We start from the raw sequence: 288,358 nt of genomic DNA, 5'->3' as shown, positions 1-288,358 counted from the left end.
TAGGAAATGCACTGCCAACATTGTCATACAGTGAAGGTTCGCTGCTTCACCGCATCCCCAATCAAAAGCCCTGGATTAACATTGAGGTTGGCGCTAAGATAAAGGACAGAGCTAAAGCACACAGGGCTATCGCAGCCAACCCATAGGCTACGGCTGAGGACATGAACAAGTACTAGCAGTCCCTCTATGACCTCTGCAGCAGCCATCAAAAAAGTAAAAGGACAATATAGGAAAAAAGTGGAATTACACAGGCTCTGCCGCATGTGGCATTAAGAATTACAAAGACCAAATCGTGATCTGCCCAAAAAGGCCTCTCTACAAGAGAATGTCTATGCATTTTATACACTCTTCGACAAAAACAACACTGAGCTGTGCATGAGGGCCTCCGCTGACCCAGGGGACTCGATGATCTCGCTATCCAAGGCTGATGTGAGTAAGGTTTTTAAATCAGGTCACACTTGTGAGGCCGGACGGTATTCCAGGGCGCATTGCTTGACAGGGCTTGACATGAACTTTTTGAGCCACTCCATTGTACAAGTAGTACTAATGTTTTACTTGTCCAAAAGCTCAAGCAACAACATTTTTACAAAATTGTACGATGCAAGGAACCTCTTTACAAAATACAATGCATTACTATCTTTTTTACAATAGAGAATCAGACAAAAATGTATGTTACACTCTGCCTATTGGCATCTTTGCATATTCAAGCCTGTCTCAAAATACAACAATGCCCCTTAAAGGCTCTCCTGGAGGATGGTTGGCCACCCTTGGTAGCCTACAAGATATTGCAACATTAGAATTACAACCAAAAACTTGTTATGTCTTTATAAAGTATTTCCCTCAAAATTAAGGGCATCCTGTCATCCCTTGGACGATAAAAAAATCCAGACTCCGGGACAGTACTGGGATGACAGATCCAAAATTCATACAACCACATCTAAAAAAGCAAATGAGGCTGATGCAACAAAATGTTGATAGTTTAATATCTTCATATTATAAGCAACAACGCCCCCATGTATTTAGGCTACGAGCGAACGTTCCAAAATGCAATTAGCTTGAAAATGTTGTTCTCAAAAGCACTCTGGCACAGGTTTTCATCAAGGATGTCTCTGTACTTGTGCCATTCATCTTTGCCTCGATCCTGTCTAGTCTCCCAGTCCCTGCCCCTGAAAAACATCCCCACAGGAAGATGCTGTCACTACCATGCTTCACCGTAGGGATGGTGCCAGGTTTCCTCCAGACCTGATACTTGGCATTCAGGCCAAAGAGTTGAACCTTGGTTTCATCAGACCAGAGAATCTTGTTTCTCATGGTCAGAGTCTTTAGGTGCCTTTTGGCAAACTCCAAGCAAGCTATCATGTGCCTTTTACTGAGGAGTGTCTTCTGTCTGGCCACTCTACCAAAAAGGCCTGATTGGTGGAGTGCTACAGAGAAGGTGGTCATCCTGGAAGGTTCTCCCATCTCCACAGGGGAACTCTAGAGCTCTGTTAGAGTGACCATCGGGTTCTTGGTCACCTCCCTGACTAAGGCCCTTCTCCCCTGATTGCTCAGATTGGCCGGGCGGCCAGCTCTAGGAAGAGTCTTGGTCAAACTTCTTCAATTTAAGAATGATGGAGGCCACTGTGTTCTTAGAGACCTTCAATGCTGCAGACATATTTTGGTACCCTTCCCCAGATCTGTGCCTAGACACAATCCTGTCTCGGAGCTCTATGGACACTTCCTTCGACCTCATGGCTTGGTTTTAGCTCTGACATGCACTGTCAACTGTGGGACCTTATATAGACAGGTGTGTGCCTTTCCAAATCATGTCCAATCAATTGAACTTACCACAGGTGGACTCCAATTAAATTGTAGAAACATCAAGTGTGCTGCATCAGATGACCTGGCCTCCACAATCACCCGACCTCAACCCAATTGAGATGGTTTGGGATGAGCTAGACCACAGAGTGAAGGAAAGCAGCCAACAAGTGCTCAGCATATGTGGGAACTCCTTCAAGGCTGTTGGAAAAGCATTCCAGGTGAAACTGGTTGAGAGAATGCCAAGAGTGTGCAAAGCTGTCATCAAGACAAAGGGTGACTACTTTGAAGAATCTCAAATATAGAATATATTTTGATTTGTTTAACACTTTTTTGGTTACTACATGATTCCATATGTGTTATTTAATAGTTTTGATGTCTTCACTATTATTCTACAATGTAGAACATAGTAAAAATAAAGAAAAACCCTTGAATGAGTAGGTGTGTCTAAACTTTTGACTGGTATGTGGCTAGTCCCCTCCTGTACTCCCTGTTCACCCACGACTGCGTGGCAACGCACGACTCCAACACAAGCATCAAGTTTGCTGACGACATGATAGTGGTAGGCCTGATCACTGGTGACGATGAGACCGCCTACAAAGAGGAGGATCTGTGGTGCCAGGACAACAACCTCTCCCTCAATGTCAGTAAGACCAAGGAGCTGATCGTGGACTCGATGGGACAGCAGCGGAGCAGGTCGAGAGCTTGTGCAAATGGGCACAAATGTGTGCAAATCCCTAAGGACTTAAAATGGTCTACATACGCAAACAGTTGTGAAGGCATGACAGAACCTCTTCCCGTTCAGGTTGAAAAGATTTGGCATGGGCCCTCAAATCCTCAAAAAGTTCTACAGCTGCACCATTGAGAGCATCTTGACTGGCTGCATCACTGCTTGGCATGGCAACTACACCGCCCTCGATCGCATGGTGCTACAGAGCGTGGTGCGGACAGCCCAGTATGTCACTCTGTCTGAGCTCCCTGCCATCCAGGACCTCTATATCAAGTGGTGTGAAAGGAAGGCCCAGAAAATTGTTAAAGACTCCAGCCATCCAATCCATAGACTGTTCTCGCTGCTTCCGAACATTAGCTGTACCAGATAAACAAATCTGACACCAACAGGCTCCTGAACAGCATCCATCCCTAAGCCATAAGACTGCTAAATAGCTAACAATTGGCTATACATGTTATCTGCATTGACCCTTCTATTTTATTTATATTTTTGCACCGACAATGCACACTCAAGCTATGCACACTCCCTCAGACACACTCACACTTCATTTGCTCACACACACAAAACATTTTTTTGAATGGAACAATATACAAACGTTATTGAGAAAAATAATTTAAAAAATAAAATTTTATTTAGTTAAGGTATTTATTGGTTTCTTTTCATGTTAATGAATGCAATGAATTGAAGGTTGGTGATGTAAAAATCTAAAGTTATTGATTTTAAGGTTGTGTCATTAGATTTGGGGTGGGTTGCGATCGCGAAAAATTGTTGCGGGAAAAAATGGGGTCCCCAGTGAAAAGGTTTGAATATCACTACTCTGCACACACTCACATACAATCATCATATGTACACTGCTGCTACTCTGTTTATCATATATCCTGATGCCGAGTCACCTTACCCCTATACACATTCAACCCTACCACTCCAGTATCCCTGCACATTGTAAATATGGTATTGGCACTGATCCTGTAAATACAGCTGAAGTCGGAAGTTTACATACACCTTAGCCAAACACATTTAAACACAGTTTTTCACAATTCCTGACATTTATTTCTAGTAAAAATTCCCTGTCTTAGGTCAGTTAGGATCAACACTTTATTTTAAGAATGTGAAATGTCAGAATAATAGTAGAGAGAATACACTCAGTTAGTATTTGGTATATTGCCTTTAAATTGTTTAACTTGGGTCAAACGTTTTGGATAGCCTTCCACAAGCTTCCCACAATAAGTTGGGTGAATTTTGGCCCATTCCTCCTGACAGAGCTGGTGGAAGGTTTGTAGGCCTTCTTGCTCGCACACACCTTTTCAGTTCTGTCAACCCATTTTCTATAGGATTGAGGTCAGGGCTTTGTGATGGCCACTCCAATACCTTGACTTTGTTGTCCTTAAGCCATTTTGCCACAACTTTGGAAGTATGCTTGGGGTAATTTTCCATTTTGAAGACCCATTTGCAACCAAGCTTTAACTTCCTGACTGATGTCTTGAGATGTTGCTTCAATATATCCACATAATTTTCCTGCCTCATGATGCCATCTATTTTCTGAAATGCACCAGTCCCTCCTGCAGCAAAGCACCCCCACAACATAATGCTGCCACCCCCATGCTTCACGGTTGGGATGGTTTTCTTCGGCTTGCAAGCCTGCCCCTTTTTCCTCCAAACATAATGATGGTCATAATGGTCTATTTTTGTTTCATCAGACCAGAGGACATTTCTCCAAAAAGCACAATCTTTGTCCACTTGTGCTGTTGCAAACCATAGTCTGGCTTTTTTTATGGCGGTTTTGGAGCAGTGGCTTCTTCCTTGCTGAGTGGCGTTTCGGGTTATGTCAATATAGGAGTCGTTTTACTGTGAATATAGATATTTTGTACCTGTTTCCTCCAGCATCTTCACAGGGTCCTTTTCTGTTGTTCTGGGATTGATTTGCACTTTTGGCACCAAAGTACGTTCATCTCTAGGGGACAGAACGCGTCTCCTTCCTGAACGGTATGATGGCTGCGTGATCCCATTGTCACGGTTCCTTAAGGCAGGAGGAAAGGGCAGAGTCAAACGCAGGAGACGTAGTTCAGTAGTTTCGTAGAACGGTATATTTATTGCACCGAAAAACCACTCGGCGTAACTGAAGGGCATAAGGTGCGCCCAGAGACCACATGGGAACACAGTAAACCCCGAGAAAACAAAAATACGCACGGGGCGCAGCCCGGCAAATACAAGATTCCTCTAGCGAGAATCCGCTGGGGAAAAAATGTGCAAAAGCACAGAACGTTCACAGACCTGCCCGCTGACGAACAAACAATCCCGCACAAAGACGAACCCAAAGAAACAAACTAAATACCTCCCCACTAATGACAGACAAGAGACAGGTGCGGGCTAGATCAGACAAAAAACAAAGAACACAGAAACATAGATCGGTGGCAGCTAGTAGACCGGCGACGACGACCGCCGAGCGCCGCCCGACCGAGGAGGGGCGCCATCCTCGGTGGATACTGTGACACCCATGGTGTTTATACTTGCGTACTATTGTTTGTACAGATGAACGTGGTACCTTCAGGAGTTTGGAAATTGCTCCCAAGGATGAACCAGACTTGTGGAGGTCCACAATTTGTTTCTGAGGTCTTGGCTGATTTTCCCATGATGTCAAGGAAAGAGACACTGAGTTTGAAGGTATGCCTTGAAATACATCCACAGGTACACCTCCAATTGACTCAAATTATGTCAATTAGCCTATCAGAAGCTTCTAAAGCCATGACATCATTTTCTGGAATTTTCCAAGCTGTTTAAAGGCACAGTCAACTTAGTGTATGTAAACTTCTGACCCACTGGAATTGTGATACAGTAAATTATAAGTGAAGTAATCGGTCTGTAAACAATTGTTGGAAAAATTACTTGTGTCATGCACAAAGGAGATGTCCTAACCAACTTGTCAAAACTATAGTTTGTTAACAAGAAATGTGTGGAGTGGTTGAAAAACAAGTTTTAATGACTCCAACCTAAGTGTATGTAAACTTCTGACTTCAACTGTATATGTAGAGTAGTTACTTTCTGTTCATATTATTTGTATTTGTGGTGTGTTTTTGTTCTACTTGACTTATTACATTTTTTATAGTACTACTGATATTGATTACTGCATTTTTTGGAAAGAGCAAGCAAGAAAGGCATTTCACTGTACGTGCATGCGACATAACTGTAAACAAACCCCCACACTCATAGAAACTAGCCCTGTAGAATTCTCTGCAAAGGCACTAACACATACTTTAAGTATTCTCTATTGACATCTCTGCACCAACAGCTACAGTCAAAGCATATGACTTATGTACAGTATAAACGTTTGTTAAGCTGTCAAACACAAACACAGCATACACATACGCTCCTACAGGGAACATCCCAGCAGAGAGGAGTAGCTGTGGTGACATGTCGTAGCAGTGGGATGTTTTACAGGTTTAAGACAGTGGGTCTCATGCCAAAGTGTAAATCACACACTGCTGTTGTGCTGTGCTCCCTCCCGCCGGCTCTCTCTTTGGGTGACAGGCAGGCCCAGACCTTGTCTCATCTGCTCCACACCTCAGCCCCAGTCCACAGAAACTCCCCGAATACAAACATGCAGCACAGTAAATACAGGGAGAAGTCTGCATTTACAGTCACTTCAGATCTGCACTGGCAGTAAATCAAACCCATCTGCATTTAATTATCCCTGGGATGAAAGTGGGGTTTCTGTAGAGGTGTCTGAGGTGACACTTTCTGCAGCACAAGCCTCCAACTGTAGGGGACTCCTACTTGCATTCAAGCCGCAAAATGCACATTTAAGCTGTAGAAGTCAGTGCAGGGCCCAACTATATAACATGTCACAACTCGCAACAATGTGCATTTGTGTTGAATAAAACCCAACTATTCCATTCCCCTACCTTAATGTGGCTCAAATGGCCCCAAAAATATTAATTAGTTAATAATAATCCTTTCAGGTAAACATACCTTTTATGATTCCATTTGGGCAAGAAGCTGTGAAACCAGAGCACTACAAACACTAGAGATATGAATGTAGTGAGGGTTTTGCCTATCCTGACATCAATTGCACAAAAGAACATTACATGAAGCGAAAGAGGAATACAGGGAGGCTCCAAAGCCCTATTCCACCACAAAAGCAATTACCATTTTCTCACTGAAAGTGACAGATCCGCTTTGTAACACAAATGTATGTCCCTGTTTCTCCTCCATCTGTAGAGGCATTTGTTTCATAATGCTTTCTTTCTCTCACAGTCCCCCTCCCCCTATCTCCTGTTTGGAATTATTGAGGAGGGCATTCCATGTCAAATTAACTGAATGTGGTTGCCCTTGCACATATTATAATAGTTTTTGCTGAAGATTGTTTAAATGTGTCCTTCTGCCCATAAGGAAATGAAATAGGAGAGCCTAACACACAGGCATCCATTGCAAATAAAACAGAGAAAAGTTATACACAGTGCATTCAGAAAGTATTCATACTCCTTGACTTATTCCACATTGTGTTATAGCCAGAAATCAAAATGGATCAAATAAAATCAAAAATCACCCATCTAAATACAATACCCTATAATGACAAAGTGAACACATTTTTTTGCAAATGTATTGGAAATTAATTACAGATTACACATTTCGATAAGTATTCACACCCGAGTCAATACGTTTTAGCATCACCTTTGGCAGCGATAACGGCTATGAGTCTTTCTGGGTAAGTGTCTAAGAGCTTTGGATTGTACAATATTTACCAATTATTATTTTCAAAATTCTTCAAGCTCTGTCAAAATTGGTTGTTGGTCATTGCTAGACAACCATTTAAGTATTTTCATAGATTTTCAAGCAGATTTAAGTCAAAACTGTAACTTGACCACTCAAAAACCTTCACCGTCTTCTTGGTATGCAGACTGAACCAGGTTTTCCTCTAGGACTTTACCTGTGCTTAGCCCATTCTGTTGCTTTTTTATCCTGAAAAACTCCCCAGTCTTTAAAGGGGAATTTCACCTTGGGGGAATCTGGGCTTGTTTTCATCATGTCTAAGGCATTTTCTAGGACAATGAGATGTGTTTCATACATAATTGCAGGTCAGGGTTTCGCGCACTGAATTATACACCCTATGAGGGGGGGGGGGCGGTCTAAAAATGTATCTAGTCCTTGTTTCGCAAAGGCACTATGTTAAACTGACCGCACCATATGTTTTTGTGGGTGTAGATATGATTGTCCTTGTTTGATAGAGCCATTGGACGTCTTTCAGCGATGTTCCTATCGGCGTATTCATTGCTAAATATACAAGCAGACACATTTTTTCCAGTCTCTGAAAGACTTCAACTTGTGTTGGCCACTAATTCATGCTCTGGCCCCCTTCCCTCCCACAAGGTGTTTTTTTTTTTTTTAAAGGTGGACAATAATTTGGCCAAAACTGAAACATTTTGATTTGAAAGAACTGACGAGACGCAATATCTTAAAAGGGATTCCTCTTATCAACATGAAATTGACGATGGAGCATCTATTAGCTACATGGTGATATTCAACCAACCGTAATATAGCGAAGAGGATTCGAAACAAAAGAGTTTAGCCAGCACCAAGAGGGCAGATGACAAATACGGTGCCTTCCTGCAAGCCACCTAGCTAACTTTAGTTTACCTACTAAAACACATATTGTGTATTGCTGGCTAACATACTATTGTGTTACAGTGGGGGGAAATCAAAACAAATTATTGGGTAGATACCTAGTTAACTAGGTAGCCTAGCTAAACAACTACTGGCAGTCATATCTATGCCAAAAAATATAAGATGTTTTACAATCTGTGTTCCAGTTCCCGCCAATATTCAGCAAATTCAGACAGACATTAAAGGGAAAGGGAAGGGGGATACCTAGTCACTTGTACAACTGAATGCCTTCAACTTAAATGTGTCTTCTGCATTTAACCCAAGAGGAGTGGGAGAACATTCCACAGGCTACAATCAACAGACAGATCAACTCTATGCAAAGGAGATGTGTCGCGCTGCATGAGGCAAATGGTGGTCACACCAGATACTGACTGATTTTCTGCCCACACCCTTGCTTTTTTTAAGGTATCTTTATTCCCAGTCATGTGAAATCCATAGATTAGGGCCTAATTCATTTAAATTGACTGATTTGCTTATATGAACTGTAACTCAGTAACATCTTTGAAATTGTTGCATGTTGCATTTATGTTTCTTAAGTATATATTTTTTAATTTTAATTATATATTTAAAATGTTTTACCCTTTTTCTCCGTAATTTTGTGATATCCAATTGGTAGTTACAATCTTGTCTCATCGCTGCAACTCCCATACGGACTTGGGAGAGGCGAAGGTCGAAAGCCATGCGTCCTCCGAAACACAACCCTGCCAAGCAGCACTGCTTCTTGACACACTGCTCGCTTAACCCAGAAGCCAGCCACATCAATGTGTCAGAGGAAACACCATTCAACTGGCGACCGTGTCAGTGTGCATGCGCCCGGCCCACCACAAGTTGTTTTCATTGCAAGTTAAAGCTTGCCGTTAGCTAGCCAGCTGATGTTCGATGGCTGGCTTGCTAGCTAACATTGAACCTATTTGGTTAACTTTAGCTAGCTATGACAATTGGTTTGTTTTGCTAGTACGCTATGGAAAAGACCCCAAGTTAAAGCTTGCTCTTAGCTGAGGTTAGATTGCTGGCTTGCTAGCTAACACTAACTTACGTGTATGAACTGTGTGTAATGTTAGTGATGTTTTCCCAGAATGCCATTTCACATTGCTACAGTGGTTCTTCCTTTAAAAGTTACAAGCTTATACCGCGACCATTAGTGGTAGATGGTGGCATTCTGTCATTGCACCACACTATCACAAGGGGGAGTTAGAACGCTGATCTATCCGTAGTCTAAACTGTGGCACAAATTGACTATATTTTCATAAATGAATGGAGGCGTTTTCAGGCTGAGTCGCTCTCTTTTCTGGCACTAGAGGCCTGCATCAGGTAACAACAACAAAAAACTGTCTGTGTTCCTGGAGTTAGGAGAGAACTTGCGTAAATACAATAGGGGAATTACACCTGACATGTGGACTGACGATTTTTTTTTAAATAGGCAAGGTGGGCTTTTGGTTTCTCTCCCTCTAAAAACAGAAATAAATAATCTAAATAACAAACTGTCTTTATTTACAAATTAGTAAGAATGTCTCACCCCATGTTCAAGAATGGCCTTTTTCCCTTTATTCACATTACAACCACTCACTTTCGGTTATTTGAAAACTAAATCTCCAAAATATCGATATTTAGGGGCAGTATTTTCACGGCCGGATGAAAAACGTACCCAATTTGAACAGGTTACTACTCTGACCCAGAAACTAGAATATGCATATTACTAGTATATTTGGATAGAAAACACTCTGAAGTTTCTAAAACTGTTTGAATGGTGTCTGTAAGTATAACAGAACTCATATGGCAGGCAAAAACCTGAGAAAAATACAAGCAGGAAATTTAAATCTTGTGGCTGTACTATTTTCAAGTCATTGCCAATGGAACACACAGTGACAAAGGATTCATTTTGCACTTCCTAAGGCTTCCACTAGATGTCAACAGTCTTTAGAAAGTTGTTTGAGGCGTGTATGATGAACAGAGACCGAATGAGAAGGCTGGGAAGTTGGTGTCCCAGGGAAGGACATCACATCATTGGCGCGCATTCATGTGAGATGGGACCTTGTGTTCCAAAACGTTTTTCAAGACACAGGAAAGGTCCGGTTGAAATATTACTGAAGTTGCATGTTAAAATGGCCCTAAAGATTGATGCTATACAACGTTTGACATGTTTGAACGAACGTAAATATATATTTTTTTGGCTTTTCGTCGTGACATTTTCCTCGCGCGTCCTACATTTTGAGTAGCCTACTGAACGCGCTAACAACATGGAACAACATGGAGTTATTTGGACATAAATTATGAACTTTATCGAACAAAACAACATTTGTTGTGGTCCTGGGATTTCTGGAAGTGCCTTCTGATGAAGATTATTAAAGGTAAGAGAATAATTCTAATGTTATTTATGCATTTAGATGACTCCAAAATGGCGGCTATCTGTATTGCCTAGTGTATTTTTCTGAGCGCAGTACTCAGATTATTGCAGTGTGCTTTCCCAGTAAAGTTATTTTGAAATCTGTCAATGCGGTTGCATTCAGGAGATGTTAATCTATAATTCTTTGAATAACAGTTTAATATTTTATCCACGTTTATAATGAGTATTTTTGTAAATTCACCGGCAGTTTTGGAGGAGATACATTTTCTGAACGTCACGCGCCGATGTAAAATGCTGTTTTTGGATATAAATAGGAACTTGATAGAACAACAAATGCATGTATTGTCTAACATAATGTCCTAGGAGTGTCATCTGATGAAGATTGTCAAAGCTTAGTGCATCATTTTAGCTGGTTTTCTGCTTTTGGTGATGCCTGTCCTTGCATTGAAAATGGCTGTGTGTACTTTTTTGGCTATGTACTCTCCTAACATAATCTAACTTTATGCTTTCGCCGTAAAGCCTCTTTGAAATCGGACGAAGGTGGTTGGATTAAGGAGATGTTTATCTTTCAAATGGTGTAAAATAGTTGATTGTTTGAGAAATTGAAATTATTAGATTTTTGAGGTTTTGAATTTCGTGCCATGCTAGCAATCCCGTCAGTGGGATTCTATCCCCAAGAGATTTTTAAACAAGCCATAGAAAGTTGGTTGCAATTTCAGTTTAATCCACCCGAAAAGACAGAACAAATAACACAACAAATCTTGTGGTTAAACTCAAATATAATAATTGATCTGAAAAAAATATAGAAATTGGAACCTTTATCAAGTGGAAGGAGGAAAAAGTAAGGAACTTGTCTGTCGACCCTGCATTAAAGACCAGAATTAGTTCAAGAAGATTGTGATGAATATTAATATATACCATTTTCATTTAAGGACCAAAAAATTGACAGCTGTGCCACATAGATTGCAAAATAGTTGGGAAGAGATTTTCGATGTACCAATTCCATGGCACATGGTTTATGAATTGACATGCAATTTTCATTTTATCCTAACCTACTGCAGGCCTAAAGCCTATGGGTTTAACCTTCTGAATTAATGAGTTCCAAGAGCCGATCTGTTATCCAATGATTATTATTAACCCAGAGTAGCAAAGAAAAAGCCATATCTCAGACTGGCCAATAAAAAGAAAAGATTAAGATGGCCAAAAGAACACAGACACTGGACAGAGGAACTCTGCCTAGAAGGCCAGCATCCCGGAGTCACCTCTTCACTGATGACGTTGAGACTGGTGTTTGGCGGGTACCATTTAATGAAGCTGCCAGGTGAGGACTTGTGTTTCTCAAACTAGACACTCTAATATACTTGTCCTCTTGCTCAGTTGTGCACCAGGGCCTCCCACTCCTCTTTATATTCTGGTTAGAGCCAGTTTGCTCTGTTCTGTGAAGGGAGTAGTACACAGTGTTGTACGAGATCTTCAGTTTCTTGGCAATTTCTCGCATTGAATAGCCTTAACTTTTCAGAACAAGAATAGACTGACGAGTTTCAGAAGAAAGTTCTTGGTTTCTGGCCATTATGTGCCTGTAAATCGAACCCACAAATGTTGATGATCCAGATACTCAACTAGTCTAAAGAAGGCCAGTGCTTAGCTGTGCTAACATAATTGCAAAAGGGTTTTCTAATGATCAATTAGCCTTTTAAAATAACAAACTTGGATTAGCTAACACAACGTACCATTGGAACACAGGAGTGATGGTTGCTGATAATGGGCCTCTGTGAATATTCCATAAAAAAATCTGCCGTTTCCAGCTACAATAGTCATTTACAACATTAACAATGTCTACACTTGTCATGACACCGACGGATGGTGGCGCCCCTCCTCGGCCGGGCGGAGCTCGGCGGTCGTCGTCGCCGGCCTACTAGCTGCCATCGATCCTTTTTTGTTTCACTTTCTGTTGGTTAGGTCTAGGTAGGCACGCACCTGTTTTGAGTTAGTTATTAGTAGGGGGGGTTATTTAGTTTAGCGTAGGATGTCTGTGTTTGTGCGTGATTATGTTTCTTGTCCGTTTTGTGTGCTTGAGGAACGTGTGCTGGTTTTCCTCTGCCTGTGGTTGGTCTCTTTGTGTTCACCACCGCAGAAGTATTTAAGCCTCCTCGCTGCCCGGATATACTCCAGGTTACGGTGGTCGGTCCAGATGAGAAAAGGGTGACGTGCCCCCTCAAGCCAATGTCTCCACACCGTCAAAAACCTGACCACGGCTAACAGCTCCCAGTCCCCCACATCATAGATGCACTCTGCCGGGCTCAGCTTCTTGGAAAAGAATGCACATGGGCGGAGCTTCGGCGGAACGCCCGAGCGCTGCGATAGCACAGCTCCTACACCAGCCTCGGACGTGTCCACCTCCACTATGAATGGCAAAGAGGGATCCGGATGCGCCAGGACAGGAGCGTTGGTGAACAACACCTTCAGACGATGGAAGGCTCTGTCCGCCTCTGCTGACCATCGTAGCCGCACCGGACCCCCCTTCATCAGTGAGGTAATGGGAGCCACCACCTGGCCAAAACCCCGGATAAACCTCCGATAATAATTAGCGAACCCCAAGAACCGCTGCACCTCCTTCACAGTGGTTGGGGTTGGCCAATTACGCACAGCCGTAACGCGGTCACATTCCACCACCACCCCCGAGGTGGAAATGCGGTATCCCAGAAAAGAGACGGCTCGTTTGGAGAACTCACATTTCTCAGCCTTGACGTATAGGTTATGCTCCAGCAGCCGCCCAAGCACTTAACGCACCAGGGACACATGCTCGGCACGTGTGGTGGAGTAGATCAGGATGTCATCGATGTACACCACCACACCCTGCCCGAGCATGTCCCTAAGGACCTCGTCCACAAAGGATTGGAAGACAGCGGGAGCGTTCTTTAACCCATACGGCATGACAAGGTACTCATAATGGCCCGATGTTGTACTAAATGCGGTTTTCCACTCGTCTCCATCTTGGATACACATCAGGTTATACGTGCTCCTGAGATCTAATTTCGTGAAGAAGCGCGCCCCTTGAAATGACTCCACTGCCGTAGCAATGAGAGGTAGCGGGTAACTGAAACCCACTGTGATAGCATTTAGACCTCTATAGTCAATGCACGGGCGCAGACCTCCCTCCTTCTTCTTCACGAAAAAAAAACTTGAGAAGACGGGGGACTTGGATGGCCGAATATATCCCTGTCTCAAGGACTCTGCGACGTATGTCTCCATAGCCGCTGTCTCCTCCTGAGACAGAGGATACACGTGACTCCTAGGAAGGACCGCGTCGGCCTTGAGGTTTATCGCACAATCCCCTCGTCGATGGGGGGGTAATAGAGTCGCCTTCGTCTTACTGAAGGCGATAGCCAAATCGGCATACTCTGAGGGAATGTGCACGGTGGAGACTTGGTCTGGACTCTCCACCGTAGTCACACCGATGGAAACTCCTATGCACCTACCTGAGCACTCCCTCGACCACCCCGTAAGAGCACTCTGCCTCCACGAAATCTGAGGGTTGTGAGTGGCTAGCCAGGGGATTCCCAGTACCACCGAAAATGCAGGGGAGTCAATGAGGAACAGGCTGATACGTTCCTCATGACCCCCCCACGTCTGCATAACCAGTGGCACTGTGACCTCCCCTACTTGGCCTGACCCTAGCGGTCGACTATCTAGGGCGTGCACGGGGAAGGGGTGGTCCAGCTGAACCAGGGCAATCCCTAACCTCTTAGCTAACCCACGGTCTATAAAACTCCCAGCTGCACCTGAATCGACTAGTGCCCTATACTGGAAGTGAGGGGAAAAATCTGGAAAACAAACAGAGGTGTACATGTGGTTGACAGGGGGCTCTGGGTGTGGCTGGTGCGGACTCACCTGGGGGGTCAAAGTAGTGCTCTGCCTGCCCTCCGAACTCCCGGGTGGACCTCTCCAGCACCGGTCCACAGTGTGTCCTCTGCGCCCACAGCGGGTGCAGGAAAGACCCCCCCCCCCCGGTCCTCCTCGACGCAGCCCCCCCTATCTCCATGGGCTGTGGAGCAGGAGGACTGGGAGGCGGAACGAACAGGCCCCGACTGGAACGTCCCCGGGCAGCCAGAGCTGGCTTGTAGGGACAACAGGGTGGAGGTGTTGTCCCTACAAGCCAGCTCCCGGCGGACGTCCTCGCGAAGACTACACCTATAGTGGTCTATCAGGGCCCGCTCGTTCCACCCCGATCCAGCGCCGAGAGTCCGGAATTCCAGGGCGAAATCCTGAGCGCTCCTCGTCTCCTGTCTCAGATGAAATAGCCGCTCACCCGCCACCCCATCACGGAACGAGACAGCGGGGGGGGGGCGGACGGTCGCCAGGTACAGTTCCAACTGGAGCAAGAACCCCTTGCACCCAGCAGCCATCCCATCGAACTCCTTGGGAGGTGTGATCCGGATACCGCCGGTGCCCGCTTCAGTGGGTGTGGGTAGGGGCGCAGGGTGAGGAACCGAAGCTGGTCTGGCTGGGGAAGCACCTCTCTCCCAGCTCTCCAACCGGGCCAACACCTGGTCCATGGCCGAACCTAGGCGGTGGAGGAGGCTGGCATGTTGAGAGACCTGCTCAGCCATGGACGGCGCTTCTGCTCCTGCTGACTCCATGAAGGTGCGGGATTCTGTCACGGAATTCTAGGACCAGTGGAGATGCGGAATCAGGCGCAGGAGACAGAGGGCCGGAGCAACAGAGTTTTAATGCAACGGGCAAAACACAATAGCCGAAAGGCACTCAATAAAGTCCACCAGGGAAAACACATTCCCAAAATAAACACGAGGGAAAAAGCGCACGGGGCGCAGCCCGGCAATAAAGCTTACACAGGCCAGCGAAACAGGCCACACACACACAACTGTCCTGAGTGGACAATAAACAAACCCGCACGAGAACCCAAACTGAAAATACACACTAAATAACCCCCCACTAATGACAGACACGAAACAGGTGCGGGATAGACAGACAAAACCAAAAGACACAGAAACATAGATCGGTGGCAGCTAATAGGCCGGCGATGACGACCGCCGAGCGCCGCCCGACCGAGGAGGGGCGCCACCTTCGTTGGATACTGTGACACAGATAGAAATTGTGTACAAAAGACTTTTACAACTATTTTCAACAGAGCTATTAGCACCGCTATTTTGCAAATTCCGTTGATCTCAAATCAGTGAACTTGTCTACATTTGTCATCAATAAATCGGATCAATATGGAATTTTTGATAATGAAAGATGTGGAAAATGTGTTCCTTTGTCATATAACTGCTTCATTTATTATCAATACAGCATTGAGATTTAACCAAAGTGCATTGTTTTCCGCGATGCAAATATTGGGTCGCGACTGAGGAAACAGGGTTAAATTTGGGTCCCAAGGTTAAACCAGTTGAGATCCACTGAACTAGGCCATGTCCACACATTTGCTATCATCTCTTGTTTTCCACAGATAATTGGTTTTGTGATTTGGCAAATACTTTAACGCCAATTGAGATATGAACCTAAAAACAGGTTGCACGTTTCAGGAGCAGAAAGCAGCATATTCTGACCATTATCCCACATATTCAGACAAAGAAAGGGATAATACGGATATTCTCAGACATTCTGGCTGTCCTCCACCTGCCTTTTCAACTCTAAGAATGGTGGAGATTGGACAGTAATAGGCCGATTTAAATCAACAGGGTGCCTGCCACACTTGTGGAATAAGGAGTAGTACTCACCCCATTTCACACACATTGAACTGGGAGTGGCAAGAGAACATTAGAGGCATGTGCCACCCGTTTACGAAAATGGATCGAGCAAAACGAGTGACCTAAACAACTTTAAATGTGGTATGATCATCGGTGCCAGGCGTGCTGGAACCAGTATCTCAGAAAGGTCCGCCCTCCTCCAACAGTGTCTAGGGTATACCGAGAATGGTGGAACAAACAAAAAACATCCAGAGGTCAAAGGAAAATGGCAAGAATCGTGCAAGCTAATAGGTGGACCACAAACAGACAAATAACGGCGCAGTACAACAGTGTGCAGAACGGCATCTCAGAACACACAACTCGTCAATCCTTGTCACGGATGGGCTATTCCAGCAGACGACTACACCGGCTTCCACTCTTATCTGCTAAAACCAAGAAGAAGCTGCTCCAGTGGGCACATGATCACCAACAATGGACAATTGAGGAGTGGAAAAACGTTGCCTGGAACATGACAGCGTGTTCAGCTTACTTGAGTGGCCTGCGCAGTCCCCAGACCTCAACCCAAATGAGAATCTTTGGGATGTGATGGAATGGGCTGTCCATGGCATGAATGTACCACAGCAACTGGGTGATGGACCAACATCCATGTGGAACATTTCTGACACCTTGTAGAATACCCTGAAGAAGTCAGGCTGTTCTGGAGGCAAAGGAGGGTCCGACGTGGTACTAGATGTGTGTACCTAATAAACTGGCCTGAAGTGTAAATATTCTGTACCAGCCCGAAAGTTTGGACACACCTACTCATTCAATGGTTTTTCTATATTTTTACTATTTTCTACATTGTAGAATAATAGTGAAGACAAATCTATGAAATAACACATATTGAATCATGCAGTAACCAAAAAAAAAGTGTTAAACAAATCAAAATATATTTTATATTTGAGATTCTTCAAAGTAACCCTTTGCCTTGATGATAGCTTTGCACACCCTTGAATGAGTAGGTGTGTCCAAACTTTTGACTGGTACTGTATATACACACTCCTTAGTCTCTATACTCAATACATAGGGGGTGGCAGTGCTTGGTTCCAACCATGAAATTATCTGACTATTCACTGGGTTATCTGCACATCTTAATAGTGGTGAGCAACTGTATTCTCAGCCTGCAGAAACCACCACAAAGCCAGATTCATTTAAATATGAGGGGAATATGTTTGAAATAGAAATAGGTATTTGTATCTCGAGATAAACCAGGCTATGAATAAAAATGGCACCCATCAATGTACCGTTATCAAGCGTGACAAGGAAACTTGACATTTCTCAAGAGGCCAGGGCAGCACTCTCTTTAATTTGGACAGATCCAAGTATTTTCTAGATGCACTTTGCTTACCATTCATACCTTTGTGTTCAGTAATCATCCATTCCCTACACACACCTCATTAATCTGTGATGTCCCCCCCCAGACCATCTGGTTGTGGAGCCTCCTCACTGACCTTTAGGGTGAGGTCCATGCCTGGGTGTCCGTCTGCTCAAGCCCTGCTCTGCTCTACACAGGGGTCAGTTTGAGTCAGGATCCCAGACAGCATCCCATGGGACATGGGACAGACAGGGGGGGACCTGTCCTTGATAAGAAATGGGGGATAATTATATCCATTTAAAGCAGAGGAGGGGTCAGTTCTGCTCTGTCTCAATCTGACAGGAGTGACAGTGCTTTCATTTTACAGCTCCATTACCACATTCTGTCTGACAATGTTCTGACATGACAGGACAGGTTGATGATGGCACACTGAGACTGGATCCACCCTGAGGTTTAACCTTTCACTTCGCCTCATAAAACAGCCTCCTGTAAAAGACATAAGTAATTACACATACCTGGATAATAGGGGAGATAAAACCTTGCCAGAATGACACAGCCTACATGATCCGTTTACCGCAATACTGACCATCGGCCTCTTGTCAGAGCAGTTTACTGCCTCTCCTCTCTTCATCTTTTCAGGTTGGCCTTGCTGACTCACTGCTGAAAAATTTTAATATGCATTCAAACGACTTGACTGCTACTTGGAGTGTGCATAATAACCTAAATTGTACCCGCTCTATCACACTCTCTGAAAAGGCTTTCCTTCACAATCAGAGAGATTGTGTGTGTGTGTGTGTGTGTGTGTGTGTGTGTGTGTGTGTGTGTGTGTGTGTGTGTGTGTGTGTGTGTGTGTGTGTGTGTGTGTGTGTGTGTGTGTGTGTGTGTGTGTGTGCGCACGCACGCGCGCTCTCTCTGTCAAACAGAGGCCACATTATTGCAGCAGACTACAGAACGACTGATCTGATCTGAATGGAGCCGCAGCACCGATTGACCTGAAAGTCAAATGGCGTGTGCAGAATCTCCCAGGCTTAGGCAAATCAGGCAGGCTCTGCTGCTCTCCACGCCACTCATCTGTTCTCATCTAGAGCTTTGCTCTGGGCTGCGTAAACCTGCATTATATAGCACTCAATGTCTTTTATACTGCCGGCCCAGCCAGACCATGAGGAGAAGTCACTTCCAAACAAAGTTTTCATGAGGACTCTATGTCACTCTTTATTCACTTCACTGCTGACAAACCATGACCCCCCCCCCCCCCCATCCAGCACAGTCACATTTATTCACACCTCGAATAGGGAAATATACGTCCCCACTTTGAATACCAAGGGAAGCTATAAACAGTTCCCCAAAACAAGAGCATCCAGGAAATTAAAAGTATGGCATTTGAAGTGGGGTTTGAAACAACAACCACATTTTCCTTTTAGCTAACCAGGCCTAAATTGGCACTTTTGCTCAAGAGCATAAAACATTCTCATTACAAGGCTAAAGCTTAGTTCTGCTAAACACTGATTTCTATTTTTTATTTTATGTGTGCTTGTAATGCCGTCTCTTCCCAGGGCTTGTAACTAGTTAATCCTCTAAGTGGTGAAGTTAGGGTAAAAAAGAAGTCAAAGCTGACAGCTAAGAGGGATGTGCATTAGGACTAAGTAAGAGAGGAGGGTGAAAAGAGAAGGTCAGTTTTTGTGTGAGAGTTAAGATCAATGTGTTTGGAGGTGAGGTAGGGCAATGCTTCAGATATTCACAAAGACAAATGGAAGCCCATTGTAGAAGACATTGTGATGATTAAAACTGCAGGGTAAGGCTCAGACAATTTACCACTCTCTCTCATCTACCACCTTGATTACTGCAGCCTGACAGTCTGGTCAGACTGGTCGCATGTTTAAGAGAGGCCTTGGTGCCGTTGTCACCATGGGTTGGGTACAGGTGTCCCATCGTGCACTTGTCCTGAGCACGTCCCTGGAGAACTCAGGGAACAGTGGACAGAGGCTGACACACACAGTAGTCCAATATTGAATGTATTTGGTAAGCTGTTCTCTTCAGCTTCAGGTCAAGTTCATAGTAATAAGCCATCATTCTAGTGCAGTTTTGGAACTAAATTGCCAGTCTGTCTGCTTATTCTGTAAAATACAGACTAGCTAGAAAATCTATCCATTGTTCAAGTAAGAAAGAAGTGTGATAAATTGTCTGAACAAACACAACAATCAAGGCAACATTTTATTCACTCTATGAAATTCAATTTTCCAGTACCTAAATGGCTGGACATTAGCACTTGAGCCCAGCTAAGGAAATATGAAACCCTGAAATGAAAAGCCGGCAGTAAGCATGAGGTTCTTGGGGAGGAAATTACAGTATGTCTGAATTATCCTGCTCTTTCAAAGCAGTAGTGATTTCTAAAAAATGGCTGGCTCAATGGTTATAGTGTGCCATGTCAAAATGACAGTATAATTATTAAGAGGAGTGCCTCTCTGCATTGGTAGAATAGAATAAACTGAAAGGAGTCCAGAGAGCAGACATAACAAGGAGGTCATACGACTTGTGTTTTATACCTCAATCTCAAAATAAGTGCCTATAACTGCTTTTCTGAACATAAAATATACAGAGTTGAATTTATTGCACTATTTTTCCCAGCATCTTTTCTGCACCAGTTCCATAAGGCTGGAGGGTGTACTCTGATCCCCACCCAGGGGGTCTGCCTGGGCCTCATGACCTCTGTCCCCCTGCCCCTGGCTAAACAATGATGCTGGGTCACCTCTTCATCCCCCTGGCTAGATGGCTGCTCCTCGATGGGGTCCACCTCATGGCCAAGGTCACCCCCAGCCCCCCTCAAGGTCACCCCATCCCTCCCAGCACGTGCGGTCCCAGGGACAGGGACACTTACCCTGTTTAACCCCAACCCCCAGCAGGGCACTGTTCAAATGGACAGGCAAAGAAAAATTAACCAGTATGACAGTAATGAGTGAAGAGCTTAATTACACTAAAGTGCATGACTTTAGATATCCTCTTCCCTAGATACATCCAATGCTATCTAATAGTAAGAAAAACACATACTAAACCAAACATATCCTGGAGATATTGGAATGACAAATGATTGAAGATTTCATTACTGTTCACCAAAAAAAGATGCTTACCATAAAACAAACACAGAAGCATGAAAACTTAACATAGCAGTCCAAATGGTTTGATAGATCACAAATGTCTTGCCTACATTATCCTGAATCAATTGGCACCTGTGTCATCCTAAGCAGACCACACCATTAAGAGAGGAGGGTGGTGGTATTGACTGGGGGCTATTATCCATGAGAGTGGATAGTACCTGTCAGAGAGGCAGGGGTCCCTCCTTCTCCCCTTCAATAGAGCGACCCATCAGATCAATGCACAGGAAGAGAGTCCTCCCCCTGCAAAACTAATTATCTGAGCGTTTTATACAGCCAAGTCACAGAGCTTTGTTTATGTTGGGTGCAATTAGGGAGATAGTCAATAAAAGCAGGAGGAGGCCTGACTGACAAAGGCACAATGGGAGAAGGTGAGAGGTGGGGTCACGTCAACGCTACCAGCGCACCGTCAATGATGGAACCCAGGGAGGAAGGTAGGCAGGGAAGGAATAATCATTGTGACTGAGAAGACTGCAGAAATACCAGATAATGATCATAAAGACAGGATTTAAAGACCTAATGATGCAGGTTACCTTTAGAGTTTCCAGTGCAGTCCAAGTGAACTGCCAGTACCCTGCTCAAGCATAGATTTCCCACAAGTATGGTGGTGTTAGGGTGCTTTACACCAGCAATTCAGCACACACTATAAAGTTGTTGTGAATATTTATGATGGGTTTAAAGACAGCCCCCCTCAGGTGTTGCAAAGCAGCTGTAATCAGAATTCAGCGAGGCCTCCTCTTCCTGTCAATAGCCTCGAAGTCCACTGTTTGTTGTAGAAGCAGATGCTCTTCTTTAAGTTCATGACTGGGAAAGTAACAAAGGACACTAGCAGGCCTTAGGAGGACCTTGTTCAGCCCGGCACAACCTCAATGCTACATACTTTAATAAACGAGAATGAGTCCAAAGTCAAGTTTCTCATGTTCATAAAGTACTACTGTAGTTATTATAATGGAATTTGAGCCACAGCCTAAAATGTATTTCCATGTGGAAATGTGAAACAATATTCATGTAGGACATTTCTCTGAGGGGATAAAAATGTTTTGACTTCAGAAAAAAAACCTACAATAGAACAAACAGTGGTTTTGTACTCTACTCTCTCTGAGACAGTCAATCGCAATATCAACATGTCGCCAGAAGTGTCTACTCCATCTGTGTGAATGGTTAGCACAGGGGGAGGCAGAGTGAAGCAAAACACTGATTTAGATTTTACCCCGCCTCCTATTTCCCACAGGGATGTAATGATAGTTTGTGTTCCCTGCATGTCTCAGGCCTACCATCTGTCAGGGGAGCTATTTTGGAGTAGTCTGAGAATGGTCCAGGTGGTAGCAGTTCTGTGGGGCGGAAGACCTTGAGTGTATTAATGTGGATTCACACTTTTAATAGCATGCCACACTTACATGTCTGATAGAATGCCAAGGTGTACTTTTTGGTTGAGTTTCATTTTTCATATTTTTTGTTTACCGTAAAACTTAAATGAAATGTCTCAAATAGCTGCCGGTCTCTTTAAATAGCCAGGCATCGGAAATAATTTCAGCAAATAAATGCCTGTGTCAAATAAATGCTGGGACTAAATAAATTGTTTATGAGGTCTAATATCCCACGGTCATGTTCATTAAACATTTATTTATTTAGTCATTGTTGCTAGCCATGGTGCCACCATAGCCACGCTACCACTCTCCATGATAGGCAGCCTAGTCTTTGCAGATCTGCAATGGATTAGTTATTATAACGTTTAAACTGGTCAAAATATTTTATTTCAAAATGTTATTTATTTTATCTTTATTTAACTAGGCAAGTCAGTTAAGAACAAATTCTTATTTTCAATGACGGCTTAGGAACAGTGGGTTAACTGCCTTGTTCAGGGGCAGAACTGTAACGTTCGTCATAAGGAGTGGACCAAAATGCAGCGGGTAAAGTGCTCATCTTCTTATTTATTAAAGGAAAAACACTTAAACAAAACAAATGGCGAAAACAGTCCAATAAGGTGCACAGACTATACTGGAAATAACCACCCACAAACACAAGTGAAAACACACACAACTAAATATGGCCTTCAATCAGAGATAACAACAACCAGCTGCCTCTAATTGGAGGTCATTGACAAAACTAACATAGTTTGTTTATCTAGACAAGCTAGATAAACACATAGAAATAGATAATCTAGAACATAAACCAAAAACCCCGAAACACACAAAGCAAACACCCCCTGCCACGCCCTGACCAAACTACAATAACAAATAAACCCTTTTACTGGTCAGGACGTGACAAGAACGACAAATTTGTACCTTGTCAGCTAGGGGATTTGATCTTGCAACCTTTCCTAGGAGATTTTATCTTGCAACCTTTCGGTTACTAGTACAACGCTCTAACAACTAGGCTACACTGCTGCCTCAGGTTTTGCCGAGGAAAACCTGTGTGTATTAAGGAAATAGACACCTGACTCAAATAGAAGCCTGTCTCTAATAAGCGCTGAATGTGTTCAGTGATTGAAGCAAATAAAAGCCTGGGCTATTAATTGAAGTTGCATGGTAGTTTAATTTGATATCTGACGGATGTGTGTGTGTGTGTGTGTGTGTGCACATGAACAGGTTGGTTCTATATGGGCCTTGTCTGTCTCGCCCTCTCAATATATATACACTCAGTGGCCAGTTTATTAGTTACACCCATCTAGTACTGGGGTTAGACCACGCTTTGCCCCCAGAACAGCTTGAATTCTTTGGGGCATGGAAACATTGCTTAATTGGTTTCAAGGGACCCAACGTGTGCCAGGAAAATTTCCCCCACACCATTACACCACCAGCCTATACCATTGACCCCCAGACAGGATGGGGCCATGGACTCATTCTGCTTAGGCCATTAGCATGACGCAACAGGAACCAGGATTTGTGGGACCAGGCAATGTTTTTCCACTCCTCCATTGTCCAGTGTTGGTAATCGCATGCCCATTGGAGCCACTTCTTCTAGTTTTTAGCTGATACAACTGGAACCCAGTGTGGTCGTCTGCTGCAATAACCCATCCGTGACAAGAATCGATGAGTTGTGCGTTCCAAGATGCCGTTCTGCACACCACTGATGTACTGGAGTTATTTGCCTGTTTGTGGCCCGCCTGTTAGCTTGCATGATTTTTGCCATTCTCCTTTGACCTCTCATCGATGAGCTGTTTTCGCCCACAGGTCTGCCGCTGACTGGATGTTTTTTGTCTGTCGCAAACCCTAGACACGTGTGTGAAAAGCCCAGGACGCCGGACGTTTCTGAGATAATGGAACTGCAAGCTACGGCCACGTGACTCACAGGTTGTAAGAGCAAACCATTTTCGTGAACGGGTTGGTGTACCTAATAAATGGGCCACTGAGTGTATATAGCCATGTTAATACTAATATGGTCACCACTCATCTTACCCCCAAAGCTGCCCCGCATGGCCCAGAAGCTTGTAAAACTCAGAGACCTTTGTTAGTACTGCTCCATAGTGCGGATTCTTATCTTTAATTAAAACCTCTATTTCCCTTTGCAGATAGCGCATTTCCTCCTGGTCTAATTACTGCAGTCTAAATTGTGCATCGGCGTGTTGCTGGCTACCTGGCAGATGATTAATCCAGAGAGCATTGATCCCTGACCAGCAGAGCTCCTAACATTCATTAAGACACTTTATACCACCAGGCCTGAAAATAGCAGCCTAGTGCTCCACCTCTGATTAATACTCACAGATCACTACAGAGAACCACCACTACCAGTCTCTTCTACTCTGATGGTACGTCATATACTCGCACCAGAAATATTCTTCAAATCAGTCATGTTTAACTGGTTCCTAACTTGTTAATAACATTATAGAAATAAATCAATTTCACAAGGTACACATGGGTTTCCCCTGAAGGAGTCCTTAAACTACATTGGAATTGATGGGATGAAAGTTAAGAGTTATGTGCTCATATCAATTTAGGATTCAGCCCAGAGTAATTTTGCTGTTTTAGTTTGCTGTCTTTTGAACAGAGATGATAAGAATGACATGGTGGACCGAGTTAGCAGCTTCCCTGTCCTACAGGTATGCACACAAGTCTTCTTTGTTTGGGATTGTGCCCTGAAGGCATTCTCTGGGTACAGCACTGGTGGTGGTGCCTTCTAATCAGAGGAGAGGTAGGGAGCTCCCATGTGTGACTAAGGCCCTCTGGACAAACCAAAAATAAGTGTTGTTGTGCTCCCCCGTCCTCAATCTTTCTCTCGCTCTCTCTCTGTCTCCGTCTCTCTCTGTGGGTTGTGTGACTGGAGGCTGGGGACTCCTCTGGGTTTGATATCTCCAGACAGCAGCGTAGATCTAGTGAAGGAGACTGGGGCTGGCAGACACCACACAGTATACTGCCTCACTGTCTTAGGCTTTAACCTTATCATCATATCCCCGGGAATGAGTCCGCTCTGATTGTGCTAAGATTTGGGCAAAAAGTACCACCGTTTTGGTGGTTTTTACAAAGTTTTTTCAGGCATTTTGGTGTTCTCTAAATGTCTGCATTTGGGTAAAGCAAATCAGAGAATACTTGAAAGTAAAAAATGAGTATTGCATTGCCCTGACTGGCTGTCATATCTCTGCATGTGTAAATGTTCATAGTAAGCAGGTTGGCTCATGTTCTCTTTGTTACAGTTCTTCTGTCACACCACATTCTCTCTCTTTATATATTAGCCTTTTCCCCTTCAAAAGGAAAATAGATGTTCACATTGCATTTGTTTAAGAGATATTTCAAATTAAAGACGTACTCTAAGTTCCCGAAAAGCAAATAAAATCAAAACAATATGAAAACAATTAAGATTGTTTCACTGCCAGAACAAAGGATTTTCCAACTCAAAACAGTTTCCTGCCACCCCCATCAGAACAGAGGAAAGAGTAACCATCCCTTATCCCAGCGGAAGGCTCTCTTTGTTCTGAACACAATGGTGAACATCTTTGACAATATCAAAGAGTTCCAGTGTGTTTCTCAAACCAACTCACTAACGAGAGACGACCGTCCTGCACAATTGTGATTATAGCAGCTTCATTAACAGGCCGACTGATACAGTATAATGCTCTGTTCTGGAGCTGCTTCTGCTACAGCCTCCATCAACTCCTCTCCTACTCACTCAGAACAACATCTGTTTGAGATGAGTGACAGGGAGAGAGAATAACTTACTGTTCAGGCATGATATACTGAATCATTAGCAGATTTAAAAAACGTACATAAACATGACATGGGGAGGTAAATCTAATGGACGACTAGAACGGATTGTGTAATTACCCTAACACCTTCCAAACACACATCCTTGACCAGGGCTTGACATCAACGCTTATCCACTTGCCCAACTATACAACAACAACAAAAAAATGACTTGTCCCGGACAAGTACAATATAGATTTAAGTTCTCCAAATGGACCAGAAAAAAAATAAAACACAATATAAACAAATTACTCTGATCATAATTGGATCAAATGCGATGAGTTGCCCACTTATCTCCGAATCTCTGCACAGCGCATCAGAGTAGAATTACTGCATTGAGAGGCACAAGTGGTCTTTCAATCACCTGTGGCCACCCCTGCTTTAGATCTTTACACTTGTTTATATTACTTGCTATTTAGTGAGTTATTTCCCCAGTTGCAGCACATTTTTGGTCAGCAAACAGGGTTCGTACGGTCATGAAAAGTCTGAGGGGGGCGTTGCTCGAGGAGAGAGGGTGACTTTGCGGCAGCAGGTAAGCTAGCCTATAAAATAGATAATGATAGACATTACATTTACATTTAAGTCATTTAGCAGACGCTCTTATCCAGAGCGACTTACAAATTGGTGCATTCACCTTATGATGTCCAGATATCCAGACTTACTAGATATCCAATTCAAAACATATCGTGTAGCCTAGTTCTCGGTAGTTAACTATTAGCATGTATTAATGGAATTGTCATGTCCTATGTCCTACATCTTCCCTGTCTTGTTTCGCTGCCCGCTCTCACTCCATCTCCCACTCCCACTCCCCTTGGAGTGGAGAGATGCATTCTGATAACCACAAGCTCACGACGGTTGAGCAAGATTTCAGAATGTAATTGCGGGAAAAACACCATTTTTAAAACTACTGTTACTTTTGTTACAGAGAGGGTCTCAGCTTTCTGTGAGTGTAATTATTTCTCAACATTCAATATTGAATAAATACCACCACTTTACAAACAGAGTACATCATTGAGATGATGTGCTGGCGGAACTGAGCAGAACGCTGTGCGGACCCAGAGGTGGCCCTCGAGCCAAAAACTTTGCCCACCCCTGCTTTATATCTTTATAAACACTTGAGAGGTTATGGCAGAGGGCCCATTTACCAGAGAAGTTTATCACTGCACAAAGATTTTTTTTTAAATGTATCCACTGTTAATAAAAAAACAAAAAACAAAGCCAAATCACTATAGGTTGTTATAGCCAGAGTTGTGGACTCGAGTTAAATGACTTAGGCTTGAGTCTGACTCGTGACTCGACTTGATAGAAAAAAAAATATCTTGAGACTTGACTTGGACTTGGAGCCTCAAGACCCGGGACTTGACTTTGACTTGAGACCGATTACTTAATTATCGGTTTTGTCACTCATTTCGTGGAACAGTCTCGGTGGATCATCTCCCTTGCAAAGAAAATGTGCAACAGATTGGTTAGTGAAACGCACTTGGCCCTCTGATTGGACTAGCAAACTATCAAGCATCACAGTTTGGGTGAGCATGCTAACAGATAGCTTTACAGCAAATCAGCAACAGGATCGGGTGCTGCGCAAACGTCGAATTATAGGGAGAGGGGATTGCCATAATACATCAAAATGCAGCTCCAAAAATACATTTAGTGATCAAGAACAAACAGTTCACTTTGCAAGCTCCCCAGCAATGGGGCATCAAGCAACAATTAGGCCTACTCTCATTGGCCTACTGCTCTTTTGGTATGTCAAAATTGCTTGAAATTGTTCATTTACTTATGAAGCTTGCATTTGGAATTTGTTGTTAAAATGATTACTGTCTCCACTTGCGCTCTCCAAACTCCCACCAGTGGAGAGCACTTTGTTCTCTTGTGGAAATGTTTGCTGTTGCTTTCACACATTTAAATGAAGATGTGGTAAAACTCTATTCCATCTAATCCTACAGTTCGCTGCAGCTAGTGACTGGAACGAGTTGTGGCTGCTTTGCGTGATGTATTGTTGTCTCTACCTTCTTGCCCTTTGTGCTGTTGTCTGTGCCCAATACTGTTTGTACCCGGTGCTGCTGCCATGTTGTGTTGCTACCACGTTGTTGTTGTGTTGTTACCATGCTATGTTGTCGTCTTAGGTCTCAATGTAGTGTTGTGTTGTCTCTCTTGTCGTGATGTGTGTTTTGTCCTATATTTTTATTTAATTTATTTTTCATCCCCCATCCCCGCAGGAGGCCTTTTGTCTTTTGGTAGGCCGTCATTGTAAATAAGAATTTGTTCTTAACTGACTTGCCTAGTTAAATAAATAAATCCAATTAAAAAAACAACTACTAGTGTTTCATCATTCCATCCCTGGACTATTTATTGCAACACTTAGATATATCTGTTTCATGTTTGATATGATACATTTACTATGCACATAAGTTCTGTTTATTTCATTCAATGTATGGATTCCTTTGTTCATATTTCCCGGTTGTGTGTAATAGGAGCATGTGTGCATCAGTGCGCATAGAAATAAGCTACATGGCCTGCGCTCCATTCTTTGGAGTCAGTACGTTGAATATGAGAAAATGATTGTTCCATGTATGAATGGTGATGAAATATCATTAATAATCAAGTCTGCTTAAGACTAATGTGCCAATGTAACAATGGATTAAAACCAGTGATAGCGCTGACATCCTTCACTGTATTCCTATGGAAAACTCCCGATGTCGCATGAAGCCGGAACTATTTGAATTTGAAGCATACCATATTGCCGAATGGGGCTCAATGGCTCCAAAAAAATAGCTTAGGCTCATGTTCAATGTAGTCGTTTTCATCCTACCTTAGAGAGTCAACCTTAATGTCTATGGTATGAGGGCACGAGCGTCGTCAGCGCTTGCAGGCCCGTAATTGGTCTGTCAGCACGTGTGATGACAAATGTAGTAGTTATAATGGATCACTATTTAATGAAATATCTCAATTGTAATTTACTTAGGCTTTCTAGGGCAGACCAGGGCTTTGGGCACCACTAGGTTGCTTCGAAGTAGCTATCCAGCAGAGCTCATGACTTCACGCTCCAGACCGGACATTGGGTGCCTGGTTGTAATGGGCAAGTGTTTGAGTTCCTGTTAAACAGATTCAACTTGGTTTTTCAAGAGGCGGCTGTGCAGTCTAGCCCTCTACCTGTGTCCGTTGAGACAGAGTCTGTATCCGGCTTAACCTGTCCTATTTCTTTTGGCCCGTGTATATTTGGTAAATCTACTTGTATAATTTATATGATATGGTGCTTTCACCATTGGATCAACAAGATCTGTAAATAAATTTACACTGAGCATGTCAACCTGCCTTGCTTTCTGTTGCCCTTACAACTGCTACAAGATCCCTATTTTATCATTATTAGACCAATCAAAATGCATTGTAGACAAAAAATGAAAAGGGCTGTCTGGTATCCTCAATAAATAGACAAAATGTTGCATGTATTGCGTGTCATTGCATGCATCGCTTCTTCACTTGACTTGAGACTTTACTTGCTCTTAGAATGCACAACTTGGACTCGAGACTCAAACCATTCTACTTGGGACTCGACTTGAGACTCTACTCGGACCTTGTGACCTGCTTGTGCTCGAATAATAGTGACTTGGTCCCACCTCAGGTTATAACACAAGCATTACATATCATCCGAAACATGGGCAACTGGATGCAGAAGCAGAGAACAGATAATGGAACCAACTTGACCCTGAATGTCATTTAGTCTGCAAGGGACAGCACACCACGAGGAGGTTATTTCCGCCACTGACTTCAGCAGCCATGCATCAAAGTCACAGCATCTAGCCTCTGTATTTACAGCCTGCTCGCCCCACACTGATATTGTTATGGATTATCCCATAAAATTGGGCTTTGTAATTTATCGTAGTTTATGGTTGGATTAATTGCTTGACCTTTTTGGCAGTGTATGTGCATCCACATGTGCATGCGTGTCTGACTCTTTTGAGAGAAAGAGAGAGAGGCACAGGACGACAGACAGATATGGGCTTACGGAAAGACCATAATTTCAACCAACCTCATGACCCCAGCCTAAACCACCTACAGACCTGAAGGCACAGCTTGATGACCTATTGAACAAACTGTATCCCATGAAGACATGAACATAGTCATGGCCCAGTTACCCAATATTTCCATGCCAGTATGCATCCAGCACCTGTCTTTCCAGATCATGTCGCCAAAACAAAAGGATTATTACATACCCATTTCTAAATCCTATGTTTTGCGATTAATAATATAAGTATATCCAGTAATGATCCAAATCAGAGTGAACTACATTGGCTTCAACAGGAAATCAATTAGTGATCCCTCCAGTGATTTCTGCAGGATAGGCCTGAATCCCTTCTTTCCACCTTTCATATCCAAACCTTTCTCCTACTCCTCCAAAAGTGGGCGAACGGTTCCACCCTCCCTCCTTCCCCCTTCTCCTCCCTCCATCAATATTTGAGGTGCATTAGGCCTCCCATTAAAATGAGCAGTGTTTTATGGTAATTATTTTTGAGAAACCTTGTTGATGGGGGAGATAATTATCTTTATTATTCAGGATCTATTATTCAGGCTGTGTGGAGCAGAGCGGCTCCTCCCCTCCGCTTAAGGCCCATTCCTCCCCACAAGTGGAAATAATTGTAATGTGGCAGATGTTTAATTACTGTTATTTTAAACAAAACAGATCATAATGAAGTGTGTATTACCCTTACATTACCCTCCATCATAATCATATTCTCCTTCATGCCCAATATAAAGACTATAGAGTCATTGTTTTTTCTTGTCTAAATGTAGTTCTTAAATGTTCATTAAGTAGCTCTATAATCTCCCCTTTTATTAACAGGATTCCCTCCACATAAAGGTACAGAAGCTGAGCACAAACATTGAACCCAAATACACCCTGTTTATAGAATACTACCTCTAGGAATAATTATATTTAAGGCTACTCACTCAGATGGATGAAAACATTTACATTTCCAAAGAAATGACCACCAAGCAGCTTACTATAGACTGAAAAGTTTGTGTATGTCCAGTAAATGTAAAGCATACTACCACAATGGGACTGGTAATAGTACTAATCACACATCTCCACTGCATTGTATGGCATAGCGCAACGCCAGGGCAAGCTGACGGATCAATGCGCTCTTTTGAAAAGACCTTCTAAAATGACACCAAAGGAAACGTGCCTGGGTCTGATATGATCTGGAATTCTCTTAATAACAATGGTAGGCACAAGAGCACTGGTCCCAAAGGACCACATCTATTATTCATCTAAAGATCTCATGAATTAGCAATGATAATCTAACCATATATGTTTTATATCAGAAACAAGAAAAACAGTGTTATCACTAATATCTATTTTCCTTCATGCAATTAGAATTTCAAAAGAAGCATCTGATGTTCTAATAAATTTGCAACGTGACTGTCACATTCGTCGTATGGAGTGGACCAAAACGCAGCGGGAATGTAAGTGCTCATCATCTTCTTTATTTATAAAGAAACGTGATACAAAACACTTAAACAAAACAACGACGAAAAAACAGTCTCGTAAGGACAAAATGACTATACAGAGAAACAACTACCCACAAATCCCATGACAAAAACACCTCTATTAAATAGGACGTTCAATTAGAGGCAACGAGGAACAGCTGCCTCCAATTGAAGGTCAACCCAATAAACTATGCATAGAAATAGAACAAATAGAACGAACATAGAAATACACTAACATAGAACATAAACCAAAACACCCCGAAACACCCTAAACAAACACCCCCTGCCACGCCCTGACCAAACTATAATAACAAACAACCCCTTTTACTGGTCAGGACGTGACAGTGACTATTTATTCAAACTGAAAGCATTATGGACAGAAAGACATGCCACGGTCTATGGTGCAAAATATCTACATTTGATTGAATCTTTTCACGGTTGATGCCTATAATTTAATGTCCTATTGTATAATGGTCTCATGTCCAATGCATAATGACTCTCAGAAGGAAAAAGCACTCTTGCAATAGAGATGTGCGTCTCTCTCACACACACACACACGCCTGCCACTCAAATAAATGGGTGGTCTCAAACAGCAGCCAGTGTAATGCAATGGAATTTATTCAGACTGAATGCAATTTCTCTGGTACTGTAAGTACAGTAAATAGCTTGAGGGTTAGATAGAATACTCTTTATTGCCCCCATACAAGCCTTCTCCATTTTCACTCTATTCCTGCCTTACTGTCCCATTTTTTTTCCTATACTGTAGCTGGCAAAATAGACTCCTTGTGAGGTCAAGAATTTGACCATATTGCAGAGGTAGTATTCTGACTCTAACCTTGTTGTCAAGTTATTTACTAAAGCTCTGAGTTGGAGTCTTAGTCAATATTTCTGCCAGGGTGAAAATATGGTAGCAAGCAAATTACAGTAACTTGAATTCACTGCTTTGGACATTGTCCATATTTCAGGCTCAAACATGCGGACTGTTGGCCATTAGACTACGAATAAGAGAAATAAGACTACTTCATTCGAGCAAGATACAATCATCTTTTTCACCATTTCATACGACAGCAAAGGATTTGTTGTGATTCATTAATAAAAACTATTATGAATCGTTTGGACACAGCGTAACAATTGTCTTGTTTTTCCAACTTAACGTAGTACAGTTAAGACGTCAGAGAGCACAATAGTTTATAATCCTTTCTACCATCTTGCTCTTAATTAGCAGTGAAGGAACCCACATAGGTATCCATCTGTCTCCCTGCTCCTGAGGGCAGACGTCCCTCGCCCTATGCCCCATCACTGCCTTTCTAGGGTTCCCTCCTCTGACGCAGGTCCACTTTTAATTAAAACATTGTACTAACCCTGAGCTGAGTGTGATACACACACGATAGGGTACCATCCTCCTGTAGGGGAGCAGGCCTATCCCAGCACCCCCTATAGAGGATGTCCAGGGCCCGCTGGGATGGAGACGTGATAGGATCAGACGTAACGCAACTGTCTCCCTCTAGGGTGGAGCTAAGACTGGCCTGCTCCACCTGCCCATCCCTCACTGGCCAGCCAACTACACTACAGCAACAGAAGAGACTGGAGCAAATCAAGAAGCTTAACCCAAATGCTTGGCATGAGAGCACAAGTGCTCTTTCACAGGTGAGACTGTCGTAGAGGGCCCTCAATAGGACTCACAGAAAGAAGCTCTCAAAGATAAATCCAATATGATGAATGTTTTTGGTAAAGCTGTTCAGCACAGAGGACAAACGACTGAGGCATCACTGCCATGTTGTACAAGTCAAATCCCTTACAGCATAAGCAACCGCTATAGCGAGCACAGGCCCCTTAAAGATGGAATCTGCAGTAGGGGGAAACCGCAACCTCTGGCCGCCACACCACTGTTACTGTTTTGTTGTCGAGCTGAGGAGCGTCGCGTAGTACATATTGGGGAAAGGGGGATACCTAGTCAGTTGTAGAACTGAATGCCTTCAACTGAAATGTGTCTTCCGCATTTAACCCAACCTCTCTGAATTAGAGAGGGGGCTGCCTTAAAATCGACATCCACGTCTTCGGTGCCCGGGGAACACTGGGTTAACTGCCTTGCTCAGGGCAGAATATTGTGCTATTCTATCAAGTGTGCAATGATGTCCGAGGAGAAATAAAATCGTTTTTGTTAACTTCGTTGTTGTAATATCGCAAACAGAAGTGGCTGTTTCACCATTAAGGATTCCAGCTTTAACTGAGGGGGGCTAATCCATTCCCATTGAACGCTAACAGAGCTAGCCGATCAGAAGCTTCAGGTGGGGAACCTGTGAGTCATCCTAGAGCAGTGTTTCCCAACCCTGGTCCTCGAGTACCCCCAGCAGTACACATTTTTATTGTAACCCTGAACACCTGATTCAACTTTTCAACTAATCATCAAGCCCTCAATGAGTTGGACGCGGTGTGTTTGTCAAGGGCTATAACGAAACTGTGTACTGTTGGGGGTACTCAAGGACCAGGGTTGGGAGGATATGCAGCATGACATCATCAGCCAAACAGGTTTAAGGCACACCAACTGTACAGGAAAACACAATCAGCTACAGTATAAAGCACTGTAATTACAGAAACCTCCAAAAAAAACGATTATTCAGAATCAATTCAAGATTATTTGTTGCTTTATTCTGAAATTTGATTTCTCAATTTTTGTAGTATTCTGCATAATTCAATTGTTCCTAAATAATGTAGCTTAAATGTAAATTCTTGAGGGAAGCCATCAGAATAGATGAGAACTATTCTGCAACATTTCGTGAGGCAGTTAACATATGCATGAAATGACTCGGATGCAAATAGATCGAGACAATGTGCATGGTATCAGATTTGTGCCCAACTTTCTCTTTGGGGAACACAATTATGGACCAATTTACACCTCCTCGTCTCTGTGTTGGCCATTTATCTTAAGCAAAGTGCACTTAGGTTGAACTAAAGCACAGCAATGTTCTCTGTTTATGAACACGATCAAAACAGGGCTGAATTGTCTGAATCGCATGCCATATGCTCATCCACCATGCACACTCAGGTTGCCTCTCCCTCAAAATGACTTTAAACCAAAGGGATTTAAGTCTTCTGGTTTGTTATTTAAATTCTGTTCGCACTAAGTCCATTTTTGAAAAGCATCAGATTGTGGCTAATTGATCTTGCCTGATGACAGGAAAGATGACAATCTCAGGAATGTCTCAAATGGAAAATATGTAATGTTTGATATTAAAATACCTGCATACAATAAACTGTACACTGTAACCATTTTGTTTGCCATTCATGTTTTCAATTGAAGAGTGGGGGTAAAGCCTCACAAGTGTCTATGTCTACGAACAGCCCAGATGCTGCCTTAAACAATGCCTGATGAATATTCAAACATCTCCTGTACTGCCAGGGAGGGAATTCCTACCAGCCATTTTAAAGAGTGTACTGCAGTTAATTATATCAGTCCCTAAAATGGAGATCAGACGCCTAGTATTGTCTGATGCCCTCCAGCTTTTAATTAACTAAATTACAGGACACTTCTCCCCCATTGACGACTGTTAGGGGATTCATTCTGTTTTCACACAGCATAAAAGTGCTCCAGGTGTGAAAACTGGTCCTAATGAGGGAAGCTTTGTAAACTGCAGAAAACAAACAAACAAAAAATGTTTTTAATAAAAAACTATGCTTTGTCAATAATATGCATATCACTTTTTTATATAAAAGTTTATTCATGTTTCAAAATATACTGCTCAAAAAAATAAAGGGAACACTTAAACAACACATCTTAGATCTGAATGAAAGAAATAATCTTATTAAATACTTTTTTCTTTACATAGTTGAATGTGCTGACAACAAAATCACACAAAAAGAATCAATGGAAATCCAATTTATCAACCCATGAAGGTCTGGATTTGGAGTCACACTCAAAATTAAAGTGGAAAACCACACTACAGGCTGATCCAACTTTGATGTAATGTCCTTAAAACAAGTCAAAATGAGGCTCAGTAGTGTGTGTGGCCTCCACGTGCCTGTATGACCTCCCTACAATGCCTGGGCATGCTCCTGATGAGGTGGCGGATGGTCTCCTGAGGGATCTCCTCCCAGACCTGGACTAAAGCATCCGCCAACTCCTGGACAGTCTGTGGTGCAATGTGGTGTTGGTGGATGGAGCGAGACATGATGTCCCAGATGTGGTCAATTGGATTCAGGTCTGGAGAACGGGCGGGCCAGTCCATAGCATCAATGCCTTCCTCTTGCAGGAACTGCTGACACACTCCAGCCACATGAGGTCTAGCATTGTCTTGCATTAGGAGGAACCCAGGGCCAACCGCACCAGCATATGGTCTCACAGGGGGTCTGAGGATCTCATCTCGGTACCTAATGGCAGTCAGGCTACCTCTGGCGAGCACATGGAGGGCTGTGCGGCCCCCAAAGAAATGCCACCCCACACCATGACTGACCCACCGCCAAACCGGTCATGCTGGAGGATGTTGCAGGCAGCAGAACGTTCTCCACGGCGTCTCCAGACTCTGTCACGTCTGTCACATGCTCAGTGTGAACCTGCTTTCATCTGTGAAGAGCACAGGGCGCCAGTGGCGAATTTGGCAATCTTGGTGTTCTCTGGCAAATGCCAAACGTCCTGCACGGTGTTGGGCTGTAAGCACAACCCCCACCTGTGGACGTCGGGCCCTCATACCACCCTCATGGAGTCTGTTTCTGACCGTTTGAGCAGACACATGCACATTTGTGGCCTGCTGGAGGTCATTTTGCAGGGCTCTGGCAGTGCTCCTCCTGCTCCTCCTTCCACAAAGGTGGAGGTAGCGGTCTTGCTGCTGGGTTGTTGCCCTCCTATGACCTCCTCCACGTCTCCTGATGTACTGGCCTGTCTCCTGGTAGCGCCTCCATGCTCTGGACACTACGCTGACAGACACAGCAAACCTTCTTGCCACAGCTCGCATTGATGTGCCATCCTGGATGAGCTGCACTACCTGAGCCACTTGTGTGGGTTGTAGACTCCGTCTCATGCTACCACGAGAGTGAAAGCACCGCCAGCATTCAAAAGTGACCAAAACATCAACCAGGAAGCATAGGAACTGAGAAGTGGTCTGTGGTCCTCACCTGCAGAACCACTCCTTTATTGGGGGTGTCTTGCTAATTGCCTATAATTTCCACCTGTTGTCTATTCCATTTGCACAACAGCATGTGAAATTTATTGTCAATCAGTGTTGCTTCCTAAGTGGACAGTTTGATTTCACAGAAGTGTGATTGACTTGGAGTTACATTGTGTTGTTTAAGTGTTCCCTTTATTTTTTTGAGCAGTGTATAATTTACAATAATTTCGCTATGTGGACCCCAAAACGTGGACCCCCCTTTTTTAACTGTTCAAGTACTAGCATGAATTTTTTCTGAGTACTCCATTTTTAAAAAATAAGCTATTTTTAGAACAAGGGCGCAATGTAAAAAAAATTGTGCATTCATCTAAATGCCAACAGTGCCTAATTTATAACCATTACAGATAACTAATCCTAATTGCATCATATATATATATATATATATATATATATATATATATATATATATATATATTTTAATTCAGTTTTTATTGAAACCGTAATATCAAATGGTTATATTATATTGTGGCACGTAATCTTCAAAAGGGTATTAACCTCAGCAGTGGCGCTTGCTTGTAGAAGCCTATGGCTGTGCAATGGCATAGCCTTGTTTTGTTAATTTAGCAGACAAAACAATCTTAATTACCAAGCCCTTATCACAGTCAAGACACCCATTTTATTGTAAAAAAGTATAAATAATAATAATAATAATATAACAGAATAAAATACAACAGACTAGTGCGAAGTGATTTGCATCTCGTGTCTTGGACATTTCTTCTCAAAGAGTGATCATTTGAAAACGGGGCTAAATTTGGCAAGTTGAAAGACATTTTTAAGGTTACAAAGCAAAATCTGTCTTCTTTTCGATAAACAGACGGATTTATACTGAACAAATATATAAAAGCAACATGTAAAGTGTTGGTCCCATTTTTCATGAGCAGAAATAAAATGCTCCATTCGCACAAAAAGCTTATTTCTCCTTTGCCAAGATAATCCATCCCCCGGACAGGTGTGGCATATCAAGAAGCTGATTAAACAGCATGATCATTACACAGGTGCACCTTGTGCTGTGGACAATAAAAGGCCACTCTAAAATGTGCAGTTTGTCACACAACACAATGCCACTGATGTCTCAAGTTGAGGGAGCATGCAATTGCATGCTGACTGCAGGAATGTCTACCAGAGCTATTTCCAGATAATTGAATGTTAATTTCTCTACCATAAGCCGCCTCCAATGTTGTTTCAGAGAATTAGTCAGTACGTCCAACCCAGCCTCACAACTGCAGACCACGTGTGACCATGCCAGCCCATTACCTCCACATTCGGCTTCTTCACCGGCGGGATCATCTGAGACCAGACACTCGGACAGTTGATGAAATTGTAGGTTTGCACAACCAAAGAGTTTTTGCACAAACTGTCAAAAAGCATCTCAGGCACGCTGATATGCGTGCTCGTCGTCCTCACCAGGGTTTTGACCTAACAGCAGTTCACCCATTGAGCATGTTTGGGATGCTCTGGATCGACATGTATGACATTGTGTTCCAGTTCCCGCAACATCCAGGAATTTCACACAGCCATTGAAGAGGAGTGGGACAACATTCCACAGGCCACAATCAACAGCCTGATCAACTCTATGTGAAGGAGATGTGTCACACTGCATGAGGCAAATGATGGTCACACCAGAAACTGACTGGTTTTCTGATCCACACCCCTACCTTTTTTTTTAAGGTATCTGTGACTAACAGAAGCGTATGTGTATTCCCAGTCATGTGATGTCCATAGATTTGGCCATAACTTAATTTAAGTTGTCTGATTTCCTTATATGAACTGTAACTCAGTAAAATATTTGAAATTGTGGCATGTTGCATTTATATTTTTGTTCAGTGTACAGTAGTTAATTACGTCTATCCCCTGGAATTTTGTAAATGGATTAACAATCCTCCATTGAACACTGCATGGGGATGAGTTATGGACAGGACATCTGTCTGGTGAGTAGGCCTAGGCTTAACGATACTGCTGAAAATACGCTCCGTTTTTGCATATTTTCAGTGTGTAACCTGCCTATGTTTAGGGGGGTAATAGCCTAGGACAGGTTTTCCCAAACTGCAGAATTCCCACAGGGGTACGCGCAATGCCGTCAGGAGAACACCAAATAAAAATGTGATTCACATTTTCTTTTATGTTACAAAATCTTCACATTTTCACAAACATTTCCATTTATATTTTCCAACGGGGCTATACATTTGGGTGATGATTTTTCTTGCCTGAGTAGCCTCGTTTCACTGCCAAAAATAAAATTAAACCATCTAGTGTTCAGCGAACTGTACAACACAATGTCAAATTCAGGTAGCCTAGTCAAATAATTAACATCCAATCACATTAACCGTTACTCTCTCGCGGGAAACCTTCACTCTTGCGCAGACATTTAGAAACGAAACATGACAATTTGAAAAATAATGGGAGTTTTTGGAGCGAGAATAAACACGACTTTCGAGTAGTAAGACATATATAAAAGCAACAGATACCATTAACAAGCCAGCAGCATACCATCCTGCATCCCACTGCTGGCTTGCTTCTGAAGCTAAGCAGGGTTGGTCCTGGTCAGTCCCTGGATGGGAGACCAGATGCTGCTGGAAGTGGTGTTGGATGGCCAGTGAGAGGCACTCTTTTCTCTGGTGTAAAAAAGATCCCAATTCCCCAGGGCAGTGATTGGGGACACTGCCCTGTGTAGGGTGCAGCCCTTTGGATGGGATGTTAAATGGGTGTCCTGACTCTCTGAGGTCATTGAAGATACCCATGGTACTTACTGTAAGAGTAGGGGTGTTAACCCCAGTGTCCTGGCTAAATTCCCAAGCTGTCCCTCATACCATCACAGTCACCTAATCATCCACAGTTTACAATTGGCTTGTTCATCCCCCTCCTCTCCCCTGAAACTATTCCCCAGGTTGTTGCTGTAAATGAGAATGTGTTCTCAGTCAACTTATCTGGTAAAATAAGAAGGGGCTAGAAGTGTCTTATATGTTGAGCTACTGTGTGGCTAGGACAGGCAAGCCCCATACTATTGTGGAGGACATTGTTCTTCCTGCTGGCGGAAGAGGCCAATAAAACTATACAGACAATGTCTTCATCAAACAACACTGTTTCACAACTCATCAGTGACATGGCAGGAGATGTTTTGAAACAATTACTTCAAGCCAGTGAATTCTATGCATTACAGCTGGATGAGTCAACAGACATGGCGGGCCTGGCACAACTCCTGGTATATGTCCGTTATGTTTATGGGGGTCAGTTAAGGAAGACATCCTCTTCTGCAAACCACTGGAAACCAGGACAACATGAGAGGATATTTTTAAAGTAGTGGACAGCTTTGTGACATCAAATGGACTTTGGTGGTCAAGATGTGTTGGTATCTGTACTGATGGCGCAAAAGCCATGACAGGGAGACATAGGGGAGTGGTAACGCGCGTGCAAGCAGTTGCTCCCGACGCCACTTGGGTACACTGCAGCATCCACCGATAGGTTCTTGCTGCCAAGGGAAAGCCTGACAGCTTGAAAGACGTTTTGAAAACTACAGTGAAAATGGAACTCGTGTATTTTCTGCATTATGCAATGATATGGGCAGTGACCATGTAACGCTTTTACAACATACAGAAGTCCGCTGGTTATCAATGGGCAAAGTATTGAAATGTTTTTTTTGAATAGAGAGATGAACTTAAAGTTTTTTCTTTACTGACCATAATTTTCACTTGTCTGACCGCTTACATGATGACGAGTTTCTCACACGACTGGCCTATCTGGGTGATGTTTTTTCTCACCTGAACGATCTGAATCTAGGATTACAGGGACTATCAGCTACTATATTCAATGTGCGGGACATAATTGAGGCTATGATTAAGAAGTTGGAGCTCTTCTCTGTCTGCATTTAACAAGGACAACACACGTCTTTCCATAATTGTACGATTTTATGAGCAAATGAACTCAAGCTTACGGACAATGTCAAATGTGATATAGCGAAGCACCTGAGTGAGCTGGGTACGGAATTACGCAGGTACTTTCCCAAAACAGTTCTGTGAAAATTGAAGCCACTGCCAGATTTCTGGATAGGGCTGCGCTCAGAGTTTCTTGCCTTGGCAAATCGCGCTGTTAAGACACTGATGCCCTTTACAACCACGTACCTATGTGAGAGTGGATTCTCGGTCCTCCCTAGCATGAAAACTAAATACAGGCACAGACTGTGTGAAAAATGATTTAAGATTGAGATCTCTCCAATACAACCTAACATTGCAGAGTTATGTGCATCCTTTCAAGCACACCCTTCTCATTAACCTGTGGTGAGTTATTCACAATTTTTGATGAACAAATAATGTTTTATATGTAAGATAGCTAAATAAAGAGCAAAATTATTGATTATTATTATATTATGTGTGCCCTGGTCCTATAAGAGCTCTTTGTCACTTCCCACGAGCCGGGTTGTGACAAAAACTCACACTCATTCTTATGTTAAATACATTTATCGTAGTGTGTCTGTGGCAGGCTTACAATGATGGCAAAAAACAACATTTTAGAGTGCAGTGACCCTGGTGCTAGAGGGGGTACACAGCTGGAGGTTGAATGTTTGAAGGGGTATGGGACAATAAAACGTTTGGGAACCACTGGTCTAGGCAAACCAATTCTAAATGCTATCAGTTCGCAAAGTAGGGTCGTCACTAACGTTAATTACCACAGCCACAATCATAAACCCTGCCTGTTTCTACAGTTTTCACCTCTTAAAACGGCAAGGAATGTAGCTTGTGTATTTTTTTATTGGCATTTATTTCTGTAGGCGCACTCAGCGTGTGTCTGTAGAGGGAGCGGTCAGAACATAATTGAGTGAGTGAGACACGGAGGGGAAAGTGAAGTTAGAGAGCAGAACTGTGTGATGCTTGGCTTGGTTTATTTTGTGTTGTGTCCCGCAAATGCACATGTACAAATGGAACACTAAAGTCAAAGCAAATTAACTTTGTCTTCAAGAAAAACTTTTAACCAAATAGTTTTACAGTATTTGCTAAAATTGTCACGTCCTGACCAGTATAGGGGTTATTTGTATTGTAGTTTGGTCAGGACGTGGCAGGGGGTATTTGTTTTATGTGGTTCGGGGTGGTGGTTTGTTTAGAAGGGTGTATGATTTATTATTTCCGGGTTTTGGGTTATGTTCTATGTTTTTTGTATTTCTATGTTCTCTCTAGTTTAGTATTTCTATGTCTAGGTAATTGGGTGTTGGACTCTCAATTGGAGGCAGGTGTTTTTAGTTGCCTCTGATTGAGAGTCCTATATATAGGTATGTGTTTTTGTTTTGTGGGAGATTGTTTCTGTGTATAGCTTCAAGCCTTACATGACTGTTATTCGTCGTTGTTTGTGTACGTGTTTATTTTTGGTTCACCTTCTTTGCCAACTAAATAAAAAAGAAGATGAGTGCACATTTCCCCGCTGCGTCTTGGTCCGCTTTATCCGACGACAACCGTTACAAAAATATTGATCTCTGGTTAATTAAAGATCGAGTTTTGACGTCAGTTCAAGTACTCGATTACTCATGCTCATACCTACAAGCACCAAGGACATTTGTAGAGGTCACAGTGCTGGTTTGCAATTATTGGCTTGGTTGTTCTAGCGGGGAGCCATGTCAGTGACCACCACCATCCTCCCTGTGAGACATGGAGCACAGCAGACCATCTGACCTCCCCACAGGGCCAACAGTAACACACTGATATACTCATCCTATGATTGGAGCCAGTGGGGTGAACCCCCCCCCCCCCCCCATTTTAACCCTGCACCTAAATGACACAGGTACAGCTATTTCACAGACACAGGCGGAGATAGGAATTTGACCTGTTGCATCTGCAGCCCTTTACCAAAACAGATAATTTGGACAGAGTGAAATTGCCTGGTTAAATTGAGTAGGATGGCTGAAAATGTGTGCTGTGTGGCAGAGAGAGTATAGTGGTAGCTAGTGTCTTATGTGATCAGCCAAAACTCCCTCGGTCTCTGAAGATTACTGGAGTGGATCTCATCCCCCAGCTCACCTTCAGGCTCCTTCAGAAGTGGGACAAACATTCTCCCCTTCTCACCAGTAATAACCTCAACTAAACCTCCAGCCAAGCCTTTTTGACAGAAAACATGATTAGATTCAAACTGCCCACATAGTCAATCTAATAAGGCTCATCAGCAATAAGTGGAGAGAGACAGAGCAAGGATGACATGTAGTCATTTTACTTAAACATAATTACACCAAAAAACACCGACCTAAGAAAATCAAAGTCATTTGAAAATAGACTTACGTCTACATAGTCTTACAAAATAATGGAACTGGTGCCGGGTGCAGGGCTAGTGGTAGAGTGCCGCAGCAGACCACACATTGCCCCTAGAGGCACGGTTCCAACTCTGACTGTGGTCCTTTTCCATCTCAATCACTTCTTCACTGTATCTATCACTATAAACTACAAAATACATAGAAATCTTTAAAAAATAAAAAACAATGGAATTGCTCAATCTTCTGCTGATGCAATATGAGCTGTGGCATACCAGCTAAGTAAAACACTCAAGAGGATTCATGTTTCAAGCAAGAACCTTTGACCTGTAACAATTCTTCACTATTCTAGGAGGGCTTTCTAAATGTCCTCATACGGAGGGCTGCGCCTGAGGCTTGCTTAAAGGAGGCTCAGAGCTGGAGCTTTTTGAAGAAACCTGCTCTGTGACTGTCAAATGGAAATAAGTGGTCTACAAAACCAACAGATCTTTTTTTTAAGAGCGCACTAGTTTAAAAAAAGTACCATTCAGACTGTCAAAGTCCCACAGAATGATATCTATGAGCAGGGATGTTACAGTTTATTTAGTTCATTACAGTATTTCCTTTATCCCACGGCTTGCTCCAAGCAATATTTCAGGCTTTAGACTCAATTACTGACACATGATTCTAGTACACACAGTATACTGCTGGAGAGATCAACATGATAGACATGTACTGTAAGGTAAGGAGAGAGGAATTGTGCTCCACTCTGTCCAGCACCCCATTACACGTGTGGGAACAGGATATGATATGGGCTCTTTCTATATCCCTCTCAATTTCTTTGGAAAGGCGAACCGCAGAGCTAACAGGCTGAGGCAGTTAATGTCATGCCAGTCTCTTGCCCTCTCTCCTCATCATCCTCTCGCTCTCTCTGGACCCACGGGACACAGCCTGTAACACATGCTCCTGTGAGTTATACAGTGAACACTCACACAGTAAGAGAGCCTTCAGACAGTGCTGACATATTCCAGGGCCCGTTTCAACAGATGGGCTTTTTATTGGTACCGTTTGTGGTAAAGAACCTCGCTCAAGGGTACAGCAGCTGTCCCACCACAAATTGGATAGAACCCCCTACCTCCATCCCCTTTGCCCCTCTCCTCTCCCTTAGAAAGCAGTTGAGTTCTGTGCATCAGACCATACTGCCTTTTGTCATATTATATCATATAATTATTCCTGGGCACATAGAATACCTACACATCACCCATTCAGATGCCACAGATTGGATGTCCTGCTTTATATAGTGATAGAACGAGAGACTACATTTACCTACCCACCAAATATCTCAAGTATTGCATTAACAAATACATATATTTTTTTCCCCCCGGTTCAGCTCCGTTCCTGAGCTGGCACTGTGTAAAATCTAATTTCTGTGGCAACTTGAGCCACACAGACTAGTCCAAGCCTCCATCACTCACTCTGGGCTCAATAACCTTGGACTCATTTTCCTGTCGCTGATGTAACGCCTTACAATATTACATTGCGGTAGAGGCTGTGTTGATGTTGATGTCTCCACTACTTTACTGTCCTGTCGGTCTCTCCATGTTATTTATCTGGCCCACTGTGACCTACGCAATGACACATGAGCACCGCACAATCGTCCATTCATCTCCTTGTTAAATATTGTGCCGAAGAGATCAGGTTGTGATCAGAGGGCCGAGGTAAAGTATGCTGTGTGATAAAACTCTGTCAGCTGAGTTACGAGCAGCCAGGAGTTCATCTGAAGTTCTGATACAGAGCATCCTCCACCTCCTAGCTCTCACAAGCTGTAAAGATAGATGTACATGCAAGACTTAACTATGGTTAGTTACATTCTGCATCGGAATGCAAAGGAGTCATTTGTCTTAGGGAAAATCCACTCAAATGTTATATAAATTACTGTTCAAAAGTTTGAGGTCACTTAGAAATTTCCTTCTATTTGAAAGAAAATAGCTTTTTTTTGTCCATTAAAATAACATCAAATTGATCAGAAATACAGTGTAGACATTGTTAATGTTGTAAATGATTATTGTAGCTGGAAACGGCAGATTTTTTTAATCAAATATCTACATAGGCGTACAGAGGCCCATTATCAGCAACCATCACTCCTGTGTTCCAATGGCACGTTGTGTTAGCTAATCCAAGTTTATAATTTTAAAATGCTAATTGATCATTAGAAAATCCTTTTGCAATTATGTTAACACAACTGAAAACTGTTGTTCTGATTAAAGAAGCAATAAAACTGGCCTTCTTTAGACTAGTTGAGTGTCTGGAGAATCAGCATTTGTGGGTTCGATTACAGGCTCAAAACTTTCTGTTGAAACTCAGTCTATTCTTGTTCTGAGAGGTGAAGGCTATTCCATGCGAGAAATTGCCAATAAACTGAAGATCTTGTACAACGATGTGTACTACTCCCTTCACAGAAGAGAGCAAACTGGCTCTAACTAGAATAGAAAGAGGAGCGGGAGGCCCCGGTGCACAACTGAGCAAGAGGACAAGTACATTAGAGTGTCTAGTTTGAGAAACAGACGCCTCACAAGTCCTCAACTGGCAGCTTCATTAAATAGTACCCGCAAAACACCAGTCTCAACATCAACAGTGAAGAGGCGACTCCGGGATGCTGGCCTTCTAGGCAGAGATCCTCTGTCCAGTGTCTGTGTTCTCTCCCTCCCCATCTTAATATTGTGTTTTTATTTGCCAGTCTGTGATACGGCTTTTTCTTCGCAACTCTGCCTAGAAGGCCAGCATCCCGGTGTCACCTCTTCACTGTTGACGTTGAGACTGGTGTTTTGCGGGTACTATTTAATGAAGCTGCCAGCTAATTTACAACATTAACAATGTCTACAATGTATTTCTGATCAATTTGATGTTATTTTAATGGACAAAAAACAAAGACATTTCTAAGTGACCCCAAACTTTTTAATGGTATTGTATATATATATTTTTTTCATTTGTCCACTTTTGATACAGTCACAAAATGTTTTGGATGCCAGCAGTTTTATGACATCATCATGAAGATGTGTTTTGCATCATATGACGTGGCCGGTGACTAGGGTTGCAAAGGGTCAGAAACTTTCAGGGAAATTTTCCATGGGAAGTTAAGCCCAGGAATCAAAAAAAGTTAGCTTAGAACAGTGAACCTTTTTTGTGGGATACGCATAAGGCAATTCTAGGTTCTTGTGGCATATTTTTGTTAAACTATCCCCAATTTAATGGATCGCAACCCTCTGCATGCACAGTGCATTCTTCCATCACATGGAAGCTGATTCTCAAGATCTTGCACACTAATGAGATGCTATTGAGCCCACACTACATGCTTTCTGGTAAGTTTTGATTACAATACTGGGTGGGGTGAATATATCTTAAATAACATACATGATTTTTTGTTAACTAGTAATTAGTAGCCTACAGCAAAGTGTGTTTCAATCATTTCTAACTTGTAAACAATTTCTGCTAGTTAGTTTTTGCTACCATGTGGGTTTTAACTCGCTTGAGCCTGCCAACTGAGGAGTGATAATTCACCTGTTTCCGTACATGCTTCATTTTAAACATGTATCTTACAAAGGAGTTGTTTAATCTAACTGCTTAACTATTTATCTGTACATGGAATTATTATTTACAAAATTTACTCATTTTCTAATCTTTACAGGAAAATGCCACAGGCACTATTTGATGTGTGGAGACATTTCACTGCAGCTAATGTAGAAGGAAAAGTTGTGCAAATACTGTGCCAAATCATATGTGAAGAATGCAGAATCATCTGACCAAGTGCATAAAGTTTCCTCAGCGCTCACAACAAGCACCCTCTGACAAAAGTCCCTCTACTTCTATTCGAGGTGAAAATGATGAATCAGACACCTTATCGATAGCAACAGCTCATGGTCCTCCTGGAATCAGAAGTTTTTTTGACTCAATGGAGGATCATAGTCACAAAAATGCTGATGAATGTCTTGCGCGAGCTGTGTATGCAACTGGTTCACCTCTGATGCTTACAGGCAATGTGTATTGGAAGAGATTTCTGAATGTTCTTCGTCCTGCATTCACCCCTCCAACCAGACATGCTTTATCTACTCATTTGCTGGATGCAAAGTTCAACAGAGTTCAAGTGAAGGTCAAGCAAATCAGAGAGAATGCAGACTGTATTGCAATCATCTCTGATGGGTGGTCGAATGTTCGTGGGCAAGGAATAATTAACTACATAATCTCCACCCCTCAACCAGTATTCTACAAGAGCACAGACAAGGGACAACAGACACAGCAGTCTCTACATTGCAGATGAGCTGAAGGCGGTCATCAATGACCTTGGACCACAGATCTCGCCATCACGGTTGACAACTCCCTTGTGTCCTCCTCCCAGAGTGCTAAGAGCCTTGGCGTGACCCTGGACAACACCCTGTCGTTCTCCACCAACATCAAGGCGGTGACCCGATCCTGTAGGTTCATGCTCTACAACATTCGCAGAGTACGACCCTGCCTCACACAGGAAGCGGCGCAGGTCCTAATCCAGGCACTTGTCATCTCCCGTCTGGATTACTGCAACTCGCTGTTGGCTGGGCTCCCTGCCTGTGCCATTAAACCCCTACAACTCATCCAGAACGCCGCAGCCCGTCTGGTGTTCAACCTTCCCAAGTTCTCTCACGTCACCCCGCTCCTCCGCTCTCTCCACTGGCTTCCAGTCGAAGCTCGCATCCGCTACAAGACCATGGTGATTGCCTACGGAGCTGTGAGGGGAACGGCACCTCCGTACCTTCAGGCTCTGATCAGGCCCTACACCCAAACAAGGGCACTCCGTTCATCCACCTCTGGCCTGCTCGCCTCCCTACCTCTGAGGAAGCACAGTTCCCGCTCAGCCCAGTCAAAACTGTTCGCTGCTCTGGCACCCCAATGGTGGAACAAGCTCCCTCACGACGCCAGGACAGCGGAGTCAATCACCACCTTCCGGAGACACCTGAAACCCCACCTCTTCAAGGAATACCTGGGATAGGATAAAGTAATCCTTCTAACCCCCCCCTTAAAAGATTTAGATGCACTATTGTAAAGTGGTTGTTCCACTGGATATTATAGGTGAATGCACCAATTTGTAAGTCGCTCTGGATAAGAGCGTCTGCTAAATGACTAAAATGTAAAAATGTAAATGTAGAAGGTATTTGCACTGGTGACAGATAATGTGAACATGAAGGCTGCTTGGTCTAAAGTAGGAGTCCTACCCTCACATCACACCCATTGGCTGTGCTGCTCATGCATTGCATCTGCTCCTCAAAGACATCATGGCACTGAAAACAATGGATACACTCTACAAGAGAGCCAAGGAAATGGTTAGGTATGTGAAGGGTCATCAAGTTATAGCAGCCATCTACCTCACCAAGCAAAGTGAGAAGAATAAGAGCACCACATTGAATCTGCCCAGCAACACCCATTGGGGTGGTGTTGTCATCATGTTTGACAGTCTCCTGGAGGGGAAGGAGTCTCTCCAAGAAATGGCCGTATCACAGTCTGCCGATATGGACAGGCCCATCAAGAGAATCCTCCTAGATGATGTATTTTGGGAGAGAGTGGTAAGCAGCCTGAAACTCCTGAAACCTATAGCAGTAGCCATTGCACGGATTGAGGGAGACAATGCCATCCTGTCTGATGTTCAGACTCTGCTTGCAGATGTAACAGAAGAAATCTGTACTGCCCTGCCAACTTCACAGTTGCTCCAAGCAGAGGAAACTGTAGTTCTGAAATACATCAAAAAGCGTGAAGACTTCTGGCTGAAGCCCATACATGCCGCAGCATACATGTTGGACCCCAAGTATGCTGGCAAGAGCATCCTGTCTGGTGCAGAGATCAACAAGGCCTATGGTGTCATCACTACCGTGTCTCACCACCTTGGCCTGGATGAGGGCAAGGTTATTTTGCAGTCTGGCGAAGTACACTTCCAAGCAAGGGCTTTGGGATGGAGATGCAATATGGCAGTTGTGCCAACATATCTCATCAGCCACCTGGTGGAAGGGACTTTGTGGATCTGAGGCTCCTTCTCCTGTTGCCTCCATCATCCTCCAAATCCCACCAACATCAGCCGCCTAAGAGTGCAACTGGTCCTTGTTTGGGAACACGCACACAACAGGCTGACCAGTAGAAGGGTTGGAAAATTGGTGCCCATCCGGGCAAATTTCTGGCTTTTTGAGCCTGACAGTGAGCCATCCTCAACAAAGTTGGAAAGTGACAGTGAAGATAAGGCCTCAGAGCCTGATGTTCAAGAGGTGGACATTGAGGAGGTCCAGGGAGAAGACATGGAAGCCTGAAAGGAAGACAACCAAAACTTTAGCTTCTAGACTATCATTTCACAGATGTATGTTGAAGATGCGATGGATCATTGAGGATCATTCAATATTCCCTTTCTTTTGTTGTTCAGTGAAATCATCCCATGTGAAGAGTCAACTCATTTAATTAAAGTTCAATTAGTAACTAAATTGTTTTTTTTTCTATTGGAAGGATTTAATAATTTGCAATTATGTCTACTTATGATAAGGTAAAAGGTTTATGTTTCTGTCTCCAAATGATATGGTAAATATATCCAATGCAAAAAACATCTACATTTAAATGGTATTAATATTAATTTGCATATATTTCTGTTAATTCCCATATATTCCCATTAATTCCCACGGAAAGTTTCCACCTCTGAATATTCCCCAAAATGTGCAACCCTACCGATGACACTGCTTTTTGAAAGCCCAATATTATTTAATATCATGGAAGAGGAACATGTAATGTGCTACTACACTGTGATACAAAATAACGAATGAGTCTTTACCTAAACTCCTGATGTCTGACAGGCTAACAAGTGGTACAGTTTACATGTACAAGTACACATACATAGTCATGTTATTTTCAAAAATGTTTCCCTGTATGAGCTATAACACTGTGTCTTTAATCTAAAATCATACTCACTCTGTGTGGGAACACAATTGGAGAGGGGGAGAAAATCTATATTTGAACAGCCTCAAATCAGTGCTGTAGCTACTGGAATATACACCTTTTCTCTTAGCCTAAATTATTAACAACTGTCTATGACTTTTAGCAGAAGGTTGTGGAGTGATCATCGTGGCGAGAAAGTAAGAGAGTAGAAGGATCTCCCCACCTTTTAGCAACAAATAAAACAGATGAGGGACAATATGTACATTAAGTATATGGGTATGTCATTATGTACATGAGGAGGGGAAGGAAAGGGGATACCTAGTTAGTTGCACAACTGAATGCATTCAACTGAAATGCGTCTTCCACGTTAAACCTAACACCTCTGAATCAGATCGGTGCGGGTGGCTGCCTTAATCAACGTGCATGTCATCGGCTCGCAGGGACCAGTTGTTGTTGGGGTTAACTGCCTTGCTCAAGGGCAGAACAGCAGGTTTTTCAACCTTTTTCCGACCTTTCGGTTACTAGCCCAATGGTCTTGACCGCTAGGCTACCAGTCGATCTCCCTGTTACTCATCTGTCCCATTGTGACCTACGCTATGACATATAAGCCCTGCTTCACGATGACTAGCACATACAGGTGTTTTGCAATCAGCTGAGCCAACTAGTAAATATAATAGCACGCTGAAGTAAGTCACTAAGCTCAAATCTGAACGTGAATTGAGACATCCATTAGTGTCTCAAGACTTTACATTTTAATATACACCAATGAATTGAAATACATTTGATTTGATGAATAACACTGTGGTGTTATTAAATTGTCTCAGATATGCTGTAACTTCACTGAACAGAGTCTAGATATGAACATACAGTATTCAATGTCTGCATGGCAATGTCCTTGTCCATTACCAGTCTACAGCCCCAATTTAGAGAGAAGAATGTGCAAGGCTCGTCAGCCGTTCAGACAGTATTTCTTCCAAATAATGTCCCAAAATACAATTTATTTATTTACTTATTTGCACTAATCGTAATTCAGTATACGCCAGCCCGGTCTGGTAATTACTGCATTCTGCATGCACTCACTAGCAATAAACTGGAAACTGGGATATGGCAAAACACAAAACTGCAAACACATATGCAAAAACATGTTACATAAATATGCATGTAATCGTAAACATGCACAATGCAACATGCAGAATGAGCATCCTTGATTAGGGTGTCCCCGGATATATTGGCCTTGGTACAGTAGCTGTCTACAGCAGGAACAGGGAATACAGTGTAGTAGTAGAGACAACTTCTTCTAATTGGCCAGAGATCATTATTACCATGATGATGCCATTTCACAACAGTATTTTAGTGGCAGCATTCAAAATGTCAGCCCAGTTGGGCAATTAGCATATCCCAGTTTCCAGCACAACCCAATAACCAACCCAATATCCTTCCTTTACAAATACCACAGATAAACTCTCTCTTTGTCCAGAAGACGGTCAAAACCAGTTGCTAGGCTTTTGTTAAAGATTTAACCACCTATTTTGCACAATGCAGACAATTGAGTTCCAGTAAATCCATCAAACTGTAATAAAGATTCAATCTAATTTATTGCAAAGAGGAAAATACTGGACATAATTCCAGTACCACTAGAAATTTAGCTGAGCTTTGTCCAAAGAATCATGTCACTTAAATTCAATTTTGCTGTTGAAACGAAAATGACCGACAGGACTAAACAAAAGGAGACAAGGTTTTAAATGGAGGGCATGAATGAAATAGATTACATTATGTTAGTAGATTACAAATGCAGGGTGTTCCAGCAGTACAAAAACAGCTGGCATATCAACTAAACATTTTTTAATTCCATTTTTCCCTGACAAATTTAATGCAGATGTTATCAAGGACAAGACAAAAGTGTCCACCAGAACAAAAGCGTAACACTGGTATGAGAGTAAAATAATTATAGCAGATAAACAGCAAGTAATTCAATCTATGGGGCAGCAATCTATGGGGCAGGACATGTCATGTCGGGGGGGGGTGTATTGATTGACGGTCCATACCAGGTTTATATTGATCCAGCATGTGCTGATGCATCATTGTGTAAATTAGAGTCACTTACTAGTCTCCACCACCACCTTCAGCTATAGGCTGAAGAAAAATGGCCAGCTACAACATCTTTAGAGGAATACAAGATCTGGGTTGCATTCAAGATTTCAATGCTTTAGACCATTTTGGTGTATATATCCTGTCTATAAACTATACAACTGTCCGCTCCATTGTCACCTGTTTAGGAGATGTTGCAGCTGAGGAAGAATAACATACTGGATTGCACTCAGTTCACAACTCCACATCATAGCTCACATGCATGGACAAACTCAGAATCCATATGCCATTTATTAAATACTGTAATTAACGTCTGGCTGAGAATGAGATGAACTTTGATTTCATTGATCTGCTCAGGCCTGGATGAGGAGAATTGATGGGCTACAACGGATAGGCTCAACCTCCAAACTGTGAATCTGTTGTGGCTGGAGGATTTATTGAACACATTACAGCGGAGAGCAGAAACATGTCTGTATCACCAGCATGACAAATATCATTACAGAACAAAAAAAAACGAGTTTGTGGACTGTTCATTAACTGTTACAGTCAGAATTAATGCCTCAAACCATTTAAGCAATTCATCATGCAATTATTACAGCTATGTTGATCCTTTCTAAAAATCAGTAGGTATAAATGAGGCCATGTTCAGATTCAATATTTACTATGTTCTCAGAAGTAGAACCAAGTGAAGCAGTTCCCAAAAGGGCTGCTAATCTGACATCATCAGCAGGGGGGACTTAATCATACAGACAGAATACATAGTCCCAGTCCCTCCCTGTGTTCACATGTAGTCTTCCCTGTGGCTCAGTTGGTAGAGCATGGTGTTTGCAACGCCAGCATGGTGTGTGCAACGCCAGGGTTGTGGGTTTGATTCCCACGGGGGGCCAGTACAAAAAAAAAATGTATGAAATGTATGCATTCACTACTGTTAGTTGTTCTGGATAAGAGTGTCTGCTAAATGACTAAAATGTAAAGGTGCTGCCAAAAGCCATACAGGAGTGGCAGTGTCAACAAACAAAGGTGAGGAAGGTGGATCCTCCCATAGACAGGCTGTGCTGTCACCAGGGGCATGGAGGTGGCTGATATTACCTGGGACACAGCTACTGAGACAGGGGCTGCCAGCCCTATGGGTTGGGGGCTTCTTCTGCCATACTGTACCTGACAGGACACCACCAGACACACACAGAGGAGTAGGGGAAGAAGGCATGGCACCATGAACTCAGGAACCTGCTCCTTTTTCTGCAAATTGCCTGTGCCTGGTGATGCTGTCTGCCACTCTCTTTACCAGATTAACTGCACAGGGCGAATGAAGGGAAGAAGAGAGAGCGGGCATAGGAACGAGAGGGTGGAGGGGCTGGGTTGAGTGCCGTCAAAGTGCTTTCTTTTCTATTTTCTCCTCTCCATCTCGGCCTGTGTGTAAAATTAGCGCCTGTGCAACGGTGGGCAATCCATACAGTGAATGGTGCCCTGGGGGTCCAAATTGAAACTCTTTTCCAGCTCACCAGGAGATCCAAAGAGGGGAGAGGAAGGAGAGTTGAGAGGACTGGCAGAGAGGAGACTCAGAGGCCAAAGTACAGTGCAGGGTGTTAGTGTGGGAACACCTTTAAATTCCTACATGCTCTCAACAAACTAGAACAGATAGGTCTGTGCATAGTAGGAATAGCAATGAACAGTACACACAGCGCTCCAGCCCTCCTATTATAATTCCACCCATCATGTCAGGTCTCTGGGCCCAAAGGCCTTGGACCTGCATCCTTTCATCTCCAGTGGCTGGCCAGAGTGCATGAGGCTGACCTTCAACCCTGACACACAACCACACACTATTGTATTGCTGTCCAAATCCCCTGCCCTCTCTGTCCCCTGTGTGGGTGTAATTTCATTAAGGACTCAGGCCCCAGCCCGGCCTGCCTGGACCTGGACTCTGGTCTCCATACGGCTGCATATCTTAACATGAGCCTTTCCATAATCCTGACCTTGGGCACTATTAACAACCTGGCTGTTTGTGTTTGAGAGGCCTCTCCTCTCCATCCTGTTTAATAATGAAATACCCCTCCACTCCCAATGCAACAACACTAGTCACTTGGATTACTCTCACCTATCTTTTAAAGTGGCAACAATAGCTTTTGGGTACTTTTTGAGAGAAGGTTTATTGGATAATCAGTCAATCCATTTAATTTGAAATATATTGAGTTTTCCTGAATGTCATTTGGTTTGGTTTCTAGTCTCCTCTCTCCCGTCCATTCCTTTATCCTTCCTCACTGTAAGAGAACGTTTTCATTTTATTATAGCGAAAAATAGAATTTGGACATAGTCAACATTCGCAGTTCAACATAGATTGCAAATATACATCAGCTAGCTATATCTTTTAACAATATATTTCTGAAATATTCTTGAATTCATAACATTAATGCAGAATTATCCACCTTGCTTCTATTTGTTCGTCAAGTCAATCAATCAAAGCAGGTCACTCCGACAAGACATGACCGTGGTGAGTGATTGGGTCAGATGGACACTCCTCTCGCTCTCTTTAAAAGGCAAAGAGGGGCACGGCTGTGTTGCTTTACGACACATTAGGCCAAATTCAATCCAGGAAGGGTGGAGGTCACCGTCCTAATCTGGTTAGGGAATATTTCCTTGTCTTGATAATTGGTTTAGCACTCAACCTGAAGTTGTAATTACATCTCTAGGTTAATATCAGCATTGGGCTTCTGTTAATTTAATTATAGGAGGAGTGGGTGAGCATAGCTGTTAAATCCTGTTGATTGCGTTATGGACTATATTTTTCAGAGCTAGTAAATGGGTGATTCACTGGCTCACGTTTTCCCCTTGTTAATCAAATCAATACCCCGGCAGACATGAAGCACAAGTGACAGACGAATCACTGATTCAAAATAAGACAATCACACTTTTACAGCTCTTGTACGACGTAAGCATTCGCCAACCCACACACAAACTGACGCTGCTTAAAATGCACACTGTCTCACACTGACTAATGCATGGCCATTATCCCACTCTGATAGTCTTGGCATCGGCCAGATAGCACATACTCTTCTCAGTATTTAATCCAAATCACATATCCAGAGCATCAGTTGTTCCTGAGAGGCGAGGAGTCAGGAACAACAGAAGTCACACCTCACCAATAACAACTCATCCTAATGCTTACACTGGCTCCAAACCAGGCTGGCATCTCATGATTGGCGAAGAATTGCGCAATTCAGTTGTTTCAGTATGTTCAGGGTCTTTTTGCTGAGATATGGATGATCACCCATCAGCTTATATTCACTAGAAGACTAGAAGATCAATTTAACTATTCCACTCTGATGAATGGTGGAGCTCATAAAAAATCTCTTAATATCTCTGTCTCTTTATGTGCACAAATATTCGACAGTATTGAATAATACTCAATGAAGACTAAATTGATTTGGGAAGAGAGGTCAGTAGGCTTTTGGTAGGTCATCTGTCAAAGTAGAGAAATCCTCACAAATGAAATCCTCTGGGGGGGTGGATCCCAGCATCACACTCACACACAGAGGATGGAAGACTACTGTGCAACACTGGCCCAATTCCCATACAATACCATAATGTTTACTCCATGCCTCTCCCTTTGTAGGATGCACACTTATGAATTTTACATGCCTTTCCATTCTTTGAAAGACAAAAACAGCTCTTTCTTTCTAGAGTGCTAGCATTGTGGTGCTTTCCAGACCCAGTGCAGCCCCCCCCCCGAACCAACTCAGAGGGGAGAGACAGAGACGCCCGCCTGACTGAAGTTGAACTGGGCCCAGCTCCTCCATATTCACAGGGCGCTTTTTGGAGAATCAAAACCTCCCAAAAATTCCCTTTTATAAAACCACTCTAGTTTTGGATATGGGAGCTTGTTTGATGTGTGCGTGTGGTTATGGTGATATTGAAGTCATTAAGTCAGGACATCTGGATGCACCAGCACCAGCAGCATCCTTGGCTTGGCTACCTTTCTGTGTGATGGAAAGCAGTGACATTCCTGTACACATTGACGAGAGCAGTCACAGGCTTTTGTTATAGGCAGCATATGGGTAACATTATTTTTTTTTACCAACTGGAAAGGGGTATGTTGTTTTCAATAATTCAACCAATATTCAATAAATAGGATGAAAAAAGGTAATCTTCTTATCTGAACACTTGCGGCCATTCTCATGATGTGTCATTATCACAATGTATGAAACACTAGCATAGTTATTGGACAATTGCTCTTTTTGATGGCAATTTATGAGAATTCAGTGTGGAAAAAGTACACTTTCATTTACCCTCTGTAAAACAGTATATTGGTAGATATAACAGTACGTTTTGTCATCCCCCCCAAAAACAGGGCAGGACTCGAGGGATGTGGGCCATGGGTGGGCATAGGCAGACCCACCTCAGCAGCGTCCCCCCGCTCCTCAGACAATCCCACAGGTGAAGAAAATGGATGTACTGGGCTGGCGTGGTTACACATGGTCTGCGGTTGTGAGGCCGGTTGGATGTACTGCCAAATTCTCTAAAATGACGTTGAAGGTGGCTTATCGTAGAGAAATGAACATTCCATTATCTGGCAACAGCTCTTTTGGACATTCCTGCAGTCAGCATGCCAATTGCAGGCCCCCTTAAAACTTGAAACATCTGTGGCATTGTGTTGTGTGACAAAACTGCACATTTTAGAGTGGCCTTTTACTGTCCCCAGCACAAAGTGCACCTGTGTAATGCTGTTTAATCAGCTTCTTGATATGCCACACCTGTCAGGGGGATGGATTATCTTGGCAAATGAGAAATGCTCAAAAACAGGCATGTAAAGATATGTGTGCACAACATTTGAGAGAAATTCACAGAATTTTATATTTATAAATATTCCGGAACTCCAATTTGAGCAGCAGCAGCTGAAAAATAAGCTCCTACAAATATTGAAATTTACATGGTTTTTAGAGTGAAGTACATCGGAAAAAAGCAAAAGAAAACTGCAAGACTGAATAGGAGAAAAAACAAGCAACAAACAAAGAAGATAGGCTTTTGAAAAATAACTATTTTTCATAAAATTGTAGTTATCTTAGCTAGCTGAATTGTTTACCAGTTGCTAAGCAGTTGCTAGGGACTCTTTTGGAAGAAGCTAGCTAGCTAACGAAGAACAACAAAGAATATCTAGTTAACAGAAGAAAAGAAAGAGAAAATCAGGACAGAAGAAAAAGGATATCAAAGTGAAACAGTTCTCAAAAGACACAAGAGACAATAATACAAGAAACAACACTTCTGTAGCTTGTCAACTATGTGTCTGTCTATCCCTGTTCTCTCCTCTCTGCACAGGCCATACAAACGCTTCACACCGCGTGGCCGCTGCCACTCTAACCTGGTGGTCCCAGCGCGCACGACCCACGTGGAGTTCCAGGTCTCCGGCAGCCTCTGGAACTGCCGGTCTGCAGCCAACAAGGCTGAGTTCATCTCAGCCTATGCTACCCTCCAGTCCCTAGACATCCTGGCGCTGACGGAAACATGGATTACCACAGATAACACTGCTACTCCTACTGCTCTCTCTTCGTCTGCCCACGTGTTCTCGCATACCCCTAGAGCATCGAGCCAACGGAGTGGTGGCACTGGAATCCTCATCTCTCCCAAGTGGACATTCTCTCTTTCTCCCCTGACCCATCTGTCTATCTCCTCATTTGAATTCCATGCTGTCACAGTTACCAGCCCTTTCAAGCTTAACCTGTTGGGGCTAGGGGGCAGTATTTTCACGGCTGGATAAAAAAACGTACCCGATTTAATCTGGTTACTAATCCTACCCAGTAACTAGAATATGCATATACTTATTATATATGGATAGAAAATACCCTAAAGTTTCTAAAACTGTTTGAATGGTGTCTGTGAGTATAACAGAACTCATTTGGCAGGCAAAACCCTGAGACATTTTCTGACAGGAAGTGGATACCTGATGTGTTGAATTACCTTTAAGCCTATGCCATTGAAACACACAGGGGTTGATTAATGTTTTGGCACTTCCTACTGCTTCCACTAGATGTCACCAGCCTTTACAAAGTGTTTTGAGTCTTTTACTGTGAGATCTGACCGAACAAGAGCTTTGGAACGGTGATGGCCGATTAGACTCTGGCGCGCGAGTTCATGTTGGGTACCCTCGTTCCAATACGTTATAAAAGAGAATGCATTCGTCCACCTTGAATATTATTCATGTTCTGGTTAAAAAAGGCACTAATGATTTATGCTATACAACGTTTGACATGTTTGAACGAACGTAAATATATTTTTTCCCCTCGTTCATGACGAGAAGTCCGGCTGGCTTAGATCATGTGCTAACAACACGGAGCTTTTTGGACATAAATGATGAGCTTTTTTGAACAAAACTACATTCGTTATGGACCTGGGATTCCTGGAAGTGACATCTGATGAAGAGAATCAAAGGTAATGGATTATTTACATAGTATTTTCGATTTTAGATCTCTCCAACATGGCCGTTTGTCTGTATAGCAAAGCGTATTTTTCTGGGCGCAGTGCTCAGATTATTGCAAAGTGTGATTTCCCAGTAAGGTTATTTTTAAATCTGGCAAGTTGATTGCGTTCAAGAGACGTAAATCTATAATTCTTTAAATGACAATATAATATTTTACCAATGTTTTCTAATTTTAATTATTTAATTTGTGGTGCTGACTTGACTGCCGGTTATTGGAGGGAAACGATTTCCTGAACATCAACGCCATAGTAAACCGCTGTTTTTGGATATAAATATGAACTTGATAGAACTAAAAATGCATGTATTGTCTAACATAATGTCCTAGAAGTGTCATCTGATGGAGATTGTTAAAGGTTAGTGCATCATTTTAGCTGGTTTTATGGTTTTGGTGACGCCTGTCTTTGAATTGACAAAACATTACACACAGCTATTGTCAATGTACTCTCCTAACATAATCTAACTTTATGCTTTCGCCGTAAAACCTTTTTGAAATCGGACAACGTGGTTAGATTAAGGAGATGTTTATCTTTCAAAGGGTGTAAGATAGTTGTATGTTTGAAAAATTTGAATTTTGACATTTATTTGGTTTCAAATTTGCCGCTCTTGAAATGCACCTGCTGTTGATAGGGTGCACCACGGGTGGCACGCTAGCGTCCCACATAGCCCCAAGAAGTTAACATCCTTATCATTTATCGCCCTCCAGGTTCCCTTGGAGAGTTCATCAATGAGCTTGACGCCTTGATAAGTTCCTTTCCTGAGGATGGCTCACCTCTCACAGTTCTGGGTGACTTTAACCTCCCCACGTCTACCTTTGACTCATTCCTCTCTGCCTCCTTCTTTCCACTCCTCTCCTCTTTTGACCTCACCCTCTCACCTTCCCCCCCTACTCACAAGGCAGGCAATACGCTTGACCTCATCTTTACTAGATGCTGTTCTTCCACTAATCTCATTGCAACTCCCCTCCAAATCTCCGACCACTACCTTGTATCCTTTTCCCTCTTGCTCTCATCCAACACTTCTCACTCTGCCCCTACTCGGATGGTATTGCGCCGTCCCAACCTTCGCTCTCTCTCTCCCGCTACTCTCTCCTCTTCCATCCTATCATCTCTTCCCTCTGCTCAAACCTTCTCCAACCTATCTCCTGATTCTGCCTCCTCAACCCTCCTCTCCTCCCTTTCTGCATCCTTTGATTTTCTCTGTCCCCTATCCTCCAGGCCGGCTCGGTCCTCCCCTCCTGCTCCGTGGCTCGACGACTCACTACGAGCTCACAGAACAGGGCTCCGGGCAGCCGAGCGGAAATGGAGGAAAACTCGCCTCCCCTGCGGACCTGGCATCCTTTCACTCCCTCCTCTCTACATTCTCCTCTTCTGTCTCTGCTGCTAAAGCCACTTTCTACCACTCTAAATTCCAAGCATCTGCCTCTAACCCTAGGAAGCTCTTCTCTCCTCTCCCTCCTGAATCCTCCTCCCCCCCCCCTCCTCCCTCTCTGCGGATGACTTCGTCAACCATTTTGAAAAGAAGGTTGACGATATCCGATCCTCGTTTGCTAAGTCAAACGACATCGCTGGTCCTGCTCACACTGCCCTACCCTGTGCTTTGACCTCTTTCTCCCCTCTCTCTCCAGATGAAATCTCGCGTCTTGTGACGGCCGGCCGCCCAACAACCTGCCCACTTGACCCTATCCCCTCCTCTCTCCTCCAGACCATTTCCGGAGACCTTCTCCCCTTCCTCACCTCGCTCATCAACTCATCCTTGACCGCTGGCTACGTCCCTTCCGTCTTCAAGAGAGCGAGAGTTGCACCCCTTCTGAAAAAACCTACACTCGATCCCTCCGATGTCAACAACTACAGACCAGTATCCCTTCTTTCTTTTCTCTCCAAAACTCTTGAACGTGCCGTCCTTGGCCAGCTCTCCTGCTATCTCTCTCAGAATGACCTTCTTGATCCTAATCAGTCAGGTTTCAAGACTGGGCATTCAACTGAGACTGCTCTTCTCTGTGTCACGGATGCTCTCCGCACTGCTAAAGCTAACTCTCTCTCCTCTGCTCTCATCCTTCTAGACCTTTCTGCTGCCTTTGATACTGTGAACCATCAGATCCTCCTCTCCACCCTCTCCGAGTTGGGCATCTCCGGCGCGGCCCACGCTTGGATTGCGTCCTACCTGACAGGTCGCTCCTACCAGGTGGCGTGGCGAGAATCTGTCTCCGCACCATGCGCTCTCACCACTGGTGTCCCCCAGGGCTCTGTTCTAGGCCCTCTCCTATTCTCGCTATACACCAAGTCACTTGGCTCTGTCATATCCTCACATGGTCTCTCCCATCATTGCTATGCAGACGACACACAATTAATCTTCTCCTTTCCCCCTTCTGATAACCAGGCGGCGAATCGCATCTCTGCATGTCTGTCAGACATATCAGTGTGGATGACGGATCACCAGCTCAAGCTGAACCTCGGCAAGACGGAGCTGCTCTTCCTCCCGGGGAAGCACTGCCCGTTCCATGATCTCGCCATCACGGTTGACAACTCCCTTGTCCCCTCCTCCCAGAGTGCTAAGAACCTTGGCGTGATCCTGGACAACACCCTGTCGTTCTCCACTAACATCAAGGCGGTGACCCGATCCTGTAGGTTCATGCTCTACAACATTCGCAGAGTACGACCCTGCCTCACACAGGAAGCGGCGCAGGTCCTAATCCAGGCACTTGTCATCTCCCGTCTGGATTACTGCAACTCGCTGTTGGCTGGGCTCCCTGCCTGTGCCATTAAACCCCTACAACTCATCCAGAACGCCGCAGCCCGTCTGGTGTTCAACCTTCCCAAGTTCTCTCACGTCACCCCGCTCCTCCGCTCTCTCCACTGGATTCCAGTTGAAGCTCGCATCCGCTACAAGACCATGGTGATTGCCTATGGAGCTGTGAAGGGAACGGCACCTCCATACCTTCAGGCTCTGATCAGGCCCTACACCCAAACAAGGGCACTGCGTTCATCCACCTCTGGCCTGCTGGCCCCCCTACCTCTGAGGAAGCACAGTTCCCTCTCAGCCCAGTCAAAACTGTTCGCTGCTCTGGCACCCCAATGGTGGAACATGCTCCCTCACGACGCCAGGACAGCGGAGTCAATCACCACCTTCCGGAGACACCTGAAACCCCACCTCTTTAAGGAATACCTAGGATAGGATAAAGTAATCCTTCTAACCCCCCCCCCCTTAAAAGATTTAGATGCACTATTGTAAAGTGGTTGTTCCACTGGATATCATAAGGTGAATGCACCAATTTGTAAGTCGCTCTGGATAAGAGCGTCTGCTAAATGACTTAAATGTAAATGTAATAAATGTAGAAATAAGCATTTTTTTGCGTATGGAACATTTCTGGGATTGTTAATTTCAGCTCATGAAAAATGGGACTTGAGGCTATAGGGGAATTCTACTTCCATCATTCCAAACATAAAAACATAAAACAGGGCAAGGACTCGGGAGGAATGATCATATGGTATAAACAGGCCCTTACACTGAGCCAAATAAAAATAGGTTACACCCACATTCGGTTAAAACTCAAAAGGCACAATCCTTAGTGACAATGATATCTCTCTATCTATATACAGTGCACTCAGAAAGTATTCAGAACCCTTCAATTTGTTCATATTTTGTTAGTTACAGCCCTATTCTGAAATTGATTAAATAAATAAAAAATCCTCATCAATCTACACACATTACCACAATCATGAAACGAAAACAGGTTTAGAAATGTTTGCAAATGTATTAAACAGAGAACAGATATAACTTATTACCATTAGTATTCAGACCCTTTGCTAGGAGACTCGAAATTGAGCTCAGGTGCATCCTGTTTCCATTGATCATCCTTGAGAAGTTTCAAAAACTTGATTGGAGTCCACCTGTGATAAATTCAATTGATTGGACATGATTTGAAAAAGGGACACCTGTTTACATAAGGTCCCACAGTTGAAAGGGGGATACCTAGTCAGTTGTACAACTGAATGCCTTCAACTGAAATGACAGTGCATGTCAGAGCAAAAACCAAGTCATGAGGTCGAAGGAATTGTCCGTAGAGCTCCGAGACAGGATTGTGTCTAGGTACAGATCTGGGGAAGGGTACCAAAACATTTCTGCAGCATTGAAGGTCCAAGAACACAGTGGTCTCCATCATTCTAAAATGGAAGAAGTTTGGAAGCACCAAGACTCTTCCTAGAGCTAGCCGCCTGGCCAAACTGAGCAATCGGGGGAGGTGACCAAGAACCCGATGGTCACTCTGACAGAGTTCCAGAGTTCCTCTGTGGAGATGGGAGAACCTTCCAGAAGGACAACCATCTTTGCAGCACTCCACCAAATCAGGTCTTTATGGTAGAGTGTCCAGACGGAAGCCTCTCCTCAGTAAAAGGCACATGACAGCCTGCTTGGAGTTTGACAAAAGGCACCTAAAGGACTCTCAGACCATGAGAAACAAGATTCTCTAGTCTGATGAAACCGAGATAGAATTCTTTGGCCTGAATGCCAAGCATCACATCTGGAAGAAACTTGGCAACATCCCTACGGTGAAGCATGGTGGTGGCAGCATCATGCTGTGAGGATGTTTTTCCAGCGGCAGGGACTGAGAGATTAGTTAGGATTGAGGGATAGATGAACAGAGCATAGTGCAGAGAGATAATTGATGAAAACCTGCTCCAGAGCACTCAGGACCACCTCAGACCCTAAGCACACAGCCAAGACAACGCAGGAGTGGCTTCGGGACAAGTCTATGAATGTCCTTGAGTGGCCCAGCCAGAGCCCGGACTTGAATGTGATCAAACATCTCTGGAGGGACCTAAAAATAGCTTTGCAGCGACGCTCCCCATCCAACCTTTCAGAGCTTGAGAGGATCTGCAGAGAAGAATGGGAGAAACTCCACAAATACAGGTGTGCCAAGCTTGTAGTGTCATACTCAAAAAGACTTGAGGCTGTAATCACTGCCAAAGGTGGTTCAAAGTGCTGAGTAAAGAGTCTGAATACTTATATAAATGTGATATTTCAGTTAAATAGTACCCGCAAAACACCAGTCTCAACGTCACCAGTGAAGAGGCGACTCCGGGATGCTGGCCTTCTAGGGAGAGTTGGAAAAAAAAAGCCGTATCTCAGACTGGCCAATAAAAATGTAATTTTAAGATTGGGGGGGAACACAGACACTGGACAGAGGAACTCTGCCTAGAAGGCCAGCATCCTGGAGTCACCTCTTCACTGTTGACGTTGAGACTTGTGTTTTGCAGGTACTATTTAATGAAGCTGCCAGGTGAGGACTTGTGAGGTGTCTGTTTCTCAAACTAGTCACTAATGTACTTGTACTCTTGCTCAGTTGTGCACCGGGGCCTCCCACACCCATACTATTCTGGTTAGAGCCAGTTTGCGCTGTTCTGTGAAGGGAGTAGTACACAGCGTTGTACCAGACCTTCAGTTTCTTGGCAATGTCTTGCATGGAATAGCAGAACAAGAATAGACTGACGAGTTTCAGAAGAAAGTTCTTTGTTTCTGGACATTTTGAGCCTGTAATTGAACCCACAAATGCTGATGCGCCAGATACTCAACTAGTCTAAAGAAGGCCAGTGTTATTGCTTCTTTAAATCAGAACAACAGTTTTCAGCTGTGCTAACATAATTGCAAAAGGATTTTCTAATGATCAATTAGCTAATCCAGGTGTATCATTTTAAAAGGCTAACACAATTTGCCATTGGTTACTGATAATGGGCCTCTGTATGCCTACATAGATATTCCATAAAAAATAAAGCAGTTTCCAGCTACAATAGTCATTTACAACATTAATAATGTCTACACTGTATTTCTGATCAATTTGATGTTATTTAATGGAGGAGAAAAAAAGGTTTTCTTTCAAAAACAAGGACATTTCTAAGTGACCCCAAATTGTTGAATGGTAGTGTACATATTACCTCAATTACCTCGACTAGCCGGTGCCCCCACACATTGACTCTGTACCAGTACCCCCTGTATATAGCATCGCTACTGTTATTTTCATTTTGCTCTTTAATTATTTTTTACTTCAGTTTATTTTAGTAAATACTTTAAGACTTAAGAAAAAACTGCACTGTTGGTTAAGGGCTTGTAAGTAAGCGTTTCACTGTAAGGTCTACTAAAGCTGATGTATTTGATGCATGTGACATAACATTTTATTTGATTTGAGAGCGAGCGAGCGAGAGAAAAGAGACTTCATTTGAATAAGAGAACATTATACTGCCAAATGGGTTGGAACAACAGTACCATATCCAAACTCTCAATCCAGGACATTCAGACATGGTATTCACACGTGCAAAACCTGAGGAAGAGGGGGATGGAGGTTAAGAGTGAGAGAGAGAGTGAGTGCTGTACAGTATGCACTCATTTTCCTTCTATCTGACATGTCAGACCCCTCTACCACATGTAGTAAAGCTTTCTAAGGGCTCACAACACTCACAGCGATTGTGCACTAGCCAACGATGCACATCACATTCATGAAAGTGTCTGTGTGTGCGCATCTCTGCCTCATGAGATTTGCTTTGTTTGTGATAAACCATAGCCATACTGCAGTACCTGCAGTAACAATATCTGTGAGTGTGTATGTGCTCAAGACTATTTATGTTCTAGAGCTCCCTGGGTTGTTATCATGTAACCTTATTTATCAAAGCATTTGGAGGTTTTATGATGTGATTTACTGTATATGGACTTGTGGCACGTTAATGATGCCAGCGAGCAATGCCTGCCATCCATATTCATGAACAACTGTGTTAAGGGGGCAGTGGGAGAGGGAGGAGCAACACTTGGCGTACCAACGCCAAAACTCTCCCAGGCACGAAGTCTGGAGAGCAGAGCTGCCAAAGGCAAGAGTTCACCTGCCTGTAGGGCCCACCTGTACAGTACAGTAGGACCAGGCAGACTCCCAGACAGGAGATTAATGGCTGAATGGGAACAAAGGAAATACATGCCGACTTTTGGATATCTGATGCATTTATCATTCCTCCTGACATTTTGAATCACATACTGTAAAAGGCTGGGAGGAGAGCAGAGTGGTAAGAGCACTCCTGGATCTAAAGAGTTACCAACCAGACTGCCTGTGGACTCGTAGCAGGAAAGGGAGTCAGCTAGTGAAACCTTCAACTCCCCAAATTCCATCTCAGTAGCCAAATCCACCATGTTTAAAAGCGATACTGGGTCGATATAGCAATGCAGCTGGCGGTTAACTGCTTTTGGACAATAAGTCAATGAATGAAGGCAATAAGCCCAAAAGCTTTATCCTAGCAGACTGTAAGATGTCACCCAACTGTGCTATTTGGCAACTAGATTTAGAAATGGGGATTACAATGTTCAACTGATAAATTAGCATGGCAGAGCAGCACATCCTTAAATTGTCCACAGACCCAAAGGGTCACTGGTTCAATCCCAGGATGTGATTTGGCATACAGCTGCCATCAGCAGAGGAATGCATTTCATTTGCAGTGTTGCAGAATTTGAATTCCACCAATTAACTGTAGAGCTGCGCAAATACTGTTACAGTTTCAAAATAAGCATCAAGGGCCACTTACAAAGCAACCAATCCTGTTTAAGGATGATGTTAATTCGACCCTTCCCTCTATACTATCCATTTCAATTAAGGAGCAGCAGGATTTCACGTCCTATTAGCCATCATGGCCTAATCAATGAGCTGTGGCACTGAAAAAACATCTGACAGCTAATTACTAGGGCAGGTCTCTGTCTGTACTGTCGGCCAGTCAGGTAGGCATCGGTAATTAAAAGCAGGGATAAATATCTATTCAAGATCCCTGTTAGTCTGAGGCAGCAGGGAGAGCAAAAATTATTGTACTGAGACTCCTGGCTGAAACCTAATTTGCTGCTGAACCAATCAATAAAACCATTTCATCTGGGTTGCTACGGAACAACATATACAAAGAACATTTCCTCGGGGAGATGGAAAGGCATCTTGTTCTTGTTCTTTTGATAAAGACATTTTGCTTTTAGAAAGATGCCTGGTGTAAAAGGAGCAGTGTGTAGTGTAGTCAAGAACATCTCTTTTGTCCCCTTTCTCCGAGTCTCCAAAGCCTTACATCTGTACATTCATTACTGCGGTCACACAATGGACTGGAGAGTTGACTCATCCACCACAGTCAACATACATTCCTTTGATACAATACAGTACAGAACACACACGTGTGTATTAATCAGAGTACCTCAAAATGTCATTTTCGTCACCCGGCATGTATAATCCCATTAACTTCAGCAGTCTCACATAATGGTATACAGTATAACATTGATTGCACTTATCAAACAAGCAAATATCGTTCAATATGATTCCAGAATTACCAAACAAATTACTGGTATGTTGGAGTGACTGAAATAATTATCTTTGACTATAAAAAGTTCAGTCAGTCCCCATGCCAACAGAATTATAGCACATACTGTAGCACTGCTCATAAAAGCAAAGGCCGTCCACTTAACTGTTCCCTCGGATTTGAAAAGCCTCCGATTTTTCTATATACTTTTCCACATCGAAGGACATCAGTAAAGGAAAAATAATTAGCACACTCCTATCAAAGCCATCTATGCATCTTTTGATATCCAAACGTCTTTGTAGAACAAGCAGGTACTGTGGGCCGCTGGAGAGCAAGGCCCATATACTTTACCTCCAGAGCATAGATTGAGGAAATCCCATGGGGAAATTGCCATCACAGCCTCGGTAAAACATGATTACAGCACATACATCTGACATAGATCTGAGAGAAGGCCTGGTCTCTCGGAATGCCAATGGACCAAAGAGGCAAACTCACTATGGTAGTAAGATCACATGTAAATTATTAATATCACTAGGGGAGAGTTGAACTGATGTTGGGGAGAGAGAGAGAGAGAGAGAGAGAGAGAAGAGACAGAGAGTTCTCCAGATTCTCCCACCCTCTCCATCTCTGTCATCCTACCCATGCACCCTGTCTCAAGTTTCCTCGTCCCCACTCATTACCAGTGTGCCAAGTGGCCCCAAAGATACCCTGAGTGTGAGAGGAGTGGATGTGTGGGTCTCAGGTCAGGGAGGCCAGGCTCTAATGAGAGCTGTGGCTGGATGAAAGGAGTACTCCTGGGCTGGGATGGACGGGAGAGTGATGGGGATGTTGACACGGGGCCAGGGGGTGGGAGCCACATGGTTTAAGCCGTGGATGTGGGTCATCGTGTTTAGGTGTCAGCACATGAGAGGGCGTGTGAGAAATCCATGTCTCTCCACAGCCCAGAACCACTTTTATCCCTGACACTGGAATGGGTTCCTGTTGTTTAACATCTGTTTGCACTTCACACCATTACTCCTTCTACTCACAACAGTAAACAGGCTGCTTTCCATTGGCAGGTAATCACACTGCCTGTCAGCCATTTAAAGAAAGCCATGAAACAGCAGTGTAGCCAGTCAAATAGAAAAAGTAGCCAGTCATGCTCCCCGGACCGGGGTGTTCTTAAGAAATGTTTGCCGAACAAGTTCTATTTGTTGGCCTCCGGTACAATCTAATGATAGATTGTATTTTTAACCACTAACTATCAGGAAAGAACACTCATACAAGTGTTAGTTTCATCAGCTGTTTTACAATATGGCATAAAACACACTGCACTGTGCATTTGGACTGCACTGTGCATTTAAAGAATCCTGTAACATTGGCAGTTTGAAGTGACTCAAATATATATACACAGTATATGTACACAAAAGTATGTGGACACCCTTAAAATTAGTGGATTCGGCTATTTCAGCCACACCTGTTGCTGACAGGTGTATAAAATTGAACACACAGCCATGCAATCTCCATAGACAAACATTAGCAGTAGAATGGCCCATACTGTAGAGCTCAGTGACTTTCAACCTGGCACCGTCATAGCATACCACCTTTCCAACAATTCCATTTGTCAAATTTCTGCACTGCTAGAGCTGCCCCGGTCAATAGCAAGTGCTGTTATTGTGAAGTGGAAAGGTCTAAGAGCTACAATGGCTCAGCCGCATAGTGGTAGGCCACACATGCACACAAAACGGGCCCGCCGAGTGCTGAAGCAAGTAATAATAGTCTGTCCTCGGTTGCAACACTCTACCGAGTTCCCAACTGCCTCTGGAAGCAATGTCAGCACAATAACTGTTCATCTGGAGCTTCATGAAATGGGTTTACATGGCCGAGCAGCCGCACACAAGCCTAAGATCCGCATGCACAATGCCAAGCGTCGGCTGAAGTGGTGTAAAGCTCGCCGCCATTTGACTATGGAGCAGTGGAAACGTGTTCTCTGGAATGATGAATCACGCTTCACCATCTGGCAGTCTGACGGACGAATTTGGGTTTAGCGGATGCCAGGAGAACGCTACCTGTCCGAATGCATAGTGCCAACTGTAAAGTTTGGTGGAGGAGGAATAATAGTATGGGGCTGTTTTTCATGGTTCAGGCTAGGCCCCTTAGTTCCAGTGAAGGGAAATCTTAACGCTACAGCATACAGTGACATTCTATATGATTCTGTGTTTCCAACTTTGTGGCAACAGTTTGGGGAAGGCAGGTTAGAGCCGGCCAGTAACCGAAAGGTTGCTGGATCGAATCCCAGAGCTGACAAGGTAAAAATATGTTGTTCTGCCCCTGAGCAAGGCAGTTAACCCACTGTTCCACGGGCGTCGAAGATGTGGATGTCAATTTTGGCAGCCCCCCGCACCTCTCTGATTCAGAGGGGTTGGGTTAAATGTGGAAGACACATTTCAGTTGAAGGCATTCAGTTGTACAACTGACTAGGTATCCCTCGTGCACAAAGCGAGGTCCATTCAGAAATGGTTTGTCGAGATCGGTGTGGAAGAACTTGACTGGCCCGCACAGAGCCTTTCCCTCAACCCCATCGATCACCTTTGGGATGAATTGGAACGCTGACCAGACCGTGCGCCATCACAGACCGTGCGCCATCACGTGCATGTTGATTTTGTCCACCCACACACGATCAGGACACGCTGGTTGAAATATCAAAATTAACTCTGAACCAACTATTATAATTTGGGGACAGGTCAAAAACCATTAAACATGTATAGCAAATTAGCTAGCTAGCTTGATGTAGCTAGCTAATTTGTCCTGGGATATAACCATTGGGTTGTTATTTTACCTGACATGCACAAGGTCCTCTACTCTGACAATTAATCCACAGATAAAATGGTAAACCGAGTTCGTTTCTAGTAATCTCTCCTCCTTCAGGCTTATTCTTCTGACTTTATATGGAGGTTGGCAACCAACTTAACGGTGCACGCGACACGAGCGGTGTGGTCAGCATGTGACTGCGAGCCAGGCCTAATCGCCCAACATCAGTGCCCAACCTCACTAATGCTTATGTGGCTGAAGGGAAGCAAGTTTCTGCAGCAATGTTCCAACATCTAGTGGAAAGCCTTCCCAGAAGAGTGGAGGCTGTTATAGCAGCAAAGGGGGGACCAACTCCATATTAATGCCCATGATTTTGGAATGAGATGTTTGACGAGGAGGTGTCCACTTACTTTTTATCATAACTATTGAGTTAACCATATAAAATGTGCTAAATGCATTTGGTTTGCTAATTTTGTAGCTAGTTAGCTATCTAGTTAAGTGGTTAGCTTCTTCCAAAAATCACACTGTGCTTGGTTACAGTAGGGAATCCTGGTTCAAGAGCCTTGCTGTCTAATATTTGTTTTTTTGCATGCAGCAAACTGTGAGTAGCATTTTTGAGTTACTTGTATAACTTTATGAGCTGAGAGCCTGTCTATCCTGCAAATATTTAGGTCAGAGACTGCATAACATTTTGGCAATGCGCTCATTATCATTTAGTTAGCATTCTCTATGGGATTTTACATGTAATTGTTGGCATTGCTAACTTTTGGATTACATAAGCTCAGTGGGGTTTGAAAATAGCGCCCCTTGAGTTAAGTGCCGGTAGTACCAAATATCGGTATGATGGTATGACAATCTGGATACCGTCTAAGCCTAAAGAAAACAATAGGCTAAGTGAATTTTGACTCAACGTTACCACATATGTGACGTGCAAATTCATCCTTGGTGTACATTTTTTGGACTGCAACCACAGTGCACACAACATACACACCCAGGTACCAAGAGGCGGGACAGACAGCAGACTGTCAAACCAGCAGTTTCCCTGTCATCGCTCACTTTGTGACTGACAGGAGCCTGTCCTATCAATAGATCGCTAGATGATGCATATCGTTCATTCTAGCGTTTCTCTTACGCCTGATACGTTATCTTAATTCTAGCAGGAGAGGGATTGGCAGACTTTTTTTCTGACTAGCAAATTGAAAAGTAGCCTAGTTAATTTAAGCGGGAAAAGTACTGACAATTAGTCTGTGATCTGCTGTATAGCCGACAGCCGGCACTAGTGGAAAACACTGAAACAGATGGCAAATAAAAACAGAGCATGTCCACAACATAGTTGGTAAGTTATGTATGATTTCACTGAGTGTACAAACAAAGCATTCACCAGTTTTGAGTCTTAAGTACTCATTTAAATGAATTCCAGAGTGAGTAACAATAGATTGTTAATCACGCAAGCTGAAACAGTCATTCAAAGTAAACCCCTTTGCTGTAAAGAAATGCAGAGCAGGGGAGTACCTACTAGTACCTCAGACCTGACTAGTGAAGCACCAGAGACACAAGGAAGAATGATCCAACCCATCATGGCATCAAAGGTGCATTGATTCTCCACCTTCTTTGGCTGTGGATGAATAGTGATGAGAAAGCGAGGGGATTGTACCAGTCTGCAAACCAATTCAAATAGGCAAACAGCAGGACATGATGCTTCCTGCCAGACAGGCCACCGTCACAGCAACTGTTGTCACGGTACAGAGCTGCCAGGCTTGGTTGATCAGCATGCGGAGCGGAGGCTGGGATGTGATGTCAGGATGAGAGGAGGGAGTAAGGGAGGAAGGGATGGTGGGGGTCTTAAATGTTATGTAATTAACCTCTTCACTTCGCTGCATTCCACTTCAGAAATCAAAACGATTGACAGCTTCCTGCCAGCAGCCTGCACCAATCAGCCCCTAATCTCCCTGACAGAGAGAGAAAACACAAAGACCGTGTTGGGCCTGTCACCGTTGTGGTATCACTGACAGAATGAGGAGACACACTGCTGACGTATATCAACGACTTCGTTTTGACAATGAAAGGCATTCTCACTGCGGAGATGCAAATTTGGGGCAATTTAAACAAATTATCCTCAGTAAGCATCCTCATCATATGAGTGCATTTTTGGGCGGCAGGTAGCCTAGAGCGTTGGGCCAGTAAACGAAATCTGGCGTTCTGCCCCTGAACAAGGCAGTTAACCCACTGTTCTCTGGTAGAATTTGTTCTTAACTGCTTAAATAAAAAAATAAAAAAATTGCTAAACTAAATATTAAAAAGACAAAAAAAATAGGGAGAGTCACACAGAAAAGCAAAAGAGAGGATGGGGTAAGAGATGTTTCCACCTCAAAAACCACAAGAAAGAGGATTTCAAATCTCACCATCTTATAATGTTCTGAAATCATTTTTGTTGATAGAAACAGATAAGATTGCAACATTATTTTGATCTCAGAAATTAAGCTAATTGATTGCAGTTTTGAATTTGTAGGATTTATATAATATTCAATAATTATAGCACCTAATATCCAATTTAGACTAAACTTTTTTCTAACAATGAGTTTGACATGAGGAATCCAAAGGAATGGTCCAAAGCCAGCCATGGACCCCAACACCCCACGCCAAACCCACCCCAACAACGAGTACATAGTATCAGTTCGCTGCATCTGACAAGTAGTATGGAGCTGCAGCTCTGAGTATTGTATTCCCAATGTAATGTATTCCCAGGTTGGGTTTATGTCCCATCCTAGATATAGGATGGGTTTATGTCCCATCCGATATCACCAGGTTCTGACCACTAGATGGTGCTGTTCCTGCGATTAGGTGAAAAAGGTTTGAAGATTTTTTTCCCCTCCCCCTAATGTTAAAGGGATAGTTCCACCACTCAATCCCCACCCCCCTTTGATATACCCTAGGTTTAGCCTAGTCTATTGACAAGGTATGACAGCAACCCATGCTTTGGTTTTGTAGGTCACTGTTTAAAATGCAAACTTCTTAGCATTTGTGGCACAAATACAATGCAAGTCAATGGTATCTATATTAGCATTTTCACGCTTCATGTTCAAATCACCCTAAAGTATACTGCTCAAAAAAAAATAAAGGGAACACTTAAACAATACATCCTAGATCTGAATGAAAGAAATAATCTTATTAATAACTTTTTTCTTTACATAGTTGAATGTGCTGACAACAAAATCACACAAAAATAATCAATGGAAATCCAATTTATCAACCCATGGAGGTCTGGATTTGGAGTCAGACTCAAAATTAAAGTGGAAAACCACACTACAGGCTGATCCAACTTTGATGTAATGTCCCTAAAACAAGTCAAAATGAGGCTCAGTAGTGTGTGTGGCCTCCACGTGCCTGTATGACCTCCCTACAACGCCTGGGCATGCTCCTGATGAGGTGGCGGATGGTCTCCTGAGGGATCTCCTCCTAGAACTGGACTAAAGCATCCGCCAACTTCTGGACAGTCTGTGGTGCAACGTGGCGTTGGTGGATGGAGCGAGACATGATGTCCCAGATGTGCTCAATCGGATTCAGGTCTGGGGAATGGGCGGGCCAGTCCATAGCATCAATGCCTTCCTCTTGCAGGAACTGCTGACACACTCCAGCCACATGAGGTCTAGCATTGTCTTGCATTAGGAGGAACCCAGGGCCAACCGCACCAGCATATGGTCTCACAAGGGGTCTGATGATCTCATCTCGGTTCCTAATGGCAGTCAGGCTACCTCTGGTGAGCACATGGAGGCCTGTGCGGCCTCCCAAAGAAATGTCACCCCACACCATGACTGACCCACCGCCAAACCGGTCATGCTGGAGGATGTTGCAGGCAGCAGAACGTTCTCCACGGCGTCTCCAGACTCTGTCACGTCTGTCACGTGCTCAGTGTGAACCTGCTTTCATCTGTGAAGAGCACAGGGCGCCAGTGGCGAATTTGGCAATCTTGGTGTTCTCTGGCAAATGCCAAACGTCCTGCACGGTGTTGGGCTGTAAGCACAACCCCCACCTGTGGACGTCGGGCCCTCATACCACCCTCATGGAGTCTGTTTCTGACCGTTTGAGCAGACACATGCACATTTGTGGCCTGCTGGAGGTCATTTTGCAGGGCTCTGGCAGTGCTCCTCCTGCTCCTCCTTGCACAAAGGCGGAGGTAGCGGTCCTGCTGCTGGGTTGTTGCCCTCCTACGGCCTCCTCCACGTCTCCTGATGTACTGACCTGTCTCCTGGTAGTGCCTCCATGCTCTGGACACTACGCTGACAGACACAGCAAACCTTCTTGCCACAGCTCGCATTGATGTGCCATCCTGGATGAGCTGCACTACCTGAGCCACTTGTGTGGGTTGTAGACTCCGTCTCATGCTACCACTAGAGTGAAAGCACCGCCAGCATTCAAAAGTGACCAAAACATCAACCAGGAAGCATAGGAACTGAGAAGTGGTATGTGGTCCCCACCTGCAGAACCACTCCTTTATTGGGGGTGTCTTGCTAATTGCCTATAATTTCCACCTGTTGTCTATTCCATTTGCACAACAGCATGTGAAATGTATTGTCAATCAGTGTTGCTTCCTAAGTGGACAGTTTGATTTCACAGAAGTGTGATTGACTTGGAGTTACATTGTGTTGTTTAAGTGTTCCCTTTATTTTTTTGAGCAGTGTATATATATTTTTTTTTATCAATTAGGTTATAGATTATCTTTATTTGAAGCGCGGAAATTATATAGATACCATTGACTTGGGTTTGTGCCACAAATGCTTAGGATGCTCTAGTAAGGAAACCAATATGTCATATTGTAATTTGGGAAAAACTATGCCTTCAACATTGAGGGGGGATTATTTCAAGAAAATCACCTAACAGCAGGAACAGTACCATCTAGTGGTCAGAACCTGGTAAATAACAGGATGTAGGATGGGACATGAATTATTAATTAAAGTTGTTAGGTTTATCTGAACGGGGTTAGAAAAACATCACCAAATTAACTGAGAATACATTAAAAAGGATTGGGGTTGCAAAGAGTCGGAAACTTTCCGGTAAATTTTACTTAAATTCATTTTTAAAAAGTTAGCTTATAACAGTGAACCTTTTTTGTGGGATACATATAAAGCGATTCTAGGTCTTGTGGCATATTTTGGTTAAACAATCCCCAATAAAATTGAATTGCAACCCTCTGCATGCACAGTGCATTCTTCCATCACATGTGCAGTGCACTCTTCCATCATATGTCCAGCTGATTCTCAAGATAATGCACACTAATGAGATGCTATTGAGCCCACACTACTACATTGTCTGAGCCATTTTACATTTAAGCCAAGGACTACATGCTTTCTGGTAAGTTCTGATTACAATACTGGGTGGGGTGAATATATTTTAGATGACACACATGATTTTTTGTTAACTAGTAAATAGTAGCCTACATCAAAGTGAGTTTAAATAATTTCTAACTTGTTAACAATTTCTGCTAGTTAGTTTTTGCTACCATGTGGGTTTTAGCTCGCTAGAGCCTGCTAACTGAGGAGTGGTAATTCACCTGTTTCCATACATGTTTCATTTTAAAACATTTATCTTACAAAAGGAGTTGTTTAATCTAACTGCTTCACTATTTATCTGTACATGGAATTATTATTTACAAAATTTACTCATTTTCTAATCTTTACAGGAAAATGCCACGGGCACTATCTGATGTGTGGAGACATTTCACTGCAGCTAATGTAGAAGGAAAAGCTGTGTACTTTTGCAAATACTGTGCCAAATCATATGTGAAGAATGCAACAAAGATGCAGAATCATCTCACCAAGTGCATAAAGTTCCCTCAGCGCTCACAACAAGCACCCGCTGACAAAAGTCCCTCTACTTCTATTCGAGGTGAAAGTGATGAATCAGACACCTTATCGATAACAACAGCTCATGGTCCTCCTGGAATCAGAAGTTGTTTTGACTCAATGGAGGAACGTAGTCAGAGAAACGCTGATGAATGTCTTGCGCGAGCTGTGTATACAACTGGTTCACCTCTGATGCTCACAGGCAATGTGTATTGGAAGAGATTTCTGAATGTTCTTCGTCCTGCATACACCCCTCCAACCAGACATGCTTTATCTACTCATTTGCTGGATGCAGAGTTCAACAGAGTTCAAGTGAAGGTCAAGCAAATCTCTGATGGTGGTCGAATGTTCGTGGGCAAGGAATAATTAACTACATCATCTCCACCCCTCAACCAGTATTCTACAAGAGCACAGACTTAAGGGACAACAGACACACCGGTCTCTACATTGCAGATGAGCTGAAAGCAGTCAATGACCTTGGACCACATAAGGTATTTGCACTGGTGACAGACAATGCTGCGAACATGAAGGCTGCTTGGTCTAAAGTGGAGGAGTCCTACCCTCACATCACACCCATTGGCTGTGCTGCTCCTCAAGGACATCATGGCACTGAAAACAATGGATACACTCTACAAGAGAGCCAAGGAAATGGTTGTATGTGACGGGTCATCAAGTTATAGCAGCCATCTACCTCACCAAGCAAAGTGAGAAGAATAAGAGCACCACATTGAAACTGCCCAGCAACACCCATTGGGGTGGTGTTGTCATCATGTTTGACAGTCTCCTGAAGGGGAAGGGGTCTCTCCAAGAAATGGCCATATCACAGTCTGCCGAAATGGACAGGCCCATCAAGAGGATCCTCCTGGATGATGTATTTTGGGAGAGAGTGGTAAGCAGCCTGAAACCTATAGCAGTAGCCATTGTACGGATTGAGGGAGACAATGCCATCCTGTCTGATGTTCAGACTCTGCTTGGAGATGTAAGAGAAGAAATCTGTACTGCCCTGCCCACTTCACGGTTGTTCCAAGCAGAGGAAACTGTAGTTCTGAAATACATCAAAAAGCGTGAAGACTTCTGGCTGAAGCCCATACATGCCGCAGCGTACATGTTGGACCCCAAGTATGCTGGCAAGAGCATCCTGTCTGGTGCAGAGATCAACAAGGCCTATGGTTTCATCACTACTGTGTCTTGCCACCTTGGCCTGTATGAGGGCAAGGTTCTTGGCAGTCTGGCGAAGTACACTTCCAAGCAAGGGCTTTGGGATGGAGATGCAATATGGCAGTTGTGCCAACATATCTCATCAGCCACCTGGTGGAAGGGACTTTGTGGATCTGAGGCTCCTTCTCCTGTTGCCTCCATCATCCTCCAAATTCCACCAACATCAGCCGCCTAAGACCGCAACCGGTCCTTGTTTGGGAACACACACACCAAAGCACGCAACAGGCTGACCAATACAAGGGTTGAAAAATTGGTGGCCATCCGGACAAATTTGAGGCTTTTTGAGCCTGACATCGAGCCATCCTCAACAAGGTTGGAAAGTGACAGTGAAGATGAGGCCTCAGAGTCTGATGTTCAAGTGGTGGACATTGAGGAGGTCCAGGGAGAAGACATGGAAGCCTGAGAGGAAGACAACCAAAGCTTTCATTTCTAGACCATCAATTCACAGATGCATGTCTTAAACGTTTTTGGGAGATGCGATGGATCATTGGGGATCATTCAATATTCCCTTTTGTTGTTCAGTGAAATCATCCCATGTGAAGAGTCAACTCATTAAATTAAAGTTCAATTAGTAACTAAATTGTTTTTTTTTCTATTGGAAGGATTTAATCATTTGCAATTATGTCTACTTCTGATAAGGTAAAAGGTTTATGTTTGTCACCATGTGATATGGTAAATATATCCAATGCAAAAAACATCTACATTTAAATGGTATTAAAATTAATCTGCATACATTTCCCATATATTCCCGTTAATTCCCACAGAAAGTTTCCACCTATGAATATTCCCCAAAATGTGCAACCCTACATAGGATGAAGAAACAATACTCCTCTTTGATGGCAATCACTTCACTCTCTCCCAATTCACCAGTGGATACAATTACTATTAGAAGTTATAACAGAATTATTGACAGTGAGAATGAATGGTGCTGGTCAAGAAACAATTGAGGCCTGGAAAAATATACTTGACTCTAAAGAATAATCTCACCTAAAGCCCAACACATACAAATAAAGAGACTTGTTGGCTGGGTGGGCTTGGGTGAATGGGAGTTTTTTTAATGCATTTTATTTAACCTTTATTTAACTATGCAAGTCAGTTAAGAACAAATTCTTATTTACAATGACGGCCTACCTCTAACCCGGACAACGCTGGGCCAATTGGGAGTCCCATATGGCGGCGCACAATCAAGGTCGGTTGTGATATAGCCTGGTTAGGGGTGGAGGCCCACTTTTCTGTTTTCTTTTCCTGTTTATACTGAATGTATTATTACTTAAACTATGTATTTCTTACTCTTGTTTTCCTTTTGAGTGGCAGCCCACAGGTACATTTATTTGGATTCCACATGTCTAAAAAAAGTTTAAGGTTTTATTTATTGAATATTATATAAATAAAATTTAAAAAATGGCCAATTAGGGTCAAATCAATCATCTTTTTCTCAGACATCAAATTATATTTCAACAAAACATTTTCGCAGCAATGCTAATCTTATCGGTTTATAACAAACTATTTCAGAACAATCCGAGATGGTGGGTGTCATGGTTTATTGAAATGACATGGAACACGTAATCGTGTGGTCCAGCCTGTGCCAGTCTACTTAATCCAGATACTACATGTAGGCCTACTCTGTGCACATTTATACTTCCCATTCCTTTTAGAAATATAGTCTAGGTGTGCGGCTTGATTAGCTTCCCACTGGGCCAAGTCAATGTCTATTCCACGTTGGTTCAACGTCATTTCATTGAAATGTGGAAACAATGTTGATTCAACCAGCATGTGCCCATTGGGTTGCCTCTATCCTTTGTTGATGAATACACTTCCACTTGCCTTCTCATGAAAACTCTTGCAGATATCTTATGAATGTCATATAGCCTAGATACCCACTTTCCTCAAAGTGGGTATCTATATTCAGGTTTTTATTTATGTGGATTATAATGTACTGTGACACATAATACAGTAATAAAGATAATTAAGCAATAAAGGCCCGAGGGGGTGTGGTATATGGCCAATATACCACCGCTAAGAACGGTTCTTGTGTGCCTGGACACAGCCTTCAGCCGTGATATATTGGCCGTATATCACAAACCCCCGGGGTGCCTTATTGCTATTGTAAACTGTTTACCAACGGCATTAGAGCAGTAAAAATAAGTTGTCATACCCGTGTTATACGGTCTGATATACCACGGCTGTCAGCCAATCAACATTCAGGGCTCAAATCACCCAGTTTATAATTCCCAATATAGCACTCCTGTTTGGACTTCAAGGCAGACATGGCACCACAGAGCAAATTAAACATTAAGGCACAAGAGGAACTTTATTTAAGAGGCTGGGTGAAAAACTTGTGTGTTTTGTGAAAGTTGTTTTTGTTCAGACAGAACAGGTGATTCATCATGTAGGGAGATGGACAGACAGCAGAGTGACCTGCCTGCCTACTGCATAAGGGCTGCTGAGAAAGAAATCAAAGCTCTGTGAAATCAAATGTCTCCCTCCGGCAACATGCTGCCTACAAAGAGTTCATCCTGGTGAAAAGACAGAGTGAAGCCAAACACTCCATTCTGCTCTGAGCAGAAACGGGAAATCCAATAAATCTTATCTACTTCTATAATGGATATCTGCAACCACAGTTAACCCAAAGAAATGGGACAAATTATGTATATGGAAGGGGCAAGCCTCATTTGAAATGAAAAGGCGCAGGACACGAAAAAGTAATTCCAGCCAAATAAGATAATGTTTTTGGTTCAATTTTTTATTAGACAATAGACAAACTAAAAAGGTTCACAGACTTAGATCCACAAAACTAGACATGACGTTGGCAAGGACTAATTGCACAACTGTCAACATAAAGAAAAAAATAAGAATAAAGGACAAAGACACCAACTTAGACATACATTTAATGACATTCTTGCACAGAACATTTTAATGTATTTGCAAATACATTTAGAAAGAATTAGAAAAATGGAAATACACCGACTCAAATACACTCCCATGTGTTTAACCCATGTATTTGAAGTATTTAAAAGTCCTTTTAAATACAAATTTGGTTAACTATTTGTTTTTTACAAATAACCATTCAAAAAAAAGTATTGTGTATTTGAAAATACTCAAATACGCTGAAAAGGTATTTTTAATACCAAATACACATGTATTTGAACCCACGTCTGGTTCCAACACTCCATCTTGTACCAATATCAGTTCCTTTCATGTCATGGGTCCAATAGTTCATATTTCTTTCTAAGAGACTGTCAGACAGGAAATATAAAACCTTACAGAGAGCCTACCTATCATGTTAGTATCATTTTCTGACTCAAATAGGATTCCCTCAACATTGTTTTGATGTCCAAAAGAGTGCAGATCTACATTTTGTGATAAAAGTTAAGTTTCATGTATTTGTTTATTTCCTATTACCAGGTAATGTACTGTTTATATACATTTAGTTTCCATAAGGGGCCCATTTATCTGTGAATTCTGCAATGCTTTCCAAAGATTGTTTCATTAGGGGTGTGTTTTTAGGGAGTGATATTGATTCTTGTAAATTCCCTTTTATTTTCATCCATATTACTAGAGTGTTCTTAACTATGAAGCTGTTAATGTTTTTAGCTTTATTCTTTGAAAATTGACATGTGAAAAGATTCTGGGGATGAGAATGCCAATCTTCAATAGGTTCCCATTATTCCTCTTTCGTGCATTGAACAATATGTTACAAGTAAAAGCCTAGCCAAATCAGATTCTTCAACCCCTAGATGTGCCAAATAATATGCCTACTTCTTCAATTCATGTCTCTACCATTTTTAGTGTTAAGATGAACATGCATGACACAACCAAAATGGTTCTCTCAAAATAACAGAATGTGACTGTGGAGCATGAGCAAAAATTATAGAATGGAGGCAATAAGGGAAAAGTATTGTCAGGTTACTATTTGAAGTTCCATTACTGCCAAAAATAGGCAGGATGCACAGCTGTCAATATGATCTCCAGGAGTTATAGCATAGAGAGCTAATCCACAGTATTTTCCCCACACTGCTTACCAGATCTGATCTATAGATAAACATGAGGACAGAGCCAGATACGCCTGTTACGCAAAATTCAACATTCATAATCTGAACAAATCCAGCTGACTTTGAGATCAGTTCAGAACATTACATCCATGTTCTGTGGCCCTATGCTCCACCTCAATAACCAGAGTTAGTTCAGAAGGTGGCTTTGTGGCCTGCTGACAAGAAAGTCACCAATAGAGAACAACAAAGTAGGCCTCCCTTGAAGCCAGCCACTCGCCTGTATCCTTGGGCCCCTTTCCGGCTCACTGGAGTGGGAAGAACAAGGGAGCCACCTTGTAGCCCTGGTTCTGCTGTCCACCAGATGGTGGCTGCTGGGAGCCAGCTAAAGGCCTGCCTGGTGGTGGTCAATGAAACTTTATTGGGGAGGGGGCCGTCCTATATGAATAAATGTCTTCAGACAGACTAATTAAAAAGGGTCTCTTCATTACTGCAGCCCATCTGTTAAGGGAAGGACATGATGGAATTACTCACTGACTAGTCAGATCCACAACAGAACGTCCTGAAGCCGACCCCAATGCTGCACCTCTTGTCCAATAACATTATTTAGGTATGTATATGGGACTAATGAGATTTCTTTATGGCCACCAGGTCTTAGGAGGGCCATCTACAGATCTTTAACTGGGCTGGCAACTTTTACACACCAAAGCCCTGGCAGGAGGACACCGTCATTAGCATGATTTCATCTGATTTCGAGAGCAACCTATCTGTTGGATGTAATGCAACTTAATACAGCCAATTAGAATAGGTTAATCACAAAAACCCTTGCGTATGCACTACATATAGAAGATCACATTGACTTAACATTTACATCAGTATTCTAAAAGTATGTCACATTACTCTTTAAACAAAGAGTATCTTTATGGCAATCTTCAGTTTATCTACATTAATCAATCTACCCTGGGATACAAAGACCGCCAAACAAAAAGGGCACTGTGATAGAGACAATGGTTCCCCGTCCTCATCAACATTTTCATAAGGTCAAGAATTCTGCCGTAGTCTGGTCAATTTCTAAAAATGTTTTGTCAGTGCATAATTTGAGCATTAGATCCCCATCGGGCCCAGTCTCTCCCACCTGCTGTAAGATACAAAGATAGGATTTTAATCAGTCTCTATGAGATGAGGAGGATTAGATATGGCACGGAGGGGCAAGCAGGTGGCCAGCAGGTGACCACACTCATTTGCTTTAGTATCTTACTCATCTATTCATGCACTGCACTGCTAGATGCCGTATCCACAAGGTCTTGTACAGGTCAGTGGAAATCCACAGAACAATGATAATTTTAAGGGTGTGAACGTTTAAACGAAATTGGGATCCTTAACATTAAGAGAAATCTCTAATCGAAAAACGTGTGTGTGTGTCCCACAAGCACACAAAATTAAAATCCCAGTGCAAAACATTATTTTCCATGTTAAAGCCTAACTAGACGATGGGCTATAAAAGCCTGAGGAAAGTTGTGTAATTTAAATGTAGACTCAGCGATATGAAGTAGATGCAGAAAGTAAACAGCATAGTGAGTCAATTTCCACAACTAGCTTTAAAGCGCGAGGCTCACATGCTAACCACACCGCTCGAGTTGCAAAATAAATTGACACATACGTTATTCAATCATTTCATCCAAACTGATTACGTGTGTCAATGAGCGTCTGTGTAGCCAGGCGCTAAAATAGAACTTGGTTCTTTTTTTTGATAGGAGAAGCGGGACTTGCATGCTTATCTCCTCATTGGTTTTTAGGAGCATATGCCCACGTGAGTGACTGAAAGCTGAACAGAGGTCCACACTCCAGTCCAGTTGGTGGTGGTAAGGCACCTTAAAGTTGGTTGCCAATAGCCATATAAAGTCCAAAGAAGAAGAGTGAAGGTTGAGAGATTACTAGAAACTAACTAACTTTTGTACATTGCGCCGTTTCGTACAATTGACCTTATTTTAGTGCCCCAAAAAATGTAATACCTCCAGGTCAACTGTAATATGAATACCATTGTAAAGCACCATTTCTCCCCTCTCCAGCAAAATCAATGACGAGACCTTCATGCTGCCCGTCTCTGCATGGTTGAAAAAGGCAACAAACTCCATCGGGTCTTTTTTTAAATGGTGGGTGGGGAAGTGAAACCTACTGCGTTAAAGTGTAAGCCGTGTAGGGACATTTTTTTTTTTTGTATTTTTTACCCGATATGTCCAACTTATCACATCTAAAATTTAAATAAAACACTATAAAGAGTTTATATAATGTACCCATTTGAAGGATTGTGTCAAATTTGAGTCAGGTTTTTAGGGCGGCGCTAAAGTTATCTTCAGAAGTAAACAGCGGCTGTCACGGCTTTTGAGAGTCATAATGGCTTGCAGTGATGACACAAAAAATGAATGCATTCAGTTGTACAATTGACTTGGTATCCCCTTACCCTGTCCCTTTCTTGTTTTTAAACTGGTGGAAAGACTGTACAGCACAAAATGAGCTGCAAATGAGTGCCGTATGTTACGTAGTGACACATCACAATGTAAAGTACCGCGTCAGAGGGGTTCGTTTTTCATATTTTCTCAAATACTATTAGTCCATTACCATGTCAATGAAACACGCGCGTGCCCGGTCAACTCAGCATGTCAACTTCTTCGCTGTTTTGGTGCGCTAGCTACCATGCTGTGAACGGCATGAAACGAACCCATGCACATGCACAAATATTGTGTGTGAGAGCTAAGTGTTGCATCTCGCTCATCTCAATATCCTAGCCTATTCATTGATGATAGGTAAAACATTTTGCAAGCCAAGATATTTCGAGTTACAGCATTCCATTGCAAGATACAGCTTCTGATTACAGATAGATGGGCCTAGTGCACGGTTCTGACTACTTGCCTGGTGGCCGAACTGCCTATACTGTGCCCCTCCCCTCTCTCTCCGTTCCTCAATAGTTTGCCATGAAAGATGCAAGTGTTTGTGTTCTCGGAAGTACGGCAACTAATCAGTCTCCACCATACCAAAAACACTGAATCTTAATCTTATTCCTAGCAGAATCGACTCTTGACACAGAAATGGAAGTCGACATCGGGAGTCGACTCCCCACCACAACGTCATCGTAGCTAACAGTTGGAAAGGCAAGCGACAGCAGATAGTGATTTACAGGATTTTTCTCCCCAATTGGAAGTTACAGTCTTGTCCCATTGCTGCAAATCCCCTACGGACTCAGGAGAGGCGAAGGACATGAGCCACGCAACCGCACTAACGTGCCAGAGGAAACACCGTCCAGCTGGCGACCAAAGTTAGCTTGCAGGTGCCCGGCCCGCCACAAGGAGTCGATAGAGCGCAATGGGACAAGGAAATCCCAGGGGAAAAAATCCCGGCCTGCCAAACCCTCCCCTAACCCAGACGACGCTGGGCCAATTGTGCACCTGTAGTGACCCGGGTCTGTAGACCGCTGCACCACTCAGGAGGCCAGGGCCCTGGCATTTCTAACACACCAGCCCATTTTCTCCCTTGAGGCCCCCACACCGGCACATTGTTTTCCTTGACGACCCCATGTTTTGCCAGATAATGGAGAATTTTGCACAAAATATCCGAGTTAGACAGGCCCACTGGACTAAAGATGGATCAGCCCATTTGGCATTTGAACCTTTACTGATCAAAGAGGAACCCAAACTCCACTCTGTAGCTACTAGAAGTTATTTCCCTACTTCAAATACTTGTCAACAGGACAGATTATAAATGTAGTCTGCAAGCATACTAATGAGTTTTGTATATTGTAAACCAAGTGAAAGTACTCCCCATCTACGTAACCATGACAGCCAATTCAGAGTCAAATCAAATCAAATGTATTTATATAGCCCTTCTTACATCAGCTGATATCGCAAAGTGCTGTACAGAAACCCAGCCTAAAACCCCAAACAGCAAGTAATGCAGGTGTAGAAGCACGGTGGCTAGGAAAAACTCCCTAGAAAGGCCAGAACCTTTCTAGGGAGGAACCAGGTTATGAGGGGTGGAACCGAGAGAGGAACCAGGTTATGAGGGGTGGCCAGTCCTCTTCTGGCTGTACCGGGTGGAGATTATAACAGAACATGGCCAAGATGTTCAAATGTTCATAGATGACCAGGCATGGTCAAATAATAATAAATCACAGTAGTTGTCGAGGGTGCAACAAGTCAGCACCTCAAGAGTAAATGTCAGTTGGCTTTTCATAGCAGAGAGTATCTCTACCGCTCCTGCTGTCTCTAGAGAGTTGAAAACAGCTGGTCTGGGACAGGTAGCACGTCCGGTGAACAGGTCAGGGTTCTATAGCTGCAGGCAGAACAGTTGAAACTGGAGCAGCAGCACGGCCAGGTGGACTGGGGACAGCAAGGAGTCATCATGCCAGGTAGTCCTGAGGCATGGTCCTAGGGCTCAGGTCCTCCGAGAGAGAGAAAGAGAGAATTAGAGAGAGCATACTTAAATTCACACAGGACACCGGATAAGACAGGAGAAATACTCCACATATAACAGACTGACCCTAGCCCCCCCAACACAAACTACTGCAGCATAAATACTGGAGGCTGAGACAGGAGGGGTCAGGAGACATTGTGGCCCCATCCGATGATACCCCCGGCCAGGGCCAAACAGACAGTATGTGTCAATTCTAGACAACCAGCATGTCAGTCAGGCAAAGTGAGAGTGTAACATAAAGAGGACAACTGCTCTGTTGTCTGATGCCACTGCCAGCCTCCTGTCAGAAATGATCAGAACTGGGCTGTGTGTATTTCCATTACTTCAGCTCTGGGCTCCTGGAGGTGGACAGACACAGCAGCTTGCCAACACTCCCAGATCGAAACACACCAGGCCAACCCATCGACTGACCTATATCCAGACCAACCCCTCAACCCTGTGCCTGGCAAAACACAAGCTGTTGGAGAACGACGGTCTTCATGAGGCCTGAAGATGTTTCACTTTGAGGCTAGTGCCAAGATGACAATCATATTCCCATTGTCACGGAGGCCTAGCTCATGCCCTTACCCTCATCTCACCATGCTCTGCTTCTAGCAAGATTCCATAAACAAGATTAAGTCTTTAGTTATAGATCACTCCAGCTGTCTCCAAAAAGGCAATTCATTCCCTTTCACATACTGAATTGGTCTGGCTTTGATTTTATCTGAACTCAATGTCAGGTGTTAGACCTTTATGTCTATACACCCAGAACTTAGAGCCCTTAGATGGTAAATCCAATGGGACCCAAGGTCTTAAAGCCCTATTTAAGAGCGGAGGTAGACTCACTAATGTCATCTGTTTTGGGGAGAATTAGTCAATAGTTACGAGCCCCCTGAAGCAGGGACGGAGATGTGTTAGCCTTACATCTCCTCAAGCCTCTGATAATTTAAGGACATTTCCCCAAACCAGCTTGCTTTAATTACTGGGAAAGTGGCTGCATTTGGTCAGGTTTATGGCTCTTCTTGAGAGAGCAGACTTGGGTTTAGACGGCGCAATCTGTGTGATTGCAGTTGCAGCTGTAAATCCAAACATGAGCTGTCACTAACACTAACAATGCCCAGGGTAGCGCCAACCTCCAGGTACCCCAACATTCTATTGTTTTCCCATCTACATGGACAATGGGTAGGGCAAACAACTGGTCAATTTACCACTACATCAGATTGACAGTCTGTGCTGTTGTTGTAAACAACTCATTGGGGTATTACCATCTCATTTATGAAATGGTTACATTCAGTCACTCCTGGGAATATGGGCCATCAGCTGGGTAATGTTCTTCTCAATTAACTAGGAAATACAGACATCACATCAGTCTGTTTCACTCATGAATCAAAGCTGCACTCATATGGGGAGGGAGGGGGAGAAGGAGCGAAATAAAATTTAAATGAAGTGGGACAGTATTACGATACAACTTTGGTTCAGTGTGAGGGGAAGAAATGTTACATTTATTTTCAGATGACATTGCGTGCTAACACAGAAAATCTAAACTATGATGAAACTTGTTTGAAGCGAGGGACTCCTTGACTTCTCCATGAACACATTTTTATTCTCATAACAAATCTGACTCCCTGCTCATATAAGGAGATCCCTAAAGGGCAAACAGAGCAGGGAAAGACTGGGTCTAGTGGGCCAGGAGCACACAGACTCAGCAGCTATCAGTAATCAGCAGAAGGCCTGACCAACTGTCTGCACGTAGACACAAAGCACCTCGCTCAGAGCAGTGGGAAACCGTCCGAGCTGTCAGGGGAATTAATGACTTATCATAAGAAACACACTGCCCGCCAAACAACTGCTGGCTTAAATCTGGGAAGAAAAAAAACTCATACACAGTTATTACCCAATGTAAATGAAAGTGTGCTGTGTAAAATAAGTTTAAAACAATAGTTTAAGGTACAAATGTAAGAGAATTTGGATGATTTCTCTCATTTGGAAGTACACTACATGGCCAAAAGTATGTGTTCGTCGAACATCTCATTCCAAAATCATGTACATTAATATGGAGTTGGTCCCCCCTTTGCTGTCATAACAGCATCCACTCTTCTGGGAAGGCTTTCTACTAGATGTCATTGTATGCTGTAGCATTAAGATTTCCCTTCACTGGATCTAAGAGGCCTAGCCCGAACTATGGAAAACAGCCCCAGACCATTATTCCTCCACCAAACTTTACAGTTGCTTCCACAGGCAGTTTGGGACTTGGTAGTGAGTGTTGCAAACCAGGACAGATGATTTTTCAGGACTAGGCAGTCCTGTTCTGTGAGCTTGTGTGGCCTATCACTTTGCAGCTGAGCCATTTCCACTTCACAATAACAGCACTTAGAGTTGACCAGGACAGCTCTAGCAGGGCAGAAATTTGACAAACTGACTTGTTGGAAAGGTGGCATCCTATGACGGTGCCATGTTGAAAGTCACTTAGCTTTTCAGTACGAGCCGTTCTACTGCCAATGTTTGTCTATGGAGATTGCATGGCCGTGTGCTCGATAATATACACTTGTCAGCAACAGGTGTGGCTGAAATAGCGGAATCCACTAATTTGAAGAGGTGTCTATATACTTGTAGTGTATCTAGCACTATGGTGCTTATCACCAGGAATTTAATGTGCAAGAGAGAGAGATATTCTCTTCACCACTAAGAGCCCTTTCCTGAGTCAAAGAGCACCCAGGCTGAGTGCGGCTAAACCCAGCCCACCCGTGGATTGGATTTGAAACACGGCAGCCAGCTGCTCCTGCCAGCCTGCCACGTCTCCCTCCTATGCTTTTAATCAAATTAAAAGAATAGGGAGGAGGCAAGATGGTATCGCTCAGCATGGTGGAAGGTCTACCTCTACACTCATCTATATTACACACCTGGAATAACACAGAGTTGAGAACCATATTTGATAGCGGTGCCATTAATCTTGCTGCACTTCTAATATCTCTTTGATGGCTGCAACTTTTTTTTGTCATTGCACAAAAATGCTTATGTATGCACCTGGGAGATTAATCATCACAAGCAGTTATTTGGCAGCAATGATCAAATTAAATGAATACATCTGTGGAAACAGTTTGTTTTTATAAAAGGGGGTGATGTGAATATTGGTTAGTTACCAGTTTTGTGCTCAAGACCACTAAAGCTAGACCGATTCAAGATCGGGAGGGAGGGTCGAGGGGTTGGAGACCAAGTCAAGACCAGAAGAATGTGAGTCCAATTCAAGACCATGATTGTAGTGGTGTCAAATCACCACCATATTAAGAGTTCAAAATGTCCAGTATTTCTGTGTTCATTTTTCAGAACAACATATGGATTCTTTAGACATTCAGACTGGTGAGAAAAATGCATGTTGAGAGCAAATGGAAAGCCACTGTACAAATGATCACCAACCCAAACAGGCCTATTATAATAGATAAAAACAAAATATGTTACAAATTCCCCCACTCTCTGCTTACAAATAGTGAGCGTGAAAATGTTCAAATATCCCCCACTATTCCCTACCAGCGAATCAAGGAAATTCTGACGAGCGCGACAAAGTTTGAAGATGTTTTTCAACGAAAGTAAAGGACAGTAATGCTACGAGTAAAGTAGGAAGCCTAGGCTTCAATAGTCGATTAAATATTAATGTGTCATGAAAATAGTTGATATTTGACCTGGCAAAGTGGTTTTATGGCCTGACTGAATGGAAGCTGATAATAATGACCTTTTCCACTCCGCTGGTCTCCGGAAGAAATTACGAACCGGTCTTGAGTCCAGACTTACAACACGGTTGGTTACTGAGGAGAGAACTTGAGGGTACTGTCCACTTACCAAAAAGTGACTGTGTGGAATTGAGGTAGGCTCCCAATCAAATCAAGCATCTGCGTGTGAACTGTTGAGCAAGTGAGGCCAACAGGTCACCCAACTGTCTGTGTGTGGTGGTGGACGAATTATCGGGTGAATAGAGAGATATAAATAGGTTTATATTCTTCAGTACCACTAGCCTACTCACCCCTCTCTTTTTCTTCTGGCCACCAATCTGTCTGATAAATCCCTACACGAGCAGAGAGTTGGCTCATAGGCCTATCATGGTAAATGTAGGCTAGGCTATTAATCGCAAATGAAACGCGAATTACTTGGTCAAAGAGAGCATCGTCTTTGTAGTAACATATACGAACTAATATATTCATAATTGTAGGCAATTCTGCTCACCTGGTGTTGCATTTGCAAATGGTCAGTTCCTCGTGTGCAAGGCCAATTCACGCTTTGCGCTGGTAGAAAACATTAAATCTAAAATATGTGTGAAAAAAGCCAACCAGATATTCCCTACCCTTTTCATTTCGCTAGTACTTAACTATTTCGATACATCTGCGTTCCAATTGAGGTTGAAAACTTAAACAACTGTTAAGCCTTCATTACATTCTCAACCTAACATGACTTTTAATCAAGTTTGACGACCAATTATTGTGGCTTTGAATTATGTAGGCCAAACCATTGGGCCTAAAGAATGGTTTGTTTCAAGACAACCCATGAAGAAAAATGTATTCGCAATAAGAAGAAACCTAATTTATTCACAGATAAAACTCAACACGAGCTGCCATATCATACATTTATACACGAGGTCAGAAAATCCTATACAAAACCAAGGACATTAGAAAATATGGGGTTTTATATGAAATATGACATACGTAAACTTTCTTGAAATGTTTCGGTTTGGTAATAGTAATATAATTCATGAAACAAACCCCACATTAGGGAGAGCAGAGGCTATATTATAAAAATCAAAATGGTAAAAATGGAATAGAAATCATTCTTAGAAATCAATAAAAATCTCATGCAGCATCTTCAGAAAGGGCCTGAGAGTATCTTTGAAAGAAAACAAATTAATATTTTAGTTATAAATCTAACACATCAAAATACAACAAAAGCTAGTTTCTCAATAGATAACTAAAACCAGTCAATCATCGTTGTCCTCACCGTTTTAAGAGAAGTAATTCAGACACACATTCTGGCCACTACATACAATTGGTTGATTGATTTTATTTGCCATACAACATCAACATCTGAAGTTGCTTCACTGCATGTATAAACTGTGGTTTCTCATGGCCTTTAATTAGGATACTACTCTTGGAGCCTATCCTAGTCTTTGATTGAGACATCAGGTTAAATTAGTAAAGAAAATAGAATGTTGGAGAGAAGTGTTATATATATGTAGCTTTGAAGCAGATCTAAGGGAGGGTTCTGAGTCATTGTGAACTGTCAGTGGTGTTGATCTACACTACATGACCAAAAGTATGTGGACAGCTCCTTGTCGAACATCTTATTCTAAAATCATGACCATTAATATGGAGTTGGTCCCCCCTTTGCTGCCACAACAGTCTCCACTCTTCTGGGAAGGCTTTCCACTAGATGTTGGAAAATTGCTGCAGGGACTTGCTTCCATTCAGCCACAAGAGCATTAGTGAGGTCGGGCACTGATGTTGGGCGATTCGGCCTGGCTCACAGTCGACGTTCCAATTCATTCCAAAAGTGTTCGATGGGGTTGAGGACAGGGCTCTGTTCAGGCCAGTCAAGTTCTTCCACACCAATCTCAACAAACCATTTCTCGCTTTGTTCACGGGCGCATTGTCATGCTGAAACAGGAAAGGCTCTTCCCCAAACTGTTGCCACAAAGTTGGAAACACATAATTGTTTAGAATGTCATTGTATGCTGTAGCGTTAAGGTTTCCCTTCACTGTAACTAAGGCGCATAGGCCGAACTATGAAAAACAGTCCTAGACCATTATTCCTCCTCTACCAAACTTTACATTTGGCACTATGCATTCGGGCAGGTAGCATTCTCCTAGCATCCGCCAAACCCAAATCCATCAGTCGGACTGCCAGATTGTGATGCGTTTCCACTGCTCCAGAGTTCAATGGCAGCGAGCTTTACACCACTCCAGCTGACGCTTGGCATTGCCCATGGTGATCTTTGGCTTGTGTGCGGAGCGGCTGCTCGGCCATGGAAACCCGTTTCCTGAAGCTCCCGACGAACAGTTCTTGTGCTGATGTTGCTTCCAGAGGCAGTTTGGAACTCGGTAGTGAGTGTTGCAACCGAGGACAGACGATTTCTACGCACATCAGCACTCGGCGGTCCCGTTCTGTGAGCTTGTGTGGCCTACCACTTCGCGGCTGGGCTGTTGTTGCTTCTAGACGTTTCCACTTCACAATAACAGCACTTACAGTTAACCGGGGCAGCTCTAGCAGGGCAGAAATTTGACTAACTGACTTGTTTAAAAGGTGGCATCCTATGACGGTGCCATGTTGAAAGTCACTGAGCTCTTCAGTAAGGCCATTCTACTGCCAATGTTTGTCTATGGACATTGCATGGCTGTGTGCTTGATTTTATACACCACAGGTGTAGCTGAAATAGCCGAATCCACTAATTTGAAGGAGTGTCCACATACTTTTGTATATATAGTGTATGAGGTTCTTATAGTGGGAGTGAGAATGTTGGAATGCATAGAACCAAGGCTTGGCACCAGTAAAAAGAGTACAACACAAGAGCCGTAGAATTACCTTTGCTTGTGGCATCTCATCTATGCCCTTTTGTTCGTGTCAGTAGAACACAGTCGAGGCCCATCTAGGGATAAAAATGTACGCATTGACAAGCACCACTATGCCTTGTCAGTGCGCACTGGACTCTGGACACCCCTAACACAGAGCACCAGAGAGAGCTTACTGTCACACCCATGAATCATGGCGTACACACAGCCTGTTGGGAGCAGTCCCTGTATGGTGTATGATATGTTCTGACGTTGCCAAATTTTCTATTAAATAAACAAGGGGCAAACAAAGCTGAGCTCCACATACTTTCCTTTCCCCTTTTCTACACCTCCACCATCACCCATCTCAGCACCTCCACTGGGGCCCTTTGGGATCAAGGCAACTGGAGGGAGGAAACATTTACTCAACCCTGCCAGCTTTCACAGCTCCGCTGGCAGTGGTTGAGTGATAACAGCAAACCAAGTCCTTGACAAGATAACACAGACCTGGTTTAAAAGGTAGAAAAACTACGGAACAAGAAAGATAACATAAGGCGCAAAGAGGCTGGATAAATGGGCAAAATGCTGACTGAGGTTGGTTTGAAACATGAGAAAAGGCAAAGTTTGGGAACGCAATAACATTAGCTTATTGCTCTTCCTTTTTCTTCTTACATTTTTTTTTTACCTACAAATGATATTTTTACACACATCATAATCATATAAATACACTATACAATGCAATATAAAATTATTATTTCTTAAAAGGAATATGTTCAGGGTTTGCTTAGGTATGCTGGTTATGATACTAGCACCATACAAAAAATTATGACTCAAAATAAGTTGAGTGAAAAAGGCACTTCTGGTTGTCGTTGAATGACTCTTGGGTAAATGATGGCCTCTCTCTCATCATGCAGGAAACACAGACACCGTTGTTGTCTGTGCACACGTTTCTCTCCCATTCCAACATGAACATGTCCAGAACAACGAGGCACTGCAGATAAGTCGGTTCAGATCTCCTCTGTCTTCATGCAAAGACCCTCGTCCTCTTTGTCTCATCTTTTGTCTTTTAGTTTTTCTTGTCACTTCATTCCAGCAATATGAACTGGCTGCTACATTTCATCATCATTCCTTTCTCACTTTCTGGATTCTCCATCTCTCATTTCGCACCTTCTCAGACTTCCACTTCTCGAAGTCCCTCTTGAGTGTCAGGCGGTGATGCCACACTGATGTCGAAGCATGTCACCATCATGACACGTGACTTGCATATGTTGACACAGAAATCAAGCTCCTCTGTGACCTGACTCAGGGCCTCCAGGTACTCCTGGGACTCCTTGTCCAAATCCTGGTCCACCTCAACTGGAAGAGAAGAGACAGGAGAGCAGAGAATTAAAGTCATGGTCACCCACAGTCAACTGAAAGACTGTCCACAGAATCAAGTTAACTATCAATAGGAAGATAACTTTCTATTTTGGTGGGGAATATGAAGAGTAAAAAGGTGTAAATTCACATATGCCACTATCCTGGAATAGTCTAGAAGATACTCACACTCTCCTATCCACTTGCAAGGGTCCATCATCAGCCGGGTCTTGGTGTCCTCTAGCTCTTCCTTCAGTATCTCGTGTTTGACCTTCAGCTCCCTGATCTGCTGATGCCGCCGCTCCAGAACCTTCAGCTTACTGTTGAAGTACAGCAGCCCCTGAGAGAGCGAGAGCGAGAAAGAGAGAGAGAGAAACGATAGGGTGGTGAGTGACAGGAACGGTTTGAAATTCAAAGAAAGCTTGAAGATGATAATTCATGGCCGTCATTGACTAGCATTTTGTTGCTGCTAAAGAATTGCAGGATATACAGACACAGTTGTTTATATTAACATTTCTGGACATTTTCCAGGTATTGTAATATAAGAATACTGGTTTCCTGTCACAATGGGCCGAAACCTAATTTGAGAACTGTGCATGCAATGAATGCCTGTTCTTCCCTCACTCCAAACTATTCCCCAACTCCCATTACAGAATAATGAAGCCTCAGCCATCCAGCAAAATCAACATACCTTCTCAACATCTTGGAATGGCTGCTAAAGAGGAGAAAAGGGAAGAAGAGTAAATAGAAAAGGTCCAAAATATTCTCTTACTCTAGAGTTATGATCTAACAGTTAGAACTCAAACAAACATGAACACACAAACAGATATGAATATACAGAGTACTGAACCCTATATATATACATACATACACACAGAAAAATCCATGGGAACACAAATAGACATGTGAATATACACACATTGAAACAAGCCTTGATGCACACATTACATGGTATTCCAAAACTGGTCTGGGAATGATGGTCTTCAATTTGTCTTTCCCAGCCATTCAGCCAGTGATGGCTGGGAAAAACAAATTGAAGATAATCTTTTCCTAATTGAAACTAAATCAAACCACCACTAGCTGATTTAATATCTTCTCTTAACAAATCCCTGTCTGGCTACCTCAAACTTGTGGGAGCAGTTAATGACCCATAGCAAGTAGCGCCAGCCATAAAGAGCCATCAGGCAGCCAGGGATGGGCCATGGTGATGGCTGATGGGCTGTGGAGGGGGGAACGCACATTCATCACAAATTCCTGGACTACTCTTTCCACCACCACCCCTTACCCCTCCGTCGACCAGCACCAGCCTCAGTCATATCTAAACCAATTAACCCCAGACAGTAATTGCGTCCTGATCTCTTCACATTCCTAAGAAGTCCGACTAGCGTAACACTGGGCTCTGACTGTGGTCACACAGACACAGACGCCGGGAATCACCATTGGGCAGACTGAAAGTCAAACGTCTAAGATGCATATTTTCATCTTGTTCTTTAATAAGAAACTGGGAAGGAGTGAGCCAAGACCTTCCCACGATGCCATGCCTGGCTTCAATGTAGCACATTCAGAATATTGCTGAGATCAATGTGGCACATGCAGAACATTGCTGAGCCTGATATTGCTAAGCAGCATGTATGTAGTGATGAACATGAACCTAATGACAGGACTCTAAAATAAGTTCAGTTACAGTATGGGGAGCTTGTATTACAAACAGTAAGCGTGACCCTTCACTCACCTCGGCTGAGTCCTCCTGACGCCTCCTCTGGAGCCGTTCCACATCATCGATCTCATACACCTTAATCTCAAAGGGCTCCTTTAGTGGTCCTGACATGGGCGGCAGATCCACCCACTGGCCAGCTGTGCCAGTCTTCTTCCCCAGGGATGAGGTGTCTGGCAGGGGGGCCGGGATGAGCCGCCGTCGCTGGAGCCCTGGCGAGACACAAACAGACAGGCACATCAATTACTGCTGGAAATATACAATGGTAATATCTGCCAGGGCCAAGCTGTACGGCTCTATCAGTAAATATGTATGAGGCTGAGATGGAGATGTAAAGCGATAGCAGGCTTTACACGGACCTCCTGAGCGTGCTGTTGATTGCATATGTATAAGGCTTTCACCACTGTCTATATCATATTCCTACCCCATTATATGAATTGAAAAGGTTGACTATATAAATCTACGAGAGCTGGAACATGGTCACGACTTTCCATTGCTGTTCAACTTAGTTCAAAGTCATCTCATTACATACCTTAATTACATTTCTCATATAAGAGTAATGTATTCTGCTGAATCAGAAAGGTGAGAAAACCAATAAACTATAAGAATCACATTTTAAAAAGCTATCTTTACAAGATTGCCCGGGGAAGTTGGAGAAAGCTACAGGTTGTACTCGATGTTGTCTGGGGATTCTGTGCTATACTTCTCTGCCATGCTGCTTCGATCTGGAGAACTGCAGAACTGTACTTCTTATTTCAGATGGGAACACCACTCAGTCTGCTTTTCAGCATGACACATCTAGTTAAAGTCAACAGCAGTGAACCTTCACCCTTAACAAACCTTAAGTAGGGACTTTCTAAACTGCTCTGTGCAAGAAAACTGCTTTTCCAAAGCAATTAGGGGGAATTTATAGACGTGCTTTGTGACTTCTAGACAAGAGGCTTTTACAGAGACAGTTGGACATATGTCCTCCATTAATGACCTTCTCCATTATTTAACAAGTGGACTGTTTGACTTCTGACATCACACAGAGGCTTGTAAAAAAACATCAAAGACTGGACTTAAACAAGAAGGCTTGTAAAAGGACCTAAGTAATGCTTGGGATTTTATGGAACTTTCACATGTTTTTGATTCCCTAACAGTATGCGGTTTTACAGGATATTATCAGAGATAATGCATAATGATGTATACAGATTCAAAGCTCTTACCATTGCGTTTCTTTTGGGACTTGGAGGTCCTGGGGCGGCCTGAGGAAGACATCCCACTCTCGCTCATGGAGTCGTGTGCAGAGGATGCACTGCCTGTGGCCTCGCTGTCACGGATCATGCTCTCATAACCACTGCTGCCCCCGCTGTGGTAGAAGAGGGCTGTTCGGCCCATGGCTGGGGGCAACTCTCCACTCAGAACACTGCTGTTGTCACTGCCGTGTCCACTGCTGTAGCGCTGCGGCCTCCTGGGGGCTGTGATCTTACTGTAGGGGGAGGGCAGCATGGCCACGGGGGACTTGTCATCACTCAGGTTCACCCCACTGTCATTACCACTATCAGAGTCCCCTGAGCCCCTCAGGTGTTTGCCTGATGTGCTGCCTGATGCCAGCTCACTGACCCGGCTGTTGGCTGCCCGCATGGCCTGCCTGGTGCCCATGATGGTGCCCCGGCCAGGCTTGCTGTTGACGGCTGCGGTGGCCCGAGGGGCGGAGGTCTTACCAGTTGGGGGGAGGTTGGCATTTGGGTTCCTGGAGGCTGGAGCAGCCAGGGACTTGGTGGAGGAACTCAGGCCTTTAGAGTTGCTCGCTGACAACAAACGGGCCTTACTTCCATTGACCGCTCCTACCACTCTGGGGTTAACACTACCTTTGACCTGCCCAGGTTTACCTAGAGCACCTGTGGTGCTACATGGGGAAGGTGGGGAGGTAGCAATGGCAGAGCTGCTTGAGATGGGTAAACCAAATCTGGGAATTGGCCTGCTGGGTATGCTGCTGCCCAGGCTGGCCCCACTGTTCTCTCGGCTGAGGGTGGGTTTGGAGCCCACCATGGACATGCTGTCACATCTCTCCAGAGACATCTGACTGCCGTAATGCTTCTGTCCAGTATCCCCTCTGGCCTTCAGGCTGGACGTGGCTTTGGCCGAGGTGTAGTCACCCCTGAGGCTGGATGTTTTGAGTCTGTTGGAGTCTCCTCTGCAGCGGACCTCTAGCTCATCCTCTGACACTGTCCCCCTGGTGAGTAAGGGCCTCCCTGCTTCTCCATACACAGACTTTAAGGCACTTTGGTGCAGCATGGTCTTGTTCTTCTGATCCAGACTGGATTTGCGCACTGGAGGGGGAGGAGGTGAGTTACCACCAGGTTTGGGGAGCATGCTGGCTTTCTGCCCATTGGTCTTGCCATTTTTCCCCAGAGAGGAGAACTTGAGACTGTTACTTGTAGCTGTGATGTCCTGGGTGGTGACCTTGGTCTCTGGGGAGGCATGGATGACAGGCACGGTGCCTAGGGTGGTGGCCCCTCGTCTGAGCTGAGGCATCTTGCTGGGGGACCCTGCTTTCTTGCTGGGCGACTTCTCACAGCCGTCCACCACCCTCTGGGCTGAGGTAGAGCCCTGTATCTTGGGCTGGCGAGGTACGCTGTTGCTGTTGAAAACACCAGCTTTTCGGCAGGGAATGCCACTCACTGGGGTTCTGGGGAGCTTGCTGGTGGCAGTGGCGCTGGGGACTGGGAGCTGAGGTTCAGAGTGGTTGTCAATGCGCTGCCAGGGGTCCTCCTGCTTCACTTCCTGTCTCTGTGGTTCACGACTGCTGCTGTTGCTGTTACTATGGGTGATGGATGAGGTAGGTTTCATTTTCCTGGGAAGACTGGAGTGGTCTATGTAAGGGCCCTGGGAGGGTTGTGAAGACGAACTGAGAAAGTTCACTTTCGCTGTTTTGGATGGGAATCTGAGGGATCCTTTGGTTGACTCGGGAGACGGAGCGCACTTTGTCAGGGACAGTTTGCTAGACGCTGCGCTATCACTGTCCAGTTCAGAAAAGCTAAAGCCGCTGTCATTCAGGGAGTTCTTGGTGTCCCTTGGGGATGATTCACAGTGAAACATACCCAGGGAATCCAGATACAAGGTGCCTTCTGGGCCGATGTGCTTAGTCTGTGGGAGGAAGACGTCTGCCGAGTGGGCCCCTTCACTCTCCAGAGTACAGACGCTGACCTCACTGAGCCAGGAGCTGATGGACGAGCCCCTGCTGCCCACACACACAAATGCGTCATCCTGTAAGGGGGTGAGCACCTCAATGTTGACTGCACCCCCCACAGCTGACGTGTAGGCGTCAAACTCATCGTTGATGCTGCTGATGATGCTGACGGGCCGGGAGCCGGAGGCCAGGGCCTGCAGGGAGCAGTCGCTGTTGAAGCTGATGATGCTGGAGGGCCGACCGTTGTCTATGATGCTACCGATGGACAGCTCCTCCACCACAGTGAACACCAGCTCATCCTCGCCGTTCAGCTCTACAGGCTGCTGCAGGGTCACCGTAGCCCGGAGGATGTCCCTGTCCAGGCACCTCTCTCTCAGGGTGGAGCGTAGCTGGCACACCTCTACTGGTCCCCTGGTCTGGGCTCTACCAAGAAAATGGGAGCCCCCAGACTCCCCCCGTTTCCCAGTCTGATGGCTCATTCCCACGGGTGGCAATCTAGTGGTGGACCTCTCCTCTGCCTCTCCGTTGCCTCTACGTGAGTCCCTCTGCTGTGGGGGAGGGGGAGCAGGCTTGGGTAAGGGCTTCTTGTTGAAGTAGACCTTCTCCCGCACCACTGGCTCAGAGGCTGGCACCGTGGCCACATCCTGTTCGATTGGGCTAGCCTGGCTCTCTGACATCATCACCTTCTCACCATCAGCACTCGTTCTGCACACGTTCTCTGAAACCCCTCTGGAATGTTCCAGTTTAGACTTTGAGGGGCTTACCTGGGGGCTGCTGGATGGCAGAGTGGCTACAGATTTAGGAGGAAGTTTGGGTGAGATATTCTCCTGGGAGAAGGAGGCTTTACTTACAGTCTTTAGGGAAGCTGAGCCAGGGCCTTCCTTTGCCTTGCTGTCTATCTGTGGGCTAGCCTGACTTCCCCTACCCTCTCCAACGAACGCTGTAGGTTCCTCGCTGCCGTCAATACATTCCAGGCGTTCCTGCAGCTCAGCAAACGTGTTGCACATGAAGAAGTGGTCTCTGTCCAGGGAGCCCTCTTTCCCAGAACGCTTCCTGTTCAGAGAGGGGATGATGGGAACGAAGGCAGGGGGGCCCTCGTTGTCACTCAGCTCCCTATCAGAGATGGCAGCACCCCCCGGACCCACGTAGATGACGGTGTCGCAGGACTGCTCGCTGCTGGAGGAGTAGTCTGGGTCGCTGAGCAGGGAGGGCAGGTCTGGGTCCAGGGCCACCGTCCGGGGGTGGAAGGGTCTGAGGTGGGGCGGCCGACGGATCCTCCCCTCCTCGCAGGAACTCTCCCCTCCAGAGGAGCTGGATGCATACTGCAAGACAGCCAGAAACACATACAGACACTTACAAAACAGTGTATATGGGATATGTGTAAAATGCTTAGGACAAGACTGCTACATAATTAGACTGTCTGCACACTTCTTATATTCAAGCTATAACATTATTACTTTATACTTATTTAAATAGTCTTTATGTCATTTTTTCCGCATGTCTCTCTTTCAATTTACATTTAATTCAATTGTGTAATGAATTCAGGGTGGAATCAATTGTAAGGAAAATATAAATCCCTTTAAAATGGCCAGTCAATACATTTAAAGGTTAAAAGTGCACATCAATAGGCACACTGAGATTTATGTCAATAATATGAATTGGTGTGCGTGGCATGCATTATAATCACGCCAGAGACCAATGCAAAATAAATACATGCTGTCATTCCACCTAATTATCTGGAGTAATTATTTCCCTAATCCTTAGGCAGCCTTATTGATTACATGATTATGTGTTGAGAAACCAAGAAAAACTAGCTCTGAATTATGGCACTAATAACCTTGCATTAACAGAGGCCCTGATTCATTTCATACCATGGCCCTGAAATGGTGAACAATGCAACTTCTGTTAATAACACCACTGTAATACACTCTTGAGATCACTAAAAACATATAACTGTGAGAATCTATGCCTTTCCCTCATCAAAACAGTAAGTGCTGTGTTCATCAAAATATGTTCAAATAGAGAATACCCATGCGGCTATACCAATGTTTACAGCCTATGATACTGAAAGCTCTTCGAGTCGAGACACAGACCTTGGACTTCTTCTTCCTCATGCGGTGGATGCGTGAGGCCAGCTGGATGGTGGTGAGGGAGTCAGCGTAGCTAGCAGAGGAGTCAGAGATGTGGGCGATCATGGTGGTTCTGCAGTTAATGTTCCCCAGCGACTCTCTCAGCAGCATCGTCAGTTTGCTGTCCCTAGAGATGATACATTCACACACACCATTATCATTACTGCTCATGAAACGGCAGGATTTTTCAGTGCCTTATATCCCTGTCTGTGCTAATGACTAGCAAACAAACGTTAGTGTTGGTTTACATTCAACCAATGTCCTTAACACGTAATATTAGTCTGGGGTGCCAGAGACTCATTTCATATTCTTCAACTGTTATTTTCGGTTCTAACCTCTTAGTATATTTCCTCCCAGCTAATTTTCCCGATTTTACACTACAGGCTCTATTTTCGGCTGGCGGTTAGGAGGCACAATGTCAAATGCATGTTAGTTTGCAATTTTGTCATGTAAAAACTGGTGCACTGGCATTTTCCAGCCCTAACGCCAGGTTTGGTAACCCTCCATAGTCTAAGTTACGTTGTTATATGCCCACAGGGATCAACTATGGTGCTGTAACTGTATTTAGACAGCCTATTTAAAACAAGATATTGTTTTGATTAGAATTTGATAATTAGGCTATACACTGTCTTTTAGGCCTTATCAATAGCCTTGTGAATTTAATCTTGCTTATTTACTATGTTTGGCATGTCCATGTCCAGACTGCAATTTACAGTAGGCCTAGCCCCTATAGCCGTGTGAATACTATAGCATATGTTTAACAATGTATTTCCATATTGAAGAAATGCAACTAGAACAAGGAGAACTGCAAACATGTTCAACATATTTAGAAAATGTGGGGCAGGCTACTTAACAAACTAGGCTATAACGGACTAACATTCCAATTGGAGTTGATGACAATGCAATACATAAAAGGCCGTAAATACACAACTTGAAGCAACCACATATTTAGCCATGAAGCATGTTCTGATTGGCCAGTGAGGGGCCAAACCTTGACACACCCTTAACTGGTTTTCTGCAAAACCCACGGCCAGCAAATGTGCCTATAATTTTGGTGGTGAAAATAGCTAAAATATTTCTGACACACCCACAAACCTATAGTGCCACCGCCAGCACTTAGATTTACCATTGCGTTAGGTTTGGTAAAATAGAGCCCTCAGTATGCATTGCATTAACCAAACTAAATGTTATCTGTTTATTGACCTCATTTCTGATTCCATAGTGTAGCAAAATCCAGGCTGTATCACAACCAACCGTGATTGGGAGTCCCATAGGCCGAGCATAAGTGGCCCAGCGTCGTCCGAGTTTGGCCGGTGTAGGCAATCATTGTAAATAAGAATTTGTTCTTAACTGACTTGCCTAGTTAAATAAAATAAAAAACTACATGGCTGAGAATGATACATATCTTAAAATCTATAGCAAGCTAGATAAACACAGCCTTGATAGTGAAGGTAAATGTACATGAATAAACTTGTCTCAAACATTTTGATTACATACTCGACTTCATACTTGACACTGGTTTTACATAATCAAGGTATAAAAAGTACAGTACAAGTTCCCCTACCTGTAAGGTACATGCTTGGCTCCATTGGCTAAAGCCATGATAACATTGCCCAGCGCGGTGAGAGACAGACACAGGCCTCCCCCTCCGTCTCTGCTCTTACTTAGCACCTTCTCACAGCTCCCCAGGTCTATAAGGTGCAGCCTGCTCCGTCCACCCGACACTGTAGATGACAGGAAGAAGAGCCAGGTGAGGTTATATCCCAGCACAGACACATTCAGACACTCCCTCTGAAGGAAGACCGGGTTCCCACGTGCTGCTGCTGCTGCTGCGCCATTTAGGCATGAGTGGCACAGCCCAAACCAGACCAGACATGGCAGTCTGATTTATTCACAAGTAAGCCTTTCAGTCTGAAGTGATTCAAATCTGGGCTGAGATTGTCTCAGTTTAACAGACAGGTAATAACGTTCCAGAAATAAAAGGATCTTGTTGTCACATGCATACAAAACCAAGGGGGAGAGTCACTGTATTTGGAACATAAATTGTCATTTTAGATGATGACTAGTTTGGGGGGCTGTGCTATAAAATAAAAAAGTATACAGTAATTCAGTGTAGACGGAAAATGAGCAGAATTTCTCCAAATGTTATTCAGCAGCGAGGCAGCACATTGTAATGTAATGTAGGTCACTGATATGTTATTTCACATGATTGGGAGAAAATTACAGAGTTTCAGACTAGGCGGTGAACCATTAAACTCTTGTCAGCAATACTTAGAAATGGAGTGCTTCAAATAAAGGTACAATTAAATGTAAAAAATCTGTGCGCACTCTCTCCCTCCGCTTAGCACAACACATGGATGCAAGCAAGTCACTTTTTTTTATAGAGGCTAGTGCGCACCCATCCATAAACATTACAAATGAGAGGCTTGAGGATTTTTATCCATTCAGATTTATTCAGATTTTATCCACCATCGAGCCCAGTGTGGTGCAGTCTCCTATGGCTATGATGGTTACCTCTGGGAACACAGACACTTGAAGAACTATCATCAGCACCAGAACTGATGAGTGGAATTACATCTGCTACTTAACAGTATCATTAAGGCATAATAAAGTCCTCATCATTAAACTACTGTAGGTCATTACCTTTACTCGATTAAGTCCATAATCATCCAGTGAAATATTTTTTCTGTTCATGTGCAGAAATATGGTTCAGTGCATTTATCTCTTGCGGAAGAATCGAAAAGGTCAGAGCACTTGTTGAATCGAGTGAAATGATTAATAGAATAGCAGAATGATGAATGAAAATCTGACACTATCACCGTCAAAGACACTAGGACACAGAGTGACACTAGAGTTCAGAGAGTGCCTCACTTCATGTAGTACTGATAGATGTAGTGTAGTAGTAATAGTGTTATGAGTGTAGTAGTAATAGTGTTGTTGTAGTAGTAGTAGTAGTAGTAGTAGTAGTTGTACTCACTGCCTCCCTTGCCGCTCTTCTCCATGCGGTACTGGTAGATGTGCAGCGTGAACAGCATGTGAGAGTTGCGTCTCTCCTCTTCATCTGCATCTGGCCTGCTGGTGCTGCGTGCTGCGATGGCTGCATCCAGGAAGAAGGCTGCCTTCTCCGCCGTGGGGGCACGGAGCTCGCTCTGGTTCTGGAGCTGAGGGGGGGAGGAGGGAAGAGAGGGTAAGGGGGGGGTAAAAAAGATAAGGGGTAGAGAGAAGGAAAGAGCATGGAGTTGGAGAGTGAGGGAAAAGAGTGAGAAGGGAACAGAGAAAGCAGAGAGAAAAGGGAGAGAGCGAGAGAGGGGAAACAGTTAATTGGACCCAAGCACACATTTCTTGCCCATTAGATTGGGTCTCCGGGGCAATTATAGGGAAACAGATATGCACACAGAGGGAGGAGGATTAGGGGAGGTAATGGAGGAGCAGGGGCACTTTCCTCCACACGGATGTGGTGGTGGATGGGTGTGGAGAGAGGGGAGAGGGGGGCATCTAGTAGGGAGGCACATCACGTGGTTACTAAGAGGAGGAGGAGCCGTGAGGAGCTTCACAGGACTCCAGGCAGCCTTTGAAGTCACAGTCCACACAGAACCCCAAAAAACAACATCAGACGGCAACACCTGTCAGTGCCTTCAATCCCCCATCCCCCCAACTAGTCCCATTGTGCTGCAGAGGACCAGAGCTAACACAGAGGTAATAGATGCTGATGGATGCTGACAGGGGAGTCAATAAAAAGGTATGGAAAAGACGTCGATATTGTGGATGGCTTTGGTGAAAATATAGAGCAGGGATTATTGAGATGGGTAAGGCAGGGCAATATGGGCTCAGCGTACACAGAGGAAAGACCTGGGAGATGAAAGAACTGACAATACAAAGGCCTAAATCTTTGGGGCAGACAGAGGTAGATGGCAGTGAGAATCAGATCAATACACAGACACTAATATATACCAGACAGAGAGAGAGACGGAGAGTGTGAGAAATGGAGAGGGAGAACAAAGAAAGGCAAGAAAACAGGCACGTGTCTAGATGCCTTTTTTCCTCACTTGAGTGCCACAGATGGGGTCCTCACGCAGGTAGACCCCTGGGGACTGTCCATCCTGCAGGCTTCCTATGGACACCTCAGACAGGAGGTCCTTCAGAGCCTCGTCCTTCCCACAGATCTCCACGGCAGACACGCGGACAGAGAAGCGCGTGCCCGTCTTCTCCTTGCGCTCGTTGATGAGCTTGAAGAGCCAGGAGATGGCGCAGGGCACAATGCCCAGGCTCTGGGTGGAGCCGTCTTTGCCAATCATGGTGAACGTCTTGCCTGGAGACGGAGGAGAGGGTGAGAGGAAAGGAGACATTAATATACAAGTAATACAGCCTGCTGCTCATGTCTCTCCTAAAACTGAGAAGACTTGGAATATGCTGTCTGGATTGGGTACAGCTGATTGGGAATCTACTGTGTCTATAAGAACTTGTGAAGGGGGTGATTCAAGGAGCAATCACTGTAGGATGAGCACAGTGGAGAACAAAAGGGACAATGAAGCTTGTTCTGAGAAATGACAGCCCCTCAAGACTGGGTGAGAATCCAGGTCAATGACAGTGGGTAAAATGAAAGACACCCCTCACCACCATCTCTCACTAGCCCTTGCTCATCCAAACTCTATTGTCTTCTCCTCAGCGCACTCCCGTGCACCACTAAATCATTTGTGAATGTGAACATCAAACCGGGCTGTGACAAATAGTGTTTTTCTTTGCCAGATGAGGGGAGTAGAGGGGCTTACTTACCAAGCTTGACGTGGCCGAAGCAGAAGATGCAGCCGTCCGCACCATTCACCACGGACTGGATGACCTCAGACACCGTCCCTGAGCACACCTCCGCCTGACGGAGACAGAGAGGGAGAAACATAGAGAGTGTGAGAGAGAGAGCAATAGGGGGATTAGAGGGCAGAACATAGTTGCCTGGCTGTTACTCAATCACCGTCAAGTAAACATGTCCTCAGTGTCTGGCCCTTCCACTTTGATCTTCATTTGGCCATGGTTCTACTAGACTGTAAGGTCTGGACTATGAAATGAGAGCTTAGATATAAGTGGACTGAATTCAATTCATTCCCCAGACTTAAAAGCCACAGCTGTTGAGGCCCATACTGGGAAGAATGGTCCCGACCCAAGAAAGGCATTTTTTTACTAAGTCCCTGGACTGCACTCAGCCAGCTTACACAGTCTGCAACTGCTTGGTCCTTACTTGAGAGGCATCCTGGGTAAACACTGCGTCGAAAGCGAAGATCTTTGGGATGGCCACGGTGGCTCTCCTGTGCCCTGAGTTGGCGTGGTCGTTGACTGAGGGGTCGTAAAGGGTCAGCTGCTTCTTCCTGGGGTCCACCTTCAGGAAGGACATGGACGAATCAGGAGCCTCCAAGGAGGGGCAGATACGCATCATCACTTTTACCTGCAACATAAGGAGAGGAGAGGGAAAGAGAGAGAACATATATGTAAGTAAATATGGCAAATGTGTTAGCACACACATTAAAAACAGATATAACAGGCAGATAACATGGTACATACAGTACACACAGCAACAGGAGACATGGGAGGAATTTGTAATGGAGAGAGAACGGAGTCAACACAAAGCCTGTCAGTGTAAGGTTGAGATTGTAAATCATAACAGTAATGACTGACTCTGAGCCGACCACCATGCTGAGGGATTATCCAACTAGCAGGCTGCTCTCTGGACCAAGAGCAACTCTGTAGCATTGGAACATATGGCCTCTCTCTCTCTCGGATCTGTTTGTATTGAGTCTAAACTTAGAGTCCATAGATTCTGTGTCTCTTCAGTTGTCACGATACACCATGATCCTAACAGGATGGTATGTCACTGGTCGTGTTTAAGGTGTTGATTTAGCACACCTCTACTGTGACATCTCTCATCTAGTCTAATGTTGGAACTATGTTATGGCCATGACAAGTGGAGCTATTCTGCCAGCTGTGTCTGTTGGCACTTCCTGAACTGGAGAGAGCAGGTTTCATCTGCATGCACACCACGTTATAGGTGAAGCTGTGTGTGTGTGGTGTATGCGCGTGTTTTAATCTATGTCAGTCTCCCTGACTAACCCCCTCAAACAAATCCACACTTTTGATTCTGTGACAACTGCAATACCATTTATAAAGAACATGTAGGAGCGGATGATTCCTTTAATAAGAGAAACATCCTCACTCACTCTGTCAACATTTTATTGTGAAAATTCAACCTTGACTATCTTGTAGTATGACAGACAGGAGACATAAACATCTCTGTTGTCAGGCAGAGGAATGGATAATGGTGCTTCTCCTCGCTCTGAAAAATCCCTGAAAGCTCAGTGTGTTTAGGGTTTAGCATAAGGATAGTCAATCCACTGAACCAGTGTATCGGCACGCTCCCCCGCTCCTTCATGGTTACAAACAGCTTGAGATTTAACAACCATACATTGATAAGGAGTTCAATCTGGGACAATAAAAACAACTAAAACCTCCATCGCAAAAAAACAAAATGACTATGATGCCTGTGAGAGTCCCTGTGGTATGGAGCAGCGGATTATAATTCTAACTGTTTCCCCACCTCCCCTTTCTGCAACGGCAGCAAAAGCTACACCTCAGACTGGTCCTTTCATCCTCTGTGTGTCTCTCCTATGTCATTCGCAGCACGCCCACACAAAAGGCCTATTGTTCCCATGGCTTGTTTATAAATATTGCCACAGATCCTGGCTCCGGCACTAAGGAACAATGTGTGGTGGCGATCCCATTCTGCCACAGAGGGAATTCCTCTCCAGTGTTCCAGCAGCCAAGTGCAAACTCTCTTTGTGCTCCGTGGGGGGCTGTTATCATGACTGACGTGTACATATGTTGAGCAAATTACATTTGCTATGACATTTAAACCGGGCTTCCATATATGACTGCTGAGCCAACCGGGTCAGGGAGCGATAGCTAACGTCTAGAGCTGCTATATTTACATTGGCAGAGATGTGATACCAGGGCTGGCGAGGATCGGCTGGAGCCGCTGCATTTTAACACCTCGGGCCTCTCTGCTAATGGCCCTGTTCCCCTATCTCTAGATCCCACCAAGAAATCCATTAGCTGGGATTTTCCCCCAGCCACCCCTCTACGTGTCCAAACCCTCCACAAAACACATTGAATGGCTGTAGTCTGGGTCAGCATTGACATCAACTCTTCATGGATGGATATGCGTGTCTTGAATAAATGCATAAGAAAACATCACAGCAACCATTCCCCTCATTGTTTCAGTAATTTCTTCAGAAATGCATACTGTAGATTAGGTGTAAAAGAGCTGGGATGAATTGTCTACCGCAGACAAAAGAATGTTGGCAACTGAAATCGTGTTGGCTGCGGTTCCTCAAACAAGCATTGTTTCACAGCAGTGAACTCTTGGTTGTCTGAACCAGGTGACTGCAAACCTCAGTAATGTCTGAGACACAATGACAGGTTGAGTTTCCCATAACAGTGTGCTTAATGAAGAGGAAACCTGGGGTTATAGACTCAGAACAATGCTGTAAACAAGCTGATTTCCCTTTTCAAAACAACCCTGTGGATGTCACAGATGTCTAGCTCCGTAAATCAGGTGTAGGGAGAGGAAGCTTCTTAATAACGCCTGTCTTTTATGAAGTGAGAATTACAATATGGGACAAAATCTCAATGGTGTGGAAATTTGGCAGAGTAAGCAGCGACTTCCCAACCAGGTGGGATCTAATCTTGTTAGGGGACTTCTTCTACTCTATAAATACAGAATCTCAGCCCAGCAAACAATACCCAATAAACCCTAGAGGAAAGGTGTGTTTATATAGCACTAACGCTAATGATAGACCAATCATCGACATCCTGCTCGATTTCATCATCAGGTTTATGGAACGCAGCTAGCAGAAATCCACTGTAATAATGTTTGCAAACTTTTAGCCTTTAAAGTGAATTTGATTGGATTTTTGTATTTTCTTTCCCTCACAAACTGTAGTCCATTCAGAGGGAGGAATGTGGCCCTAACAAACTGAGTGAATTCATGACATTCCAGCAGGCTTATCTGCCCGCATCTGTATGGACTGGACCAGACGACTGGTTGCCTATAGACTAATGTGTCACCACTGTGCATTCTCCCATTTAAAATGTCAGTCACTCATACATACTGTATATGCGTGTATGTGTGTGTGTGGGTGGGTGTGTGTGTATGTACAAACGTGTATGTGTGTGTGTCTGTGTGTGTGCCTGTCGCTCCTTACCTTTCCCATCCCGGGGTTCTCCTTGACCTTTGAGACGGCGTGAAGCAGGCATGGTGGGGCGGGGGGCGGGGAGAGCTGCAGGGTGCCACTGAAGTTGGTGGGGTAGATGGAGGGCTTCTGGGCTCCGGAATGCAGCAGAGAGGGAGACTGGTGCTTCTTCCGCTTGGACGAGAGGTTCAGCTTCTGAGCTGCCCTGGGAGGAGCAAACACAAGAGTTTAGCCTAACTTCAAAAACATACAATTTAGCCAGCCATCTGTAATATGCTGGCCAGGAAGGAAGATAGACGTCATAGGAGCCACCAGGCATCTCTATCTTCCATAGTCGACAGGAGAAGCGCGCTCCCAACCCTCCTCCACTCCCAATGCTACCTCCCTTTCATCTCCCCACTTCCTACCTGGGGCCAAGGCTTTGTAAAACGCTTCAGTTCTTCACTTCAAAACAGCAACATAGAATTCTCAAACGCTTTAATTTCAGCACTCCAATTGCTGATGCACTGCTAAAGACACAATGAAGCCCAATTCTGCAGCAAGGGTTTGCAAGTGTCTACATAAGAAAAGCAGCCATGACACCTGTGTTTTCAGTGGGCCAGCAGACGCTTGTCATGGTGCTAATGTACACTAAATGAATAAATGTATCTTCGTCAAACACGTACAGGTAAGGCTGTTGCAGTGATTCTGTTGAGTCACGGTAATCTCCTTTTATGCACTCTGGACATGCGTTTGTAGTACCCAACTTGCTAACGACCTGCCGGTAATGGTCTGGTACTCAGTACTCTAATGTCCCTCTAATCACTCTGACATCAATGCAAATGCAATCTAAAATCACATCAAACACTTATCATCAAAACAGTACTATGCTTTTAAAACTCACAACATTTTGTTACCTCACTGTGATGATCAGTCTGAAGAAAGAAGTTCAACAACAGGTTGCTTCAAAGCCAAACACAACCAAATGGACTGTGCTTTCTAAGGTGATTATTAACTCAAAGCATTTAAGATGTTGCATGTAGAACACCCAGAAGCATATTAGAGCTTATGCATATACTTATATGAGTCCGAAAACACCCCCACCTGAATTAAATTAATGATTGTGTAATAGCCTACAGCATATTATGCACGGCAGAAAAACATATATAAAAATGTCTACGGTGTCTTTGGAACATAATTGGTCTAGCCTATACTCCAAAATTAAACTAATTCTGGTGATCACCTTTGAGTGTGGACTGTATTATTATGCACATTGGATGGACTGGTTACCTTATGCTACGCTCCAAACGTTCTATCCATGAGTCTGGGAGAGAACGTATAGGCCTAGGCGATGCTGTTGGTTCATTGATGTGCAGGGTGGTTTACAGAGTTAGCCTTCAGTTACAGCGAATTTTATATTTGATTTTGAATAGCCTAGTAATAGGACATTTCTTATATTTTCATAATTAATTGGCTGATATTACCTTTAGCTACAGAATATCTCACCACCGTGCGTTTCCTTGGCACACAGAGATTGGGCGGAATATCACCTGTCGCTCAGCGAGAGACTGCATGCTCCTCAAACAGTGGTTGATGTGTGAAGTGAAATAAGTCTTCTTATGAGCCCAGACATGTCTATATCCTGTGTGGTTGATGTGTGAAGTGAAATAAGTCTTCCTATGAGCCCAGACATGTCTATATCCTGTGTGGTTGATGTGTGAAGTGAAATAAGTCTTCTTATGAGCCCAGACATGTCTATATCCTGTGTGGTTGATGTGTGAAGTGAAATAAGTCTTCTTATAAGCCCAGACATGTCTATATCCTGTGTGGTTGATGTGTGAAGTGAAATAAGTCTTCCTATGAGCCCAGACATGTCTATATCCTGTGTGGTTGATGTGTGAAGTGAAATAAGTCTTCTTATGAGCCCAGACATGTCTATATCCTGTGTGGTTGATGTGTGAAGTGAAATAAGTCTTCTTATAAGCCCAGACATGTCTATATCCTGTGTGGTTGATGTGTGAAGTGAAATAAGTCTTCTTATAAGCCCAGACATGTCCATATCCTGTGTGGTTGATGTGTGAAGTGAAATAAGTCTTCTTATAAGCCCAGACATGTCAATATCCTGTGTGGTTTCCACTCAAAAGACGACGATCCCAGCTGCTACTATATTTATTTCTCAGCAGCTCCGCTATAAAACCGGATTAGCTTCCTTGCATGATTTAAGAACGAACTGAGGGAAAGCAGCCTCCATTCGCTATTTGAGGGCATATATACGGATGACATGTCCTTTTTCCCCTGCCCCTGTTGCTGCCTGTTTGATAATGGGCCATTCTACACTGAACAAATATATAAACGCAACATGCAACAATTTATAGATTTTACTTGGTTACAGTTCATATAAGGAAATCAGTCAATTGAAATAAATGAATTAGACCCAAATCTATGGATTTCACATAACTGGGAATACAAATATGCATCTGTTGGTCAAAGACATCTTTTTTTTTAAAGTAGGTATCTGGTGTTACCACCATTTGTCTCATGCAGCGCGACATATTACATTTACATTTACATTTCAGTCATTTAGCAGACGCTCTTATCCCTAGTGACTTACAGTAGTGAATGCATACATTTCATGCATTTTTTTGTTGTTGTACTGTATCTGTACTGTATCTCCTTTGCATAGAGTTGATCAGGCTGTTGATTGTGGCCCACTCCTATTCAATGGCTGTGCGAAGTTGCTGGATATCAAATCAAAAATCAAATCAAACTTTATTTGTCACATGCGATGAATACAACAAGTGTAGACATTACCGTGAAATGCTTACTTACAAGCCCATTACCAACAGTGCAGTTCAGGAAGAGTTAAGAAAATATTTACCAAATAAACTAAAGTAAAAAATAATAAAAAGTAACACAATAACATAATCAAAACGAGGCTATATACAGGGGGTACCTGTACTGAGTCAGTGTGCCAGGGTACAGGTTAGAGGTAATTTGTAGAGGTAGCAGTGTACAAAACAAATGGTGGGGTCAATGTAATAGTCCGGTGGCCATTTGAGAATTTTTCAGCAGCAGTCTTATGGCTTGGGGGTAGAAGCTGTTAACTTGTTGAGGGTAGGGGGCAGTATTTGCACGGCCGGATAAAAAAACGTACCCGATTTAATCTGGTTATTACTACTGCCCAGAAACTAGAATATGCATATAATTATTGGCTTTGGATAGAACACACCCTAAAGTTTCTAAAACTGTTTGAATGGTGTCTGTGAGTATAACAGAACTCATATGGCAGGCAAAAACCTGAGAAGATTCTGTACAGGAAGTGCCCTCTCTGACCATTCCTTGGGCTTCTTGACTCTTTTTATTGAAAACTTAGGATCTTTGCTGTAACGTGACACTTCCTATGGCTCCCATAGGCTCTCAGAACCCGGGAAAAAGCTGAATGACGTCTTTGCAGCCCCTGGCTGAAAAGCATTAGCGCCTTTGGTAAGTGGTCTATCAGAGGACAATGAGACTGAGGCGCGTGCATGAGGCGACCCCATGTTTTTATTTTCTCTCTCTTTGAACGTAAACACGGTTTCCCGGTCGGAATATTATCGCTTTTTTACAAGAAAAATGGCATAAAAATTTATTTTAAACAGCGGTTGACATGCTTCGAAGTACGGTAATGGAATATTTAGAATTTTTTTGTCACGAAACGCGTCGGGCGCGTCACCCTTCTTTACACTTCAGATAGTGTCTTGAACGCACAAACAAAACAGAGGATATTTGAACATAACTATGGATTATTTTGAACCAAACCAACATTTGTTATTGAAGTAGAAGTCCTGGGAGTGCATTCTGACGAAGAACAGCAAAGGTAATAACATTTTTCTTATAGTAAATCTGACTTTGGTGAGGGCTAAACTTGGTGGGTGTCTAAATAGCTAGCCCTGTGATGCCGGGCTATCTACTCAGAATATTGCAAAATGTGCTTTCACCGAAAAGCTATTTTAAAATCGGACATAGCGAGTGCATAGAGGAGTTCTGTATCTATAATTCTTAAAATAATTGTTATGTTTTTTGTGAACGTTTAGTAAATTCACCGGAAGTTTGCGGGGGGTATGCTAGTTCTGAACGTCACATGCTAATGTAAAAAGCTGGTTTTTGATATAAATATGAACTTGATTGAACAAAACATGCATGTATTGTATAACATAATGTCCTAGGATTGTCATCTGATGAAGATCATCAAAGGTTAGTGCTGCATTTAGCTGTGGTTTGGGTTTATGTGACATTATATGCTAGCTTGAAAAATGGGTGTCTGATTATTTCTGGCTGGGTACTCTGCTGACATAATCTAATGTTTTGCTTTTGTTGTAAAGCCTTTTTGAAATCGGACAGTGTGGTTAGAGAGTCTTGTCTTTAAAATGGTGTAAAATAGTCATATGTTTGAGAAATTGAAGTAATAGCATTTCTAAGGTATTTGAATATCGCGCCACGGGATTCCACTGGCTGTTGCGTAGGTGGGACGATTTCGTCCCACCTACCCTAGAGAGGTTAAGGAGCCTTTTGGTCCTAGACTTGGCGCTCCGGTACCGTTTGCCGTGCGATAGCAGAGAAAACTGGAGCACGCTGTCATACATGTCTGATAAGTATGCAGGCCATGGAAGAACTGGGACATTTCAGCTTCCAGGAATTGTGTACAGATGCTTGTGACATGGGGCCGTGCATTATCATGCTGAAACATGAGGTGATGGCGGCGGATGAATGGCACGACACTGGGCCTCAGGATCTCATCACGGTGTCTCTGTGCATTCAAATTGCCACCGATAAAATGCAATTTTGTTCGTTGTCCGTAGCTTATGCCTGCCCATACCATAAACCCACCGCCACCATTGGCCACACTGTTCACAACGTTGACATCAGCAAACCGCTCACCCACACAATAACATACACGCTATCTGCCATCTGCCCGGTAAAGTTGAAACCAAGATTCATCAGTGAAGAGCAAACTTCTCCAGCGTGCCAGTTGCATTCAAAGGTGAGCATTCGCCTACTGAAGTCGGTGACGACGCTGAACTGCAGTCAGGTCAAGACCCTGGTACAGAAGAAGATGGCTGACGTTTTACATTCTCCCAACCAATTGTGCTCTATCCTGTACCCCCGCACACTGACTCGGTACCGGTGCCCCCTGTATACAGCCTCGTTATTGTTATTCTTATTGTGTTACTTTTATTATTACTTTTTATTTTAGTCTACTTCGTAAATATTTTCTTAACTCTTCTTGAACTGCAGTGATGGTTAAGGGCTTGTAAGTAAGCATTTCACGGTAAGGTCTACACTTGTTGTATTTGGCGCATGTGACAAATAAAGTTTGATTTGATTTGGTGAGGACGACGAGCACGCATATGAGCGTCCCTGAGACAGTTTCTGACAGTTTGTGCAGAAATTCTTCCGCTGTGCAAACCTACAGTTTCATCAACTGTCCGAGTGTCTGGTCTCAGACAATCCTGCAGGTGAAGAAGCCGGATGTGGAGGTCCTGGGCTGTGCGTGGTTAAACGCGGTCTGCGGTTGTGAGGCCGGTTGGATGTACTGCCAAATTCTCTAAAATGACGTTGGAGGCGGCTTATATTAGATAAATGAACATTCAATTCTCTGGCAACAGGACATTCCTGCAGTCAGCATGCCAATTGTACACTCCCTCAAATCTTGAGACATCTGTGGCATTGTGCGGTGAGACAAAACTGCACATTTTAGACATGTTCCCAGCACAAGGTGCCCCTGTGTAATGATCATGCTGTTTAATCAGCTTCTTGATATGCCACACCTGTCAGGTGGATGGATGATCTTTCAAAGGAGAAATGCTCACTTACAGGGATGTAAACAAATTTGTGAACAAAATGCGAGAAATAAGCTTTTTATGGGATATTTTATTACAGCTCATGAAAAATGGGACCAACACATTTGACATATTACTAAAGACAAGATTAAATTGAGAATAGTCTGTTGGGTAAAATATGATCCCTTGATGAGAGAACAGCGTGTGCAGCCTGAGGCATGGAATAGAGCTAAAGCTTTTTGGGGACTTTTTTTGAATCGTCAATAGGCTACAGTCACACCATGCAGCCCATATGTGTTTTGATTTCTAAGACATTCTACGGTTTGTATTATTCACAAAAATATTTGCCAAATAACTCAATCTAGTGTATTATTACTTTTACGCTCAACATAGCCACTTCATATGCACACTCGCTCAGGAATGGGAAAAATATCCTTTCTATTTTATTCAGTTCAATTATATTATTTTTAGTATAGAATCATATCATATAAAATAATGGCACGTGACTTATAAACATATCTTGTCTGCTAAATGAACTAGCCTACAGCCTATTGCATGGAACATAGCCATAAAACATACAATAGACTGATTCACATTCTGTTCTTCTGAAATACATTTTCTTCATATCATGTTTCTTTAGATCTGCCTAAAATAAATGATGGATTTATTGTGATGGTGTATATTAAATGGATTTATTTGACTTTTTAAAATGTAAATGTTCCAAAGGTGAGCATCAGCGGCTTGTACGCGTGGAGGCCTGGAGATGCTAAACATGTTTATGTTAATTAACGCTCATTTACCGTGAGACCGGCAGATATTTGCATGACAATAACCAGCTGACAAAATTTCATGACCGCCACAGCCCTACATACAGGCAATGGGAAAGTGATTGTGACAAGAAACGTTGTGCTATTTCATATGTTACTCCGGTATGAAGGTGAAGCTTGTTGGGAGCTCCTGATCATGTCCCATGGAATCAATGACTGATCCCAGAATCTCCCATTCACCGAGTCCCGTGATGGACAGATTTGGTGAGGAGAGTGAGAGAAATAGATCTCTCCTGGTACTGTGGACTAGTTAGACCCTGCGTCTCATTAAGTGGTTGTCTTTAAGCAGTTCCGCTGTTCTGGCGTTTAGCAGGGCTCTCAGGGTAAGATCCAGTTCTGTGATGAGACTAATTAAAATCCACTGTCATCCTTCTCGCTCTCTCGGAGGCGGAGAGTGAGCACTGGAGAAGAATAGATTGGCCAACTGAGTGAGACGCACGCATTCCTTTCAGTCTTAACTCTTGCTGCTCGCAAGACAGCGCCAATATCTGACTGCAACTCTACCAGCTCTGTAACTCTGTAAAAGTCAGCCACACTTATAACAGCCAGTGATATGGCACCACTGTGTATCAGTTACCACCAAACTTCATCTTAAAAGTCAAGGTCAGAGTAAAGGAATAGGCACAGGAAATTCAATGCATTGAATGCTTTTCAGTCACACAGTTAAGAATCAGAGAGATGCAAGAGACAAAGAAGCCGTTGTCAATAAGAGGGAGAGAGTGACGGAGAGAAATAAAGATGGTATGAGTGATGAAAAGAGGAGAAATGTGAAGAGGGAGGGTTACAGCTAGTGAGAGAGAGACAGTTCATGTGTCTCTCTCAGTGAGAGGCTGTTGCCTGAGAGCCCAGCATCCTGAGCTCATTAGTCCTGTTCTGGGCTCCTCCGGACAGGGTGGGCGGCTGCCAAAATATACCCCTCTCTACCCCCTGGAGTGACAGCCACACCCCTCCCCACCTTGCCCCCTCCCCAGTACAGCACGCCCCATGCAGCGACAGCCCAAGTGCACAATCAGGGAACACACCGCTGGCTGATGGAATAATTATTGCATCCAAGAGGGCTACAGGAGGAGGCTCTCCCCAGGGACCAGCCTGTGTATGATAGCATGAGGAAGAAAATGAGATGGAATAGATGAATGCGAGATGGTAAAAAATAAAGAGAAACTCGGCACATACAGTGTGTGTGTGTGTCGTTTGGTGTGTGTGTGTGCTTGTGTACATATCAGTCTGCACATTTCAGTCTGCACATGTATGAAAGGGAGGCTGCATTACACATTCATTTTTCAACAGAAAGTCTCTCTCTCTCTCTCAGATTAGTCACATTGAGATGCTATTGTGGAGATGCAAGGAATCTGCCAACATGACAAAGACACACAGCAACAAACAGTAAAATACAATTAACATTCGGATAGGATTCATAGGTTGCCTTTTTTGCTTTCCCCCCTGTCCCTCTGGGAGCCCATACGGCATTGCAGGGTATGCCTCTAACCTTGAGGGTTAAAGCCAGTCACACAATGAGAAGAAAAGGCACGTGTGTCTGCTTGAAAGGCGAGAGAGTCAGGTTTGTATTCTGCTGTTCCATCTGAGCCACTCAATGGGTGATGAGCAATAACAGTGAGCGCTTGCCTCTGTAACAACGCACACACACCCTAATGGGGAAATTAATTGCTTGTCACATGGCTTGCCCTCTTTTTTCTCTCTCTTTCTATTTCCCTCTCACCTTCAATGGAAAATGTGCAGGGAGGAGAGGCTCAGATTCCCTCACCCACTACAGCTTGCCCACCTGTTCAACACACATCTCCATACTAATGAAGGCATTTCAGTACACACACCTTGGGTCTGAATGCATGCTCAAACACATTAACTGCATTTCAGCGCAGCACAGAAAAGGGGAGAGAGATTCTGCAAGTTAGAGGATTATCAAGCAATACAGCACTGTATGTAGGAAGCAAACAACCAGCTTCAGTCTCTCTCAAATATTTTCTACAACATGCATGTCAAATTATGAAGGTTTACTTAAAATACTACATTGTATTTGGGCACTGTTGGACAATCTAATAAAAAGACAGTGGAAAAGACAGAGAGATAGAGAGTACTTACAGCTCTTTCCAATCCATTATCTAGTTAGTGGTCATAGTCAAAGAGCGCAAAAGTGTTCAAGCTCAACTTTAGGGTCCATGTCTCCATTTCCAAGGTTCTCCATTACTTTAGCATTAGAGACACAGAGAGAGAAGCAGAAAGAGGCGGGGCCGATCCCTTGCTGGGGCAAGGGGGGTCCTTTTTACTCTGATCACAATTATCGAGGGTTCCACTTGATTTCACAACGGTTTGTAGGGAGCAAAGGGGACGGGGTGGGCACCAACGTCATCCTAGCTGACTAGGAGAGGAGGGGGTGGATAGTAAAGAGGTCCCAGTGAGGGGGTCCAGACAGGTGTTCAGGTTGGAGCGAGAGGAGAAGGCAGAGAAGAAGAGATCAGAGGGGAGAAAAGCACCTCTCTGTACTCTGTACATATTCCAGTGAAACAAACACCTGTTCTGTGTCCGCGTCTGTGTTCTGTGTCCACGCCTCTCCAAAGTTCAGTCTCAGTTCAGAGATCCAATACCTCCAATAGAAGCAGATTCTCCAGCACTTTGGCAAGATGCTCTTACTCCTATCTCTCTCTAATTCACTCTCTCCTTTTCTGTCCTCTTCTCTTTCAGCCTCTCCTTTTCTGTCCTCTTCTCTTTCAGCCTCTCCTTTTTCAGCCTCTCCTTTTCTGTCCTCTTCTCTTTCAGCCTCTTCTTTTCTGTCCTCTTCTCTTTCAGCCTCTCCTTTTCTGTCTTTTTCTTTCAGCCTCTCCTTTTTCTTCTCCTTTTTCTTCCCTTTCACTTCTCTCCTCTCTCTTCATCCAACATCCAATTGGTTTGTGTTTATTTCTTCCCTCTGTTACTCTCTCCCAGTTAATCCATGCTGTTACATCTCTGCCATGTGGCTGTAGCAGGGAGTCCTGGTGGCTGTGTCCTTCCCTGTGCCCCGTGCCTCTGGTTGTGGGGATGAGGGGGCGGCAGCAGTCAGAGACATCCAGGAGGGGGAGAGAGAACCAGTGTGGAGCCTTGGCTAGGGGGGCTTCAGGGGAATGGGGAGAATTCCTGCTCCCGTTCCGGCTCTCAATCCTGCTCCTGCTGCCGGAGAAATGCTGGCAGCTGTCCTGCCGTGTCTCTCTCTCCTTTCCTCTCTCTCTCTCTCTCTCCTGCGCCCTCTCGCTCTCTCTTCTCAGCCCAGCCCCTTTTCCCTTTGACAGCCATACGAGGTGTCAGCACTCTACTGCTGGCTGCTCGCGGTGTGATCGGCAAGTGCTCTCGCTCTCTTTCTCTGTCTCCACACACTGACACGAGCGTGTGCGTACACACACACGCACGCACACACATACGCACGCACACACACGCGCACACTCACTATGCCACATGTTACGACCTGGCCGGGGTATCCTGGAATGATATTGACCTCAAGCCGTCAGTAGATGATGCCTGGCTATTCTTTAAAAGTGCCTTCCTCACCATTTTAAATAAGCATGCCCCACTCAAAAAATGTTGAACTAGGAATAGATATAGTCCTTGGTTCACTCCAGACCTGTCTGCCCTTGACCAGCACAAAAACATCCTGTGGTGTTCTGCATTAGCATCGAATAGCCCCCGTGATATGCAACTTTTCAGGGAAGTTAGGAACAAATATACACAGGCAGTTAGAAAAGCTAAGGCTAGCTTTTTCAAACAGAAATTTGCATCCTGTAGTACTAACTCAAAGAAGTTCTGGGACACTGTAAAGTCCATGGAGAATAAGAGCACCTCCTCCCAGCTGCCCACTGCTCTGAGGCTTAGAAACACTGTTACCACCAATAAATCCACTATAATTGAGAATTTCAATAAGCATTTCTCTAAGGCTGGCCATGCTTTCCACCTGGCTACCCCTACCCCGGTCAACTGCCCGGCAACCTCCACAGCAACCCGCCAATGCTCCCACCATTTCTCCTTCACCCAAATCCAGATAGCTGATGTTCTGAAAGAGCTGCAAAATCTGGACCCATACAAATCAGCCGGGCTAGACAATCTGGACCCTCTCTTTCTAAAATGATCTGCCGAAATTGTTGCAACCCCTATTACTAGCCTGTTCAACCTCTCTTTCGTATCGTCTGAGATTCCCAAAGATTGGAAAGCTGCCGCGGTCATCCCCCTCTTCAAAGGGGGTGACACTCTAGACCCAAACTGCTCCAGACCTATATCTATCCTACCCTGTCTTTCTAAGGTCTTCGAAAGCCAAGTTAACAAACAGATTACCGACCATTTCGAATCCCACCGTACCTTCTCCGCTATGCAATCTGGTTTCAGAGCTGGTCATGGGTGCACCTCAGCCACGCTCAAGGTCCTAAACGACATCATAACCGCCATCGATAAGAGACATTACTGTGCAGCCGTATTCAACGACCTGGCCAAGGCTTTCGACTCTGTCAATCACCACATTCTTATTGGCAGACTCGACAGCCTTGGTTTCTCAAATGATTGCCTCGCCTGGTTTACCAACTACTTCTCTGATAGAGTTCAGTGTGTCAAATCGGAGGGCCTGTTGTCTGGACCTCTGGCAGTCTCTATGGGTGTGCCACAGGGTTCAATTCTCGGGCCGACTCTCTTCTCTGTATACATCAATGATGTTGCTCTTGCTGCTGGTGATTCTCTGATCCACCTCTACGCAGACGACACCATTCTGTATACTTCTGGCCCCTCTTTGGACACTGTGTTAACTAACCTCCAGACGAGCTTCAATGTCATACAACTCTCCTTCCGTGGCCTCCAACTGCTCTTAAACGCAAGTAAAACTAAATGCATGCTATTCAATCGATCACTGCCCGCACCTGCTCGCCCGTCCAGCATCACTACTCTGGACGGTTCTGCCTTAGAATACGTGGACAACTACAAATACCTGGGTGTCTGGTTAGACTGTAAACTCTCCTTCCAGACTCACATCAAACATCTCCAATCCAAAATTAAATCTAGAATCGGCTTCCTATATCGCAACAAAGCATCCTTCACTCATGCTGCCAAACATACTCTCGTAAAACTGACCATCCTAACGATCCTCGACTTCAGTGATGTCATCTATAAAATAGCCTCCAACACTCTACTCAACAAACTGGATGCAGTCTATCACAGTGCCATCCGTTTTGTCACCAAAGCCCCATACACTACCCACCACTGCGACCTGTACGCTTTCGTTGGTTGGCCCTCGCTTCATACTTGTCGCCAAACCCACTGGCTACAGGTTATCTACAAATCTCTGCTAGGTAAAGCCCCGCCTTATCTCAGCTCACTGGTCACCATAGCAGCACCCACTCGTATCACGCACTCTAGCAGGTATATCTCACTGGTCACCCCCAAAGCCAAATCCTCCTTTGGTCGTCCTTCCTTCCAGTTCTCTGCTACCAATGACTGGAACGAACTGCAAAAATCTCTGAAGCTGGAGACTCATATCTCCCTCACTAGCTTTAAGCACCAGCTGTCAGAGCAGCTCACAGATCACTGCACCTGTACATAGCCCATCTGTAAACAGCCCATCTATCTACCTACCTCATCCCCATACTGTATTTATTTATTTATCTAGCTCCTTTGCACCCCAGTATCTCTACTTGCACATTCATCTTCTGCACATGTACCATTCCAGTGTTTAATTGCTATATTGTAATTACTTCGCCACCATGGCCTATTTATTGCCTTAACTTACCTCATTTGCACTCACTGTATATAGACTTTTTGTTTTCTTTTGTTCTACTGTATTATTGATTGTATGTTTGTTTATTCCATGTGTAACTCTGTGTTGTTGTATGTGTCGAATTGCTATGCTTTATCTTGGCCAGGTCGCAGTTGCAAATGTGAACTTGTTCTCAACTAGCCTACCTGGTTAAATAAAGGTGAAATAAAAATAAATAAATAAAAACATGAATACTTCATGCATAAAGGAACGCTCTCTACTTTTGCCTATCCAAGACTTCAAACAGATTTGGTTAGTATGCCTACAGCATATGCATGTGTGTGCCTGTCTGTCTGTCTGTGTGTTTTTGTTTTACTATCCTTGTGGGTACCAGAAGTCCTCACAAGGATAGTAAAACAAGGACAATTCGGAAACAAGGAAAAATGCTATTTTTAGATTTAGGGTTAGGATTACAATTACGGTTAGGCTTAAAATTAAAGTTGGGGTTAGGGTTAGGTTTAGATGTTAGGGTTAGGTATAGTATTAGGGTTAGGGTTTTGGGGTTAAGGTTAGGCTTAGGGTTATGTTTAGGGTTATGGTTAGGTTAAGGTTAGATTTAGGGTTAGGGTTAAGTTAGGCTTAGGGTTATGTTTAGGGTTATGGTTAGGTTAAGGTTAGATTTAGGGTTAGGGAAAATAGGATTTTGGATGGGAATCAATTATTTTGTCCCCACAAGGATAGCAATACAAAACTGTGTGTGTGTGTGTGTGTGTGTGTGTGTGTGTGTGTGTGTGTGTGTGTGTGTGTGTGTGTGTGTGTGTGTGTGTGTGTTATGTGTGTGTGTGTGGTTCTTTGTCTTTAGCTGAGAATGTAATTAGTTAGATGAATGAGATAATGTCATTAATTATAAGGAGTGACACATAGATAAGAAGCGAGATACTTAAGTGTGTGAAGACGGATAGACCACTGAATCAGATGCTGGCTGAGCGATGCTTTGACTCAATGGGAAGAGGGAGGGGAGGAGGACAGACAATGAACAGATGACAGGCAGAGAGGCAGATTTATGCTGGGCAGACAGAGACAGAGAGGGCACTCACTCTGGTCAAGGGGAAAAGGGGAAAGCAGTGTGTATGAGTGGGTGAAGCCAGTATGACAGTGGCCTATATTCCCATGACTGCCAATTTACCAGAAGGTAAAAGCTCTCTTCCGGTCTTGTTTAAAAGTCAGTCTGATTTCCACACCATTAGGGTGAGCAGAATGGCTCTGCAATTCAGCAGATAAATACAGTCACTACAGAGCTTTCCCACTGACACATTGCCCCATATCTGAGCTACAATGGATTCTGGTTTCTGGATTCGGAGGCACAAAACAAGCTACACTGTCCCCCATAATGCAAACAAAAATCAGTACAGAGTGACTTAGTTCACATATGATACCTTGGATGTTTTTGAAGGACAGTGATATGGAAAACCCCACCAACCCCTGGCCACCTCCTACCTACAGATCCACTGACCCCCTTCAGAACAAGACTGACAGCGATCAATGTCTGTACGACAAAACTAATGTGGGCATTGGTCATCATGACAACTTTGGTGAGTGGAGAGGTGTGGACATAGAACAGGTGTTTGTTTCACTGGAATATGTGAAATGTCAACCACTTGAAGAATTGGGGAATCCCTACTGTTGACCAATCACCGACGAAAGGGTATGGACTTCGTCTACCGACTTCGGCTTGCCTCGAGAAAAATTGTGCGCACGAACAGCCGAAAAGCCCTTGCCGAAGACCAAAACGAACAAAAACGTCACAAAACGTTGTCATAATATATGCATGCGGACGCCTTTAAACCCATTGGGATCAGGCTCGGTGTGGTTTCATGTGTACATCAAAACAGGGGAACTATAGGGAGTCACCATTGGGCCAAACTCTCCATACAGCCTCTCAACATCACCCTGTGTACAGACCCTTTGGACAGATAACGACTATAATATATAGAAATGAGCCAAGGTAAGATAAATGCAAGAACGACACTGGCAGCACAAATAAAGGCTCTGCTAGGCTTTTGTTAATGATAGAATGGACATCTACATTTGGGGCTGGCCTGCAGTGGGGGGGTGGGGCTTTCAAAGCTTCACAGTTTGGCCTGTTGTCAATAATCTCTCTGAACCCCTTTTCAGGCTTTGTCAAATTAGCAAGAGAAATTCCACTGGCCTGGAGAGTCATTAGTCGGCGCACCCATTAGCTTGTTTGTGCAAATTTGTCTCTGTTCCTCAGCCTAGCTCCAAAGCTCTTTAGGTAGCAGGACCTTTTCCAGCCTAATTACCATGTTGGCTCCATTTACTATCCCTGACATTTTCTTTCTCTGGTTTCCCCTCTTTTCTCACCAGACAAGATAACAGTGCTCTGGCCATTCATGCATGGATCAGATCACTGGGGCTGATATCAGACTGCATTAACCCCTCCAGTGTGGGTCTGCCTTCTCTGGTGATTAGCAGCAACCAAGCTCCTGTCTGTCTGAATGGAGATAGAAGCTCTGGGCTCCAGCCAGACCGTACATGTAAAACACACTGATAACAACCACATCACAATGAACGCCCATCTTCCCCATTATCCCCAGTGTATTTATACCCGTGTTCTCTGTTTGAACAAGGCAGTTAACCCACTGTTCCTAGGCCGTCTTTGAAAATAAGAATTTGTTCTTAACTGACTTGCCTAGTTAAATAAAGGTAAAACATTTGTTTTTTAATTGTCTGTTGTCAGTTCGTTTTTTTTCGTCAAGCCTACCAGCATTTTTCCCTTGCTCCTGTCTGTTTCTAGTTCCTGTTTTCTAGTTTTCCCGGTTTTGACCATTCTGCCTGCCCTCACCCTGAGCCTGCCTGCCGTTTCTGTACCTTGTCACACCACCCTGGATTATTGACCTCTGCCTGCCCTGACCCTGAGACTGCCTGCCGTTCTGTACCTTTTGGACTCTGATCTGGATTACTGACCTCTGCCTGCCCTTGACCTGTTGTTTTGCCTGCCCCTGTTCTAGTAATAAACTTTTGTTACTTCGACATTGTCTGCATCTGGGTCTTCCCTAAAACGTGATTGAGTCAAAACAAAACATCAGACTAAACAAAACATGAATAAAGAGAGGGGTGAGCTCAAAGAAGGGAAAGAGTGTGATGCATTAGTCTATGGGAGGAGAGGGTTGGGATTTGGATACGAACCTGGGTAAGGGTTTGGTTAGGTGCTGCTCAGTATGGTGAAGAGAGGAGTGTCTTGTGGGGGGGGGGGGGTCTTTAGGTGTGGCTTTAGGAGGGACTGAAAGATAGTGATGGTCTCCGAGTCAAGGATGGCTAGAGAGAGGGAGTTCCAGAGCCTAGAAGCAACACTGGGGAAGGCCCTGTCGCCGAAGATCCTTAGCTTCGACCTGGGAATGACAAGATGGCCTGCTGTGGTGGAACGAAGTGCGTGTGGTGAAGGGCTTTGTAGGTCAGAAGGAGGATCCTGTAATCAATGCGTTGGGAGAGAGGGAGCCAGTGGAGTTTACGGAGGACAGGGGTGATGTGCTGATAGTGTGGGTGAGGAGTCGTGAGTTGATGCTGGAGAGTAGTGAGTTGCAGTAGTCAAGATGGGAGGAGATGAATGAACGTATGATGTCATAGTGTAGCCCTGGCCTGGCAGCAGGAAGGCACGCCGCACCACATCAAGATTTACTATCAGGGTCACTGGGTAGATCATTAAGAACGGAGAAAAAACACCCACACACAAAGCTTTTCACAGGGAATTGAGGTAGCTAGCTATATCTCAGTGGACCAGAGACCCCATCTAAGTTCCCATGAATCCTCGGTTCCACTGAGTGACAGTTTCTCCTGATGTATGTTTGGTGATGTATATATACATGCATTAGCCCCAACACTGACTACATGTGGAGTGTATAGAGTGGACTCAGGGGGTCATTCAGAGTGGGCTCTTTAAATAACCTGTGGCGATGTGGGAAAATGGCTGCTTATACAGTGTGGAGGGGTCTAGTGTTACCTGGGCCCCATGGGGGAGGAGAGGGGCTCTGCATGTCCACTTCTCAAACTGGAGCTGTGGAATGACAAGGCTGACGTGTGATATCAGTGTGTCACCCATGGTTTAGTCTGGCTGTGAGCTCTGCCTCCTCTTTAGCTGGGATGTTAACCTCAATGAAATCCACCAGAATAAACCTCCTCTGGTGTCTCTCGACCTTTCTCTATTCTCTACATTAACCCCATCTCACTAAATGCAACTCATGCCTAAAACAGCAACTCATCACAGAAAATTGAAAGAATTTGTTCAAAGATCATTTAGACCACAGACAATGGGGCCCTGAATATTTTTGCAATTTTGCTTGTTTTATAGCATTGGCAATAACTTCTAGTTTCTCATCTCTGTTTTTCACCCTGTCCTTATTCGTTCCTGTCTTGCATCCATATTCAGGTTCCCTTCAACAAACCAACTCAAAGGGATGGCAACTCTAGTTCATTATCTACTCGGTCACTATAGAAGAGTGTGTCTCTCCAGTCGTCTTTCTGCAGAACATTAAAATGGAGGAGAAAACTAACATGCTTATCTCACTGTCTGTCAAATCTTATCAATCTTAAGCCTCTACCTCTTAACTGACTGCCTGCTTCCGTCCTGCAGTCTTAATGGTGCTCTTAAAGGGATGGTCCTTTCTGCAAGGCTCGTTTACACAGCATCCAGGAGGAAGTGGACAAATACCTCTAGGCTAGGATTTATTGAGTTTCTATAAAGCCTAACCAGAAATAGATAGATGAATCCCTGGCAGGCCAACCAGGCAGCTATGAATGTGATGTCCTGTAACCTGACCAATAACCTGCTTACATCGTTACAAACGCACTGGACTGAAGCTTTGGAGAAAAGCCTTTTGTTCCAACAGGATGTCCAACATGCTCTTTGTGTCGACACGCTGGCTGGCCATGGACACAGAATACCAAATGGGGCATCATTTCTATGCTGACTGCCCAAGGCTGCAGGTATCTTTGCTGCACTGATCTCTGGCCAATTAGCCAAGCAGAATCCACACATACAAACACCTACAGTACAGGGTACATTCAGTCCTACACAGTCCACAGACAGTCCTACAGTACAGGGTACATTCAGTCCTACACAGTCCACAGACAGTCCTACAGTACAGGGTACATTCAGTCCTACACAGTCCACAGACAGTCCTACAGTACAGGGTACATTCAGTCCTACACAGTCCACAGACAGTCCTACAGTACAGGGTACATTCAGTCCTACACAGTCCTACAGTACAGGGTACATTCAGTCCTACACAGTCCACAGACAGTCCTACAGTACAGGGTACATTCAGTCCTACACAGTCCACAGACTGTCCTACAGTAAAGGGTATAGCTGCACTATAAAGACTGGACTGCTGTCACATTACAGCTCTTGGTTATTCTCTGCTAAAATGCAACGCAAAGCACAGAAACTGAAAATATGGTTGATCTATATGGCATATAAATAATATTTCTCTCCCTTTCGCTTGAGTAAAGCAAAAAAGGCACCACTCTGTGTAAAAACACCACAATCTCTCATGATCTTCTTAGCATTCATGTGAAACTCCATGTGGAGTGAGGTGGGAAAGGAGGGATTAAGGCGATCGAGAGAGAGAGAGAAAGAGAGAGAAAGAGAACAGACGACCCACAGAAAAAGGGGGAGTAAGGGAGAGACAGTGGGAGAGAGGGACAGAGAAAAAAACTGAGTAAGGTAAAGATGGGGAGGAAGGGAAATGAAATGGAGAGAAGAGAGATGGAATAGGTGAGAGAGAAATAGGCTAGAAAATAGACAGGGACCACAGGAGAGAGAGAGGAAGAATGCTTGAGGGGGAGAACGAATGAGAGAGAGGGAGGGAGGGAGACAAGGGTGTGTCTCGGCGGGAGGGGGATAGTGAGTGTGTGTGTGTGCGGTGGTCTGTACAGCCTGGTCCTCTCTAGGATCACTGAGTTGGCCTGGTGCCAGTGAGGGGCTGTCTGAGAGGAGGTAAATCATTTTCTGCCTGAGAAAGTAACACAGAAAAATTATCATTGTGGCTCCGCCACAGTCAGCTTGGAATTGTTTTATTCCCAAAGTGCACCAAGACGGGAATCCCCTGTCGACCTAAAATACATGGAACAGTTGGAGTTTAAATGGAAAACATTCTAATTAAAATTGCAAAACTCCTGCTTCTGTGTTTTTTTTATTTAACTTGTCTAGCCAGTTAAGAACAAATTCTTCTTTACAATGACGGCCTACTTGTAAAGCCCCCCGGCCAAACCCTCCCCTAACCCGGACAATGCTGGGCCAATTGTGCGTCACCCTATGGGACTCCCGATCACGGCCAGTTGTGATACCGCCCGGGATCGCACCCGGGTCTGAAGTGATGCCTCTAGCACTGCAATGCAGTGCCTTAAACCGCTGCGCCACTCGGGAGGCCTGTGTTGCACTGGGCGGAGGTGGGCGGAGGTAGACTTTGGCAGTTGCTTGTATCCACTGAGGGGAAGTTTGTCTTTTTAGGTCCTGGAGCCAGTTTGTTGGATACCAGCTCAAGGAGACAGGGTTTATACCAACAATGCCAATAGAATCAATCCCAATGAATGTTGCATGAAACAGAATCTACAATGCCAAGGTTGACTCCTTAGCGATGAGGGAGAGAGTGTTGTTGGAGCTGCAGCCAGGGACCTATAAGGGACGTGTGAGCTGAAACATCTCCCTGCCACAGCTTCCTGTGCCTTTGTGTTTCCCCCACTGCCCATAAAAAATTGTGACCCCAGAAGTCAAGCCCAGAACTCCTACACCCTACAGCCCCCTCCTACCCCAGCTTCCCTCACACTTCACCCCCATCCAATTGAGAGACCAAGCACCCCTCCAGCCAAACCATGAGTTAAGGAGGGTTTAGGGCGGCCACAGGAGGGATCGGAGGGGGGTAAAAGTCAATAATTCCATTTTCCTCCTTAATGGTATCCACAAACACGTTGTGCTAATGTGGCCTCTCTAAGCATCTGCTTAAGCCCTGGTGGGGAAGCCCAAGTAGAGGACTTTAGCTCGGTAGCCTCTACTTGTCATTCTGAGATAGAGGGACCAATTTAGGGCCTCTGGAGGAGAGATCTACAAATCGTTGTCAAAATGTCTTCATACAGTAGGAAAATATATCTTCTGTAGATTGACCATAATTGACTTGAGTCTTACACACCAGGAGAGGAGAGAAGCGTTGGAGGAAAAGGAGAAAATCCACCATGCTGATTTGGTGTAAGCTGCTGATTTGGTGTAAGCTGCTGATTTGGTGTAAGCTGCTGATTTGGTGTAAGCTGCTGATTTGAACTATTTGGAGAAAATTTTTCCCCTGATTTGATGCAGTGTGTGACAGATTATAATGAAGATATGATCTTCCCTTCTTTCTGGGCTGTAGCATCCCCACCCCCTACTGCTTACAAAGATTAACAGCTACTTTCATCTCCTGCAGAGTATTTTCTACTGCTCCACTGATGCTGTTTCCAGGTACTCCACCACACTGTTATGTTGTCTTCACAGGTCGCAGAGGATGTGGAATAAAATTACACTTCCAACACGTCTTGAGCTGAAACTCACTCGCCCACGTCTTCGCTGAAAGCCTCAAGAGCACATTTGTGCTCAGAGCAACACAGTAGTGTAAAGCAGAATGTGCAGTGAATGTGGAGTATTCATTCAATACCACGAAGACCACAACATCAAGCTGTCATTGGCTGATAGAAGAGAGAGTCAGGGAGGGAGAGAAAGACAAGAGAGAGATGGGGAGGGCGTTTTCTTGCGCCACTCCTCTCTGTCATTAATCAGAGCCTGGCAGGGTAAGACACCTAGCGATTATTTATTTGCTTTCCTCCACGCCGAGGCTATCACAACAACCAGGCCAGGCCGAGCCCCACAGGCTGCTGGGAACATTTGGGAGTGATTAATCAGCGGAGCGAGGGGGAGTGGGTGGTGGGAGGGTGAGGGGATTCAAACATGTGTTCCTTAATCTGCCATCTATATACCAGTCAATACGCAACCCTGGGAAAACATGAGGGATCAAAGTCTAGTAAAAATGGGTTAGAGGGGAGGAGAGCGCATGGAAGCATGGTTGGGATTTGGGAATCCAAAAAGGCTAGAGGAATTTCTAGGTTCTGAACAAAGCTATTCTAAGAGTCTGGGGTAGGGAGAGATAGAGAGGGTTTACAGTGCTGTACAACACCAACACTGGTGATCTTTAAGGTTTAGAAATGTAGAGATGTGACCGTGTATAGTAAACAGAGCCAGAGCTCAGTGAATACTACAGTATTATTCAGGTCAATAAGAGGCTTACACACATATTCACACACACACACACACACACACACACACACCACACACACCTTATCATGCTCATAATGTCACCTATTGACACGACATTCCCACACTCATACACATCCACACACACACACTCAAAGTCACATAGTCAGCTCGGGATAATGGGATTTCTAGCACTGCAGCAGGCTCTCACGTGCTGGGTCATGAACTGACTATGAACTATAATCCAATCCATTCCAGACAGTTTGCATGGAGCCAGTGGCAGGCAGGCAGGCTGCAAACACTAACACAAGATAAACCCTGTCCACACTAGTGGTTTTATTGATCCTGCCTTTTCCAAGAAGAATAGACACTGTCTCATCTCTGATTCAAAACTCTAACCGTGGCCAGTATTACCCAGCATAAAGAGGACCCTGTAGCAGATCAACAGCAGCCCCCCCCCCCCCAGCCAAGGCAAGCAAGACGAACAGCAGGAGACATTCATGAGAGACTTCCCATAGTGGAGGTAGACAATCACTGTCAACACTGTCCACCTGGATCCATGTGCAGAGAATTGTGGTTCCCATTCAACTGTGGGACAGTCATCCAGGCCCAAAGCCCCGAAGCCAGGGAAGAGAAGCAGGAGAACAGTGGGGAGGTGGTGGAGTAGTACATCTATTCACCCTGTTATTGAGGATCAGGTAAGAGCTTAACTGCCTGTCCTGACAATGGCCCTCTGTCCTCTGTGGTAATGCGAGCTCCATCGGTAAAACCAGGAACATCCACATTGAAAAACAATGGAGGTTAGATGGATCAGCAACACACACAGGGAGTCCAGGGGCACTGTGTTTGTGTGAATTAGAATGACTGTGGTCTGATATATAGAGAACTACCGGTTGGGGAAATCAACTCACACTGAATAGGCCTAAGACACTATTAGTTATTCATATTTCGTGCAAGGCCGGGACCTGGGAGAAGGCAGGCAGGCTGACACTGTGGAGCGGAGGGGCTGGAGGACACAGAAACACAGCGGCCCAGTGGGAGCCATCTTGTTTCTGCAGACTGAGGAAGTAAAGCCAGGGTGAGCTCATGGGAGAAGGGACCACACGCTATGTTGTGGTTCAGGGAGACAATAGGTCATAACATTCTTCAATGCATATTCCATGCAGGCAGCTATTGCAATTAACTTGTATTTTTATTCCAGCCTCTCTCTCTTGTCTCCAGCACAATGCAGAGAGGCCTGCAATTGTAATGACAATGATAATAGTCTGAATTTGCATGACACCTCTCACTGAGGGATGCCATAGAGATTTACAGTACATGTTGTAGGGTTAGCTGGCCTCAACCCCCACTACTGTAATGCATAGAATCCAGCCGGATGGGAGAATATCAGCTCAGAGGCTCCTATCACTTAACACTAATGCCCAGATCACTGCAGCCCAGCAGGGTTCCTATGGCACCTCCATTAGTAGCCTCATCATCTGTGTGAATGAATGGGAAGTCCAGGTTGGCCATGGGCAGAGGAACAGTCTAACAGGCCTGGTTATGTGCTGCCTAAATGCTGAGGCCACAGTCTCTCTCCTGTCCACATGACATTTAACACATCCTGGCCTTTTAGCTCACCACCACCAGCACACGCTTAGACAAAGGCACTGTCATGTCAGGTGACAGGCACACAGGACGTAGTGGGTCTCCCTCTAACATCCCCTCGTTTCCCCCTGCGTGAAAGGAATCGCTCACAGCCCAACCACTGCCCCACAGGGCTGACTCTATGGCCCAGTGTTAGCCAGCGCTTAGACTTGAGTCAGCGTTTCAGCCTTTTGTCTGTCAGCTCCAGCAAACATCCCCCCCTGCTATGTAAGTGGGCCAGGCCAGGCAGACTTCCTGACTCAGGTGTTTAGGAGGAATGGACACAGTTCTAGTCAGCACTCTCCTCGGCGGTATCTCTCCCATCAAACAGCCAGCTCACAGTGGACCCAGAGCCCTCTCCCATCCCTGTCCCTCCCCACCAGTCCTCTCTCTGAGTATGTTTACCATGCAGGCCACAACCGCCTCCACCATGACTGACACAACACAGGCCTTCCCACAGATACCCACAGCAGCATCATGCCTTGGCATCTTATCCTTAGAGATGGGCATGTCCAGGGGAGGGCAGTGCCAGTCTATTCCACAGCAGTGGTGGTCTGACGAGGTGGCACCATCTCTACTGTGCAGCAGACTGCACTACACTGCCCAGGAAGTAGAAGTGATTGGCTTGAGAGGAAGGGTCTGCAATGTGGATACACTCAGGCTGTTCTAAGATGACTTACAATCCCTCCAATGACCTCCAAGAAACCAAGAACCAAAACTACAGTATCTACAGCTGCCAATACTAAATCAATGAAACAAACTTCATTGGTATTTTCTGTTGAGTTCAACCTAACTGGCTAAAAATGTTAAATAGGCAAATGAGGGGATCTATCATCTGACCCATTCCATATACAGAACCATGTTGGGTATAACAGAAGGAGGTCTGAGGGAGGATCTGGGAGGTGGGTGGAGGTGTGGGCTGTAGGCAGTGGGTGGAGGCTGTGATATTGGGGTAGAAGGGATGTGGGGTGATCCACCAGGTTACTGCTAGGCTGATAGTGATGATAGTAGGCCCCCCCAAGAAAAGGAAGGGGCCTGCCTGGTGGCCTGCTGCAGATCCCTGAGGCGGTGGGTCTAGGCTGAATCTCCATCAACACCTCCCCACTGATGATGCTAGACAGCCCCCTGATAGCTTTTCACACCTGGCCTTATCTGGAGGTTACACTGCCAGAGCCCTTCCCCATCCCCTGGCTCAGCTGCTGCTGCTACCGCTGCTCTACTCTCCACTGACAGACATTAGCCCCAGCAAGCTTATAGCCTGATTATGACAGGAAAATAACAGCTGGTGTTTTATCCCAGAGTAAACAGTGAGACAGTGACACTGGGCCGTGTCTCACTGGGCCGTGTCTCACTGGGCCGTGTCTCACTGGGCCGTGGCTCCGGTAGACCTGGTCTAATCAAAATCTAAACTCATTTTATTGGTCACATGTGCAGAATACAACAGGTGTAGACTTGGAGCCAAGGCAAGGCCCTGGGTACTTTCAGCTGGCATTTACAGTACATAACAATGTCTAACTGTGAACTTTAACACCTTCTCACAAAACAACAGTCTTGAATGATGCAGAGGTTGTTAATTATGCGTCTCACAAGTCTTTAGTCCTGATGGAAAGACAGTAACACTAGAGTCTACATTAACATAAAACACTGGTGAGGGGGTAAGTCTCAATGGAACAGCAGCAAAGAGACCAATAGCATGGCACAGCCTTATCACCACCCACCCACCCACTCACCACCCAAATTACTCACCCACCAACGCACCCACCACCCACTCACCCCCTCACCACCCACTTACCCCCTCACCACCCACTCACCCCCTCAGCACCCACTCACCCCCTCACCACCCATCAACCCACCAGCGCTTCTGTTGATCTATTCAGGATCTTTTTTAGATTCTATGTCTCCCAAAGAACAACAACAAAACCAAGTAAAGGTATGGATAAATACATTCCTGCCAGTCAGGCGATGCTGAACACAGAAGCTAGCGTTAAACTTTGCAACTCCACTCCTCTTACCCTCCTCAAAAGAAAGCTGAGGCTTAACTTGCATTTCAAAGGTGTTCTCTCCTGACTAAGCATTCTGCTCACATTCGCCCATCGCTGAAAACACCCATCTTTGTGAAGCTCGACAAAACCATTACCCTTTCACCTTCAGGGATCACACAGAACAACTCCACCACAACATCAACACAACACACTGACTGCAGCACAATCAGCAGCAGGAGTATAAACACACCAAAACACTGCAGCTGCATCGCCCATCAAACTAAGGTGTGTATCTCCTCCAGCCCTGGGTTGGGGTGTGAGTGACTTACTGGAGTCCCATGGTGGTGGTGTGTCCAGCGTTCCCCTCCACAGGTTCTGACCTCCTCCTTCTGAAACCGGTGGTCTGGAGCATCACCCTGAGCATGCTGTGAGTGTGAGGCTCTCGGCAGCACTCCACTCTCCCTGCCTGCATCCACTCTCCCTGCCTGCATCCACTCTCCCTGCCTGCATCCACTCTCCCTGCCTGCATCCACTCTCCCTGCCTGCATCCACTCTCCCTGCCTGCATCCACTCTCCCTGCCTGCATCCACTCTCCCTGCCTGCATCCACTCAGTCCCTTTATCCCCTGGCCAGCAGGCCCAGCCCAGAGCAGAGCTACTCCACAGCTCCCTCCACTCAGCATTCATCTATCAGACAATATATCCCTGACACAGATCTCCCCTGTCACTCACAACACAGCCAGACTAACAAACACTGCATTTCCCTTCTATATCCGGCCTCACAGTCTCCCTGTCTCTCCTATCTCCTCTAGTCGAAGTGGAGTGTGTATGTGTGAGTGGGCCATGGTACACTTCACCCCCACGTCCCTGCCCCCAACCCCACCTCCACCACTACATCAACCCACCACTATACCACCCCCACCCCTATATCTACCACTACATCAACCCACCCCCACACCCACCTCCACACCACTCCCACCCCCACCTCCACCACTACACCAACACAACCCCAACTCCAATAACAATCTCACACAGGAAAAAGGCCACTGGCATACAAACACACACAAAGAGAGAGAGAGGGAGAGAGGGAGAGAAAGAGAGAGCGAGAGAGATATAAACATCTCTACAGTGACAATCACCTGGTTATACATTCATGAATTGTAGCCGGGTCTACAGCTTTCAAGGGGATGCTGTTGCAACAAAACTTTGATTAAGATATTTGTATGGAGAGCTACAAAAATGTTGATTAGCGTGCCTCAGGCATATTTAGTCACATTAATTGGCCAGCTTTCATGTTAGTCATGAGAAGTTGTTTCTATGGTTACTTTGCACAGTCTCAGTGATGAAGCAGCACACTATATTTCAGACACAAAGACTAGGCAGGCCTTGTCTGGGGAGAAGCTGGACTGTTCTCCTGCAATTACAGGAGAATGCCTTCCCAACCCACAATCACAGTGATTACTGCAGTACACACACACTCACCTGGGCAGCAGCAGCTCCAGGGCTGCACAGGGCCGTAAAGACACTTCATCCTGTGCTGACACTGCTCCAGGGCCACATTCCTGCTAACAGCTGTTATCCCTGCCCCACGCCCCTACCCTGAACCTGCCTGTCCCTGGACACTGCAAACACTCCTCTTAGCTTTAAGGTTTGCTCTCCTCTCTTACTCAGAACAGCAAAAGTTGTTCTGAGCATTGAGGAGAACTGCTCTGCGGTTAGCATTCCCTTCCCTCTCCCTCTCTTTTTCCCTTCCCCTCACGGGTCCCAAGGGATAGAAACACACCTCATTCCCAATCAGCAGGTGTTAATAGAACAGAGGGATGAGCAGGGTGGACGGTGTGTCGGCAGTGGCAAAGACACATCATTTAGTCGAGCAGCCAGAGCCCCCGCTGTGAACACTGCCTGCTCTCATTACTAAACGCTGTGTCAATACACTAATCACATGCTCCGTCACAAAGCAATCAGTATTCAGCACGCTAGTAAGCTGAATGAGCACCCATCCTCCTCTCTTCTCCTCCCACCTCCCAGCCCTTCCCTCCCTCCTCCCTTCCCTCCTCCCCTCCTCTCCTCTCCTCCCACCTCCTCCCTACCCCCTCCCTTCCCCCCCTCCTTCCCTTCATCCTCCCTCTGTATACTGAAACACACACACTGACCACTCTGCTTGGACAGACCCTGACCTTTAACCCCTCCTGTCTAGAGGCTATTTTATGGTCCATCTAATAGCCAATTGCTCATTATTGACCCGGGCCAATCTTTGTTTCAGCACACTCTGGTTGATAGGGGAAAAATAATGGGTGACAGCAAGAGTTGAATGGGGATTGTAAAATGTCAATACTAAACTACATGTTGTATGCTTATTTGCTTTGACCAAAGCATTTCATTTCATTGAACATTACCTTTACATTGTGAAAAATGTCTCCTTACTGAAGCTATAAGACACCATTCTTCATGAATGATGGTGAGTTTGAGAAAATAACAGATTAATGAATGAAAAAAGAAATGGAAATATTCAAGCTTAGAAGGGTTTTGATGAGCAATCAGCAACCAGTAATGACAGCGTAGTAAAAGGAGAGTAATAGTTCAGCTTCAATTGGTGAATTCATACTGAGGCCCATTTCCTGCCTACATAATGATCAGAGACATTATGGAAAGGGGACCCAACCTAAACCATTTCCCCTGGGCAGCCACATGAGAGAACAGTCAGCTTAACTGAGTCGCCCAGTAGACGACAACACTGAGAGTAATGTTAGTTGGAGTTTCTGGGTTGTCAAATTAACATTTATAATCAAATGCTTTTTTTAACGGACCAGACAAGTTTAAAATAATGTTGAATGCTTGAGTTAAACAAATAAATGATCTGCACCAGAGGCAATCACTGAGAGGAAGTGGTATTCTCTCGCGCTTTCCCTCTTTCTCAGTCTCCTCTTTTCTCTCAGCATCTACCTAATTGCGTTCTAATTCAAATGTCATCTGTGAGTTGAACAGCATTCCTGAATGTCAGACAAGTGTCTGTGGAGCATGCTACACTCCAGACAGGAGCAACCACTGGTTGGTTACTCTGCTCAAATATCCTGGCCTCGCAACACTCTCACATGGATTTCACTAATTGTATCTTTAGAGGACAAAAAGGAATATTAAAATCACAAATATGTTTTCAATCAGCCCCAAAACATGAAGGGCTAATTTGTTCATTCAAATGTCAGTGGGAGAGAGTGAGAAGAAGGAGATTTGTTAAACACAGTTGTGCTTGCTGACCTCCGAGAACTAAAACACTGTTACTGCAATCAGCAGCGGTGGAACACAACCCTAGCCTGCACACTGACCCTGGTGCTAGAGTAAAGATGAAGATGACAGTGATGATGATGACGAGGATTACATTCTAGTGTTTAAAGCAGTGCAGGTGCTTGTGGAGGCAACAGCTGCAGTAGCTGAGGAAGTGGGTGTGCTTCCAGTCTAGCCCAGTGCATCTCAACCGCCTACCGCCCAGCCGTCCACCGCCCTCTATCTGAATCTGTGGAATGTGATGCTGTTTAAAGCTGTCCGGGCCCCGTCATCACCATACTTCTCCTCGCCAAGTCAAACAACACACATTCTTGGCAGGGAAGTATCTCTGGGATGAAATGAAAGGTGGAACCCTTCACTGCTTCCACCACCTCCCCTCCTGTCCCACCAGGACGCAAATGAAGGGAAAAAACAAGTCCCCCTCCCTTACTGAGAGATACACACAGCATGGCTGTCCAGCCTTCTCTTTTTGAGCACTCGTCCAAAGAAAACAGTACAAATAATAAATCAGCCTTTGAAATTAACCCTGTCCACGTCTAGGTCACAACTCACTGTTGTTCACGCTTGACCCGCCAAGTATCTCACAGGAAGTGACACGTACAGGAAGTGACACATTTAGAAGAGTATTTGGAACATCCTCCTTTCAAAGGGAGAGGCCCCATGGTCCCAGTCTTATACTTTGACCCCACTAAGGTTGGCGAGGGGAGCTCATTTGGAGAGTTTGGAGAAAGCCAAGCTCCTTCCCTGTTCCCTCTGGATGTCACCATCACACTTCACAACGTCCCCCTCTCCTGTCTTCTCTGGCTCCCAGGGTTCTGCCTCCCAGGGTTCTGCCTCCCAGGGTGCAATGCTCTAACAACCCAATAGATCATCCTTACCCAGCTTCCCTCAGTTTCCCTCAGGATAAAATTAATTATGTCACACAGCTCCTTGGGGAGTCGAGGCTGTACAGGGAATGTACACACCGACCAATCTGCCTGAGACTCTAGCAATGACATCCTACCACATTAGAGCAGCCTATAGAGAGCTGTCTGTACTCCCAGTGGAGGCACACATATCCTCCAGAGCATTAGTGTTGCCATAGCTAAATGGAGCAACTCATTGTGAATGTACACAAGAACAACACTGAATGCAAGCTACATTAATATGTTACTACAACAAACTGCACTAGAAACTTTTAATAGAGCCAAACAACAAAAAACACAGGTGCACATACTGTTAAAGAAAAGCACAATAGTACAAACTATGTGCTTGAACCTAAGCCCTTTTGTGAGACACTGTCTTTACATGTGTAACATTATATAATACCATTATCAATTCACAGGCACTGGCCTAGCTAAAAGTATGCTCACAATCTATTCTCCACATACCGTTCCAGCACAGCCTAAAGTATGCTCACAATCTGTTCTCCACACACCGTTCCAGGACAGCCTAAAGTATGCTCACAATCTATTCTCCACACACCGTTCCAGCACAGCCTAAAGTATGCTCACAATCTATTCTCCACACACCGTTCCAGCACAGCCTAAAGTATGCTCACAATCTATTCTCCACACACCGTTCCAGCACAGCCTAAAGTATGCTCACAATCTATTCTCCACACACCGTTCCAGCACAGCCTGTGTATGCCATAATTCAACAATGGCAAAGACAACATCTTCATGGATTAGGTCCACATCACGCTAGACTCTACACACTCCTCGAAAAAAGGGTTCCAAAAGGGTTTTTCGGCTGTCCCCATAGGAGAACACTTTTGGTTACAGGTAGAACTCTATGGAAAGGGTTCTACATGGAACTCAAAGGGTTCTCCTATGGGCACAGTTGAAGAACCCTTTAAGGTTCTAGATGGAACCTTTTTTTCTAAGAGTGTAGTGCAGCAATGAACCATGACCTTATTGTGTAAAGACAAGTCTCCACACAGATCCCTTCCACAAGAGCATGCCATACAGAGGCAGCCAACCACACACACCCTAAAGCCACCACAATACAGCACAGCAGACCCTAATCATCATCACTCTCAGCCCTGTGTCAGACTCTCTCTTCAGGTGTGATTTCAGTGAAAGGGGGGTTGTGTGTACTGTGGACGCTGCTTACCTGATGAAGAAGGAGGCTGCCGCAGATGCGCTCTGAGTGGAGGTGGATGTGGGGCCAGGGGCAGGGGGGCCGACGGCACACTGTCCCATGCGGACGGGGCTATTCTGTCGGCTGGGTATCAGGTTACAGCGGGAGCTGGGGACAGGGGCCATGGTAGGGCCAGGGACGTCCCTCTCTGCTTCCTCCTTCAGACCCTGTGCCTACAGAGGGACAGCGAGACAGACAGAGATAAAGCCAGACAGAGAGACAGAGAGAGAGACAGAGCATTAGCAATGAGTGGGCCTCAAGGGTTAACCACCACTACGGGTCCTCCACACCTCTCTTCTAGTCCATTTACTCCCTCTCTCCTCTCCTCCGCCACAGATGGTCAGGCAGCTGCTCTGGCCATCCCAGTAAACGGGCATCAGGACTATTCACCTCAACACTAACTACTCACAAGATGGCAAGGGCACTGTACTGGACTGTAGTGTACTGGACTGGACTGTAGTGTACAGGACTGGACTGTAGTGCACTGGACTGTAGTGTACTGGACTGGACTGTAGTGTACTGGACTGTAGTGTATAGGACTGGACTGTAGTGTACTGGACTGTAGTGTACAGGACTGGACTGTAGTGTACTGGACTGTAGTGTAGTGTACTGGACTGTAGTGTTCTGGACTGTACTTTACTGGACTGTAGTGTACAGGACTGTAGTGTAGTGTACTGGACTGTAGTGTAGTGGACTGGACTGTAGTGTAGTGGACTAGACTGTAGTGTAGTGGACTAGACTGTAGTGTAGTGGACTGGACTGTAGTGTACTGGACTGTAGTGTAGTGGACTGTAGTGCACTGGACTGGACTGTATTGTACTGGACTGTAGTGTACTTTACTGGACTGGACTGTAGTGTACTGGACTGTAGTGTACTGGACTGGACTGTAGTGTACTGGACTGGACTGTAGTGTACTGGACTGCTCATTGAGTCTGGCAACACATGAGGCTGCACGGTGTGAATGGTAATTAAGTGATAGCCTATATCTAATTACAGTTTAGCAATTAAATCATTGGTCATATACATACAGTCCCAGTCAAAAGTTTGGACACACCAACTCATTCATGGGTTTTTCTTTATTTTTTAAATTATTTTCTACATTGTAGAATAACAGTGAAGACATCAAAACTATTAAATAACATATATGCAATGTAGTAACCACAAAAGTGTTAAACACATGAAAATATATTTTAGATTCTTTCAAGTAGCCACCCTTTGCCTTGACAGCTTTGCACACTCTTGGCAATCTCTCTACCAGCTTCACCTGGAATGCTTTTCCAACAGTCTTGAAGGAGTTCCCACATATGCTGAGCAATTGTTGGCTGCTTTTCCTTCTCTGCGGTCCAACTCATCCCAAACCATCTCAATTGGGTTCAGGTCAGGTGATTGTGGAGGCCAGGTCATCTGATGCAGCACTCCATCACTCTCCTTCTCGGTCAAATAGCCCTAACACAGCCCTAATAAATCACAGACAGTGTCACCAGCAAAGCACCCCCACACCACCTCCATGCCTCACGGTGGGAACCACACATGTGGAGATCATCTGTTTACTTACTCTGCATCTCACAAAGACATGGCGGTTGGAAGCAAAAATATCAAATTTGGACTCATCAGACCAAAGGACAGATTTCCACTGGTCTAATGTCCATTGCTAGTGTTTCTTGGCCCAAGAAAGTCTCTTCTTATTATTGGTGTCCTTTAGTAGTGGTTTCTTTGCAGCAATTCGAACATGAAGGCCTGACATGCAGTCTCCTCCGAACAGTTGATGTTGAGATGTGTCTGTTACTTGAATTCTGTGAAGCATTTATATGGGCTGCACTTCTGAGGCTGGTAACTCTAATGAGCTTATCCTCTGCAGAAGAGGTAACTCTGGATCTTCCTTTCCTGTGGCGGTCCTCATGAGAGCCAGTTTCATCATAGCGCTTGATGGTTTTTGTGACTGCACTTGAAGAAACTTTCAAGACATTTTCCGGATTGACTGACCTTCATGTCTTAAAGTAATGATGGACAGATGTTTCTCTTTGCTTATTTGAGCTGTTCTTGCCATAATATGGACATGGTATTTTACCAAATAGGGCCATCTTCTGTATACCACTCCTACCTTGTCACAACACAACTGATTGGCTCAAACACATTAAGAAGGAACGAAAGCACACCTGTTAATTGAAATGCATTCTGGGTGACTACCTCATTAAGCTGGTTGAGAGAATGCCAAGACTGTGCAAAGCTGTAACCAAGGCAAAGGGCGGCTACTTTGAAGAATCTCAAATATATTTTAATTTGTTTAACACTTTTTGGGTTACTACAAGATTCCATATGCGTCATTTCATAGTTTTGATGTCTTCACTACTTTTCTACAATGTAGAATATAGTAAAAATAAAGAAAAACCCTGGAATGAGTGTTACTGTACATCAGCAGCTAATTTTCCATGTGTGAACAACTTTTTAATGCACAGCTTGACTTAAACAGGAAAATAAACATTTAACCCCCAACAACAAAAGAAACCTACACATCTACACACAAACCATAAGCAGTGAAATACTACAGTGGACACTTTTCTCTGATAGGCCTATGAATCTTGCTGTGGGAAGGTATGTTACAGGTTGAGATGTAGAGGGGCAACAAAGCAGAGCCTGTCTGCAGCGCTGCCTGCCAGCTGGGGTATGAGTCAGAAGCTACCTCAGCCTGGCCCCGGGAGTGGTAATGACTATGGGTGATGAGGCAGGTCCCAGGCTGCTCTTGGAGTGCTGGTCTGGGGAGAGAGAGCCAGGTAGGAGGGGGATAGGGGTAGTGGGGTTCATCTGGAAGTAGAACAGTGATCTCTCTCTCTTTGGTCCAGCAGAGGGAGTGCTGACAAAGTCCACTGATCACCCAGGCAGCCAATAATAAAAAGCACTGTTCCTACCAGGGTCTCCATGACAACACAGGGTTAATCCTCACCCTAAATCACTAGTATATCAAACTGTACACTGATCAGTGAAAGTGTACAAGAACCAGTTTGAACATATGGTAGAGTTAAGCATCTAGTTTTCCTTCACATTCACCCTGGTGACACATCCACACTGGATAACCAGCAACCTGAAGTCAAACACGGTATGTCGCTTGACAGGATATATTTTATCAACACCAACCAGTCCCTCTGCATATTTACTCGCTCAGTGTTTGCCCTCGATTCATGTTTGGTAACTAAAACAACATCATTTACAATCTTCTTATAAAGTGTAGGCCCTCCGGTGCATGCCATCTGTCAAAGGAGGCAGACAGCTGAACTATTTACAGTGCATTCAAAAAGTATTCAGACCCCTTGACATTTTCCACATTTTGTTAGGTTACACCCTTATTCTAAAATGTATTAAACTATTTTTTTTTCCTTCATCAATTTACACACAAAACCTCATAATGACAAAGCAAAAACAGGATTTTAGAATTTTTTTGCAAATGCATAAACCAGAAACATAACATTTACGTAAGTATTCAGACCCTTTACTCAGTACTTTGTTGAAGCGCCTTTGGCAGCGATTACAGCCTTGAGTCTTCTTGGGTATGACGCCACAAGCTTGACACACCTGTATTTGGGGAGTTTCTCCCATTCTTCTCTGCAGATACTCTCAAGCTCTGTCAGGTTGGATGGGGAGCGTCACTGCACAGCTATTTTCAGGTCTCTCCAGAGATGCTTGATTGGGTTCAAGTCCGGCCTCTGGCTGGGCTCTCAAGAACATTCAGAGAAGCCACTCCTGCGTTGTCTTGGCTGTGTGCTTAGGGTCGTTGTCCTGTTGGAAGGTGACCGTTCGCCCCAGTCTGAAGTCCTGAGTGCTCTGGAGCAGGTTTTCACCAAGGATTTCTCTGTAATTTGCCTTGTTCATGTTTCCCTTGACTTGCCGTTGTAAAACATCCCCACAGCATGATGCTGCCACCAATCTTCACCGTAGGGATGGTGGCAGGTTTCTTCCAGATGTGACGCTTGGCATTCAGGCCAAAGAGTTCAATCTCAGACCAGAGAATCTTGTTTTTGGCAAACTCCAAGCGGGCTGTCATGTGCCTTTTACTGAGGATTGGCTTATTTCTGGCCTGATTGGTGGAGTGTTGCAGAGATGGTTGTCCTTCTGGAAGGTTCTCCCATCTCCACAGAGGAACTCTGGAGCTCTGTCAGAGTTACCATCGGGTTCTTGGTAAACTCCCTGACCAAAGCCCTTCCCCCCCGATTGCTCAGTTTGGTGGCCATCTCTAGGAAGAGTCTTGGTGGTTCCAAACCTCTTCCATTTAAGAATGATGGAGGCTACCGTGTTCTTGCAGACCTTCAATGCTGCAGACATTTTTTGGGACTCTTCCCCAGATCTGTGTGCCTTGACACAATCCTGTCTCTGAACACTAAGGACAATTCCTTTGACCTCATGGCTTTCCTTTGACCTCATGGCTTGGTTTTTGCTCTGACATGCACTGTCAACTGTGGGACCCTATATAGACAGGTGTGTGTCTTTCCAAATAATTTTCAATCAATTGAATTTACCACAGGTGGACTCCAATCAAGTTGTAGAAACATCTCAAGCATGATCAATGGAAACAGGATGCACCTGAGCTCAATTTCGAGTCACATAGCAAGGGGTCTGAATACTTATGTAAATAAGGTATCTGTTTTTTATTTTTAATATATTTGTAAAAATTCTAAAAACCTGTTTTCACTTGGTCATTATGGGGTATTTTGTGTAGATTGATGATTTACATTTTTTTTTATCCATTTTAGAAAAATGCTGTAATGTAAAAAAATTTGGAAGTCAACGGGTCTGAATACTTTCCGAATGTGCTGTATATACATAGCTGACATGCGAGTGCTATACATCAACATGCAGCAGCATACATTCGGACATTCACATGAACACAGGCACCTCCGGCAGTAGGGCTATACCTCACACCAGCACTGACACTATAAGCTTGTCATGATCACCACAACCAAACATGGTTGTTTTTAATCCCAAGGGAATAACCCATTGACTATATCTCAGAGAGCCATTTGTGCTTGCCTGTTATTATTAATAACCACATCAATCTTATTAGACGCCAGACATCTGTGTTGTGTTGTTCCTGATATCCATGGATATATAAGACTAAGCATTGAACATCCTTATCTAGGAAGGCATTTCCGCTGTGTTGAAAGTCCATCACGGTCCTGGTTCGATCCCAGGCTGTGTTGCAGCCGGCTGCGACCGGGAGACCCATGAGGCGGCGCACAATTGGCCCAGGGTCGTCTGGGTTAGGGGAGGGTTTGACCGCCCGGGATGTCCTTGTCCCATCTCGCTCTACCTACTCCTGGTGGCGGGCCGGGCACAGGCACGCTGACTTCGGTCGCCAGCTGGACGGTGTTTCCTCGGACACATTGGTGCGGCTGGCTTCCGGGTTAAGCGAGCATTGTGTCAAGAAGCAGTGCGGCTTGGCAGGGTTGTGTTTCAGAGGACGCATGGCTCTCGACCTTCGCTTCTCCCGAGTCAGTACGGGAGTTGCAGCAATGGGACAAGACTGTAACTACCATTTGGATATCATGAAATTGAGGAGAAAAAAAGGGGGTAAAAAGTACCAGAAAAAAGAAAGTCCATCATGGTGGGACAGCAAGGGCCTCTTGTACGTGTACATGTCAGGGTTATGATTTCTGAAGAGCGTGATGGAGAGACGGCTCATTTCAGTTTGCGCCCCAAATGCAGATTGTCGTCACGCACCTGACGGAGCGGAAAGACTAACGACAGCATGCAGGCGTCTGTGACAGGACAGAAACTCAACACGTACAAGAGAGATGTACACATGTCACATCATCCAGAAAGACTAAACTACTTCACACACTTAGGCAGTAAGCCTATCTTGACAGCTCATCCACAACCCTGTCATAGATTAAGCCAATGGTGGTGTCAGGTTTTAGAATCAAGTGGCAGCAGGTTCGAGGAGCGGAGGGGCTCTCGTTGGGGGTGTAACCAGAATAAACAGCTCACCCTAACACATACATGTCAGAGAGCATTATCCCAGGAGAGAGACTCAGGCAACCTGTTCTCCAATGCAGTAGGCCGTTATGACCACTGACGTCCCTGGTTAAGGGATAAGCATGCTGCTGTATGCCCTGGTCAGGTAATTAGGCACTCTCAGGGGTGTCATGTGTCCAGGACCATTGACACTGAGTGTCAGTAATGAGGGGACCTACCACCCTTAAACCCCATGGCCCGACCGATAGCGACTGCTTCCCAGGGAGAGGAGGAGGGTGATGTGGAGAAGGAGAGACAGTAAGCTTCCAATACAGGCAGTCTCAAGCCAACCGGGCTCAGTGACTCCCTCCCCATCAGCAGTCTAAAGAGCCTCCTCCTCTCAGAGCCGGAGCCTAGCAGCGATCCCCAGTGACCTCTGATTCCACTGTTCGACAGGCCATTACTGCTGAGGTGAAATAGACCCTGCTAATCTGGGCCCATCCTGATCCAATGGCTTCCTCAGCCGCTGTTATTGGTGGAGGAGTGTATAGGGGTGTATAGATAGACAGAAAAATGGACAACAATTTCATGTGAATAGTGGACAACAAAAATGTTGTATTTTCCTCAAATTGACTGAAGTCTCCACATCCCTCTGTGTGGCAGGGTGCCATGCAGGCCCAGCTGTACCGTGGCAGGCAGCAGCCCAGATGTTCCACTGGGTTTCCAGTGGGTAGCAGAAGAGTGGAGAGGTCACACTGGGCCAACAACACACACTAAACCCCCAGGGTCAAGAGCAGCGGTTTTAGCAGATTATTGCGCATGTGATTGTGGATTTTGCAGAGCAGAGGGCAAATCACAGACTTGGGTCAATCAATTAGTCGTTTTGTAGTGTGCACTGTTCAGTTCAGCATTCACTACTCACACTCTAATGTTTCTTAGAATGACTGAACTGTTAATCTAACCACATCCAACATCAGGGGTTAGAAGTTAGAGGTTTTAAATGAACAATAGAGTGGGGAATTCAACAACAGATGCTGTGATTTTACTTTGTCAGGTTTTGGGAGACTGGAGTTCTCTAGGTAGGATGTGCTGTCTCCTCCATTTAACACAATGACCCATTCTCTCAGTGAGCCCATTATCCCAGCTGTTAACTGTGACAGATTGTTTAGATTCTATTGTAGTGTAAAGTGGACCCCAAATGTAATTCCAAGCCAGAGCCTTTTTACTATATATATTGTGAAACTTTCAAGGTGCCCTATAATGGGCTGTGTGCTGATATTCTGGGGCCTCGGGCTCTAGTCTAAGACTCTGTAGGATTGCTGTCAACAGGGGCCTTCTCCCTTCCTTCGTCTGCCCACCGCTCTGCAGAGTTTTACACTGTCCCCCCCAAAGAAATCAAGTGGGTAATTGTGAATTAAAGCGCAAGCCTTTCGGGCACAGTGCAGCTCCGAATCCTCCATGGCCCATGTGGGTTTTCTGTCATTCTGAGGGATCTTGTTTTAATGAAAGAAATGGGCTTTAAAAAAAGAATGCCAGGAACATTTCTGCTGTGTTTGTAAGTCAGTATCCTGAAGGGCCATTTGTGTCTCTGGAGGCCCAGGCTCAGCCATGTGGCATTGTGCAACGCTTCATCCCAGCTCCCATCGGCTCTAATTGCTTTTAGACATGTAGGAGGAGAGCACAAGTCGCTCTCTCTCCCTATATGCAGGGCCTTTTGATTTGCCCTAGATTGCACAGATGCTGTTAAAAGCTTCTGGCGGCCTCACATAAACTGGCACTAAAGGCACTTGTTGACAGTCAAAGAGGAGAAAAACCTGTTCCAGAATAAGGAATAACACTGGCAGACGCCGTAATTGAGTCATATTTTCGAGTCAGCGATTTTCAATGCCATATTAAGTAGGGGCAGCAAAAACTAAAATAAAACTGAAGAGCCATTAACAGCTTCTGATTGACAACATAAAAGTAGAAAAGATTAGCTGGTGGTGAGTTTGTTCAGCGCACTCAGACTCCCTAGTGTAGAATGTCACAGCAGTGTGTAAGACACAGGTTAGAGGCTTGGACTAAATGTCCCTCTCACTGCAAGAAGAAAACTCTTCAATATAAAAGGACAACATCCCATAATGATAAGCCTGGAGTAAAGTATATTACATGGGGAATGTGTCTGTATGGAGCCATATAGTATGCCTGAGAGGAGCATTACAGGAAGATTGTAAGGTGGTCATTGTGTCTTGGCCTCCCCGGGTAGACAGTACCACCCAGGAGCCATAACTCCTGAGGAATGACAGGTCCAAGGTCTGCGTGAGGTTCTTCTCATTTCTCTAAAGGTTTAAGATTGTCCATTGTCAGACGTTGTTCTGACCAAGGTTATTGAAAAACGTTGAAGACAACATTGACAAGAGTAACAAGCTGTCTATACAAAACATTTACTAAATGTGCTTTGATACATGCTTCCCCCAGACAGGGTAAACAGTGCATCTGTATAAATAGTAATAATGATGAGCATTGAAGGGCAGAGCATGTACCGGGCTGGACTGAGGGAGGAAGTTGTTGACTCTGGAGATGCTCCACATGCCATCCAGGTACTGCTGGGCCTGGATGGTGACCGATCCCAGGGTCCCGGTCAGCTGCCCTCCCCCAACCGTCACTTGGACACTGGTCTTGGGCCCAGCAGAGACAGAGGAGCCCTGCGGACAGCCCAGCTCCCGGCGCCCCCTCTCCCCTAGGGGCAGGACATTGTGGGCATGGGGGTGAGCTTTGGAGGGCTGCCTCACATGGGCACTGGAGGAAGAGAGTGTCAGTCCATGGGGCTGCCCAGTGAGGGTGGTGGACGGCAAAGCGGGCATGTTGTGGCTCAGGATCAGGGCCGGGGGCGCCTACTGTCTGCAGGGCCTCCTGCCTCAGCTGGTGGAGGGGAGTAGAACACACTTGGCAGCATCCATCATGGCTCCCAGGCACTTGGAGCTGGTCGAAGACGAAGGCTGCGTAGCCAGGGTCCTGCAGAGGAAACACACAGAGGGGGTGGGGGGTTCAACTTAACATGGTCCCATTCAGAAAAAAACATGGTATACTACGTCATATCTCCATATCAGCGTGATTGGGGGGTTTCCTGGGTGTTGTTCATATTTTCCAGGCGTGCCAGACAGTGGCTATCGGTGTGGTCCCTCCCGGAGGCTGCCCTCTGTGATCTTAGCTCTACCTCCCTCCCTGTCTGCCCTAACCACATCCACATCCTCCCCCTCAGGAATTCAGTTTGTTTAGACTGAGCTGCTCTGCTTGAAACCAGAGACAGCAGATCATGTTGCTGGTAGATGTGCTCATAGCTGCCTGCCTGGGCCTTGGACCCAAGTCAAACAACAGGGGCAAATGAAAAGAGATAAAAGGAAGTTTGAGGCACTAGTGAAAGACGCATTCCTCTGGAACACCAACTCAGTCAGACCCTTTTCCAACTTTCTGCAGGGCTGTTTAAGGCCCCAGAACAAATGAACCTCATGAAGGGTTTTGCGCGGCATCGCCTTATAGAAGGAGACCAGTAGAGGTGTGTCCTTTCCCTCTGTCTGTTAAAAGACTCCCTGAGGTGTCCTCAGCTGGAGAGGAAGGGAGTTGTGGGGGTTTAGAGAACTACAAAATAAAACAACAGCTGAGCCAATCCTAGGAGCTCAGTGTAGAATATTTACATATGAGAACAGTCCCAGCATGAAAACACATGATAAAACGCCCAGCGTGAAAATACCCATCTCCTCCTGATGACAACTCACAACACCCAGCCTTTCACTAGCGATTACAAGTCAAGTTGTCTCCGCTTTTCTTACCACGCAAGTGAGGTTCTAAGACCACTTTTACTCTCTCTCTCTCACACACACACACACACACACACACACACACACACACACACACACACACACACACACACACACACACACACACACACACACACACACACACACACACACACACACACACACACACACACACGTAGTCTCATAAGAGGCATAAAGGGGCAGTAACCTCCCGGCCACTGGAGCAGAGCTCTAAGACAGGAGCCCACAGATACATAATGTTTATGAGGCCTCTGTTCCTTAGAGCCTCTGTGGTGATCAGGAGGAGCGAGACGGCCTGGCCAAAGAACGACACTGCCTTAACGCAGTACCACTTAATACAGCAGTCTCCACAGAGTCACAACCCAGGGACTTTAAATCTCCTCCCTCTGAAGGCAGCTCAATACAGAGACTTTTAGGTGACCTCTATGTTAGAGCCCTATGCTTATACCTACAGTATAAATGGTTATCATTATTATGAGTATATTGCACTCCCTCTTGCTTACTAACAGCCAAGCCACGGCAGAGGACATGGAATCATCATCTTAATTTTGTCCCTGAGTCTAAGCAGTGTAAGCAGCCCCTATATATCAATGCTCTATCCACAGCACGGATCCAGTCGTCATGATAAGAGAGATCGATCACCAGGCACGAAGATCCAGAGAGGGACATAGAGTGCCCACAGGCCTGCCCCTGGAGAGAGGATGCTGCTGGGCTTGGCCCTTGGCAGGACACAGCTGTGCTGGTCCTCTTGTAAGTCGCCCTGGATAAGAGCGTCTGCTAAATTACTAAAATGTAAATATGTAAAAGTGAATGGTTTTTCAAGGGAGAATTCATAGGAGCAATATGGGTTTAATATGGTTTACTTAGTGATATACTTTGATAAATGATTCATCACACGATACTGACACTATTGGTAATGCATAGTCAGAATTGATGTTAGGCTGGAATAGACTAAGTCTGAGCATTTACTGTAGATGATGTCCCAGGTCTTATCGTAGTGTTGGGTGGGGTTATGTTGGCTAATGGAGGATATGTTTGCTACAATTACCTTCTTAAGGGCACTTATGACAACATTCCAATGAACATGCATTTATGTAAAGAGGCTTAAAATGTAAACACCATAAAGCTTTGGAGAACGATCTGAGGCTGGGAGACACTGAGACATGTGAGGGACCTAACCTGATGGCATTCTATTTCAACCTGTTTAACAAAAGGGCAGGTTCTGAATTCACCAGGTCTGAGACTAATCAGAAGAGAAATCGGAAGAGAGAGACAGCGAGAGCGAGAGAGGAGGGGGGAGAACATATCACCACAGATATGCTCCAGTCTGGAACACGTATTTGGTTGTGAGAGGGGACATTAAAGCAGTCATAACCAGAGTAACCTACCCTGGTCTCCCCACCACCCATTCCTCACCCTTCAGCCTCCCACCAAGCCAACCATACCTCACCTCAGGCCATGACTATATGGAAGAAATCAATTCCTCTCTCCCTCTCTTCCCATACCTTCCTCCATGCATTTGTTAGTTGTTGATTTAGGAGAGCCAATAAAAACAGCCACAAAGCTCCACCCATCTGCTATCCTGTAGGGTTCTGTAGGTTAGAGAGTGGGCTTCCCTTGTAAAGCTGTCTCTGAGCTTTATGCTCTGGGGAAGAGTGAGCCGGAGGTCAGGGGTAGGAAGTGGATCATGGTGATGATAATGATGATGATGGTTATGATAGTGGAGAGGATGATGCTAGCCCAGCTTTGAGGTGGATAATATGTGATTGTCTCCACATCAAGTATGACGTCAGCGAGCATTCAATCTAAAATAATGGGATAGGGTATGACTTTAAGTCAGACCTTGGCTCTCTGCCTGTCTTGTTTTAAGGACTTCTCATACGATTTCAGCCCGAAGTGCAGCCTGTCAAAATTCTCACAAACATACACCTCAAAAAATAATGTCTTTGGTAGTGAAGCTGTTTCCAATTTTTGTTTCCAATGTACAGATAACAAAAATGTATTTTACAGGCAAGTTCTGAGATATTTTAAACACAAACCGATGGCCTGAAGAGGTTGTGTAATGCCTAATGTGGAATACATGAGACATGTGACATACTATACATGCATTGAGGCCTGACGCCATATTCGCAGAAAGCAGAGAACGTCCTGAGGACATTCGGCTATGTTCCCGTTAGGTCCCTTAAGGGTTTCAGGCGTGACGTTATCCCACTGACGTTCTGAGACTTTCATTTTACTAGTCTTTAGGACGACGTGTGATGGTCCCAAGGGAACGTTCTCTGGGGGACCTTTTTAATAGCTCCCGGTTTGTCCAGGGGATGTTTTTAGGACATTCTTGGGATGTCGTGTCATGGTCCCTGGAGGTTTTGTCTAGTTCCCGGTTTGTCCAGGGGGATGTCCCTAAGAACGTTTTAAGGACATTCTTGGGACGTTGTGTCATGGTCCCATGAACGTTCTTGGATCGTTGTGTCATGGTCCCCTGGGGGTTTTTGTCACATGATGGTCCCAGGTGTCCCAAACCATTATAAGTAAAGTAATGAAATAGTATGTGGGTTGTAAGGTAAGTGGTACGCTATTCAGATAAAATAACAATATGATTACATTTAACATGATCACTAGTAACGACTTTTCAATGTGACCCCACCTGGGATTTGAACTCACAACCTCTGGATTTGGGGTATGCTGATCTTTCTGCTGAATTTCAGAAGTCCCCGACACATTCATTACCTTTAATACATCTCAGCACTTGGCAAAAAAGTGCCATCTGCACTAGAGGTCGGCCGATTAATTAGGGCCGATTTCAAGTTTTCATAACAAATCGGTAACCGGCCTTTTTGGATGCCAAAAATCTTCACATAATCACTAGTTAACTACACATTATTGATGATATTACTAGGTTAACTAGCTTGTCCTGCGTTGCATATAATCAATGCGGTGCCTGTTAATTTATCATTGAATCACAGCGTACTTCAACTTCGCCAAACGGGTGATGATTTAACAAAAGTGCATTGCCGAAAAAAAGCACAATCTTTGCACAAATGTCCCTAACCATAAACATCAATGCCTTTCTTAAAATCAATACACAGAAGTATATATTTTTTTAAACCTGCATATTTCGTTAAAAGAAATTCAAGTTAGCAGGCAATATTAACTAGGCAAATTGTGTCACTTCTCTTGCATTCAGTGCAAGCAGAGTCAGGGTATATGCAACAGTTTGGGCCGCCTGGCTCATTGCGAACTAATTTGTCCGAATTTTACATAATTATGACATAACATTGAAGGTTGTGCAATTTAACTGCAATATTTAAACTTAAGGTTACCACCCGTTCGATAAAATACAGAACGGTTCCGTATTTCACTGAAAGAATAAACATTTTGTTTTCGAAATGATCCTTTCCGAATTTGACCATATTAATGACCAAAGGCTCGTATTTCTGTGTTTATTATATTATAATTAAGTCTATGATTTGATATTTGATAGAGCAGTCTGACTGAGCGGTGGTAGGCAGCAGCAGGCTCGTAAGCATTCATTCAAACAGCACTTTACTGCGTTTGCAAGCAGCTCTTAGCAATGCTTGAAGCACAGCACTGTTTATGATTTCAAACCTATAAACTCCCGAAATGAGGCTGGCAATACTAAAGTGCCTATAAGAACATCCAATAGTCAAAAGGTATATGAAATACAAATGGTATAGAGAGAAATAGTCGATGCGTCATAATTCCTATTATAACTATAACCTAAAACTTCTTAACTGGGAATATTGAACCACCAGCTTTCATATGTTCTTATGTTCTGAGCAAGGAACTTAAACGTTAGCTTTTTTACATGGCACATATTGCACTTTTACTTTCTTCTCCAACACTGTGTTTTTGCATTATTTAAACCAAATTGAACATGTTTCATTATTTATTTGAGACTAAATAGATTTTATTTATGTATTATATTAAGTTAAAATAAAAGTGTTCATTGAGTATTGTTGTAATTGTCATTATTACAAATATATATATAAAAATACATGTTAAAAAAATCGTCCGATTAATCGGTATCTGCTTTTTTTGGACCTCAAATAATTGGTATAGCCGTTGAAAAATCATAATCGGTCGACCTCTAATCTGCACTTTAATCATCAGTTAATCTGACTATTCTCTCATTGATTTCATTGGGTTTTCAGTGTTGTAGTCTAATGTTGGTGGGGCATATTATTCTGTTTTAATGGTACTCCTGAATCATTATGATAAATATAATAGTTTTTTAGTGTATTTTTAACAGAGCTGAGATTTACTTTGAAGAGCAAAGTGTAGGAATAGGCTTACAGGTGAAATCAGTCATTGATACAGAAAATGATGGTGTACCAGGACGATTGGAATTCCGTGAACCACGTGGTGGTGAGTTCAAATCCCAGGTGTGGACATGTTAAATAAACATACACAATGTAATCATGTATGTCAAATATGTTAGTTTAAAACACTATGTTAAAGCAACGTTTGTGTGTGGTTCAATCCCTAGCATTTGACAAAGAGCTGTGACTGGATCAGTGGTTCACCAATCAGGGCCTTGATAGGCTTGGCAACTGTAACAAGGGGTGATGTGCAATGAAACGAGGGTGCGTGTTCCCTGGGTAAAACATTTTTTGGAGGGGAGTACGTTTCTTTGCGACCATCAGGTGATATCCCCGGGACAGAACCATCAGGTGACGTCCCAGGGACAAAACCTCCAGGGGATCATGACACAACGTCCCAAGAACATCCTAAAAAGTCCTCGGGGGACGTCCCCGAGATCAACCGGGACGTCCTAATGACTCATTATTGTTTGCAGGGTTGTTTGTTGTGAGTATAAAGAAAAGCCCAGTTTGAGAGACATTTGTAGTAAGCTGCATCAACACAATAGAAGTATTCCAGACACACCAGGCCATTGAGAGAGACATGACGGCCTAGGCTTCTTCAACCATTGTTAGGTACAAGTGGAAGACCACTAGGCTTCAGAGCACAAGCACTCTAGAGAGAGAGGGAATGCGAGTTAGGGACATGGAGAGAGAGAGAGAGAATAAGAAGGGGGAGGCAGGTTGGGGTTGTGCCCCTTGCCTGAGGGCTTGTGGGTCGTTGTGTTGGGTTATTGCCTGTCAACAAGGATCTTTATTAAAGTCTGGGGACGAATGAAGTCAGATGCTGTGGCCTTATTATGGAAAGGAGACCGGCATGCAATGGAAAAGAAGTGCCTGTGGAATGGACTGTAGGTCTACATAGACTACAGACACACAAGTTTGTCTGTCTGTCAGTTGTTCACACAAACGATGAGGAGAAACTGCAGACGGGCAGCAGGAGAGGTCGGAGAAAAACTTTCTGGGTGGTGAGTGTCATCAGAAAGCCTTTGCCCAGGGGCTGATGGAAAGAAGCTTAGCTGTAACTGTGTCCATATGGAGAGAGAGAGAGAGGAAAAGATGTGCATGATTTCTCTCTGCCTGGGTCCTCTGGGTACCTCAATGCAAATGGAGCCAGGCAAAGTCACACGGGGTATGATTTGGGAAATCGTCTCAATTTACCCCGCCTCACTGTCTCCCTTCCTGCACCCACATGAAAACCACAGACGGAGCAAGCAGGGTGGGAAGCCTACGTTTACCATTTGATGAAATTCAGCCACGGATCGGCCAACCGGATACAGAAAGCTGACCCGTGACTTACTTAAATCAGGAAGATGCATGAAGATCCTCGCCAGACTAAAGACTTTCAGACCCCTCGCCAGACTAAAGACTTTTAAGCACGCTCCATTAAAAGTAAGACACTCTGGGAAACAGTACTTTCTATTTCATCGAGATGAGGAGTGCCTGTTAGATGGGGAGCAGTGACCTTCACCACAGAGCAGCTCACTGTGTTTCTGTGGCCATTCACTTAAAAGAAACAAGAGGCAGAACAGCCACAGCACACCCACAAGATTTCATAAGATTCAATCGTGCAGTCTCCCATTTCTTCTTCCAGTTTGCTCTTGTACTATTTTACAGGGAAACTTTCCCCCCGATGACTCAGTAGGTCAAAACTGTGCTGTGTCTCTCACACTAGAGCCCATACCCAACAGCATTATCGCTGTTAACAGTAACACAAGCAATACAATACTTCAGAGTTTTTCATACTTCCTATAACAGTGTATAAAACCAACAAGACCACACAACAACACAGCTGCCGCATCTGGCACCTTTTAAAAACTGGAAATCCTCCACTCTCCCTTCTCTAATTTCTCCATAAGGACAGCTTAAGACAGTCGGAGCCCTCTCTGTTTACTTGGCCTCTGACACCTTTGGCCCCATCAGTAGTGCTGTCCCAGTGTGTTTCAATGGGACTAGGCCCTAATAAACCACAGGGGCCTACGGACAGGTCCCACAGTGAGGACGAGAGCTGCCAACAGGGCTACTCTCCCACAGGTAGCCTGGGGCCAGGCCAGAGAAACAAGCACAGCTGCAGGCCTGCCCCTGGATGACCACAGGCCATTAAAACAGATTACATTCCCAGGATAAAAGAACCACATCTAGTGGTAATCCCTCCCAACCTCACCCCTCAACTCTCTCCCCCCTCAGCCATCCCCGGGAGCAGCACTGGGCTGGACAACCTCAGCTATGGCCTCAGCAGACCCATACATCTCATTTGACTTCAGGAGCATTTAATGCTGAACCACCAGTAGAAGCAGTGGGCCACAGACCACTAAGTTTAACCACTCCTGTTGAGTCCTGTGTCGCTAGAGAAGACAATGAGTCAGGATCTCACACTAGCATGCTGTTTACCTCTGTGGGAACGTCTCCTGTGGCACACAAACTGGGATGTGTCATCAAACAAACATCAAACAGATGCTGCCAGCCCCTGTAGCAGGAGAACATTCCTGCAATGCAGGAAATTACAAACTTCATAAGCCTTTTTAAACCTCAAATACACTACAAGTTAAACATTTCCTGAATTGCAGGAATGTTCTCCTGCAACAGGTTGATCAAATTAAGATCCTACATCTGTAGCAACAGCACTGGGTTGTAGTTATTTGTCTGCATGATAAAATAAGAACATCATTCCAGAGATGGAATATCCACCTTATTTTCAGCATGATTCATGATGTTGTATATCTGGACCCCATTGTAATAGAAAATAAAACATTCAAATAGTACATTACGGCATATTCGCCAAGTATAGCCCTTGCGAAATCCTCCTTATGCCGCATCAAAATGAATCCCTACTGATCAATATTGAACAAATGCTTTCATGTGTAAGTACGTTATTAGGCGATAACTCTACTCGCGGAAATACTATGGTTGCCAATGATTTTACTATATTTTTTTTCAAGTATAACTAATGTATGCAGAACTACCTTAAATCACTTTCCAACCAAAAAAAAACAGTAAATTGCATTATTATTTAACATAAACGCTATCAGGAAATTAATTTACCTGTACTTTTCAGATGACAGAGCGAGGAGTTGATTAATCCTTTATCCGCTTTGATGTTGTGAACACCAGAAGACTGCTGCAAACGCTTGCGCTGAACTTTCACAAGGCGCTTCTGAGTAGGAGGAGTAGCCTGGGTTAGCGTACAACCTGATTGACTGGAGTGTTCCGGGAACCTGATACACGCGAGCCCACTTAGTCAATGGTAAGGCCTATACGATCAAGTCTACCTGGAATCGATTCATATCTCAAAGAAGCATATTTTAGCAGGACGGTCCTAGATGAAAAATGTATGGCTGTTTTGACATTTTTCAAACATCTCATCATTTAAAGCTGCAATATGTAACTTTTTGGTCAACGACCAAGTTCACATAGAAATGTGTGTTATAAATCGTTATTCTCATTGAAAGCAAGTCTCAGAAGCGGTAGATAAGTTCAATGTGTGCTATTTAAATGCTTCCCTTTCGTTTTTTTGCTTCTTTTAATTTCGGTTTTGTACACCAGCTTCAAACATCTGAAAATAAAATATTTTTGGTTCTGGAAAATATATTTTAACAGCGGTTTAGATGGTACAACGATTCTCTACCATATACTTGCTTGTTTTGTCTCATAAACTGAAATTAGGCAAACTATTCGAATTTTAGCAACCAGGAAATGCCGGAGCGATTTCTGCATAGTACATCTTTAATGCATTAGAGCCTAAACATCATAGTGGATATGTGTGTGCAGTATTCAAATGATTGTTATGTACAGTATTTAGCTATAGATAATGCTACAGGATGTGTATAATGTGCTATGTATCACATTACATATGATAGCAGGGGCCTATTACTGTATGGTTACAGTGCCACTCCTTTTCTATTATTTATACAACAAGCAGATGCCACTGTCTATCAAACAATCAGCCATAGATAGACACTATGGATCAAGTAGAATGCATGATTTAATGGAGCTCTGTCAAGCAAGCTTCCTGCAATCAAATTACCTCACATAATGACATGTCACGGCTGGCCCATTTGTTCTTGTCACTCATGTTACCCAAGAGAGAACGCAATAGGATTCTAGCTACCTTTCATACTATAACTTTGTCATGTCAGCGATTACAAGAATGTGCAGTGCCTTATATGAATCACTGCTATCAAGGTGGGAGGAATAGGTGAAAAGGAGAGTGACTGACTGAACCTTATTGCTCCCCATTTTTGTGTGTGTGCGTGTGTGCCCCTTGTGTGTCCATCTGTCTGTTTACACCACATCCATCCATCACTCCAACCTTTCCTCACTTGGCCAGTTAATTACCTTTTCCTGTTCACTCACGCACACAAAGAAAACAAGCTCCTTTCAGACTGTTTGGACAAACTTCATCCCTCCCTTGCTCCTTTCAACGTCTCTCTCTCTCCCGCATGGATCCAAGGCAGCCGTCGGCACACTGTTTTTCCTCCAGATCAGTCAAGCTGTCATCGTCTGGGCTAGGCTACAGGCTACGGATAAGCTAGACTCCCCTGTGAGAGAGTGAATGACTTCACCAACTGACATCTACATCAATGACATCATGGCAGTGGACACTACTGTAATTACTACTCAGGCTTTCAATAGGTACATACTCCATAGAGCAAAATTCTGTTTCAGTGGGGAGCAGGGGATTCAAACATATCGGACCACGTTGGCGAAGAGAAAAGAAACGTCGCTGAAAATTGTCTCACTGCAACCACTCTACAACAAAGACAGGGATACATCTATGTGTCAGGGTATCTCCATCTCCATTCTCCACCAGTGTAGCATTACACCTATGATGAAATACACTGAACAAAAATATAAACGCAACATGCACAATTTCAAAGATTTTACTGAATACAGTTCATAGAAGGAAATCAGTCAATTTAAATAAATGTATAGGCCCTAATTTATGGATTTCACATGACTGGGCAGGGGCGCAGGCATGGGGGAGCCTGGCCCAGCCAATCAGAATGAGTTTTTCCTAAGAAAAGGGCTTTATTACAAACAGAAATACTCCTCAGTTTTATCATCTGTCTGGGTGGCTGGTCTCAGACAATCCTGCAGGTGAAGAAGCCGGATGTGGAGGTCCTGGACTGGCGTGGTTACACTTAGTCTGCAGTTGTGAAGCCGTTTGGGTGTACTGCCACATTCTCTAAAACGACGTTGGAGGTGGCTTATGGTAGGGAAAATAACATTCAATTCACTGGCATTCCTGCAGTCAAAATTTGAGATATCTGTGGCATTGTGATGTGACAAAACTGCACATTTTAGAGTGGCCTTTTATTTTCCCCAGCACAAGGTGCACCTGTGTAATGATCATGCTGTTTAATCAGCTTCTTGATCTGCCACACCTGTCAGGTGGATGGATTATCTTGGCAAAGGAGATATGCTCACTAATGGGGAAGTAAAACATTTATGCACAACATTTGAGAGAAATACCCTTGTTGTGCATATTAAACATTTCTGGGATCTTTTTTTTTCAGCTCATGAAACATGGGACCAACACTTTACATGTTGTGTTTATATTTTCAGGATATATGTTTTTCTCTTACACCAGAGATCTTTACTCTGTTGCCTGTGGCCAATCTGGAGGAGGCCAAGCAGAAGCAGCACTCACGCTCATCTCTCCCACCAGGGAGACACTTGTGAGTGTATTTATGCATGCTGCTCACCAGCTACTCTGCACTTCTAATTAGAATACCTGATATACCGCTCCTGGAAACTCTCCAGACCAGATAATTCATATTTTTTACTAGATTTACTGAAACAAACAAAAATAAATATATCATGAAAAATTCAGCAGGCAACTGGAGAGTCAGGAGCCAGGTGTTGTTTTAAGCTCTGCAGGTATGGAGGAGAAGGAGAAGGAAGAGGTGAGGGTAGGGGGAAGGAGTAAGATGCTAGAGCCCCCATCTCAGCTCAGGAGCACCCGACTAATGAGAGCTGTACTGGTTGGAGTTCTACACACTGGAAGACCCTTGTCAAAGAACCAGTCCAACTCCATCTTGCCCTCCTTGTTGGTGCTTGCTGCTAATGAAATAAAAAAGTAACTTTTTCAAATAAATCTCTTGAAAGTGTCAAAAGGAAGAAAAAGAACATCTCTCTCATCTATTGCTCTCCCTCTCTCTGTCCAGTTTTGAGTTTTTCAGATCCTGCTGCTCCTAGACTCACTGTGCCCCAGGGAGCAGCAGGGGGTTAGAACAGAGACAGAGGATCACGTCTGCTCCCAGAATAAAATGTCTGTCAGATCGGTCTGATAGCTTTTGAGGCGAGACTCAACAGAAATGTAGTTTGGTATGGATAGTTTGGCTACAGCTGGGAGGCGGTAGGCCTTGTTCCCTGTGGTACAGGCTTAGTCTCAAGAAGAACCATCTGGATTAACCCAGTGAGATAGAGATGTTTTATGCTGTAGTAGGTGGGCTCCAAAAGCTGTGCATTCACGTTATACACTGAATACACTGCCCTTACATGACATACACTGACCAGGTGAATCCAGGTGAAAGCTATGATTCTTTATTGATGTCACCTGTTAAATCCACTTCAATCAGTGTAGATAAAGTGGAGGAGACATGTTAAAGAAGGATTTTTAAGCCTTGAGACAACTGAGGCATGGACTGTGTATGTGTGCCATTCAGACAGTGAATGGGCAAGACAAACCATTTAAGTGCCTTTGAATGGGTTATGGCAGTACGTGCCAGGCGCACTGGTTTGAGTGTGTCAAGAACTGCAACGCTGCTGGGTTTTTTAACGCTCAACAGATTCCCGTGTGTATCAAGAATGGTCCGCCATCCAAAATATATCCAGCCCGACTTGACACAACTGTGGGAAGCATTGGAGTCAACATGGCCAGCATCCCTGTAGAACGCTTTCGCCGCCTTGTAGAGTCCATGCCCAAAAAATTCAGGCTGTTCTGAGGGCAAAAGGGGGTGCAACTCAATGTTAGTAAGGTGTTCCTAATGTTTTGTAAACTAAGTGTATATTGGTATTCGAAGCCATACACTGGGGCTTGTAAAGAGACCTATTTCTGTACATGAGGAGAACCCACTCCAGACATTCAGTGCAGAGGAGGATGCTAATACAACAGCTGTAGCTAAAGTGGCTTCAGCATAGTGTTTCACTTCCTACCTGATATTTACAGAGTAAAAACAGCCAGCTGCCTCTCCTCGCCTGTGTGAATTATCCCACCCTTCAAGTCCCATTTCATTAGTCCCATTCCATTCGTGTCACTGAGAGTTTGGATGTTTGTGAATCTGTTAATCGTTCATTCCCTCCATGTAAGATTCTGCTAGACAAACTAACTGAGAAGACAAAATGATGATGATGAGCAAACATGCAATCACAAAACTAACTGGTAAAGGTTGAAGAAGCAGCACAGGTCTTTACGGCTGGTAATCCACAGAACAGCTCTCTTAAAGCCCCAGAGATGGTAAACTTTAGCTGCAGCCAGTAGCAGACTGACTGAGAGGAAAACCTCAATTATTGAATAAAAATGCAAACACAGAGAGGAAAATATTCAAACAGAATTAATTTAATTGTCACGACTTCTACCGAAGTCGATGCCCCTCCTTGTTCGGTTGGTGCTCGGCGGTCGACGTCACCGGTCTTCTAGCCATCACTGATCCATTTTTCATTTTCCATTGGTTTTGTCTTGTCTTCCTGCACACCTGGTTCCAATCCCATTCATTACATGTTGTGTGTTTCCCCTCGTGTCCTTGTCAGAGATTGTTTGTTGTTATTTGCTCGTGTTGTTGGATTGGTGTGCGACGGGTTATTGTACCCATGTTTATTTTATTATGTACTTTGGTTTTGGAGTTTGTTTTTACTTTATTAAACTACTCCAGTTACACCAAGTTTGTTTCCCCTGCGCCTGACCTCCCTGCCACCTACACACACGACGTGACATTAATGCGATTTCTCCATAGCATTTGTCTCAAATTAATCAACACATCAGCATGATCAGAATTCAGCTGGAGACTCTTACCTCCCTCACTAGCTTTAAGCACCAGCTGTCAGAGCAGCTCACAGATCACTGCACCTGTACATAGCTCATTTCTAAATAGCCCATCCAATCTACCTCATCCCCATACTGTATTTATTTATTTATCTTTCTCCTTTGCACCCCAGTATCTCAACTTGAAAATTCATCCTCTGCACATCCTACCATTCCAGTGTTTAATTGCTATATTGTAATTACTTTGCCACCATGGCCTATTTATTGCCTCACCTCTCTTATCCTACCTCATTTGCACATGCTGTATATAGATTTTCCTACTGTATTATTGATTGTATGTTTGTTTATTCCATGTGTAACTCTGTGTTGTTGTATGTGTTGAACTGCTTTGCTTTATCTTGGCCAGGTCGCAGTTGCAAATGAGAACTTGTTCTCAACTAGCCTACCTGGTTAAATAAAGGTGAAATAAATAAAAAATACAAATAATTTACTGATGAGTTTTGCATATGAGCAACAACAAAAAAACACAAAAGAAAAGCAGATTGCTAAACCTCCTCTGTCTTTGTAAAACAACATTAATTATTTTTATTGAACTAATTTTGACTGTCAGAAGAAGAAAAAAAACAACCAAATGCATATTTCTATGTACTTGTCAGAATAAAGCTGTATGCAACTGACGACAAGGTGAAATGTTGAGTACATTCACACAATTATTCTATCCACTCCCCTGGTGGAATGGATGGTAGAGTAATTATGCTGGCAAACTGCCAGGTCTCTGTACTGTATTCTGCTCCACTGTACTATGAAGCACTGCACTATCTGCTTGAGCTCAGGTGTGCTGTGCTGAGCCTCCCTGCTCCATCCCAGGCTTCTATGGGGTTGTTATCTCTGTGACTGGCATCCTTTGTGTATCCACAAAGATGCAGTGTCAGCAGAACAATAGAACAGAGAGTGGCAAGTGACAGTATGGCAACTGCAGCACATGTTAGCATACAGGAACACAGAGGACTGGTATAGAAGGAAATACCAATTTAACCATGAAAGAACATTATATCACCATGCTAATAATGGCCTGTAAGATAATGCAATTTTCACTAATAAGTTGAGCATTCAGCATCAATTTAGACTTCGCAGTCAGGGAATGACATGCTAATTGAAAATTGCAGCCGTGGTGTAGACATGTTGATGGTGAGAGAGTATTGATAGGAAAACATCTCTAGGAAAAGTGTGCTGTGGCTTACCAGGACTGGCTGTTTTCTCCTGGCTAATTGAGATGTCTAGACATATACAATTGAATCTCCATAAGATAAGGGAAAGGCAGAACCCCCTCTATCTGGTGAGGGAAACGGGACTACTAATCCACTTAATGATTGTAAAGACTTTTCTTTCTTTTTCCCAGTGAATACTACGCTTATCAAGACTGGTTACAATGGCCATTTCACCACTTTGTCTACTAGGAACAATGGAATACTGTGTAGCCCACAATAAAAACCAGGGAGCTACTTCCACCATTTCACTTTACATTCAAATGAGTTGGGGGTGGTCTGGTGGGTTGACGGGAGACCAAATTGAACCTGAAGAGAGACGGTGATTTTTGCTAAATGTGCATTATACATTTTACAGGCTCACTCATGGGCCATTAATTCAGTGACAGAATATCCTTCCTCTCTACAGTGAGGATTAGGTATCTAATACACCTTTTAAAATCAACCTCTTGTACTGTATAATCCCACACATACTGTAGACAGATATACTGTGCGTTCACATGCAAACACACTTGCACGCGCGCGCACACACACCCACAATAGTGGCAATTTGCTGAGGCTTTACGGAATATCCACCTGTCTGAGCGAGCCGGTACATGTTCTGAAAGGCACTGACAAATCACTGCCACATTAGAGCCACAGTAAACGACAGCACCAGACGGGCCTTCAGTCTGCACAACCAATTACACAAGAAAAGAGTTACAATCCAACTGCTATTGTCATGGCACAAAAGCTACTATTAGCAGATAAAAGCAGGCGCAACAGTAATTTCTCATCTGCATATGAATTAATGGGGTTTGGAGAGAGGTGGGAGTTTTAATCAGGTTTTTGTTGACTAGATTCTGCTGTTCCCTTCCCTCCAGATCTATCTGTACACATGTCCTGTCAGAACAGAGCCTGTAGGAGTCAGGGAGTGCAGGGAGTCAGGGAGTGCAGGGAGTGCAGGGAGTGAAGGGAGTCAGGGAGTGCAGGGAGTGCAGGGAGTCAGGGAGTGCAAGGAGTCAGGGAGTGCAGGGAGTGCAGGGAGTCAGGGAGTGCAAGGAGTCAGGGAGTGCAGGGAGTCAGGGAGTGCAGGGAGTCAGGGAGGCCAGGCAGGCATTGACACAGAGAGGGCGATGAGAGAAACAGACTGGGTGCATTCTGCTCAGACCTGCAGGCTCATAGCTGCTTTGTGTGTGCATGGCCTTGCCTCCACAGGAGGAACATGGAACACTGCAGACAACGTAAAAATAGAAAGCCGGGGAAAAAATGCTTTCCAGCAGCGAGATGTTTACTTTTGCTCAAGGGTCCAGTGGTATTTGTCTAAGCCTCTGTCTACACGACCCCCGGGCTCGATACTGATGTAAGGATTTTACTCCACTAAAGAGCCTGAGTAACAGAGCAGATAAATAACAATCTTCACAACAAGAGGAGAGGAGAGCATCACAGTCATCTGCTGTGCAATATGTCTATGATATATTTATGATACCAGGAGTGTGGAGAACAACTGAATTCAGCATAATGTCTGGGGTGCCTGGGCTTATGCATGTCAAAGCTACCTGTTTTGTTCCTCTCATTTTAAGTGGGAAACGCGAGTTCGGTGCTATTACCATCATGTCACGCCCGAAACACATACTACATCAATGTCTCCTGCACTAAGAACATCAAAATGAGCCTGGAAATTACCTGATGGTAACACACACACACACACACACACACACACGCACACGCACACGCACACACACACGCACGCACGCACGCACGCACACCCACATACACACACGCACACAGAGTGTTCAGAGATGCAGGAGCATGCTCTGTCCGTGCTGTGGGTTTGATTGTGGGGCTGTGGGGTCAAAGGGCACCTAATTGTGCGCTTCGTGGAGGTCAGCATCAGTGTGGCCTTCTGACAGAGCCGTGGAACACCACCTGAAGCTCTGTCAGGAAGACAAATGAACTACGACCTCTCTGCTGATGACATCGACCCCAGTCAGCAAACACGGGCCACATCTTAATCTGGGTCATGCTGCTACATGCACGTTTACACAGGGCTGTGGGGCCTTCTGGGATGGATAGTTCTCTGGCGATCATATTCTCAGTTAGTTCTAAAATATTAAGGCTGAAACACAGACACCTTATGATGAGAGATTCTCATCTCTCAGCCAGTCTCATAAGTGGCCCCTCTATGGCTAGCCCATGACCAGCGACTCCTCTCCAGACTCACTCAGGGCTGCAGCGCAGAGACAGTGATCTATCTCTAAATTTGCTGAAATTGCTCCCTTCTATCTCTCTGTAACAGCCAATCATATCGGTCAACCTGTCATCTAAATGAGCAGGTACACAGGCTGCTGGGACAATGCAGGACCGGACGACAGGGCCCTTGGTTCAATCTGTTTAATCTAGCAATGACATTCTTGAGTAAGCAGCCTTTTTAAAGTCCCATAAAACAACCTAACTAAATCTTGCCACAAACTCCTGGTATTCCACAGGAATACTTTGCAGCTATTCCAGCTGGCTTCTAAACAATAAAGAAAACAGGCAGAGCAAGAGATGGTTATCATTTTTTTCACCAGTCAATAATTAGCCAGCTTTCTAATCCGCTGTTTGAGCAGCATACCTGTCCATTTACCCATGTGAGTGCAGACACTATGCCCTGACCCTCCACAGCGTCAGCTCTGACTCTGCTGCCTGCACCACACTGCTAGTTTAGCTCACGCTGGAATGCACACACACTTAAAAGCACATCTCCCACTGGACACTAGGTGTGAGGAGTTGTCTTCCTGTTCTAACTATTAACAAATAGGTGTGATGGATGGATGGAATACAATAAAATAACAAGACCATTCCCTACACTGTGGAAAACGTATTGTGTTTTGAGGTCAGGGGATCATCCAGAAAAGGAGGGTCCAGTTTTAAAAATGATTAACGAAATGCCGGCAGTGACTTCCTTTCCTAAACAGAGGCTGAAATCACATGAGGCTGGCCTGGCCACCCGCTCTGGCTAGGTGGAGCCTGCTCAATCTCCACTGCCCGTGTCTGCTTCTCTGAAGGGACGAATCGCTCAATAACGCAGTGGAGTATCCCGCTGTGGGTCACGCCCTTTACAGGCTTGTTTTCCCAGCTAGGATGGTCACTGTCAGGGAGGCATGTTGGACTTCAAGCCAACAGAACATCAAGGCAGCACTTTCCTATCCTCCCTCTAGCCGCTGTCATGTCCTGTTGTCAGGAAGCAGGGGATGATAGCACATCGACACAAACAAGCAGAGATTACCTCCGTGCCACGGCAGCGGCTGTCCTCAGGTGGCAGTGCCTGGGTAAGAAATCTCACTCCATAGGAGAGCTCACTCACACACTAACACACACGTCTACACAGTCATCCCTGGATGACCAGTCTAGTGTCCTGGTTTCCTGAGCACAACACCAATAGTCATCACATAAAACACATCCCTCCAGCCTCTCAGTGGTGTGTCAGAGGAACAGGGCACAGACAAAGGAGGGTAATAAAACAGACCTCCAATGTCATGGTGGTCTGTCGCTACGGGACCCCTAGGACAACATTGGGTGGGTCAGCGACAGGGCAATGTCAATATCACGCTGGGGCTGAGAGGAGAGCTTTGAAGGCCAAGGGAGGTGTGGACAAGGGGAGTGGAGATGGGACTTTTTGTTGGAATGTGTGCCTTTCATGTTCTCAGGAAGCCCCTCGCAGTGAGACACAACAAGAGTGTCGGGGGCGTTCTGGGGCCTTTGTTGACGGAGCGTGAGCCAAAGAAGGAGCGGAACACTTGACTGCCCTCTCTCATCTCCACTCCCCTTGTTTATGAGCTAATTAAGCGTTGTTCAGTTCTATTTCCACAACAACCCCATTCCTCTTGCTACTCATACAGTACCATCATAACCGTGACTTTCAATTGGCTAACTCGTTCCTTTACGGCCCCCTCTATAACATAACCTTTAGAACAGCTTTCTGTGTGATTCTCTACCCTCTAACTACAGTTTACTATGGCCACCCCTTCCCATACTGGGGCTAATACACATTTATCTAACTCATGACTGCAATATCATGTAGATTACACTGCAAAGGCACGTTTAGGGCATATTGTAATGTGGATGTAAAAATATAATGTAGCCTTTAGATATACTTTAGATAGAGTGAGAGAGAAAACATGACAAAAAGATAGAGACAGAAACAGAGGCTCATATCCACACGTAACCGGTTCAAATCCAGTTCATATGTGCTCTCATGTCTTAAGTGACCTAGAGTCTTTTATTGGGAGTTCAAGTGTGCCCCTGTTTGACCCCACCATACGACGCCGGGGCCCCACCAGCCTTGCAGGAACAAAGACATGAGGGCATGACGGCCCCGTGTTAGACACGGGGGGTCACTGGATGGTCAGTGAAGCGGACAACATCTCAACGGCAGGATTTCCTGATGTAATGTGTAGTATCTCTGATGTTGGAGACTGCTCCATGGCCTGTATGTCATGTTGGTGCAATATACTACTCAGAGACAAAGTAGGAACTGGATGTTGTGGCCCTGTAAAGAAGAACAGGAGCTTAATAGCTGAGGACTGGGGTGTTCTAAAATAGGAACAAGGACAAACAGAGTGAAGGAAATGTCGACCGGTTTAGGAGAGGCCAGTTCCAGGAACACAGAAAGGAATAGGAAAGACAAAGTTAGTGATGAACAATACAACGGTTTCATAATCAATTGAAGTTATAACCCTGTACGAGGACTCACAGGTATCCTCTTTACATCCATTCAGAGCAAATCAACTGAAACAGAATTGAAATTGACCATGATCATTGACAACACAATAATGTGGCCTGAAAGGCTTCTGAGGTCCAGTCAAAGAACAGCATTGCTAAGTATGACTAAGGCCTCCCTTGGTAACCAGAGCACTGCTTGGATGCTAAACTGAAGCTGACGCAACCATTAAAACACTGTGCATAAATAAAACAATGCAGTTAAGTTTGACCACATAATAGTTTTACTGCCCATTTGTTGTCTGGACTTGCGGTGGACGTTACAAGATGACCCTGGTTTTGTAAAGGAGCTGTTTCCCACCACAGACTCCAGGGCTCCAGGCCCAGAGGACTCAGAGAGGGGAGGTGGGCGGGAGGTTGCCTAGGGTCAGGGTCTATGGCCAGGCCATCATCCACCACCTGTACCCCCACCTCTACCGCTCCATCCCCCCTCCCAGCAGTAAAGTTGTGCAGGAATCCATCAAGGTCACACACATAGATGTACTCCCCAAGAGCTTCCCTCCCTGTCAAGGGGGCTTCTGAAGAAGGGAAGGATTCACGTTTAAAGGCATTCCAGCTATGTTTGCTGGATGCATACATTTAGAGTGGTATAAAAGGAGTCCAAACTAATTCTCTGAAGTACACAAAACACCCTGGCCTGGGAAGTTCCATAGCGACCATATGTCTAGTGATCATGACACACAGAAAAACTGGGTTGGATTTCAGCTAGCCTTGCTTGCCAGGGTTCTAGCTTCAATGTGAGAATAGTGTTTGGCCACGCTATCAGAAGCACTCTAACCACTAACTAAACGCCCACTGATACCAACTCCAGTATAACATCAGAGTAATATCTGCAGGCCAATTAATGACATCCCATTAGAAACAGAGGCTGTAATCAGGGCTTATTGTAGCAACAGACTGGAGATAAGCAGGGAGAGGAACCAGAACCAGGGAGAGGAGTGATGGTGATGAGGAATCAGCTCAACACCTAGCAGGGCGTCAGGTCCTCTCACAGCCAACACCATGGCAACTCAGGAGAGAGCAACTTATACACTTGGCTGTTATAGAGAGCTAAAAATAAGGTAAGGAAGGCTCACACAAACACACAGCTTGGGAGTGAGGAGTAGTACTTGGCTGGAGGTCCGGATTGTGTGTCCTGATGTAAGTTCCCAGGCTACAGGGAGAGGAGAATGAGGAGTAACTGGATGGCTTTTATTGTTTGTGGTGAATTGATAGTGAGCATTGAGGAGGGGAGCAGATTGGGACTCGTAAAGAGACAGAGGTGTGAGTTTAAGTGCCCAGCACAGTGAGGGGATAAAACTAGGGCTCTTCTGGCGAACCATGTGAAGACAGAGTGACATCATAAACTGGCGCCACAGTAACAGAGGGGAGGAATAAAGAATCATCCTCATTTATGTGTTAGTTACGGAGAATGTCACAGTGAAGTGTGTGGGTGTGTGTGTGTGCATGAGTGTGTGAATGTGTTTGTGTGTGTGTTTGGGCTGTGCTCACAGCTTCCTAGTCACTTGGTATTTCAGTGAGTGAGTGTCTGCCTGTCCTCTGATGTTATCTGTCCACCCCCCCCCCCACACACACACACACACGCTGGAAGACAGTCCTGCTAGCCATTCCATGAGCTAATGACAGTCTCTGATTATCTCAAGTACATCCATTCCCCTCCCTCTTAGACTCTGCCATGCTTTAATGTTACCCCAACCAGCCAGTACCTCCCAGTACTCCCCAGTACTTCCAAGTACCCCCAGTACCTCCCAGTACTTCCCAGTACCTCCCAGTAGCCACCAGTACCCCCCCCCAGTACCCCCCAGTACCTCCCAGTACCCCTCACTACCCCTCAGTACCCCCCAGTACCCCTCAGTACCCCCCAGTACCCCCCAGTACGCCCCAGTACCCCTCAGTACCCCTCAGTACCCCTCAGTACCCCCAGTACCCCCAGTACCTCCCAGTACCCCTCAGTACCCCCAGTATCCCTCAGTACCCCCCTGTACCCCTCAGTACCCCTCAGTACCCCCCAGTAACCCTCAGTACCCCCTGTACCCCTCAGTACCCCCCAGTACCCCTCAGTACCCCCTGTACCCCTCAGTACCCCCCAGTACCCCTCAGTACCCCTCATAACAACGTTGTAAAAAATAACGACTTTCATAACAGCATGGTCGCCAAGGAGGGAGGGAGACTTATCAGCTCTTTATGATACAGTTAATCTACTGTTTGTGTAAGCAAAGAAACACACACTCTCTCTGAATATCCCAGTCAGTCAAACAATGATAAGGCAGTCTAGTCTTGGCAGCTCTGGAAATGATCCAGAGACTACAGAGACTCCATAGCTACAGTTGCCAGGGCAGCAGTAGTCAAGCCTGCCACTTGGGAAAATACATTCACGTAACAACTGTGCAGATAGTATCTGATGAAAATCCATTGAACGGTGCTGCAGCCAGAGTTGGCCTCCTCACAGTTCTCTCTTTCCAATAATTCAGCTTCTGTTTCTCAATGTAATGGTGACATTCCTTTCATTGTGAGGAGGAGTGCAATGTCGTTCTCTTCAATGAAGGCTTTCCACTGGTATATTGCTCAGTCATTTTACAAGTAATTGAATTGACATATTCACACAAGGGGCCAGATTCAGAAAATGCTAAATATCCTTGAAGCCTATTTGAGTCAACTTAATCAGGGTTGCCATAGAGATAACGACACAATCAGACACCTCATCAGAGCTGAATTGATTTCTAATAGAGCAGCATTGACCTCTGACCTGCTGTTATGGAACAGAGAAGTACAGAGAGACAGGGTCCTGAGCCTGGTGAGGCATTTCGGGATTCCGAAAACCGTTCTAACCTCCCTCAGACTGTCTGGTCTATTGTGAGTAATGAATAGTTCCACATCAGCAGTGTTTGTCTCTTGTCTATTAGAAGCAGTCAGTCTGCAGTCAGTGTAAGTGTTGCCTGGCCCTGTGAGGAGCTGTGAGGAGCTGTGAGGAGCTGCAAGCCCAGAAAAAGCCATCACCCTCCCAGAATCCTTGTCACACTGCAAGGGCAAAGTGCTGAGGCAGCAGCCAGACACCCAAGCATATAAAGCCTGTTGGTATTCCCATCACAAACACAGACACACACGCGCGCATGCACACACGCACGCACGCACACACGCACGCACGCACGCACAGTGGTGTAAAGTACTTAAGTAAAAATACTTGAAAGTACTACTTAAGTCGTTTTTTTTACTATTTATATTTTTGACAACTTTTACTTCACTTCGTTCCGAAAGAAAATTATATACTTTTAACTCCATATATTTTCCCTGACACCCAAAAGTATTTGTTACATTTTGAATGCTTAGCAGGACAGGAAAATGGTTCAATTCACACACTCAAGAGAACATCCCTGGTCATCCCTACTGCCTCTTATCTGGCAGACTCACTAAACACAAATGCTTCATTTGTAAATGATGTGTTGGAGTGTGCCCCTAGCTACCCGTAAATACAAAACAATTGTGCCATCTGGTTTGCTTAATATAAGAATTTTAAAATTATTTATACTTGTACTTTTACTTTGATACTTAAGTACATTTGAGCAATTACATTTCCTTTTTATACTTAAGTATGTTTAAAACTTTTAGACTTTTACTCAAGTAGTATTTTACTGGGTGACTTTCACTTTTACTTGAGTCATTTTCTATTAAGCTATCTTTACTTTTACTCAAGTATGACAATTGGGTACTCTTTCCACCACTACACACATACACTCTCGGTATTGGTACCCCTGTATATAGCCTCGTGTTACTTTTTTAGTATTCTTTTTTTACTTTCGTTTATTTAGAAAATATTTTCTTAACTCTTATTTTCTTAAAAGTGCATTGTTAGTTAAGGGCTTGTATGTAAGCATTTCACCGTAAGGTCTACACCTGTTGTATTCGGCGCATGTGACAAATACAATTTGATTTGATTTGACATATACACACATTCGGACACACACATAGGTCCAGCAGGCAGAGTCGTATGGAACTGGCCTATCACCTTCCCCAAGTCTGCATTTACAGTCACAGAGTAACCAATCACCTTCCCCAAGTCTGCATTTACAGTCACAGAGTAACCAATCACCTTCCCCAAGTCTGCATTTACAGTCACAGAGTAACCAATCACCTTCCCCAAGTCTGCATTTACAGTCACGGAGTAACCAATCACCTTCCCCAAGTCTGCATTTACAGTCACGGAGTAACCAATCACCTTCCCCAAGTCTGCATTTACAGTCACGGAGTAACCAATCACCTTCCCCAAGTCTGCATTTACAGTCACAGAGTAACCAATCACATTCCCCAAGTCTGCATTTACAGTCACAGAGTAACCAATCACCTTCCCCAAGTCTGCATTTACAGTCACAGAGTAACCAATCACCTTCCCCAAGTCTGCATTTACAGTCACAGAGTAACCAATCACCTTCCCCAAGTCTGCATTTACAGTCACAGAGTAACCAATCACCTTCCCCAAGTCTGCATTTACAGTCACAGAGTAACCAAGGACATTGCAACTGTATAGGGGCATTGCCAAGAAATGTGTCACTATGCTACAATATCATGGACACCATTGACTATGATACAAGCATAGACTGATAGCAGTTGGTTTTCTACGTTCAACCAGCCAAATGGCCTAGAGACTGTATTTCAATGAGAGAAGTATTGACGACTAAAACAATTAGGATTGTCTTTGTTGCTCTTGTATTGAGATTTAAGAATATTCTCAGCACAAATTCATCCATGTCGTTCTCTCTCTCTCTCTCCCTTTCTCTATCTATCTTTTTCTTTCTTGTACACACACATCCACACTCATCTCTGCTCAAAGAGTGGGACGCTCAACCATGAAATGAGCAGTAACGTGAACTTTGACTGGCATTTTCACACAGAGTAGAGATTTACGGAGCACTGTATATCAGGGTAAAGTCCCAACAATACAGAATATGCCAGCGTATACCAAAGAGGCAGTTGGAGACAAACTAACACTGCTGCTCAACCCCCATCACACAAACACACACACACAGGCACACACACAGACACACACACAGTCACGTGCACTCACAATTGGTAAACATTGTCAAACAGGGCTGTCAGTATTGGCAGGTGAGCCAGAGACAAAGCAGCTTTCCATAAACAGATGTCCAGTTGAGACTGAGGGGGGAAAACAAACACGACAATGTCAAGTCTAGATTACCCACAATGCCCATAGTGATCCAATCTGTTTGTTCTGAGGAGGGGAGGCTCACCTGCCACGCCCCGAGAGGCTAGACTTAGAGTTTGCCGAATGCAGATCCATCTTGGCAAGGATACACAGCGCTGGTGTTCTCTTTCTGCACATTGCTATAAGGCTGGTGATTTGTCTTCTGACAATTTATTGCGCTTTATGGAGCCAGGGGAAGAATACTTCAAACTCAGCCCACTTCTCTGATAATCACACTGGAAATTTATCTGAACAATTATGTTTTCTCCGATACTCTGAATCAATTCCAGAGATGTGCTCCTGACAGCCAGGCTATGGTACATCTCAGTTCATTATGATGCATCAGGGCAGCCTGACAGCACACAACAATCTATGTCCACACACAAACACACTGGCTGTCAGGAGCACACACACACACACACACACACACACACACACACACACACACACACACACACACACACACACACACACTTCTCTTCCTCGTGAGCTAGTCATGCTGATTTGTGACTCGTTTCAGGAGACTAGGCATATGTCGAGTGTCACTACTTCACAGAAGAGGCATTTGAACGTAAACATTATTTTTTTTTATCAAAAAATTCTGGAACATATGAACTTTTATGTGCCTCAATAACAAATTTGCATGCCATCTGTAATTATGAATAAAAATGTTAATGCCGACATGCCGAGAGATGAGTTCGGATTGGTCTGCCATGAAGTATGCTTCTGTTTATAACATAAACTGCTCAGTATGTGTAGGTAATCCTTTCTAACACAGCTTTTTATAAAGATATCAGGAAGAACTGTGATAATGTTGCTAATGCTCTCCACTTTCTGGAGGACCAAGTTTTGAAATCAGTGGAATTCCCGGTGGAAGCAAAGTATGATCGCTAAGGAGATGGAGGAAATTCAGGCGTTTGTTTATGCGGAGGGCGTCAAAAAGAGAATACACAAAGGCTGTTATATAGATCACCTGTCTCTGGATTACATCTTCAAACTAAGGGCAACCATGGCATCCGTGAAAGAGAGGGAAAAGCATTCATCCATGTATACGGGTAAGAGAGTCTAGCTAGCTACATTTTCAGATATGATACATTTCTAATTCTGTCAGAAAGTAATTTTCATTGTAAGTTAAGGCGTACTGTTGGCTAGCTAGCTAACGTTAGCTGGCTGGCTGGCTCGCTAGCTAAAGTTACGTGTATGATCTGTGCAGTAATATTATTCGTATCTCAGAGCTATTTGCATTGCTATTCATAGCCTAATGTTAGATAGCTAGCTAATACTGAACCTAGTTGGTTAGCTTTAGCTACCTGTATATTCATGCAGGGTAGTAATGTTATGAGTTCATTGTTCAGCTAGCTAGCTACATGTCTAAACAAAAGACTTCACTATGCAACTAACCATTTCACTGTACCGTTTACACATTCTGTATCCTGTGCATGTGACAAATAAACTTAGATTTTATTTGATAGATTGTGTGTTTACCAAAGACGGTAATGTGAAGAACAGCATGACCTGAACCAAAGTAAAATCAGGATATAAAGTTAGGTCAACGAGACAGTGTCCAAGTTCTAAAATTCCCCTGTAGAATGCTTTGCTTTTAATTCGTCACACTCACAACAGTAAGCCGTTTCCTGTAATTAGCTTGCCATTAACTTGTAAATAATGATCTTGTTGTGAGTTTATTTTCCTGTAATAATGAATACAAATTGCTTAAAGTTAAGACGTTGCCAGCTATATGATATGGGTATTATTTGAACTGGCTAGCTAGCTAACTAAACAAGCTAGAAACAAACTAAAACATTGTTTAGAAAGTTGCTTTAAGTTGCCAGGTTTGCTTGATTGCCGTATACTAAATTTTTTAAGAATGGTTTATTGGTGTTAAAATACACCAGTTATGCTATTTTGGACCACCAGGCTGCTGATGTCATGCAGCCTGTCATATTTGTGTCACTGGGGACATGTCCCCCCCACATTCTGAAATGCCCCCCCCAAAATGAGGCAATGGTGTGCTTTAGGACCATGTGGGTGCCTCCGAGCGGTCAGGTAGGCTGTTTGGAGTGTTATCCGACTGTATTTTTTTAAATATAGAATTTACAAAAATATATGTCCCCCCAGTTGCGCCCCTGACTAAAACATTCAAGGGTCATTTTTTCAAATGTGGGGTTACAAGTTTATCAACTTTCAAAGCAGAATTACTTTCTCATTGTTCCTCAACTGTAGTGTATGATATACCACTTTCTAGCTCTGAGTCGCTACTTTTATCCAATGTAAAAAACACAATTTCTAATTTTTCTACATAAGACCGAATAGAGGCGGTCCCAGTCACACCTCTTTGTTCAGTCAGTTGTTGACTCATTGATATTTCTTCTCACGTCTCATGTCACATTGTTTTCATGATCTGGGACAGACCACTGGACTGCCATCATATAACATATTGCCCAATAAAGCAGGACTACACATCAATTGTTTTACTTTGGTCAAGGGTATTTCCCCAAACGATCTTTAACCCAACAGGAGCCATCTCATTGAATTACATACAGGGGCATACTGTTATGTATGATGTTGACCATTCAATCAAACTGACCTTGAGCAACACAAAAGCGAGATGTTTCTTCCAATACTGATCCTTCCTTTTATTCCTCACTTCAATGAATTCTGTAAAATCATCTCTCAACCCTCTAGATAATTACAGAGGAGTAATGGGGCTACTTCATATACTGAACATTCTCTCTTCTCAAAGAGACAACAACAGGGAGAATGTTTGTCATTGCTGGTCTCCTTCATGTTAGTTTTTTTTTAACTCTTATTACAAAACTCCAAACCGGTCACACTTGTAACGCAGTCAGTTTTTCATTCAAAACCTGTCATTGTGCATTCATTTGGATTGTCTCTCACAACACAACTATTGATTCAAAATATACGTTTATTGTTAAATGTAATGAGATGTCACGACTTCCGCCTAAGTTGGTCCCTCTCCTTGTTCGGGCGGCTTTCGGCGGTCGACGTCACCGACCTTCTAGCCATCGCCGATCCACTTTTCATTTTCCATTGGTTTTGTCTTGTCTTCCATCACACCTGGTTCCAATTCCATCAATTACATGTTGTGTATTTAACCCTCTGTTCCCCCCCATGTCCTTGTCCGTAATTGTTTTTCGCTCTCCTGCGCCTGACTTCTCTGCAGCCAGTACGCACCGCATTACAGAATTACAGACCAAAAATATGGAGCCAGCAGGAGCAGGTACCCCGGGTATAGGGGTGGAGGAGTGCGTCCTGGAGCACGCAGCAATGCTCCAACATCTTGGCACCGCCATGGACCGCGTTGTCCAGACAATGGACCGCTGGGAGAGACAGGGAGTTCTTCCAGCACCTCCACCAGCACAACCGGGGTCTCCCCTGAGCGCCCCTCTTCCTCCTGGTCTCAGTGGGATTCGTCTCTCCCTGCCCCAGGAATACGATGGGAAGGCTGCGAACTGCCAGGGGTTCCTTTTACAACTGGACCTATACCTGGCCACCGTCCACCCGGCTCCGTCGGGCCTTGAGAGGGTGTCCGCCCTCATCTCGTGCCTCACCGGGAAAGCCCTGGAGTGGGCCAACGACGTGTGGAGAGCGGGAGATGCGGCTTTGGACCAGTTTGAGGAGTTCACCCGCCGTTTCCGGTCAGTCTTCAACCACCAGCCCGAGGGTAGAGCGGCGGGTGAGCGCCTCTTCCATCTGAGGCAGGAGACGAGGAGCGCCCAGGAGATCGCCCTGGAGTTTAGGACTCTGGCTGCCGGCGCGGGATGGAACGACAGGGCCCTGATCGACCATTACCGCTGCAGTCTGCGCGAGGACGTCAATCGGGAGTTGGCCTGCAGAGACACCACCCTCACGATCGACCAGCTGGTGGACCTGTCCATCCGGCTGGACAACCTGCTGGCTACCCGCGGACGTTCAGATCGGGGTCTGGTGGTTCCATCCCCCCGCACCCCCTCTCCGATACCCATGGAGCTGGGAGGGGCGGTGCGCAGAGAGACCAGAGGGGGTTCCAGCTCGTGCACCATCTGTGGCCGCAGAGGTCACACCGCCGGTCGGTGCCGGGTTGATTCCTCTGGGGATTGAGGCAGCAGGCGGGGCGCTCTGGCGTCACCCCAGGTGAGCCGGCACCATCTCACCCAGAGCCCTCTGTTGCTCATATGTTTGTCTATGTCACTTTTTCTGAGTTTTCCCCGCATTCCCAGCATAAGGTGCTCGTCAATTCAGGCGTGGCTGGGAATTTTATAGATAGATCATTCGCCCATAGTTTAGGGATCCCCATTGTTCCCGTGGCTGTGCCCTTCCCTGTTCACGCCTTAGATAGTCGACCATTAGGGTCAGGTGTGATCAGGGAGGCCACCACTCCTCTGGGCATGGTGACGCACGGGGGGCACAAGAAGAGAATTATTCTCTTCCTTGTTGACTCTCCTGCGTTTCCCGTGGTGCTAGGCCTACCCTGGTTGGTTTGTCATGACCCCACTGTTTCTTGGCCACAGAGGGCTCTCACGGGGTGGTCGCGGGAGTGCTCAGGGAGGTGTTTAGGGGTTTCCGTTGGTGCTACTACGGTGGAAAGTCCAGACCAGGTCTCGTGCGCATTCCCCCTGAATATGCCGATTTGGTTCTCGCCTTCCCTAAAGAGAAGGCGACTCAATTACCACCCCATCGACGGGGCGATTGTGCGATAAATCTCCTGGTAGACGCTGCACTTCCCAGGAGCCACGTGTATCCCCTCTCACAGGCGGAGACGGAGGCTATGGAAACATATGTCTCCGAATCCCCGCGTCAGGGGTACATTCGGTCCGCAGCTTCACCCGTCTCCTCGAGTTTATTTTTTGTGAAGAAGAAGGAGGGAGGTCTGCGCCTGTGTATTGACTATCGGGGTCTGAACCAAATCACTGTGAGGTATAGTTACCCACTATCACTCATAGCCACAGCGATTGAGTCAATGCACGGGGCGCGCTTCTTCACCAAAACTAGATCTCAGGAGCGCTTACAACCTGGTGCGTATCTGAGAGGGAGACGAGTGGAAGACGGCTTTCAGTACCACCTCAGGGCAATATGAGTACCTCGTCATGCCATACGGGTTGATGAATGCGCCATCAGTTTTCCAAGCCTTTGTAGACAAGATTTTCAGGGACCTGCACGGGCAGGGTGTAGTGGTGTATATTGATGACATTCTGATATCCTCCGCTACACGCGCCGAGCATGTGTCCCTGGTGCGCAGGGTGCTTGGTCGCTTGTTGGAGCATGACCTGTACGTCAAGGCTGAGAAATGCTTGTTTTTCCAGCAGTCCGTCTCCTTCCTAGGGTATCGCATTTCCACCTCAGGGGTGGAGATGGAGAGTGACCGCATTTCAGCTGTGCGTAACTAGCCGACTCCCACCACGGTAAAGGAGGTGCAGCGGTTCTTAGGGTTTGCCAACTAATACCGGAGGTTTATCCAAGGTTTTGGTCAGGTAGCTGCTCCCATTACCTCACTGCTGAAGGGGGGCCCGGTGCGTTTGCTGTGGTCGGCTGAGGCGGACAGGGCTTTTAGTCACCTGAGGGCTCTGTTTACCTCGGCTCCCGTGCTGGCCCATCCGGATCCCTCTTTGGCGTTCATAGTGGAGTTGGACACGTCCGAGGCTGGGATAGGAGCTGTGCTCTCTCAGCGCTCGGGTACGCCACCGAAGCTCGGCCCCTGTGCCTCTTCTCGAAGAAGCTCAGCCCGGCGGAGCGAAACTATGACGTGGGGGACAGGGAGCTGTTGGCTGTCGTCAAGGCCTTGAAGGCGTGGAGACATTGGCTTGAGGGGGCTAGACACCCTTTTCTCATCTGGACTGACCACCGCAATCTGGAGTACATCCGGGCAGCAAGGAGACTGAACCCTCGCCAGGCAAGGTGGGCCATGTTTTTCATCGTTTTGTGTTTACCCTTTTCTACAGACCAGCCTCCCAGAATGTGAAGGCAGACGCATTGTCCCGGCTGTATGATACAGAGGAGCGGCCCATGGATCCCACTCCCATACTTTCCGCCTCCTGCCTGGTGGCGCCGGTAGTGTGGGAGCTGGACACGGACATTGAGCAGGCGTTACGTGCAGAGCCCGCTCCCATCCAGTGTCCCGCTGGGCGTCTATACGTCCCGTCTGCTGTTCGTGACCGGTTGATCTATTGGGCCCACACGTCACCCTCATCTGGTCATCCTGGGATCGGTCGGACAGTGCGCTGTTTGAGCGGGAGGTACTGGTTGCCTACCTTGGCTATTGACGTGAGGGTTTATGTTTCCTCCTGCTCGGTGTGCGCACAGTGTAAGGCTCCTAGGCACCTGCCCAGAGGTAAGCTACACCCCTTACCCGTTCCACAGCGGCCTTGGTCGCACCTGTCGGTGGATTTTCTGACTGATCTTCCACCCTCACAGGGTAACACCGTGATCCTGGTCATTGTGGATCGTTTCTCTAAGTCCTGTCGTCTCCTCCCTCTGCCCGGTCTCCCTACGGCCCTACAGACTGCGGAGGCCTTGTTTACACACGTCTTCCGGTACTACGGGGTGCATGAGGATATAGTGTCTGATCGTGGTCCCTAGTTCACGTCTAGGGTCTGGACGGCGTTCATGGAACGTCTGGGGGTCTCGATCAGCCTTACTTCAGGGTCCCACCCTGAGAGTAATGGGCAGGTGGAGAGAGTGAACCAGGATGTGGGTAGGTTTCTGCGATCCTATTGCCAGGACCAGCCGGGGGAGTGGGCGGCATTCGTGCCCTGGGCCGAGATGGCACAGAACTCGCTTCGCCACTCCTCCACCAACCTCTCTCCCTTCCAGTGTGTACTGGGGTACCAGCCGGTTCTGGCGCCTTGGCATCATAGTCAGACCGAGGTTCCTGCGGTGGACGATTGGTTCAGGCGCGTGGAGGAGACATGGGAAGCTGTCCGTGTTCACCTTCAGCAGGCCGTGATGCGCCAAAAGGAGAACGCAGATCGCCACCGGAGTGAGACCCCTGTGTTTGCACCGGGGGACTGGGTCTGGCTCTCGACCCGAAACCTGCCCCTCTGCCTGCCCAGCCGGAAGCTGGGTCCGCTGTTTGAGGGGCCATTTAAAGTCCTGAGGAGAGTGAATGAGGTGAGTTACAGGTTACAGCTTCCACCCGATTACCGTATTAAGCCCTCGTTCCATGTGTCTCTCCTCAGGCTGGTGGTGGCTGGCCTGCTCCAGGAGTCTGAGGTGCGGGAGGTTCCTCCGCCCCCTCTGGACATCGTGGGGACCCGGCGTACTCCGTTCGCTCCATACTGGATTCGAGGTGTCGGGCGAGGGGCCTTCAGTATCTCGTGGAGTGGGAGGGGTACGGTCCGGAGGAGAGGTGCTGGGTTCCGGTCGAGGACGTGTTGGACCCTTCAATGCTTCCACCGTCTTCGTCCGGATTGCCCTGCGCCTCGCCCTCCAGGTCGTCCCCGAGGCCGGTGTTGACGCGCTGCTGGAGCCTCGCGTCAAGGGGGGGTACTGTCACAACTTCCGCCGAAGTTGGTCCCTCTCCTTGTTCGGGCGGCATTCGGCGTCACCGACATTCTAGCCATCGCCGATCCACTTTTAATTTTCCATTGGTTTTGTCTTGTCTTCCATCAAACCTGGTTCCGATTCCATCAATTACATGTTGTGTATTTAACCCTCTGTTCTCCCCATGTCCTTGTCCGTAATTGTTTCTTGCAGTGCTTGTGCACAGTATGCTGGTTATTACAGGGTTTTGTTTGACCCATTTCATGTATTGTTCTATTGACGGTAGTTTCTTTATTAAACGACACCGTTGTAAATCAGTTTTCGCTCTCCTGCGCCTGACTTCTCTGCCGCCAGTACGCACCGCATTACATGAGAACATTGGTTTAATCCCCAAAACACAACATAATGATCTCGTTTCAATTTAGTCATTTTAACTACCAGTTAATCCAATAGCAAATAATGCAAGATACGGCCCTTTAGAAGTGCTGAAAGTAATATGCTACAGTACTGTAAATTACAGTAGATTACACGGTTTTCACATTAGGCAATACACTTACATTACTCATCAAAATTGACAGAAAAGCTATATGGTGACAAACCAATTTAAAATCTATAGGTTTACCAAACGCCTAGTAATTAACCATTAAGCGCAGTTGGATTAAGTGATGGTAAACGTATTTAAATAAATTAAAAGAGAATCATATGAAAAGTATTGTGAGCATTGCATTGTGAAAGGCAATTAATTACCTTATATGAAAAGTATTTCTAGATAAAACACTGATTAGGTTGGTGAAAAAGTTCGTGTGTGATTTTGTGTGCTGTACTTAGTCAATTGAAAATGTGCCTAAAGTTTAGAAAAAACATCCTTTTTGATGATCTGTTTTCAGTTTTGTACTAAGAATTGTACAATTTTACCATATACTTTCAAAGGCTTGAGCGCTCTGAATCGATTGAAGGTTATCATGTTGAATGATTATGGGAGAGCACAGGTGGAGCTTGCTTGTTTCACTGTAGGTATGACAACAATTCTAAGCTTTCACTAACATTAAAGACTAGAACTATTAAGCTAAACCCCCGGCACTAAGCTGCTCTCCCCTTCACCAGGTAAATGGGAGAACATCTGGACTGGCCCTTTTGCATCCAGTGCCAGCCAGCAGCAGTAGAGCCAGATGGTCTGAGCGGGGCACGTCTGTGTTTGTGGCCTGTCTAATCTTGTCCAGAGTCCGTCTGCTGTAGACTATCTCAGCACAGTGAGGAGTGCTGCCGAGAGGGGAGGAATGGCAGCTATTCCTGTACCTAAACAGATTCCTCTACCCTGATGACCAGTGATGAGCATCAGCCTCCATGCTGTATGTATAAGCCTAGGTATGCCACACAGGCCAACCAACCAAAGTCCCCCTCGAAGGCTGTTTCCTGTGGCCCCGCCCTGAAGTGGATGGCCGTTTCCTCTTGTTGTTGCCAGACTGGAATAGAATCCGGAGGGGCACGGGGTGTAGGTGGGGGGAGGGGGAGACCAACACATTATTGCTTTCTCTCAGACACACACTGTCCTGTTTACAGACACTTGTCTCTTAGACACCACAAATGTGGTCATATGTGCAGACAATCATCCAGCAGAAGAAACAATCAAATGGCACAGTACAGGAATGACGTATTAATGAGGTGACCAGGTAATGAAAATAGCAAATCAAAAGGAGAACAGAAGAGTCACTGAGTGCAGAAGCAGAGCGTGATGAGATTGTCCTCTGCTCCAACTCTGTACTGTTGACTGAGCCACGCAGATACCGCAGGGCTTGGCTGTGATTGATGCCTGTGTTATCTCTGCTGGTTGACATCAGATTATTGCTCTGCAGTTTAATACTGTGCACATGCCATAAAGCACAGCAGCACAGCCTAGCTGGCCTCACCAGAAAGGACATGGAGGAGGAGGCAGCCCACCTCACAGTGCACTCCTCTCCCCAGGCAAGGCTCTCTCTCAGCAGCTTCTGCAGGGTGGGACCTCACCCCTACACCTCTACCCCCATCCCCGCCCAACCAGTTACGACCAAATCATCCATAGTTCATATGATACTAGTGAACAAAATAATGTATGATCCTACTTTTTTTTCTTCAATGTGGTCATACTCTGTATCTACCTTAGGTTTTATGACTTCCCACAATCCTCCCACAACCCCTTCCTTCCCCTGTCCTCATCAGTCTTGTCCACAACCCCCTGCAGTGGACCTGGCAGCGTACACCTGTTCCAGCCCAGCCCGGCTACCTGAAACCCTATCCCACCTTATCCCACAGCAGAGGCTGGGAGAGCTGACAGACGGGTCAGAGGTCAATCAACAACGGTAGAGGTAACCCCCGAGGCAAGCCTGAGAAACAGCAGCCAGCCAGGTGGACAGGCTCACTCAGTCTGATCCCTCCATCTCTCTTTCACTCTCTCTCTCGCTCTCTCTCTCTCTCCCTATCTCTCTCTCCCTCACATGTACCCACACATACATAAACACATACATTTATGCAAAGTCCAGTAGAAATATGATCCCTAAAGTTTTGACACTAATGATACGTCTTCAGAAACTTAAATCTCTTGATTTGGATGCCTGGTGATCCCTGGCACTTACCCTGTCAACTCAACTCTGAATAGGCAGATGAGAAATGAACATGGTGATTGTGTAAGCTCTGAAACGTCACCCAGGGCTACAAAGGTGGTGATGCATACATACTGAAATGGTCCAGATGGGTTGTTGTCCATGGCAACCAAAAACTTTATTGAAATATCCTCTACAGAACACTTACATAAACCCATAGTGGGATTTAGGAAAGTGTTCCTAGCCTGGACAGACAGGCACACACACACACACACACACACACACACACACACACACACACACACACACACACACACACACACACACACACACACACACACACACACACACACACACACACACACAATAAATACACAAACACAGACAAGTAAACAGATGGATAAACAAAAACAAAGACATCTCTAAATACATAGTCAACTAACTAGGAGTACCTGTTCATCGTCCACTCTAACACATCAATAGAATGATTCATTATCAGCTTGTGAGCAAATAGCAGGCCTGTTCAGTCAGACTGCAAACACCAATAAAACCCTTCATTCACCACGCCACAATGCCAGCTCTCCATTGACCTCTACCTCCAACTGCTCGGATTAATCCAAGTCTGCAAGCCCATAAACCCCTGCAAGGCTTTCTCTGCTAGTCATTCTGTGTATCATGAATTCCACACTGTATTCATATTCCTAGGTGTTCGTATATAAGTAGCTATGTGGGGGTGTTGGCTATGGTGCTTGTTTCACTGACCTGTACCCCTTGGTGTAGTACTAACACAATATCTACTTATCTCTTCCAGCCATCAGAACAAGTCTTTATAAACTCACACTGGCCCTGGAACTGGCTCTGACTGTACTATGAACAAAAACATACACACAAAGACTAATTCATAGACATACACAATGTAAATGACTGGAATCTAAAAAAACATTCCAACCTATGAATATATTGGTTAAATTACAATGCTCTTACATCAAATGCAATGAGAATACAAACTCACCTGAAGGAAAACATGAAGGAAAGTTTGTTAGATACATTTTTTCTTTGCACAGTGCATTTCATCAACTATAAACTTTGCTTCACAAGGAGCTTCAGGGATACATGCTTTGAAAGCAGAGTGACGATATACATGTTTGTATACAGTACCTAACAAACAATAGCCTGGCTGCTTTTCTTTCGCTGAGCCCTTTCTTTTCTTTTAATGTTTGGGTGATAGTCAGAGATAGGGAGGGAGGATACTTATTTCAACCACCATATCAAGTAACTGTCAGCCTGCCTAGAATAGGACCAGTGGCTTTAGAAGCTGCTGCCTGGCCGTGGCTGAGGAATTAAAGCCCTTGTGGGTCACAATACCGCCAGGCTTTAGGGGCTGTAGAAACCCAACAGACCATTGTTGTCACTGACAGCCCCCTTACCTTTTCATGAGACGGCTGACAGTGCAGACAAAAAAAAACGTCCTCCTCCCAATCCATCACAAGGCACGGCCAAAATATTGAGTAACCCTTTCAGGGCAGAAATCATCTGAAGGGGTGGATGAAGGGGGTATCGTTCATTAAATGCAGGTGGATCTGAGCCAGGTGTACAGGTCTGGTCTTTCTATAGGCATGTTGAATGTTGACAGATCCTCTGATTACGGTTGAGGGGTATTTAGTGCTTTGAACCTGAGGTTACCCTTCAAGTGATCATCTTTCCCCCGATTATACCTCACCTTGCCATCATGTTCAGCCACCTGAAATACAGTGTGTCATTTCTGCTGCAGCCATCCAGACTGTCTGACATTTACTACTAAAATTGTTTGTTCGTTTTTAGTTATATAAATCAAATACTGTACATTAACCCGGGTGAATGCCTTTGATTAAGGGAGAAAATCAAGTCTGCAGAACCTGTGTCTCCATTTAATCTGCCTCTTCAGTATCTGTCCTTTAAGCAAAACCCATTCTACCAGGGCTTCTTTCAATGCGCTGCTGTCTAACAATGTCTGGTTAATGTGTGTCCAAGTCACTGTATTTTACTTTCGAGCATTAAGTGAGGTGAAGTGGTATGGGTGATGTCAGACAAAGCACATGCCAGCTATAAATATGAAAACAAAAGATGTGGGGGACACAGGAGCTGCTCCTCTGTGAACGAGACAGGCACTTAATGGCAGAGAGCGTGGAAAAAGACTAATTGCTGCCACTGGCTGTGCAAGCTGCAGCAGACCATAAAGAAAATCATGTGTCACCTTCATTGTTCTAATGCTGACCCTGCGTTTCCCTCGACAACACCTCACAGTAATGCAGCAACCGTCTCCCTCCCAGCCCAGCTGTAGTGTATGCTGGCTGCTGCTACTCTGAGCTCCTTCAGGTTGACACTGAGCCAGTGGCCCAGAGCATAGTGACACTAGGAAGAACAGGAGCTCTTCAAGTTCCTAACAACATTAGAGTGACCTGAGAGGGTTCTTTGAAGGACAAACAGGATAACACGAAAGCCACCTCTGAGGCAGTTCACTGTCTGTGCATTTCCCAGTAAACCCAGGCTTCAGCATAGTACACTCATTCAACCCAAATTGTCTTCCTTGAATGTATCTGCTGGCTGCTACTGATACTGTACTCAAACAATAAGTCTACTGGAACTGGAGGACGGGTTGTTTGGGGAGGCAGGCTGACTTCCTCATCACAAAAAAATGGGACGGCAGGAGGATAGAGGAGGGAAACTCTCACATAAACAGCTCCCTCTCTCTCTTTCCCAGGGTAAACTCAGATGGCCCCTATCCACCATGACAGGTACAGCAGAACTCTGTAGCTCTGATGCCAGGAGCTCAAACATCCCACAACAGTCATCTTTCCACCACACATCACGTGGCCCTCTTCCACCAAAGAAAATCTGTGAAAGCCCTCCATCTACGACCACATCCAGCTAGACCTTCCAGGTGGGCAGCACAGGCCCAATGCGACAATGGAGCCCTTTCTCCTGCAGCTGGAGAAATGGATACTATGAGGGGAGCACTATAAGAGCACCCTGCCTTGGCTGTTTACCACCTTAGAATTAGGGCCCAATTTAGCCATCAACATGTGCATAATGGGAGAAGGAAGGAGCAGCCCCCATCCCACCCTTCAACCGCTCCACACCTGGAGAGGACCACACAGGTAACCGAGAGGGGAGGGTTCCATTCCCATGGAGAAGGACTTGCAGGTGGGATAGTGTACATCTGTTGGGGGGGGCTTACCGGATCTGATATGATTTAGACCACCCCCACAGAGAAACTCGACCACACATACAGAAGAACACTTGAGTGATGAAGTTCAATTCCTCTCAAAAGTTTTCCCCAATCGTTTATCTCATCTCCCTTTTCCCATAAGAAACAAGATGCTGAGGGGGTTCCGACGAGGCTGGAGGGCTTGTAATCCAAGCTAAGCATGAGACAGTCCCTCCAACACAACAACAAAGGAGAACAAACCCTGGGGCAAACTCACGCAGCAGTGACATCAACAAAAAGGGCCTAAATTTAACAGCGGTGGGAATTGTGGGGCGAGCCATACAGGAACACTTTCAATGCATTGCGAAGGTCAACTGGGATTTGACTTCCTCCTCAGACTCCGCCACTAGCAGCTCCTCCCCCCTACTCTCCCCGACAGCAAAATAAAGACATAAGCATTGTTTAGCAAGACAATAGGCCACTTCCAGAGACCTTTCAGTCTCAGACGCTGAGTTTTCACATCCATAAACAGCGTGTGGCTGTGAGCAGCGAAATAAAATACTTCACAGGAAGACTGGGACATTATAATCAGTGTCATTACCCTACAGCTTCTCATGACTCCAGTACTCACAGAGGAGAAGGACTTGATATGTATTACCTCTGCACCCAGCCAGAGGACAACCGCAGCTCTATAATAAGGTGTGTTTGTATGGGGAGTTATAGCCACAGCTACTACATGCTGGGAATACAGAGCTCACAAGGAGTTTCACAGCCATGTCTCACCCTGCCTTTATGTACCCATCATAATAGAGTCTAGACTATGGCATAAGCACGTGGGCAGTGGGCTCAAACCTATTATCAACTAGCCTGTGCCCCTGCACACTGACTCGGTACCGGTGCCCCCTGTATATAGCCTCGTTATTCTTATTGTGTTACTTTTTATTATTACTTTTTATTTTAGCCTACTTGGTAAATATTTTCTTCTTCTTGAACTGCACTGTTGGTTAAGGGCTTGTAAGTAAGTGTTTCACGGTAAAGTCTACACTTGTTGTATTCGGCGCATGTGGCAAATAAAGTTTGATTTGATTTGATTTGATTAGAGGTGCCCGTCAGTAATGAGGGCCACAGAGAAAAGCTGGGGAACAGGTCATGATCCTGACTTAGTCAGAATCACACTCTATGCCTTCACTGCTAGCTACACTGGGAGGAGGATGGCAAAAATAATTATTCTTAGCATGCCATCTGTGTGCCCCTATATGACCTGCTGTATGGAACCAAGGCAGCCTGTCCCTGTTACGCCAGCAGAGCATGATGTTAACAAACACACATTCATCTCCCATTACTACCTGCCTCATAATAAATGAAAGAGCCACCTCACTGGACTCATTTCAAATGAGTGGGGAAAGGAGGTTATTACCATGCCATTGCAATATTATCCAAAAATCAACCAACAACATTATCAACTATGTAACCTTGGTGTAAAGTGTATGAAAATTATTATTTTGCCTTATTGGTACTTAAAAGGCAATCAGCACTTGAGACTCATATTAAAGTAAAAAATTGCTTCACAAACCTTTAGTGAACTTGGGTCTGTCAAGGCCAGCGCTTGCCTCTTCAGCTCTGTCACATTCATTTGACATTGTTGGCAAAAGCTTCCTTTTCCATCCCTTCTCTCCGACTCTGAGACGGTCACGGACCCTGCGCCCTCCGGGGGTGGCCGGCTGCTGCACCGCGCGTCCTTCGCCAAGTGAAGTACTTTCCTGGGACTCAGATCAACAGGGAACGGCGACTCTCCGCTAGGACAACCTTCCACCTTCGCCATTAGAGAAAAGCAACTCGGTTAAAATAAATTCACAGGTAGGACAATACGCTGGCGAGACGCACAAGCACAGGTGTGGAAGTCTACTTGTCTGGAGTTGTTGGTTGACTGACAACCTGCATGAATGTCATAGGTAGACATGAGTACTACCAATTTGAAAAGGCAGGCTAAATGGGTTCCAAGACAAAAGGGTGTGTGCGACAGCGACAGGTTCTATTGAAAATCGGAACTGATCATTTTAACTTTATGCATAAAACACTTACAGTAAACATGCGGTTGTCAGGGTCCAGTCCATGAGTTGCATTTCCCCAAAATGAGTTCATTCTCCCGGGTCTGGGTATCCCTAGTAGACGTGGTTCTCACATACACTCAATCATTTAAAATAATTTGTACATTGAAGAGTAGTCGTAGTTGTAAATTGAAGTGTCACTTCTAAATCTGTCAGCGACTAAACATATTATAGGCTAACCATAGTTGTGTCCTGCACTTGATCCGTCCTATGACGGGACAATCCGAGAGAAGTTTTGGCACACACTCTTTTAAATGGGTGGGGAAAACTTTTGAGAAACTTTTTGGAGCGTGATTGGACACTGCAATAGTAAATCACTTAAAATCACAACCGTAGGTGCATGGATCAGACAGGATAATTCAACGTGTGAGTTGTATTAGGTTTATAGGTTATTTGGCTAGCTATTTATAAAGCTGAAATTGCCCATTTTATTGGCCGCTATTATCAATGCATTACACTAGTCAGATGACTGAGTTATTCATATAGCTTAATTTCGTAATGTTATTTGAAATATAGTGATTTTGATTTTAGATTATTGTAATCAATGGTTTTATCCATCCTGTTGTCACTCACGCGAGCACAGTTGCAGACATTGCTTCACTGACAAGATAATGGGTACAGTACAGAGCCGATTTAGCTTTAAAGCCAATGCGTCCCGTTCTTGCTACTTTGGCGCCATCCTCTGGTAAATAGAAAGATTGCAGGATGGTTTTCGCAAAATAAGGGGTACAGGTTAAATATTTAATTAACCCAGTTTAAATATTTGATGTTGATGATGTAAGCGACGGCGGCCTCGTACTTCGTTTTGAGAATCCTTTCTACCCTCACATGACCCAATTGCAGCCTTTTGTCTGTCTGTCTGTCTGTCTGTCTGTCTGTCTGTCTGTCTGTCTGTCAGTCAGTCAGTCAGTCAGTCTGTGTCTGTCTGTCGAAAAGGTTGAATGGCTTTACGCTTGGCAGCGCAACTGGTTGCAAATTATAGGCGTCCTTATGGGGTTAACAGAATGAGGCCAATTTAATACTGCCAAACGTTTCTTTTGTAATTACACATGCAGCATAACATAAGCTATTCACAACAAAAGGCAAATACAAAATTCTCTGAATAATTTATCATAGATATGAAAATGATGTTTTTATCTGAAGCTACGGCCATGGTTATCAGACCACAGACACAATAGACAGATGAGCCGGAGTCACAATTTAAAAAATAGGTATCCTAATATAATTTAGTTACACAGTCTTTAGGAGATCAGGAACCAGGATAGGCTATTCCATATCTTCCCCACTTCAGTTTTGTGTGACTCTCATTGCATTTAGAAATGAATCATTCTATCATATCATCAAATTAAATGTTTGACAGTGATAGGGAAATCAAGTCTGTCATTGTGGTCTTTACTGACCCTTGCGTGCGCTTGTACTGATTACGAGTGTTCATTTTTGGTTATAACTACTCAGCGCCTTTAACAGCGAATGAGCGCAGAGATTACAGTAGCCGTATTGTCTATTAAAGCATTGAATGTTCGGGACCACAAAGCCCCATCCACCCTACTACTCTCTACTTGGTTCAAACTTTTTTAAATGATTTGAAAGAAAATATATCCAAGTCAGTGATCACGCTATGAAGTTGGCAACGTAGATAAGGCGCAACTGACAGTCAAGGGAGCTGTTCATGGTCCTGAAATGTACTGGAAATCCAGGTCTGTGGCTTTACTGATCACTTTGTGTATCAACTTACTTATTTATTAACGTTATATTTTTCAATGTAGTTGGGCCAGTGGATTATGCTACATTTTATGTTTGAGCAGCCTATGTTTCAGCTATTTAGTGTAGCGTGCACTTACTCACCTTTGCTTTTCTCCTGAGAAGATGACTGGTAAATCCAAATATGATATCGGAGTCCACGAAGAATGTACCCAGATCTATGAGACTGGGGTTGGGCTTGTCAGCTCCAGAGGAGCCCGAGGAGTTTGGTAAAGCCATGAGAGAAATGTGCGTAATATTCCACGCCGTGGGTTACCGAATTGACATCTATATTTGTATATTAGTTTCCATTTCAGGAGATATTTTTTATAGACCCCCAACCATTGTATGGTTTCAATCCAAAAGGTATTCAGGACATCCAACAATGACTCGGAGAGAGCTCACTGTCTCTCCATGACCGCTCCACTCAATGCCCAACAATTGCGGCATGTGCGCAAAAAATATATCTCCCGTGCATGGCCAGCAGTCCAGCAAGATAATAAACCGATACAATCCATCCGTAATCCAAACCTTTATATCCACAGGTAGAGTATTTGTTTTTTAACTCCTCACGCCTGGTCTTTCAGCTCGCAGGTCTCTGAACGCAATCACATGCGCCTAAAGACCACCTTTTGCAGTCGTCGTCGTCCCCCCCCCCTCTCCTAATCGCTCGCTCACTCGCTCACCCAGTTGTGTAATTCAGCCTTGCTGCGCTTCCTGCCGACTTGCTGGAGGCTCCAACATGTATTTATCAAAGCAAACACGCACTAGAGAACAGCGGAATCCAACAGCTTCCCAATGACCCGGTTTGAGATCTTTGGTGGAACTTGTGCCATGACCCATTTAACTTAGTTGGATCGTCTTGTTTTTTTTGGAATTAAACTATTTTGTAGAGAAAACCCTGCATTTGTCAGTGCACTGTACGCAGTCAGCTCTTGCGCTTACGTCTGTGTGTGGCTTAGTGGAGTTTGGGCTATATGGCTTAGCTGCCTTCCAGTTCCAGATAAAATTGAGACTTGTAAAAGACATATTAATGTCTTATTTTCAAAGCATTTTCAAATACAGAGCTGTTTGAGTTGCAATTTTAATAAAATAGATCATATCTATTTTGTGTGCTTTGAAAGCTGAACAGGGATGATCTTTTAATAAAAATATTATCTGCTGTACACAGACCGAGGACTTCGTTTATAAGCAGCCAGTCATAACCGCCATAATGAACTCATTGGTACCTGGCACCCTTTGAATATGTCATCTCTTTAAAGCATTTATATAGTTTGTTGGGTGTGAATGTTTTCAAGTCTGATTTTAGATTATATTTAATTTCATCATTATGCGAGAGCAGAATACAATTCGATACACAATGCTGTGTGCTCATGGGTTTAATCAAAATGTAGGAATTCCGTAGGCTATATTATTCAACCTTTATTTATTCAGATTTGGGCAATTTAAATAAAAACATCTTTAGAAGCTAGATTAACCTGAGGGATATCAAGGTGGCTTTCTAAGGCCCAGTTATGCACCTTGCCCACCCACAACAAACAGACGCTCACTCAAACACACACTATTACGCACGGACACAACCACAGTTTATACTTTTTTTTTAAGGATTCACTGGATTTTCAGGAGACCGATAATTGGCCTATTCTCCGTAGTAAAGATGATTTACCATGTCCGACCACCACCCAATTCCCAACTGGAGGAGGTTCGGGTCACCCCGACCGCTGATGAAATTCCGGATCACATCCTGTGGGACTACTACCCCTACATCTGCTGCCTTTGCGCATGTAGGGAAATCGCTATGGGCATCTCATTATACTGCGTAATATCTTACCCAACTTGCAAACCTTCGCAGTGCACAGGGCTTCATGAGAACCGTTTAGCAAATAGTCGTAATGTTGTTGGCACACTGCTGAGATCAGAGGAAATAAAGCGGCGTCTGGGATGGAGACTGGAGAGAATAATCTGTGGATGGCTCTTTAATAAATGATTCATACGTCAATACAACAAAGCAAATATTATTCCCTTAGAACTATCTTGATCATCATCATTATTCCTAGCGGTGTAAAATTTTATTCTCTTATATTTGTCCATCAATAAATGAAAAACAGTTATTGAAAACAAAACAACAACAAAAAATATTTTTTTGTATTCATTGTACTCTCCTTCTGAAACAAAAAACATATTTATCCACCGGGGGAAAAAAAGTTAAATTGTCTGGAATCCAATTGGCCCTTTCCTTCAGCACCTCGGACAGCGACCATGCCCAATGCGCTGTTTGGACTTCAGGAACAGTCGGACACCACGAGGCTATATTGACATTATAACACAAGGTGGCACACAAGAGAGAGATAGAGAGAGAAGGAGACAGAGAGAGAGCAGGGGTGGGGGAGAGAGATAGAGAGAGAGAGAAGTAGACAGAGCGAGAGCAGTTGTGGGGGGGAGAGATATAGAGAGAGTGAGAAATGCTCACAAATCAAACAAGGTTAGGGTGAACATTAGCGTAAACATGTAGGTCAATCTTGTAAAAATAAAACAATGAATGTAACCAACTGATTTCAGATTTCAAAAATTGTCTGACATCTTATATTAGGCTATGCTAAAGACATGACGTGAAATTAGTCTAATCCACCCAATTTAATTAAGAATCTCCTCACTTTACTATAGCATATCAGCCTAAACTACTCAATGATTCAAGATCCTCAAAGATCAATCTTGTAGAAATAAAACAATGAATGTAACCGACTGCTTTCAGATTTCAAAAATTGTCTGACATCTTCTATTAGACTATGCTAAAGACATGACGTGAAATTAGTCTAATCCACACAATTTAATTAAGAATCTCATCACTTTACTATAGCATATCAGCCTAAACTACTCAATGATTCAAGATCCTCAAAGAAGTGCAGGCTACTCCATGTATTGCCTTGGAAGTATTTGTCCGCCTGATCAAGTGGTCCTAAACATTTCACAATTTTGGCAAAGAACTGTTGAACTGTTAAGAACCACTCCACCAGAGAGACCAAACTACGAGTCATCACTTCTTCAGGTGACCACGGGCAGTCCAAAATGGGCATAAAGAGCAGTGTCTGCAACCATCGCTGCATGCCTACGTCACACCAGCAGAAACAGTAGCCTACTTCATATTTTACAGCAGTTTGAAAATACTTTTCTTGTCACCTGAACTGACAAAGTTAATTCATAGGCCTACTATAGTAAGCTAAATACTAGGCATACGTTTTCAAAGGTCATCTCACCGTGAGTTGAGGTTTCATTTGAGCAGTCCTTGCCTATGCTGTGTGTGTGTGTGGCTTTGGTGAGCCGCGGCTCATTATATATAGTGTTTTGGGGTAGGTTCATACAAGCCTTTCATTCAGTGAGGAATGAAGGTCAGGCAGGTCCGACCGGCTGAGCTGGGTTCCACCAGCAAGTTGTGTTGCCTGACAGACAGCCGCCTTCATGACGAAGCCAAGTGTAGTCACTAATACTCTCTTCACATTGCTGAAAGGTTTTTATCTAAAGTATCAAATCTGTACCAAACAATGAATTATAGTCCTTGCTAAATATTGATCAGATTTATACCACACAAGTGTAGCCTACAGTAGGCTACATAGGCTAATGACTTAAAAATACAGTTATAGATTGAGAAATACTGCATGGATTCCATTTAACATTGTTCTATAGCCAAACACTAGGCAGCATACTTTTGGGTGTCCTGGGTTGCTTAACTTTGAGGTACCATGGAACAGTGGAGGAGTCTTGAGTTATGATTCTTTATCCATTCATAGAATATATTATTGTCACCCACGCAGACACACACAGTATTCTCCCCCATGCTGTTCCACCAGGGGGAATGGTTTTATAGTCTAATTGGCAGGGTATGGCTCTCTAATTTACGTGAGTACTGAGCAGCCCCAACCCCTTATTATTTACGTTGATCTCATTGGGAGAATGCAGGGAGGGATTTCAAGTAGCTAATGAAAATGATCCCCAACAACAGAATTCAAATACTTCAATTCATATGGAAAGCATTACCACAGGAAAATAAACTTGAGGAAGCAGACCACCGGCCCTGAAAACTTGTCTTCTGGCATATTTCAGAAAGGCAAGTATTGAAAGATGTTTGTGTCAGGCTTGTGTATGAGACTTCCCCTGCGAATGCATTGTGTGAGAGCCTGACCTCCCCCATGATTCTTTCACAATGACAATACAGATTCCAATGCTGGCTACAATAGTATTTAATTGAAGTGTATGTGCTATAACAGAATTGCATTATATTCAACATCTCTCCTGGCAACTTCTCAACCTCTCCTCTCTTACAGCAGTAAACCAGTGGTCACAGAAACTAGAAACCGCTGGTGACTAAGACTAAAAAGAACAATAAATAGTAATTTATATCGTAACACATTGAATATATATTTGAATATATATTGTAAATGGACCAATGCATTTAATTAAACTTAACAACAGCATGTGGGATTTCCAGCGATTCTCTCTGAATTAGTGAAGGCAGCTGACAATCCTGAGCTTATTATTAACATGTGACAGTGGGGAAAAACAGAACATAGAAGCATCCTGTTGTCCAAAAACCTGCATGCTTCAGTCACATCATACATGTATTCCTTTTATCACAGAACAGTATAAAGTTATATGATACCTCTTCTACTAGTTACACAATAGTACAGATATGTGCATGACAACAACTATGGACGTGGACTGACACATACAAATTATAATGTTATTCACATTTAGTTAACCCTTGTGTGGTGTTCATGTTTTTGTTATTCACCCAATGTTCGCGGGTCTGATGGGCCCACAACATTATTGGGTTTTTAAAACAATATGACCATAACAATTTACGTAAAAATACTTAATACTTAGATGTTGACTTATATCAATTACAAGAAATATAGACAGCATACATGGTTAATATTTGCCATTTACCCCTGCTAGATCACATTTATCAATTAAAGCGCTATTCGTTTTTGTAAAATAAAATCTATTTAAAAAATCAATTATAATCAAGATATGTGTCATGACTTCCGCCAAAGTCGACTCCTCTCCTTGTTCGGGCGGCGTTCGGCAGTCGACGTCACCGGCTTTCTAGCCATCGCCGCTCCATTTTTCATGTATCCATTTGTTTTGTCTTGTTCCCTGCACACCTGGTTTTCATTCCCCAATCACACTACATGTATTTACTCCTCTGTTCCTCCTCATGTCTTTGTGTAAGATTGTTTGTGTGGTACGTGTTTTTGTACGCACTAGGCTTGCGTGCGTTTTCTCTCGTGTTATTTTCATGAAGCCTGTTTGTATACATTTTATGGTTGTGACTGTTTTGCACGTTTTACACTTTGCCTTGTTAGTTGGAGGTTTTTTGGACGCAGCTGCGTCCGTCTGTATATTCTCTTCTGCTGAAACAAAGTGTCGCCTGTTCACAATTCTCTGCTCTTCTGCACCTGACTTCAGCACAAGTACGCACACGCCTGACAATATGGGTAGAATAAATGTTTATCTTGAACAAATGTATATTAAACAAGGTTTTCATCACTATTGATGTTTATTGCTTTGAACTGAACAAATTGGAAGGACACATTTTACGTACAGTATTTTATGGAAATGATAAATGAGCCCCAGTGAACACAAATGAAGGCCGGTCTACACACCACAAGGGACAGAGTTTTACTGTGTGTGTGTTGCAAATATATTTCTTGCACTTGATGCATGTGTACTGTGTCTTCCTGTCCTTCTTGGGTCCACAAACATCGCAGAGCTTCTTCTTTTTGCTACCGGCTTCAATCTAGAATGATGAAAACTCTTAGTTCAGGAATTATACTAACATCTCACTCACTCACATATATAGTTACAGCAGGCCAAGGTAGGAGAGGCAGACACACACACATGCAACAACATCACTCACACTTACTTCCGGTATTGGAGTTGTTGGTTCTGTGGGTCGGGCGGATGGGGCACAAGTATCCTCCTCCTGAATCCTCCTCACGATGGCTCCAGCAGCTGGGGTTCTTGGAATTTGTTGCCTCCTCTGGATTTGAGGTCTTACCGATACCATGCCCAGCTCCTCGAGAAAGAGCCGTCTCCTCTGGAGCTTCCCTCTGTTCCAATCTGGGTTCAACACCATCCAGATGACAAACGCGTTGTACGCTGAGGTTTCCAAGATGTTGAAGAATATCACAAGTGGCCAGCGTAGGGTTCTTCTTTTGCAGCTGTAGCCAGTCACCAGCTTGTCTAAATTGTCCACCCCTCCTTTTGTGGCATTGTAATCCATTATGATTTCTGTTTTTTGATGTTCCTGGCCACAGATTCTCCCATCACTATGCAGCATACTCATGAGTACCACATTTCTGTCTTTCTTTGTTACGTAGGACACTAGGGACGTGTCGGCGGTGAACACAAACTTAGAGGAATTGATAGGCCTGTTCTGTGTATTCAACAGCTGAGGTGGGAGCTCTGGCGTATTTTTTCGTACTGTTCCTACCATCGTCAGCTTCATCTTGAGGAGCTCCTGTCCCAGCTTGTGCGAAGTAAAAAAGTTATTGCATGTGATGTTGTGGCCATGGATGCCAAGTCACGTCCAGGACAACCCGCATCCCTTGGTCCTTCTCAGGGGCTCCTCCATCTGGCTTCCCAATATACACTTGCAAGTTCCATGCATATGATGAAGCAGCATCACAGGCAGCCCAGATCCTGATTCCATATTGTGCAAGTTTAGACGGTATATACTGCCTGAAGGGGCAGTGGCCCCTAAATGGCATTAGCTGCTCATCAACAGTAACATTGGGCCCAGGGTTGTAAAACAGGGGAAGGCTGTCCACCCACTGACCTGATTGCAGCTAGCTTGTCTCTCTGCCGCCGAGCTGGTCTGGTGTCTCGGTTATCGAAGCGGATAATCCTGGAAATAATGTGGAAGTTTTCCAGAGACATCGTTATATAGAAAAGTTCTCTACCAGTTTCTGCATCCCACAGGGATTCTGTGGATTCCCCATTGGATCTGAAATCACCAGCAAGGATAAGAACCCCAGTATGCATGTAAATGAGTTTGGTCCATCTCCTTTCGTCTCTCTCCAAAAACACGGATTCCCTCCAAATTAGTGCAGTCCAGAATGATTTTCTGGATGGTGTCTGGGATGAACAGTTCAAAAGAAGACTTTATGTCCTGCACATGATTAACCGCCATCCACATTGGCAGCCAGATGGGGTGGCCAATTCCTTGGGCAAGAAAACCATTCAATTTCACAATTTTTACATCCCTATTTCTTCTCCTGCAGGCTGCTGATGAGCTGGTTGCTGACGGGCTGGTCCTGGGGCTGGCTGCTGATGAGCTGGTTGCTGACGGGCTGGTCCTGGGGCTGGCTGCTGATGAGTAGGTTGCTGACGGGCTGGTCATGGGGCTGGCTGCTGATGAGTTGGTTGCTGACGGGCTGGTCCTGGGGCTGGCTGCTGATGAGCTGGTTGCTGACGGGCTGGTCCTGGGGCTGGCTGCTGATGAGCTGGTTGCTGACGGGAGGGTGTGGTGTTTAACTTATTTACTATCAAATGAGGAGAGACAAACGTATCACACAAGTCAGAGTTATACTTAAACTACATCTTTATTCACTTATTAATAAGGGAGAAGGTGTAAGGCGTCTAGGTGTAGTAGGCAAGGCGGAGTCAGGCGCAGGACACATAGATGAGTAATTCACGTAACTTTACTCAAAACAACAAAATTCCAAGAAAGAAAATAATCAAACTCACAAATACAGACCAACTTACAACAACAAACACACACAAAACCATGGGGGAAACAGAGGGTTAAATAAGGAACATATAATTATGGGAATGGAAACCAGGTGTGTACAATGAAGACAAAACAAATGGAAAATGATAAGTGGATCGGTGGCGGCTAGAAAACCAGTGACGTCGACCACCGAACGCCGCCCGAACAAGGAGAGGGACCAACTTCGGCGGAAGTCGTGAAAGAACCCCAACCTTGACGCGCGGCTCCAGCAGCGTGCCGACACCGGCCTCGGGGATGACCCGGAGGACGAGGCGCAGGGCGATCCGGTTGGAGACGGTGAAACTCCCGCAGCAACAAAGGGTCCAGGATGTCCTCCACCGGCACCCAGCATCTCTCCTCCGGACCGTACCCCTCCCACTCCACGAGGTACTGAAGGCCTCTCGCCCGACTTCTTGAGTCCATGATGGCTCGAACAGCATACGCCGGACATTGAGGGGGCAGAGGAACCTCCCGCACCTCAGATTCTTGGAGTGGACCAGCCACCACCGGCCTGAGGAGAGACACATAGAACGAGGGGTTAATACGGTAATCGGGGGAGCTGTAACTTGTAATAAACCTTGTTCAGTCTCCTCAGGACTTTAAATGGCCCCACAAACTGCGGACCCAGCTTCCGGCAAGGCAGGCGGAGGGGCAGGTTTCGGGTCGGGAGCCAGACCCGGTCTCCCGGTGCGAACACCGGGGCCTCACTGCGGTGGCGGTCGGTGCTCGCCTTCTGCCGCCTTATGGCCCATTGCAGGTGCACATGGGCGGCGTCCCAGGTCTCCTCCGAGTGCCTAAACTATTCATCCACCGCAGGTGCCTTGATCTGGCTCTGATGCCACGGTGCCAGAACCAGCTGATAACCGAGTACGCACTGGAAGGGAGATAGGTTAGTGGAGGAGTGGCGGAGTGAGTTTTGGGCCATCTCTGCCCAGGGGATGAAAGCCGCCCACTCCCCCGGCGACCGCAGAAACCTACCTACATCCTGGTGAACTCTTTCCACCTGCCCGTTACTCTCGGGGTGAAAACCTGAGATGAGGCTGCCCGAGACCCCCAGATGTTCCATGAACGCCCTCCAGACCCTGGACGTGAACTGGGGACCCCGATCATAAACTATGTCCTCAGGCACCCCGTAGTGCCGGAAGACATGGGTGAACAGGGCCTCCGCAGTCTGTAGGCCTGTAGGGAGACTGGGCAAAGGAAGGAGACGGCAGGACTTAGAAAACCAATCCACAACAACCAGGATTGTGGTGTTTCCCTGTGACGGAGGAAGATCAGTCAAGAAATTCACCGACAAGTGTGACCATGACCGTTGTGGAATGGGTAGGGGTTGTAATTTCCCTCTGGGCAGGTGTCTAGGTGTCTTGCACTGGGCGCACACCGAGCAGGAGGAAACATAAACCCTCACGTCCTTAGCCAAGGTGGACCACCAGTACTTCCCACTAAGACAGCGCACTGTCCGACCGATGCCAGGATGACCAGAGGAGGGTGACGTGTGGGCCCAATAGATCAAACGGTCGCAGACAGCAGACGGAACGTACAGACGCCCAGCTGGACACTGGGTGGGAGTGGGCTCTGCACGTAACGCCCGCTCGATATCCGCGTCCAGCTCCCACACCACCGGTGCCACCAAGCAAGAAGTCGGAAGTATGGGAGTGGGATCCATGGGCCGCTCCTCTGTGTCATACATCCGGGACAGTGCGTCTGCCTTAGCATTTTGGGAACCTGGTCTGTAGGATAGGGTGAAAACAAAACGGGTGAAAAACATGGCCCACCTTGCCTGGCGAGGGTTCAGTCTCCTCCCGCCCGGATGTACTCCAGATTGCGGTGGTCAGTCCAGATGAGAAAAGGGTGTTTAGCCCCCTCAAGCCAATGCCTCCACGCCTTCAGAGCCTTTACGACAGCCAACAGCTCCCGGTCCCCCACATCATAGTTTCACTCCGCCGAGCTGAGCTTCTTTGAAAAGAAGGCGCAGGGGCGGAGCTTTGGTGGCGTACCCGAGCGCTGAGACAGCACAGCTCCTATCCCAGCCTCGGACGTGTCCACCTCCACTATGAATGCCAAGGAGGGATCCGAATGTGCCAGCACGGGAGCCGAGGTTAACAGAGCCCTCAGGTGACCAAAAGCCCTGTCCGCCTCAGCTGACCACTGCAGTCGCACCGGTCCCCCCTTCAGCAGTGAGGTAATGGGAGCCGCTACCTGACCAAAGCCTCGGATAAACCTCCGGTAGTAGCTGGCAAACCCTAAGAACCGCTGCACCTCCTTTACCGTGGTTGGTGTCGGCCAATTACGCACTCTGAAATGTGGTCACTTTCCATCTCCACCCCTGACATGGAAATGCGGTACCCTAGGAAGGAGACGGACTGTTGGAAGAACAGACATTTCTCAGCCTTGACGTACAGGTCATGTTCCAACAGTCGACCAAGCACCTTGCGCACCAGGGACACATGCTCAGCGCGTGTAGCGGAGTATATCAGAATGTCGTCGATATACACCACTACACCCTGCCCATGCAGGTCCCAGAAAATCTTGTCTACAAATGCCTGGAAGACTGATGGAGCATTCATCAACCCGTACGGCATGACGAGGTACTCATAGTGCCCAGAGGTGGTACTAAATGCCGTCTTCCACTCGTCCCCCTCTCGGATACGCACCAGATTGTAAGCGCTCCTGAGATCCAATTTTGTGAAGAAGCGCGCCCTGTGCATTGACTTGATCGCACTGGCTATGAGAGGCAGCAGGTAGCTCTACCTCACAGTGATCTGATTTGATACCTCGATAGTCAATACACGGGCGCAGACCTCCCTCCTTCTTCTTCACAAAAAAGAAACTCGAGGAGGCAGGTGAAGTAGAAGGCCGAATGTATCCCTGCCCCAGAGATTCCTCCTGTGACAGAGGATACACGTGACTCCTGGGAAGTGCTGCATCTACCAGGAGATTTATCGCACAATCCCCCCATCGATGGAGAGCCAAATCGGCATATTCTGAGGGGATGTGCACGGTGGAGACCTGGTCTGGACTCTCCACCGTAGTCGACCGATGGAAACACCTACACACCTCCCCGAGCACTTTGGTGACCATCCCTTGAGAGCCCTCTGTTGCCACGAAATGATGGGGTCATGATAGGCCAACCAGGGTAGGCCCAGCACTACGGAAAACGCAGGAGAATCAATAAGGAAGAGACTGATTCTCTCCTCATGACCCTCCTGCGTAACCATGCATAGTGGAGCGGTGGCCTCCCTAATCAGCCCTAACCCTAATGGTCGACTATCTAAGGCGTGCACAGGGAAGGGCATATCAACAGCAACAATGGGGATCCCTAAACTATGGGCAAATGAACGGTCAATAAAGTTCCCAGTTGCTCCTGAATCTACTAGTGCCTTATGCTGGGAATGCGGGGAAAACTCAGGAAATTCTATAAACACAAACATGTGAGCAACAGGGGGCTCTGGGTGAGTCTGGTGCCTACTCACCTGGGGTGACACGACAGTGCCCTGCCTGCTGCCTCGACTCCCTGTGGAACTCCCCCAGCACCGACCAGCAGTGTGTCCTCTGCAGCCACAGATGGTGCAGGGAATGGCCCTCCCTCCGATCACCCTAAGAGCAGCACCTCCTAGCTCCATGGGTGTCGGAGCGGAGATTCTGGGGGATGGAACTGACGGACCCCGACCTGGACGTCCGCGTGTGGCCAGCAGGTTATCCAGCAGGATGGACAGGTCCACCAGCTGGTCGAATGTAAGGGTGGTGTCCCTGCAGGCCAGCTCCCGATGGACGTCCTCGCGCAGACTGCACTGGTAATGGTCGATCAGGGCCCTGTCATTCCATCCCGTGCCGGCGGCCAGGGTTTGGAAGTCCAAAGCGAAGTCCTGTGTGCTCCTCGTCCCCTGCCTTAGGTGAAACAAGCATTCCCCCGCCGCTCTACCCTCAGGCGGATGGTCAAAAACCGCCCGGAAGAGGTTTTGAAATCCTCATAGTGGTCCAACACCGCGTCGCCCTCTCCCCATACGGCGTTGGCCCACTCCAGAGCCTTCCCGAATAGACAGGAGATGAGGGCGGACACTCTCTCGCGTCCCGAAGGAGCCGGGTGGATGGTCGCCAGGTAGAGCTCCAGCTGGAGTAGGAACCCCTGGCACCTGGCAGCTGTCCCATCATATTCCCTCGGGAGCGTGAGCCGAATCCCACTGGGACCAGGTAAAGGAGGGGTGGACAGCGGTGTGGGTTGTTGTGATGATGATGGGGCGCTGGACAACCTCCTCTCTCCCATCGCTCCATTGTTTGCAGCAAGCGATCCATGGCTGTGCCAAGACTATGCAACATGGTCGCGTGCTGCTGGACGCACTCCTCTACTAACAAAGGAGGGCTTTGTGCACCTGCTGACTCCGTTTTCTGGTGCGTGTTTCTGTAAGGCGTGTAGGTGTAGTAGGTAAGGCGGAGTCAGGCGCAGGACACAGAGATGAGTAATTCACATAACTTTACTCAAAACAACAAAATTCCAAGAAGGAAAATAATCAAACTCACAAATACAGACCAACTTACAACGAACAAACACGCACAAAACCATGGGGGAAACAGAGGGTTAAATAAGGAACATATAATTATGGGAATGGAAACCAGGTGTGTACAATGAAGACAAAACAAATGGAAAATAAAAAGTGGATCGGTGGCAGCTAGAAAAGAGTGACGTCGACCGCCGAACCCCGCCCGAACAAGGAGAGGGACCAACTTCGGTGGAAGTCGTGACAGCAGGTCAACACAACACACACATAAAAAGTGAATCGATTGAGTGCTCTACGATAATGATGGCTGGTCGACGAATCATCCCCAGATGATTCATTGAGAGCCACGAGACAAAAGTACAAAGGTATTTTATAGCTAAGATACACCCCCTTCAACCTACATGACGAACAACAGACGTATGGAATGGGTCACAAGGTTAAGATTTGTATGAAAGATACTTATAATTCACAGCAGACAGTATCTCATTATGTAGAGACCAGGGTCTGGCTCTGGAGTCGTCTCTCCCTGGTACCTTATAGGCCCATCCTCAGTAGAACACACACAGATGAGCGTTCTAACAACCCCTTATTCTGTTGCATGAAACAACCATTTGATGCAATAAAAGTATTATAATATACTGCTCCAAAAAATTAAGGGAACACTTAAACAACACTTCCTAGATCTAAATTAATGAAATAATCGTATTAAATACATAGTTGAATGTGCTGAAAACAAAATCACACAAAAATAATCAATGGAAATCCAATTTATCAACCCATGGAGGTCTGGATTTAGAGTCACACTCAAAATTAAAGTGGAAAACCACACTACAGGCTGATCCAACTTTGATGTAATGTCCTTAAAACAAGTCAAAATGAGGCTCAGTAGTGTGTGTGGCCTCCACGTGCCTGTATGACCTCCCTACAACGCCTGGGCATGCTCCTGATGAGGTGGCGGATGGTCTCCTGAGGGATCTCCTCCCAGACCTGGACTAAAGCATCCGCCAACTCCTGGACAGTCTATGGTGCAACGTGGCGTTGGTGGATGGAGCGAGACATGATGTCCCAGATGTGCTCAATTGGATTCAGGTCTGGGGAACGGGCGGGCCAGTCCATAGCATCAATGCCTTCCTCTTGCAGGAACTGCTGACACACTCCAGCCACATGAGGTCTAGCATTGTCTTGCATTAGGAGGAACCCAGGTCCAACCGCACCAGCATATGGTCTCACAAGGGGTCTGAGGATCTCATCTCGGTACCTAATGGTAGTCTGGCTACCTCTGGCGAGCACATGGAGGGCTGTGCGGCCCCCCAAAGAAATGTCACCCCACACCATGACTGACCCACCGCCAAACCGGTCATGCTGGAGGATGTTGCAGGCAGCAGAACGTTCTCCACGGCGTCTCCAGACTCTGTCACGTCTGTCACATGTGCTCAGTGTGAACCTGCTTTCATCTGTGAAGAGCACAGGGCGCCAGTGGCGAATTTGCCAATCTTGGTGTTCTCTGGCAAATGCCAAACGTCCTGCACGGTGTTGGGCTGTAAGCACAACCCCCACCTGTGGACGTCGGGCCCTCATACCACCCTCATGTAGTCTGTTTCTGACCGTTTGAGCAGACACATGCACATTTGTGGCCTGCTGGAGGTGATTTTGCAGGACTCTGGCAGTGCTCCTCCTGCTCCTCCTTGCACAAAGGCAGAGGTAGCGGTCCTGCTGCTGGGTTGTTGCCCTCCTGTGACCTCCTCCACGTCTCCTGATGTACTGGCCTGTCTCCTGGTAGCGCCTCCATGCTCTGGTCACTACGCTGACAGACACAGCAAACCTTCTTGCCACAGCTCGCATTGATGTGCCATCCTGGATGAGCTGCACTACCTGAGCCACTTGTGTGGGTTGTAGACTCCATCTCATGCTACCACTAGAGTGAAAGCACCGCCAGCATTCAAAAGTGACCAAAACATCAGCCAGGAAGCATAGGACCTGAGAAGTGGTCTGTGGTCCCCACCTGCAGAACCACTCCTTTATTTGGGGTGTCTTGCTAATTGCCTATAATTTCTACCTGTTGTCTATTCCATTTGCACAACAGCATGTGAAATGTATTGTCAATCAGTGTTGCTTCCTAAGTGGACAGTTTGATTTCACAGAAGTGTGATTGACTTGGAGTTACATTGTGTTGTTTAAGTGTTCCCTTTATTTTTTTGAGCAGTGTATAATCTTGTAATTTCCACCATACTGGTCCTGGTGCTGGCTGAGGGTTAATCTCATCCTCTTCTTCCAACTCACTGTCAGACTCCGAATTGACAGAGACATGATCCTCATATTTGGAAAATTCTTCATCTTCCAAAGTGGAAGACACTCCCTCCACACTAGCTTCTCTCTCTGCAAAAATTATTTCTAAAGCCCTGAGCAGAGATTCTTTTTGCCATATTAATTGATTGTGGTAAGGAGCCACACATGCAAAGCTATTTATTTGTTTGTGTCCCTCCCCCAATTTGCACCTGGCTGGGGTAGAGTGTGGGAAAATACAGATTTTTTTTTTTACAATGAATCGAAATAATGTATTGTGTAGTTTCACACACTACAAAGGGTAAAGAGTGCGAGAAAAGCGGGAGACAGGCAGGCAGACAGACAGGTTCTTGATGCTATGTTGAAACAACGGGCCCAGGGAGGAGGAAGACAGAGTGAAGGCACACAGCAAACCTTTTTGTTTCATTTTTACTTGTTTTCACCTACACACACAATTTTCCACACTTTTATTGTGGAAAAGTGGACCTGAACAACACACATGTAATCTAAATATGTAGGGGGGTGCACAGTGTGCACTCAATGAAAATGTGTTATTTTATATGTTCTTCACAGAAAATGAGCCAAGGCCAATAAGTCTCAGGTTGAAAAAAATAATTCATTTTATCATTTTTATTTTAGTAAACATGTAAAATGGTTCCCACAGACCCGAACACCACACAAGGGTTAACATAATAAAATAGTTAGTTGACCATGAACATAGAGAGTAGAGGAGATTAACGCTGAGTAACAGTTAATGATAAAAACACTTTTGGGGGGACAACAGCTGGTTTGATATCCAGCTATAACCTTCCTCTCAGCCTGGGCTGTCAGAGAGATGAAACAAGTAAGCAGGAGGAAACAAAAACAGAAGAGGAAGTACAAAACTATGGAAGACAATATGGGTTGGAATTTCACATTGATGTAATTTTGAGTAACTGTATGTCTCTGCAAGTTGCTTTAGATAAAAGCATCTGCTAAATGACATTTTTATTGACTACAGAGGGAGCTGGGTTTATATGCTAGAAGAGCTGTGTGTTAGCAGGATAGAGGAACTAATTGCACTGTTTTACAAACAGGAAACACCTCAGTTATCTTTACTTTCAGAAGGAGGTAGAGCTAAAATATGGACTGCATGAATGATACATAATTGGGACAATAAACATCTAGGCAAATTTCACAATGATTTCAGCTTAGAATAAATGGCACTTTCGATGTGCTTTATGAAGTGCTTAGTATAAGGTACAGCATTGTACTCTGTGCTTCCAATGAACACTGATTATACTCTAATAATACAGAGTGAATTGCTTCCACATACAACATAGTATACTGTGGTACATACAAAACATACACATAGATATAGTGCTGCCCGTTCTAGGCACAGTGTATCAATATTACTTGACATGTTGTTGTTCTACCAGTAGTTTTACAGCGTACCGTTCTCTAACTGTACTTGGGATGGACGCAAATATATAAACTGTAAATGGCTTGGATGAATCTCTATATAAAATTGTCCATTGTAAGAGTGAAATGGAAAGTCAGAGAGAGAGTGATGGGGATGGATGTAGAGATAAAAGAGAAAGGCAAAAGTGTTGAGGGTCTTTGTCTTCAGGGTCCTTTTGGACAGGCTGAGAACTCGATGTACTCTTCATTCTGAAACACAGACGGAGAAAGAGTTCAAAGTTGAATCTGGAGCAGTGCTGTTCAATACAAAGACCAGCGGCGATAACGTCAAAGGAATGCTGGTTTTGCAATCTCTGCTACTAATCCACATACTGCATCTCACAGGAAATGTTTACAGGCACCAGGCTGTCATCCCACCAGACATCACAGAGAGACATTCACAAAAGCCAGGCAGACTACCACACAGCAAGGTTTTGTGTCACAGTCTAATCGAACTCACCCAGGCAGCCATTTTGTAAAAACACCTGTTCAAGCCAGGCTACAACGAGTGATACTCATGTAGATCACACAGCGATGCAACACATCACCATACATTGAAATGACAGACACAGGTGAGTCACAGCACAGAGTGAGGCATGACCACCAAGCAGAGGAGAACCCAAAGCACTAGCTGTGGCTATTCCAGTGTTACCTCAGCATTAGCTCATAATCAACATGGGGAAAACACAAAATCACAATATTTACCTCATCATTTCCATCAAACAGAGGCTGTAAGTAAGCAAAAAACATATCATTGGAACACATGGTGAAGTTTAATGAAACGACGTCCCTATTCTGTAGCCTACATGGTTTTACTTTAAATATAGCCCATATTAAATCAAATATACAGAGCCATCGGAAAGTGCTCATACCCCTTGACGTTTTCCACATTTTGTTAGGTTACAGCCTTATTCCTCATCAATCTATACACAATACCCCATAACAACAAAGCAAAAACAGTTTGAAATGCTTGCTAATTTATAAAAAAAATAATAAACTGAAATATCCCATTTACATAAGTAATCAGACCCTTTACTCAGTACTTTGTTGAAGTATCTTTGGCAGCAATTACAGCCTTGAGTACTTACATTTTACATTTGAGTCATTTAGCAGACACTCTTATCCAGAGTGACTTACAGTAGTGAATACATACATTTCATACATTTCTTTTTATACTGGACCCCTGTGGGAATCGAACCCACAACCCTGGCATTGTACACACCATGCTGGCGTTGCAAACACCATGCTCTACCAACTGAGCCACAGGGAGGCCCAAGTATTCTTGGGTATGACGCTACAAGCTTGGCACACCTGTATTTGGGGAGTTTCTCTCATTCTTCTCAGCAGATCCTCTCAAGCTCTGTCAGGTTGGATGGGGAGCGTAGCTGCAAAGCTATTTTCAGGTCTCTCCAGAGATGTTTGATCGTGTTCAAGTCCGGCCTTTGGCTCAAGAACATTCAGAAACTTGTCCCGATGCCACTCCTGCGTTGTCTTGGCTGTGTGCTTAAGGTCGTTGTCCTGTTGGAAGGTGAACCTTCACCCCAGTCTGAGGTCTTGAGAGTTCTGAAGCAGGTATTCATCAAGGATCTCTCTGTACTTTGCTCTGTTCAGCTTTGCCTTGATCCTGAATAGTCTCCCAGTCCCTGAAAAACATGCTGCCACCACCATGCTTCACTGTATGGATGGTGTCAGATTTCAACCTGACAGAGCCTGAGAGGATCTGCAGAGAAGAATGGGAAACTCCCGAAATACAGGTGTGCCAAGCTTGAAGCGTCATACCAAAGGTGCTTCAACAAAGTACTTAGTAAAGGGTCTGAATACTTATGTAAATGTAATATTTCCGTTTTTAAAAACTGTTTTAGCTTTGTCATGTTAGGGTCATGTCATTTTAAGGTATTGTGTGTAAAAAATATATATTTTTAATCCATTTTAGAATAAGGTTGTAACGTAACAAAATGTGGGAAACGTCAAGAGGTCTGAATACTTTCCGAATGCACTGGAGGAGCATGGAGGAGAACAGTAAAGCTAGATAAAAGTCCAACTCTTACCTAAGCTTGGTACCCTATGACCCTGAAGAACTCCATAACAACTTCATTCTCTATAGCCTGAGCCTAAGAGAGAGAGGGAAAAGAAAAACCTAATGATCAGTAGTCTGGGTTACATAGTCTGGGTTACCTTTACCGTACACATCCTTTACTATCCATGTTACATAACTAGTCTGCGTGGGTTACCTTTACTGTACACATCCTTTACTATCCACATTAGTCCCGTGTGTCCCATGTGGCTCAGTTGGTAGAGCCTTGTGTTTGCAACGCCAGGGTTGTGGGTTAGATTCCCACGGGGGACCAGTACGGTGAAAAAATGTATGAAATGTATGCATTCACTACTGTAAGTCGCTCTGGATAAGAGCGTCTGCTAAATGACTAAAATGGAAATGTCGAAATGTTACATAACTGTTCTGGCTTAACCCCCTGAAAAAATACTATAGTATAAACACTATAGTATTCAGTCAGCAAAAACACTAGTATTTACAGTTCAATATAGCATAAATACTGTAGTAAAAAACGGTATTGTATACTATAGTAATTACTGTAGAATTTTTGCAGACTGTAGTATTTGCTGTAGTGTTTTTGCAGACTATAATATTTACTGTGGTGTTCTGCCGACTATAGTATTTACTGTAGTGTTCTGCAGACTATAATATTTACTGTAATGTTTTGCAGACTATAATATTTACTGTAGTGTCTTGCACACTATAATATTTACTGTAATGTTTTGCAGACTATAATATTTACTGTAGTGTTTTGCAGACTATAATATTTACTGTAGTGTTCCACAGACTATAATATTTACCGTAATGTTTTGCAGACTATAATATTTACCGTAGTGTTCTACAGACTATAGTATTTACTGTAGTGTTCTGCAGACTATAATATTTACTGTAATGTTTTGCAGACTATAATATTTACTGTAATGTTTTGCAGACTATAATATTTACTGTAGTGTTCTACAGACTATAATATTTACTGTATTGTTCTGCAGACTATAATATTTACTGTAGTGTTCTACAAACTATAATATTTACTGTATTGTTCTGCAGACTATAATATTTACTGTAGTGTACTGCAGACTATAATATTTACTGTAGTGTTCTGCAGACTATAATATTTACTGTAGTGTTCTACAGACTATAATATTTACTGTAGTGTTCTACAGACTATAATATTTACTGTAGTGTTCTACAGACTATAGTATTTACTGTAGTGTTCTGCAGACTATAATATTTACTGTAGTGTTCTGCAGACTATAATATTTACTGTAGTGTTCTGCAGACTATAATATTTACTGTAGTGTTCTACAGACTATAATATTTACTGTAGTGTTCTACAGACTATAATATTTACTGTAGTGTTCTGCAGACTATAATATTTACTGTAGTGTTCTACAGACTATAATATTTACTGTAGTGTTCTACAGACTAATATTTACTGTAGTGTTCTAGACTATATTATTTACTGTAGTGTTCTACAGACTATAGTATTTACTGTCGTGTTACTATTATAGTGTTTTTATGTTATTATCTTAGACATTGAAGTGTGGGCTTTCTCCTTGAGAAAACCTACTAGAGAAATACTAAAAGAGAACATTTTCCATAACCTGTAAGTAAGTAGAACTGGGATCTGAACAGATAGAAAAGAGCAGAATTTCTGAACCTATAACCATAAACCCACTCCAATTCGCATACCCCCTGACAGATGACACAATCTCAATTGCACTTCACACTACCTTCTCCCACCTGGACAAGAGGGTGAAATAACTATGTGAGAATGCTGTTCATAGACTACATCTCAATGTTAAACCCTATAGTCCCCTCCAAGTTCATCACCAAGCTAGGGACCTTGCTGTCTCCGCCTGGCCGGTTCCCTCTCTCCACTGGGATTCTCTGCCTTTGACCCTATTACAGGGGCTGTGTCACTGGCTTACTGGTGCTCTTCCATGCCGTCCCTAGGAGGGGTGCGTCACTTGAGTGGGTTGAGTCACTGACGTGATCTTCCTGTCCTGGTTGGCGTCCCCTCAGGTTTGTGCCGTGGGGAGATCTTCGTGGGCTATACTCAGCCTTGTCTCAGGATAGTAAGTCGGTGGTTTGCGGATATCCCTCTAGTGGTGTGGGGGCTGTGCTTTGGCAAAGTGGGTGGGGTTATATACTGCCTGGTTGGCCCTGGGGGCATCGTCGGACGGGGCCACAGTGTCTCCCGACCTCTCCTGTCTCAGCCTCCAGTATCTATGCTGCAATAGTTTGTGTCGGGGGGCTAGTGTCAGTCTTTTATCTGGTGTAATTCTCCTGTCTTAGCCGGTGTCTTGTGTGAAATTAAGTATGCTCCCTCTAATTCTCTCTCTCCCTCCCCTCTCGGAGGACCTGAGCCCTGGAACATTGCCTCAGGACTACCTGGCCTGATGACTCCTTGCTGTCCCCAGTCCACCTGGTCGTACTGCTGCTCCAGTTTCAGCTGTTCTGCCTGCGGCTATGGAACCCTGACCTGTTCACAAGACATGCTACTTTGTCCCAGACCTGCTGTTTTCGACTCTCTCTCTCTACCGCACCTGCGTCTCGAACCCTAAATGCTCAGTTATGAAAGCCAACTGACATTTACTCCTGAGGTGCTGACCTGTTGCACCCTCTACAACCACTGTGATTATTATTTTTTGACCCTTCTGGTCATCTATGAACGTTTGAACATCTTGGCCATGTACTGTTATAATCTCCACCCGGCACAGCCAGAACAGGACTGGCCACCCCTCAGAGCCGGGTTCCTCTCTAGGTTTCTTCCTAGGTTCCTTCCTTTCTAGGGAGTTTTTCCTAGCCACAGTGCTTCTACACCTGCATTGCTTGCTGTTTGGGGTTTTAGGCTGGGTTTCTGTACAGCACTTTGTGACATCTGCTGATGTAAAAAGGGCTTTATAAATACATTTGATTGATTTGATTGACTGAACCCCTCCCTCTGTAACTGGATCCTGGACTTCCTGACGGGCCTGCCCCAGGTGGTGAGGGTAGGCAAATACACCTCCACCACACTGACCCTCAACACGGGGGCCCCTCAGGGGTGTGTGATTAGTGCGTGGCTACGCATGACTCCAACACCATCATCAAGTTTGCTGACAACATGACGGTGGTAGGCCTGATCACCGACGGCGATGAGACAGCCTACAGGGAGGAGGTCAGAGACTTGGTAATGTGGTGCCAGGACAACAACCTCTCCTTCAACGTCAGTAAGACCAATGAGTTGGTCGTGGACTATAAGAGAAAGAGGGGAGAGCACGTCACCATCCACATCGACTGGGCTGTTGTGAAGAGGGTTGAGAGCTTCAAGTTCCTTGGCTTCCACATCACTAAGGACTTAACATGGTCCACACACACCCACATAGTCGTGAAGAGGGCACGGCAGCGCCTTTTCTCCCTCAGGAGGCTGAAAAGATTAGGCCTGGGTCCTCGGATCCTTAAAAAGTCATACAGATGCACCATCGAGAGCATCTTGACTGGCTGCATCACAGCTTGGATTGGCAAATGGACCACCCTTCACCGCAAAGTGCTACAGAGGGTGGTGCGGACAGCCCAGTACATCACTTGGGCTGTACATCACTCTTTCAATGACAGACTGACCAGGTGAATCCAGGTGAAAGCTATGATCCCTTATTGATCCCTTAACATCACCTGTTAAATCCACTTCAATCAGTGTAGAACGGGAGGAGACAAGTTAAAGAAGGATTTTTAAGCCTTGAAACATGGATTGTGTATGTGTGCCATTCAGAGGGTGAATAGGCAAAACATAAGATTTAAGTGCCTTTGAACAGGGTATGGTAGTAGGTGTCTGGCGCACCGGTTTGAGTGTGTCAAGAACTGCAACGCTGCTGGGTTTTTCACACTCAGTAGTTTCCTGTGTGTATCAAGAATGGTCCACCACCCAAAGGACATCCAGCCAACTTGACAACTGTGCGAATGTATTGGAGTCAACACGTACTCTGTTCTTTATTTTACTCTTATTATTATCTATCCTGATGCCTAATCACTTTACCTGGCATTCATGTACATATCTACCTGAAATACCTCGTACCCCTGCACATTGATCTCATACACCCTGCATATAGCTCCATTCTTGTATATTTTATTTTATTCCTTGTGTTAAGACTTTATTTTTTAACTCTGCATCATTGGGAAGGGCTCGTAAACAAACATTTCACAGTAAAGTCTACCCATGTTTGTAAATGGGAGAGAGGCTCCCAGTCCCGAACACTCACCACATCCATGGGCGTCTTCCCGTCGTAGCCTCGTATGTTCAGGTCTCCCCCGGCCAGGTGCCACATTTCCAGGCCCTCGATGTCAGCCTTGGATGCCAGACTTTAACACATCAAACACCACCAGTGAATTCACTTGGAGGGTTCATATTCAAGTGGTTTCATGATAAAGGGACTAAAACAACCAGATATTTCCAGTAATAACATCAGGGTTTATTGTATAATCACACTAATCACACTACTTGATTACTAAAAGGACTATGAGTCTGCTTGTTGGCTTCCAGTAAAAGACCAAATCTCTCCCACTCTCTTTTCTAAAAGTGAGGACACCAGCCAGGCAGAGCAGTTCATGGTTCTGTGGTGGTGACGTTTGGATGCTGCAGTGGTCAAAAGCTATGCTGTCAGGGAGCATTTCAGGTTTTTACGTAAGACAACTTGGACAACTGGTCGTACCTGCACAAACTATGTAGGATGGGCAATGCATGTGTGAGAAGGTGCTGTATGTGTGTGTGTCTCACCGGCACAGCTCTGCTCCTGCATCCTTCAGCTCATCGCTGGAGAAACGGGCTCCTCTCTCTCTCAGCAACTTCACCACCTCTTTGCGTCTGGACGGACAGAGAGACGGACAGACAGACACAGAGATATGAGAAACAGTTTTCAAATACAGATGCTATATACAGTGTACTACAATCAAGGAAAAGATGACACGTGCAAAGCAGAATCAAGCTCACAGTGCGAGTCAGAGATCAATTAAACAACACTAGTGACCCATCATTGTTTGAGCTATGCTTATTATGACTGCAATGTGCATTAGTCATATTTCTAGCAAGTTTTCATAGTCTCTGTTGACAGTGACAAGTTGTGGCACTGTGACTGGGTGCTAAACGAGTAGGGACAAGTTCCAGACGCCCCCACAGTTAACCACCCACACATGGAGCCTGAGCAGAACGTGTCAGCAGCTCCAAGAATGCACTACACAATGGTGGAGACAAAAGGCACAGCTCCATGGCCAGAACCAGGGACTTTCATAGAATTTAAACTTAGAACATCCATCAAATGTTTAAGACGTTAAATGCACACACTACGGTATGTGTTGGTCATGCACGTTTAGCTCTACTTTGAGATAGGTTTTGGCCATAGAGACAGTGGCAAGCCAAGGCTAATGTATTTCAGTCCTTTTGCTAGAGACAAGGGACCGTTTCTGTCATCCATGAAACTGTGGACAGGCAGGTAAGACTGGTTCAAGACACTTCCCTTCGCTGTACTGTGTTTCAATCCTTATATGGTCATCGGGAAGGAACAATAGTTGGCTTTTGAAACTTAGGAGGAAATGGCATAAAGCCTAAAAACGAAAAAAAATCCATGTCTTTTATTTCAAGTAACTCTTACAAAATGGAACATATTGCATTATCACAAAGACCTGTAACAAAACAGAGATTTTGACAGTGTAAGAGAGCCAGAATGGGATATGGCTATTTCCCCAACCAAGCAAGTGTCGGAGGTTAATTATGCTACCAGGTTGAAGATTCCACTCTGCAACCCTCAGCCCTTCAGTACCAAGACAACATGGGCTTGTCTGTGCCTGCCCTGCCAACGGTTTACATGCACCGCTCTCAATGCTCATTCACACACACACACACACACACACACACACACACACACACACACACACACACACACACACACACACACACACACACACACACACACACACACACACACACACACACACACACACACATTTCTCCTTGAGGCACACACAGCGTGATACTAAACACTGCAGCCTTGAATGTCTTACATTCCCCAAAGCAATGTTATGAGCACACAGCAATGTCAATGAATGATTAAAAAAACATGAAAATAATAACAATTTGGGGTAAAAATGAATACTGGAGGTATTAGAAGATTACAATTAGCCCAATTGGCAGCTAATTATTGTGGTGGCCTTTAAACTCCATTAGAAATCCTCCTCTGGTTTCAACCCCATCTGAGAGCCCCAGTAGCAGTCATTCCCTCCTGGGCATGATAGTCATTTAGCAGGCCCAGACTTCCTGCCTCAGACACTGTAATGAGCTGCCGTCTAACTGCCTGCTGTTTGTACACCATTCGCTCTAAAGACTGCCATGGAAATATAAGGAGGTTGTTAATGGCCAACCGGGGATTTCAAATGTCCCACTTAATTCTGTGTGAATGATATCATTACTGTATGATGCACACACCACTCCCTGGGCATATAGAAGAAGTCAGTTAGAATTGGCTACTGGGGGCTTGAATCATAAGGGATGGGTGAACATCTATTGTAGAGGCAAAGCTGTTAAGGGCATATCATACTCCATTCCCCAACCTGCCAATGCCATCACTCTATTCCTCAATGCCCCCCCCACAAAGAAATGTAAAGCTATTGTCTTGGCCCACATGTTAGCTCATTCCTACCTGAAATGCACAGCGTTGCGCAGGGGTGTGTCCCCATTGCGATCTTTGGCATGGACGGTGGCTCCCTGGTCCAGTAGATACTGCACCACTTTGAGGTGGCCCTCACTGGCAGCGATGTGCAGAGGGGTGCGTCCATCATAGTCCCCCAGACTCAGGTTACTGCCCTGATGACAAGAAATGCATCACATACTGTAGATTACGTTGTCATGGTACCACGGTGTATATAAAAGTGTATTGAGGTATCAAACCCATTTAGTTTATGTTGTGCTACACATGTACCTGGAGCATACCTTTCTGAATGGTGACAGTGTCTGAATACCTGCAATTGTGTTCTAAATAGTAGGCCTTTTGGGTATGCAAAAATAGAAAGTTTGATAGTATGTGAAATTTCACATTTGAGTATGCTTAAATGCCAGGTCATACTAATTTTGGCATTTTGTCTAGTAGAATTTGCTGCACACTATTGAGGAAGATAATGGTCTTTCCAGACCCACGTGTGTTGACAGCAAGCAGCTCATAATCATATAAGTGGATGCGCTGTTCCAAAAGGAACAAATGGCGGGAATCAACGTAACTGCGCATTAGATGATGCATTCTAAGTATGAATGACCCTAGTGTGTTGATATTTGTTGCTTACTGCATTCGCTTTCACTAAACAGTACTGCTAAATAGTATGCAGTACGATTAGTACACAGCATGTCGTTTTAGTAAGTAGTAGGGAAGACAGATTTCGGACACGGCCAGTTTCATCTTGAATTGATAGATATTTTTAAAAGAGTAGCCAACCCATTCCTCTATTCATACTGAAATATAACCCCAATAAAATAAGCTCCCAAAGACTAAAATAAGTGGGTTATTTCAAATGAAATTGACTGGAAACACTAGGCAATCATCCTCATGTCAAAAGTTAAATGCAAAGGAGACCATATCAAAATCAATCTTCACATCTAACACAGTATGACTACTGAGGTTCCAGTCAGCTATCTCATGAAACTCAGCAGGAATCTTTGGTACGCACTGCACTGACCGGTTCAACCAGATGTACCGGGGGTCTAAGGGAGTAATAAAATCACACACATTTGACAGTGTATTGTCTGTGTTATCAGTCTGGGAACATGGGTGTCCTAGAACACTAACAACATACAGTGAGGGAAACAAGTATTTGATCCCCTGCTGATTTTGTACATTTGCCCACTGACAAAGAAATGATCAGTCTATAATTTTAACGGTAGGTTTATTTGAACAGTGAGAGACAGAATAACAACAAAAAAATCCAGAAAAACGCATGTCATAAATGTTATAAAATGATTTGCATTTTAATGAGGGAAATAAGTATTTCACCCCTCTGCAAAACATGACTTAGTACTTGGTGGCAAAACCCTTGTTGGCAATCACAGAGATCAGACGTTTCTTGTAGTTGGCCACCAGGTGTGCACACATCTCAGGAGGGATTTTGTCCCACTCCTCTTTGCAGATCTTCTCCAAGTCATTAAGGTTTCGAGGTTTGGCAACTTGAACCTTCAGCTCCCTCCACAGGTTTTCTATGGGATTAAGGTCTGGAGACAGGCTAGGCCACTCCAGGACCTTAATGTGCTTCTCCTTGAGCCACTCCTTTGTTGCCTTGGCCGTGTGTTTTGGGTCATTGTCATGCTGGAATACACATTGTCAATGCCCTGGCTGAGGGAAGGAGGTTCTCACCCAAGATTTGACGGTACATGGCCCCGTCCATCGTCCCTTTGATGCGGTGGAGTTGTCCTGTCCCCTTAGCAGAAAAACACCCCCAAAGCATAATGTTTCCACCTCCATGTTTGACGGTGGGGATGGTGATCTTGGGGTCATAAGCAGCCTTCCTCCTCCTCCAAACACGGCGAGTTGAGTTGATGCCAAAGAGCTCCATTTTGGTTTCATCTGACCACAACACTTTCACCCAGTTGTCCTCTGAATCATTCAGATGTTCATTGGCAAACTTCAGACGGGCATGTATATGTGCTTTCTTGAGCAGGGGGACCTTGTGGGCGCTGCAGGATTTCAGTCCTTCACGGCGTAGTGTGTTACCAATTGTTTTCTTGGTGACAATGGTCCCAGCTGCCTTGAGATCATTGACAAGATCCTCCCGTGTAGTTCTGGGCTGATTCCTCACCATTCTCATGATCATTGCAACTCCACGAGGTAAGATCTTGCATGGAGCCCCAGGCCGAGGGATATTGACAGTTCTTTTGTGTTTCTTCCATTTGCGAATAATCACACCAAATGTTGTCACCTTCTCACCAAGCTGCTTGGCGATGGTCTTGTAGCCCTTTCCAGCCTTGTGTAGGTCTACAATCTTGTCCCTGACATCCTTGGAGAGCTCTTTGGTCTTGGCCATGGTGGAGAGTTTGGAATCTGATTGATTGATTGCTTCTGTGGACATGTGTCTTTTATACAGGTAACAAGCTGAGATTAGGAGCACTCCCTTTAAGAGTCTGCTCCTAATCTCAGCTCATTACCTGTATAAAAGACACCTGGGAGCCAGAAATCTTTCTGATTGAGAGGGGGTCAAATACTTATTTCCCTCATTAAAATGCAAATCAATTTATAACATTTTTGCCATGCGTTTTTTAGGATTTTTTTGTTGTTATTCTGTCTCTCACTGTTCAAATAAACCTACCATTAAAATTATAGACTGATCATTTCTTTGTCAGTGGGCAAATGTACAAAATCAGCAGGGGATCAAATACTTTTTTCCCTCACTGTATGGACTGAACTCTGTTCTACTGAGAGTAAACATGTAGTTAGTTAGAACATGCATGTTTTCTACTCTCCCCTCCTTATAAAATATGAGGTTGTTGCAGTGATTATTTTTACTAACAGACCTTGTGACAGGTTGTATTTAAATAACTGTTCCTCACCATCTCCTTTAAGGCATCTAAGGCCCCCACGTCTCCAATCTTAGAAGCAGCACAAGCTAAGGTGGGGGTCAGGGCATCCCTTATGGCTTGTAGCTCCTGGAAACATCAGTAGAGAAACATCATACAAAAAATACACTATAAAATACACTATAAAGTTGGATTCAACACATTTTTTTCAAATCTACTTCAGACTACTTGTGACATTGTTCCCCTAGCGCTGGGCATTGCAACGACTGTAGAACATAGTATTTTGTACTTCAATTGGAGCTCTGTCCTCTCAGATAAGCCAGAACCTGATAAAAACCTGTTAGGTGGAAGGTAACCCTGCAGTCTCAGTGGTGGTGACAGTGTGATGTGGCCTCACCTTCTTACTATTGATGATCAGGGACTTGGCGATGACCTGAATGAAGCGACTGTCACTCAGAGTGAGCTTGGCCCCCTGCAGGTCACTGATCATCTCCCCCCGCAGGTTCTGACTCAGCATCTGTACACATAACACACAGACAGCACAACACAGACACAGTCAGGGCAACACAGACAGCACAACACACAGACAGGGCAACACAGACAGCACAACATACAGACAGGGCAACACAGACAGCACAACACACAGACACAGCCAGGGCAACACAGATAGCACAACATACAGACAGGGCAACACAGACAGCACAACACACAGACACAGTCAGGGCAACACAGACAGCACAACACACAGACAGGGCAACACAGACAGCACAACAAACAGGCACAGTCAAGCATGATCAAAGATGTCATCAGCTTGTCACTTCTATGATCCTTTTATCTCCATGTGAATCAACTCTGATATCTATTTCTCTTTACACTCTAATGTGATATTTGCTTCATACATAGGACTCACAGAGATGTCACTAGGGTTGGGCTTCAGAATTCTCTCTACAAGGGGCCAACATTGTGTAGGGATTGAAGGACTGTGCGTTTAGACTGTGAATCCTACCCTCCTCTTGGCCTCTATGTTTAGCTCCTTCCTGGCCAGCACGTAGGACAGCTTGCAGAATGCAGCCTCAGAAGTCATGTCACTGCCTGCCACCAGCCCTGCGTCACTCAGGACCTGAGGGGACCAGGAAGAAACGTTAAGAACATACATCCATCCACATCATACTCTCCCATTAAATATACATGGTCTTCTGGTCTACCATTCCGGTGGCGTATGATGTGGTGACAGAACCCCTCAGACACTGGGTGCAGTTGACAATGATCACACCCCTCTCTATGGCATTCCGGAACTCCTTCAGCAGGTCAGCTTGGTTGTCAGGGGCGTTACCACTACCGTACGTCTCCAGGACGACGCCCTCCATGGGCGCCTGCAGGAAGGACTTCACCTGTAGAGACACTAAGAGACTGAGAAGATAGGCCATTTTAGTCTGGCTGGTAGGAAAAGAGAGGGAGAGAAGTGTACAGAGCGAGCTAGGATAGGGGTTAACAATAGGACCAGACTTTACCAGACCCCCCCCCCAGCCAATCTGGTGCCCATGCCACCCAGGCTGTCTCTCAGTCTCAGGGTGATTCACTGGCTCTAGGAAAGCTCATTACCACACCAGCCCTGGCATCTGGAGAGGAGATGGCTCAAATGGCCAGGCATGGGGAACCATTAACTTCAAGGTGTTAAAAGACAGCGTCATTTCACCTGGCAACCCTTGGACCTAACTTGTGCAGGCAGGGAAATATAGCAAGAGCTGGGCATGGCCCAAAATCTTCCATTGGATTTCGGATCAAGCCTCCAGCTAGCCAAAAATGTGTGCAACACAGATTCCTAAATAACCCCCATGATGGCAGAGAAGAGCCTGATGCATAATCAAAAAGAAGCAAGTGATTAAAACAGATAAAAAAGCAACATGGCCAGCGTTGGCAGAGGGACCAGCTTGAGACAGTAAAGTCATCCGCCCCTCAGTCTGTAGATAGGGAGGTGTATCTAAGTGTTTAAATGTCGGTGCCAAGACCCTCGTCTTTAGTGGGTAATTGGACATGCCCCATAACCCTGTCTCATTTTTCACTGGGCTAAGTGCTGCTGGCAACCCCAGAGCAGATCCTGGCTGTATGCAGACCACTTGGAACACCCACATGATGGTGGCTTGTCAGAAAACACAGTAGATCCCAGACATTTTCCATACGCACAAAAAGCTTATTTGCAAATTTGTTTACATCCCTGTTCTCCTTTGTTAAGATAATCCATCCACCTTGTGCTGGGGTCATTAAAAGGCCACTCTAAAATGTGCAGTTTTGTCACACAACACAATGTCACAGATGTCTCAAGTTGAGGGAGAGTGCAATTGTCATGCTGACTGCAGGAATGTCCACCAGAGCTGTTGCCAGAGAATGTAATATTCCTTTCTCTACCATAAGCCACCACCAACTTCATTTTAGAGAATTTGGCAGTACGTCCAACCATCCTCACAACCACAGACCACGTGTAACCACGCCAGCCCAGGACCTCCACATTCAGCTTCTTCACCTGCGGGATCATTTGAGACCAGTCACACGGACAGCTAATGAAACTGTGGAGTATTTCTGTCTGTAATAATGCCCTTTTGTGGGGAAAACACAATTGATTGGCTGGGTCTCCCGAGTGGGTGGGCCTATGCCCTCCCAGGCCCACCCACAGCTGTGCCCCTGCTCAGTCATGTGAAATCCATAGATTAGGGCCAGTGAATTTATTTCAACTGACTGATTTCCTTATACGAACTGTAACTCAGTAAAATCTTTGAAAATGTTGCATTTATATTTCTGTTCAGCATATATTACTTTCAGTATTACAGTATATCAGAAGTAGGAAAGACAGTTGTGGTTTAATGACGTGGATAAATGGGAAACAGGCAAAGGGCAGAGCCACTATCTACCCCTTTTCATCTTCACCCCATCCCCACCCTGGGAAGTCTCTTACGGTCACTGCAGTGATGCCTGGGAAGAGCCGCAGCAGACCCACGTTACGGTTCATCTGAGTGCTCACTCTGAACCGTGTGGTCGTGTTCGCCCTCAATACTGTGTCCCAGTTAACTGCAGGGGAGAGGGAGAGAGTTCAGTGAAAACATCCATCTATTGGCCACGTCAAAGATTTGACTTGAAATAGATACAGTATGAGTACATAACAGGACAGAGCCAGTATGATACCCCTTGATTACTTTTAAAATCCACTTCAGATTTGACCAGAGGAGGCAGGTTAGGAGACTTGAAGGCATTGAAACTCCCAGAGTCCACCTTGGTCACACGGTTGCCTCGGTACAGATAGTGATTGAAATACACACACACCTAGAGAGAAACAGATGGGGAACGAATGAAACCTCAGAAGAGATAATACTATGGATGTAGTATATATACAGTGGCAAGAAAAAGTATGTGAACCCTTTGGAATTACCTGAATGTATGCATAAATTAGTCATAAAATTTGATCTGATCTTAGTCACAGCAATAGACAAACACAGTGTGCTTAAACTAATAACACACAAATTATTGTATTTTTCTTGTCTATATTGAATACATCATTTAAACATTCACAGTGTAGCTTGGAAAAAGTATGTGAACCCCTAGACTAATGACTTTTCCAAAAGCTAATTGGAGTCAGGAGTCAGCTAACCTGGAGTCTAATCAATGAGATGAGATTGGAGATGTTGGTTAGAGCTGCCTTGCCCTATAAAAAAAAACTCACAAAATTTGAGTTTGCTATTCACAAGAAGCATTGCCTGATGTGAACCATGCCTCGAACAAAAGAGATCTCAGAAGACCTACGATTAAGAATTGTTGACTTGCATAAAGCTGGAAAGGGTTGCAAATGTATCTCTAAAAGCATTGATGTTCATTAGTCCACGGTAAGACAAATTGTCTATAAATGTAGAAAGTTGAGCATTATTGCTATTCCCCCTGGGAGTGGCCGTCCTGCAAAGATGACTGTAAGAGCACAGTGCAGAATGCTCAATGAGGTTAAGAAGAATCCTAGAGTGTCAGCTAAAGACTTACAGAAATCTCTGGAACATGCTAACATCTCTGTTGACGAGTCTACGATATGTAAAACCCCAAACAAGAATGATGTTCATGGGAAGACACCACGGAAGAAGCCACTGCTGTCCAAAAAAAAACATTACTGCACGTCTGAAGTTCGCAAAAGAGCACATGGATGTTCCACAGCGCTTCTGGCAAAATATTCTGTGGACAGATGAAACTAAAGTTGAGTTGTTTGGAAGGAACACACAACACTATGTGTGGAGAGAAAAAGGCACAGCATACCAACAGTATGGTGGAAGTATGGTGGAAGTATGGTGGAGGGAGCATCATGGTTTGGGGCTGCTTTGCTGCCTCAGGGCCTGGACAGCTTGCTGTCATCGACAGAAAAATGTATTCCCAAGTTATCAAGACATTTTTCAGGAGAATGTAAGGCTATCTGTCTGCCAATTGAAGCTCAACAGAAGTTGGGTGATGCAACAGGACAACGACCCAAAACACAGAAGTAAATCAACAACGGAATGGCTTCAACAGAAGAAAATACGCCTTCTGGAGGGGCCCAGTCAGAGTCCTGACCTCAACCCGATTTAAAATGCTGTGGCATGACCTAGAGAGCAGTTCACACCAGGCATCCTAAGAATATTGCTGAACTGAAACAGTTTTGTAAAAACGAATGGTCCAAAATTCCTCCTGACCGTTGTGCAGGTCTGATCCGCAACTACAGAAAACATTTGGTTGAGTTTATTGCTGCCAAAGGAGAGTCAACCAGTTATTAAATCCAAGGGTTCACATACTTTTCCCACCCTGCACTGTGAATGTTTACACGGTGTGTTCAATAAAGACATGAAAACGTATAATTGTTTGTGTGTTATTAGTTTAAGCAGACTGTGTTTGTCTATTGTTGTGACTTAGATGAAGATCAGATCAAATTTTATGACCAATTTATGCAGAAATCCAGGTAATTCCAAAGGGTTCACATACTTTTTCTTGCCACTGTATATATTCCCTTCAACAGACACAATGCTAAGGTAAATTAGCGCTTGGCTATTTTGTGCTATAGATTTAACAGAGCATATGACAGAGCCATTGACAAAACACAATTACAACTACATTTTCCTCATATCTTAATTAAAAATGTATCAATCCATCTTTATTGATAGCAGCACATTCTCTAGATACAGCATTAGTTAAAGGCCCCAGAGAGTGTGTACGTTTGTTATTCCGCGACTCTTAAAGACAAACACCCTTTCATAACTCTGAAGTCTCATCTGGCAGTTTCAGGTCAGGTCCTGTATTGCGACACTCGCACATTCTCATGCTTTACTGAACAGTCTTGTTAGACAAGAGGTTGAAGGCTTTTGGTGCCTATTGTCTGACAACATAGTTCATCCTCACACCTTTATCCATCAGGTACAACATAGCCTCTACTATCTCAGCGGATTTGATTTATGTTGAAATTCACATTAAGTTATATCACAAAAGCTCCTATCCACAGCAGCTTAAAAAGCTAGACAGACGAAAAACTATTTCAGTACAAAAGACATGCAATGGGGAATTAGTATGATATAAATAATAGCAGCTGGGAATTGAAGATTTCATTCATCAACACTTGATTATTGTGTGGAGCAGCGGTCTAAGGCACTTTGTTCTTAACTGACTTGCCTCGTTAAATAAAGGTTAAAATAAAATAAATTATTCAACGTAAATTCACATTCAAAAACAGGTACAGGTGACTTGTAGGCAACTGAGCTACCAAGAAGCCTCCCTCCACTACTCACCTCAGGAATCGAAAACTGACCGGCGATCAGCAGTGACTCCAAGAGGTTGTTTCTTCCATCGTTCCTCAACTCATAGATCGGCACCTGCAAGAGGCCATATAAACAACATATCACGCTTCTGTTTTCTTATCTTCATCAGGCAGTTCAGCCATAAGGATGGCAGGTGTACCTGGGAGCCGGTGAGGATGACAGGCTTCCCCAGGTGCTCACACATGAAGGACAGAGCAGATGCTGTATAGGCCATGGTGTCCGTGCCGTGGAGGATGACAAAACCGTCATACTTCTCATAGTGTTTCTGGAACCAAGAGACAATAAAGAGAACTTGAAGCTCAGACTTGAAGCTCCCAGGTCAAAATGTGTAGTCTACATCTTGCCACAGGCTTTTTGAAATGACTACTGTATTTATTACAAAAGCACCAGAACAGTACCACAAACAGCATGGTTACATAAAAAATGATGTGATAACTGACTTTTACTTCAGGGAATGATTTGAGACTGTTGTATTATTGTAATACATTATGTTGTATCATAATGCATCTGCTTATGCATATGGTTAAAGTCTGGGTTATGGTTAGTGTTAGAGTGAGAAATGACAACACCAAGTACCTCAATGTCCTTCCCAATTGTAGCCCAGTCATCTATGGTCATATTGCAAGAGTCCAGCAAAGGGCTGTACTCTACAAAAGTGTACACTATCCTCTTATTCTGTTTTGACAGCCTGTGAAAAGACACATGTTTACTTTGAGTCACAATCATCCAATAATAAACAAATCACAGAAAACACTCCGAAAGAAACGCAGTGTATTTACAACCAAGCAGACAGTTTACACGGAGACACATAAACAATCAAGGTTAAGCAAATGAGGCGATCACATTTTTAGAAAAGGAAATCACATTAGGGGGTCTTTGTCTTGGATGTTTTGTTTACTTTACAAATGCAGTGAGACTTGGTTCTGTTTACATGAGAGAGGAACAGGCCGAGGTTAATAAAGAAAGGAAAAGAGTGAGACAAGCCTAGTCTACTTTATGAAGCAAGACAAAGTCTATTTGGTTGAGCCTTCTGTTTCAGCAGCAGGGTGCCCAAACCAGTTCCAAAGCGTGAGGTGTGAATTATGGACGTGTGATGGAGGGGGCATGGATTAGCTCATTTTAGAGGGGAAGGGGGAGACGCCCTGGGAAGTTTTGCTGTTTCTTCTGCTCAGTATGACACTGTATGGGGAGTTACTCATTTGAGGATGTTCTGAGGGGTGGTTGTTAGATGTGTGGAGGGGGATGACTAGTTAGATCTCTGCGTTGCTTTAAAAAAGGAATGGGTTCATGTCTTAGCGAGACCCCATGTTCTAATTATAGGGTCAGTTGCTCCTGGCCTCCCATGCATATTAATGACTCCTCTAACCATGTTGTCCTAGCACCCTAATAAGATAGTGTGCCTCTGCTAAGCTGCTGTGAAAGGATTTTCAATTTAATCTCCCTTTTTAAGACACGGGACAGGACACGGCCACCCCCCACATTACCATAAGACAGCTAGAAAACACGGATGGGGGGTGCACATCATCCCCTAGTTGGGGGTTCAATAGAACAGCAGGGGAATAGCAAGCTCACCCCTCAGCACCTAACCAGGGGCCTAAAGACACCACCCTAATTAGCCCTGGCTCCACACACAATCCTCCAACATATGTTGTTGATAGTCTTAAAGCGATAGTGCTGCTGGAAATAATATTAAAATCACCAATTATTCATTTATCTCCTGGTGTAGCCAACGGTGTGGCAGGGAAACAGGTATTAGCATACCGAGGGTAGGTTGCTGCCCCGTGGCCTAGCCTGCTGATGAGGAGCAGAGTATTGGGAAGGGAGAGGGGCAAACAGGAGTTTGGGGTAAAGGCTTCCCACAGAGAATTTCACTACCACTTTTCACTCGCAACTTTTCAATAAATCAATAAACCAATTTCTGACTGCACGCACTTCAAAATTCAAGCAATGTTAGGATATAATGATATCAGCTTTGCCAATTTTATTTCAAGTCCACTGCACATGCTCACTGCATAGTGCAAACTAAATAATTCAGGCATTAGGGACATTTATTAGCAATGTTTAGTGACAGCTAGTTTGTGTTAATCAAACTGTGCTGCCACACAAAGGAACATAATGATGGTAATAATGAAAAAGAACCTCACAGAAGCGAGGAGGAAAGAAGATGATTGAATCAACTACTGAACTTAATGAGACTGATAGAATTCGTTTGGGGGGCGGAAGGTGATGTCCTATGAATCCCCTGTGAGACTGTTGAAGTGATCAGGGGGTGAGGAACAGAGGGCTAGGGAGGTGACACATGGCAGTTCTCCAAACAGACACTACCATGATCCAAGCAGGCACAGTGCCAGCAGCCCCTCCTCACACATGCACATACGCACACACAAACAGTCTCGCTCAGACTAGCTTGAAAAACACTGTGCTTTTGTAGTCCTCTTATCAGTCCCCTATAACCCAGCCCCACCCTGCCAGCCTTTAATCTGTGGTCCAGAGCTGCTCTGAGTGGGTTTGAGATTGAGGGGCTGAGCCCTGCATGTGTATCTGTATGGATTAGCATGCAGGCAGGATGCAGGCGTGCAGGGGCGCCCCCAATGGCCCCAACACTGCAGGCCAAGAGAGGAGAGGAGGCTGCTGGGAGGGATTTGACCCAAGGTTCCTTGGCTGGGCTCAGCTTCCATCTGGAGGGGCGATAGTGGGCACCCCTTGGACCCGACCTGCTAATACCCCATTCAGCAGAGGGCCCTCTCGCTGCTCCTGAACACACAGACCTAGACTACAAGGATGAAACACGCTTAACACAGATTAGCCTCACTCCCTGCAAGCGTGACACCAGCAACCCCTCGCAGGCCTATTCGCTCCCCAACTGCAGAAAGCTCCTGGGGATGCTTGGAGTATTACAGAAACATTGTGATAACTCGACTGTGCTGCACTGTTTTTAGCTAGACATGAACCAATGAGATTACCTCTCTCTCTAGCGGGAGCGAAATAAATTATCTGAAGAGATGGAATAAGGGCATAAGATCAGGCAGCCATGAAACCACTACAGATATGCTGCTTCACAACTCCCTGCAGGTGTGTGCTCGTAGGATCACTCCCTGATAGATTCAAACACAGACACGACTGAGCAGCAAACTGTTCCTGCCAGGCACGTTTTGACACCAGGTGGGACAAATACAGAGGAATCAAACCACTCTCAGACACACAGCATAGTGTAGCGCAGGCATACAGTATGCTACCAGTACTACATTTTACATTTTAGTCATTTAGCAGATGCTCTTATCCAGAGCAACTTACAGTAGTGAATGCATACATTTCATGGAATTATTTTCCTGTGCTAGCCCCCCGTGGGAATCGAACCCACAACCCCTGGCGTTGCAAACACCATGCTCTACCAACTGATCTACACGACCCTTTTGATAGTTCATCAGCGTGGTGTGTCAGCATCCTGTCAAAACAACACAGAGTTTTAGAGTGACATGTTCCCAGGCATGCAGGGAATAGACACGTGTGATATTATAGCCTGTAGGTCTACTGCTATGGAGGAGCCATACTGAACTGATTTTTGGGGAGGATCTCAACCTTTATCCTGACATGATATGCTGTACACTACAATGTGTTTTTTCAAGGAACCTTTTAAAAAGCCTTGTAGATTGAAAAAGCCTTGAAATCCGTCAATGTCATGTCTTTGAATTTGACAGTCAAATTAAGCAGCTCAAATTAAGCAACAGTTCATACCCTGTGGTAAATCAGGGATTACAACTTCCAGCTATCTCCCTCTCCAAATTCACAGAGGAATGTACCTTTGTTTCACAGACATTTCCCACCAAAACTCTAACACATTTTAAAAGGTTATAAAGGAAATACTGTAGCTAGAAAAGTATATACACTACATGTACAAAGTCTCCACCCTTGATGTTGTGTTTGAAATATGAAAAATTATGAAGGCGTTTTTGTTAAGAGAGGGATGTGATCTTAGAAACTGTAAGAGGAAATTGTTTCTATAACTTTGTACAACTGAGTAGTCACCGCACCTTGAGTGAAGTCAGAGAGCGTGTCAGCCTCACGAACTGCCCCTTTTGAATGAACTGCATAAAATGGTGGGTTAAGAATTAACATATCAGACCAGAGAGGCGTGTAGCTGCAGCTCACGTCCAAAGTGGTTTGAACTCTGAAATCTCAACACGAGGTAGAGACAATAACATCACCTCCCGGAAAATCACTGGTACGGCTGATTAGCTGTCCTAAGTAAAATATCTAGAAAAGTGAATTTAAGTGGGACCATTCTACTACTCTTCCCAAATCACCTTAGTACACTACTCTCATCACCCAATGGGAACCATCGACACGGCTGGCTAGCCTATCTTCAAAGAGGCAGCTTCAGGAGCGAATTGAAAGCAGAATAAACTCTGTAGTTCTGTTCAGGACTACACGACGGGTCACTGGATACAGGACGACGACAGAGAACAACAGTAGAAGAGACGGGTGGGGACCCCCTTTGGACAATCAGAGCCTTACAGGCGTGCCGCGGAAAGGCCTAACACCCTTTCTAAGAAGGCCTGGTTCCGACAGCGATACACAGCGAACCAAGGCATTTACACATAAATACATTCATGATTTCTTACTCCAAATGGGCGGCGGTTCATGTGCAAAGTATATGATTTCTGTGAGAGTAGTTTCTAAAATGTACCAATGATAAGTGTCTCTTTCTTTCTCTCTCTCCCTCCCACTCCATCTCTATTGTGTCAGTCCGCTAGGGACCTGTTTCTAATGTATTAAGTCTGTATGTTTATCCTGTGTTATCATTTAGTTAGCTAGTAAATAAATAATTAAACCAATTTGTGTAGTACTGAATAATAAGTAAGGCTGGGTTTTTTTCAGATGCAGAGGTTGCAACTGATCAGAATGATGATATGATACAAGGTTATGATTAATACGTTGACTGTTTTATGGATGGGATAGGTAAAGACCTTTAGAGTTTATTTCGGGAGATGGTAACTCTTTTAAACAACCGCTCTCGTGGTGCCCCAAATCCTAATGAGTTAATTGTTACATGAATCATTTAATCAGGTAAGAATTAAATATATTTAGTTGATTAGATAAATATCAGTCATCAGATGAATGAAAATAAAGTCACAACAATACAATAGACTCCTCTGTAAAGAAATGGTAAGGGCGTAAACATTTATGTATCGGTAGTAGCGGTAGGTAGAGGTTCATATATTTCTATAAGACCAGATATAACTACTATTAGCCTAGTCTGTTAGCCTGTTGGGGCTAGGGGGCAGTATTTTCACGGCCGGATAAAAAACGTACCCGATTTAAACTGGTTACTACTCTTGCCCAGAAACGAGAATATGCATATAATTAATAGATTTGGATAGAAAACACTCTAAAGTTTCTAAAACTGTTTAAATGGTGTCTGTGAGTATAACAGAATTCATATGGCAGGCCAAAACCTGAGAAGATTCCATGCAGGAAGTGCCCTGTCTGACAATTTGTTGTCCTTCTGTTGCATCTCTATCGACATTACAGCATCTGTGCTGTTAGGTGACACTTTCTAAGGCTTTCATTGGCTCTCTAAAGCGTTCAGAAAGCGGAATGACGTGTCTCCTGTCTCTGGGCAAAGTACAGCAGCAGAGTTTGTAAGTGGCCTGCCTGGGGACAGTGAGACTGAGATGCGCGTTCACGAGACTTCTCAAATTTTTTCTTTCAGTCTTTGAATGAATACAACGTTGTCCGGTTGGAATATTATCGCTATTTTACGAGAAAAATAGCATAAAAATTGATTTTAAACAGCGTTTGACATGCTTCTAAGTACGGTAATGGAATATTTTGAAACTTTTTGTCACGAAATGCGCTCGCGCGTTACCCTTCGGATAGTGACCTGAATGCACGAACAAAACGGAGGTATTTGGATATAACTATGGATTATTTGGAACCAAAACAACATTTGTTGTTGAAGTAGAAGTCCTGGGAGTGCATTCTAACGAAGAACAGCAAAGGTAATCCAATTTTTCTAATAGTAATTCTGAGTTTAGTGAGCCCCAAACTTGGTGGGTGTCAAATTAGCTAGCCTGTGATGGCCAAGCTATGTACTCAGAATATTGCAAAATGTGCTTTCGCCGAAAAGCTATTTTACAATCTGACATAGCGTTTGCATAAAGGAGTTCTGTATCTATAATTCTTAAAATAATTGTTATGTATTTTGTAAACGTTTATCATGAGTAATTTAGTAAATTCACCGGAAGTTTTCGGTGGGTATGCTAGTTCTGAACATCACATGCTAATGTAAAAAGCTGGTATTTGATATAATATGAACTTGATTGAACAAAACATGCATGTATTGTATAACATAATGTCCTAGGAGTGTCATCTGATGAAGATCATCAAAGGTTAGTGCTGCATTTAGCTGTGGTTTTGGTTTTTGTGACATATATGCTTGCTTTGAAAATGGCTGTGTGATTATTTTTGGCAGGGTACTCTCCTGACATAATCTAATGTTTTGCTTTCGCTGTAAAGCCTTTTTGAAATCGGACAACGTGGTTGGATTAACGAGAGTCTTATCTTTGAAATGGTGTAAAATAGTCATATGTTTGTGAAATTGAAGTTATAGCATTTTTGAGGTATTTGTATTTTGCGCCACGCGATTCCACTGGCTGTTGACTAGGGTGGGACGCTAACGTCCCACTGGCCCAGAGAGGTTAGTCTTTTATTATTTGTATCAAACTCCAAGCTCTCCATCTGAAGTGTGTCAGTCAAATAGCACAAGGCTACATTAGTCTAAATCTACAGTGATGAGCTGTTACATGGAGGTTAAACAGTACTCTTTTCACAGTTTGAATGATTGTACACTGTACGAAGATTGTAAAATAAAGTAAAACATCTCAACATTTAACTAGCCAATATATTAATAACAGCAAAGGCAAAGTAAAAAGAATAAACAGAAATAGGGATAGAAGGCTGCAAGAGGAGCCCTGGAGAGGTGGGGTGAGGGGAGAGGTGGAGCCAGGAGAGAGGTGGAGTACATGGGTGACTTACGGCAGGACCAGGGTGTTCTCCTGTGGTCCACTCGTGCTGTAATATTCGTACATACGGGACTGGAGAGCATACTCCTCATCATGGAGGATGGGAAGCTTTCGCAGGGCCTTCACAAACGCATTAGGCTCTGGGGACAGCACTGTGTATGAGAGACAGAGAAAGACAGAGTTGAGAAGGTGATGTTACCATTAGAGTACAGAGCAACAAATCAGTCAGAGTTCAGGTAGGGTGAGCTCAACAACAGCCTATATAGATCTGAGTCTGATGTTTATTTTGTAAAGAGAGGGCTCTGACATAGCCTAGGGACCTTGGAGAGTGTAGCAATATGGTAGAGTCTAGGGCCGGGAAGATACCAGTATCGCGATATTCATTAGTATCGTGGCAAGGAAACAAAACACGAAGTAGATTTAACTTCTTTAGGAAAACAGCCCTAATGTTGGAAACAAACATCATGTCATCCAGAGTCACATGTATTTATTTTCCAAGCTATAGCACACAATATTTTACATACAGCAGGTTTTTAAAAGGACCAATGCATGAAGACTACTTTGTGTTTTCATTTTTGCCATAGGAAAAAAATATGGTAATACTGGTATCGTCCCGTTCTATTGTTGTCCAGGCCCAACTTTCTTGTTAATTAGACAAGTCAAACAGAAAGACTACCTCGAGAGCATTTTTGCAATAACGCAAATAAATAAATAAAAGGTGTAAATAATCATAAAGTCTTTTCAGGGGGCATTATCAGATTTACCATTCTCAGTTTATCATACCTTGTGTTATACTCAACCCTAGTGGCAAACTGGAGAATCACCTCGATATGAAAATTGGCTGTGTTTGAAAATGAATAATCATTCATGTAATGTGAAATAACTTATATAACTCATCATAGGACAACAGTCCACCAGAATATGTAAATGTAATAAACCAGGGACAGACCCTGGGTCTTCAATGGTGAATTAGTTACCGATGAGTGCCTTTCCCAATAAATTACTTCCTAAAGTGGGAGAAGAATGCAGGCTGCGTGGCATGCTGGCACGTGACTGCTAATGCATTTCAATGGGAGAGATGAGGCAGGGCAGCTGAGAGGCGTGAAACCTGAGTCAAGCCACTGGAATGAGATGGCTGACGAAAAGTGGACCGCCAGCCACTGTGGACCACCAGCCACTGGCTAAAAGATTGCATAAAGACAAAACTTTAGACTTCCAAACTGAGCCTTTGGAATGGTGTAATTATACAGTAAGCCCTAAACCTAGAAACTATGGTCACATGAATTATGGTGTAGTGTTTACTGTTTACTCCAAGTACCTTGGCTTCTTGCGGTCAATTTGCAGTCAACAAATTCTTTGTAATTATGTATTATTGTTGACCTGGCCAAGGCTTTCAACTCTGTCAATCACCACATCCTCATCAGCAGACTCAACAGCCTCGGTTTCTCAAATGATTGCCTCGCCTGGTTCACCAACTACTTTTCCGATAGAGTTCAGTGTGTCAAATCGGAGGGCCTGTTGTCTGGGCCTCTGGCAGTCTCTATGGGGGTGCCACAGGGTTCAATTCTTGGGCCAACTCTTTTCTCTGTATACATCAATGATGTCGCTCTTGCTGCTGGTGAGTCTCTGATCCACCTCTACGCAGACTTCACCATTCTGTATACTCCTGGCCCTTCTTTTGACACTATGTTAACTACCCTCCAGACGAGCTTCAATGCCGTACAACTCTCCTTCCGTAGCCTCCAACTGCTCTTAAATACAAGTAAAACTACACCTGCCCGCCCGCCCAGCATCACTACTGCTACTGTGGATGGTTCTGACTTAGAATATGTGGACAACTACAAATACCTAGGTGTCTGGTTAGACTGTAAACTCTCCTTCCAGACTCACATCAAACATCTCCAATCCAAAGTTAAATCTAGAATTGGCTTCCTATTTCGCAACAAAGCATCCTTCACTCATGCTGCCAAACATACCCTCGTAAAACTTACCATCCTACCAATCCTCGACTTCGGTAATGTCATTTACAAAATAGCCTCCAACACCCTACTCAACAAATTGGATGCAGTCTATCACAGTGCCATCTGTTTTGTCACCAAAGCCCCATACACTACCCACCACTGCGACCTGTATGCTCTCGTTGGCTGGCCCTCGCTTCATACTCGTCGCCAAACCCACTGGTTCCAGGTCATCTACAAGACCCTGCTAGGTAAAGTCCCGCCTTATCTCAGCTCGCTGGTCACCATAGCAGCACCCACCCGTAGCACACGCTCCAGCAGGTGTATTTCACTGGTCACCCCCAGGGCCAATTCCTCCTTCGGCTGCCTCTCCTTCCAGTTCTCTGCTGCCAATGACTGGAACAAACTACAAAAATCTCTGAAACTGGAAACACTTATCTCCCTCACCAGCTTTAAGCACCAGCTGTCAGAGCAGCTCACAGATCACTGCACCTGTACATAGCCCATCTATAAATAGCCCAAACAATTACCTCATCCCCTACTGTATTTATTTATTTATTTTGCTCCCTTGCACCCCAGTATTTCTACTTTGCACATTCAAAGTGCTTAATGTGTCCTTGCCCCAAAAACAATGCTTAATTCTTTCCCATTTCAGGAAATTAATTATACAGAAATCAAAAGAAGAAAAACTGGAATTGAAAAGATAAGCAGATATGTTTCAGTGGTGTGTCACATTAGAAAGAAAGATCCTAATTCAGCTGATCTTGTACTCTGCAATTAATATGCAAGACTGACAAATGGCAGTGGTGAACACCTTCATTTAGGTCAACTGTGACTGATTGGACAGTTAACCAGTACTGAAGCATGCTTTGGTCGTTTTGTACCCTCAACAAACATAATATTATGTTGTTTTATCCTGTTACCCTGTTCTGTACGTCATAGCTAGTTATTCATTAGTTTAACGTTAGGGCAGTAGACATCCATCCACATGTGTTCTCAAATTAATTTTACAATGGGGAAGGAAGTGAGTTGAAACTAAGCATACGTGGACAAACATGATCTTCATGATTTAGATTTTCAAGGTGCAATGTATGTTGCAAGAAGTCCACAGAACACTAAGCATTTTGTTACAATGTAACCCGAGAACACAAGGCATTAAAACCTCTACCGGATCGGTGGGTCCCCTGCGGGACGGTTGAGCTAATATAGGCTAATGTGATTAGCATGAGGTTGAAATTAACAAGAAAATTTCCCAGGACATAGACATATCTGATATTGGCAGAAAGCTTAAATTCTTGTTAATCTAACTGCACTGTCAAAGTTACAGTAGCTATTACAGTGAAAGAATACCATGCTATTGTTTGAGGAGAGTGAACAGTTATAAACTTGAAAATGTATTAATAAACCAATTGGGCACATTTGGGCAGTCATCATACAATCTTTTAAACTGAAATACAATGGTTCATTGGATCAGCCTAAAACTTTGCACATACACTGCTGCCAACTAGTGGACAAAATCGAAATTGCGCCTGGGCTGGTATAATACATTATGGCCTTTCTCTTGCATTTCAAAGATGGTAGAAAAAAAAATTGTATATGTTTTTTTCTTTGTATTATCTTTTACCAGATCTAATATGTTATATTCTCCTACGTTAATTTAACATTTCCACAATCTTCAAAGTGTTGTCTTTATAATGGAATCAAGAATATGCATATCCTTGCTTCAGGTCCTGAGTTACTGGCAGTTAGATTTGGGTATGTCATTTTATGCGAAAATTAAAAAAAGGGGCGGATCCTTAATTAACAAGGCATTCTGCCTTATCCCAAGGTTTCGCAGTTGTAAGCACCGCTTACCGGTGGGACCATGTGAAAGACAATCCCGACGCTCTGTTTTAACATTTAGAAATGTCAAAAATCATCACGTGAGATACAGTTTTCAAAACATATGGAACTTATCATTCATAACAGCAACAAATAATAAATAAAAAATATATGCAGTACCAGTCAAAAGTTTGGACACACCTACTTATTCAAGGGTTTTTCTTTATTTTTTTACTATTTTCTACATTGTAGGATAATAGTGAAGAACGACATCAAAACTATGAAATAACACATATACATGTAGTAACCAAAAAAGTGTTAAACAAATCATATATTTTATATTTGAGATTCTTCAAAGTAGCCACCCTTTGCCTCAATGATAGCTTTGCACACTCTTGGCATTTTCTCAACCAGCTCACTTGGAATGCCTTTCCAACAATCTTGAAGGAGTTCCCACATATGCTGAGCACTTGTTGGCTGCTTTTCATTCACTCTGCAGTCCAACTCATCCCAAATCATCTAAATTGGGTTGAGGTCGGGTGATTGTGGAGGCCAGGTCATCTGATGCAGCACTCCAGCACTCTCCTTCTTGGTCAAATAGCCTTTACACAGCCTGGATGTGTGTTGGGTCATTGTCCTGTTGAAAAACAAATGATAGTCCCACAAAGCACAAACCAGATGGGATGGCGTATCGCTGCAGAATGCTGTGGTTGCCATGCTGGTTAAATAGATCACAGACAGTGTCACCAGCAAAGCACCCCCACACCATCACACCTCCTCCTCCATGCTTCATGGTGGGAACCACACATGCGGAGATCATCTGATCACCTACTCTGCATCTCACAAAGACAGAGGAGTTGCAACCAAAAATCTAACATTTGGACACATCAGCCCAAAGGACAGATTTCCATGGTCTAATGTCCATTGCTCGTGTTTCTTGACCCAAGCAAGTCTCTTATTATTATTGGTGTCCTTTAGTAGTGGTTTCTTTGCAGCAATTCAACCATGAAGGCCTGATTCACACAGTCTCCTCCGAACAGTTGATGTTGAGATGTGTCTATTACTTGAACTCTGTGAAGCATTTATTTGGGCTGCAATTTCTGAGGTTGGTTACACTAATGAACTTGTTCTCTGCAGCAGAGGTAACTCTGGGTCTTCCTTTCCTGTGGCGGTCCTCATGAGAGCCAGTTTCATCATAGCGCTTGTGTGACTGCAATTGAATAAACTTTCAAAGTTCTTGAAATCTTCCCCATTGACTGGCCTTCATGTCTTAAAGTAATGATGGACTGTCGTTTCTCTTTGCTTATTTGAGCTGTTCTTGCCATAATATGGACTTGGTCTTTTACCAAATAGGGCTATCTTCTGTATACCACCCCTACCTTGTCACAACACAACTGATTGGCTCAAACGCATTAAGAAGGAAAGAAATTCCACAAATTAACTTTTAACAAGGCACACCTGTTAAATGAAATGCATTCATCAAGGCAAAGGGTGGCTACTTTGAAGAATCTCACAAATAAAATATATTTTGATTTCTTTAACACTTTTTTGGTTACTACATGATTCCATATGTGTTATTTCATAGTTTTGATGTCTTCACTGTTATTCTACAATGTAGAAAATAGTAAAAATAAAGAAAAACCCTGGAATGAGTAGGTGTGTGCCAACTTTTGACTGGTACTGTATATACTTACTGTAGCAGGTTTGCACAGATCCATAAGTCTGTGTCCCTCCAGCTGACGAACTACACTTCCGCTACACTTCCTCCTTAGTTACACTTACACACAGGTGTTCGGGCACGCTAGATAGCCAATTAGCACTTAGCACAGGAGTTGTTCCATGCCATTTCAGCAAGCCATAACAGCCTCCATCTCAGATTGTTCTGAAATTGTTTCCTGTAGATAGAAACCGATAAGATTAGCATTCCTGCAACATTATTTGGTTGAAATTAAGCTAATTGATTGCACCCAAATTGGCCATTTTCATTTATAGGATTAATTTAATATTCAAAAAATATAGTACCCTACATCTGATTTGGAACAAACTTTTTCTAACAATGAGTAAGACATGAGGAATCCAAATAAATTGTCAAAAGCCCTCAAGGACCCCCCACATTCATCCAACCGCAACAACAAGTACATAGTATGAGTTCTTTATGTCTGACAAGTAGTATGGAGCTGCGTCTCAAAGTATTGTTTCTTCATCCTATGCAATCTACTATGAGTGAAATTGGTGATGTTTTTTCCCCGTTCAGAGAAATTAGTAACTGAAGTTGTTGGGTTTATGTCCCATCCTACATCCTGATATTACTAGGTTCTGACCACTAGATGGTGCTGTTCCTGCTATTTGTTTAATTTACATTTTTTATAACTGATATTGGCCAATTGAGTGACATATAACAAGAGGAAAACTGTTGATGCACAACCATGTTTTGAAATGGCACCTTGTGTATTGGACCATTCTAGCTCTCAACAGTAAGTTGAGACATTTTAGCATTTGTGGCACATTTTTTTATACTTTAGGATGATTTAGATATGAATCATGACAATGCTAATATAGGTACCATTGTCTTGCATTGGATTTGTGCCTCAAATGCAAAAAATTGTCAACTTACCGTCAGTAGCTAGAATGGTACAATACACAATGTGCAATTTCAAAACTTGGTTGTGCATCAACAGTTTTCCTCTTGTTATATGTCACACAATTAGCCCATATCAGTTTGATTGGTCAATTAGTCTAGCCAGCTTTCTAAATAACTGACCAGGCATGCAAGACACGTGCCCAGGGGCCCTCACGTCCAAAAATATGTCAAATACTCAGAGGCGCAGCTCTATACTACTTGTCAGACACAAAAAACTGATACTATACACTGAGTGTACAAAACATTAGGAACACCTGCTCTTTCCATGACAGTATGACAAGGTTAATCCAGGTGAAAGCTATCATCCCTTATTGATGTCACCTGTTAAATCCTCTTCAATCAGTGTAGATGAAGGGGAGGACGCAGGTTAAAGACACATTTTTAAGCCTTGAGACAATTGAGACGTGTGTATGTGTGGCATTCAGAGGGTGAATGACACACAGGCAAGGAAGAAGGCAACACAAATGGCAGGGGACTCAATTCACACCAAATCTCATGAAAGAATCTACCCTACACTTTGACCTCTTTCTCCCCTCTCTCTCCAAATGAAATCCTGCGACTTGAGGTCCAGCCGCCCGACAACATGCCCACTCGACCCCATCCCCTCCTCCCTTCTCCAGACCATCTCTGGAGACCTTCTCCCATTGCTAACTTTGCCCAATTAATCCCTGGCTACTGTCTGCATTCCCTCTGACTCCAAAATGGCCAGAGTCACTCCCCTCCTCAAGAAACCAACACCCGACTCCCCTGACGTCAAACTACGTCCTACCGTGTAGTCTTCTCATACCAGGTGATGTGGAGAGGATCTGTGTCTGCACCACGTACTTTCACTACTGGTGTCCCCCAGGGCTCAGTTCTAGGCCCTCTCCTATTCCCTCTATACATCAAGTCACTCAGCTCCGTCATATCCTCACATGGTCTCTCCTATCATTGCTATGATGACACAACTACCTTTCTCCTTCCCCCCTTCTGACACCCAGGTGGCGACACACATCTTTGCATGCCTGGCAGATATCTCAGCTTGGATGTCAGCCCACCACCTCAAGCTCAACGGAGCTGAGTGAGAGAAGAGGACCTAGAAATTAGCCCTGGGGGACACCAGTCATGAGAGTACGTGTAAGGCCTAACAGTTTCAAGACCTCTCCATCATGGTTGAGAACTCCACGGTGTTCCCCTCCCAGAGTCAAAAGAACCTTGGAGTTACCCTGGACAACACCCTGTCGTTCTCTGCAAATATCAAAGCAGTGACTCGCTCCTTCAGGTTCATGCTCTACAACATCCGTAAAGTACAACCCTACCTCACTCAGGAAGCGACGCAGGTCCTAATCCAGGAACTTGACAACTCCCGTACTGACTACTGAAACTCGCTGTTGGCTGGGCTCCCCGCTTGTCCCATCAAACACCTTCAACTTATCCAGAACGCTGCAGCCCGCCTGGTGTTCGACCTTCACAAGTTCTCCCATGTCACCCGCTCCTCCGCACACTCCACTGGCATCCAGTCGAAGCTCGCATCCACTACAAGAGCATGGTAAGCTTTCTACTGAGCAGCAAGAAGAACTGCCCCTCCTACATTCAGGCTATGCTCAAACCCTACAACCCAACCCGAGTACTCCGTTCTGCCACCTCTGTTCTCTTTGCCCTTCCACCCCTACAGGAGGGCAGCTCTCGCTCAGCCCAGCCAAAGCTCTTCTCTCTCCTCGCACCCCAAGGGTGGAACCAGCTTCCCCCTGAGACTGTTGCCCTGTCAAAAATGACTCCCAGTCTGGGCCAATCATGCAGGATACACGCCACCCACCTTGCCAAAGAACAGCCCCCAGACCACTCAAGGGAAATCAACAGACCACTAACTTACTACCATGAGACAAGGCCAAGTATAGCCCAAGAAGATCTCACCCACCGCACTAGCACTAGGGGGTGCTCAAAATCGGACAGGAAGATCACGCCAGTGACTCAACCCACTCAAGGAAGTCGAGTGCAGTGAACAAAGCCTGCTGTGACGTGATGCGCTCTCATAGAGACGGCATGGGAGAGCGCGAACAAGCCAGTGACTCGGCCTCTGTAATAGGGTCAGAGGCACAGAATCCCAAGAAAGATTGGGGAGCTGGGAAGGCAGAGACAGCAAGGGTGGTTCCTCTAGCCAGTACCTTGCCGTTCACCTTCACACCGCTGAGCCAGGCTATACTCAATCATAGGACCTACTGAAGAGATGGGTCTTCAGTAAAGACTTAAAAGGTTGAGACTGAGTCTGATTCTCTCACATGGAGCGGTAGACCATCCCATAAAAGAGGAGCTCTATAGGAGAAAACCCTGTCTCCAGTTGTTTGCTTAGAAATAATAGGGACAATAAGGAGGCCTGTGTCTTGTGACTGTTGTGCACGTGTAGGTATGTATGGCAGGACCAAATCAGAGCAATAAGTAGGAGCAAATCCATGCAATGCTTCATAGGTTAACAGTAAAACCTTGAAAACCCTAGCCTTAACAGGAAGCCAGAGGCTAGCACTGGAGTAAAATGATTCCAGTCAAAACATCTAACAAGACATGGGAGACTTGGAGGGTAACATAGGTGTCTGAGGAGATGGTTTGTGAGTCTGGTTTTAAATATGCAAATGTAGTGATGGATATTCCAGGAGTTTCAGAGGAGTGCAGCTGAGCTGAAGGCACTGAAGACAAGGTCCACAGTGGTCAGGAGTATGGTGTTGGGAGTGATAAGGAAGCCAGAGTCAGATGAGTAAAGTGGGTGACAGGGGATTTAGGTGTGCAGCATGTCAGAGAAGTAAAAAAATGAACCAGGACATGGAAAGATTTGTGGATGAGCAGTGGAGTGTGGATGTGATGTTTTCCCAGGTTTTGGTGCAGCTGTAGGGAATTTTCTGTTTCCTGTGGTGTGAAATAAAGGATCCAAGGATAGAGCGAACAACGATGGTCTTTTAAAGGTTTAACAGCATTCAATGTGCACAATGGTAAGAATGACAGAATACAGCCTGCATGTAAAGTTCTCCAATGGTCCGCAGCCTTACTTTATACCATATCAGATAAGGACCCAGAGAAGGTAGAACACTTTCTTTTGCCCTCTTCCTACCAGCCCATCAGAATGCCTGCAAACAGATTGAAAATGGTGTACTCTTCAGGGTGAGCACTGAAGCAACAGAATTCTGAACATATTGAAGAAGGGTGACACAGAGGCTATAGGGATGAGCGTTGCAGTAGTCCAGGTAAACGGTGACAATCTGACAAACTGTTCAACACAATACAATTCAGAATGCCCAAAACCTGGCGGCCCAACTTTTCAGAGCAGAAAGTCTTAAACTGAGGGAGTCAGAAAGTTGGGGCTTTAATGTTGTGCTTTATAGGAAAACCAAAGGGTGTGCAATATGTCTCCATCCCTATACTGTAAACAATACAAAGTCGGTGTAAGGTGCCTAGGTCATGTGATCAAGGCGCTATTGACATTAAGTAAAAAGATAATGGACAGTTGAAATTAGGTTGCTAAGTCACGTGGTTGAAGAGCTATTGACATTTGTACGTTGAAAATATTGATATAAAATTGTGTAAGTGCTTTATGGGAAAAGGGTGTGCAAATCTGTGTCCCTACACTTTGAACAATACAACATTGGTTTGAGGTGCCTAGGTCATATGATCAAGGAGCTATTGAAATTCTAAGTCAAACCTTTTAATTAATGAAGGTAAAAGAAAAAAAACAAAGGGCGTGCAAGTTATCCCCCTACCCTAGGAACATTCCAAAGTTAGTTTGAGGTGTCTAGGTCACATGGTCAAGCAACTGAATTTTAAATGATTTTGCATAAATATATTTTTTACATTTGGAATCCTTTTATGAGAAAACCAAAGGATGTGCATCATACCTCCATGTAAGGAATAATGGACCGTTGAAATTAGATTGCTAAGTCATGTGGTGTAAGAGCTATTGAAATGTGAATATTTTGATCATACACTTTGTTGACGGTGCCTAACTTGTTACATTGACGGTATGCCAGGCAGCCTACACTGTTGCCCTGTGATGATGAAACTCAGGTCGGAATCGGGATAATAAGACCTGTGCAATATTTTTAAACCTTTTTTCCTTCATAAAGAACCTGAGGTATGTAGCTCAAATCATTTGCGAGCTATTTTAGTTTGAATGTCTGGCGAATATCGAATCTCAAACCACCTTTACCACGGTCATTCACCGACTGTCACCTCAGTTAAATTAACTTTGTCTGGGCAACAACAAATACAATGTAAAAATCCCTGTCCAAACTTTTTACCGTTATTATGGTACGTCATCCCGATAGTCCCTCCGGTGTTAATGACCAAGACACGCGCTTCATCACAGGGGCTCACATCCAGAGACTGATCACTGCTCGACAACCTCCTTCGTCGGCCTGCCTGTGCCACATTGCTCTGGTGAAGTTCAGAATTCTGCGATTGGAACACATCAGACTGATCAAGTTGGCTGAACCTTAAATAGGACAAAGCTCTAGAGAGAGAGGTAATTTCTGAAGCTGGAGAGGGACATGTAGACCTTTTACATTCCATCCATGATTACTAGATAGCTGGTGGTGGGGGAAGAGTACATTTACATTTTAGTCATTTAGCAGACGCTCATATCCAGAGCAACTTACAGTAGTGAATGCATACATTTCATTTCATGCATTTTTATTATTTTTATTTTTTAATTTTTTTACTGGCTCCCCGTGGGAATCGAACCCACAACCCTGGCGTTGCACACACCATGCTGGCGTTGCAAACACCATGCTCTACCAAGTGAGCCACAGGGAAGACTACATTATCAAAACAAGGGATGTTTTTAAAGCGACAGACCACCACCAATGACAGAGGATGCTGTGAAGTGCCAAATGCACTAATCAGTACACAGAGTAACCTATATTAAAACTGTAATGTTAAATGCTTGATTTTATTATCTATTTTGGCAAAAATAATGAATCGCATTGATAATATTGGACAAAATGTATTTCCAAGATAAAAGCATGCACATACAATGCAATGATGAAAGTGAGACCAACCTGAAGGGAGTCCATGCTGGGTTGTAGAGAGATGGTGTAGAGGACGTGGAGTAGAATTAATTGTTTATCTATTGAGTTGTTCTTCAACAACCTTCAAGGACAGAATGTGGAAATTCTAACCAATAAGGAGAGACTTTGTTATTTCTTCAAACAATCAATCTTTTTATTTAAGAATTGCAATGATGAAGCTAGTCAACTACGCACTCTGAAGTGATGCTGAGAGCTCGATGACACAAGGAGTAGAGAAGCCTTTTATTGTCAAACTATTTATGCAAGCATGTAAGTACATAACATGTGATCTTGGTGTAGAACATGACTAAACTTGGGTAAAAGGTACAGACTAACTGTAAATTGGTCATCTAGTTCTATTGCAACAGCTGGTTATTCTAGTCTTCTAGTGAGGAATCGAAACTCTAGACACAGTTTCCCTGACGTAGATCAATGATTTGCTGAATTGGCACAAGCAAGCAGCTTTTTCTGTCTGCCCAGATGGTGAGTGGCTGCACACCCACACACACATACACGACCATTAACTTTACGCAATGCAAGAAGCTATACAGTCCTAATGTCACATCTACTCCCGCTCCCCCTCTCTGGCGCTCATGGTCGCCAGTTTACTCATTATTACGCACACCTGCCACCATCGTTACGCGCACCTGCGCCTCATGAGACTCACCTGGACTCCATCACTTCTATGATTATCTCCCCTATATCTGTCATTCCCTTAGTTTTTTTCTCCCTCAGGCAGTATTAGTTATGTTTCTCATGTCCAGACGTTACTCTTGTTTCGTATTGTTCTATTTATAATTAAATTCACCCCCTGTATTTGCTTCCTGACTCCCAGCGACTGTGTTACAGAATACTGCCCCAACCAAAGCAACAGGGATTTTTTTTATTGTATCATTTTTTGCTGGTGACGTCGGGTCCAAGGGCCACTGTCAACGCAACCAGGGATGCCTCCGCTGGCTTGTCAGGCTTCCATGCCTCAGCTGGCTGGTCAGGTTCTCAATCCTCGGTTGGCTCATCAGGTTTCCATTGTCGAAGCTACCGGGGATGCCTCAACCAGTCCGTCAGGCTTCCAAGCCTCGGCCGGCTCATCAGGCTCCCGCGCCTCAGCAGGCTCGTCAGGCTCCCGCGCCTCAGCCGGCTCGTCAGGCTCCCGCGCCTCAGCCGGCTCGTCAGGCTCCCGCGCCTCAGCCGGCTCGTCAGGCTCCCGCGCCTCAGCCGGCTCGTCAGGCTCCCGCGCCTCAGCAGGCTCGTCAGGCTCCCGCGCCTCAGCCGGCTCGTCAGGCTCCCGCGCCTCAGCCGGCTCGTCAGGCTCCCCCCAGCCCCCGCCTGCTCTACAGATTCCCCTCCCCGCCGGCTCTACAGGTTCCCCCCGCCTGCTCTACACGTTTCCCCCCCGTCTCACCCGTCTCGACAGGTTCCTGGCGCCTCATCAGAAGCGACCAGCCCACTCCTGGTCCTCCGGACCGTTCCTCTGGTCGGCGTCCTGCAGCTGGAGTCACGTGTCAGGGAGGTGGGTACTGTCACGTCTACGCCCGCTCCCCGTCTCTGGCGCTCATTGTCGCCAGTTTGCTTATTATTATGCACACCTGCCACCATCGTTACGTGCACCTGCGCCTCATGACTCACCTGGACGCCATCACGTCTATGATTACCTCCCCTATATCTGTCATTCCCTTCGGTTCTTTCCCCAGGCAGTATTAGTTGTGTTTCTAATGTCCAGACGCTACCCCCTGTACTTGCATTAGAAGTTTCACTGAAATTTCCCTAACACTCTTAAGAGAATCAGTCTCTTTATATTCTTTCAGTTACAACTTTACAGAGTTAAAAATGTAACATATTCTTAAGAAAAACTTCCCAGTCCTTGTCTATTCCCTCATGGTAAATAACCTTCCTTTGGGTTACTGAGTTTAAAACCTTGTTACAGCGCATCCTTCTGAGATACAAACTACAAGATTCATTACAATTTAAAATAGAATAAAAATAAGCATAACCTTCCAGATGCAACCTCGCAAATAATCTTCCTTTGGACTTTTGAGTTTCAGACCATCACAGCATAATTTTTCTTTAAAAACATAGAAATAAAAAAAATAAGCAACTTGCTACAACACAACAAATAGGACAATTATCACGCTGGCACCTAGCACAATGGTAAGGCTCAGCATGGTGATAATGGCCATCAGTGTGATTTGCCAATTTTGAACACCACTTGCAAAATCTTCTCTTGGGGCATTTCTTGCAAACTGAATGGACCATTCATTCAATATCCCTAGTCCTATGACTAGGGTTAGGGTCATCATCAGATATGTAAATCGGGAATGATGATGCCTCATCTTCTGTGGTAAGTAATGGCATAGTGAGGACAGTGTCAAACGTTTTGCTACAAAGTTTCTTAACACAAGCAATGATAAGTAGTACAGCAAGAAGGATTACTAGGCCATAGATGAGCCAATGGAAAACTGTTGTTCCCCAAGCCCCAAACAGGGAAGTCAGCCATGCAAAAGGCCAGGTACCTTCATCAGCCTCTCCTTCCATTAACGCGCCCCTTAGCTTGTCTAATTGTTCTATGGCAGTGGAGATATTTCCAGTATGAAAGAGTCTGGAACGAAAGTACAACATGAAGTTCCCACGAGAGCACATATGCCCCCCTGTGCCTCCAACAGATAATCCAAGGCTGCTCTACTTTGCAAAGTCATTAATATATCCGTTTCATTTACTGTTACCCATAGCATGAAGTTAATTCAATGAAATCCATCATTGTGTACCATGTGTACCAAACTCACTAAAAGTGGCAGTAATAAAGCCTCTCTTGAAAAAGCCAAACCTTGACCCAGAAAATATAAAAACTATCAGCCTATATCGAATCTCCCATTCCTCTCAAATTTTAGAAAAACCTGTTGCACAGCAACTCACTGCCTTCCTGAAGACATACAATGTATAAAAAACGCTTCAGTCTGGTTTTAGACCCATCATAGCACTGAAACAGCACACTTGAAGGTGATAAATTGCCTTTTAATGGCGTCAGACCAAGGCTCTGCATCTGTCCTCGTGCACCTCGACCTTAGTGCTGCATTTGATACCATTGATCACCACATTCTTTTGGAGAGATTGGAAACCCAAATTTGTCTACACAGACAAGTTCTGGCCTGGTTTAGATCTTATCTGTAGAAAAGATATCTGTTTGTCTCTGTGGATGGTTTGTCCTCTGACAAATAAACTGTGCATTGGTGTTCCTCAAGGCTCCGTTTTAGGACCACTATTGTTTTCACTATATATTTTACCGTTTGGTGATGTCATTCGGAAACATAATGTTAACTTTCACTGCTATGCGGATGACACAGCTGTACATTTAGATGAAACATGGTGAAGCCCCAAAATTGCCCTCCCTGGAAGCCTGTGTTTCAGACATAAAGAAGTGGATGGCGGCAAATGTTCTACTTTCAAACTCGGACAAAACAGAGATGCTTGTTCTAGGTCCCAAGAAACAAAGATCTTCTGTTAAATCTGACAATTAATCTTGATGGTTGTACAGTCACCTCAAATAAAACTGTGAATGACCTCGGCGTTACTCTGGACCCTGATATCTCTGACGACCATATCAAGACTGTTTCAAGGACAGCTTTTTTCCATCTACGTAACACTGAAAGAATCTGAAACTTTCTCTCCATAAATGATGCAGAAAAATTAATCCATGCATTTTGTCACTTTTAGGTTAGACTACTGAAATGCTCTACTTTCCGGCTACCCGGATAAAGCCCAAAATAAACTTCAGTTAGTGCTAAACACGGCTGCTAGAATCTTGACTAGAACCACATTTTTTTTATCATATTACTCTAGTGCTAGCCTCTCTACACTGGCTTCCTGTTAAGGCAAGGGCTGATTTCAAGGTTTTACTGCTAACCTACAAAGCATTACATGGGCTTGCTCCTACCTATCTTTCCGATTTGGTCCTGCCATACATACCTACACGTACGCTACGGTCGCAAGACGCAGGCCTCCTAACTGTCCCTAGAATTTTTAAGCAAACAGCTGTAGCCAGTTCTCCTATAGCTGTTCTCCTATAGAGCTCAATTTTTATGGAATGGTCTGCCTACCCATGTGAGAGACGCAGACTCGGTCTCAACCTTTAAATCTTTATTGAAGACTCATCTCTTCAGTAGGTCCTATGATTGAGTGTAGTCTGGCCCAGGAGTGTGAAGGTGAACGGAAAGGCGCTGGAGCAACGAACCGCCCTTGCTGTCTCTGCCTGGTCGGTTCCCCTCTCTCCACTAGGATACTCTGCCTCTGATTGAGTGTAGTCTGGCCCAGGAGTGTGAAGGTGAACGGAAAGGCGCTTGAGCAACGAACCGCCCTTGCTGTCTCTGCCTGGTCAGATCCCCTCTCTCCACTGGGATTCTCTGCCTCTAACCCTATTACAAGGGCTGAGTCACTGGCTTACTGGTGCTCTTCCATGCCATCCCTAGGAGGGGTGCGTCACTTGAGTGGGATGAGTCACTGACGTGATCTTCCTGTCTGGGTTGGCGCCCCCCCTTGGGTTGTGTCGTGGGGGAGATCTTCGTGAGCTACACTCGGCCTTGTCTCAGGATGGTTGGTGGTTGAAGAAATTTCCCTCTAATGGTGTGGGGGCTGTGCTTTGGCAAAGTGGGTGGGGTTATATCCTGCCTGTTTGGCCCTGTCCGGGGGTATCGTCGGACGGGGCCACAGTGTCTCCCGACCCCTCCTGTCTCAGCCTCCAGTATTTATGCTGCAGTAGTTTGTTGGGGGCTAGGGTCAGTCTGTTATATCTGGGGTATTTCTCCTGTGTCCTGTGTGAATTTAAGTATGCTCTCTCTAATTTTCTCTTTCTTTCTCTCTCTAGGAGGACCTGAGCCCTAGGACCATGCCTCAGGACTACCTGGCCTGATGACTCCTTGCTGTCCCCAGTCCACCTGGCTGTGCTGCTGCTCCAGTTTCAACTGTTCTGCCTGCAGCTATGGAACCCTGACCTGTTCACCGGACGTGCTACCTGTCCCAGACCTGCTGTTTTCAACTCTCTAGAGACAGCAGGAACCGTAGAGATACTCTGAATGATCGGCTATTAAAAGCCAACTGACATTTACTCCTGAGGTGCTGACCTGTTGCACCCACGACAACCACTGTGATTATTATTATTTGACCCTGCTGGTCATCTATGAACATTTGAACATCTTGGCCATGTTCTGTTATAATCTCCACCCGGCACAGTCAGAAGAGGACTGGCCACCCCTCATAGCCTGGTTCCTCTCTAGGTTTCTTCCTAGGTTCTGGCCTTTCTAGGGAGTCTTTCCTAGCCACCGTGCTTCTACACCTGCATGGCTTGCTGTTGGGGTTTCAGGCTGGGTTTCTGTACAGCACTTTGTGACATCAGCTGATGTAAGAAGAGCTTTATAAATACATTTGATTGATCATTGTTTATTCAAAAGGTCCTTCAGGCCTTGGGTGAGCTGACATTGGCATCGGAATGCCTCTGCCTGCCTTGTTAGTCATACAAATCACACACTTTGAATAAAATGTAAAATTGCTCCGCTAAAGCAGAAGATCTAGGAGCAAACCAAAAGTTATGTGCAGTTTCCACAACTCCCAAGGCCATGTGCCAATTTAGCCACAAAGGGAAAGTAAGATCTGACCCCAGCCAGAGGTTCCTCTGTGTCAAAACAACATTTCTTTATCCATTGTCTCTCTCTGACATCAAATCACATTTATTTTTTCAAATGAAATGTATTTATTTAGCCCTTCTTACATCAGCTGATATCTCAAAGTGCTGTACAGAAACCCAGCCTAAAACCCAAAACAGCAAGCAATGCAGGTGTAGGAGCACGGTGGCTAGGAAAAACTCCCTAGAAAGGCCAAAACCTAGGAAGAAACCTAGAGAGGAACCAGGCTATGAGGGGTGGCCAGTCCTTAAGCTTAGTTGTGTAGGCATTAAGATTGAGATTGTTAAATGAATAATTTTGTGTGTGTGTGGGTGTACAGTGGGGGGAAAAAGTATTTGATCCCCTGCTGATTTTGTACGTTTGCCCACTGATAAAGAAGGATCAGTCTATAATTTTAATGGTAGGTTTATTTGAACAGTGAGAGACAGAATAACAACAAAAATATCCAGAAAAACGCATGTCAGAAATGTTATAAAATGATAAGTATTTGACCCCCTCTCAATCAGAAAGATTTCTGGCTCCCAGGTGTCTTTTATACAGGTAACGAGCTGAGATTAGGAGCACACTCTTAACCTGTTGGGGCTAGGGGGCAGTATTTTCACGGCCAGATAAAAAACGTACCCGATTTAAACTGGTTACTACTCTTGCCCAGAAACGAGAATATGCATTTTTCTGGATATTTTTTGTTGTTATTCTGTCTCTCACTGTTCAAATAAACTCTTAAAGGGAGTGCTCCTAACCGCAGCTTGTTACCTGTAAAAAAAGACACCTGTCCACAGAAGCAATCAATCAATCAGATTCCAAACTCTCCACCATGGCCAAGACCAAAGAACTCTCCACGGATGTCAGGGACAAGATTGTAGACCTACACAAGGCTGGAATGGGCTACAAGACCATCGCCAAGCAGCTTGGTGAGGAGGTGACAACTTTTGGTGTGATTATTCGCAAATGGAAGAAACACAAAAGAACTGTCAATATCCCTCGGCCTGGGGCTCCATGCAAGATCTCACCTCGTGGAGTTGCAATGATCATGAGAACGGTGAAGAATCAGCCAAGAAGTACACGGGAGGATCTTGTCAATGATCTCAAGGCAGCTGGGACCATAGTCACCAAGAAAACAATTGGTACCACACTACGCCGTGAAGGACTGAAATCCTGCACAGCCCGCAAGGTCCCCCTGCTCAAGAATACATATACATGCCCATCTGAAGTTTGCCAATGAACATCTGAATGACTCAGAGGACAACTGGTGAAAGTGTTGTGGTCAGATGAGACGAAAATGGAGCGCTTTGGCATCAACTCAACTCGCCGTATTTGGAGGAGGAGGAATGCTGCCTATGACCCCAAGAACACCATCTCCACCATCAAACATGGAGGTGGAAACATTATGCTTTAGGGGTGTTTTTCTGCTAAGGGGACAGGACAACTTCACCGCATCAAAGGGACGATGGACGGGGCCATATACCGTCAAATCTTGGGTGAGAACCTCCTTCCTTCAGCCAGGGCATTGAAAATGGGTCGTGGATGGGTATTCCAGCATGACAATGACCCAAAACACACGGCCAATGCAACAAAGGAGTGGCTCAAGAAGAAGCACATTAAGGTCCTGGAGTGGCCTAGCCAGTCTCCAGACCTTAATCCCATAGAAAATCTGTGGAGGGAGCTGAAGGTTCGAGTTGCCAAACGTCAGCCTCGAAACCTTAACCTGTTGGGGCTAGGGGGCAGTATTTGCACGGCCGGATAAAAAACGTACCCGATTTAATCTGGTTACTACTCCTGCCCAGTAACTAGAATATGCATATAATTATTGGCTTTGGATAGAAAACACCCTAAAGTTTCTAAAACTGTTTGAATGGTGTCTGTGAGTATAACATAACTCATTTGGCAGGCCAAAACCTGAGAAGATTCCTTACAGGAAGTGGCCTGTTTGACCATTTCTTGCATTCCTTGATCATCTCTAACAAATACAGGGGATCTCTGGCATGACGTGACACTTCCTACGGCTCCCATGGGCTCTCAGAAGGCGGGAAAAAGCTGAACGATGTAATTCCATCCCCAGGCTGAAACACATTAGCGTGTTTGGCAAGTGCTCTATCAGAGGGCCATTAGACTGAGGCTCGTGCATGAGGGGATAGCATGCTTTTACTTTCACTCTCTTTGTAATAAAAAACAATTTCCCGGTCGGAATATTATCGCTTTTTTACGAGAAAAATGGCATAAAAATTTATTTTAAACAGCGGTTGACATGCTTCGAAGTACGGTAATGGAATATTTAGACATTTTTTGTCACATAATGCGCCACGCTCGTCACCCTTACTTACCCTTTCGGATAGTGTCTTGAACGCACGAACAAAATGCCGCTGTTTGGTGTTATATCCATGGATTATTTGGGACCAAACCAACATTTGTTATTGAAGTAGAAGTCCTGGGAGTGCATTCTGACGAAGAACAGCAAAGGTAATAACATTTTTCTTATAGTAAATCTGACTTTGGTGAGTGCTAAACTTGCTGGGTGTCTAAATAGCTAGCCCTGTGATGCCGGGCTATCTACTGAGAATATTGCAAAATGTGCTTTCACCGAAAGCGGACATAGCGAGTGCATAGAGGAGTTCTGTATCTATAATTCTTAAAATAATTGTTATGTTTTTTGTGAACGTTTATCGTGAGTAATTTAGTAAATTCACCGGCAGTGTTCGGTGGGAATGCTAGTCACATGCTAGTCATATGCTAATGTAAAAAGCTGGTTTTTGATATAAATATGAACTTGATTGAACAAAACATGCATGTATTGTATAACATAATGTCCTAGGGTTGTCATCTGATGAAGATCATCAAAGGTTAGTGCTGCATTTAGCTGTGGTTTGGGTTTATGTAACATTATATGCTAGCTTGAAAAATGGGTGTCTGATTATTTCTGTCTGGGTACTCTGCTGACATAATCTAATGTTTTGCTTTCGTTGTAAAGCCTTTTTGAAATCGGACAGTGTGGTTAGATTAACGAGAGTCTTTTGAGGTATTTGAAAATCGCGCCACGGGATTACACTGGCTGTTGAGTAGGTGGGACGCAAGCATCCCACCTAGCCCATAGAGGTTAATGACTTGGAGAAGATCTGCAAAGAGGAGTGGGACAAAATCCCTCCTGACATGTGTGCAAACCTGGTGTTCAACTACAAGAAACGTCTGACCTCTGTGATTGCCAACAAGGGTTTTGCCACCAAGTACTAAGTCATGTTTTGCAGAGGGGTCAAATACTTATTTCCCTCATTAAAATGCAAATCATGTTATAACATTTTTGACATGTGTTTTTCTGGATTATTGTTGTTGTTATTCTGTCTCTCACTGTTCAAATAAACCTACCATTAAAATTTTGACTGATCATTTCTTTGTAAGTGGGCAAACGTACAAAATCAGCAGGGTATCAAATACTTTTTGTCCACACTGTAGGTTCCTATAGTAACTAAGGAAGTAAGTCCCCGTTGTTGTTCTGGGCGCACAGCCAAGAGCTGACCGGCACAACTTGGTCAGGTTTCCCGTTTAGTTAGAAGGGAAATAACAGTTTTTTCTTAATTTACTGAAAACAGAGCTAAGTGTTCATGCTTGTGTGTGGTTGTGAAACCATCTTTCATCTGGGCAGACAGCTTGCTGGCTACTTTGGAACTATGTCGAGAGTGATTTCCTGTTGCTTTGACAACTATTGTCCTTTGTCCTCACTAGAAGATTAGAATAACCAGCAGTTGCGACAGAACGAGAGGACCAAATTCACAGTTAGTCTGTAACTTTTACCCCAGTTTCGTTCTGGTCTCCACACACGTACACATACCATTAGACAGTCTGACTTTATAAGGCTCCTGAACTCCTTGTGTCATTCAAACTCTCGACCTCCCACCTCAGTGTGGGGTCAAAAGCTACATTATTGCAATTCTTATCAAATAAACGTTGACTGTCATTTCTTCAAACAAAGTCTCTCCTTATTGGTTAGAATTTCCACAACTTTCTTGGCAACTCAGATGGGACCCTTATTGCTGTCTGCTGTCAACTCCTGAGGACCAGTGTCAACCGTGCACAGGGATCACCTTAGGTGTGGTCCAAGGAGCCCGCACTCCGCTAAGAGAGCAGAAGAGACCTGAAATTCACAACTATGAAATAACACATATGGAATCATGTAGTAACCAAAAAAAGTGTTAAACAAATCAAAACATATGAGATTCTTCAAAGTAGCCACCCTTTGCCTTGACAGCTTTGCACACTCTTGGTATTCTCTCAACCAGCTTCACCTGGAATGCTTTTCCAACTGTGACGACCCTCCCACTTTGTCTGCCGTATTCTCTTTGTTCTTGTTTCCTTATTAGGATGCCGGTGGGCGGAGTTGGGAGGGTCGTCAGCTAGATGGGAAACACCTGGGCCCGGGTGTGTCCCAGGATAAAGAGACCTCTTCCACAGTCATTGAAAGAGACTCTCTCTCCATGCAGACACCTTGTTGTTTTTGGTTGTGGTAGTTGTGGCTTTTTGGTTGTTTGCTTTGGCACCTTTCAACACTCGGCATTATTACATTCAGGTATGCAAAACACTCACTTACACTACTGATTACACACACCATTGTTAATTGTTCATTTTTGTTTAGTTACTTTATTTAATAAATATATATTTTGATAGTCCTTGTCTCCACGTTGTCTCCCTTTTGTTGCGAACTCAGAGCCGGTTCGTAACAAGTAGGGGCTCATCCGGGATATTGAACTTTTTTTGGGGAGAAAACGTGGAGGTATGTTAAATTCTGTAGGTGCTTTGTTTGTATATTTTGTTAGTTTGATTTTGGTGCTCAGTACTGGTTGCCTTTTTTTGGTTTGTGTGCTGTGTTGGAGAGGGTACATTGGTTAGTTTCCAGGCCCCTGCCTAGCCTGGAAACGCTTGTTCTACTCGCTGTTGGGACATTGGTCTGAGGAGGTGACTGCAATCAGCTGTGTACCTCAGTGGGAGATTTGGATAGGGTAGTGAACCTTACTACCCGGAGCTATAGCCTTTTTCCCCTGATAGGCTTAGCGACGTGTTTCATTTTTGTAATATGTTGGGCATTGTTAATGTTTGTTATTTTTGTGTGGTGTCTGTGGACTGAGCAGTTGTCTCGGGGGCACATCCGTGGCTTGGCGGAATCTGCCAGCGTGCTGGGGGGTTACTTCCTTGCCAGCGGGCTACAGTGCATAATTACCCACCGCAAATCTGCATGAAGACTAGGGTTGAGTTATTGTAGGTTTTGGGGAAGCTCCATTTCTCATCTCTTTTCTGTCGTGCCCGGTGTGATTGTATTTTCTCTTGTTGTGGTCTGGTGCTCAGCAGAGGCGCTGGAGTGACTATGAATCGTTGGAGTGACTATGAATCGTTGTAGTGACTATGAACCGTTGGAGTGACTATGAACCGTTGGGAGATGTTGTTTGCGTTTGTAGCTGATGCGGTCTCTTGTGTGCCCTGTTCCTGAGTGTTATGTGACTGACCATTGTTTGGTTTTGTCATGTTCTAACTTTCCTGTCTGTTCCCTCCTGGTCTTGTGTTTTTCTTTCCTCTTAAATGTTGCTTCCTGTGCGCAAAGGTTGCTGAGGTCTGGGGAGAAGGAGGTTGGCTGGGGCAAGTGGAAGGTGAACATGTAACCTCTCATCAATTTGGGACGCAGAGGCTGTGTCAATTTGGGACGCAGAGGCTGTGTCAATTTGGGACGCAGAGGCTGGTACGTTGTTCCGGGGCCCTTGTTGGTCCCCGGTTTTATTGGGGGGGGTGTGACGACCCTCCCACTTTGTCTGCCGTATTCTCTTTGTTCTTGTTTCCTTATTAGGATGCCGGTGGGCGGAGTTGGGAGGGTCATCAGCTAGATGGGAAACACCTGGGCCCGGGTGTGTCCCAGGATAAAGAGACCTCTTCCACAGTCATTGAAAGAGACTCTCTCTCCATGCAGACACCTTGTTGTTTTTGGTTGTGGTAGTTGTGGCTTTTTGGTTGTTTGCTTTGGCACCTTTCAACACTCGGCATTATTACATTCAGGTATGCAAAACACTCACTTACACTACTGATTACACACACCATTGTTAATTGTTCATTTTTGTTTAGTTACTTTATTTAATAAATATATATTTTGATACTCCTTGTCTCCACGTTGGCTCTCTTTTGTTGAAAACTCGGCGCCGGTTCATAACACAACAGTCTTGAAGGAGTTCCCACATATGCTGAGCACTTGTTGGCTGCTTTTCCTTCACTCTGCGGTCCAATTCATCCCAAACCATCTCAATTGGGTTGGCGTTGGGTGATTGTGGAGGCCAGGTCATCTGATGCAGTGCTCCATCACTCTCCTTCCTGGTCAAATAGCCCTTACACAGCCTGGATGTGTGTTGGGTCATTGTCCTGATGAAAAACAAATGACAGTCCCACAAAGTGCAAACCAGATGGGATGGCGTATCGCTGCAGAATGTTGTGCTACCCATGTTGGTTAAGTGTGCCTTGAATTTTAAATAAATCACTGACAGTGTCACCAACAAAGCACACCCACACAATCACACCTCCTCTTCCGTGATTCACGGTGGGAACCACACATGCGGAGATCAACCGTTCACCTACTTTGCGTCTCACAAAGACACGGCGGTTGGAATCAAAAATCTCACATTTGGACTCATCAGACCAATGGACAGATTTCCACCGGTATAATGTCCATTGCTCATGTTTCCTGGCCCAAGCAAGTCTCTTTTTCCTATTGGTGTCCTGTAGTAGATATGACTTTGCAGCAATTCGACCATGAAGGCCTGATTCACGCAGTCTCCTCCGAACAGTTGACGTTGAGATCTGTCTGTTACAACTCTGTAGCATTTATTTGGGCTGCAATTTCTGAGGCTGGTAACTCTAATGAACTAATCCTCTGCAGCAGAGGTGACTCTGGGTCTTCCTTTCCAGTGGCAGTGTAACGGCTGTCTGAGGAAGAAGTGGACCAAAATGCGGCGGAGTTAGGGTTCGTCATATTTAATTCAACGAACACTATGCAATTCACAAAAACAACAAAACTGACAGCCAACACAGTCCTGTCAGGTGCAACCACAATGACAAGAACAATTACCCCCGAAACACAAAGGAAACGTAGGCAACTTATGTGTGACTCCCAATCAACCACAACCCTCTACAGCTGTGCCTGATTGGAAGTCACACGGCCAAAATCAATGAAACAATAAAACACACACTCCCTTCTGCCACATCCTGACCTAACTACACCCTCTACTGGTCAGGACGTGACAGTACCCCCCCCTCAAAGGTGCATACCCCGAAATGCACCTACACAAAACACAGAAGAAGAAAAAAAACGACAACAAACCAAAAAAAATCCCCTAAACAAAAAAAAAGGGAGGGAAGGGAGGGTGGCTGCCGTCAACGACGGCACTGTGCTACACCCTCCTTCCCCAACCCACCTATCCTGGAGGTGGCTCAGGTGCAGGACGTGGGCCTCGCTCCACCTTCGGCGTCGCCCACTTCGGTGGCGCCGATAGCTGCGCCGGGCAGACGGGCCACTCGGGCTGACCCTGGCAGACGGGCCACTCGGGCTGGGCCGGAGGACAGGCGGGCCACTCGGGCTGGGCCGGAGGACAGGAGGGCCACTCGGGCTGGGCCGGAGGACAGGAGGGCCACTCGGGCTGGGCTGGAGGACAGGAGGGCCACTCGGGCTGGGCCGGAGGACAGGAGGGCCACTCGGGCTGGGCCGGAGGACAGGAGGGCCACTCGGGCTGGGCCGGAGGACAGGAGGGCCACTCTGGCAGCTCCGGCCAGTCTGGCCACTCTGGCAGCTCCGGGCAGTCTGGCCACTCTGGCAGCTCCGGGCAGTCTGGCAGCTCCGGGCAGTCTGGCAGCTCCGTGCAGTCTGGCAGCTCCGGGCAGTCTGGCAGCTCCGGGCAGTCTGGCAGCTCCGGGCAGTCTGGCCACTCTGGCAGCTCCGGCTCAGGATTCACCAAGCTGGGAGACATAACGGAGGCCTGGCTCTGGGCGCAGGCCCTGGACTCACCAGTCTGGGAAGACCCGCTGGAGGCCTGGTTTGAGGAGGTGGCACAGGAGGGACCAGGGTGGAGAGACCCACTGGAGGACTGGTCCGTGGAGGAGACACGGGCTTGACCAGGATAGGGAGACCCACTGGAGGACTGGTCCGTGGAGGAGACACGGGCTTGACCAGGATAGGGAGACCCACTGGAGGACTGGTCCGTGGAGGAGGCACGGGATTGACCAAGATAGGGAGACCCACTAGAGGACTGGTCTGTGGAGGAGGCACGGGCTTGACCAGGATGGGAAGACATGCAGGAGGCCTGGTTCTGGGCGTAGGCACAGGACGTGCAGGGCTGGGAAAACATGCAGGAGGCCTGTTTCTGGGCGCAGGAACAGTCTTTACCAGACAACCAGCACGCACCTCAGGACGAGTATGGAGAGCTGCCTCAGGTGACATCATTCCCACGACACGCTCATTAGGGCGAATGCCGTACTTTATGCACCACACTAGCAGCTCTCTCATCTCTCTCTCTCCTAATTTCCCCATTAACCCCGTCACAGTCTCTGCCTCATATCCCTCGCTCACCTCCAATGTCATCCCGACTGGCTCTGGTTCCGACCTCAGCTCCACCGACTGTCCCGTGTGCCCCCCCCAAAAAAAATGTATTGGGGCTGCCTCTCGCGCTCGTCGCGCTCTCTCTACTCGTAATAGCGCCTCTCCGCTCTCGCCGCTTCAATCTCCCACTGCAGGAGGCGATAATCCCCAGCCTGAGTCCATGGTCCCTCTCCGTCCAGGATCTGTTCTCAAGTCCATTGGTCCATCACGCTGTACTCCTGCTGCTCCTTCCTCTTCCGCCGCTTGGTCCTGGTTTGGTGGGTAATTCTGTAACGGCTGTCTGAGGAAGAAGTGGACCAAAATGCGGCGGAATTAGGGTTCGTCATATTTAATTCAACGAACACTATGCAATTCACAAAAACAACAAAACTGACAGCCAACACAGTCCTGTCAGGTGCAACCACAATGACAAGAACAATTACCCCCGAAACACAAAGGAAACGTAGGCAACTTATGTGTGACTCCCAATCAACCACAACCCTCTACAGCTGTGCCTGATTGGAAGTCACACGGCCAAAATCAATGAAACAATAAAACACACACTCCCTTCTGCCACATCCTGACCCAACAACACCATCTACTGGTCAGGACGTGACAGGCAGTCCTCATGAGAACCAGTTTCCTCACAGCGCTTGATGTTTTTTGTGACTGCACCTGAAGAAACTTCTTGAAACTTCTTGAAATTTTCCAGATTGACTGACCTTCATGTTGTCGTGTCTTTGGCATCATTAACTTGAAGACATGTATATCAAATAACTCTCTCTAATTTTTATTACGCGATTAAACTGATTAATCGTGTAACTAATTAACTAGAAGGTCAGGGCACCAAGGAAAATATTCAGATTACAAAGTTATCATTTTCCTAATAACTTTCAGATATCATAATATCTGATCTACGAGTCTTCTGATTTAATAACTTATTATTTACCTCACGTCAATCTCATTCCAAACGTCGTAAATTGTTGGTTGTCTGCACGAACCCAGTCTTCACTGTGAGTCATCCATACAACAATTGTCTTATCATTTATTTACTAAACTAAGTAATTCACAGAAAGGCATACAAAACAGTAGGTATCGTTACAAATAAATAGAGGAAGTAGAGGAATGTGCCCTAGTGTGCTAAACTGGCATGGCGGCTTGTTAACCTCTGTGGGCTAGGTGGGACTCTCGTTAACCGGTTGGGGATAGGGGGCAGTATTTGCACGGCTGGATAAAAAACGTACCCGATTTAATCTGGTTACTACTCCTGCCCAGTAACTAGAATATGCATATAATTATTGGCTTTGGATAGAAAACACCCTAAAGTTTCTAAAACTGTTTGAATGGTGTCTGTGAGTATAACAGAACTCATATGGCAGGCAAAAACCTGAGAAGATTCCTTACAGGAAGTGGCCTGTCTGACAAGTTCTTGTTCTTCTTGGCTCTGTTTATTGAAGACTGAGGATCAACGAAAGCAAAACATTAGATTATGTCAGCAGAGTACCCAACCAGAAATAATCAGACACCCATTTTTCAAGCTAGCATATAATGTCACAAAAAACAAAACCACAGCTAAATGCAGCACTAACCTTTGATGATCTTCATCAGATGACACTCCTAGGACATTATATTATACAATACATGCATGTTTTGTTCAATCAAGTTCATATTTATATCAAAAACCAGCTTTTTACATTAGCATGTGACTAGCATTCCCACCGAACACTTCCGGTGAATTTACTAAATTACTCACGATAAACATTGACAAAAAACATAACAATTATTTTAAGAATTATAGATACAGAACTCCTTTATGCAATCGCGGTGTCCGATTTTAAAATAGCTTTTCGGTGAAAGCACATTTTGCAATATTGTGAGTAGATAGCCCGGCCATCACAGGCTAGCTATTTTGACACACACCAAGTGTGGTACTCACCAAACTCAGATTTACTATAAGAAAAATTGGATTACCTTTGCTGTTCTTCGTCAGAATGCACTCCCAGGACTTCTACTTCAATAACAAATGTTAGTTTGGTTCCAAATAATCCATAGTTATATCCAAATAGCGGTGTTTTGTTCGTGCGTTCAAGACACTATCCGAAGGATAAAGAAGGGTGACGCGCCCGGCGCGTTTCGTGACAAAAAAATGCAAAATATTCCATTACCGTACTTTGAAGCATGTCAAACGCTGTTTAACCTGTTAGGGCTAGGGGGCAGTATTTGCACGGCTGGATAAAAAAATTTACCCGATTTAATCTGGTTACTAATCCTACCCAGTAACTAGAATATGCATATACTTATTATATATGGATAGAAAACACTCTAAAGTTTCTAAAACTGTTTGAATGGTGTCTGTGAGTATAACAGAACTCATTTGGCAGGCAAAACCCTGAGACATTTTCTGACAGGAAGTGGATACCTGATGTGTTGTATTACCTTTAAACCTATGCCATTGAAAAACACAGGGGCTGAGGAATATTTTGGCACTTCCTATTGCTTCCACTAGATGTCACCAGCCTTTACAAAGTGTTTTGAGTCTTCTGGAGGGAGATCTGACCGAACAAGAGCCATGGAACGATGATGGCCCATTAGACACCTGGCGCGAGTTCATGTTGGGTACCCTCGTTCCAATACGTTATAAAAGAGAATGCATTCGTCCACCTTGAATATTATTCATGTTCTGGTTAAAAAGGCCCTAATGATTTATGCTATACAACGTTTGACATGTTTGAACGAACGTAAATATATTTTTTCCCCTCGTTCATGACGAGAAGTCCGGCTGTCTTAGATCATGTGCTAACAAGACGGAGATTTTTGGACATAAATGATGAGCTTTTTTGAACAAAACTACATTCGTTATGGACCTGTGATACCTGGAAGTGACATCTGATGAAGAGAATCAAAGGTAATGGATTATTTACATAGTATTTTCGATTTTAGATCTCCCCAACATGACGGCTAGTCTGTATCGCAACGCGTATTTTTCTGGGCGCAGTGCTCAGATTATTGCAAAGTGTGATTTCCCAGTAAGGTTATTTTTAAATCTGGCAAGTTGATTGCGTTCAAGAGATGTAAATCTATAATTCTTTAAATGACAATATAATATTTTACCAATGTTTTCTAATTTTAATTATTTAATTTGTGGTGCTGACTTGACTGCCGGTTATTGGAGGGAAACGATTTCCTCAACATCAATGCCATAGTAAAACGCTGTTTTTGGATATAAATATGAACTTGATAGAACTAAAAATGCATGCATTGTCTAACATAATGTCCTAGGAGTGTCATCTGATGGAGATTGTAAAAGGTTAGTGCATCATTTTAGCTGGTTTTATGGTTTTGGTGACCCTGTCTTTGAATTGACAAAACATTACACACAACTCTTGTAAATGTACTGTCCTAACATACTCTAAATTTATGCTTTCGCCGTAAAACCTTTTTGAAATCGTAAAACGTGGTTAGATTAAGGAGGTGTTTATCTTTCAAAGGGTGTAAAATAGTTGTATGTTTGAAAAATTTGAATTTTGACATTTATTTGGATTCAAATTTGTCGCTCTTGAAATGCACCTGCTGTTGATGGAGTGCACCACTAGCCCATAGAGGTTAAAATCAATTTTTATGCGATTTTTCTCGTAAAAAAGCGATAATATTCCGACCGGGAAACCCTGTTTTCGTTCAAAGTCTAAAAAATAAAAACATGGTCTCTTCTCGTGCACGCGCCCCCAGTCTCATTGTTCTCAGATCGACCACTATCCAAATGCGCTACTGTTTTTCAGCCATGGCCTGCAAAGTCATCATTCAACGTTCTGGCGCCTTCTGAGAGCCTATGGGAGCATTAGAAAATGTCACGTTATGCCAGAGATCCCCTGTTTTGGATAGAGATGATCAAGAAGGCCAAGAAATGGTCAGAGAGGGCGCTTCCTGTTTGGAATCTTCTCAGGTTTCGGCCTGCCAAATGAGTTCTGTTATACTCACAGACACCATTCAAACAGTTTTAGAAACTTTGGAGTGTTTTCTATCCAAAGCTAATAATTATATGCATATTCTAGTTTCTGTGAAGGAGTAATAATCAGATTAAATCGGGTACGTTTTTTATCCGGCCGTGAAAATACTGCCCCCTATCCATAACAAGTTAAGAAGGAAAGAAATTCCACAAATTTACTTTTTACAAGGCTCACCTGTTAATTGAAATGCATTCTAGGTGATTACCTCATGAAGCTGGTTGAGAGAATGCCAAGAGTGTGCAAAGCTGTCATCAAGGCAATGCGTGGCTACTTTGAAGAATCTCAACACTTTTGTAGTTACTATGTGATTCCATGTCTTATTGCATAGTTTTGATGTATTTACTATTATTCTACAATGTAGAAATTAGTAAAAATAAAGAGAAACCCTAGAATGAGAAGGTGTGTCCAAACTTGACTGGTACTGTACATCAGAGCCAGGGGCATTACTGTTACATAGCATTACATAGTGTGTTCAAAGGTCCTTCAGGCCTTGAGTGGGCTGTCTTTGGCATCTGTCACGCCCTGACCTGAGAGAGATGGTTTATTTCTCTATTTTGTTAGGTCAGGGTGTAGGGTGGGCAGTCTGTGTTATATTTCTATGTTGTTTTTTCCTTTGATTGGCCGAGTATGGTTCCTAATCAGAGGCAGCTGTCTATCGTTGTCTCTGATTGGGAATCATACTTAGGGAGCACTTTTTCTTTTTTTTTTTTCGTTGTTTATTATTTTTGATTTAGTGTTCTGAGTTACAATAAAGAAATATGAGCACTTACCACGCTGCACCTTGGTCTACCCATAACGACGATCGTCACAGAAGATCCCACCACCAAGAGACCAAGCAGCGTGGTCCGGAGAAATGGACCTGGGAAGACACCCAGGAGGAAATGGCATCCTGGTCTATTGAGGAAATGAGGAGGAGTGTATGCAGGGCTTTGGAGGAATTAGGGGCAGGATAAAAGCACCTCCCATGGGAACAGGTGGAGACAGCGAGAGCACGTCAAAGAGGGAAGCACAAGAGGCAGCCCCAAAAATGTTTTTTTGGGGGGGCACATGGGGAGATTGGCAGAGTTAGGTTGGAACTCTGAGCCAACTCCTCGTGCCTACCGTGTGGAGCGAGTGACTGAGCAAGCACCGTGTTATGCGGTGATGCGCACTGTGTCGCCAGTGCGCATTCACAGGCTGGTGCGCTCTGTGCCTGCCCCACGTGCCAGGCCTCCAGTGAGTATATCCAGCCTGGTACGCCCTGTGCCTGCTCCTCGCACTTGCCCTGAGGTGCATGTCACCAGTCTGGCGCCACCTGTGCCAGCCCCATGCATCAGGCCTCCAGTGCGCCTTCCCAGTCCAGAGCTTCCGGCGGCGTCCCCCAGTCCGGAGCCTGACGTTTGTTTTTCGTTGTTTATTATTTTGATTTAGTGTTCTGAGTTACAATAAAGAAATATGAGCACTTACCACGCTGCACCTTGGTCTACCCATAACGACGATCGTCACAGCATCAGAATGCCTCTGCCTGTATTGTTAGTCATACAAATGGCTATCCGCGGAGCCTTGTCTGCCAGCGAAACAATTCATTCAGCCTCATTTACAGCCTTTTAAAAAAACACAGCTGATATGGCTGACTTGCTTCAACAAATGTGGTTTCTACTGACAATTGAGATGTACAAACTATGGCATAAGGGGATGACAAGCGGAAAAAGAGGCAATCTGTAATTTAGATTAAGACATTAATTAGGGATAGGTGTCCCGCTAGCAGGAGCGCAATTCAAATAAATAATCGTAATATTAAACATTCATGAACATACAAGTATCTTATATCATTTAAAAGCTTAAATTCTTGTTAATCTAACTGCGTTGTCTGATTTACAATTGGCTTTACAGCAAAAGCATACCATGCAATTGTCTGAGGACGGCGCCCCACATCAACATATTTTTCAACCAGCACAGGCTTAACAAAATCACAAATATCGATTAAATATCACTTACTTTTGAATATCTTCCTCTGTTTGCAATCCCAAGGGTCCCAGCTACAACATGAATGGTCGTTTTGTTAGATACAATCCTTCTTTATATCCCAAAAAGTCTGTTTAGTTGGCTCCATCGATTTCAGTAATCCACTCGTTCAACATGCAGACAAAGGAGTCCAAAAAGCTACCGCTAAACTCCGTCCAAACAAGTTAAACAAAGTTTTTATTTAATCCTCAGGTACCCTAAAATGTAAATTAACTATAATATTTCATACGGAAAGTAGTATGTTCAATAGAAAAGCTAAATTAACAAGCGCGAGCCCTCTCCCTCGCGCGCCGAAAGACAAATATTGTTCCGGTGTTCTCTTCACCAAAACTCCAAATTCTTGCTCGTTTTTCAAAAACAAGCCTGAAACCTTGAATAACAACTGTTGACATCTAGTGGAAGTCATAGGAATTGCAATCTGGGAGACGGAATTACATAAGACCCATAGCTTTCCATTGTAAGAGCCTGGGACCTCAACAAAAACAATATTCGGATTTGTGCCTGACATATCAATTCTGTTATAGTCTCAGACATTTTAACAGTTTTAGAAATTTCAAAGTGTTTTCTATCCAATGCTACCAATTATATGCATATACTGGATTCAGGGCCTGAGTAACAGGCAGTTTACTTTGGGCACGTCAGTCAGGCTAAAATTCAGGAAACTATCCCTAACAAGTTTTAATGAGAGAGCTAGGATGGATGTAATCAATATAACTAGTTGTTCAGCACTTTTGAAATGTACAGCTACAGAATTCAGAATATGGACCGTTGCTACAGTGTTCTCCCTGTACACCAAGTCAGAACCGTAGGATAAATAAAGGAGGCATATAAGCAGACATTGAAAGCTCTTACAATATTCAATGATTACATTTCTCAAAAACAGGTTATAGGCTACATGTGCACCACCAACTCAGAACAGTAGGCGAAATTAACCTCTATGGGCTAGGCGGGACGAATTCGTCCCACCTACGTAACAGCCACCTGTATCCAGTGGCGCGATTTTTGAATCGTTTGAAATACTATTACTTCAATTTCTCAAAAATATGACTATTTTACAGCTATTTAAAGACAAGACTCTCGTTTATCTAACCACACTGTCCGATTTCAAAAAGGCTTTACAACGAAAGCAAAACATTAGATTATGTCAGCAGAGTACCCAGCCAGAAATAATCAGACACCCATTTTTCAAGCTAGCATATAATGTCACCAAAAACCCAAACCACAGCTAAATGCAGCACTAACCTTTTATGATCTTCATCAGATGACACACCTAGGACATTATGTTATACAATACATGCATGTCTGTTCAATCAAGTTCATATTTATATCAAAAAACAGCTTTTTACATTAGCATGTGACGTTCAGAAAAAGCATACCCCCCGCAAACTTCCGGGGAATTTACTAACAGTTTGCTAAATTACTCACGATAAACGTTCACAAAAAGCATAACAATTATTTTAAGAATTATAGATACATTACTCCTCTATGCACTCGATATGTCCGATTTTAAAATAGCTTTTCGGATGAAGCACATTTTGCAATATTCTAAGTACATAGCCCAGCCATCACGGCTAGCTATTTAGACACCCAGCAAGTTTAGCCTTCACCATAATCACATTTCCTATAAGAAAAATGTTCTTACCTTTCCTGTTCTTCGTCAGAATGAACTCCCAGGACTTCTACTTCAATAACAAATGTAGGTTTGGTCCAAAATAATCCATCGTTATATCCGAATAGCGGCGTTTTGTTCGTGCGTTCTAGACACTATCAGAATGGTAATCCACGGTCACGCGCATGGCGCATGGCGTGACAAAAAATGTCTAAATATTCCATTACCGTACTTCGAAGCATGTCAACCGCTGTTTAAAACCAATTTTTATGCCATTTATCTCGTAGAAAAGCGATAATATTTCGACCGGGAATCTGCAATAAACTAAACAGCCTACTGAAAATACTCCACGGGGGGCTAATCGCGCACGCGCCTCATTCCATTGTCACCTAATGGGACACTTGAATAAGGCGATAATCTGTTTCAGCCTGAGGCTGCCTCGTCAACCTTCATGATTTTCCCGGCTTCTGAGAGCCTATTGGAGCCCTGGGAATTGTCACGTTACAGCTAAGATCCTTACTCTTCAATAAACAGATGCAAGACGCACGACTCCTTGTCAAACAGGCCACTTCCTGCATGAAACCTTGTCAGGTTTTTGCCTGCCATAGGAGTTCTGTTATACTCACAGACACCATTCAAACAGTTTTAGAAACTTTAGGGTGTTTTCTATCCAAACCCGAACAATAATATGCATATTCTAGCTTCTGAGTTGGTGTAGGAGGCAGTTAAAAATGGGCACATATTTTTTCCAAAATTCTCAATACTGCCCCCTAGCCCAAACAGGTTAAGAGGTGAAAATAGACCAAATTATTAGTGTCGTGATGTGACTATCATTCATGTGACGACAACAGGAGGGAATGTGGATGGTGATAAGAATGTTGCCTATAAATTCTGAAGGAAAGCCACATTCATGGTTAAAAGAAAAGCAATAAGATATTCAAACGCTGTTTGTGTCACACCCTGATCTGTTTCACCTGTCTGTGTGATTGTCTCCACTACCCCTCCAGGTGTCGCACATCTTCCCCATTATCCCCTGTGTATTTATACCTGTGTTCTCTGTTTGTCTGTTGCCAGTTCGTCTTGTTTGTCAAGTCAACCAGCGTTTTTGTGTCAGCTCTTGCTTTTCCCCAGTCTCTCTTTTCTCGTTCTCCTGGTTGGACAGTTTGCTGGAGCAATTCCACGGGTTGTCTGGGAGGCCACCTACCACGGTGGAAAACCCACTGCTCCTCAGCGACTCAGCTGCCAACTTCTCGGGAACCCTGCTTACCTCCTCCGGAATGCTTCAATGGAGAACTGAGCACCTATTGAGCGTTCCTTGCTCAGTGTGCCCTCGTCTTCAAGCTTCAGCCCTCCTCTTTCCCCTCGGATCGCTTCAAGATAGCCTACCTCATCACGCTGATGTCCGGGAGGGCTCTCACCTGGGCTACTGCCGTGTGGGAACAACAGCCGGCCATATATGCTAGTCTGAAGGGCTTTGTGGGAGAAGTGAGGAAGGTCTTTGATACCCTGTTCTCCGGGCGAGAGGCCGTCCGGAAGCTAATCCAGCTTTGGCAGGACTCCCGCAGTGTAGCTGATTATGCGGTGGATTTCCGCACATTGGCAGCGGAGAGTGCTTGGAATCAAGAGGCACTGTTCGATATGTTGCTCGTCAAGGACGAGCTTGCAGCCCGGGAGTTACCTATGGACCTCGATTCCCTCATCACTTTGACCATCCGTGTCGATGGCCGATCACGGGAACGACGGAGAGGGCGGAACATCCGTTCATTGTGTGGACTGACCACAAGAGCCTGGAGTATCTCTGTACCGCCAAGCGCCTCAACTCCAGGCAAGCCACATGGGCCCTGCTGTTCACACAATTTAACTTCTCCCTCTCATACCGTCTGGAATCCAAGAATGTCAAGCCGGATGCATTATCCCGCCGATATAGCCCCACGACTACTACCCCGGAACCAGAGATCATCCTTCCCACTTTATGCCTGGAGACGGCACTCTGTGAGACGTGACGCAGGTCCGTGAGGCACTGCATTCCAAGCCGAATCCCGGGGGGAACCCTGATAACTGGATGTTTGCTCCTGACGCCGTCCGCTCTGTGGTCTTGGAGTGGGCCCACTCCTCCAGGCTTGCCTGGCACCCAGGCACCCGTCGGACCCTGGCCTTTTGTGTGACAGCACTTAAGTTGGCCAACTATGGTCCCTGACGTGTCCGCATTCGTCGCCGCTTGCACGGTGTGTGCACAGAACAAGACTCCTCGGCAAGCTCCGGCTGCTCTCCTCCAACCTCTGCCTGTCCCCTACCATCCCTGGTCTCACATCTCCCTGGACTTTGTCACGGGTCTTCCCCCATCTGATGCCAACACCGCCATCCTGATCGTGGTGGATCGGTTTTCCAAAGCCGCCCACTTCATTCCTCTCCCCAAACTACCCTATGCCAAAGAGACGGCTCAGCTCATGGTGCAACATGTCTTCCGGATCCATGGACTGCCCGTGGACATGGTCTCTGACCGGGGTCCTCAGTTCTCGTCCCAGTTCTAGAAGGCATTCTGGATTGTCGGCCAGCCTGTCCTCCGGGTTCCACCCCCAGTCCAACGGCCAGTCGGAGCGAGCCAACCAGGACCTCGAAACTACCCTAAACACTCAATTTGAGTATTCCCTGAGGTATTACCCCCCGCTTTCCCTGAGCAGGTATCGTCTTGGGCAGAAGGTATGGTTGTCCACCCGGGATCTGCCCCTCCGGGTGGAGTCTCGCAAACTGTCCCCCCAGTTTATTGGCCCTTTCCCCATCTCCAAGATCATTAGCCCCTCTGCTGTCCACCTTCTGTTACCCCATACCCTTCGTTTCATCCTACATTCCATGTGTCTAGAATTAAGCCCGTGTCTCACAGCCCATTGTATTTTATTTCCAGGTCCACCCCTCCTCCCCGTGTCGTCGATGGCCATCTGGCGTACACGGTGAGACGCCTCCTGAGGGTTCAACCACAGGGTAGGTTGACTGGGAGGGTTATGGCCCGGAGGACATCCTGGACCCAGCCCTTATCGTCAACTTCCACCGCCGGCACCTGGTCAACAAGGTATGCGTCCAGGTAGAACTCCAGGTGGCGCCCCTAGAGGGGGGGTACTGATCTGTTTCACCTGCCTTTGTGATTGTCTCCACACTCCTGCAGGTGTTGCCCATCTTCCCTATTATCCCCTCTGTATTTATACCTGTTTTCTCTGTTTGTCTGTTGCCAGTTTGTCTTGTCAAGTCAACCAGCATTTTTGTGTCAGCTCCTGCTTTTCCCCAGTCCCTCTTTTCTCGTTCTACTGGTTTTTGACCCTTGCCTGTCCTGACCCTGTGCCTGAGCCTGCCTGCCGTCCTTTACCTTTGCTGTAATAAACATTGTTCTTTTGACACGGTCTGCATCTGGGTCTGACAGATTATGTGGAAATAGGAAGACAACTGTGAATAATTTTGGTAATGTGTGTTATCAACAACAGTGATGGTTGAGGCGTAACACTGGAATAAGATATTAGGTCACCAGTATTCTCCAGTAATAAATTTGCAAATGCTTTAGTATTGGTTCTAATACAAGGTTTTAAGTGCTGTGACCAATTAATAGGGACTAATACCAAAATATTCTCCATGGAAGTGGGTATCGCTACCTTGGAAAATAGTTAATAAAAGGTGTGTATTCGAGCCGGGAGTGAAGAAGATCTAAACATCCGACACCATTGGGAGAGGTTTCTAAATAATAACTATTGAAATGGCAACAGACGGCCTCGATTCTCCCTGTAAAGCGGGGCTAGAGGAAGAGAAGTTTAGTAAAGCTATAGAGGCTGTCAGGGAAATTCTAGAGGAAGAGAGAGACTGTAGATTATTCCAACAGCTTTATTTGCAAAAATGAAACAATTAACATCACCAAGAATGGTTCAGAGTTGAAAGCTTAACAAATATAGCCAGGTCTCTGCTTTTATAGAGAAAATACAACCCCTTTCTCTATATGTGGAAGTCAGCAGATAGTCGCACTGCTTCTTGACACAATGCCCGCTTTCCCCGGAAACCAGCCACACCAACGTGTCGGAGGAAACACTGTACACCTGGCAACCATGTCAACATGCATTGCGCCCAGGAGTCGCTAGTGCGTGACGGGACAGGAACATCCCTGCCGGCCAAACCCTCTCCTAACCCGGACGATGCTGGGTCAATTGTGCGCCCCCCCCATTGGTCTCCTGGTCGTGACCGGCTGCAACAGAGCCTGGACTCAAACCAGGTTCTCTAGAGGCACAGCTAGCTGTCACGGTTGTCGTCTGGAATGGAGGACCAAAACGCAGCAGGAATGTGTATGCTCATCATGTATATTTATTTAAATAACAAGAACACCAAAAACACCAAAAACAACAAAACAAAACAAACTCACGAACAACAAAACAGTCTTGTCAGGCACACTCAGCAAAAAAAGAAACAGTGCCCTAAAACCCCGGAATACATAAATCAAATACCCTTCTACAAAAAACACCACCCCGAACCACATAAAACAAATACCCTCTGCCACGTCCTGACCAAACTACAATAACAAATAACCCTTATACTGGTCAGGACGTGACACTAGCACTGCTATGCAGTGCCTTAGACCACTGTGACTCTCGGGAGGCCCTGCAGGAGGTGTTTTCTACCATCAGTTCAGTTTTTACTGTATGATTAAGCAGTGAACAAATCAAAGTTTATTTGTCACGTGAGCCGAATACGATCTTACAGTGAAATGCTTACTTACAGGCTCTAACCAATAGTGCATAAAAGGTATTAGGTGAACAATAGATAGCTAAAGAAATAAACCAACAGTAAAATGACAGGCTATATACAGTAGCGAGGCTATAAAAGTAGCGAGGCTACATACAGACAACGGTTAGTCAGGCTGATTGAGGTAGTATGTACATATGGTTAAAGTTACTATGCATATATGATGAACAGAGAGTAGCAGTAGCGTAAAAGAGGGGTTGGCGGGTGGTGGGTGGGATACAATGCAGATAGCCCAGTTAGCCAATGTGCGGGAGCACTGGTTGGTCGGGACAATTGAGGTAGTATGTACATGAATGTATAGTTAGTGACTATGCATATATGATAAACAGAGAGTAGCAGCAGCGTAAAAAGAGGGGTGGGGGGGCACACAATGCAAATAGTCCAGGTAGCCATTTGATTACCTGTTCAGGAGTCTTATGGCTTGTGGGTAAAAACTGTTGAGAAGCCTTTTTGTCCTAGACTTGGCACCCCGGTACCACTTGCCATGCGGTAGTAGAGAGAACAGTCTATGACTGGGGTGGCTGGGGTCTTTGACCATTTTTAGGGCCTTCCTCTGAAACCACCTGGTGTAGAGGTCCTGGATGGCAGGCAGCTTAGCCCCAGTGATGTACTGGGCCGTACGCACTACCCTCTGTAGTGCCTTGCGGTCAGAGGCCCGAGCAATTGCCGTACCAGGCAGTGATGCAACCAGTCAGGATGCTCTCGATGTTGCAGCTGTAGAACCTTTTGAGGATCTCAGAACCCATGCCAAATCCACCAAGTTTTCCCCTCATGATTCCGGCTGTGATGCTCGTCAAGTGGATGCATTGACAATAGCGGCTATTGTTTGCTTGACTCCTGTCCTGAGCCTGCCGTTGACTCGAGCTGGAGCAGCTGTTATTTAAGTCCCACCGTGGGACTATGCTGGTGTTGTATTCTTCAGTTGCATTGTGGACACTTCTCACTCTGGGCTGTTCTGCTCCTCCCAGGGCCCATACAACAGCTGCAATGAGAAGACTGACCACGAAAGCAACAAACATGATGTGTAGAGTACAGTCCTGGTCCTCCCATGGCATCTGGGGTTGCCTACAACGGGACATTGGCTGGTACATCTTCGTCTGGGTTGTGGGGAACCTTCCTGCAGTGGCTAGCATGAACCCAAGTAGTTCTCTCTGCAACTTTCACAGCTGTCTGGGTCATCAGGAGCACCTGGAATGGACCAGTCCAGCGCTGTTGGTGCCAGGTCTTTCTGCGGAGGTCCGTGATGACAACCCAATCGCCTGGTTGAAGTTTGTGGAGTGGTCCTCCCTTTGATTCAGGTAAAGCCGCTTTTACCCTGGGAAAAATAGACTTCAGAACATTGTTAACCTGTTAGGGCTAGGGGGCAGTATTGACACGGCTGGATAAAAAACGTACCCGATTTAATCTGGTTACTACTCCTGCCCAGTAACTAGAATATGCATATAATTATTGGCTTTGGATAGAAAACACTCCAAAGTTTCTACAACTGTTTGAATGGTGTCTGTGAGTATAACAGAACTCAAATGGCAGGTCAAAACCTGAGAGATTCCTTTACAGGAAGTGGCCTGTCTGACAATTTATTGGCTTTCTTTGACATTTCTTTCCAAAACTTAGGATCTCTGCGGTAACGTGACACTTCCCACGGCTCCAATAGGCTCTCAGAGCCCGGGAAAAACCTGAATGTCGTCATTCCAGCCCCAGGCTGAAACACATTATCACCTTTCTCAAGTGGCCGATCAAGGGACAGTGGGCTTAGGCGCGTGCACTGGCCGCCCCCGTCTTTCTGTTTTTTCCTCTGTTTACCGAAAAGGAGATTCCCGGTCGGAATATTATCGCTTTTTTACGAGATAAATTGCATAAAAATTGATTTTAAACAGCGGTTGACATGCTTCGAAGTACGGTAATGGAATATTTAGAAAATTTTTGTAACGAATTGCGCCATGCTCGTAACCCTGATTTACCATTTCGGATAGTGTCTGGAACACACAAACAAAACGCCGCTATTTGGATATAACGATGGATTATTTGGGACCAAACCAACATTTGTTATTGAAGTAGAAGTCCTGGGAGTGCATTCTGACGAAGACAACAAAGGTAATAACATTTTTGTTATAGTAAATCTGATTTTGGTGAAGGCTAAACTTGCCGGGTGTCTAAATAGCTAGCCTGTGATGGCTGGGCTATGTACTTAGAATATTGCAAAATGTGCTTTCACCAAAAAGCTATTTTAAAATCGGACATATCGAGTGCATAGAGGAGTTCTGTATCTATAATTCTTAAAATAATTGTTATGCTTTTTGTGAACGTTTATCGTGAGTAATTTAGTAAATTGTTAGTAAATTCCCCGGAAGTTTTCGGGGGGTATGCTAGTTCTGAACATCACATGCTAATGTAAAAAGCTGTTTTTTGATATAAATATGAACTTGATTGAACAAAACATGCATGTATTGTATAACATAATGTCCTAGGGTTGTCATCTGATGAAGATCATCAAAGGTTAGTGCTGCATTTAGCTGTCTTCTGGGTTTTTGTGACATTATATGCTAGCTTGAAAAATGGGTGTCTGATTATTTCTGGCTGGGTACTCTGCTGACATAATCTAATGTTTTGCTTTCGTTGTAAAGCCTTTTTGAAATCGGACAGTGTGGTTAGATTAATGAGAGTCTTGTCTTTAAATAGCTGTAAAATAGTCATATGTTTGAGAAATTGAAGTAATAGGATTTTTAACCTGTTAGGGCTAGGGGGCAGTATTGACACGGCTGGATAAAAAACGTACCCGATTTAATCTGGTTACTACTCCTGCCCAGTAACTAGAATATGCATATAATTATTGGCTTTGGATAGAAAACACCCTAAAGTTTCTAAAACTGTTTGAATGGTGTCTGTGAGTATAACAGAACTCCTATGGCAGGGCAAAACCGGAGAAGATTTCAAGCAGGAAGTGGCCTGTCTGAGAAGTAGTGTTTCATCTTGGCTCTTTTTATTGAAGACTCAGGATCTGTGCAATAACGTGACACTTCCTACGTCTTCCATAGGGTCTCAGAGCCCGGGAAAATGTTGAACGATATCGAGGCATGCTCTGGCTGAAACACTTTATCGCTTTTGGCAAGTGGCCACTCAGAGTACTATGGGCTAGGCGCGCGCCCGCTTCGACAGAATGATTTGTTTTCCTTTGTCTGTTTATCTAAACGCAGATTCCCGGTCGGAATATTATCGCTTTTTTATGAGAAAAATGGCATAAAAATTGATTTTAAACAGCGGTTGACATGCTTCGAAGTACGGTAATGGAATATTTAGAATTCTTTTGTCACGAATTGCGCCATGCTCGTCACCCTTATTTAGCCTTTAGGATAGTGTCTAGAACGCACAAACAAAACGCCGCTGTTTGGATATAACGATGGATTATTTGGGACCAAACCAACATTTGTTATTGAAGTAGAAGTCCTGGGAGTGCATTCTGACGAAGACAACAAAGATAAGAACATTTTTCTTACAGTAAATCTGACTTTGATGAGTGCTAAACCTGCTGGGTGTCTAAATAGCTAGCCCTGTGATGCCGGGCTATCTACTGAGAATATTGCAAAATGTGCTTTCACCGAAAAGCTATTTTAAAATCGGACATATCGAGTGCATAGAGGAGTTCTGTATCTATAATTCTTAAAATAATTGTTATGCTTTTTGTGAACGTTTATCGTGAGTAATTTAGTAAATTCACCGGCAGTGTTCGGTGGGAATGCTAGTCACATGCTAGTCACATGCTAATGTAAAAAGCTGTTTTTTGATATAAATATGAACTTGATTGAACAAAACATGCATGTATTGTATAACATAATGTCCTAGGGTTGTCATCTGATGAAGATCATCAAAGGTTAGTGCTACATTTAGCTGTGGTTTGGGTTTATGTGACATTATATGCTAGCTTGAAAAATGGGTGTCTGATTATTTCTGGCTCGGTACTCTGCTGACATAATCTAATGTTTTGCTTTCGTTGTAAAGCCTTTTTGAAATCGGACAGTGTGGTTAGATTAACGCGAGTCTTATCTTTAAAATGGTGTAAAACGCAAGCGTCCCACCTAGCCCATAGAGGTTAAGGTATTTGAAAATCGCGCCACTGGATTACACTGGCTGTTGCGTAAGTGGGACGAATTCGTCCCGCCTAGCCCAGAGAGGTTAAGTGCAGCACCAGTAACTTACCATTTGATCCTCGCAACCCATCAATGTCAACCTATTCTGTGTGAATGGAGTGTTAAGCATTCTCATGGGTCTTCCTGTGAGTATTTCATGAGGTGCTAAACTAGTGGTACAATGAGCACATCCACGCATGTACATCAGAGCCAGAGGGCCAGATTACTGTTACCCATGGCAATCTGGTCTCAGCCATCAGTTTAGACAATTTCATTTTCAGCGTTTGGTTGGCTCTCTCTATAAGACCACCACTGGACGGATGATAACTACAATGTGTTTGCAGGTCAATTTGCAAACTTTCAGAGATGTCCTGAATAACACTATTTACAAAATGAGAGTTGTTGTCTGACATTAATTTGGATGGCAGATCCCACCTAGGGATGATTTTCCTTAGTAGCTTATTTGCTACAGCCATTGCTGTGGCATGCTTACTAGGGAATGCTTATATCCATTTGGAGAAGGCATCAACTACAACCAGGCAGTACTTATACCCCTGGCATGGAGTAAGCTCAATGAAGTCCATCCATCATTATGTGCTCAAAAGGTCCTTCAGGCCTTGGGTGGGTTGACATAGGCATCGGAATGCCTCTGCCTGCATTGTTAGTCATACAAATCAAACACTTAGCACAAAATTGCTCTGCAAAAACAGTCAATCCAGGAGCAAACCAAAATGTCTGTACAATTTCTATAACTCCCCCCTTTGCCACATAGTGGAAGCAAGATCTGGATAAAACGGGAAGGCCATTTGGCCCCAGCCAGAGGTTCCTCTTTGTGTCAAAGGAACATTTCTTCCTCCACTTTCTCACCTCCCCAGGCCCTGCACCTGATTGCAGATCAGAAACATCCTGTAATGAAAACATATTTGCAGCAGTAACAGGAAGTGAAAACATTTGGAGAGTGGGGGAAACAATCGACATGGCAGCTGCTTTTGCAGCCATATCAGCCATAGCATTCCCTTTTGAGACAAGGTCAGATGCCTTAGTGTGAGCTTGACACTTGCAGACAGAAATGGACGTAGGCAAGAGAATGTGAACCTCTTGGAAGCCAATCAGTTTAGAATGTGAAATCGTCTTACCAGATGAAGTAAGGAACCAACGATGCTGCCACAATGTTCCAAAATTGTACACTATTTGCATATCTGCTATCCTTATGAACGGTAACAGTTTTATCCTTAGTTAGAATGCACGCCCTAGTCAGTGCAAACAATTCTGCAGCCTGAGCTAACAGAGGTGATGGCAGTTTTGCACCCTCTAAAGTATCTACAGCGGTAGTGACTGCGTAAGCCACCAATGATTCACCCTGTGGTGACTTTTGGGCAGAGCCATCAACAAACAGCTCCAGATCAACATTCAGTAATGGCACATAAGAGAGGTCAGGGTGGGGTTTATAGACCTGGTCCACAAGGACAGCACAATCGTGTGGTTCCCCATCATCGTCAGTTGACAAAAGAGTAGCAGGGTTATGAACAGTACAACATTTAAGAGTCACATGAGACATTTTCAACAACACATTCTGATAATGAAGGAGCCGTGCTGGAGTGAGATGGGTGGTCCATGCTTGTGAGATAAGAGCATGGACAGCGTGAGGAACTTGAACGGTTAATGAGCACATTGCAACAATGCTAGCACAAGCTAATACTGCTTCTGTAGCGGCCGCTACAGCCTTGAGACAACATACCAACCCTCTTATCACACTGTCAAGTCTTAGAATTGTGAGCAACATGCCATTGCTTCCCACCATGGTCCTGAGTGAGGACAGATGACATGAAACCCTTTTTCTCGCAAACAGATTAAATGGTTTAGAGTGATCTGGCAATCCTAAACAGGGAGAAGAGGTTAGCAATTGTTTCAATTTGTCATGTGCCTGCAGTCCTTCAGGTGTCCACTTTATCTCATCATTCATCGCCATCTTGTGGCCGTGAATGAGATCAGAAAGTGGCTGAGTGACTTCAGCATAATCAGGTAGCCAGGTTCTGCAATAACCTGCCATTCCTGTGTCATCATGTGCTGTTTTGTAACTGGCTGCAGTATCGAAAGAATTGTAGCCACACGCTCCAAACCCAATTTCTTACCATTAGATGTAATGTCATGTCCCAGATATGTACTGTTTGGGAGACAAGTTGTAACATTTTCTTAGAAACTTTGTGGCCATTTTTAGCAAGAACCACGAACAGAGTCCCGGTGTTGACTTTGCATGCTCGTTGGGTTTCAGAAGACAAAAACATACTCCCATCGGGGGTATGAAACCCTTTAAATTTTGCGCCAAAGCAGCAGAAAATACAGACGGAGATTCTGAGTAACCTTGGGGGCAGACGGTCCAAGTCCAACGCTTGTTTATGAACATAAATGCGAACCATAACTGATTCTGGTGCGACGGGAATGCTAAAAAAATTATTAGCCAAATCAACAACTGAAAACCATTTAGCCGATGCCGGCACAGCAGATAGATCTTAATAGGGTTTGGCACAACAGGAGCCCTTGCATAACTGAATCGTTAACAGCTCTGAGATCTTGAACAAAACGGCAATCACCTGAGGCTTTCCGGACAGGAAGAATGGGGGTATTACAGGAAGAGTGTGGACCATGCACAATAGCTCCTCTTTCTACCAAGCATGAACAGGGGTAATCCCCTTGACAGCTTCCTGACTTAGGGGATACTAAGTTCTGCTCGGTCTGTGTGTGCCCTTAGGTGTGACATTTAGCGGTTCAACCCCGCTCATTTGCAAAACGTCATACTTATCTTTAGCCCATAGAGAGTCCGGGAGACCAATCAACAAGGTTCTCCACAGAAATCATCTGTTCAGTTGGTTTAGTGCTATCAAGGCCATGTACACCTCGTTGAACATGTACAGCCCAAAAAAATAGAACACACAAAGTATATATGCTGGGGGAGAATTTAGACCCATCCGCTCTAAGTTCCCAGTCAGTGACCTGCAAGACAGACTTCAACCAAATACCAGTATCCTCCCAAGCAACATCATGTTTTAGCTACTGATGCAAGTGGCACCCTGTCACTAAATACATACAACAAAGCCTGTTCTTTAGTAAATTTAACACTTAACCTCTATGGGCTAGGTGGGACGCCTACGTAACAGCCACTGCCAGCCTGTGGCGCGATTTTCAAAACCTTAAAAATCCTATTACTTCAATTTCTCAAACATATGACTATTTTACAGCCATTTAAAGACAAGACTCTCGTTAATCTAATCACACTGTCCAATTTCAAAAAGGCTTTACAACGAAAGCAAAACATTAGATTATGTCAGCAGAGTACCAAGCCAGAAATAATCAGACACCCATTTTTCAAGCCAGCATATAATGTCACCAAAACCCAGAAGACAGCTAAATGCAGCACTCACCTTTGATGATCTTCATCAGATGACAACCCTAGGACATTATGTTATACAATACATGCATGTTTTGTTCAATCAAGTTCATATTTATATCAAAAAACAGCTTTTTACATTAGCATGTGACGTTCAGAACTAGCATACCCCCCGCAAACTTCCGGGGAATTCGCTAACATTTTACTAAATTACTCACGATAAACGTTCACAAAAAGCATAACAATTATTTTAAGAATTATAGATACAGACCTCCTCTATGCACTCGATATGTCCGATTTTAAAATAGCTTTTTGGTGAAAGCACATTTTGCAATATTCTAAGTACATAGCCCAGGCATCACAGGGCTCACTATTTAGACACCCGGCAAGTTTAGCACTCACCATAATCATATTTACTATTATAAAAGTTTGATTACCTTTTGTTGTCTTCGTCAGAATGCACACCCAGGACTGCTACTTCAATAACAAATGTTGGTTTGGTCCAAAATAATCCATCGTTATATCCGAATAGCGGCGTTTTGTTCGTGCGTTCCAGACACTATCCGAAATAGTAAAGAAGTGTCGCGTGCATGGCCCAATTCGTGACAATAAAATTCGAAATATTCCATTACCGTACTTCGAAGCATGTCAACCGCTGTTTAAAATCAATTTTTACGACATTTTTCTCATAGAAAAGCGATAATATTCCGACAGGGAATCTCCTTTTCGGCAAACAGAGGAAAAAATCCCAAAGGCGGGGGCGGTCGGGGTCACGCGCATAAGCCCAGTGTCCCTTGATCGGCCACTTGAGAAAGGCGATAATGTGTTTCAGCCTGGGGCTGGAATGACGACATTCTGTTTTTTCCCGGGCTCTGAGCGCCTATGGACGACGTGGGAAGTGTCACGTTAGAGCAGAGATCCTTAGTAAATGATAGAGATGGAAAAGAAGTTCAAGAAATGGTCAGACAGGCCACTTCCTGTAAAGGAATCTCTCAGGTTTTGACCTGCCATTTGAGTTCTGTTATACTCACAGACACCATTCAAACAGTTTTAGAAAATTTAGGGTGTTTTCTATCCATATGTAATAAGTATATGCATATTCTAGTTACTGGGTAGGAGTGGTAACCAGATTAAATCGGGTATGTTTTTTATCCAGCCGTGTCAATACTGCCCCCTAGCCCTAACAGGTTAAAGAGCAAAATTGGGGCCCACTATACATGTCACTGCAAAGTAAGCTCTCTTGGGGTATGGTCCCTGTCAGCCAATTTTGTTCATAATCTAAATCTCTTGTCAATGGTGAGAAATGTGCGGTGCAATGTAAGCCAGTCTGTGACATAAAACTGTCTTTCTGTTTCCATTTCAATTTTGTCAGTTTCTGTTTCCATTTCAATTTTGTCAGTAGGGTCATTATCCTGTGCATCCTATGCATAGTACCAATCACATGCTGAGACCATGTTAGACAACATCATGAAATAACATGTCTCCTGAGGTTGTACAACAGTGAGGCCTTTTCCTTTACAAAGAATATTAATTCCAAATTTACAGAGAAGATCTCTTCCTGACAAATTTCCAGGACAACATGCAGAAAAAATGAATTGATGGTTTATGCATGTGTTATCAACTTTAACAGGTAGGGGCATCATGAGCAACTCTTTCATAGTCACTCCCGAGGCTCCTACAGTGGTAACTGATTCATTTGACATGAAAGATTTGGACATAGATTTAGATTTAGAATTTATGACAGACATTGCAGCAAATGTCTGTCATATTTTGACTCACCATTGATGAAGAGACGAACCATTGGTTCCTCATAGGGGTTTTAAAAAAATCTTTAAATGCTGTCTAAGGGTGTCAACTGTCTCTACCTCGTGTCAGTCCATTTGTGGGTTGTAAAGGGTTGTTTTCAGTGGAGGTCCAGTTTTTCAACCTCCCCCCACTGCACCCTGTTCGGAAGGTTTGTATCAACATGTTCTGGCAAAATGTCTCTCCTTTCCGCAGTTGTAACAAGCAAAGTTCCTGTCCTGTTGTTGCTGTTATCTGGCCCACCCGTCCGCACTGGTTCCCCCTCCTCATCCTCTACCCCTTCCTCTTACATGACATTTTAGTCATTTTAGCAGACACTCTTATCCAGAGCGACTTACAGTAGTGAGTGCATACATTTCTTTTTCTTCCGTAATATTAGGAAAATTATAACTTTGTAATCTGAAGATTTTCCTTGGTGCCCCGACTTCCTAGTTAATTACATTTATAAGATTAGTTTAATCACGTAATAATAATTACAGAGAATTGATTTGATAAAATAACAGTCTTCACTTTAATGATGCCAAAGACAGGCCACATGTGCATAGAATGTAACGGATGGACGGTTCTTTCCCCAGTCTTAGTCGCATCAAGGGTGGTGTGAAATTATTAAACATGTATTTTCTCTCTTCCCTGTTCAAGTCAATATGTTTTTAGGTGTCGTGGAACATAAGAGTGACCATTGTTCCAGAGGAGGGACTGGTGTATATTGACTAATTGATTTGAGAATGTTTTAGTATTTTCATAACTATAGAAGTGCATTTGGAGTAGTGACTATTGTGTTATGGGTTAGATGGAATGATTTATGTGCAAATGTATTTGTAGCAGGAGGCGAGGTACTGTGTTTGAGACAGAATGTTTACATAAGGCTCATAAATTAAGGTTGGGGTGATAGAGTGGTCTCATCCCAAGACTATGTATATTGTTAGAAGAGATAGCTCGTAGGAGAAGGAGACAGCTATCTGTGCACAACATAGAGACTATTATGACGATAAATTGAACGTTACACATACCCAGATCACGGTAAGAGTAGCAGAGATAGTGTTGTCATTTCAGACACTATTGTCAACTTTCAAGAAACCTGTGACTCAGAGTTTTGTTAGGTTGGATAATCTTCCAACGTCACTAATCTCTTCCCCATTTCTAACAGTCAGCGAACACTTGACATATCTTCCAGAACAGGTATACACCAAATAAAATAAATAAAAAAACATATTTTGTTTGTTTTCATTTTTTCTTCTTCACATTTTCAAACAGTGTCACGGTTGTCATCTGGAATGGAGGACCAAAACGCAGCAGGAATGTGGATGCTCATCTTGTATATTTATTTAAATAACAAGCACACCAAAAAACAACAAAACAAAACGAACTCACGAACAACGAAACAGTCTTGTCAGGCACACTCAGCAAAACAAGAAACAATCTCCCACAAACACTAAACCAAACACATACCCAGATATAGGACTCTCAATCAGAGGCAACGAGAAAGCACCTGCCTCCAATTGAGAGTCCAACCCCCCATTAACCTAAACATAGAAATACAACCAACTAGACTAAACATAGAAATACATAAACAAGGAACAGTGCCCAAAAACCCCGGAATACATAAATCAAATACCCTTCTACAAAAACACCACCCCGAACCACATAAAACAAATACCCTCTGCCACGTCCTGACCAAACTACAATAACAAATAACCCTTATACTGGTCAGGACGTGACAAACAGTCCATTTATATTTTCCAACAGGGCTATATACACTGCTCAAAAAAATAAAGGGAACACTTAAACAACACAATGTAACTCCAAGTCAATCACACTTCTGTGAAATCAAACTGTCCACTTAGGAAGCAACACTGATTGACAATACATTTCACATGCTGTTGTGCAAATGGAATAGACAACAGGTGGAAATTATAGCAAGACACCCCCAATAAAGGAATGGTTCTATAGGTGGTGACCACAGACCACTTCTCAGTTCCTATGCTTCCTGGCTGATGTTTTGGTCACTTTTGAATGCTGGCGGTGCTTTCACTCTAGTGGTAGCATGAGACGGAGTCTACAACCCACACAAGTGGCTCAGGTAGTGCAGCTCATCCAGGATGGCACATCAATGCGAGCTGTGGCAAGAAGGTTTGCTGTGTCTGTCAGCGTAGTGTCCAGAGCATGGAGGCGCTACCAGGAGACAGGCCAGTACATCAGGAGACGTGGAGGAGGCCGTAGGAGGGCAACAACCCAGCAGCAGGACCGCTACCTCCGCCTTTGTGCAAGGAGGAGCAGGAGGAGCACTGCCAGAGCCCTGCAAAATGACCTCCAGCAGGCCACAAATGTGCATGTGTCTGCTCAATCGGTCCATATGTAGCCAAACGTAGCTGCTGCTCATTCCGTTTGGTCGAAAATTGATAAATGGTTAAAAAAAAGTAAGGCCCGTGTCCATAGAGACACATACCAGCTCTACTGGTAGTACTGCTACTACCAGCTGCTACTACACCTGCACCTGTCGACGACACAAGTTGTTCTGCTTCCACGAGCACATCCAATGCTAACATCAGTAATTCTACATTTGTTGTTAGCCCAGCTAGCATGACACTGACAGTTGTGAATCTGATGCAGCCGAAGAGCTACTGCCCCCTTACCCGGGAAAGCACCGAACAGACAGGGACGTTGGACCATCGAAGAGGCGCAAATATGATGAGAACTATATTGATTTGGGGTTCACTTATATTGGGAGTAGTGCCTTTCCTCAGCCACAGTGTGTTATATGTGCAAAAGTACTCTCACAACTCGATGAAACCTTCACGATGGCAAAAAACAACATTTGAGAGTGCGCTGACCCTGGTGCTAGAGGTGGTACGCAGCTAGAGGTTGAATGTTTGAAGGGGTACGGGACTATAAAAAGTTTGGGAACCACTGTTCCAGAAGATTGGGCCCTTATCTAACCTGAACACAAGAGAGTATTATCCACAGGTACAGACTGTAGCAGAATACAGGTCATTGGAGATGTTTGTGGCTAGGGGACTGGGTATGAGTTGGGAGATAGGTAGGGAGTATCTGAAAGGGTCAGTCCTAGATTTATCAGTGAACCACGGACAATAGAAGAGCAGGAGACACACTCTAGGCAGTAGTTATTCTCACAGCAGTCGCTGTATGTACAGTAACTGAAGGATACTATGGTAACAGTATGGAACTGGACTACAGCGCAAATGAGGGATTTTGAGGTATGCGTCATGGGCAGTGTCAATAGTAGCAGGGGTAACTTTAGTAGCATTGGTGAGATATCGTTTTCTGAGGGCATTGATGTTGAAATGTATATACAGTGCTGAATTACCTCAAGAAGAGGTCAAGTTGATGAAGGACCACTGCACGTATATATCTGGTGGCTTTGGAGGAAGAAGAAGGAGAGCAAAGTGAGAATGACATGACTTGGGAACACCTCTCGGAGCCTGTGGTCTGGAGGAAGTCAACAGCATGTGTTATTATCAGTGTGCTATGAGAAATGGAAATATGAGTGTGCATGGTGTGACTATAGAACAGAGGCCATAAGTCTGAGTTTGTAAACCTCACTGTGAATGTTAATCATGTTTATTTTTTGTTCATGTTTTATTATCATTGTTTGTCCATTTATATAAGTAATTTCCAAGTTTACGTAAGTTGAACAGTAGGAAGCTAATGTTCAAGAGGAGAGACTGATGGGTTCGGATTTCTAAACTGTAAATATTGTTAATCATCAGTTATACTGGAGACATGAGGAGTGCCATAGTCTGGTTTATACACCAGAAGTTAATGGGTATCTGTAGGAGGAATGTATATGGTGGGGTCAATGAAGGTTGGATAGAAGCCAGGGTGCTTTGGGAGGTGCTGAGTAGAGGAGAGGCAATCACATGATTGCAGTCACTGATAATGGTGGAGAGATGTGGTTTAGTGAGGAAGGGGGCCGAGATCAGGTCAGGTCAGGCCACGTTAAGGGTGAAGGAACATTTTATTGCCCGCGTCACTTAATTTCCTTCCTAGCAACAAATATGTAATTCTTTGAGAAATTGGGGTATATATGCTACCACTGGTGGAACCATGTTTTTGTCTTATGCAGGTGTATGACCGAATGGGTGAATAAACTTGGTTTAAGCTTTACTAATCGACTGTGAGTTTCACTCGGTTCATTTAGAACCTAACATCTTATAAAATGGGTTAAAGTTATGTATAGTAACCCTAGGTGTAAAATAGTAAATAATGGCTAGTTCTCAGAAAGAATTAAAAGAGGAGTAAAATAAGGTGGTCCACTATTGGCATATCTATTTAGTATGGCCATCGAGATTTTAGCTATTGAAATCCGATCCAACAACAATATCAAGGGGCTAGAAATCCAGGGTTTAAAATCAAAGGTGGTATTGTACGCTGATGATTAATGTTTTCTTTTAAATCTACAATTTGGATACCTGCACAGCCTCATAGAGGATCTGGAGCATTTTTATAACCTCTCTGGGTTACAACCAAATTATGATAAGTGTACTATATTACGTATTGGATCAAAACAAAACAAAACACTACTTTTACATTACCGTGTAGATTACTAATAAAATGGTCTGAAGGTAAAGTGGACATACTTGGTATTCATATCCCGATAGAAAGAAATGAAGTCACTACAATTATTTTTAGTAGAAAGTATTTGTGGGAAAAACATCACCCTGATTAACTTGAGTCATATCCCAGTTTACCTATTTGCTTATGGCCTTGCCTACAACTAGCGACTTGTTTTTTAAATTATATGAGCCAAAAATATTCCATTTTATTCTGAAAAGCAAGCCAGACAAAATTAAATGGGACTATTTATATGATGAATATGATTTCAAAGGGCAGAAATGATTAAATATTAAAGCATTAGACGTCTCAGAAAAGGCTTCAGTCATACAAAAGCTGTACTGAAATCCAAACTGGTTCTCTAGCAGATTAGTAAGAATGTTTCACCCAATGTTCAAGAATGACCTTTTTCCCTTTATTCAGATTACAACCTCTCACTTTTGGTTATTTGAAAATGAAATAATCTCCAAAATATCATTATTTTTAAAACAAGCCATAAAAATTGATTACAATTTCAGTTTAATCCACCAGAAAAGAGAACAAATATTACAAAAAATATTATGGTTAAACTCAATTATACTAATTGATAAAAAAATAATAAATAAATTGGGTGAGGAACTTTTTTTAATCATCTTTGTAAATTATATAAAAAAAGGACTGGTGGGGTTATGTCACACATGCAGCTAACACAAATATATGGAAATGTCTGCTCTACTCAAAATGACTGCAAAAATGGAAGAGGCAAGTGGAAGGGGGAGAAAGTAAGGAGCTTGTGTGTCGGCCCTGCATTAAAGACCAAAATTGGTTAAAGAAAATTGTTTTAAATAAAAAAGTATACCAGTTTAATTTAAGGGCCAAAAAAATGAATAGCTGTGCCATATAGATCGCAAAATAGATAGTTTATGAACTAATATACAAAACTGGATTCAAAACTTAAAGATTTTTCATTTAAATGATTATACAAAATTCTTGCAACCAATACAATGTTATATATATGGGGGATACAACCATCCCAGCTCTGTAGATTTTGCTGTGAACAAACAGAAACATAAGATCATTTGTTTTGGTAAATGTCTACATGTAGCTTGTTTTTGGTTGCAGGTTCAGGAATGGCTGAATAATTGCAATATTTACCTGGAGCTAACTCTACAAATACCACTGCTCAGTGATTTAAAAAGTAATTGGCAATCGATCAATAACATAATAATACTCTTAGCAAAAAATGTTATCTTTAATTTACATTCTGTAGAAACTATGAGAATAGAAAGGTTCAGAGTTGTAGTTTAAACCATTTTGCAACATCAGTCTCATGCCTTACTGTCACGTCCTGACCAATATTTAGGTATTATTTCTATTATATTTGGTCAGGACGTGGCAGAGGTATATTTGTTTTGTATTATGGGGTTTTGTGTGTGGTGTAGTGGGGTGTATTAGTTTGGTATAGGTTCTAGGTTTGTTTTTCTATGTGTAGTTTTGGGTGCTGGACTCTCAATTGGAGGCAGGTGTTTCTAGTTGCCTCTGATTGGGAGTCCCATAAGTAGGTGTGTGTTTGTTTGGTTTTCGTGGGTAGTTGTTTTTGCACTGCGTGTTGTGTGCCTGCAAAACTGTTCCTGTCGTGTATATTGTTTTCCAGTGGATGCGTTACTCCTTTTTTAAAATTAAAACATGAGCATCCATATTCCCGCTGCAGTTTGGTCTATTCAACACGGCTCTTTTTGTGACAGAACTACCCACCACCAAAGGACCAAGCAGCGGAGAAGAGGACAGAGGCAAGTGAGGGAGGAATGTTGGAGGCAGCCCCAAGAATTTTTTAGGGGGGGGCACAAGGGCTATTTGGCGGGGCGAGATTACAGCCCCAGGCCAGCTCCCCGTACCCTTGTAGGGCAGACTGGACAGGTCCCGTGCTTTGGGGTTGGGGCTGTGGTGAGGCCTGGGATTTTCAGGCCGGTAGGCAAGGTACCAGCGCCCCGCATGTGCCAGGGCGAAGTAGGCATCGAGCCGGAAGGGGTGATGCCAACCCTGCGCTCAAGACCACCAGTGCGCCCTTTCGGTCCGGTGTTTCCCGCCAGATGCACTAGCATGGAGGTGCGTGTCTCCAGGCTGGCACGTCCTATACCAGCCCCACGCATCAGGAGTCTAGTGTGTCAACCCAGCCTCGCCAGTCAACAGTCACCAGAGCTGCCCGCCAGTCAACAGTCGTCAGTGCTGCCCGCCAGTCAACCATCACCAGAGCTGCCCGCCAGTCAACAGTCGTCAGAGCTGCCCGCCAGTCAACAGTCGTCAGAGCTGCCCGCCAGTCAACAGTCGTCAGAGCTGCCCGCCAGTCAACAGTCGTCAGAGCTGCCCGCCAGTCAACAGTCGTCAGAGCTGCCCGCCAGTCAACAGTCGTCAGAGCTGCCCGCCAGTCAACAGTCGTCAGAGCGGTCAGACTGCCCTGAACTGCCGGAGCGGTCAGACTGCCCTGAACTGCCGGAGCGGTCAGACTGCCCTGAACTGCCGGAGTGGCCAGACTGCCCTGAACTGCCGGAGTGGCCAGACTGCCCTGAACTGCCAGGGTGGCCAGACTGCCCTGAACTGCCAGGGTGGCCAGACTGCCCTGAACTGCCAGGGTGGCCAGACTGCCCTGAACTGCCAGGGTGGCCAGACTGCCCTGAACTGCCAGGGTGGCCAGACTGCCCGGATCTGCCAGGGTGCCCGGCCTGTCAGGATCAGCCCGAGTGGTCCTCCTGCCCTCCGGTCCAGCCCGAGTGGTCCTCCTGCCCTCCGGTCCAGCCCGAGTGGTCCTCCTGCCCTCCGGTCCAGCCCGAGTGGTCCGCATGCCTTCCGGCCCAGCCCGAGTGGCCCGCATGCCTTCCGGCCCAGCCCGAGTGGCCCGCATGCCTTCCGGCCCAGCCCGAGTGGCCCGCATGCCTTCCGGCCCGGCCCGAGTGGCCCGCATGCCTTCCGGCCCGGCCCGTGTGGCCCGCATGCCTTCCGGCCCGGCCCGAGTGGCCCGCATGCCTTCCGGCCCAGCCCGAGTGGTCCGCCTGCCCTGATCTGCCAGGGTGCCCGGCCTGTCAGAATCAGCCCGAGTGGCCCTCCTGCCCTCCGGCCCAGCCCGAGGGGCCCTCCTGCTCTCCGGCCCAGCCCGAGGGGCCCTCCTGCTCTCCGGCCCAGCCCGAGGGGCCCTCCTGCTCTCCGGCCCAGCCCGAGGGGCACTCCTGCTCTCCGGCCCAGCCCGAGGGGCCCTCCTGCTCTCCGGCCCAGCCCGAGGGGCCCTCCTGTCCCCCGGGCCAGCCCGAGGGGCCCTCCTGTCCCCCGGCCCAGCCCGAGGGGCCCTCCTGTCCCGCGGCCCGGCCCGAGGGGCCCTCCTGTCCCCCGGGCCGGCCCGAGGGGCCCTCCTGTCCCCGGGCCGGCCCGAGGGGCCCTCCTGTCGCCCGGGCCGGCCCGAGGGGCCCTCCTGTCCCCCGGGCCAGCCCGAGGGGCCCTCCTGTCCCCCGGCCCGGCCCGAGGGGCCCTCCTGTCGCCCGGGCCGGCCCGAGGGGCCCTCCTGTCCTCCGGCCCGGCCCGAGGGGTCCGTCTGCCTGGCGCAGCTATCGGCTCCACCGAAGTGGGCGACGCCGAGGGTGGAGCAGGGTCCACGTCCTGCATCGGAGCCACCTCCAGGATAGGTGGGTTGGGGAGGGAGGGTGTAGCACAGTGCCGTCGTTGACGGCAGCCACCCTCCCTTCCCTCCCTTATTGTTTAGGGGGTATTGCTTTTTGGTTTTGTTGGGGTAATGGGGATTTTTTGTGTTTTTCTTTTAAGGTGCATTCCGGGGTCTGCACCTTTAGGGGGAAATGTCACGTCCTGACCAATATTTAGGTATTATTTCTATTATATTTGGTCAGGACGTGGCAGAGGTATATTTGTTTTGTATTATGGGGTTTTGTGTGTGGTGTAGTGGGGTGTATTAGTTTGGTATAGGTTCTAGGTTTGTTTTTCTATGTGTAGTTTTGGGTGCTGGACTCTCAATTGGAGGCAGGTGTTTCTAGTTGCCTCTGATTGGGAGTCCCATAAGTAGGTGTGTGTTTGTTTGGTTTTCGTGGGTAGTTGTTTTTGCACTGCGTGTTGTGTGCCTGCAAAACTGTTCCTGTCGTGTATATTGTTTTCCAGTGGATGCGTTACTCCTTTTTTTGAATTAAAACATGAGCATCCATATTCCCGCTGCAGTTTGGTCTATTCAACACGGCTCTTTTTGTGACACTTACTCTGCTTGGTCTATAGAGTGATAGCCATTCCAACATGGAGACCTCGTCTCTGTGTTCTCTTGACTATATTTAAATTGTCAACCATTTCAACATGTAGCGACAGCTCCATGTTTTCTGATCTAATGTAAATTTAGTCGGAAGTGGCTATTATACTGGAGTAGAAAAGGGGGAGTTCCATGACGCCGATGTAAATGTCTATGCTCACGGGGGCGTGGCCACTGTTCATAAGTTACTATGAAAAAAATTCACATTTAGAAGACTAACATCACATTACATCTTTTCAAAAGTAGTTTCATATTTAATCACATACATTCCTCCAACTTTGGATGTGCCCCAGACAACTGGGAGATATATACATTAAGAGATACTGTTATGTTGTCCTACCGTCAAATTATTAACAAATTCATATCAAATCAAAGTTATTTATAAAGCCCTTCTTACATCAGCTGATATCTCAAAGTGCTGTACAGAAACTCAGCCTAAAACCACAAACCGCAAGCAATGCAGGTGTAGAAGCACGGTGGCTAGGAAAAACTCCCTAGAAAGGCCAGAACCTAGGAAGAAACCTAGAGAGGAACCAGGCTCTGAGGGGTGGCCAGTCCTCTGCTGGCTGTGCAATCCAACATTTCTGTTTGATACTGTCGCAAAGCTAACTAAAAAGCAACATTCCCCAAGGCAGGATGGCTTTCACTATAGCAGTGATAAAGTCATGAACTTCTTTGAGGAAAAGATCATGATCATTAGAAAGCAAATTAGGACTCCTCTTTAAATCTGCGTATTCCTCCAAAGCTCAGTTGTCCTGAGTCTGCACAACTCTGCCAGGACCTAGGATCAAGGGAGACACTCAAGTGTTTTAGTACTATATCTCTTGACACAATGATGAAAATAATCATGGCCTCTAAACCTTCAAGCTGCATACTGGACCCTATTCCAACTAAACTACTGAAAGAGCTGCTTCCTGTGCTTGGCCCTCCTATATTGAACATAATAAACGGCTCTCTATCCACAGAATGTGTACCAAACTCACTAAAAGTGGCAGTAATAAAGCCTCTCTTGAAAAAGCCAAACCTTGACCTAGAAAATATAAAAAACTATCGGCCTATATCGAATCTCCCATTCCTCTCAAACCTAGAGAAACCTGTTGCGCAACAACTCACTGCCTTCCTGAAGACAAACAATGTATACGAAACGCTGCAGTCTGGTTTTAGACCCCATCATAGCACTGAGACTGCGCTTGTGAAGGTGGTAAATGACCTTTTAATTAATGGCATCAGACCGAGGCTCTGCATCTGTCGTCGTGCTCCTAGACCTTAGTGCTGCTTTGATACCATCAATCACCACATTCTTTTGGAGAGATTGGAAACCCAAATTGGTCTGCACGGACAAGTTCTGGACTGGTTTAGATCTTATCTGGCGGAAAGATTAAGTATAGTCTGGCCCGGGAGTGTGAAGGTGAACGGAAAGGCTGGAGCAACGAACCGCCCTTGCTGTGTCTGCCTTGCCGGTTCCCCTCTTTCCACTGGGATTCTCTGCCTCTAACCCTATTACAGGGGCTGAGTCACTGGCTTACTGGTGTTCTTCCATGCCGTCCATGGGAGGGGTGCGTCACTTGAGTGGGTTGAGTCACTGACGTGGTCTTCCTGTCTGGGTTGGCGCCCCCCCCCCTTGGGTTGTGCCATCTTTGTGGGCTATACTCGGCCTTGTCTTAGGACGGTAAGTTGGTGGTTGGAGACATCCCTCTAGTGGTGTGGGGGCTGTGCTTTGGCAAAGTGGGTGGGGTTATATCCTGCCTGTTTGGCCCTGTCCGGGGGTATCATCGGATGGGGCCACAGTGTCTTCTGATCCCTCCTGTCTCAGCCTCCAGTATTTATGCTGCAGTAGTTTATGTGTCGGGGGGCTAGGGTCAGTCTGTTACATCTGGAGTATTTCTCTTGTCTTATCCGGTGTCCTGTGTGAATTTAAATATGCTCTCTCTAATTCTCTCTTTCTCTCTTTCTGTCTTTCTCTCGGAGGACCTGAGCCCTAGGACCATGCCTCAGGACTACCTGGCATGATGACTCCTTGCTGTCCCCAATCCACCTGGCCGTGCTGCTGCTCCAGTTTCAACTGTTCTGCCTCCGGCTATGGAACCCTGACCTGTTCACCGGACGTGCTTGTTGCACCCTCGACAACTACTATGATTATTATTATTTGACCATGCTGGTCATTTATGAACATTTTAACATCTTGACCATGTTCTGTTATAATATCCACCCTGCACAGCCAGAAGAGGACTGGCCACCCCTCATAGCCTGGTTCCTCTCTAGGTTTCTTCCTAGGTTTTTGGCCTTTCTAGGGAGTTTTTCCTAGGGAGTTTTTCCTAGCCACCGTGCTTCTTTCACATGCATTGCTTGCTGTTTGGGGTTTTAGGCTGGGTTTCTGTACAGCACTTTGAGATATCAGCTGATGTACGAAGGGCTATATAAATACATTTGATTTGATTTGATTTGAAAGATATCAGTTTGTCTCTGTGGATGGTTTGTCCTCTGACAAATCAACTGTACATTTTGGTGTTCCTTCTTGGCTCCGTTTTAGGACCACTATTGTTTTCACTATATATTTTACCATTTGGTGATGTCATTCGGAAACATAATGTTAACTTTCACTGCTATGTGGATGACACAGCTGTACATTTTGATGAAACATGGTGAAGCCCCAAAATTGCCCTCCCTGGAAGCCTGTGTTTCAGACGTAAGGAACTGGATGGCTGCAAATGTTCTACTTTTAAATTCGGACAAAATAGAGATGCTTGTTCTAGGTCCCAAGAAACAAAGAGATCTTCTGTTGAATCTGACAATTAATCTTGATGGTTGTACAGTCGTCTCAAATAAAACTGTGAAGGACCGCAGCGTTACTCAAGACACTAATCTCTCTTTTGATGAACATATCAAGACTGTTTCAGGACAGCTTTTTTCCATCTACGTAACATTGCAAAAATCAGAAACTTTCTGTCCAAAAATGATGCAGAAAAATTCATCCATGCTTTTGTCACGTCTAGGTTAGACTACTGCAATGCTCTAATTTCCGGCTACCCGGAAAAAAACACTAAATAAACTTCCGTTAGTGCTAAACACGGCTGCTAGAATCTTGACTAGAACCAAAAAATGTAATCATATTATTCCAGTGCTAGCCTCTCTACACTGGCTTCCTGTTAAGGCAGGCTGATTTCAAGGTTTTACTGCTAACCTACAAAGCATTACATGGGCTTGCTCCTATCTATCTCTCCGATTTGGTCCTGCGGTACATACCTACATGTACACTACGGTCTGAAGGCGCAGGCCTCCTAACTGTCCCTAGAATTTCTAAGCAAACAGCAGGAGGCAGGGCTTTCTCCTATAGAGCTCAATTTTTATGGAATGGTCTGCCTACCCATGTGAGAGACGCAGACTCGGTCTCAACCTTTTGGAGAGATTGGAAACCCAAATTGGTCTGCACGGACAAGTTCTGGACTGGTTTAGATCTTATCTGGCGGAAAGATTAAGTATAGTCTGGCCCGGGAGTGTGAAGGTGAACGGAAAGGCTGGAGCAACGAACCGCCCTTGCTGTGTCTGCCTTGCCGGTTCCCCTCTTTCCACTGGGATTCTCTGCCTCTAACCCTATTACAGGGGCTGAGTCACTGGCTTACTGGTCCTCTTCCATGCCGTCCCTAGCAGGAGTGAGTCACTTG

At 44.6% G+C, this 288,358-nt stretch overlaps 2 protein-coding genes, 1 long non-coding RNA gene and 1 other non-coding gene across 11 annotated transcripts; all 4 read right to left on the bottom strand.

The window, feature by feature from the left end:
* Window positions 1-91,163: 91,163 nt before the first annotated feature.
* Window positions 91,164-188,649, bottom strand: LOC106610923 (kinesin-like protein KIF26A). Of its 5 annotated transcripts, none has more exons than XM_045723485.1 (16): window positions 188,145-188,649; window positions 185,765-186,004; window positions 146,086-146,557; window positions 137,594-137,793; window positions 107,989-108,181; window positions 104,973-105,176; window positions 104,516-104,609; window positions 103,789-104,051; window positions 102,720-102,903; window positions 101,307-101,466; window positions 99,707-99,869; window positions 95,647-98,935; window positions 94,457-94,650; window positions 93,416-93,439; window positions 92,914-93,064; window positions 91,164-92,724 (listed from the first exon to the last, which is right to left on the bottom strand). In XM_045723485.1, the coding sequence occupies exons 3-16, from the start codon at window positions 146,404-146,406 to the stop codon at window positions 92,540-92,542; spliced, it is 5,625 nt and encodes a 1,874-aa protein (XP_045579441.1). In that variant the 5' UTR covers window positions 146,407-146,557; window positions 185,765-186,004; window positions 188,145-188,649; the 3' UTR covers window positions 91,164-92,539. The 5 variants fall into 5 exon arrangements, with proteins under 5 accessions (XP_045579441.1, XP_045579440.1, XP_045579443.1 ...); XM_045723484.1 differs by lacking the exon at window positions 188,145-188,649 and adding an exon at window positions 186,274-186,549; XM_045723487.1 differs by lacking the exon at window positions 188,145-188,649 and adding an exon at window positions 186,274-186,549 and having other exon boundaries at window positions 93,416-93,436.
* A 1,350-nt stretch (window positions 188,650-189,999) lies between these two features.
* LOC106611013 (uncharacterized) lies at window positions 190,000-191,401 on the bottom strand. Its single transcript, XR_001330040.2, has 2 exons — window positions 191,294-191,401; window positions 190,000-190,346 (listed from the first exon to the last, which is right to left on the bottom strand). It is a non-coding gene; the product is annotated as an uncharacterized lncRNA (long non-coding RNA).
* Window positions 191,402-203,183: 11,782 nt separating this feature from the next.
* On the bottom strand, window positions 203,184-240,188 carry lpp60 (60 kDa lysophospholipase). Of its 4 annotated transcripts, NM_001139890.1 has the most exon segments (18): window positions 203,202-204,236; window positions 204,732-204,755; window positions 206,075-206,137; window positions 210,321-210,420; window positions 210,836-210,922; window positions 212,751-212,914; window positions 215,639-215,734; window positions 216,003-216,122; window positions 216,612-216,725; window positions 216,811-216,996; window positions 218,556-218,668; window positions 218,794-218,920; window positions 221,386-221,469; window positions 221,555-221,680; window positions 221,992-222,103; window positions 228,454-228,592; window positions 239,123-239,276; window positions 239,882-240,111. In NM_001139890.1, coding segments are annotated over 16 exon segments (1,800 nt in total). In that variant the 5' UTR covers window positions 239,897-240,111; the 3' UTR covers window positions 203,202-204,236; window positions 204,732-204,755.
* LOC123724157 (U7 small nuclear RNA) lies at window positions 207,623-207,675 on the bottom strand. Its single transcript, XR_006756837.1, has one exon. It is a non-coding gene; the product is annotated as a U7 small nuclear RNA (small nuclear RNA).
* Window positions 240,189-288,358: the final 48,170 nt, after the last annotated feature.

Source organism: Salmo salar, chromosome ssa09 (genome assembly GCF_905237065.1).
Source record: "Salmo salar chromosome ssa09, Ssal_v3.1, whole genome shotgun sequence".
In the NCBI taxonomy this organism is placed as follows: Eukaryota; Metazoa; Chordata; class Actinopteri; order Salmoniformes; family Salmonidae; genus Salmo; species Salmo salar.
This window is presented reverse-complemented; position numbering and strand designations above follow the sequence as displayed.

Bases quoted from the DNA above. Each gene is read 5' to 3' on its own strand.
- LOC106610923 (XM_045723485.1), bottom strand. From the start codon at position 146,406: ATGCCCGCTTTGCCGTCCACCACCCTCACTGGGCAGCCCCATGGACTG. The intron at 105,177-107,988 runs GTAAGGAGCGAC...CTTATGTTGCAG, and splicing joins AGAACCCCGGGATGGGAAAG to GTAAAAGTGATGATGCGTAT. The intron at 92,725-92,913 runs GTGAGTATCTTC...CTTCTCTTCCAG, and splicing joins TTGCAAGTGGATAGGAGAGT to TTGAGGTGGACCAGGATTTG.
- lpp60 (XM_014210578.2), bottom strand. The intron at 212,915-215,638 runs GTGAGGAACAGT...TCTTGTCATCAG, and splicing joins TAGATGCCTTAAAGGAGATG to GGCAGTAACCTGAGTCTGGG. The intron at 210,421-210,835 runs GTGAGACACACA...GATGTGTTAAAG, and splicing joins GCAGGAGCAGAGCTGTGCCG to TCTGGCATCCAAGGCTGACA.